General features: G+C 40.3%; 1 long non-coding RNA gene and 1 other non-coding gene across 3 annotated transcripts; both read left to right on the top strand.

Annotated features, from left to right (window-relative positions):
* The first annotated feature begins 53,138 nt into the window (after positions 1-53,138).
* On the top strand, positions 53,139-256,313 carry LOC130543032 (uncharacterized). 2 transcript variants are annotated; one of them, XR_008958040.1, is made up of 10 exons: positions 53,157-53,427; positions 53,747-53,793; positions 67,992-68,111; positions 204,799-204,906; positions 249,909-250,063; positions 250,967-251,114; positions 251,563-251,663; positions 252,611-252,721; positions 254,234-254,487; positions 256,074-256,313. It is a non-coding gene; the product is annotated as an uncharacterized LOC130543032 (long non-coding RNA). The 2 variants fall into 2 exon arrangements; XR_008958041.1 differs by lacking the exons at positions 251,563-251,663; positions 256,074-256,313 and having other exon boundaries at positions 53,139-53,427; positions 250,021-250,063; positions 254,234-254,622.
* A 12,570-nt stretch (positions 256,314-268,883) lies between these two features.
* Positions 268,884-269,052, top strand: LOC113251551 (U1 spliceosomal RNA). Its single transcript, XR_003314530.2, has one exon. It is a non-coding gene; the product is annotated as a U1 spliceosomal RNA (small nuclear RNA).
* The last annotated feature ends 19,306 nt before the right edge of the window (positions 269,053-288,358 follow it).

The following is a 288,358-nucleotide window of genomic DNA, read 5'->3' as shown; positions in this document are numbered from 1 at the left end:
GCGATGGCTTTAGCTGAGGCTGGACGAGGGTGCGCTTCAGAAATGCTCTATTCACTCTGTTCTCTGCGAGTCTCTGCGGCGTCTTGATGGATCCTGTGGAAGGTAAAATGAGCTGAGTAACTGCTCGGTCTGTCTCCCTGCTGCCATGGCGGCCAGCTGGGTAGAGAGGGGTCTTGATTAAAAGTGAGTGGTAAAGAGCAGGAGTGCTTCCCTTGACGGTGTTTTGATAGGCGGGTATAGAAGCATCCTTCAAAAGTATTCAGAGTAAGAGGGCTCATGGAGAACGCGGGAAACATTATAAGACAAGGTGTCTTACTTTTGCTTCTGTATGTCATTAGCAATCCTTTGACTTTATTTTTGGTTTTGAAGCAGAGTCTTCTAGTGTGGGAATGGTTCTCATTTTCTGGCATTACTATATTCACTCCCCGAAGAAAGGAAATACACCCTAATCCCAGTGTGTGCTCTTGGTCCTTTTAGAGGAATCTGTTTACAGAAGATAAATACGTAACAGAGTCTGTAATATGCTTTCTCAGTTGTATTTCCAATGAGACCTGCTTTGCCTCAAATTTCAGTTTATTATTTTCTAGGGAATATACTGTCTTCTTTGCAAAAATTTTAATACAACTAGATATAACTTTAAGAAGAATATACAGTTCTGAGATCTGAATAAAACAGTGTATAATCTAAAAATTTTTGAGTTACATGGGTTTTTAAAATTGGTAGCGTGACAGTTAAATTTTGGGGTGGCATATTCATTGCTATGGCTGCCACTTGGAAAAAAAAAAAAGTGACATGACGGTCCTGGGAGGCTGCTCAGCTTGTGTGAAACCAAATCTGGAAATGTGCGACAGAACTGATTACTGTTTCCTAATGAGTCTTCCCCTTCATCAGTGCTTGGGTAAATATTTCTGTGGGGGGGGGGTGTTGCATCCCAGGCAAAATAAAAGCAAATTCTAACCTGTGACCTCTGGAAGGTGACAGTTCAACCCTGGAGTCTAAATCTCAAAACTGATGCCTTGGGTATCAGGGCGCCAGTCGTACCACAGACTCCAATCAGCACTGTACTTTGTAAGATTTCAGGAAGCAAGTCCTGGGAGGGCACAGGGTGAGGGGTTGGGTGATTCTTGCTATGGGGCCAGCCCAACCCTTTCAGGCAAATCTCTGTCTCTCTCTCTCTCTCTCATGAGCATGCAAATGCACGTGTGTGCGGACGCGCGCACACACACACACACAGAGGCCATGGTGATATCTAGAATCAGTCTAGATATCTAGGTATCAGCCCTGCTTCTTAGGTGAACCATATAGCTCATCCATATTTCATTTCACTTACAGGCCCATCTTTGTCTTTCTGTGCTTGGATAAATGTGAATGCTATGATGCAACCAGCAGAAAGGAGTTTAGGTCAGGCAACATTCAGTAAAGCGGCTGCTGGTCTGGTATCTGCTCTGGACACCAGAATTGTGATGGAATTTGTCATGAGAGACCATCCAATCCAGAAAATCGACGTCGCTCTCTTCCTGAAGTAGTTCCGTAACTTGGCACTTCCAAAACCAAGTTTTTGGGCTCACCCCATGGAAAAAGAATAATACACATTTTAGTTCACAGCTAACATGTGCCTACATATGTCTATAGCCGACCGTACAGCAGACTACATGCAATATAGTATTCAATCAGAGATCGAAGCAAGCGCGTTGGTTCTTCCCCAGAGGGAAGCGTCAGGGAGCACGTCAGCACCTTGGAGGCTGAGTCATCGCTGAGATTCTAGAAGACAGGATGCGTCTACCTCCCCAAAAGAGGTGAACAAGCTGGAGCTTGTGCTCAGCCCTTTCATTTTGAAGGTCTTCAAGACACTGTGTGGAGGAAGAATAGGCAAGGCAAGGTGTCATGGGGTCCCAAGGTGCCCCATGCCCGAGTCTCTGCACCTTCCCTTCTGGATCCAGCAGTGGTTGGAACCAAGGACCCAGTCCTGCAGCTCAGATCTGGGGGGCACATGCCCGGGACTGGGGCTTGTGATTACTCCACCAGGTACATGCCCCTTGCGAGAGGCCATTCCCATGTGCAGGGTTTGGGGGACGGGGGTAGTGGGGCTTGAGTTTCCTACTCTGGGAATGGACCTGAGTTGGGGTGGGCTGAGGGGAGCAAAAGGTAAGAGTGGCTGTGAGAGAGTGCAGACTGATGTAAATGTCCTGTTTTTTTCCTTCTAGAGACTAATGAAAGTCCTCTCTGGTATGTATGGTCAGAGAATTGTATCTGATTTGGGCTGGACTTTACCTGAGATGTCTGAGGTCCCTAGGTTCTCTTCCACAAGCCACACACTTCTTTTCTCGAGTCCGTCTACATGGGGTGTGGTCTTTCAGAGTCGGGACACACAACTCTGCCTCTGTAGTGGCCCTCGCTGTGGGTTTTCCTTAAGGATCTGGTATATCACAGACATTGCTGCAGATGCATTTTGTTTACTTGTTTGTTTGTTTTTTCTCTCCGAAACACATTACAAAGAATGCTGGCTCCGGGCTTTACTCTTTTCCTATTCCCTGGAACAGTTTCTTGTTTGATATTGCAGCTTTACTTTCCAAACCTAAATTTCCTCTGCTCTGTAACTCCATCGTCCGACAGGTTGCAAAGGCAATGAGGTTGTAGACTTCTTTTGGCCAGGAAGAGTCCCTTCTGATTGGCATTGGAGCTGAAAATAGAGTCCCCCACTGGGCACAACTGTAGAAGCCACTTCGTGTCACCCATTCAGCAGTTTGGTGGGAGTTGAACTGCTGTGTTTAACCATGTGTTCTCATTGTAGTACAGGAGACACTTAAAACGCCTCGAACAACAGCAAGTTCTGAGCTAGTAGGAGGCAGTATCGTTGCACTTGGTCACACGGGGGCTGTGGCGCTCTCATTTTCCAGTGACTTCCAATGCTGATCTAAGTGGAATTGAGTGAGAGAGTATGGCCCAGAAGCAAGATATCTTTGCTTGTTTGTTTATTTTTTGCATAACTTAGAACGCCTCAGGCACATGACCAACTTTCTAGTTTTTTCCCTTGCCTTGCGATTTCCTCACCTCCCCCCAAGACTATTCCAGCTACTCTGATCTAACTCCTTCCAGCTTCCTGTCTTCTGTCTCTGCTCACAAGGTTCCCTCTATGTGGAACTCACACCCCCCAATGTGGCTGGGGAATCCCTGGTCATCTGGCAAGACCTTGCTCAAGGGCTTAAAGGTCTTTCCTGACATTTCCCCTTACAAGTTGGCCTTGTGCGGTAGCATGTACGGACTACTAATACCTAATACCAGAAATGCTCCATCTCAGTGGTTTATAGTTCATTTCCATATACCGCAGAATAGTGCATTGGTGAAGAACACAGCCCAGTCAGACTGCCTGGTTTGAGATCCCAAATCTGCCACTTACCTCTCTGTAGTGTTGGACAAGGTCTTTAACAACCCCTGTGCCTCAGTTTCCCCATCTTTAAAATGGGGATGTTAATAATAGCACATTTACCTCATAGAATTGTGGGAATGATTAAACGGATTAAAGGATTAAATAAGTAAAGCACCTGGCATGGTTCCTGGCAAGGGGTGCGTGCTGAGTTGTTTGCAGTTATGATTACTAATCTGGAAGTCCTTGGTGGGCAATGACACCATTGCATTTGGTTTGGGCCCACAATAGTAGAAGCTGAAAATGTTAGTGGAATAAATGAATGGCTTGAACACCCTTCTGTCCCTGAGTTTAGTGTTATTTCAATTGTACGTATGTGCCCTGAGTCTGAAAACAGAAGGGCAGGAACGGTTCTGAGTAAACAGGAGCATGAAGAGATAGATGAGATAAGAGTCATATTCACCACGTGTGAGCCAAACTAACCGTCAGGACTCAGTCACAGTCTTGGCAGGCCGTCCCAGGTGGGACCTCGGGCTGAAGGGTCAAGCTAACCACTTCCCTTTGCCATTTCCCCTTTACCAAGTGGGGCTTTTCCATGTCTATTCAGTAGTGCTGCCAGGTCAGCTTGTCAGCTCTGGCTGCTTCATTTATTCCTTTAAAAGTGTCATGCCTGTTGGCTTGGCCCAAACCTGCACAGGTGTGGGCTGGGCTCATGTGGGCCTTGTCCTTGTATCACAGCATTGCCCTGATTGAGTTCTGAACATTTTCCTGTATAGTCAGGAAAATCCCCATCCAGCTGGGGGGGGGGGGGAGGAATCGAGGCGATTAATTCTGGATGGTCCTGGTTTATTATTATTATTACTCTTTTTCCCTCTGAGCTAGAAAGAAGGTTACTACTGTCTTCTCAAGCAAAAAGAATGTAGGATCGCAAGGATCTATTAATTACAGCCCTATCTGCTACTTCTCATTCTTTACTCCCAATTTTATTCCATGATTTCATTTACCCAAGTTCATTTTTGATTTCACCCTTATCCTTTTGACTTTGTAAGCTCAGACTTTAAAAGTTCTGGTACCTACTCTCTCTCTGTAGTTGCTGTCCTACTTTAGTTCTCATTATTTCTTGATGAGAGTCCCCTCTAGGTCTCCAGCCAGCTTCCTGTCCATCCCCACTGGTGCCAGAACAGTATTTCTGTACCAAATCTTGGATTATATGACACAATAAGATGGTCTTAAAAATGCGTACTTTCTGAACTATGCCTTACCATTTTAAAAAAAGTTATTGTGTTCTTGTATTATATCTCCTATTATCTGAAGTGATTAAAATGTTCTTAATATAACTATGTACTGGGATGTAGGTGAAGTGTTGACAAATCAAGATATTGATGAGGGTCCTGAGCTGGGACAGCCTGAGAAAGGTCCAGGGGTCGTGGAACACATGAAAATGGAATGTAACATGGGGATATGACTGGCACATCAAGGAGGAAAAAAGACATTCTGAAAGTAATAAATTAGTTACAGATGCATCTGTCTGGCACCGTGGTCAATGTCCATACTTGACCCGAAGGAGGCACTGACCTATTAGAAATGTATTGTCTTTAACAGAAGGAAGCAGTGCTTTGGTGGGACAAGAGAGGGCATTTTGATGATTTTCAGGGAGGAAGCCCCCACTGCAGAGGTAAATGTGAGAGCCAGTAGCTTACAGGTGGTGTTTAAAGCCATGGGTGAGTTCACTGAGGATGAGACAGGTGTGGGAGAATGGAGGGCCGTGACTGAGCCTGAGCTCTCAATGAGGCTGGGAGCCCCAGGGACTGAGAAGCAGGGCCAGTGGAGGAGGACCAGAGGGTGAGAGTCCTGACGTGAAGAGAACACAGAATTGCAAGGAGGAGAAGGACGGTCACAGTCAAGCACAGCAGAAGGCTTAGGAAAAACTAGAACTGACAAATGAACATTGGATTTGGCGATGCGGAGGGCAGTCTGGCCAGAGCTTCGAGAGGCAGGCCTGAGGCGGTGGGGTAAACAAAGGATGGGAGAAGGGGATTAGAGAGGGATCTTAATGACTCTTGCGAGGAGTTCTGCTTAGCAGAGTAGGGAAGTTGGGAGGTAGCTGGAAGGAGAAGTGGAGTCAAGAGAATTGTCTTTGCGGGGAGGGGAAGAAGGATTGGGAAATAGGAACATTGGTAGAAACATCCCTAAGCCTGGAGACATTTCTGTGCGTTGATGGGAGATTTAATGTAGTTTAATGGCTACAGTTGAGGAAAAGTAATGGTGAATCTGGTCTTCCCCAGGTAGGGGTGAGGCAGGCCCCTGCGAGTGCTATGTGTAGAGAGCAGAATGGACTCTGTGTCCTGGCGGCCCCAGCTCCACCTTGGCCTTTCAAGCCCTGGGGCTCAACTTTAACAATGATGCCAAGGACGCATGGGTAGGGGGTTTAATTGTTTTCCCTGGAGCTGGGCATAGCAGATTATGGAAAGAAGGTAACAAGACATACTAGATGCTTCAGTAAATTACTAGGGACTGTAATAATAGTTCCCAACGAACTAGTGCCTACTGAGGCAGTATCCTGGGTTTTTAATATACATTAGTTGTCCTTACCACAACTAAGGCAGGCACTTTTTGTTTTATAGATGAGAAACCTGACGTGCAGACGGTAGTGATGTCCCTGGTCGCTCAGCAGGGCTGCTGTTCAAACCCAGCCTGTTTGACTCCAAGGTTTACACTATGCAATGCTGCTTCTCTATTGATTCTGGTGACCAGGAATTTACTTAACCTTTCTTAGACTCTATTTTTATATCCAGCTTTTAACTCTTGAGGTAGGAAGCGGAGGAAGATTCCATAATTGTATAAACTGTATAAATTGAATATAGTACTAATGGCTCATTTTATCTTCAACTTATTTCTCTCAGACATTAAGAACTCCCCTTTACACCTGATATTCTGAAATGAGAAGGGGAAAGACATTTATCCCATGTACGTTATTTATTCGTGGTATATTCCTAGCTTATCACTTTTATCTTTTCCCCTTCCTCCCTGAAAAATCCTGACTTTCCATCTACCCTCAGGTGGCAAGCCTCCTGCTCCCTCTGTCCTCTTGTCTGACCGTCTCCGGGCTCCCTTAACACCACGATGCCATCATTCTTCAGCAGGACTTCACACAGAGTTCCTATCGTGAATGCATTTTGGCTTGGGATAAGGCAGGCAGAAATTTCTCTTTAGTTTCCATTCTGATTTCAGAGAACTACTACTACGAAGACAAGGCCAAAGGCCTCAGCAGCCCATTGGACTGATGTCTTTAAACTCCAGTCTATAGCGACTTGCAGATTCCTTTTGAGGGTTATGAGCTTGGAGCCCATTCTTTATGATTCATCCCAGCGTTTCCCCCGCTGGTTTTACAGAACACTGTTCGGGGAAGGTGTGACAGAATGCCGTGTGAAGATGGACTCAATGTCAACGTGTCTGAGAGCTGCTGTGTAGGTCCTCCTCCCTGAGGATTGATAATGTGTGTTAATAACTAAGAAGCCACATAGAATGGCACAGTTTGGGTTTTCCTAGAAGCAAAGGCTACAGTAAGGATTCAAAGACAAGTCATTGATTTGGGAGATCTGGGGAACAGCAGGGAAGAAGCGAAAAGGCACTAGAAGAATGATAAGGAAGCCAGAAAAGTGTATATAAATAGGCCAGCCATTGCTGTGTGTGACCAGAGCTTACACCTGAGGGGAAACTCTGGGAGACAGCATAAAGCGCAAGCCTCAGCATTGTCCCATCTGAGGGATGAGGGATCTGAGGCATTAATACATCGTCTTCTGTCAGTCATCCCAATTTCTTGCATGTCCAGTCTGTCACTGGCAAAGCAGCCTCTCAGGTTTTGGAGAAATCCCTCAGGCAAAGAGATGCAATGGCCGTTGGTAGTCTGCTGGAGGAATATAGGAGGAATATAGAGCATGGACATGGCCTGCTACGCAGAAAAGACCCTGTTTAATTTAGTTTAACCTAGTATTTTCGGAGTCCTAATTGGGCATAGAACACTTGCTCGTTGGCACACTTAGGCATGTGCTGTGGGGACTCCATTTTGGGAAATGTAGGGGTAATAGGGTCACAAATGTAAAGGATACAAGAAGCCTAAAGGAAATAAAACTGGCTCTTCTGGAACCCCTGGGTCCTCTCACCAGTTCACTTAGGATGTTCTGGGTCTCCTGCATGTGTGACAAAGATTGTGAGAAGCCAGAAACATTGCCTGAGGGTCAAGCATGGCCAACATGGCCCTGTTGCTCCCAGACCAGATGGGTGGGGCCTCAGGTAGGGCAGCTGTGGAGCTGGGCTGTCCCTGGGGTGTAGCTAAGAGTCTCATACGACAAGCGAGCATTTGAAATGTGGCTGGTACAACCGAGGACCTGATTTTTAGAATTTAATTTAATTTTAATTATTTAAAATTTGAATCAAAATGCACACATGTGGCTAGTGGCTACCTCATTGGACAGTGCAATCCCAGAGGCATGCCGCCTCTCCAGGATACACATGAGAGGTATCCCCACACTGATGCCCTCTGGCTCCCTCTACCATCTAAGGATGTTACACTATTTTTTGCCAACTCTGAGTTCCATCTCGAGGGGTTTCCTATACTTTCTAGTTCTGGTCTTCTCTCAGCTTCTCCAGCACCCTGCAGTGGTTGACCTTCCCAGCACCCAGCTCTTACAGCATGGCAGGCACCAACTTCCTCAGCCCCTTCTCCAGAATTTCATAGCCGAGTGCTGCCATCAAGACACCTTTCAGGGAATGGCTTTCCCACACCCCTCGTATGGCTTTGGGGTCCAAAGTGAAGCACCTCTTTGTGAACGGATTTCTCTGGTACCCCCAGGGGGCATACTTCGAGCAAGTTCTGCCGTAGCACCTGAACAACTTCTCCATTATCTAGTGAGACCTCTCCAGGAGGTCTGGATCTCAGCCCTGGGGCAGAAGACCTCTTCCTTAGGTGTTCTGTCTCAGCCTTAAAAGGTGAAAGATCTGTGCTATGGCTTCCCTGGGAGGTGGGGACATCAGCTTTTACTTACTTAGAGAAAACTTCTCATGCTGGGAGTGGGAAGAACTTGTTTAGCTTATCAGCCTTGGTCTCTCAGTTGCCCAGAACCCCAGCTGCTAAAGGAGGACTATAATCATGAATAATGATGGTGATGATAATAATAACAATATCACAAATGATATTAATAATAGTAGTTGTAAGAACATTCATCGCTACTGTCATCCACTGAGTACTTACTACTTCCCCGATACTGTACCTACTACTTTATACGTAAGCTCACTGAATCTTCACAAAACCATGCGAAGTATTTTAGAGATGTAAAAACTGAGGCATAAAGAAGTCATTAAGGTCGAACTCTGAATGGAATGGTAGAATTGGAATGCTAGCTAGTGTGTTGGACACCAAAGCCTACGCTTGTAATCATATGCAATTGCAGTGGAGGCTATGGGTTTTCTATCTACTCTCTCCTTCCTCCTTTCCTAATGGGGGCAGGACCGGTTTCAGTTTAGGTACCAGCCTTTTTCCATTTAGTCCTGTGAGTTTAGGGGAATCAACTCCATCCCCAGCTCTGGGTGGGTTCTACTTAGTCCAAGCCAAGAAGCATGTAGTGGTTTCTCTGTCACTATAATGGATCTGGGTGGGGACATGAGATGTAAGTGGGCCCAGACATGGCCTTGTACTCCAAGACTGGAGCAGAGATGGTCTCTTTCTCTCTCTCTCCAGCAGGAAATAAACAAGGCAGCCTATGGTTACCACTGCTGCAGGCAGCCATCTTGTAACTATGAGGAAAGCTAACCTGGGGACATAGAAGACATTAGAGTCAAATGAATGAATGGTTAATAGGCACCCAGAACCAGAACTCTAATCATTCTGTGCCTGCAGCCCTATTGACTATCTACTGACTTTCTCTTATGTTATCTAATAAACTTTCTTATTTAAGCAGTAGAATCAGGGTTTCTGCTACTTGTAGTTCAGCATATCTTAACTGATTGAACTATGTCTTCCCTCGGTACCTTGCAAAATGAAGTGCCCAATATCTGTAAAGGTTATTTGCTATTTCTTTTTAAAAGATTTTTCATTTAAACTCAAGTTGGTTAACATATACTATATTATTAGTTTCAGGGGTAGAATTTAGTGATTCATCATTTGCATATAACACCCAGTGCTCATTACTTCAACTGCCCTCCTTAATGCCCATCACCCAATTACCCCTTCCCCCCATCCACCACCCCTCTAGGAACCCTCAGTTTGTTCCCTATAGTTAAGAGTCTCTTATGGTTTGCCTCCCTCTCTATTTTCACCTTATTTGATTTTTCCTTCCCTTCCCCTATGTTCATTGTTTTGTTTCTTAAATTCCACATATCAGTGAAATTGTATGGTATTTGTCTTTCTCTGATTGACTTATTTCACTTAGAATAATACTCTCTAGTTCCATCCATGTAGTTGCAAATAGCAAGATTTCATCTTTTTGATGGCTGAGTAATATTCCAGTGTATATCTCATCTTCTTTATCCATTCACCTGTCAACGGACATCTGTGCTCTTTCCTTATTTTGGCTATTGTGGGCATTGCTGGCTATGAATCTTGGGTACATGTGAGGGGCATTTACTATCTTAATTATATAAAACATTTCCTTGTTTTCTTTTTTTGACAGAGAGAGACAGAGAGCACAAGCAGGGGGAGAAGCGGAGGGATAGGGAGAAACATGCTCTCCGCTGGGCAGGGAGCCTGATGCGGGACTCGATCCCAGGACACTGGGATCATGACCTGAGCCGAGGGCAGATGCTTAGCTGACTGAGCCACCCAGGCACCCCATTTTCTTGTTTTCTTTAACCTTTAAATATTTCTTAGCATCTTACTCTGCATTAAATATATACTTACATTCTTTAGTGATCCTTAGAGCTGTGTTCTTGTTTTCCTCTTTTCACAAATACTTACTAACTTCTCTCACACCAACCCAGTAAAGGACCCTAGTGATATCTCTTAGCCTGCATTTTTGTCTCCCTCTGATTTTATCAATACTCTAATATGAAAGATCACAAAAGTCATCTTTTCAAAGAAAAGTAATGGCAGGAATTGCAGGAGCCAAACACACCACCCATAGAAAAACCTCTTTCTTACAAAATGCAGTAATGCCATGTTTCCAAGCACCAGGGAGAGTTGAATGGAGCTGAATGGAGGAAGGTCAATGGGACCAATACTACTCACAAAGAGGGGTTTGCGTTAGGCCAGGGAGGTGGGAGGGAAGGTGAGACCCAGAGAGGTCAGTAGCCAGGCCCAGTTACTTCACTGCTCTTAAGAGTAGAGATTAAGTAAAGATTATTAGTGCTCTACTCTTACGTTATGAAGCCCTGCTGAGACGGAGAGCTTGAACTGCAGAGAAGTGAGTTAGAAATAACTGCAGTCCTGTCTATGTATGCACCGAAGTGCTGTGTGCTGTGAAAGCCTGAGGTTTAGAGCAGTGGCCTGGGAGGGTGAGTGGCTGACTTTTTAGGGACCTAAGAAATGAAATTGACATAAGAGTTATTAGGGATGCTAGCTTGGCACCAGATTCTATAAGCTCTTCACAGTCTGAGCAAATTGCTGGGGGAGGCAGAATTATTCTACTTGGCATCAAACAGAGAAAGGGAGTAGCAGTTTTAGAGATGCGAGACGATATTCAGATCTCAGACCTGTATTGTCACAATTCTTATATGATTGGCCTTATACGTGATCAGATCACCACTGCTCTGGAGTTCAATTTTAGAGCATCTAATTTCTTATCAATATAAGAAGGAGAGGCCTGAGTGGGCATGATTGTGTTAATGGTATCTCTTCCCCAGAATGCAGGCACACTGTCAGTTGTCTTTTATCTCTGCATTAGCCTTTTCATTTTCTTCCTTATAGAAAACCAGAACTGCACTGCTCCCTGTTTATTTTGTCAGAGAGGATAGCAGAGGCTGGCCAAGTAATTATGGCAGGTCATTGCTTTAAGAAAGGTTAAAATAAAAAATAAGAAGAGATAGAAATGGAAGAAGGAAACGGGGTTTTATGTCTCAAACTTGCTAGTTAATTTCTTCTTGTATGACGGTTGCATTAAATCCTTATTTCCTCTAAAAGCAATGTTATAAATTAGAACTCTTCCTGGAAACCCAGTTAATACTATGTAAATATTCAAAATATTGATCACAAAAGTAAAGGAAAAATGTGCAACAGGGATAATATTTTGCAAATAATAACTGGAAGCATTTAAATATTTCTTTTAAACAAAAATGCCCCTATAGACTTCTGTCTCTGTAGCACAACCAAGGGGTTTTGGAAATGGATGTCGACAGGAGAGAAATTCCCAGATTGATCTCGCAGATCAAGAACTAAGCCTGAAAGATGCAGATCCAGGGCCACTCTTCTGCCTCTGAAGGCTAAGCCCTGCTTTCTAATGCTAAAGGAAAGATATGAAGGAGAAAAAGTAAAAGAGAGACCCGACCCTTGTTGATTGCAGAGAGCAACAAGGAAGATGGGTGGAAGGACCAGTTCTCTGTGATCTGTGCAACAAGGAACAGACCTAGAATATTTCTGTTGTTATCAAGTGTTGGTGCAAATGCTTTCTTTTTTTTTCATGTTTGTTTTTATTATATTATGTTAGTCACCGTACAGTACATCCCTGGTTTCTGATGTAAAGTTCGATGATTCATTAGTTGTGTATAACACCCAGTGCACCATGCAATATGTGCCCTCCTTACTACCCATCACCAGCCTATCCTATTCCCCCACCCCCCTCTCCTCTGAAGCCCTCAGTTTGTTTCTCAAGAGTCCGTAGTCTCTCACGCTTCATTCCCCCTTCTGATTAACCCCCCCTTTCTTTATCCCTTTCTTCCCCTACCAATCTTCCTAGTTCTTATGTTCCATAGATGAGAGAAATCAGATGATAATTGTCTTTCACTGCTTGGCTTATTTCACTTAGCATTATCTCCTCCAGTGCCATCCATGTTGCAGCAAATGTTGAGAACTTGTTCTTTCTGATAGCTGAGTAATATTCCATCGTATATATGGACCACAACTTCTTAATCCAGTCATCTGTTGAAGGGCATCTCAGCTCCTTCCACGATTTAGCTATTGTGGACAATGCTGCTATGAACATTGGGGTGCATATGGCTCTTCTCTTCACTACATCTATATCTTTGGGGTAAGTACCCAGAAGTGCAATGGTTGGGTCATAGGGTAGCTCAATTTGTAACTTTTTAAGGAACCTCCACACTGTTTTCCAGAGTGGCTGTACCAACTTGCATTCCCACCAACAATGTAGGAGGGATCCCCTTTCTCCACATCCTCTCCAGCAATTGTTGCTTCTTGCCTTGTCAATTTTTGCCATTCTAACTGGCGTAAGGTGGTATCTTAGTGTGGTGTTTTTTTTTTTTTTAATGATTTTTTATTATATTATGTTAGTCACCATACAGTACATCCCCGGTTTCCAATGTAAGGCTTGATGATTCATTAGTTGTGTATAACACCCAGTGCACCATGCAATACGTGCCCTCCTTACTACCCATCACCGGTCTATCCCATTCCCCCACCCCCCTCCCCTCTGAAGTCCCAGTTTGTTTCTCATAGTCCATAGTCTCTCATGTTTCATTCCCCCTTCTGATTACCCCCCCTTTCTTTATCCCTTTCTTCCCCTACCGATCATCCTAGTTCTTATGTTCCATAGATGAGAGAAATCATATGATAGTTGTCTTTCTCTGCTTGACTTATTTCACTTAGCATTATCTCCTCCAGTGCTGTCCATGTTGTAGCAAATGTTGAGAACTCGTTCTTTCTGATAGCTGAGTAATATTCCATTGTATATATGGACCACAACTTCTTAATCCAGTCATCTGTTGAAGGGCATCTCGGCTCCTTCCACAATTTAGCTATTGTGGACATTGCTGCTATGAACATTGGGGTGCATATGGCCCTCTCTTCACTACGTCTGTATCTTTGGGGTAAATACCCAGTAGTGCAATGGCTGGATCATAGGGTAGCTCAATTTTTAACTTTTTAAGGGACCTCCACACTGTTTTCCAGAGTGGCTGTACCAACTTGCATTCCCACCAACAATGTAGGAGGGATCCCCTTTCTCCACATCCTCTCCAACAATTGTTGTTTCTTGCCTTGTCTATTTTTGCCATTCTAACTGGCGTAAGGTGGTACCTCAGTGTGGTTTTGATTTGAATTTCCTTGATGGCTAATGATTTTGAACATTTTTTCATGTGTCTGTTAGCCATTTGTATGTCTTCATTGGAAAAGTGTCTGTTCATATCTTCTGCCCATTTTTTGATTTATTTGTTTCTCGTGTATTGAGTTTGAGAAGTTCTTTGTAGATCTTGGATACCAGTCCTTTATCTGTAGTGTCATTTGCAAATATATTCTCCCATTCCGTGGGCTGCCTCTTAGTTTTTATGACTGTTTCCTTGGATGTGCAGAAACTTTTAATCTTGATGAAGTCCCATAAATTCATTTTATCTTTTGTTTCTCTTGCCTTTGGGGATGTGTCATGAAAAAGGTTGCTTTGGCCGATGTCGTAGAGGTTGTTGCCTATGTTCTCCTCTAGAATTTTGATGGATTCCTGTCTCACATCGAGGTCTTTCATCCATTTGGAGTTTATTTTTGTGTATGGTGTGAGATAGTGGTCAAGTTTCATTCTCTTTTTTTTTTATTTTTTATTTTTTATTTTTTTTTTATTTTATTTTTTTATTTTTTAATGATTTTTTATTATGTTAGTCACCATACAGTACATCCCCGGTTTCCGATGTAAGGCTCGATGATTCATTAGTTGTGTATAACACCCAGTGCACCATGCAATACGTGCCCTCCTTACTACCCATCACCGGCCTACCCATTCCCCCAACCCCTCCCCTCTGAAGTCCTCAGTTTGTTTCTCATAGTCCATAGTCTCTCATGTTTCATTCCCCCTTCTGATTACCCCCCCTTTCTTTATCCCTTTCTTCCCCTACCGATCATCCTAGTTCTTATGTTCCATAGATGAGAGAAATCATATGATAGTTGTCTTTCTCTGCTTGACTTATTTCACTTAGCATTATCTCCTCCAGTGCTGTCCATGTTGTAGCAAATGTTGAGAACTCGTTCTTTCTGATAGCTGAGTAATATTCCATCGTATATATGGACCACAACTTCTTAATCCAGTCATCTGTTGAAGGGCATCTCGGCTCCTTCCACAATTTAGCTATTGTGGACATTGCTGCTATGAACATTGGGGTGCATATGGCCCTTCTCTTCACTACGTCTGTATCTTTGGGGTAAATACCCAGTAGTGCAATGGCTGGATCATAGGGTAGCTCAATTTTTAACTTTTTAAGGGACCTCCACACTGTTTTCCAGAGTGGCTGTACCAACTTGCATTCCCACCAACAATGTAGGAGGGATCCCCTTTCTCCACATCCTCTCCAACAATTGTTGTTTCTTGCCTTGTCTATTTTTGCCATTCTAACTGGCGTAAGGTGGTACCTCAGTGTGGTTTTGATTTGAATTTCCTTGATGGCTAATGATTTTGAACATTTTTTCATGTGTCTGTTAGCCATTTGTATGTCTTCATTGGAAAAGTGTCTGTTCATATCTTCTGCCCATTTTTTGATTATTTGTTTCTCGTGTATTGAGTTTGAGAAGTTCTTTGTAGATCTTGGATACCAGTCCTTTATCTGTAGTGTCATTTGCAAATATATTCTCCCATTCCGTGGGCTGCCTCTTAGTTTTTATGACTGTTTCCTTGGATGTGCAGAAACTTTTAATCTTGATGAAGTCCCATAAATTCATTTTATCTTTTGTTTCTCTTGCCTTTGGGGATGTGTCATGAAAAAGTTTGCTTTGGCTGATGTCGTAGAGGTTGTTGCCTATGTTCTCCTCTAGAATTTTGATGGATTCCTGTCTCACATCGAGGTCTTTCATCCATTTGGAGTTTATTTTTGTGTATGGTGTGAGATAGTGGTCAAGTTTCATTCTCTTGCATGTAGCTGTCCAATTTTCCCAGCACCATTTATTGAAGAGACTGTCTTTTTCCCACTGGATGTTTTTTCCTGCTTTATCAAATATTAGTTGCCCAAAGAGCCGAGGGTCCATTTCTGGGCTCTCTATTCTGTTCCATTGGTCTATGTGTCTGTTTTGTGCCAGTACCATGCTGTCTTTGTGATCACAGCTTTGTAGTACAGCTCGAAATCTGGCATTGTGCTGCCCCAGGCTTTGTTTTTCCTTTTCAACAGTTCCTTGGAGATTTGGGGCCTTTTCTGTTTCCATACAAATTTAAGGACTGTTTGTTCCAGTTCTTTGAAAAATGTCCTCGGTATTTTGATCGGGATAGCATTGAAAGTGTAGATTGCTCTGGGTAGCATGGACATTTTAACTATGTTAATTCTTCTGATCCATGAGCATGGAATATCTTTCCATCTTTTTATGTCTTCCTCAATGTCTTTTAAGAGTGATTTATAGTTTCTAGAATATAGGTCCTTTACGTCTCTGGTTAAGTTAATTCCAAGGTAACGTATGGTTTTTGGTGCTATTGTAAATGGGATGGATTCCCTAATTTCTCTTTCTTCGGTCTCGTTATTCGTGTATAGAAATGCAACTGATTTCTGAGCATTTATTTTGTATCCTGCCACGTTACTGAATTGCTCTATAACTTCTAATAGTTTGGGAGTGGCTTCTTTTGGGTTTTCCATATAGAGTATCATGTCATCTGCAAAGAGAGACATTTTGACTTCTTCTTTGCCAATTTGAATACCTTTGATCCCTTTTTGTCATCTGATTGCTGTTGCAAGGACTTCTAGTACTATGTTGAATAATAGTGGCAAGAGTGGGCATCCTTGTCGAGTTCCTGATCTTAAGGGAAAGGCTTCCAGCTTTTCTCCATTGAGAATAATATTTGCAGTAGGCTTTTCATAGATGGCTTTTATGAGATTGAGAAATGTACCTTCTATTCCTACACTCTGAAGGGTTTTAATCAGGAAAGGATGCTGTATTTTGTCAAATGCTTTTTCGGCATCGATTGAGAGGATCATATGGTTCCTGAGTCTTTTCTTGTTGATATGATGTATCACGCTGATTGATTTGCGAATATTGAACCACGCTTGCATCCCAGGTATGAATCCCACTTGATCGTGATGGATAATCCTTTTAATGTACTGTTGGATTCTATTAGCAAGTATCTTGTTGAGGATTTTGGCGTCCATATTCATTAGGGAGATCGGTCTGTAATTCTCCTTTTTGAGGCGGTCTTTGCCTGGTTTGGGGATCAAGGTAATATTGGCCTCATAGAATGAGTTTGGTAGCTTTCCTTCTGTTTCTATTTTTTGAAATAGCTTTAGGAGAATAGGTATTATTTCTTCTTTGAATGTTTGGTAGAATTCCCCAGGAAAACCGTCCAGGCCTGGAGTTTTGTTATTTGGAAGGTTGTTTATCACTGACTCAATTTCTTCATAATTAATTGGCCTGTTTAAGGAATCAATTTCTTCCGGTTTCAATCTTGGTAGTTTATAGGTTTCCAGGAAGGATTCCATCTCTTCCAGATTGCTTAGTTTATTGGCATATAGCTGTTGATAAAAATTTCTAATAATCCTTCCAATTTCAATGGTGCTCGTCGTGACCTCTCCTTTTTCATTCATAATTTTAATAATCTGGGTCCTTTCTCTTTTCTTTTGGATAAGTCTTGCCAGTGGTCTGTCAATTTTATTGATTCTCTCAAAGAACCAGCTTCTAGTCCTGTTGATCTGCTCTACTGTACTTCTGGTTTCTGCTTGATTGATTTCAGCTCTAATTTTGGTCAACTGCTTCCTCGTGCGTGGATTAGGCCTGTCCCTCTGTTGCTGTTCCAGCTTCTTGAGGTGAGAATATAAAAACTGCATTTTAGATTTTTCTGTTCTTTTGAGTGAGGCTTGGATGGCTATGTATTTCCCCCTTAGGACTGCCTTTGCAGTATCCCATAGGTTTTGGACTGTTGTATTTTCATTCTCATTGGTCTCCATAAATTGTTTAATTTGATTTTTGATTTCCTGGTTTATCGAGTCATTCCTGAGCAGGATGGTTCTTAGTCTCCAAGTGTTTGAGTTTCTTCCAAATTTTTCCTTGTGGTTGAGTTCCAATTTCAGAGCGTTGTGGTCTGAGAATATGCAGGGGATAATTTCAATCTTTTGGTATCGGTTGAGACCTGTTTTGTGTCCCAGAACATGGTCTATTCTTGAGAATGTTCCATGGGCATTAGAATAGAATGAGTATTCTTTGGTTCTGGGGTGTAGTGTTCTATATATATCTATGAGGTCCAACTCATCGAGTATGGCATTCAAAGCCTTTGATTCTTTGCTTAGTTTTTGCCAGGGTGTTCTGTCTATTTCTGATAGTGGAGTGTTGAGGTCCCCTACTATTAATGTATTTTTATTTATATGTCTCTTTATTCCGGTTAAGAGTCGGCTTGTGTATCTTGCTGCTCCCCTGTTGGGGGCATATATATTTATAATTGTCATATCCACTTGTTGAATACTTCCTTTAAGAATAATATAGTGCCCTTCTGCATCTCTAACTATAGTCTGTAGTTTAAAATCCAATTTATCTGATATGAGAATTGCTACCCCAGCTTTCTTTTGAGGTTCATTTGCGTGAAAGATGGTACTCCATCCCCTTACTCTCAGTCTGAATGCATCTTTGGGTTTGAAATGAGTCTCTTGTAGACAGCAAATGGATGGGTCATTTCTTTTTATCCAATCTGCAACCCTGTGGCGTTTTATGGGATGGTTGAAACCATTTACATTAAGACTGATTACTGAGAGATATGATTTTAATGTTGCCATGTTGCCAGTAAAGTCTTTGTTTGTATTGGCTGTGCCTTTCTGTTCTGTATCACTCTTGGGGCCTTTTTACTTTTATAGAACCCCCTGTAATACCTCCTGTAGGGCTGGTTTCGTGGTTACAAAATTGGTTAGTGACTGGCGATTCTGAAATGTCTTTATTTCTCCATCAATTCTGAATGACAGCCTTGCTGGATAAAGGATCCTTGGCTGCATGTTTTTCTCTGAAAGAGCTTTAAATATGCTCCCCCAACCCTTTCTCTCATTCCAGGTCTGTGTAGACAGGTCTGACGTAATTCTGATGCTTTTGCCTTGGTACGTGAGAAATTTCTTTGCCCTGGCCGCTTTCAATACTGTATCCTTGCATCTAATATTTGCGAATTGCACTATGACGTGACGTGGCGTAGGTTTGTCATGGTTGAGCTTGGGAGGGGTCCTCTCTGCCTCTTGGACACGAATGTTTGTTTCCCTTGCTAGATTAGGGAAGTTTTCAGCTACAATTTGTTCAAATATCTCTTCTAGACCTCTGTTTTTCTCTACCCCCTCGGGGATGCCGATGATTCTAACATTGGATCGTTTCATTGAGTCAGTAATCTCCCGTAACCTACATTCGTGGGCGTGGATTTTTTTAAGACCATCTTCTATTTTCATTTTTTCCTCTATTAACCCATCCTCCAATTCACTAACCCGTTCCTCTGCTTCTGCGACCCTTGCCGTCAGACCCTCTAGTTTTGCCTGCATTTGGCTCATAGAATTTTTAATTTCTGTCAGATTCGCTCTCATTTCTGTCCTTAGGGATTCTATATTCTCAGTAACCTTTTTGTTAATAGTTTTTTCAATTCTACTCATCATTTTGACCATCGTTACTCTGAATTCCATTTATGATAATTTGGTTACATCCATATCCATTATTTCTGTGGCAGAGGCCACAGAATCACTGTCTTTTCTTTGCTGCGGGGGGCTTCTCCTTCTTGTCATTCTGATGAAGAGAGGTTGCAGGGTTTCCAGAGCCCAAATTATTGACTGGGTCCCAGGCCGTGCCCCTTGTTTTATAGGGATCTTAGGGATGTGGGCTTCTTCTTTAAAGATTTTATTTATTTATTTATGTGGCAGCCAACCAGCGAGAGAGGGAACAGAAGCCGGGGAGTGGGAGAGGAAGAAACAGGCTCCCAGCGGAGGAGCCCGATGATGGACTCCTTTCCGGAACACCGGGATCACGCCCTAAGCTGAAGGCTGGCGCTCAATGACTGCGCCACCCAGGCGCCCAGGTTGTGGGCTTCTTGATTTTTCAGCCTGCCTTCTGTGTTCTGGGGGAGGGGCCTGCCGCGCCGATACTCAGGCAGCCCTGTTTGGGTAGAGTCTCCGTGTCCCCTGCGAGGGGGGATGGGGATGGGCACTCCCTGAGCCGGTATTTCCAGGCTTTTGTTCTCTGGCGGCTTTCCCTGGCGGTTTGCTGTGCCTCTTCTGAGAGTCAGAGCAGCAGCGGCCAAATTTCAGCCTCTGTCACAGAACAGAGGGATTGCGGCCCGTTCTCTACTAATGTTCTGGCCACTTTAACTCTGTTTCTGTTGGTGCTGCTCAACCCTGCAGCGTCCCGGGATGTGCACCCCACACCCGGCGTCCCAGCCCTCACTTCCAGGGCCGGTGCGTCTCTGTCCTTTGTGTCTCTAACGCCGCCAGCCGCCCCGCGCGCGCTCCCGGATCTCCCGGTCTCAGTCTGGATCCAGTGAGCGCACCGGGATTCCGGGGTTCCGCGAGATGCCTGGTGGCGCGCGCACCCGGCTCACGGTCTCAGTCTGCTGTTTTGCGGGTGCCGTCCACGAGCCCCGCCCGCTCCCCCGTGCAAGTGGCTACCGCTTCCCGGCACCCGAATGCAGCGGCTCCCTCCCCCTTCCGTTTATCTTCCGATATCTGTGCACGGCTTCGTGGCTCCCCGCTTCGTACCTCAATACTCAGCGCTGGAGATGTTCATTTGTAGAGATCCAGATGCGTCTTCCTGCGTCTCAGGCTGGTTCTGTGGTTGTTTAGGCTGGTCTGGTACCTATCCAGCTCGACTCGGAGGACCGGCTGAAAACGGTGTCTCCTACTCCTCCGCCATCTTAACTCCTTCTCTCCTAGTGTGGTTTTGATTTGAATTTCCCTGATGGCTAACAATTTTGAACATTTTTCATGTGTCTGTTAGCCATTTGTATGTCATAATTGGAAAAGTGTCTGTTCATATCTTCTGCCCATTTTATGATTTGTTTATTTGTTTCTCGTGTATTGAGTTTGAGAAGTTCTTTGTAGATCTTGGATACCAGTCTTTTATCTGTAGCATCATTTGCAAATATCTTCTCCCATTCCGTCGGCTGCCTCTTAGCTTTTTTGATGGTTTCCTTGGCTGTGCAGAAGATTTTTATCTTGATGAAGCCCCACAGGTTCATTTTATCTTTTGTTTCTCTTGCCTTTGGAGATGTGTCATGAAAAAGGTTGCTTTGTCCAATGTCGTAGAGGTTGCTGCCTATGTTCTCCTCTAGGATTTTGATGGATTCCTATCTCACATCGAGGTCTTTCTTCCATTTGGAGTTTATCTTTGCGTATGGTGTGAGAGAGTGGTCAAGTTTCATTCTTTTGCATGTACCTGTCCAATTTTCCCAGCACCATTTATTGAAGAGACTGTCTTTTTTCCACCAGATGTTTTCTCCTGCTTTAGCAAAGATTAGTTGCCCAAAGAGCCGAGGGTCCATTTCTGGGTTCTCTATTCTGTTCCATTGGTCTATGTGTCTGTTTTGTGCCATTACCATGCTGTCTTTGTGATCACACCTTTGTAGTACAGCTCGAAATCTGGCATTGTGATGCCCCCAGCTTTGTTTTCCCTTTTCAACAGTTCCTTGGCGATAAGGGGCTTTTTCTGTTTCCATACAAATTTAAGGACTGTTTGTTCCAGTTCTTTGAAAAATGTCCTTGGTATTTTGATCGGGATAGGATTGAAAGTGTAGATTGCTCTGGGTAGCATGGACATTTTAACTATGTTAATTCTTCCGATCCATGAGCATGGAATATTTTTCCATCTTTTTGTGTCTTCTTAAATGTCTTTCAAGAGTGATTTATAGTTTCTAGAATATAGGTCCTTTACATCTCTGGTTAAGTTAATTCCCAGGTAACGTATGGTTTTTGGTGCTATTGTAAATGGGATGGATTCCCTAATTTCTCTTTCTTCAGTCTCATTATTCGTGTATAGAAATGCAACTGATTTCTGAGCATTGATTTTGTATCCCGCCACATTACTTAATTGCTCTGTAACTTCTGATAGTTTAGGAGTGGATTCTTTTAGGTTTTCCATATACAGTATCATGTCATCTGCGAAGAGAGACAGTTTGACTTCTTCTTTGCCGATTTGGATACCTTTATCCCTTTTTGTTGTCTGATTGCTGTTGCAAGGACTTCTAGTCCTATGTTGAATAATAGTGGCGAGAGTGGGCATCCTTATCGTGTTCCTGATCTTAAGGGAAAGGCTTCCAGCTTTTCCCCATTGAGAATGATATTTGCTGTAGGCTTTTCATAGATGGTTTTTATGAGATTGAGGATGTACCCTCTATCCCTACACTCTGAAGGGTTTTAATCAGGAAAGGATGCTGTATTTTGTCAAATGCTTTTGCTGCATCTATTGAGAGAATCATATGATTTTTGGCTTTTTTCTTGCTGATAAAGTCTATGACACTGATAGATTTGTGAATGTTGAACCACCCTTGCATCCCAAGGATGAATTCCACTTGGTCATGATGGATCATCCTTTTAATGTACTGTTGGATTCTATTAGCCAGGATCTTGTTGAGGATTTTGGCATCCATATTCATTAGGGAAATCGGTCTGTAATTCTCCTTTTTGATGGGGTCTTTGCCTGGTTTGGGGATCAAGGTAATATTGGCCTCATAGAACGAGGCTGATAGCTTTCCTTCTGTTTCTATTTTTTGAAATAGCTTTAGGAGAATAGGTATTATTTCTTCTTTGAATGCTTGGTAGAATTCCCCAGGAAAACCGTCTGGGCCTGGAGTTTTGTTTTTTGGAAGGTTGTTAACATATCACTGACTCAATCTCTCATAATTAACTGGCCTGTTTACAAAAGCAATTTCTTCCTGTTTCAGTCTTGGTAGTTTATAGGTTTCCAGGAAGGCATCCATTTCTCCCAGATTGCTTAGTTTATTGGCATAAAGCTGTTGTTAAAAGTTTCTAATAATCCTTCCAATTTCATTAGTGTTGGTTGTGACCTCTCCTTTTTCATTCTTAATTTTATTAATTTGGTTCCTTTCTCTATTCTTTTGGATAAGTCTTGCCAGTGGTCTGTCAATTTTATTGATTCTCTCAAAGAACCAGCTTCTAGTTCTGTTGATCTGCTCTACTGTGCTCCTGGTTTCTAAATCATTGATTTCTGCGCTCATCTTTGTCAACTGCTTCCTCGTGCATGGATTAGGCCTGTCCCTCTGTTGCTGTTCCAGCTTCTTGAGGTGAGAATATAAAAACTGCATTTTAGATTTTTCTATTCTTTCGAGTGAGGCTTGGATGGCTATGTATTTCCCCCTTAGGACTACCTTTGCAGTGCCCCATAGGTTTTGGACCGTTGTGTTTTCATTCTCATTGGTCTCCATAAATTGTTTAAATTGATTTTTGATTTCCTGGTTTTTTGAATCATTCCTGAGCAGGATGGTTCTTAGTCTCCAAGTGTTTGAGTTTCTTCCAAATTTTTCCTTGTGGTTGAGTTCCAATTTCAGAGCGTTGTGGTCTGAGAATATGCAGGGAATAATTTCAGTCTTTTGGTATCGGTTGAGACCTGTTTTGTGACCCAGAACATGGTCTATTCTTGAAAATGTTCCATGGGCATTAGAATAGAATGAGTATTCTTTGGTTCTGGGATGTAGTGTTCTATATATATCTATGAGGTCCAACTCGTTGAGTATGGCATTCAAAGCCCTTGTTTCTTTGTCGGTTTTCTGCATGGGTGCTCTGTCTATTGCTGATAGTGGAGTGTTGAGGTCCCCTACCATTAACGTATTTTTATTTATATGTCTCTTTATTGTGATTAAGAGTTGGCTTGTGTATCTTGCTGCTCCCCTGTTGGGGGCATTTATATTTATAATTGTCATATCCACTTCTTGGATACATCCTTTAAGAATAATATACTGCCCTTCTGTGTCTCTAACTATAGTCTTTAGTTTAAAATCCAATCTGTCTGATATAAGAATTGCTCCCCAGCTTTCTTTTGAGGTCCTTTGGCATGAAAGACAGTATTCCATCCCTTACCTTTCAGTCTGAATGTATCTTTAGGTTCAAAATGAGTCTCTTGTAGACAGCAAATGGATGGGTCATGTCTTTTTATCCAATCTTCAACCCTGTGGTGTGTTATGGGAGCATTAGGCCATTTACATTGAGTCTGATTATTGAGAGAGATGATTTTAATGATGCCATGTTGCCAGTAAAGTCTTTGTTTCTATAGATTGTGACTTTCTGTTCTGTATCACTCTTGGGGCCTTTTTACCTTTATAGAACCCCCCTTAATATCTCCTGTAGGGCTGGTTTCGTGGTTGCGAAATTGGTCAATGGCGATTCTGGAAGGTCTTTATTTCTCTATCAATTCTGAATGACAGCCTTGCTGGATAAAGAATCCTTGGCTGCATGTTTTTCTCTGAAAGAGCTTTAAAAATGCCCCTCCAACCCTTTCTCTCATTCCAGGTCTGTGTAGACAGGTCTGACGTAATTCTGATACCTTTGTCTTGGTATGTGAGAAATTTCTTTGCCCTGGCTGCTTTCAATACTGTATCCTTGGATCTAATATTTGTGAATTGCACTATGATGTGACGTGGCATAGGTTTGTCGTAGTTGAGCTTGGGAGGTTCCTCTCTGCCTCTTGGACATGAATGTTCGTTTCCTTTGCTAGATTAGGGAAGTTTTCAGCTACAATTTGTTCAAATATCTCTTCTAGACCTCTGTTTTTCTCCACCCCCTCGGGGATGCCAATGATTCTGACATTGGAACGTTTCATTGAGTCAGTAATCTCCTGTAACCTACATTCTTGAGCGTGGATTTTTTTTGAGCCCAGATTCTATTTTAGCTTTCTCTTCTACTAACCCATCCTCCAATTCGCTGATACGTTCTTCTGCCTCAGTCACCCTGGCAGTCAGAGCCTCTAGTTTTGACTGCATTTGGCTCATAGAATTTTTAATTTCTGCCAGATTCGCTCTCATTTCCGCCCTTAGAGATTCTATATTCTCATGAACATTTTTGTTAATACTTTTTTCAAGCCTACACATCATCTTGACCATTGTTACTCTGAACTCCATTTCTGATAATTTGGTTACATCCATATCCATTAGTTCTGTGGCAGAGGACTCATTGTCTTTTCTTTGCTGGGGGTTATTTCTCCTTCTCGTCATTCTGATGAGGAGAGTTTGCGGGGTTGTCCAGAGCCCAAATTATTGCCTGGGACCCAGACCATGCGCCCTTGTTTTATAGGGATCTTAGGGATGTGGGCTTCTTGATTTTTCAACCTGCCTTCTCGGGGAGGGGCCTGCCGCGCTGATACTCAGGCAGCCCTGTTTGGTTAGAGTCTCCGTGTCCCCTGCGAGGGGGGATGGGGATGGGCACCCTGTGAGCCGGTCTTTCCAGGCTTTTGTTCTCTGGCGGCTTTCCCTGGCGGTTTGCTGTGCCTCTTCTGAGAGTCAGAGCAGCAGCGGCCGAATCTCAGCCTCTGTCTCAGAACAGAGGGATCGTGGACCGTTCTCCACTGATGATCTGGCCACTTTAACTCTGTTTCTGTTGGTGCTGCTCAACCCTGCAGCGTCCCGGGATGTGCGCCCCACACCCGGCGTCCCAGCCCTCACTTCCAGGGCCGGTGCGTTTCTGTCCTTTGTGTTTCTAACGCCGCCAGCCGCCAGCCGCCCCGCGCCCGCTCCGGATCTCCCGGTCTCAGTCTGGATCCAGTGAGCGCACCGGGATTCCGGGGTTCCGCGAGATGCCTGGTGGCGCGCGCACCCGGCTCACGGTCTCAGTCTGCTGTTTTGCGGGTGCCGTCCGCGAGCCCGCCCGCTCCCCCGTGCAAGTGGCTGCCGCTTCCCGGCGCCAGAACGCGGCGGCTCCCTCCCCCTTCCGTTTATCTTCCGATATCTGTGCACGGTTGCATGGCTCCCCGCTTCGTACCTCAATACTCAGCGCTGGAGATGTTCATTTGTAGAGATCCAGATGCGTCTTCCTGCGTCTCAGGCTGGTTCCGTGGTTGTTCAGTCTGGTCTGGTACCTATCCAGCTCGACTCGGGGGACCGGCTGAAAAAGGGGTCCCCTACTCCTCCGCCATCTTAACTCCCTCTCTCAATATCAAATGCTTTCTTATAAGCATTGGGTGAAGGCAGTGAGATCTGAATGCTTGAAGTGGGGAAGGTTAGTGAAAGCTGTGGTGTTTACAAGTTATTTTGAAAAGAATTAGGATTATTATTTCCACATTTCACCTTCAATATTTTTTCTGATTATCAGAAACACATACCCATTGTAAAAAGAAGTTTTTATCTCATCATCCAGAGCAATCACTGTTGTTGTGTTTCCTCTGTAATTTCTTTAAAGGAAATCTCGAGAAGCCTCAGGAGCTTCTGAGAATGTCTGAATTTAAGAAGAACTTTAAGAAGACGAAATAGGAGATAAGAGAGTAATTAATGCAGGAGATACTCAGAGATGAATCTCAGAATCTCAGAAATGCCGTTTGGAATAAATCTGAAGGAGTGGTTTGTTAAATTTTATCATTTTAATTTATATTATAATGAGAAGTGGAGTGTAAATGTCTTCTGGGTCCTCAACCTCTTCTACTGTTTTAAGACTGCTAGAAGAAATGACTCATTATAGAGAGAATTAATGAATGGGAACTAATGTACCAGAGCCAGGGACAAGTAAAAATGACTGTAAATATATGAACACCTTTGGTCCTGACCGTAGTTGGAATCATGTTAAGAAACAGTAGATTACTTTTACTTAAGGTGTCTAATGGTCCTTGCCTAAAATGAATTTAATTGTTTCTGTTTCATTACATTTTTCGTATTTCAGTGACCCAGACATTCCTTAGAGAGCTGCAGGTTTGGAGAAGTGAAATTGCAGCTCAACAAGCATTGACTTTAATATGCTTTTAAGTTTTGTTTTGCATGAAATTGTTAATCATAGAATAGGGGAATATGGTGGAGACCAGTGGTTCTCAACCTTTACCAAGGAAAAGACCTCTTCATGGTGTAGAACGATGTGCTAGACCACTCATTTAATAATGGCTTCCTTTACCCAGTCTATATAAAGATGGAGTCGTGTATTCTGTGACATAATTACTTGACTTTGGTCCATAGGCTGGGCTTCAGTTACTTAAGTATTAGAGAAGAGCAAGCAACTTGCAAAGAAGGACTCAGTGTAGAAAATCTCCTCCTACTCCTGGAAACTTCTTTGAGTCTGGATATCTCAGGAATTTTATGAGCCTTCTTGTTTTGTCAGTGTGTCTTACTTTGGTCACTCAAGTCAGGCCTGAGCAGAAAACTATCTCTGCTGTATGGTTCTGTGATTCCTTCCTTTGTTTTATGGTAAACACCTACTTTGACCCAATAGAACTAGGCCAAATGAGTGACATGGAAAGGAGCCTCAGGGTGCCTGGGTGGCTTGGTTGGTTAAGCATCCGACTCTTGATTTTGGCTCAGGTCATGATCCAAGGGTCTTGAGACAGAGCCCCGCATCAGGCTCCACCCTAGGCTCCATTAAGATTCTCTCTCTCCTTCTCCCTCTGCTCCTCTCCCCACCCCTCCCCTTGTGTGCTCTCTTTCTAAAAAAAGAGAGAGATTGATTCTTGACTGGCTATCTGCTGGTCCTATTTTTGTTACATGCAGGCCAAGTGCATCAGAAATAGCTTCATAATCTAGTCAGTGCCTCATCCAGGTTGGTGTTTGAATGCAATAATTTAACTTCAATGGGATACTGCAGATTTCCCTACAAAGCTGAGAGAAGAAATAGAAGTACGTTTTGAGTAGATATTACATTGTTGACATTTCCTTTCCTTTCTTTCGGGGTGCAGATCCTGCAGCTTTCTGCCCTGTTTTAGCTAGGGATGCAATTGTTCCAGTTATTATTTGCTCAGAAAGGAGAGAGGTGTTCTGTCGAGTCACTCCATTCAGTGCTGGCTGCAGAACATTCTCGCACAGTTGGAAAAATAGTCTGTTGCTTTTATTGAAGGGATGATCTTTCCTTTGGCAGGAACAAAACCTGTATGCTATCTAGCAGAGAAACACTTATGTAGTCAGAATGACAGTCACTTTTAGCTCTAAAATATACACCAATTGAAAGCTAGTTTTGTGATGCAAATGTCGTGCCAATGACTAAGCTACTTTGAAGAGCAGAAGTCACAGAGTGGCTTGGCAGAGGCCTGAAGCTCCCCCCGGATATTCTGAACAGATGCTGAAATCCTTATCTTTTTTTTTTTTTTTAATAATAATTTACTATGTTATGTTAGTCACCATACAGTACATCCCTAGTTTTTGATGTAAAGTTCCATGATTCATTACTTGTGTATAACACCTCGTGCACCATGCAGTACATGCCCTCCTTACTACCCATCACCAGCCTATCCCAATCCCCCACCCCCCTCCCCTCTGAAGCCTTCAGTTTGTTTCCCAGAGTCCATAGTCTCTCGTGATTCATTCTCCCTTCTGTTTAACTCCCCCCCATTCTTCGCTTCCTTCTCCTACCAATCTCCCTGCTTTTTCTTATGTTCCATAAATGAGTGAAACCATATGATAATTGTCTTTCTCTGCTTGACTTATTTCACTTAGCATAATCTCCTCCAGACCCGTCCATGTTGCTGCAACTGTTGGGTAATTGTTCTTTCTGATGGCTGCTACAGCCACTTTGGAAAACAGTGTGGAGGTCCCTTAAAAAGTTAAAAATTGAGCTACCCTATGATCGAGCGATTGCACTACTGCGTATTTACCCCAAAGATACAGACATAGTGAAGAGAAGGGCCATATGCACCCCAATATTCATAGCAGCATTGTCCACAATAGCTAAACTGTGGAAGGAACCGAGATACCCTTCAACAGACGAATGAATTAACAATATATACAATAGAATATATACAATTACTCAGCCATCTGAAATCCTTTTCTTTACTAGAGTTTTGAAAGTTACCTTTCTTACACTGAACACACTCTCTTTGTCAAGAGAGTTTAGAAATATAGTACTTTAACATTTAACCCCCTCTGAAAATAAGCCACCAGGAGAGAAGTCAGTATAATATTTCTGATTCTGGGTTTGATTGCTGGTTTTATCACTTATTAGCTCTGTGGACTTGAGCAAATTACTTCACTAAGCCTCAGTTTCCATGTCTGTAAAGTGGAGAAGATAATAGACTCTATCTCGTTGAGTTTAGTGGAAACTAAGTGAGATACAGCCTCGTGCTTGGCATAGCATAGTGGCCCCAGTAACGCCAGCTATTACTGTTCTATTATGAATAAAATACCTACCAGTAGTTGGTACTTTACACCCACTCTTAGGCTCCAACTTCTTACTCTTTTTTCATGTTTTTTTTGTGCCACACCCTGCTAATGCCCCTTACCCAAAGACCACTAAGAACATGCCCGTAGTTGAACACGTTGGGTTTGTTACTCGTAGCAGAGAAGGAGAACACCATGGAATATCATGGGTGTCTCAGTAAAAGGGTGTCAGAAGGAAACTTAGGAGGGTTTGGGCTTCCATTGATGACTTGGGGGGAAGGTCTAAGGAAGCAGGAATTGCCTCTAGATTGGGTGCTGTTGGAAAGCGGGGCACTTCTATGACTGGGTATCTCAGTGAATCTCATCTACAGGAAGGGAAAGCTGGAATGAGGAGAAACTGTACATGGCAAAGAAGGAGCAGTCACCCCTTTTGCCTACGAGAAGGGAGGGGTTTGGTACGTTGTGGGTGGCACAGTGACCTGCTTTTGTCTGAGCTTTGCCAAAATCATGAAGTGGCCTGGCTTTGTCCCATTTTATCATGGTCTCAGAGCAGCCTTGTCTGAGGCTGATATTCTGTGAGACTCTTTCTCTCCTGGGAGAATCACATGCTCTAGCTGTGGGCACCAGGCCAGCTTCTCCATGTCAGGGGCTACTCCTCTTTCTTTCTTAGCCATTATGACAAGAATTCTGAAGAAATATTCCAATGATTTAAATGAATACCACCTCTTCCTCCCATGCAGAGTTGCATGAGGTCCTAGCCAACTTTTCAGGAAAAAGTCATCACTCATTTATTCAATCAACAAAGTTTTTTGTTTGGAATCTATGACTGGGCATTGTTCTTTGTGCCGGGGCTCTGATAACGAGCAAAGGAAGACAGCCTTATATTCTAATCAGAGGATGTGGGCAAACAAGGAAACAAATGAAGAAATCAAATGTTATCAGCTCCTGATAAGTGCTCTGAAGAAAGTAGCCAGGGTTTTGACAGAGAATAATGGGGGGTCTGTGATTCACAACGAGGACAAATGTTATAGAAAGCCTGGTGGGGTTTTTATGGACTGGCCGAGACTGCAGTTCAGATTTCCTACAGCACAGCCTGTGTTTAATTTCCTTAGATCATTTCCTGGAGTTGTTTAAATTTGCATCTCTTGTAGCATACATGCACACGCACATTTTTCTACAAGTGGTATCAGGATTGTCAATAGATATCAAAGACAGAATTTGGTTCTCATGCTAAGAGTATTTGGAATACTTAGGAGTCTTAAATCTGGCAGGGAAAAGTGTAGGTAATGGCGAGCCTTCTGAAAATTTGCATTTGTAGATTGTGGGGTTTGTAATACACTGATTTATTCCACAATGATGGCATGAGAAATTAGCCAATTCTGGAAGCTATATTGAAGAGGAAATATACTTTTTCAGATACTTTATTTTATTTGCATGGCAATACATTTGCAAATCCACTAGTTTTTCCTGCCTTCTTGCAAATTAACTTGGACCTAATTTTTCAATTTTTGCTTTTACATTTTTCTTTGAATATTAATCAAATTGTGCCTTCTGATTGCGGCAACATCAAAAGAAAATATAAAGACCATTCTTCAAAATACAAGTACTTTTAAAGTTATAGATTTAAATTAAAAATTAGTAATACTTCTTAAACTTTTAATTGCATTAGTTCTGTATTTTACTTAAATTTCAAATAAAATGACCAGATTTAGAAATTGAAATAGTATGAAAAATTCAGTAATGTGATCATCTCCTTCACATTTGCCTCTAGCATGGAAAAATCATCATCTTTTAACAAGCCTTCATTTGTCTCACCACCTCAAACATATACTCAATTACAGTTGACCCTTGAACAACACAGGTTTTGGACTATGCGGGTCCACTTATGTGGAGATTTTTTTTGGATAGACTGCAGTACTGTAAATGTATTTTCCTTATGATTTTCTTCATAACATTTTCTCTTTATTCTAACAATACAGTATATGACACATATAACAAAATATGTTAATCAACTGCTCATGTTTTACCGCTAAGTCTTCTTGTCAACAGTAGGCTATTTGCAGTTAAGTTTTGGGGGAGTCAGAAATTATACATTGATTTTCAACTCCATGGGGGTCAGTACCCCTAATCCCCATGTTGTTCAAGGGTCAGCTGCATTTGAATTTTCTGTTGAATATTTCTTGCTATTGATAACTTGTTGGCCCATCTTTGTCAATAATTTAGCTGTTAACACTTAAAGAATTTGTTCAGTACCTTTGGGGAGGCAGAAGAGATAAAGGCTGAAAAGTTCAATTCTTCCTCAGCGATGAGGGTTTGCTGTAAAAGCTGATGTTATGTCTAGTTACTTACCTGGGGATGTATAGCTCATTGGCATATGAAGAGGTTGCTTTTTACCTTTCATCTCTAAGGAACAACTTATGTACCTTTGTAAGGTATTTATTAAGAAAGCATGCACTGGCCTTTGATAGGCTTGAAAGTGGTTGAGTTTGGATTGTGACAAATACAGAAAGGAGAGTGGCAGCCTTCCACAGTCAGTAGAGATAGGAACAAGATGGTACCATGGAAACAACAAAGTTTGCAAGTTGGAAGATACTGTATTTGAAACTTAATTGACAATTTCCTCTTGGCCAAATCTTCCTAAAGAGAAACAAAAGCCAAAATGAACTGTTGGGACATTATCAGGATAAAAAGCTTTTATACAGCAAAGGAAACAGTCAACAAAACTAAAAGACAACGTAGGGAATGGAAGGATACAAACATAGTGATCTGAAGGGGCAGCTGTACCCGTGTTTATATCAGCAATGTCCACAATAGCCAAACTATGGCAAGAGAAGAGATGTCCATAGACAGATGAATGGATAAAGGAGATGTGGTATAGATATACAATGGAATATTACTCAATGATCAAAAATAATGAAAACTTTCCATTTGCAATGACATGGATGGAACTAGAGGGTATTATGCTAAGTGAAATAAGTCAGAGAAAGACAAATACTATATGATTTCAATTACATGTGGAATTTAAGGAACAAAACTGATGATTATAGGGAAAGGGAAGGAAAAATCAAATAAGATAAAAACAGGGAGGCAAACCATAAGAGACTCTTAAATATAGAGAACAAACTGAGGGTTTCTGGAGGGGAGTTGGGTGGGGGGATGGAATAATTGATGATGGGCATTAAGGAGGGCACTTGATATAATGAGCACTGGGTGTTATATGCAAATGATGAATCACTAAATTCTACCCGTGAAACTAATAATACAGTATATGTTAACTAAATGGAATTCAAAAAATTTTTAAAGGAAATAGCAGTGCTGTTTTTTATTGTACACACACACCACACACACACACACACACCACATCTTCTTTATCTATTCATTAGTTGATGGACATTTTGGCTCTTTTCATAATTTGGCTATTGTTGATAGTGCTGCTATAAACACTGGGGTGCATGTGCCCCTTCGAATCAGCGCTTTTGTATCCTTTGGATAAATATCTCATAGTGCAATTGCTGGGTCTTAAGGTAGTTCTGTTTTTAACTTTTGAGGAACCTCCATACTGTTTTCCAGAGTGGCTGCACCAGTTTGCATTCCCACCAACAGTGTAAGAGGGATCCCCTTTCTCTGCATCCTCGCCAACATTTGTTGTTTCCATTTTAGCCATTCTGACAGGTTTGAGGTGGTATCTCATTGTGGTTTTGATTTCTATTTACCTGATGCCACATGATGTTGAGCATTTTTTGGTGTGTCTATTAGCTATCTGGATGTCTTCTTTGGAAAAGTGTCTATTCATGTCTTCTGCCCATTTCTTGACTGGATTTTTTTGTTTTTTGGGTATTGAATTTGATAAATTCTTTATAGATTTTGGATACTAACTTTTTATCTGATATGTCATTTGCAAATATCTTTTCCCATTCCTTAGATTGCTTTTTCATTTTGTTGGTTGTTTCCTTCACTGTGTAGAAGCTTTTTATCTTGGTGAGGTCCTGATAGTTCATTTTTGCTTTTGGTTCCCTTGCCTCCAGAGACATGTCTAGTAAGAAGTTGTTATGGCCGAGGTCAAAGAGGTTGCTGCCTGATTTCTCCGCTAGGATTTTGGTAGTTTCCTGTCTTACATTTAGGTCTTTCATCCATTTTGAATTTATTTTTGTGTATGGTGTAAAAAAGTGGTCCAGTTTCATTCTTCCACATGTTTGTGTCCAGTTTTCCCAATACCATTTATTGGAGAGACTGTCGTTTTTCCATTGGCTATTTTTTCCTGCTTTGTTGAAGATTAGTTGACTATAGAGTTATGGGTCCATTTCTGGGTTCTCTACTCTGTTTCATTGATCTATGTGTCTGTTTTTGTGCCAGTACCATACTGTTTTGGTGATTACAGATTTGTAATACAGCTTGAAGTCCAGAACTGTGATGCCTCTGTTTTGAACAAATCCCTGGCTATGGATTTTTTTCTTGCTCTTTCTTTTGGGGAGAACTCCTCTGTCTTGTCATTATGTCTGAGTTTCTGTTTTGCATATTATGAAAGCTTGTTATGTTCCCTGCTCCTGAAAGTAGTACTATATTAAGAAGGGGTCATACCTTGTCCAGGGCCTGGTGCTTCAGGAAGTGTTTCTGGTATATGATGTTTGCACTCTCCTGTTGTGTTTTGGCTATTCTTTCCCACAGGCCAGTCCTCTGCAGCATTCCTCCTTGCTTGCACTGGGGACTGTTTGGAACTTTAACTAGCTGTGATTTGTTTGCTAAGATAAGCCTCGCATCTGCCATGTTCTCTCCTTCCAATTGTGCAGATTGTTTTTGTAATCCTCAGATTGGTTTCCTGGTTGTTCAAAATGATTTGAGGTTGATGAAGCTATGTTCAAGGGATGAGGCAAGCTCAGGGTCCCCACACTACTCCACCATCTTAACTCCTTTCTTTCTTTTTATTTTTCTTCTTTAAACACAGTGTCATATTTTGGTTCATGACTATAATCTTAGCTTTTCTTCAGTCATTTCTATGCCTTCTATTGACTTGATATTCTTGTTTTTACACAGATACTGTTGTCTGTGAGTTTTTTGCTTTTGCTTTAGATGTTACCTGATAGGAACAAGTAAATTTCACTGCCCATTACAGTTACTCCTTTACATTACCAGCTTTTACACTAAAGTGACTAGACCATCAATTTATTAAGAGAGGAGAACTTACATTTTCTAAACCCTCCACAACCTCTGGCTCAAAATTGACTCTATGGGAGGCACTCAGTACTGTAAGTTCTTATTTTGAGAGATGCCTCTCTTTTGTTCCTGGACTTGGTGTCCCTGTAATGGGAAGCTGCCATATTATGACCCATAAGCACCCATATTATATAAGACTAGTATTTTTTCTGGTATTGTGAGTTAGAAAGATGAAGTGAGAATGACCGAGAGGTGATGATGGGGTTTGGAAAAGACTGCCAGATATAAAACAAAGATGAAGTGTTTCCATTTCAGTATATTTGTAGGAACGATTCCATGACCGTATTCCTAGATTCCTATGCTTTTCTAGTGAATAGGCTGTTTCTTGAGCTAAGAGTATTTGGAAAAGTCAGGTTTCATTCTTTGGTTTATTATCCTTAAACAGTGGTACTTTGTACATGGGTTTTTTTTGTTTGCTCAAGGTTTTCTTTCCTATCCTTCCATGACCTTATTTCCTTTGTTTCCCCGTGTTGATTGGCAAGGTCCCTGGTAAGCATGGGTCAGGTGTAGGGAGGACTACTGATTGGTCCTTGGGTTGTCCACTGTTCTGTGACCCCAGCGTCAGCTGTGCTCTCATCCTCTGACTCCAGAAGCCACAACCACCCTTTCTGTGTTCTACCTGTGACTGCCTGCATGATCTAGAACCTCTTCGTCATCTGTTGTAGAATCCACTTACCCAAGGGGCGCCTGGGTGGCGCAGTCGTTAAGCGTCTGCCTTCGGCTCAGGGCGTGATCCCAGCGTTCTGGGATCCAGCCCCACATCAGGCTCCTCCGCTGGAAGCCTGCTTCTTCCTCTCCCACTCCCCCTGCTTGTGTTCCCTCTCGCTGGCTGTCTGTCTCTGTCAAATAAATAAATAGAATCTTGAAAAAAAAAAAAAAAAAGAATCCACTTACCCAAACACCTGGCAGACAGAAAATTTCACTGAGGATTTTATAATGAACACATAGGAGTAGATTTACCTCAAACATTCACATCATGCAATTTTAACATCTTCACTAGACAAGTCTATTTTATCCTCAGCTTGGTGGCAACTGAAGTTTTCTGCCTCCTTTCCCCCAAATAAAGCTCTTTTCTCCATTTTCTGCATTTTCTTTGGGAGCACTTAAAAATGTTCACCACTTTATCCTGGAGAGCAGTGAAAGCTATCATTATGAGGAGTTCTTTTGTCAGCCATTACCAAGATAATAACTGTCTATCAGCTTCCCTTTAAAGCTGTTTTCTTGGCAGATTGCACTATTGCTCTCCAGCTGTCCACCTCCCTCACTTGAGAGTAAATATGAGAAGTCAAATGAGAAAAGTGGATAAGGAAATATGGTTTATGTTTCCATAAATGATAACTACAGTTCTAGGCCATCGGTATGTTTTAAATACTAATTTTACAAAAAACAACAACAACAAAAACATTCAAAAAACAAATTTCCTCTGAGTTCCGGGATTCAGATCTTGCTTTCTGTGCCTTTGGGCTTACTTATTTGTTGGCTGCTTTTGCCATTTTTACAGATGTTGTTAATATACTAAGTGTTTGATTATCCTTGGTTGAAGCAAGAAAAAAATTTTTTTGATATTTATTTCAGCTTCTTTGAGCAGAGTTGCAAAATAAATGCATTTGAACTTGATCATCCTTGCATTCCCAGCCTGTCCTTACTGAAGAAACATGTTTCAGTGATGAATACAGATGTTTGAAGTCACAAGTGCTTGCATTGAAGGTTTATTATTTAGAATGGTGACCTGTTCAGAAAAACCCATATCAAAACTTTTAAGAGAAACAATTCAGAACCTATATTCTCTCCCACAGGCAGTCTATCTTATCTTACTTTTTATTACATTATGTGTCCTTGGAAGCAATTTGTGATCAGAATATCATGGTCAGTTTCACTTCAGACATCTCTTTTTGTCAGAAATGACTTCTAGTGGTGGTGGCATCTTGCATTTACATATACATCTCTTTTCTTAGAATTTATCTTCAACAATTAGAATTTGAACTAGAATTTATCTTCAAGAGACTCTACTACGGGGATGTTAGTGATGATAGTAACTGCTTTTGTGTATGACTTGTTTTTTTGTATGTTTAAGAAAAAAACTCTAACCTTTCAGGTGGTATACGGAGCCTGGTATAGTTCTGGAATGAATGCTTTTCAAAGTTCCCAAACGTCAATTCTGATACCATCCTGCTAGTTTGGGCCAATCTCCTTTTGTGTTCTCCACCTTCCCAGCTACTGTCAGTCATCCTGGGCGGAAAGGACAGGTCTTAATAATCATGTCAATTGCTTGCATTCGTTTCGTTCCTGTTTTGTTGAGGTAGTGTGCAAGGTATTTGCGAACATTTTCTTTAATCAACAGTCATAAATAAGTCATAGGGATGAATACCCGTCACAGGAAAGAAACAGGTTCTAGAGGAGCCTCCATTACGCTGCTAAAAAGAAGCAACAGGATTTCAAACCATGTTTCTCTGGCTCTGTGGAAAAGCTCTCTATTACATCATGTCTTTTCCAGGCTCATGACACAATTCTGTCTGATTTGGTACTATTCTCTAACCCGTGGGCCCACCCAGTGATTTGATCTGACTGCCGGATGAGAATCTCAGGGCTGACTACATTCTTTGGACTCTTTGGACTGTCCAACCTGACCTTGCCCTGCGGCCAACTTTGCCACCAGGACTGTTATCCCAGCCCTGTCCCGATTTGCTTACATCTCCAGTTTGCTGGCCGTTCATCCCAGCACATCTTGTTTTTGAGTTCTTATCCTTAGGACAGAACCACCGGGAGAGCTGAATTTTAGAAAGGAGCCCAAATTCAAAATTTGGAAGGTTCAGTATTTTTGAATAAAATAGCTTAAAATCAAAGAATATAATCCCAATTTTCTGACCACTTGAGTTATTGAAGGATTGTTAAAACCTTTAAGAAAAAAAAAAAAGAAAAAAGCAGCTCAGGCCACAGCCTAGAAATTGACTTCTCTGCTCAGAGTTGAGAGAGAATTTCTCAAAGTTGGGGAAATAGGAGCAACAGCTGTCCCTTTTGTTACCCCTATTGCTGCAGTCCCAGGATTTTAGGTTCCTTGGTCAGTTCAATGTCATCAGAACCTGGTGAAGCAGAACCTGTCACCAACCCAACAGCCCTGAGGATTTACCCTGGGGCCCACCCACATCTGCATTCTCCAAATGTAAGCAGGAATCAGAGGTCATGTGAACTGGCCAGGTTGGAATCCTGATCCCCAAATACCTAAAAATTCTCCCCTCTCCCCAGTGTGTCAAGGTGGGAGCCTTTGAAAAATTTCGCCAAAAAGCTTAAGAAATCATCTCATTCACTGGATTTGAATTGATTTCCTTGAGGTGACTAATACATACCCTCAGCAGCTCCAGCAACAGATGCCAGGATGATAAATGACAACTAGCAAAACGCTAATCACACAGGAGCCTGGAGGTATAAAGCGATAGAAGCAAAATTTCTGTGGGCCACCCCAGGTAGTGTGGCAGAGAGAAATGAGTTTGGGATTTGAAGCCAGGGGTCCTTGGCAAATTCAGGGGGAACCTCTTTCTAAGTGTAATTTTTATTATTTTTTAAAAAGATTTATTTATCTATCTATCTATTTATTTAAAAAGATTTATTTACCTGGGCCACCCCAGGTAGTGTGGCAGAGAGAAATGAGTTTGGGATTTGAAGCCAGGGGTCCTTGGCAAATTCAGGGGGAACCTCTTTCTAAGTGTAATTTTTATTATTTTTTAAAAAGATTTATTTATCTATCTATCTATTTATTTAAAAAGATTTATTTACCTGGGCCACCCCAGGTAGTGTGGCAGAGAGAAATGAGTTTGGGATTTGAAGCCAGGGGTCCTTGGCAAATTCAGGGGGAACCTCTTTTTAAGTGTAATTTTTATCATTTTTTTAAAAGATTTATTTATTTATACCTAAGGATAAAGTAGTAAGGTGGGGCAGAAGTAGAGAGAGAGAGAATCTCGAATAGACTCCCCACTGAGTGTGGAGCTTCACATGGGCTTATTCCCACCACCCTGAGATCATGGCCTGAGCCCAAATCAAGAGTCAGACCCGCAACCGACTGAGCCACCTAGGTGTCCCCAAGTGTAATTTTTAGACCAGTTATGCAATATCTCTAAAAAAACAGGAACAGTGAAAATACTCATTTCACCGTCAGGGTTTTTGCTAGTATTTCATGGGAATTTTGAGTATTAACACACTTTGTAAAACGTAAAGTACTCCACAGATGTTTGTGGTTTACATTATTTCCACTATTATTACCTTGTTAAAGGAAGGGAACTAATTTGTTTTAAAGGTGCTAGTTCTAAAAAGTGAGGGAGGGAACTCTTATTGACCCTTGTGATCCCAAGATGCTAAAGATGAGTGATTCTGGGTGAGAGGAGCTTGGAGAGTCAGGGTGTTCAGAAGCCTGAATACCTGAATTACGGGAATTTTACCCTTGGCTTCTTGCATGTGCTTTTACAGGGAACTTCAGGTCTTAGTTGAGTTAAGATCAATAAACCTTTACTGAAATTCTTGCTCCAAGTACTATGTTAGGTGCTGGGATTCTGAGACAAATGAGACATCATTTCTGCCCTTGAGAAGGTATAGGCCGGGGAAGAAACCAACATAACCAGACTATTTTGATACATCGTGGCAGTTTTGGAATGAAGGCACAGTCACCGTGATCCACCAGCGCTCTCTGGATCTCCCAATCCAACGGAGATTTTTCAATACTTACAGGAGTGTTTCTTTCTTTCTTTTAAAGATTTTATTTTAATTAATTTATTTGACAGAGAGAGAGAGAGAGAGAACACACACACAAGCAGGGGGAGCAGCAGAGGGAACTGCAGAGGGAGAGGGAGAAGTAGGCTCCCCACTGAGCGGGGAGCTTGATGCCCGGCTCGGTCCCAGGACCCTGAGATCATGACTTGAGCCAAAGGCAGACGCTCAATTGCCTGAGCCACCCAGGCACGCAATATTTACAGGAATGGTTTGCTGATTTTCCAACCTTGACACTCCTTTCTTCTTGAAGGTTGACGACCTCCGTCCATTTTTCACTTCCTCCATGACTTACTCTATCTTGCTCTTAAACATTGATGATTCCAAAGACTTTATCTTTGGACCTTTGCTTTTCTCATTGTACGTTATGCATTATCTCCCTGGTCTCTCTCATCTGCTCTCTTGGTTTTAACTAACACTTTATGCTATGATTTCTTATCTGTATATCTCCATGTATCACCTCTCCATTGGGCTACAGACTCCCACATTTAACTTTCCTATTTCATTCTCCTCCCTCCCTCCCTCCCTCTTTCCTCCCTCCCTCCCTCTCTGTCTTTCATTTTGTAGGCTCACCCTGTCCCATATTAAGTCTAATTGCTAGAGTTGACACCTGAGTTACCTTCTAGATTTCTAGCTGTATTGGTAGTTTCCCACACTGGTAGTCCTACTTTCTCATGACAGAATTTGTTTTCAGACCTTTGGCAGTTAGGATGCAAAAACGTGACTTAGGTGCTGCAGTCAGATGTATCTGTGTAGCACTTAGGGAAGGAAGCAATGTAAGGAAGTAGCTGTGGGAGGACTGGTCTGGCAAATGATGCTCAAGGCATCTGGCTCTTCTGGGGCATTCGAGGCAGAGTTTTTCGCATCCAGGCTATGTGAGTTCAGGACCAAGCAGTCAGTGGCTGTGGTGGAGTCTCTCCTGTGGTTGAGCGTTGCTTCTCAGCGGCTTCAAGATGTGTATCATTACTATTGACTTCTCTGGTTTCTCTATAAATTCTGCAAGATGACAAGTACCCTTTAATAAATTATTTTTGCTAAAACATTATTCGCAATTGCCAATACTGACTGCTATGGGCCTCAAATTAAGAGTTTTAATGTTATCTCTCAAAGAAGTTATACATACATTTGTATTTGTGTGTGTATGTGCTATAAGCATTAACTTTTAGAAATGGACTTCATTTTTTTAGAGCAGTTTTTGGTTCATAGCAAAATTGAGCCTAAAGTAGAGAGTTCCCCTCTACCTCTTACCCCCAACATGCACAGCCTCCCCCACTGTCAGTATCTCGACCAGAGTTACAATCGCTGAACCTATGTTGACATGTCATTATCACCCCAAGTCTATAGTTTACATTAGGGTTCATTCTTGGTATTGCATATTCTGAGTTTTGATAAACATATAGTGAAATATATGTGTCATTTTCGTATCATACAGAATAGTTTGCCCTAAAAATTCTCTATGTTCCATGGGGTACCTGGGTGCCTCAGTTGGTTAAGCATCTGACTCTTGCTTTCAGCTCAGGTCTTGATCTCAGGGTCATGAGTTCAATTCCTGTGTTGGGCTCCATGCTGGGTGTGGAGCCTATTAAAAAAAAAAAATCCTCTGTGCTCCAACTCTTAATCCCTCTACACTAACTCTTGGGAACCACTGATCATTTTGCTATGTTCATAGTTTTGCCTTTTCCAGAACGTCATATAGTGGGAATCTTACAGTATGTAGCCTTTTCAGACGTAGCTTCTTTCACTTAGCAATACACACTGAAGGATCCTTCATGTCTTTTTATGGCTTTATATCTTGTTTCTTTTATCACTGAATAATCCATTATCTGTATGTATCGCAGTTTACTTACCTGTTCACCTAAGGAAGGATGTTTTGGTTACTTCCAACATTGGCAATTATGACTAAAGCTGCTGTAAACATTTATGTGCAGGTTTCTGTGTGACTAGAAGTTTTCAACTCATTGGGGTAAAATCAAGGAACATAATTGATGGTAAAATTATGTTTAGTTTTGCGAGAAACTGCCGAACTGTCTTTCAGAGTGGCCGTACCAATTTGCATTCCCACTAGCAGTGCATGAGAGTTCCTGTTGCTCAACATCCTCACCAGCATTTGGTTTTATCATAAGTGTTGGGATTTTGGCCATTCTTACAGGTGCATGGTGGTATCTTATTGTTTTAATTTGCAATTCCCAAATGATAGATGACATTGAACATCTTTTCATAGGCTTATTTTCCTAAAAGTATTATTTTTTTAAAATTTAAATTCAATTACTTAACATCGAGTGTATTATTAATTTCAGAGGTAGAGGTCAGTGATTCATCAGTCTTATATAACACCCAGTGCTCATTACATCACATGTCCTCCTTAATGCCCATCACCCAGTTACCCCATTTCCCCAGCCCCTCCCCTCCAGCAACCCTCAGTTTGTTTCCTGTAGTTAAGACTCTTATGGTTTGTCTCCCTCTCTGATTTTGTCTTGTTTTATTTTTTCTTCACTTCCCCTATGATCCTCTGTTTTGTTTCTTAAATTCCACGTATCAGTGAGATCATATGATAATTGTCTTTCTCTGATTGACTTATTTCACTTAGCATAATACCCTCTAGTTCCATCCATGTTGTTGCAAATGGCAAGATTTCTCTTTTTTTGATGGCTAAGTAGTATTCCATTGTATATATATATATATATACCACATCTTCTTTATCTAGTCATCTGTTGATGGGCATCTGGGCTCTTTCCATAGTTTGGCTATTGTGGACATTGCTGCTATAAACATGATGCAGGTGCCTCTTGGAATCACTACATTTGTATCTTTGGGGTAGATATTCAGTAGTGCAATTACTGGGTCGTAGGGTAGCTCTATTTTTAACTTCTTGTGGAAGCTCCATACTACTTTTCAGAGCAGCTGCACCAGCCTGCATTCCCACCAACAACAGTGTAAGAGTGTTCCTCTTTCTCCGCAACCTTGCCAACATCTGTTGTTTCCTGAGTTGTTCATTTTAGCCATTCTGACTGGTGTGAGGTGGTATCTCATTGTGGTTTTGATTTGTATTCCCCTGATGCTGAGTATTTTTTCATATGTCTGTTGGACATTTGTATGTCTTCTTTGGAGAAATGTCTGTTCATGTCTTCTGCCCATTTCTTGATTGGATTATTTGCTCTTTGGGTGTTGAGTTTGATTAGTCCTTTATAGATCTTGGATACTAACCCTTTATTTGATAAGACATTTGCAAGTATCTTCTCCCATTCTGTTGGTTGTCTTTTGGCCTTGTCGACTGTTTCCTTTGCTGTGCAGAAGCTTTTATCTTCATGAAGTTCCAGTAGTTCATTTTTGCCTCTGTTTCCTTTGCATTTGGAGATGTGTTTAGCAAGAAGTTGCTGCAGTTGAAGTCAAAGAGGTTGCTGCCTGTGTTCTCCTTTAGGATTTTGATGGATTCCTGTCTTATCTTTAGGTCTTTCATCCATTTTGAGTTTATCTTTGTGTATGATGTAAGAAAATGGTCCAGTTTCATTCTTCTGTGTGCTTGTGTCCAGTTTACCCAACACCATTTGTTGAAGACTGTCTTTTTTACATTGGATATTCTTTCCTGCTTTGTCGAAGATTAGTTGACCATAGAGTTGAGGGTCCATTTCTGGGCTCTCCATTCTGTTCCATTGATCTATGTATCTGTTTTTGTGCTAGTACCATACTGTCTTGATGATTACAGCTTTGTAATAGAGCTTGAAGTCTGGCATTGTGATGCCACCAGCTTTGGTTTTCTTTTTCAACATTCTTTTGGGTGTTCAGGGTCTTTTCTGTTTCCGTACAAATTTTAGGATTATTTGTTCCAGCTCTGTGAAAGATGTCGATGGTATTTTGATGGTTTTTGCATTGAATGTATATAAAGCTTCCATTTCTTTTTTTTTTTATGTGGATTCATTTTTATTTTCCTTATTTGTAGGTTTTTACATAGGCCTTTTTTGAGAAAGTAATACATTATCATAATAAATCCCATGCAGTAGAGAATGGTATACAGTGAGATGTACCTGTGGCAGCCACAGTGCAACCACCACCCAATGGTCTCTTGTCTGTCTTTCCAAAGTGTTTCATGCATAGAAGACAAGAAACTATACACACACACACACACACACACCTATAATATTATATATATATATATATATATATATATTACACAGACTGAAGCATCTTTACCTTGACTTTTTTCACTTAATGTTTTTTAGAGACAATTACTTAAAAAAAAAAAGATTTTATATATTGAGAGCAAGATAGAGCACAAGTGGTGGGGAGGGGCAGAGGGAGAGGGAGAGGGAGAAGCAGAGCAGGGAGCCTGATGCAGGCCTTGATCCCAGGACCCCGAGATCATGACCTGAGCCGAGGGCAGACACTTCACCAACTGAGCCACCCAGGCACACCCCTAGAGATAATTATTTTTCATTATAAACCTATACATCTCCTGTCAGTTTGAATTTACCCACATCCTACAATTACATCTTTGAAGCACACACAAATAATTAAAAGAATGAGAGAGTGAGTACGAATATACACATTATATAGATTTCAGAATTAACAGTTTACAATATCCGTTTTATCACGTATCTATCCAACGATCAATTCATCTTATTTTATGTAATGCATTTCCAAAATCAGTGGTGGACATCAGTTCACTTCAGTGGGAAACAACACAGAATAGCTACCATCAGCCAGAGTTACATGTTTGTTCACAGTTCTTAAGGTAAAATTTACACAAAATGAAATGTAGAAATCTTAAATGTAACATTCAGTGAGTGTCAAGAAAGGACTACACCCTGTAACCCCAAACTGTCTCAAACTATAGAACATTACCATCACTCCAGAAATTTCCCTAATGCCTCATTCCCTGTCACACCCTACCTACACCCTCACCAGAGGCAATGTTCTGATTTTTTTTCCCCCCATTAGATTAGTTTTGTCTGTTCTGGAACTTCATATCAGTGGAATCAGACAGTATGTACTCTCTTGTGTAGTAAGGCTTTTATTTGACATAATACTTTTGCGATTCGTTCATATTGTTGTGTGTGTCAGTAATTTGTTCCTTTTTATTACTGAACTGTATTCCATTGTATAAATACGCAATATACATTTTACACTTATGTCAATGATCCATCCCAAATTAATCTTTGTTTACGATGTGAGGTAGAGGTTGTGCTTTATTACCTTTCCATATGGACAACCAATCGTTCTGCTGCCATTTGTTGAAAAGATGTTCCTTTCAACATTGGATTGCTTTAGTGACTTTTTCAAACCCTGAAATAGCTGTTGTAAGTGTGGGTCTTTTTTCTGGAATCTGTTGCATTATTTCTTTATGCCAGTACTGTACTGTCTTAGTAATGTAACTTGAGAGTAATCCTTGAAATAAGGTAGTGTGCTTCTCCAAATGTGTTCTTTTTCTTACTGCTTTTAGTGTTCTAGATCGTTTTAATGCCATATACATTTAGGGAAGTGGGTTGTCAGTTTCTCCAAAAATCATGGTGGGATTATGTTTGAGATTGCATTGAATCTATAGATCAATTTGGGGATTGATAACTGACATCCTAGAAATGTTAAGTCCTCCAATTCATGAACATAGCAAATGTCTGCATTTATTTAGGTGTTAATTACCGCCAGTAAAGTGCTGAATAGCACTTACGGTTAAAGCGGTCATCCTTCCCCTGTTCTGAGGGGAAAAGCATTCACTATTTCACCATTAAATGTGATGAATCTAGGTTTTTTTGGTAAATGCCTTTTATCTATATAAAGAAGTTTCCTTCTATACCTAGTTTGCTGACGGTTCTTATGATGAGTGGGTGTTGAATTCTGCCATATGTGGTTTTTCCTTTATTCAATAAACATGGCAAATTATGTTGTTTAATTTTTTGAATTATACCAATCCTATATTCCTGTGATAAGTGTTGCATGGTTATGATATATCTTTCTATATTTTTGAGTTTTATTTGCTTAAATTCTCTTGTTTTGTGCCTGTACTCATGAGGGATACTGGTCTCTTAGTGTTTTTTTTTTATTTTTAAGTTTTATTTATTTATTTTTAAGGCATTTCTACATGCAGCATGGGGCTCGAACTCACAACCCTGAGATCAAGCATTGTAGGCCCCTCCGACTGAGCCAGCAGGTGCCCCTGTTTTTTGCCTTTTTTTTTGGTAATGAGTTCCACACATATTAAGATTATGTTTATGTTTTGTCTCATAAAATAAGTTGTGAATTGATCCCTCTTCCTGTATTATCTGAAAAAGTTTTTCATGTTATTTTCTTCTTAAATATTTGATACAATTCACCAGTAAAGGCCTATGAGCCAGAAGTTTTCCTTTTGGACAGTTAAAAAATAACAAAATCAATTTCTTAAAGCTTTATTGTGTAATTTAGTTTTTCTGTTTTATTTTTTGTCAGTTTTGGGAAGTTGTATATTTCAGTAAATTTGCACATTTCATCTCTGTTGTCTGCTTTGTCCTAAAATCCATAATATTCTTTATTATACTTAAATTTTATTTACTTCAATATCTGTAAGATTTGTAGTGATAACTACTCTTTTTTTTTATATGATTTTTTATTATATTATGTTAGTCACCATACAGTACATCCCCGGTTTCCAATGTAAGGCTTGATGATTCATTAGTTGTGTATAACACCCAGTGCACCATGCAATACGTGCCCTCCTTACTACCCATCACCGGTCTATCCCATTCCCCCACACCCTCCCCTCTGAGGCCCTCAGTTTGTTTCTCATAGTCCATAGTCTCTCATGTTTCATTCCCCCTTCTGATTACCCCCCCTTTCTTTATCCCTTTCTTCCCCTACCGATCATCCTAGTTCTTATGTTCCATAGATGAGAGAAATCATATGATAGTTGTCTTTCTCTGCTTGACTTATTTCACTTAGCATTATCTCCTCCAGTGCCGTCCATGTTGTAGCAAATGTTGAGAACTTGTTCTTTCTGATAGCTGAGTAATATTCCATCGTATATATGGACCACAACTTCTTAATCCAGTCATCTGTTGAAGGGCATCTCGGCTCCTTCCACGATTTAGCTATTGTGGACATTGCTGCTATGAACATTGGGGTGCACATGGCCCTTCTCTTCACTACGTCTGTATCTTTGGGGTAAATACCCAGTAGTGCAATGGCTGGATCATAGGGTAGCTCAATTTTTAACTTTTTAAGGGACCTCCACACTGTTTTCCAGAGTGGCTGTACCAACTTGCATTCCCACCAACAATGTAGGAGGGATCCCCTTTCTCCACATCCTCTCCAACAATTGTTGTTTCTTGCCTTGTCTATTTTTGCCATTCTAACTGGCGTAAGGTGGTATCTCAGTGTGGTTTTGATTTGAATTTCCTTGATGGCTAATGATTTTGAACATTTTTTCATGTGTCTGTTAGCCATTTGTATGTCTTCATTGGAAAAGTGTCTGTTCATATCTTCTGCCCATTTTTTTATTTGTTTGTTTGTTTCTCGTGTATTGAGTTTGAGAAGTTCTTTGTAGATCTTGGATACCAGTCCTTTATCTGTAGTGTCATTTGCAAATATATTCTCCCATTCCGTGGGCTGCCTCTTAGTTTTTCTGACTGTTTCCTTGGCTGTGCAGACTTTTAATCTTGATGAAGTCCCATAAATTCATTTTATCTTTTGTTTCTCTTGCCTTTGGGGATGTGTCATGAAAAAGGTTGCTTTGGCCGATGTCGTAGAGGTTGCTGCCTATGTTCTCCTCTAGGATTTTGATGGATTCCTGTCTCACATTGAGGTCTTTCATCCATTTGGAGTTTATCTTTGTGTATGGTGTGAGAGAGTGGTCAAGTTTCATTCTTTTGCATGTAGCTGTCCAATTTTCCCAACACCATTTATTGAAGAGACTGTCTTTTTCCCCTGGATGTTTTTTCCTGCTTTATCAAATATTAGTTGCCCAAAGAGCCGAGGGTCCATTTCTGGGCTCTCTATTCTGTTCCATTGGTCTATGTGTCTGTTTTGTGCCAGTACCATGCTGTCTTTGTGATCACAGCTTTGTAGTACAGCTCGAAATCTGGCATTGTGCTGCCCCAGGCTTTGTTTTTCCTTTTCAACAGTTCCTTGGAGATTTGGGGCCTTTTCTGTTTCCATACAAATTTAAGGACTGTTTGTTCCAGTTCTTTGAACTGTCCTCGGTATTTTGATCGGGATAGCATTGAAAGTGTAGATTGCTCTGGGTAGCATGGACATTTTAACTATGTTAATTCTTCTGATCCATGAGCATGGAATATTTTTCCATCTTTTTGTGTCTCCTTAAATGTCTTTTAAGAGTGATTTATAGTTTCTAGAATATAGGTCCTTTACGTCTCTGGTTAAGTTAATTCCAAGGTAACGTATGGTTTTTGGTGCTATTGTAAATGGGATGGATTCCCTAATTTCTCTTTCTTCAGTCTCATTATTCATGTATAGAAATGCAACTGATTTCTGAGCATTGATTTTGTATCCCGCCACATTACTGAATTGCTCTGTAACTTCTAATAGTTTAGGAGTGGATTCTTTTAGGTTTTCCATATACAGTATCATGTCATCTGCAAAGGGAGACAGTTTGACTTCTTCTTTGCCGATTTAGATACCTTTGATCCCTTTTTGTCGTCTGATTGCTGTTGCAAGGACTTCTAGTCCTATGTTGAATAATAGTGGCGAGAGTGGGCATCCTTGTCGAGTTCCTGATCTTAAAGGAAAGGCTTCCAGCTTTTCCCCATTGAGAATAATATTTGCAGTAGGCTTTTCATAGATGGCTTTTATGAGATTGAGAAATGTACCTTCTATTCCTACACTCTGAAGGGTTTTAATCAGGAAAGGATGCTGTATTTTGTCAAATGCTTTTTCGGCATCGATTGAGAGGATCATATGGTTCCTGAGTCTTTTCTTGTTGATATGATGTATCATGCTGATTGATTTGCGAATATTGAACCACGCTTGCATCCCAGGTATGAATCCCACTTGATCGTGATGGATAATCCTTTTCATGTACTGTTGGATTCTATTAGCAAGTATCTTGTTGAGGATTTTGGCATCCATATTCATTAGGGAGATCGGTCTGTAATTCTCCTTTTTGAGGGGGTCTTTGCCTGGTTTGGGGATCAAGGTAATATTGGCCTCATAGAATGAGTTTGGTAGCTTTCCTTCTGTTTCTATTTTTTGAAATAGCTTTAGGAGAATAGGTATTATTTCTTCTTTGAATGTTTGGTAGAATTCCCCAGGGAAACCGTCTGGGCCTGGAGTTTTGTTATTTGGAAGGTTGTTTATCACTGACTCAATTTCTTTATAATTAATTGGCCTGTTTAAGAAATCAATTTCTTCCGGTTTCAATCTTGGTAGTTTATAGGTTTCTAGGTAGGCCTCCATCTCTTCCAGATTGCTTAGTTTATTGGCATATAGCTGTTGATAAAAATTTCTAATAGATAAAAATTTCTAATAATCCTTCCAATTTCAATGGTGTTCATCGTGACCTCTCCTTTTTCATTCATAATTTTAATAATCTGGGTCCTTTCTCTTTTCTTTTGGATAAGTCTTGCCAGTGGTCTGTCAATTTTATTGATTCTCTCAAAGAACCAGCTTCTAGTCCTGTTGATCTGCTCTACTGTACTTCTGGTTTCTGCTTGATTGATTTCAGCTCTAATTTTGGTCAACTGCTTCCTCGTGTGTGGATTAGGCCTGTCCCTCTGTTGCTGTTCTAGCTTCTTGAGGTGAGAATATAAAAACTGCATTTTAGATTTTTCTATTCTTTTGAGTGAGGCTTGGATGGCTATGTATTTCCCCCTTAGGACTGCCTTTGCAGTATCCCATAGGTTTTGGACTGTTGTATTTTCATTCTCATAAGTCTTCATAAATTGTTTAATTTGATTTTTGATTTCCTGGTTTATCGAGTCATTCCTGAGCAGGATGGTTCTTAGTCTCCAAGTGTTTGAGTTTCTTCCAAATTTTTCCTTGTGGTTGAGTTCCAATTTCAGAGCGTTGTGGTCTGAGAATATGCAGGGGATAATTTCAATCTTTTGGTATCGGTTGAGACCTGTTTTGTGTCCCAGAACATGGTCTATTCTTGAGAATGTTCCATGGGCATTAGAATAGAATGAGTATTCTTTGGTTCTGGGGTGTAGTGTTCTATATATATCTATGAGGTCCAACTCGTCAAGTATGGCATTCAAAGCCTTTGATTCTTTGCTTAGTTTTTGCCAGGGTGTTCTGTCTATTTCTGATAGTGGAGTGTTGAGGTCCCCTACTGTTAATGTATTTTTATTTATATGTCTCTTTATTCTGGTTAAGAGTTGGCTTGTGTATCTTGCTGCTCCCCTGTTGGGGGCATATATATTTATAATTGTCATATCCACTTGTTGAATACTTCCTTTAAGAATAATATAGTGCCCTTCTGCATCTCTAACTATAGTCTGTAGTTTAAAATCCAATTTATCTGATATGAGAATTGCTACCCCAGCTTTCTTTTGAGGTCCATGTGCATGAAAGATGGTACTCCATCCCCTTACACTCAGTCTGAATGCATCTTTGGGTTCGAAATGAGTCTCTTGTAGACAGCAAATGGATGGTCATTTCTTTTTATCTAATCTGCAACCCTGTGGCATTATGGGATGGTTCAAACCATTTACATTAAGACTGAGTACTGAGAGATATGATTTTAATGATGCCATGTTGCCAGTAAAGTCTTTGTTTGTATTGGCTGTGACTTTCTGTTCTGTATCACTCTTGGGGCCTTTTTACTTTTATAGAACCCCCCGTAATATCTCCTGTAGGGCTGGTTTCGTGGTTACGAAATTGGTTAGTGACTGTCGATTCTGAAATGTCTTTATTTCTCCATCAATTCTGAATGACAGCCTTGCTGGATAAAGGATCCTTGGCTGCATGTTTTTCTCTGAAAGAGCTTTAAAAATGCTCCCCCAACCCTTTCTCTCATTCCAGGTCTGTGTAGACAGGTCTGACATAATTCTGATGCCTTTGTCTTGGTACGTGAGAAATTTCTTTGCCCTGGCCGCTTTCAATACTGTATCCTTGGATCTAATATTTGCGAAATGCACTATGACGTGACGTGGTGTAGGTTTGTCGTGGTTGAGCTTGGGAGGGGTCCTCTCTGCCTCTTGGATACGAATGTTTGTTTCCCTCGCTAGATTAGGTAAGTTTTCAGCTACAATTTGTTCAAATATCTCTTCTAGACCTCTGTTTTTCTCTACCCCCTCGGGGATGCCGATGATTCTAACATTGGATCGTTTCATTGAGTCAATAATCTCCCGTGGGCTCGGATTTTTTTAAGAGCAGCTTCTATTTTGGTTTTTTCCTCTATTAACCCATCCTCTAATTCACTAACCCGTTCTTCTGCTTCTGTGACCCTCGCCATCAGAGCCTCTAGTTTTGCCTGCATTTGGCTCATAGAATTTTTAATTTCTGTCAGATTCGCTCTCATTTCTGTCCTTAGGGATTCTATATTCTCAGTAACCTTTTCGTTAATAGTTTTTTCAATTCTACTCATCATTTTTACCATTATTACTCTGAATTCCATTTCTGATACTATGGTTACATCCATATCCATTATTTCTGTGGCAGAGGCCACAGACTCTTGTCTTTTTTTTGCTGGGGCGGGGGGGTTTCTCCTTCTTGTCATTCTGATGAGGAGAGGTTGCGGGGTTGTCCAGAGCCCAAATTATTGACTGGGTCCCAGGCCGTGCCCCTTGTTTTTTAGGGATCTTAGGAATGTGGGTTTCTTCTTTAAAGATTTTATTTATTTATTTATGTGGCAGCCAACCAGCGAGAGGGGGAACAGAAGCAGGGGAGTGGGAGAGGAAGAAGCAGGCTCCCAGCGGAGGAGCCCGATGAGGGACTCCTTTCTGGAACGCCGGGATCACGCCCTAAGCCGGAGACAGGCGCTCAATGACTGCGCCACCCAGGCGCCCGGGTTGTGGGCTTCTTGATTTCTCAGCCTGCCTTCTGGGGGAGGGGCCTGCCGCGCCGATACTCAGGCAGCCCTGTTTGGGTAGAGTCTCCGCGTCCCCTGCGAGGGAGGATGGGGATGGGCACTCCCTGAGCCGGTATTTCCAGGCTTTTGTTCTCTGGTGGCTTTCCCTGGGGTTTGTTGTGCCTCTTCTGAGAGTCAGAGCAGCAGCGGCCGAATCTCAGCCTCTGTCACAGAACAGAGGGATTGCGGCCTGTTCTCCACTGATGTTCTGGCCACTTTAACTCCGTTTCTGTTGGTGCTGCTCAACCCTGCAGCGTCCCGGGATGTGCGCCCCACACCCGGCGTCCCAGCCCTCACTTCCAGGGCCGGCGCGTCTCTGTCCTTTGTGTTTCTAACGCCGCCAGCCGCCAGCCGCCCCGTGCGCGCTCCCGGATCTCCCGGTCTCAGTCTGGATCCAGTGAGCGCACCGGGATTCCGGGGTTCCGCGAGATGCCTGGTGGCGCGCGCACCCGGCTCACGGTCTCAGTCTGCTGTTTTGCGGGTGCCGTCCGCGAGCCCCGCCCGCTCCCCCGTGCAAGTGGCTACCACTTCCCGGCGCCCGAACGCGGCGGCTCCCTCCCCCTTCCGTTTATCTTCCGATATCTGTGCACAGTTTCATGGCTCCCCGCTTCGTACCTCAATACTCAGCGCTGGAGATGTTCATTTGTAGAGATCCAGATGCGTCTTCCTGCGTCTCAGGCTGATTCCGTGGTTGTTTAGGCTGGTCTGGTACCTATCCAGCTCGACTCGGGGGACCGGCTGAAAAACGGGTCCCCTACTCCTCCGCCATCTTAACTCCTCCTCTGATAACTACTCTTTCATTACTTATCTTGCTCTAAAGCTTCCATTTCTTATTGCATCTCATTCGTAGCCTTTTTTATTTCAACTTGATTAGATTTTAGTTCTTTCATTTCTCCAGAAAGGGGTTCTCTAGTGTCTTCTATGCTTTTTTCAAGCCCAGCTAGTATCCTTATAATTGTTATTCTGAAATCTAGTTCCAACATCCTACTTATGTCCATACTGATTAGGTCCCTGGCAGTCAGTACTGCCTCTTGTTTTCTATTTTGAGGTGAGTTTTTCCGTCTTGTCGTTCTGTCCAGAGAAGAATAAATGAACGAGAGAACAAAATACTAAAATGGCAACAGTGACCCCAGAGAAATACACAGTAAACAAATCAGAAGAGACCCAAAGCTGAAAAAAAAGAAATTAAAAAAAAAAAAAAAAGAGAGAGAGAACATAGGTGAGCAGAACAGAGCAATACACTGGATCTTGTGTGTACTTTGGTCTGTTTGTTAGAAAACTAGATCCCAAAATTATAAAGAAAGAAAAACATATACATGTACAAAAGTAAAATTAAATACAATGAAAGGATAGAATGTAACTCTAAAAATGAAAGTAAAAGAAAAAAAAAGAAAGAATATAAACAGGTGAACAGAACAGAGCCATATACTAGATTCTGGGTGTATTTTGGTCGGTTTGTTAGAAGAAACTACATCCCAAAATTATAAAGAAAGAAAAACATATATACAAAAATTAAATACGTTGGAAAGAGAGAATGTAACCATAAAGATGAAAGTTAAAAAAGACTTTAACAAACAAAACGAAAGAGAATATGATCAAACAGGTGAAGACAACAGAGCCATACACTAGATTCTGGGTGTATTTTGGTCTATTTGTTAGAAAAAACTGCATCCCAAAATTGAAAGAAAAACTTACATGTATACAAAAATAAATACCATGAAAGGATAAAATGTAACTGTAAAAGTGAAAATTAAAAAAGATTAAACAAAAGAGGTGCTAAAAGAAGAGATTGGTTTAAAAAGGAAAGAGAAAGAAAATTAAAATGGAAAGACTAAAGAATCATAGGGAAAAAAAACACCTGAATTCTAGATACTGTTTTCCCCTAGTGCTGGAGTTAGGCAATTCTCTGTGCTCATAAACTTGATCTTAGCTGGATGTTCTTGCTGATCTTCTGGGGGAGGGGCCTGTTTCTTTGATTCTCAAATGTCTTTGCCCCAGGGAAATTGCACCGCCCTTGCCAGGAGCGGGGCTGAGTAATCTGCTCCTGATGGCTCTATGGGGCTTTGGTTCCCTGAAGGCTTTCCACGGACTCTGGAGGAGGAGAATGAAAATATAGACTGGAAATAGCCCACTAATACTACTATGGTTTGCTTCTTGCATTTGTAACTGAAAGATGTGCCATATTTCCATTTGAGGTTTGTAAAAAGAAAGACGTATCTTATTGTTTAATAAAAACAAATGCAGCTTTTATTGTTTACGGAAATAAAAACATATTTTTCCCACCACATTCATGGGAAAAAAAAGAAAAGAAAGGAAAAGAAAATGGTGGCCTCCCAATCTCCAGCCCCAGAGCTGAAAGCCTGGGGCCCCACTCCTCAGTGTGCCCTCAGGGAAAAGCAGTCAATTCTCCCCTGTCTCTCTGGTCTCTGCACTCTGTGCTCACCCAGCCTGTGACCCAGTGTTTCTGTGTCAGGCATGTGACTCTGTTTCAAGTCTCCAAACCCCGCAGCCTGTGGTGTGTGCACCTGTGCCGCTCCTCCCAGGGGAGAAAGGGGGAAATCGCGCTGTGGTTCTGCTGCTTGCTGGGCCCCTGTGAGGAGAGAGGTTGCCTGACCATGCCCGGTTGGCGGTGTATACAACCCTGAGCCTAGAGCCCACTCCTGGGTTCGCAGCCGGCAGCTGGCTTCCCGCTCCCATGTCTGGGAGCTCTGCCGCACTCAGGCACCCCCAGTCTTCCTGTGACTCCAGGGATCCAGAGGCCACACTGTCCCACCTAGGATTCCACCCCGCTTCGCCACCCGAGCACCTTTCAGGTAGGGCTGTCCCTCGCCGGAGCAGACTTAAAAGAATCAATTTTAAACAATAAATTTGACATCCTATTTTGGATTGTCTTTATACTGTATTATGCTGAGAGCCTAAAACAGTAGAAATGGCTCAGGGCTTTCTCAAGTTCTGAGAGCCTCTCTCGTGAGTTGCAGAAAGAGGAGTCAGGGTGAGGGAGAGAGGAATGGGGATGTTGTGAAGAAGTACATTGTCAGAGGTAGAGGACAGCAGACTTAAAGAGCAATGAAATGGAACTTCTAGAGAACAGGGATACTTTTTCCTTTGGTAAAGTTAGTTATTCACTTCTAGTTGAAGGGTGACCATTGTCTCCTGAGTGTCTGCTGCCTGGCTGTCTGGTGAGTAGGAGAAAACTGGAAAATAGGCTTTTGTGTGTAGCAGTTCCCCTACGACCTCAGGCCCTAGTGGTCTGAAGTGAGCGACCGTCTTTATCATACAGGAAATGCTGCTGTGTGCTTTCATCTCCACCAGGACGGAGTTGCAAAATATATCGACCTAACTATTAGCAGAACTTACTACCTTTTCTTTTCTTTCTTCTTTTCTTTTTTCTTTTTTTAAAGATTTTATTTATTTATTAGAGAGAGAGAGACAGCCAGTGAGAGAGGGAACACAGTCAGGGGGAGTGGGAGAGGAAGAAGCAGGCTCCCAGCAGAGGAGCCCGATGCGGGGCTCGATCCCAGCATCCTGGGATCAGGCCCTGAGCTGAAGCCAGACGCTTAACGACTGAGGCACCCAGGCGCCCCCTACGTTTTCTTTCTGAGTGATGAGCAATGACTGAACAATGACCCATCTTAGGGATGCTATTAAGATAAAATGTGATAATGGTGCGAAGATGCTTTAAAAAATAAAGTGTGTTACAAATGAAAAGTCCTACAGGATTGATTTTCCGCTTTGGCTTCTCATTGATTCCCATTTACCTAATTTACGGGATCTTTAGGGTACAGTGTTCTAAGTTTAATGGGAAGATTTATTTTGTTTCCCAAACGAATCTTGCTATGAACACCTCACCACTTTGTTTTGTAGCAAGATGTACCTTGTGGCTCTTCAATAACATTTTTTTTTAAAGATTTTATTGATTTATTTGACAGAGACAGCCAGCGAGAGAGGGAACACAAGCAGGGGGGAGTGGGAGAGGAAGAAGCAGGCTCCCAGCACTCCCAGTGGAGCAGGGAGCCTGATGCGGGGCTTGAAACTAGGACCCTGAGATCACGCCCTGAGCTGAAGGCAGGCACTTAACAACTGAGCCACCCAGGCGCCCCTTCAATAACATTCTTAATAATGAAGAAATGAAAGTATTATTTAACCATAATTTATTACTTTCCCCAAAAGTTTTCAGTTAGCAGTATTTCTGGGAATTCCCTCTAACATTAAAGATCTTCCTGGATATTCACCTCTAAAACATGAGGTTGAGGTTCTGATATGATTCTATTTTCATAAGTAGAGAGAAAATAACAGCAATTTTCTTATCTTCAAAAGCCTTCAAATGCTATCTTAAATATCTTATTTACATGTTATTTTTTTTTAATATTAGAAAGTTTTCTTCTTCGTAATTTTCGTAAAGAAGGTCAGAAAAATGATTATCCTTTAGGATAAAATGCCTTAAAAAATGACTAGAATAAGGAATGCTGGGTTATAGCATTTTTAAAAAAAGATTAAACATTTATTATGGCTAATGTTTATGAGAAGAGTCAATGATTATAAAGTTGTTTTCATTGAATCATTGAAGGCCAGTAATTGATCACACTTTAAGATTGTGGGAAGAAGATTTTTGTCCAAATTTTTATGTGCAAATGCATTAATTCTTCTAAGGTTTAACACTAGTCAGACTTTGGATTAATGTTTAAATAAGAAAAGTTGACATTGACCAGTCGGATTATTAACCACTGCGCACCATAGGGTGCAACTCTAACTCCTATAAATTCTGGAAATATTCATCCATGTTTATATATTTCCAAGATTACAGAAGCCAACATACAATACCCCCAGATTCCTACTCTGGAAAAACATTGTGCCTTCAAGAAGTTGTGTTTTCAGCCTCAGGGTGAAACTCTTCCGTCCTGGCGCTAGGTAATTTTGAGCTAGTTTACCTGATACTGGTGACTGAGCGAGGGCTTCAGAGTTGTTCAGTTTTTCTTCATTTCAGTAGGAAGCTACTTGCCTTTAGGAGGCAGCACTGAGGAACTCAAGCTGAACACATCGTAAAGGCTTTTTTTCTTTTTTTTAAGTAGGCTCCCCGCCCAGTGTGGCGTCTAACATGGGGCTTGATTAAACTCACGACCCTGAGATCAAGACCTGAGCTGAGATTAAGAGTTGGATGCTTAATCCACTAAGACACCCAGGTGCCACTAAAAAGGCTATTTTTTAATTCTTTTTTTTTTTTTTTAAGATTTTATTTATTTATTTGAGGGAGAGAGACAGAGAGTGCGAGGGAGTAAGCACACCAGTGCGGGGAAAGGCAGAGGGAGAGGGAGAAGCAGACTCCCCACTGAGCAGGGAGCCCAATGCGGCTGATCCCAGGACCCTGGGATCATGACCTGAGCTGAAGGCAGACGCTTAACTGACTGAGCCACCGAGACACCCCTAAAAGGTCTTTTTATTTTATTTTATTTTATTTTATTTTATTTTATTTTATTATTTTTATTATCATATTCAGTTAGCCAGCATACAGTACATCATTAGTTTTTGACGTAGTGTTCAACGATTCATTAGTTGCTGCTCATCACAACACGTGTACCCTCCTCAATACCCATCACCCAGCTACCTGCCCCCCCATCCCCAGTTTGGTTCCCCAAGTCCAGAGTCTCTCAGGGTTTGCTCCCTCTCTGATTTCTTCCCATTCGGTTTTCCCTCCCTTCGCCTATGGTCTTCCATGCTATTCCCTATGTTCCACAGATGAGTGAAACCATATGATAGTTGTCATTCTCTGCTTGACTTATTTCACTTAGCATAATACCCTCTAGTTCCATCCATGTCCATGCAAATGGTAGGTATTCATCCTTTCTGATGGCTAATATTCCATTTATATATGAACCACATCTTCTTTATCCATTCATCTGTTGAAGGGCATCTTGTTTCCTTCCCCAGTTTGGCTATTGTGGACATTGCTTCTATGAACATTGGGGTGCATGTGCCCCTTCTTTTCACTACATCTGTATCTTTGGGGTAAATACCTAGTAGTGCAATTGCTGGGTCATAGGGTAGCTCTATTTTTAACGTCTTGAGGAACCTTCATACTGTTTTCCAGAGTGACTGCACAAGCTTGCATTCCCACCAACAGTGTAAGAGGGTTCCCCTTTCTCCACATCCTCGCAAAACTTGTTGTTTCTTGTCTTGTTAATTTTTGCCATTCTAACTAGTGTAAGGTGGTATCTAGTTGCGGTTTTGATTTGTATTTCCCTGATGGCTAGTGATATTGAACATTTTTTCATGTGTCTGTTAGCCATTTGTATGTTTTCTTTGGAGAAATGTCTGTTCATGTCTTCTGCCCATTTATTGACTGGATTATTTGTTTTTTGGGTGTTGAGTTTGAGAAGTTCCTTATGGATCTTTGATACCAGCCCTTTATCTGTAATGTTATTTGCAAATATCTTCTCCCATTCTGTGGGTTCCCTTTTAGTTTTGTTGACTGTTTCCTTTGCTGTGCAAAAGCTTTTTTATCTCGATGACTTCCCAAAAGTTCATTTTTTCTTTTGTTTCCCTTGCCTTTAGAGACATGTCTTGAAGGAGATCGCTGTGGCCAATGTTAAAGAGTTTACTGCTTACGTTCTCCTCTAGGATTAAAAAGCCTTTTTAAAAAAGGATTTTTTTATGGTTCTCAAAAATCTCAACACCTTAGTAATTGCTAAATCAACACATATTAAGATTCAATACCTAACATTGCAAAGTAATCACTTGACATTTAGTGGCGGAAAGGGTCATCCAAGAGGTTCTGTCAGTAGTAAAATAATAAATGACCTTTTTGGGTAGGAAATTAGAGGCAAATATGGAATTTGCATGGCTTTTTGGTGGGCAACTAAGTCCTATGGAAAATAGAAGCAGAGAACAGAAGAGTAAATGAATTGGGGAAATGTGGGCATGCTCCATCTATATTAAATGGACTCAGCAAGCAGTGAAGCATTGGTACAAGTTAAATTAAAAAACCTTTAAGAATCTGTGTAACTTGTGGGGACCTGGGTGGCTCAGCTGGTTAAGCATCTACCTTCAGCTCAGGTCATGATCCTGCGGTCATGGGATCGAGCCCCACAATGGTCTCCCTGCTCAGTGGGGAGCCTGCTTCTCCGTCTCCCTCTGCCCTTCCTCCTGCTTGTGTGCTGTCTCTCTCTCTCTCTCAAATAAATAAATAAAATCTTTAAAAAAATCGCTGTGTAACTTGACATATTTAGAACAGAGCTCATCTTCTTCACCAGCTCCTATCCTCCAACCAGCTTCTTCTCCTCTTGATTATCTTTCTCGGTTAGTGGTTTATATGCTGTAAATCAGTTAGTGGTTTATACTCATCTAAACCTGAGGTCTGGAAGTCATCTGAGATTCCTCCTTCTTTGTTAACTTCACGTTTGGCACAAAGTCCTACCAATGCTACTTCCTACATTCGTTCCCTTCTCTGAATCCATCAGCTTCATGAAATTACTACAAATGTTCCTGCCTTATCACTTGCCACTCCTGTGTCTCACCTAGAAAACATCTGCTTGTTTTTCAAAGCTTGCCCTAAAGATTACCTTTTTCCATTAAGACTGACTCTGACTCCCAACTGTTCCAGTAAAACTGAGGTTCTTAGCTTTGCTTGCACTGGAATCACCTGTGTGGTGTTTCAATACCACATCTACTTCCAGATATTCTGATCTGATGGGTCTGGGGTGAAGCCTGCAGTCGGATTTTAAAATACTCCACAGGTGGTTGATTCTAAGGGGCAGTCCAGGTTGAAAACGACAACAATAGAATAACCTCCCTCCTTGTGTTGCCTTCTTTACTGTATCTTATAACAGTAGTTCTGAAGCCTGATTAAAGCTCAGTCACTGGGCTTTTTTTTAAAAAAAGTCTCTCTTTAAAAACACAGATTTTTGGGGTTCTGGTAGACTCTAAGGCCATCCCCAATGACCCCAACTTCTGGTGTTGAAGCTCTTGTAAAAACCCCTATCCTTGGGTATGGATGGGATCTGTGACTAATATTCTGACAAATAGAATATGGCAAAGGTGATGGGTATCACTCTGTGATGACTGATTACATCAGGTTAAATAAGTTCCTTGCTAGCAGATTTGCTCTTTTCCCCTTGGTGGCGTTGAAAAAGCAGTCTGCCATGTTCTGAGAAGGCTCTGGAGAGGGCCAAGTGGCAGAACTGTGAGCAGCATTTAGGAGCTAAGAGTGGCCTCCAGTCAATAACCAACAAGAAGCCAGGGACCTCAGTGTTACAGCCACAAAGAAATGAATTCTGGTGACAACTTGAAAGAGTTCGGAAATAGATCTACTGTCAGTCATGAGTCCGGAGGAGAAGTGAGCTCTGAGTAACCTTGGTAGCAGCCTTGCAGAGGACCCAGCTAAGCTGTGCCTGGACTTCTGCTCAGAAATAGAGAGATAATAAATATGGGTTGTTTTAAGCTGCTAAATGTGTGGTAATTTGTTATACAGCGTTGGAAATGAATACAGGGCCTCGTATACTTTTTCTTTATAACCCACCCTACTTAAGGCCTCATTCTAAGATGAAAAGATAGAAACTACTTTGCTGGTTAGATATCTGGATGACTCTGCAATGGCCCAATAGTAATTATCCTTAAACCCTTTAAGTTTAAGCTCTAGGATTCCAAAACCTACCCTTCTACTCCCAAAGCCTTTGTGTGAGTGAAATATGTCATTGCTGGTGCAGTGAGCAAACCCTCGGTGTTTTCAGGGGTATCTGATCTTATAGGCGATACTTGGTAGGAAATGCTGGGATGATCTGTCCGAGGGGTGGTTCTGAGGATTTAGGGGTTCCTGCAAAGAGAGGCTTAACTTGACTGGTGATACCAGTTAGGTAAAGAATTACCATTCTCCTCTTTCCCGTTCCCTTTCCATTTCCCTGCCTTGCGTTGCCTTGCCTTTCCTGTTTTATTTATGTATTTGAGAGAGAGGGAGAGAGCACAAGTGGGGGGAGGGGCAGAGGGAGAGAGAGAGAAGCAGACTCCCACTGAGCACAGAGCCCAACATGGAGCTCAATCCCAGGACCCCGGGATCATGACCGGAGCTGAAGGCAGATGCCCAACCGTCTGAACCACCTAGGTACCCCTCATCTTTCTTTTCTGATGTGAAATCTTCCTGTTGACATTTAAAACCGAGGGCAAGGAAGTAGAGTTGAGGGGTCTCTCTGGAGGAGTTCTTCTCTAGGATGCACTGGTTGGAACATATTCCAGGGGCCCTCAGTGTAGCTTCCTGTTGTCAGCTGTATTCAAAGGTTAGATGACAAATCAGGGAAGAAGGGGAGGAGATTCTATATGGGGTAAGAGATTACATGATATTGAATTTCAAGGTCCTTCCTGACTCTAAGATTATTTGATTCTAGAATCTGCAGTACTCCTGAAATACTGTTGTGAGAATGAAGTCCGCAATCTAGGTAAATGCAATGGTCATTAGTGCTGGTCTATTGATAATGTCCACTCAGTTCTCTTATTCCAATAACATCTCTAAGTTGGTGGGGTACTTTCTCAGACTTTCCAAATCAGTTGCCTGTTGGAGTTCCATTAATGTTGTCCTTTCATCATTATTTTAGATTCCTTCTCCTGCAGATTATAAAAAAATGAGGTACTGTTTTATAATAAAAGAAATGTATTTCTGGTAATTTACATTTGGCTCTCATGAGTCACACTTTAGCATTTAAGTTACCGTTTGTAATAGTAAACTTTCTAGTGATTATCCTACCTTGAATTTCACATAAAAAAAAAAAACCAACACAGAAAATAATAAGGAATCCATTTTACTTTTGAAACACAGTAAAGAGTCAGTGCCCTTTTAATAGATTTTCTTTAGTCGTATTAGCTTAGAGACATTGAACATACTTTGGAATGCCTAATGAAGAGTCACAGAGGAGTCATCATTTCTTGAAATTAGTAACCTTTTAACACTATCAGATCAAGGATTGTATGTATACTGCCTATCCGCCCTGAATCAAGAGAAGAATAAAACACAGTTTCAGTACTCAAGGAACTTGAGGCCAGTTGAGGAAGAAAGATGTGTACATGTGAGACAATAGAAGTCAAGAGGACAATTATGCAGAGCACAGATGACTAGTTCAAGGAAGGTTAGAGATCAAAGCAGGCTTGAGGGTTCAAGGAGGGTTCTGGAGAAAGAGCCACTTGGCTAGGTGGACAGGGTTGTAAGAAGTAGGTGGGAAAAGGAGAGGGAGGCAGGTGTTGTCTATCAGGGTGGGAACAGGGGGGAAGAAGAAAAGCTCAGTGGCTCTGTATTAGTTTCCTAGAGCTGCCTGACAATATGCCACCAATTGGATGGCTTAACACAACAGAAATTTATCCCTTCACCATTCTGGAGCCCAGAAATTTGAAATCAAGATGGCAGCAGGGCCACGCTGCCTCTGAAGGCTGTAGGGGAGAATTGTTCCATGCGTCTCCTCTAGCTGCTGCTGTTTCCTGCAATCTTTGGTGTTCCTTGGCTTGTAGATGCCTCTTCCCCATCTCTGTCTCCCTCCTGACTTGGCATTCCTCCCGCATCTCTCCACATTACCTTCCCTTTGTGCATGTCGGTCTCTGTGTTTCTTCTTTTCTTATAAGGATAATAGTCCCCTTAGCTTAACAGATTAAGGGCTCACTCTACTCCAATAGGACCTCATCTTCACTTATATTTTAATTATATTTGCAAAGACTATTTTTTACATCATGTCACACTTACAGATTCTGGCAGTTAGGATTTCAGGGTCTTTTGGGGGGACACAATTCAACCCATAGCAGCATCTATAGGGGTTAACTGGGAAATAGCACACCAGCCCTGAATGCCAAACTGAGGCCTTCAGATGTAGGCACTGGGAGCCCCTGAAGAAGTCTGAAGACCTGGGCATGGTATAGAAGAGGGAGGCATGCTGAGAGCATAGAGAGAGATTCATAATTTAAATGAATTTGAAGAGAGGGAGCAAGATGTGAAATAGTGTGTACATTTTAAAAGTGATACAGCCTTATATATGTAGAGACTATATCTGGAAGAATCAGAAATCACAGTAGTTTCCTCTTAAAAGGGGGAACTCGGGGCCCTTGGGACAGGAGTGGGACTGGAGACTTAATTTTCCCTATAAAATCTCTTTAATTGCTTGCTTGACTTATTTTTTAGCTGTGTATGTGTATTACCTATACCATAACGAACATTGCAAAAAAGTAAAACTGAAAAACAGACGTGAGGCATTTTACCATGTAAAGCAGCCATAAGGTAACTTAAACAATTTTGTAATATTGTCATTAAAGAATAAATGTATTTGTTCTCCACATTTAGATTTCTTCATGTTGAGTTTTCTAGATCAGGCAACTGCTATGTATCAAAGGACCAGCCCTTGGTGTCCGCAGATAGGAATACCATCAGTGGGTCTGGGTGTTCGTGTACGATTCTCTCCCTACTCCCGGCTGCCCGTTCTGGTGTCCTCGTTGCTTTAATCTGTGTTTTCCCCTTGCTTTAAAGTTTAAAGTCACACTCTCTTCCTCCACGAGTGAAGGATAAGAGTAATTGTGCTGCCAGTACTACCGAGAAGTAGGATGACCTTGTCCTCCATGCCAAAGGACCAGGACCTAGAGAACAACTTGACACATCTATTTCCAGACCTCCGGTGACTCCCCTGGAGAAAAAGAGGAGGCAGGGCTGTGCTGGTGGCTTCTTTCTGGCAGTGGTGAGTGGGAGAGGTAGATGGGGCATGTGGGTGAGGCCATGCACAAGTCTGGCTCAGAGGAGAAGCATCCAGTGAGAAATTTCTTTCTTTCTTTTTTTAAAGATTTTTAAAATTTATTTGACAGAGAGAGACACAGGGGGAGAGGGAACACAAGCAGGGGGAGTGGGAGAAGCAGGCTTCCCGCTGAGCAGGGAGCCCGATGCGGGACTTGATCCAAGGACCCTGGGATCATGACCTGAGCTGAAGACAGACATGTAACAACTGAGCCACCCAGGTGTCCCCAGTGAGAAATTTCTCCGGAGGGCATGAGATGAGAGCTGCCTTTCTTACTACAGCTCAAATTACTCCCTCTGCCTCCAGGCTGCTACATTCAAAGAGATAAGCATTAATATTACAGAGACTGCTTTCCTCAGATGAGGCATCCTTGTCAATTTATCAGGGTTTTCCAGAACATTGCTACTGAAACTCCAAACAACATAATGCTGCAAAAATCTGAATCTTGGCCTTCTTCATCTCCGGGCAGTTCACACAAAGGCAGACCTTGAAATTGGGTTCGAAGTTAAAATTAGGCAGAACATTTGCTTTGTTTTGAACTCCTTCCGTTAAAGAGGTCAGAGTACACGGAGTAGAGAAGCCCTGCCCTCGCAGTGGGGGCCCCTCTGGGCGTCCGGAGCTTGGGCGCGGCGCCACGAGCCAGTGCAGGAGGCCTCGAGCCTGGGAGTTAATCGGTTACATTCAACACACTTGGGGAGCCCCAGTCCCAAGCCAGGTAGTGGGGAAGATAAATAAGGCATGGTTTTCAGTCTCTGGTGGGAAAAACATTAAAAAAAAAAAAAAAAAAAAATCCAGGTCTATAATCCCTTATGCGTATTTCTGAAACCCCAAAAGCTCATGAAATTGAATTTTTTCCATAACCCATCTGGCAGAAAACTTGAACTGATGTGAGTCTATTTATATATATATCCTTTATTTATCCCCCTTAGTGTGACTCTTCAAATGTTTTGCTTAAGAAAAATTAATGGGATGTTGCTGCAGACCCCACTGGGGAGGTTATATAACATTGTTGACTATGCACCCGATTTCTTTCCTAAAATCCAAAAAATTCAGAATATGAAGGCACCAAGGGGTTGGTATTAGGGCCTATGGACCTGTAATTGTTATAGAGCGGAAGAGCCTTCTTTCTCTGGCACCTGCTATCTTCTAGGAGAGGACTCAGGCTACATTGTCTCTGTTTATGGCAAAAAACTTTTGTAAGTAGCAGCGCCCACCCGGCTTTCTCTAGAACCGGGGTTTTGTCCTTTCCAGTTAGGATCCTATAGTTTCCTTAGGCTTTTTGAATAATTTTCTTTCTTCACTGTAAGTGTTGCCTTGCTAAGGACTTACTCCCCTTTTCCTGTTATCCCCAAATTTCTCCTTGTAGGTATTGGTTAATCCGGGTACAGTCTGACTGTTTCTTTCAGAGCTCTAATTAATCTGTGTCCTACGTAAGCTATAGACTCCACTTGAAGCAGCGGTAGAGGGAAACCCAGGAGTCAGCCCCCAAGACAGGGAGATTCTGCTCTTCAGATAAAAACAGCCTCTGCGATCTTAATATAAGTGTTTCTAAATAGTGTTGATCCCTCATCCTCTCGTCCTCCCCCCTTTCTTCCTGTAGACAGACATTGGCTTGTTTCAAGTTTAACTTTGGCAAGTGCCAAGTTCTCTTTCTTTGGGAATGCGAGCTGGGATCAAAGTGTCCAGGCATCCAGTTCTCTCGCTTGAGCGGGACACAATGACTTGCGTGGTCCTCGTTCCTGCGAACTTTGTGGCCAGGGGAGGGGGTGTCCCCCTTGTGCTTCTCTGACATCTGAGACATAAATCACTGGCTGGAGGGTGTGGCAGCCTCTTCAAGGGGCTTGAGGGGGCTTTTTAAAATCTGCAGCATTGGATTCAGATACTTCTGTGTGGGGGACACTTGCCTGGACTAGAGGAGGACACAGGACCCGCGGAGTAGTTCCTGGATGGACGCACCTGATGGGAATGAAAGAGAAAGGCAGGAAGGCTTTAGTTTTCTAAGGAACATCCAGGAATGAAAAACATGGTATTCAAAGCAGCGAATACATTTTAATACTTTTTGTTAGCATTGTCTGTTTCCCACCCACTGCACGTAGGAAAGCTGGTAGAAAAGCAAAGAAAAGAAAAAAGCTAGTGTGATATTTTTAGAGATAGCATGTGAGAGAGTTCCTTTTACTATTTGAAATCTTCTTCTCTTTCTTCCCATTTAAAAAATTTATCCCCAAATGCAATTCTTCACAGAGAATTGAGAAAATATGGCCTAGTTACAGAAGAAAAGAAAAATTATCTTGCTGCCTAGAAATGACCATTTTTATTATTTTGGTGTATGCCCTTATTGACTTTTTTCTTTTTTTTTTTTTTTAATGATTTTTTATTATATTATGTTAGTCACCATACAGTACATCCCCGGTTTCCGATGTAAGGCTTGATGATTCATTAGTTGTGTATAACACCCAGTGCACCATGCAATACGTGCCCTCCTTACTACCCATCACCAGCCTATCCCATTCCCCCACCCCCCTCACCTCTGTAGCCCTCAGTTTGTTTCTCATTATTGACTTTTTTCTAAGCCTAGTTAAAACTTCAGTGGATTGATATACTTGCATGCATATAGTGTATATCTGTGCATGAAGCATGTGGGTCTATGAACAATTTCATAATGGCTTTTAAATTAAAAAATATGTCAAGTTCATCTCTCCGTGTTTCAATAAATTTACTCCAATTCATATTGTTCTGATTCTAGTGCTAAAGAAGAAGGACCTGTGCTTTCTTCTAGGGGTTTTATGGTTTCAGGTCTCACATTTAGGTCTTTAATCCATTTTGAGTTTATTTTTGTGTATGGTGTAAGAAAGTAATCTCATTTTATTCTTTTACATATAGCTGCACAGTTTTCCCACCACAATTTATTGAAAAGACTGTCTTTCGCCCCATTGTATATTGCATCCTTTAAGGAGAATTTTGAAGTGTTAACGTGGCTAGTGAAGGTGTCCAAGGACATTATGGGTGGGTGGGTCTATGTGATTAGGTCATCAGTGTTTGTTAATTGACACTTACTGAAGTTAGACTCTACCCTCTCACAGAGACAGGAGAGAGGGTTGTTATCTTCCTTGATATCTTCCTTGATGACTGCATTTCAAAGGAATGACTTCCTGATCCTTGAGAAGGACATTCCTGAGTTGTAAACTGGTTAAGAGGTTAGGAGATTTACATCTCCAGGGGGCAGAGAGAGAATTCACAGTGGAAAGTTTCCAAAGTAAATGCTCTACAAAAAAGGAGGTCAGGGTACCACAGTCAGGAAGAAACCATGTAAAGTTTAGTCCAGCTTAGGGGAACATTAAGACCATCTTGGTCAGTGGAAAGCAGTGGCAAGCTGGCTGAGACCCTGGCAGACTTTGGGAGAAAGGGATCTCCTCGAGACCTGGTCAATAGGGACTTAGAACATCTCTCCTGTGCCAAGAAGTGTTAATAAGTAAGTAGCTTAGTGCATTTTAAACTGCATTTGCATTAATTAATAAAGAAGACAGTTCAGCCCCTAATGGACTTTCAAAATCCAGGCCTTTTTACTGACAGCAGTCTTGCAGCAATTTATTCTGTTGCGAAAATTAATTTTTGAGCTTGAAACAAGATGCTAAGTGACTTTCGGCACAGGGGATGGTATGTTAGATGGAGAGGGACTAACAGAAAACAAAATGCTCTTTCAGTGCTCACGTGTAGGACTAATCAGACTCAAGAAAACCAGTTCTCTGGTCACTGTTCCTGGTGGTTACTCTTCCCTCAGGAAGCTCCTGAAATACAGAGTGTGTGTATGTTTACAACTTTCACTTCACAGGAATGTATCGTTTAGCATTATGTCCTCGAGTTTCATCAATTTTGTCGAACAAGACAGAATTTCCTTCTTTTTGAAGGCTGAGTGATATTTCCTTGTATGGCCCTACCGTACTTTCTCTGTCCACTCATCCGTCAGTGGACGTGTAGATTGCTTCCACCTTATGGCTATTGGGAAGGATGCTGCAGTGGACACGGAGTACAGATAGCCTTCGAGATCCTGTTTTCAGTTCTTTCGGTTAAATACTCGAAGTGGGATTGAGGGAGAGGAAAACAACCCTGGAGGCTGAGGAGTAGATTTTGAAATCATTTTAATTTTCACTTCCTACAAGTAGTTTCCGATCAAAATGCTGGCGCTCAGTAGAAAAGGATTCATAGGGAATTTATGTAGAAACATGGAAGGTAGGTGTAAGGGTTTGAGAGTGAGAGAAACAAGAGTTTTAAATCTTGGGGGATTTCCTTCCCGCCCTCCCCAGGCTCATGCAGTGGGAGGTGGCTTAGTTGTGGGGAAAAAGCTAAGAAAATTCTGGTGCTCGATTTCTACAGGCTCTGGGCTAGTCGTCGCGCAGGGCCAGGCCCCTGAATTTGTTTGTGAAATGTGTGCATGGAGCCGTCTGGCTTTCGCCAGATGCCCAGAGAAGCCTGTGGCTCAGAAGGAGCTGAGCACCACTGGCTGTCTTGCTCTGTCTGGTACTCACGGCGTGGCCTTGGGTAAATCGCTTGACCTTGAGGACACAGTTTCCTCATCTCAGCATGTCTCTGAGGGGATAATGATGAACATTTCACAGGTGTGGTATAAAGGCTAATAAGGAGATGAGAATATAAAGTGTTCTGGCATTTAAAGGCTTGTTTATTTTCTTTCTTTTTCCCTTCCCTCCCAAGCTTGTCAGAGTAGAGCCATTCTCTGGAGAATTAGGGAACAGTGGGTTCTGCTTTGAGCTCATCCTAAGAAATGTTAAGGTTAAGGCTAGGGGCGCCTGGGTAGCGCAGTCGTTAAAGCGTCTGCCTTCGGCTCAGGGCGTGATCCCGGCGTACCGGGATCGAGTCCCACATCAGGCTCCTCCGTTGTGAGCCTGCTTCTTCCTCTCCCACTCCCCCTGCTGTGTTCCCTCTCTCGCTGGCTGTCTCTGTCAAATAAATAAATAAAATCTTTAAAAAAAAAAAAAAAAAAAAAAGAAAAAAAAAAGAAATGTTAAGGCTAAAGTAATTTCAAAGTTACAGGAAGAAGAACCCCCAATAATTTAAAATTTAATACCCTTTGTGGCTGTGATCACTTACCAGAAGCAGCAACAAAAGCCCCAGAGAAGTGCATTCAGCTGGGACTCATTCTGGGAAGCATTTCCTAAGCTTAGGCCCACGCAGGGAAGCCACCGAGCACAAGGTCACACAGGCCCCGCTGTCAAAGACGCTCAAAGTGGGGCATACCTCACACTTGCTAATGAGGAACATGGGGGCTGCAGGAGTCCACTGAGCCTCTTGGGGGAGGCAGAGATGAACTCCTGCTTAGACTCCAGACAAATCTTTTCTGCTTATTTTGTGAGCATGAGCTCAGTTTTGTTGCATCTGAGGGGAGCTAACTAAAGATGTTAAATGAACGAGCAGTATGGACCTTCGTAACAGTTGGACGGGCTGTGGGAGCAGTTCCAACTCGGAAAGAAAGGACTCTAACAAATCCATAGTAGGACCCTCAGGTTTCCCATTTTAGCAAAATCACTGTTGAGATAAAATTGCAAGTATGAAATTATAAAGAGATGATCTGGCAGTTGGTTTGACTGTTTTCCTTCCCTCTCATTTATTTTGCATTTCAGATAACCAACTAGCACATGATGATAAAAAGAGGATGCTGTGTCCTTTGCCTCCTGTCTACCGTGGCAGATGTGTGAGATGAAGTGCTAACATGAGGCCACCGGAGAAACTTCCGGCGAAATGTAAGTGCAAACTCAGCTGGTAGAAAGGCACAGCGAGCTTTTTGTGTTATACATTTTTCCTTGCTCAAAATTTAACTGCAGTATTTACTCTGTAAATTAGAAACTTATTATAAATTCTAAATATTATACATATTCTATATATTTCCCACGTGTAGTATATATTATACATATATTGTTTATATATTTATATTTTATATAAATTATAAATATGTATTTCCCATAGATAATATGTATTATATATTACATGTGGTCTTAAATTTTATCATATATTTAATATTACATATATTTGTTACATATAAAATAAAATTAAAAATCGCTTCCTTCTCCCACCAAGCCATGTATCTGCTTTGAAGCCTTTGGAAATCACCCCCACAAAGATCTGGAAGGCAGCTAATTTGCACATGGTCACAGAATCAGTCAGGGTAATTCTCCAAACACGCTCACAACTTGACATGGATTTTTTTTCTCTCTCAATTGCCAGCAGGTGTTTCTTAAGGAAAGAATGCTTTCACCTGACCAATTTCCTCGCATAGATTTGAGTCACATTGTGTTATCTTAAATTGCCCTGGTGAGTTAAATAATGTGTTGTCACGGAGCAGAGTTTTCAGTTTCTTTAGGGGCTGGATATTGTCCAGGTGCTTATTGAATAGAGAGATTTGGGCTGTTTTTACCTCATTATTAGAATGAGAATGAATCCCTCTTAGATTCTCATCTTAAAAGGTGCAGTCTCTCAACTAATGAGTTTATTTTTTTCTGAGATAGTAGACATAAGCTAAAGTGTTAGGAACTTCTTAGAACCGAAATACTATTTAGCTTTTCCTCCACAAAGAGTCTGCAATTCTAAATAAATCATTTGTTAATCTTATAAGGGTAGTATTTGATTCTATATGGAAACATCCTCAGGCAACTCATTTGTGTTTGATGTTCTCTCAGGAGTTTCATAGATTTTGATCACAGGCTCTTGTGTTTATGAACCCTCTTTACAAAATACAGCCTAGAGCGAGCAATTAAGATTTTAATTTTATGCAGCTTGATTGCTCTCCTTCAGTTAAAAGAAGTGAATAAATGCCTACATCGAAAAGAAACATTATTAACCTTTTCTTTGTTTATCAGGCTTGTATAGCTTGCATCAAAATACTCATGTAATGTTACAGATTGCCCTAACTTTTTGTTATGTGCTGTGAATTTTCTAACTTTCTGATAGTGGTTTGCATACAGCAGGCGCTCAGTATTTCTTATGAACTATTATAGTACGCACCTATATTGTCTTTCTTTCTTTCTTTCTCTCTTTTTTTTAAGATTTTATCTATTTATTTGACAGAGAGAGAGACAGCCAGCGAGAGAGGGAACACAAGCAGGGGGAGTGGGAGAGGAAGAAGCAGGCTCCCAGCGGAGGAGCCTGATGTGGGGCTCGATCCCACAACGCTGGGATCAGGCCCTGAGCCGAAGGCAGACGCTTACCGACTGCGCCACCCAGGCGCCCCTGCCTTTCTCACCTTATTGCAGCATCACACTGATCTTTCATTAAATTTTTTTAAGTAACAGCTTTACTAAGAAATAATTCACATACCATAAAATTCACCTACTTAAAGTGTACAAGTCAGTGGTTTTTAGTAGATTCACGGTCATGTAACCATCAGTAATATCTAATTTTAGGCCTTTTTCATCACCCCCCCCCCCCCCAAGCCCCGTACTCATTAGCAGTCACTCCTCATTTCCCTCCAAACTCTCTAAGCCAAAGGCAACCACTCATCTATTCTGTTTCTTTAGATTTGCCTATTCTGGACATTTCTTATAAATGAGATCGTACAATACGGCTGTGATTGGCTTCTTTCACGTAGCATAATGTTTTCAAGGTTTATCCACATTGTAGCATCGATCAGTACTTCATTTCTTTTTATTGCCAAATAATAGTCCACTTTATGCATATATCACATTCTGTGGATCCATTTATCGGTTGAAGGACATTTAATTTGCTTTCAGTTTTTGCCTGTTGTGAATAACGTTGCCATGAACATTTGTATACAAGTTTTCATGTGGACGTATTTTCATTTCTCTTGGGTACATATCTAGCAATGGAATTGTCGGGTCATATGGTAACCTTATGTTTAACTTTTTGAGGGAATGCCAGATGGTTTTCTAAAGTGACTGCACCATTTACAATACCAGTGGCATTGCGTGAGAGTTCCAAGTTCTCTGCATGCTCACCAACACTGTTACTATCTGCCTTTTTGATCACAGCTGCCCGAGGAGAGGTAGAATGGTATCTCACTGGGATTTTGATTTGCATTTCCCTGATGGCTAATGTATATTGGACATTGGTTCATGTGCTTATTGGTCATTTGTATATCTCCTTTGGAGAAATGTCCTTTCAAATACTTTGCCCCAAAATTAATTGGGTTGCTTGTCTCTTTTCATTATGGAGACATAAGAGTTCTTTATATAACCTAGATCTAAGTCTCTTATCAGATATATGATTTGCAAGTAGTTTCTCCCCTTCAGTGGGTTATGTTTCTGCTTTCTTGATAGTGTCCTTTGAAGCACGTAAATTCTGAATTTTGACTAAGTCCAGTGGCTTTATTTTTTTTCTTCTGCTGTTGCCTGTGCTTTTGGTATTTCATTCTAACACACCATAGAGATTATGCTACGGGAAATCATCTTAGAAGGAATACTTCTTGGTTGTGTAATAATAAGTTCCCACTTGCACGAGGGTTCAAAATAGAGCTTTCTTTAGCACTGAGCCTAAGTAAAAATGTGATCTAGATGATGCTTGTTCTGTACCTCACGGTACGGCAGGTGTGCTTTCTGCAGCTGCCCTATAGTAGATGTCTCTGGTGTCCCACAGCACGTCCCTCAGCCATGGCTGATTTCAGCCATGGCTACCAGGGACAGTGCCATGTGAGGTCAGGTGTCCCTAGAGTAAACAATACTCACTTAGGGGGAGACCAGCATGTCCTTCCACTTTCAGCTCTAGGGTCCTGTCCTATCAGTGCAGAATCCCGCAAGTACAGTCAAAAGAACAGGGGAGTTATTGCCCTATAGGAGTCCTTTTCCAGTTGGGGATGGGAGACTATGGATAATTCTTCAATTTCCCTTTCTTTAGGCAGAAACAATCCTGGGAAGTGGAAGACCCCAGCAGAATGGGGCCCTGTGCTTGTATTTTTTCCCTCATCATTCTCCTGCTCCCTTCTTTCTGCACCCTGGGATAGTCTCCTGAATGGGTTTCCTGCTATCATGTCCTTCCCTCAGGCTTTGCTTTTGAGAGAACCCAAACTAAAACTAAATCCCGCTGCTGGTATCTCGTGCTGTCCTCCATCTCCTGAGCTGTCTCTGCAGAATCCTCATCCGAAACTCATTCAAGCCTTTCCCAAGTTTCTCTGTTTCAATAAATCTTCTGTGTACTGCATTTCACTTCTTTTGATCCAGTTAGGTGGTCGTATAGCCAACCTGATAGAACGATGTTAGTCAAGGACTTATGTGCTTCTCATAGTCTCACCTCTGTGCCTTCTGGAACACTTGTATTTGAAAGAGGAACTTTGGTGACTTTCCTAAGCAGGGACTCCTGCAAATAGATGGAGGGAGTTGTTCTAGCAACAGCAACTCAACTTTTCTCTCGTTCCCAAATCACATCCTGAAGGTGACTATCTTCTGTCACATTTGAGACAATCTCGTGTTGACTATGTCCCCAACTAAGATTGTTTTATGTCTTTGCTGCAGACAATGGTTAAATTATGTGTTATATCTAAGTGTGACTTAAGATACTGCTTTGATGAGTTAAGCTGGCTTGAAAGAAGCATAAATGTGGGGATGTTTTGATGGCCAGAGGACAGGTGCTATCGCGAGGCTGCAGGAAGAGACTGGAGTAGGTACAACAAGGAAAAGAGTAAGGTTAGAAACAAGGAACAGTAAGGGATAAAATGCACAAAGGATTGGACAAATAGTCACTTAAAACACATTTTTGGGTAGGTAAAGTCTTTCATAAAGGTTTGTTGAATGAATAAATGCATGAATAAACAATTTTTCCTTTTATACCAGTAAAGAATATATATACATATATCGTGTTTACCCTAGTCCTTGTAACATGAGATGATGATTTTAAAAATATATTTAGATACCCCTCCCTTCAAGAACCAGAGCTTAATTCCCCTCCCCTTGAGTTAGAGCTGGATTAGCAACTTGCTTCTAAGGAACATATTGAAGTTGAAGCGGTGGTGTGTAACTTTGGGGAACAAGTCATGCAAAGGCACTGTGTCTTCTGTCTTGGTCAATCCCTCTCAAATTGTTCAGCTGGGATAAGCCCATAGCCATGTTGCACTATGGAAAGGTTCACACAGTGAGGAACTGAATCTTCCAGACAGTAGCCATGTAAGTGAGCTTGGAAGTAGATCCGCCAGCTTCAGGTGAGCTCTCAGAGAACTGCAGCCCGCGTCTCTCCCCGCCAAGAGATAGACTGCAACTTCATAATAGCCACCGAGCCAGGGGAATCTAACTAAACCACTTTTGGATTCCTGACCCTTCGAAACTGTGTGAGTTAATAAATATTTGTTGTTTTAAACGATTGAACTGCTAAGTTTTAGGATAATTTGTAGACAGCAATAGATTAATATCTATGGCCAAGCCTCAATAAATGGTAGTGGTGGTAGTAGTTGTGATGGTGAAGATGATGATGGATTATGATGGATGATAATGATGAATAAGAAGAGGAAGAGGAGGGGGGGAGGAAGAAGGGAGGAGGGAGGAGGGTGGGAGGAGGAGGAAGAAGGGAGGAGGGAGGAGGGGGGAAAGGAGGAAGAAAGAAGATGAAAGAAGAAGATGATGAAAAAAAACAAAACAGGAAGGTAATGATATTGACCCCAAAAATCTTCTGTTTGGGAGGAGAGAAAAAAGTCTTTGTTATAAACCTCTTTTACATTTTTTGCTTCTTCTTTGGCCAGCTTTTGTCTGAGCTGTGAGACAAAGAGTGCTGTGATGGTGCTGCAGGGGTGAGGCTCTTGCTGGTGAGTGGAGAAGTTCTAGTTGTTCGTGGCTGTGTTGGATTCTCCCACAGTATCTTGGCCGTGTGACACTTTATAAGAGGATACACATGAGTGATATTCCACTTTATACCACGCTCTGCCTCGGTGTCAATAGACACGTTTTTCACTCTCTTTGTGAAAGTACAAGCCACTGAGCTGTGAGTCAGTCTCACCAAAATTACCCATCAAGGACAAAATTCAGGTATAATCTAGAAATATGTGCTTGCTTATGCACAAAAGGCTGTTATGACTTCTGTCATCTTCATGCTTTAAAATAGAGATGAGACAAATTTGGGTTCCGCTGGTCACTAATCTTGGGTAGATGGCGGTGGAGGATTGTGTTATGGTAATGGCAATGATAATGACAATGATAATGATGATAATGGCCTGTATGTATAGAGCAGACATTTTACATAACCATGTGTATCATCTGTTATGCTCATCACAACCCTGGTTACTAAGAAGAAGATTGCATTTCAAAGATGCTAATGAACCCATGGCTACTGGTAGTGTTGAGGCTGAGTTGCAAACATGCTTCTGGTGATCTCCAAAGAATGATTTCTCTTGACTGTATCACATTGTCTCCCTTCCTTACTACACAACCGTAGCCCGAGGTTTAAGAGGGTAAACACTTGTATCCAGCTTATGGAACTGTTTGAACTTGATGGGTACAGATAGAGAGTTTGAGTTTTCTCAATCCTTTTTTCAGGTATGCTCTGTCCAGTCGCTTTCCCCCATCCATAAATGAGGTTGTTGGCAGCACGGTAGCTTTTCGATCACTCTTAGTGTTTGGTCAATGCAGTCTGTGGTAGGAAGTTCCTAAAACAGCTTCTGTGTTCGAGAGGCCCACAGAGCAAGGCGTGGAGATGGTCTTTGACCAACAGCCAGGGAGAAGCTGAGCCCTTCAGTGTAAGAGCATATGAGCAACTGAATGAGTGAGTGAGCTTGGAGTCTTTCTTCAGTTGAGCCTTAAGATGATTGCAGCCCCAGCCACTGACTGTAGCCTGAAACAGAGGGTCCAGCTAAGCTGTCCACAGATTCCTGTCTCACAGAAACTGTGCGATCATAAACGTCTGTTGTTTTCAGCCACTAAATTTGTTTTGCAGCAGTAGATAACAGTTTGATCCAGTTTAAGATTTTGATGTGACATCCAATTTAATGTTCGTTTCCTCTCCTCCTTTCTTCCCCCTTCTGGATGAGGTTCAAGAGACTTGCAGGACCTGCTCTTTCATTTCTTCTCTCACCTCTGCCATTTTGGGGTCCTGTCACCCATGGTGGATTGGGGCTGGGTGTGGGAACATGGAAAGACACAAATATCTCGTACTTGACTGGTGTCTTTCTTCTTTATGCTGTTACTGTTTCTCTGGTTTTGACTAAATGTCTGTCAGACAAGCGTTCCCATACTGGCTCCCTCTGGGTTATACGTATGGGTGAGTTCTCTGTAGAACGCTTTGGAGCTTCCTAGTTTCTTGGTCCTTTCTGATTCCCCCGGAGCAGTTTCCACACCAGATATTTGGGTTCAAGTTCTTATTGTTGGACTTCCCTCGCTATCAGTGGGATCTTGAATGGGTACCTATAAGGTGGTATAAGTCCAGCTACCTTCAGGGATGCACATTTTCCACCGTCCCTCTGCTACCAGCTCTCTCTGCCCTGCTGTTCCCACCAAATAGAATTGCCAGATTTGGTAAATAAAAACATGGGAAACCCTGTTACATTTGAATTTTAGATAAACAATGAATGCTTTTTTAGTATAGGGAAGCTCCATGCATCTGTGTTTTGTCTGTCAACCCTATCCCCATACTCTTGAATTTTTCTCTAATAGCACACAGAGGAGAGATCTGACGGACCATTGAACTGAAATGCTAGTATCTCTCTGGTAGTTAGTAGAATGACTCTCAGGGTTGTCTCTTTGCTTGACTTGAGATGGGAACCACAGCGAAAGGAGGGACAAACTCATCATGAATACTAAATGCCCTTGATTTGTCTATTCAGTGGTTTCTTTGATTCTCAGGGGTGCATTTGTAGACTAACAGAGGAGTGGGCAGTGAATTTTGGGGGGTGTTCTTTGGGAGTGTCTGGCCCCAATTATGCATTGTGATGCTTTCTTGGACTCAGTGTGGGGAGGGCATGTCCTGAATCCGGGAAAATAGGAAACAAATTCGACTCCATATCATGTGAGCAAGTTGGAGAGCGGCTGCATTAGGGCAATCCTAGATTTTCTCATCTAAGGTGTGATTTAACTTGCTTTTGTTATCCTAAGTCATCACCTATAATTCAATAGCGTGTGGGCTTAAAATTGTCAGAGTTTCCACGTGGTGAAAATGAATAAAATTACCTTATTTAGCCTCCCTCCCTTTTCTGTGTTTAAATGTTTTGAAGCACTGTTTCCTTGATGCCTTTTTGAGAACTGGAGTCTTCATTAAGGCATCTCTTCTTGAGTTGGTGAGACATTGGTAAGCTCTGATGTACCTACAGTTCTCTATTTTGTGGTCCCCCATTTTTTCCTTCCTGAATACCCTAAATTTACTGCTGGTCTTCTTTGCCAATAGTGTCGCCAGGCACTAACCCAGACCCCCCCAGAAGGGATCCAGGGATCCTGAGCTCACAGCTCAGGCCCTTCCAGGGAATCATCCTGGACTACAGAGACTGCCTCACTGCAAAGTTATACCCCCTGCTTGGCTGAGAAGGGGAGGCAGCTCACAGCCATGCCTGGTCCCTAAGGGAGGCTGAGGGGGAGGCAGAGAGGGATGCATGAGACAAAGGCCTTGCCATTTTTTGGCATGTTTGGGACAATTTCATCTCCATTTCACAGGCCCTCCCTTGGGTTTGTCTGTGTCCTTTGTTGCAATTATATTGTTTCACTTCTGTACTTTTTCCTGCTTTCCCCCCCTCTTTTCTTCTATTTTATACTGAAATTTCCTTATCAGTTTGGAAAAGACAACAGGATTAAATTCCAATTTTGTTTAAAATGTTTTTTTCCTAGATACTTCTCAAAACTAGCTTGAAAACACATGTTTATTACAAAATGCTTAAATTCTGTAATTTCTGTTAACATTGTTTTCTACTGTATTTTTACTCAGAAGTTGCTTGGAAACTTCATTTTTACCCCAGCAGGCATTCTGTACATTCCTGTTAAGTCTTTCTTTTATTAGATTTTTCCAAAAAATTAGCTTGGAAACACAGCTTTTCATCACAACAGGCTTAAATATCCTCATTTTCAGCAGAATGTAGGCTCATTTGGATGAAAATAATTTTCCCAAGCTAAGTTTCAGGAAAAAAAATATGGTATAGATCACCTTTTCAACAGAAAAGTGTTCAACTGAAGAACTCGGTGATAATCACATTTGCAAGACAGTTAAAGATGAATCCTTTCCTACTAGGTCTGAAAGATTCTTTCCCCAAGGAATGTTTTTGATAATAATTTAGAAATAGATTCAGCTCAGTATGTTTTGTAGGTATTTACATCTAACAGGATTCATGGCATCATACTTGTCAAAAGTCTGGCCTGTCCTTTAATGACATTCTTAACAATCCAGCTGTTCTGTCCCCAGTCTTGTCTTGTCCCCCCTCCTCCACCTCCCCTCCTCCAACACCTTTAAAAACATTCTCTGTCCTACATGGGTAATCTGGTGATGCCATTCTCCGGTTTAAATTTTTAATGGGCTTTCCATCATCAAGAAAGTGGTTTTTAAACTATGTTCTGCGGGGTGCTTGGGTTCTGTGGGGGGTTCAGAGGCTGCTGTTGACACGGGGCAAGCCCAGAGGGGGGTCTGGGTCACAGGGGCTTCAGGCCCCCAAATTCCTCATTAGCCAGAACAGTTCTGATGGGTTCTGGGCTACATAGCGCCAGGATTTCCTGTGCATTTCCCTCCTATAAATGATTCTAGGCAGTTTTTTTTTTTTTTTAAAGATTTTATTTATTTACTTGACAGAGACAGAGACAGCCAGCGAGAGAGGGAACACAAGCAGGGGGAGTGGGAGAGGAAGAAGCAGGCTCACAGAGGAGGAGCCTGATGTGGGGCTCGATCCCAGAACGCCAGGATCACGCCCTGAGCCGAAGGCAGATGCCTAACCGCTGTGCCACCCAGGCGCCCCTCTAGGCAGTTTTTAAAAACCCCATTTTCAGTGGTATGAGTTGCAAATATTTTTTCCCCTCACTTTGTGTCTCTATAGATACTGGAGGGCAGTTATGGCCATAGACCCTTTATTTTTCCATTTTAACCAGAACAACAACTGAAATTAACACATGCCAAATTAAGAGGAAGTTTAACATCTTCTTTTTAGGATACCCCCTGATATTTTATGGACTCTTAGAACTAACGTGATCTGGAAGTTGAGTTTAGTCAGGGCAACAGGAGATGGGACAAATACTGCCATTACTCCTTGCAGCCACATGATGTCACTGTGGACAACTGGCCATTTTGACAGATTTCGTAGGTCTGCTTCTGGCTCACAGCTACGCAAGCCACAGAGAATCCTCAAAGAAAAGTCTGTGTGGTGGGTAATTCACTGACTCTGTATTGTGCTTAGGTAAGGGGATCCCACGCCTGAATTCCCAGGGACATAGATCTGGGTACTTACTTCTTTTGGGCCCATGTAAAGTCATCTTCTAAGGCACCAGAAGCCCCAAGAACACTGTTAATGAACTGACTCTGGGATCTGCTCCTTGTGAAACAGTCCCCTATGTCTTGCTGTTAATTCATATTAGTAGGAGTTGGACAGCTTTTCACCTGTCTAGCTCTTAAACTACAAAGGGTCTTATTATGTTAACTTTATTGGAGGATAGCACTTTATACCCCTTCCCCTCTTACTGACTCCCGGATGGCTTCCAGGGACAGCAATACGTTCACTATAAGCCTTGCATTCCATGGTTTTCTCCCCTTCCTGGAGAATCAAGATGACTTTCTGGAAACCCTTGCTAGAGAAGACGATGACTCCTCACCCTCCTCCACCCTTTTAAGTTTTAGTCTTTAGCAGAACATTCTCCAAATGATCATAGTCACTTCCTTTGAGAAGTTAATATCTGGTAAAAGAGAAAAAGACAAGCTTAAATTTTTTAAATTTTTATAAGTAAAACAAAAGAGGAAAGGAATATGTAAGATGCTGGAAGAATTGTTGGGGGTCAAGATTGTGAAGGATTTGGGCGCCTGGGTGGCTCAGTCAGTTAAGCATCTGCCTTCAGCTCAGGTCATGAACCAGGGGTCCTGGGATAGAGTCCAGCATCAGGCTCCCTGCTCAGTGGGGAGCCTGCTTCTCCCTCTCCCTCTGCCTGCCGCCCCCCCCCCCCGCTTGTGCTCTCTCCCTCTCTCTCTCTGTCAAATAAATAAATAAAATCCTTAAAAAAATATTGTGAAGGATCTTATATATCCTAGTATGTAAATTTTATTCAACTAATAGAAAGTCAGAAGAGATCTTTAAACATCAGAGAGACAGGATCAATTTTGTTTTTAGACAACTACTTTCAGAGGTTGTATGGAAGATGATGAACTCTGTAGGGAGAGACCAGTGGTAGGGAGACTTCTTAGGCAATGGGTTATCGTGACAGTTTAGGCAAGAAATGTTGAGGGCTTGGACCAGTGCAGTCCTAGTGAGGCTGAAGAGGAATGATGAGTTCTGAAGATTTTCTGAGGTGAAATTGATAGAAATTGGTGAGACTGTGAGAGTCAAAAAGAGGAGAAGGCAAGGCTGGCCCTAAGAGTTTGGACGTTGATACCATATTGAATGTAGTGAGTTTTGGATAGAGAAAAGTTTTGTAAGGAAAGAGGGTAAGTACTGTTTGGGGACATTGGATTGGAAAGATATTTCATTGGGTATAGAATTCTAGGGTTGGTAGTTTTTTCTTCCAACATATTGTATGTGTCATTCTAGCTTTCACTGCAACTATTATATTAAGAAGTCAGCCAAAATTCTTATTGCTGTTGATTTGAATATAATGGGTCTATTCATTTCTGTTTTTCAGATTTTTCTCTTCATCTTCATTTTTTAGCATTTTAACTGACGTGCCTAGTGTGGTTTTCTTTGTGTTTTCTTGCTTGGCTGGATAGTTATCCTGTTTTGCTGAGCTTTTCGAATGTGTGGTGTTGTGTCTTTTTTATAAGTTTTGGAAAATTATTGGCCATTATGTCTACAATTATTTGTTCTGAACGTTCCATTCTCTCTCTCATCTCTGTAGGCCATTCCAACTAATGTATTAGAAAACTTGGTATTGTCCTAGATGCCTTTCACATTGTGTTCTGTTTTTTTGTTTTCAATTCTTTTTTCTTTATTCTCCAGTTTGGATAATTTAATTGACCAGTCTTCAAGTTCATGAATCTATTTTTCTGTTGTTCAATCTGATATTAATTAAGCCTTTCTAATGCATTCTTAATTTAAGACACTCTATTTTCCAGTCTTAGGCTATCCATTGGTTAGTTTTTAGAAATTCTACTTCTCTGTAGAAGTTGTCCATCTTTTCATTTGCTTTGTCCATCTTTTCCTCTCATTTAACCTATTTATAAGAGTAAATTTCAAGTGCTTGTCATTTAATTCCAATAACTTGTTTATCTGTAGGTCTCTTCCCATTGATTGTTTTTTAATTTTTCTGATCATAAGTCATCTGTTACTTTTCTTCATATGTCTCATAATTTTTTATGGTATGCTGAACACTGTCTTTAATAAACTTTTTATCTTAGAATAGTTTTAGATTTACAGAAAAATTATGAAACAGTCCAGAGTTCCCATATATCCCAAATCCAGTTTCTCCTCTTATAATTATCTTACATTAATATGGCACATTTGTCACAATTAATGAACCAACATTGATACATTATTGTTAAATAGAATTCACACTTTATTCAAACATCTTTAGTTTTTACCTAATGCCCTTTATCTATTTTATTTTTTAAATTTTTTATTATGTTAGTCACCATACAGTACATGCTAAGTTTTTGATGTAGTGTTCCATGATTCATTGTTTGCGTATAACACCCAGTGCTCCATGCAGTACATGCCCTCCTTAATACCCATCACTGGCCTAGCCCAATCCCCCACTGCCCTCCCCTCTGAAGCCCTCAGTTTGTTTCCCAGAGAACAAAAGCCTGGAAATACTGGTTCGCACTGTGCCCATCCCCACCCCCCCTCGCAGGGGATGGGGCAACTCTACCCAAACAGGGTTGCCTGAGTATCAGCGCAGCTGGCCCCTCCCCCAGAAGGCAGGCTGAAAAAACAAGAAGCCCACATCCCTAAGGTCCCTATAAAACAAGTGCATATTGCTTGGGTCCTGGTCAATAATTTGGGCTCAGTACATCCCCGCAACCTCTCCTCCTCAGAATGACAAGGAGGAGGAACCCCCAACAAAGGAAAGAAACCGAGCCTGTGGCCTCTGCCACAGAACTAATGGATATGGATATAACCAAATTGTCAGAAATGGTGTTCAGAGTAACAATGGTCATCACTTAGGGTGGAAATGAGAGCGAATCTGGCAGAAATTAAAAATGCTATGAATCAAATGCAGTCTAAACTGGATGCTCTGACAGCCACGGTAAATGAGACAGAAGAACGAATTAGTGAGTTGGAAGATGGGATGGTAGAAAAGAAGGAAAAAATGGGAACCTGGCTTAAAAAAATCCAATCTCAAGAATGTAGATTACTGACTCAATGAAACGTTCCAATGTCAGAATCATCGGCATCCCCGAGGGGGTAGAGAAAGAGAGAAGTCTAGAAGAGATATTTGAACAAATGGTAGCTGAGAACTTCCCTAATCTGGTGAAGGAAACAAACACTCATGTCCAAGAGGCAGAGAGGACCCCTCCCAAGATCAAAGAGAACAGACCAACACCACATCACATAATAGTGCAAGTCGCAAATCTTAGATCCAAGGATAAAATCTTGAAAGTGGCCAGTGGGAAGAGAATCGTCACGTACAGAGGGAGGAACATCAGAATAACGTCAGACCTGTGTTGTCTCCTCAGTTGTCTGATATTTTCTATGTGATTAGGCCAGGTTATGGATTTTGGGGAAGAAAACCACAGGGATGAAGTGCCACTCTCTCTTACATCATATCAGGTGTACATACTATTAATATAACTTATCACTGTTGATGTTAGTGTTTATCCAGCTTCTCCATTGTAAACTTACCTTTATCCCCTCTTTCCCTGTATACTGTTCGGAGGGAAATCTGTATGTGTAGCCCATACTTAAGGAGTGGGGAATTAAGCTTCACATTTGGACTTCCTCTGCATGGGTGATTTATTTATTATTCATTCATTCATTCATTCATTCATTCAATTATTTACTTAGATCACTATGGCATCATAGATACTTATTTTATGTTTTGGGTTACAATCCAATACTAAATTATTTATTTTGGTGCTCAAATTGTTCAGCGTGGCTATTGGGATCTCTTTCAGTTAACTTCTTTAACATCCTCTCCCAAACTTGTGGGGCTTTTTGAGCAATTCCATCCTTTCTGGCTCCAGAAATGCTCCAGACTCATCTTCTATATTTCTTGCCTGTCCTAGAATCAGCCATTTCTTCAAAAAAAATCATTATTCCTTCCTTTGAAGAATAGTGTTAGAAACCAAAATCTGGGTTCTAGGTGTGCTTGTTGCTGCTGGCAGTCTGTTGTTGCTTCCAGGCCCTGATATATGCACATGTCTATAAATATGTCGTATGTAACCATCTGTGTTTATATTGAGCTGAACATGAGTTCACAACAAGGCTTTCAACTCCATCACCAAATCGATTATTATAGCCTTTACCCCTTATGTGTAACCTCCCCCTCCAGCAGTAAGAAACCTGGCTCCCACTATCTGCCATCCATTTACTTGTTTAATCCATATGCATGTACAGTTTCAAACTGTTAATCCCTCCTCCCACGGGAGACAACTTAATTAGGGTACAGTACTTATGTATAGTTCCTTTCATTTTTAGTCTTATAGATTCCATTTCTTTCCAGAGTCACTTAAGAGGTCAGCACTTTTTCCCTCCACCCCCTTCAATAATGTTGTTTCATACATTTGTAATACAGTTACTTTTTTCTTCACATTTTTCATTCAATCCTGGGATATTCCTACCTTCTAAATAATTTTTAAAAATATCTGTGCGCATGAAGGTTCATTCCTTTGTGCTTTTGGCACAAGTTCCATGGGTTTTGATAAGTGCATAGTTTCACATATCCACCATTACAATGTCATAATAGAATAGTTTCACTGACCTAAAAAAAAAAAATCCCCCGTGCTTCACCTATTTAATCATGCCCCAAACCCCATGGTAACCACTGCTCTGCTTACTATTTCTATACTTTTTTTTTTTTTTCCGGAATGTTATACAAATAGAATTGTACATTAGGTAGCTTTTTCAGATTTGCTTCTTTCACAATGCATTTAAGACTCATCTATTCACTGAATAACTTGATAGCTCATTCTTTTTTATTGTTGAATAATATTCCAATGTTCAAAATATATCAGAGTTTGTTAATCCATTAACCTATTGAAGGATACCCTGGTTGCTTCTAGTTTTCGGCAATTATGAATCAATGACTTTTCTAACATCCATCAAAGAATGAAGGTTGGAGGGAAAATTCTTACCCCCAAATCAGGAGAAATAAGTGTAAAGAGAGAGTCACACATGGAGCAGTAGTCAATGGAGTGATAACATAGTAGGAACATTTGAATGGTGATTTTGATATATTGCTGGAGGTTACATTTGGACATGAGACATGACAGTGAAAATCTCTTTGGGGTCTCTCTAACTTCTCTGTGATTTACCCCAAGAAATCTCACTGGTTCTCAAGATAACAATCCTACAAACATCTCACTGCCTTGTCAGGGGAAGAGAAAGAGTATTAATTGTGAAATATACCCGAACCTTGTCCATAATAAAGACCTTCTCCTCAGGAGAAAAGATTTTTGTGAGCTTTTTGTCATCTGGGTAAAGGGCTTTCCTCCCACTCCAGACCTCTCTAGCCTTCCTGTCTCACCTAAGATGGGGACACGGGTAGGGAACATCCTCAACAGAGATAAGAGGTTCAGGGGAATAGAATTGAAACATTGTAGCCAGACAAAGGAGGGAAATAAAGAGCTCTAGCACTGGGGAGAAAAAAACTTGTGAAGGTCACAGACAAGAGACACAAGCCCACTGAAAGACTGAGACTTAACCAGAGGATTATAAAACACATATCCTCCTTTGTCCCTTATGACCACACAAACAGGGATCCCATATAACTGGATTAGCACTGAAAGAGATGCAAGGTATAGATTCTCTCTGAGGAGCAGTACTTAGGAATCTTCCCCAAAGTCAATAGGTAAGACAAACAAGGACACTAGAGGAATTTGAACACTCTGACAGTTACAACTACAGCAAACATTAAACATAGCCAACCTCTGGCCAGATTAACATAAGTTCCCACACGTTATTTACCTCAGTTTTTAGTACCCAATCCAATATGCCTGGCTTTCAGGAAAAAAAATTCAAGTCATGTCAAAGTCATGTCAAAAAGTAAGAAAAAAATTCACAGTTTGAAAAGACAAAGCAATTATCAGAACCAGAATCAGATATGACACAGATGTTGAAATTATCAGTCAGGGAATTGAGGATAATTATGGCTAATATGTTAAGGGTTCTAATGGAAAAAGTAGAGAAAATGAAAGAACAGATGGGTAGTGTAAGCAGAGAGACAGAAACCCTAAGGAATCAAAAGGAAATTGCCGAAATTAAAAACAGTAATGGAAGGGATGAATGCCTTTGATGAGGCATCAGTAGGCTTGACCCAGCCAAGGAAAGAGTCAGTAGGCTTGAAGATATGTGAATACAAACATCTCAAACTGACCTTAAAACAGAAAAAAAAAAAAATTTAAAAATCCAAGAATTGTGAGAAATTTCAAAAAGTGTAACATTCATGAAATTGGAATACCAGAAGGAAAAGAAAGAGAGACCAGGCAAAAGAAATACTTGAAGTAATAATGATGAGAATTTTCCAAAATTAGGACATACCTCAAACCACAAATTCAGAGAGTTCAAAAACACCAAGAAAGATAAAAACCAAAAAATCTATACCTGGGAATATCACAATTTAATTGTAGAAAGGCCAAAGCAAAGAGAATATCTTGAAAGAAGTCAGAGGAAAAAATACTTTATCGATAAAGGAGCAGGAATAAGAATTACAGTGGACTTCTCATCAGAAATCATGCAACCGGGGCGCCTGGGTGGCGCAGTCGTTAGGCGTCTGCCTTCGGCTCAGGGCGTGATCCCGGCATTGTGGGATCGAGCCCCACATCAGGCTCCTCCGCTAGGAGCCTGCTTCTTCCTCTCCCACTCCCCCTGCTGTGTTCCCTCTCTCGCTGGCTGTCTCTCTCTCTGTCAAATAAATAAATAAAATCTTAAAAAAAAAAAAAAAATCATGCAACCAAGAAGAGAGAGAACAAACTATTTAAAGCATTAAAAGAAAAAAAAATACCAACCTAAAATTCGATATTCAGGAGAAATGAAGATTTTCTTCAACCAAAACTGAAAGATTTCCTTGTAGCAGATCTACCTTGGAAGAAATGTTAAAAGAAGCTCATCGGGCAGAAGGAAAATGATACATTTGCAAAGTATATCTGATGAAAGGCTCGTATCCAAAATATACAAAGAACTCTTCAAATGCAGCAATAAAGAAACAAACATCCCAACTTTAAAAATAGGTAAAAGATGTTAACAGACATCTCACCAAATAAGATATACAGACAGCAAATAAGCATATGAAAAGGTGCTTAACATTATACGTTATGAGGGAAATGCAAATTAAAACAATAATGAAATACCACCACAAACCTATTAGAGTGGCCGAAATCCAAAAAACTGTAAATACCAATTGCGAAGCAGGATACAGAACAACAGATATTCTCGTTCATTGTTGGGAGGGATGCAAAATGGGAACAGCACTTTGGAAGACAGTTTGGCAGTTTCTTACAAAGCCGAATACAGTCTTAGTATAACAATCCAGCAGTTGCACTTCCTAGGTATTGACCAACTGATGTAAAAACTTTGTCTACACAAAATCCTGTGCACAAATATTTATCAAGTTTATCCAGCTTTTTCTTATTGTAAGGATGGGAGTGACAATTTCTAAGCTGTTTACATGTTGGAGCTGAAACAGGAATCCTGGATATTATCTTTCAAAGAACTGCGGTGACTGGAGGACATACTACTGGGAAATAATAGTATTTTCCTTTTAAGTGTTCGTAAAAGCTTAAGTCCACAGGACTGCCTCTGTGGAATGATTCTGGAAATTTTTTTTTTTGCCTTCTCTTAAAAAAAAATCCTACAATAGCAAATCTGTTTTATCCACTAATGCTTTAATTTTCACCATAAAGGTAGCATTTAAAAATTTTATCTTTTTTTAAGTGAAAACAATAATAATTTAACCTGTTGTCTAAGGTCATATAAATGACACTCTCATTCTTTTTAAAAATATTCTTTTGTTTGCTTACATTGCAGTTAACATACAGCATAATATTAGTTTCAGGGGTACAATATAGTGATTCAGCACTTCCATCCAGCACCCGGTGCTCATCAGGACAAGTGCACCCTTAATCCCCATCACCCGTTTAACACCCTGCCAGTAATCATCAGTTAGTTCTCTATAGTTAAGAGTCTGCTTCTTAGTTTGCCTCCCTCCCCCCCCCCCCCCCCAGCCTTTCTGATTCTTTACTGGGAACTTGTTTTGATAGGGAAAGAACTCAAGGCTATAGTCTGAAATCCGAGACAGGAGGGAATGGGCGTACAAGGAAGAAGTGATGGCAGGTACAGATAATGTAGATAGGACCTGGGGCGTTGGAATAGCACAGACACATTTTACCTACTAAATAGTTTGCCTGGGTCAGCCCCTGTCAACTTCCAGGTTCACTTGTGAGGAAATCAGAAGGATGTACCTTGCTGCCCCAGCACTCTTGTGAGACTGCAAATTTTGGTTTCTCTCTTTCTACCTCTCTTCTCTGGGTTGCCACGTGATGTCTAAGCTATATGCATTACTTCCTACACCCTAAGAGCCGTACTTACAGACACTCCTGATGTGCCCCTTTTTTTCAGTCTCGGAGCCTCTTTCCTGGAAGTCAAGGTCAAGTTGTACAGGAGAACTCTAAATGGCATGATGGGATTTTTGGGTTAAGAAGGACTAAGGAACAGTTGTTAACACGTCCTTTATTTATCACGAGTGATCTCTACTGAGAAGAGTGTGCTGTGCTTGATTGGCTGTTGAAGGCGGCGCCAAGTCCGGCTGTGAGAAAGCCGTTTCTCTTTCCTGCAGAGGGCTGCGGCAGTGCCTCGAGCATGCGCCGTCCGTGATAAGCCCTTAGGGAGTGAATCCAGCGCTGCGGGTTTCTTCCCTCTGACTTGTCCTCGTGACCCCTTATTTCCCTTTGGGTGTGTCTGTAGCAATGTTCTCAATGCCCACACGGACTTCTAGAATGCTTTCAGTGTTTCCCTTCCCTGAAAAGTTCTGGCACTGGAAGTTTTCATAGCCTAACCCACACTGACCTTCTCGAACAGCCAGGTGGAGCTTATGAGGAAAGTAGGGAGTGGCATTGTCGGGGTCACCACTCCCTTCTCACCCCCTTCCCGATCCCAGGGCCTCTAGAGAGCCCCTACCTTCAGCAAGGGCCCCAACAGGGAATGCGCCAGCGAGGCGGCCTTGCTGCCTGCAGGGAAGATCTTGGCCTACTGGAGGGAGAATTAGCCTTTTGTCCTCTATTTTTCTCTTAAGAATGGTAGAAACTATAGTCGGAGAAATGGCCAGGTTTGTATCCACTTCGTGCTATTAAAACGTTTTTTATACATGGCGTACCCTGGAGATAAGGCTATCAGCTTAGTTTTGCAAGAGGGACTTTATCTGGGGGGAGGGCATCTTCTGGGACTCTATAGAGGTTTCTCAGTATGCTAGGGGCTAAGCGGAGGAGCGGAGCCTGTGAAATACAGCTTTTATAAAAGAGAGGGGCGAAACACACTTGGAGGAATTCTCTGGCCCAAACTGCAGGGCCTTGGGAAAATTGAAGCCGTTCTTTAACTATGGAAGCACTATATTAGTGATTTTCAGTGTGTGCTCAGCACTTGCACTGAAATCATCAGGGAGAAGCTATTTAAAATGCAGATTTCTGGCTGAATCTTTGCCTCCTGAGTCAGAATCTCTGCAGTGGGGCCTGGGACATCTATGTTTTAAACTAATTTCCTTGGTGATCTTTCTAAGGATCATTAAATACTGAGTGCCCTAGGGCTGTCCTTTAACATTCTTCGTAGCTTTTTAAAAATTACAGTATGTTTGACATACAGTGCTATATTAATTTCAGGTATACAGAATACTGATCTGACATTTCTGTACGTTACTCAGTGCTCACCAGGGTAAGTGTGGTCACCATCTGTCACCACGCAACGTTATTACGACATTACTGACTATATTCCTGATGCTGTACTTTTTATTTTTGTGACTTATTTATTTTATAACTGGAAGTTTGTATCTTTTAATCTGTTTTGTTCATCTCCCCTTCCTACCTTCCCTCTGGCAGCCCCCAGTTTGTTCTCTGTTTTTAAGAGTCTGGTTTGGTTTTGTTTTGATTGTTTGTTTGTTTGTTTGTTTATTTATTTATTTATTTATTTATTTTTATTTCACATGTAAGTGAGATCATATGGTATTTGTCTTTCTCTGTCGGACTTACATTCTAAACTTAAAGCACTCCACAGTTGTTATATTCATAAGGCCAACGTTATTTTTTGGCTTAAATAGAATGGTGGGCAGAATTTTAAGATGACTTCCAATGACCCAAGCCCTTGTAAAATCTTCTCCCTTTGACTATGGGTGAGTCCTTTAACTTCTAACCAGTGGACTATGGCAAAAATGATGGGATATCACTTCCTTGATTATGTCATGTTAGACAGCAAAGGTGAAGGGATTTTACAGATGTAATTAGGCCCCCTGCAGTAGTTGAGCTTAGGTTAACCAAATAGGGAGATTAATTTGGTGGGTCTGACCCAATCAGTTGAGGGCTTTATAAATGGGTCTAGTGCTCAGAGAGAGAAGAAGCAGCACATTCTCCTGTTGGCCTTAGAGGGACACACTGGTCTGTTGGGGGAGAGACTGACATGGCAAGGAATGGTGGGCAGCTGCTGGGAGCTGAGGACCTGTCTTACAACCACAAGGACCTGACTGCTGTCAAACCGATGAGGCTGGAAAAGGAGGTTGACCCTCCGATGAAATTGCAGCCCCGGCTGACACCTTGACTCCCGGCCTGTGAGAGCCCGAGCTGAGGACCCGGCTAAGCCATGCTCAGACTGTGACTCACTGAAGCTGCCGCACGATAGATGTGTGTTGTTTGCTGCTGCTGAGTTCATTATGCTGCAATAGAAAACGCAGTACGAACGTTAGAGGATAAAATATCTTATTTCGCAAGCCTTGCCAATTAGATTTCTTAATTGCCTGGTGTCTGCAGCAGCCTTCTTCAAAGCAGGGTGCAGGAGCCTGATGGGGAATAGGAGACTTTTCCAAAAGGTACATGGTCACAGAAAGTGCACAGAGCATCAATTTTCAAACCCCCGGCATCCATACATAGTCTTTTCTGTAGCCGCGCATACTCTCTCCTCAAATTTATTGGCCTGGAAAAGTGCCTGCAAATCAGGAAGTTGTGTGAATTCCTCTTTTCCGTCTTTCTTTTCACATTTGCCTGTCCTCCACTTTCCCAGAGGAAGTCATACTTTGGCACATGTGAAATCCTAGCACGGGGAATTGCTTGGCGGTGTGAAAATATCCAGTGAAATGACACATATCACTATTGAGGATGCCTCCGTTAATAAAAACGCCATGCACCTGCTATGAGATTTTGTGTCTTTCTCTTTTACACATTTCTATTGAGTATACATTGTGACATTAGAAACAGGCGATTTTGGCTTCTGTGGCCATGTTCTGGACTCACATATATTAAAATAGGAAACAAACTGAGGGCTTCAGAGGGGAGGGGGGTGGGGGGAATGGGATAGGCCAGTGATGGGTATTAAGGAGGGCACGTATTGCATGGTGCACTGGGTGTTATACGCAGGTAATGAATCATGGAACTTTATATCAAAGACTAGGGATGTACTGTATGTTGACTAACATAATATATAAAAAATATTATTATAAAAATAAAATTATTAAAAAAAAGGAGTAGCAAGGGTGATGAAAATTTTTGTCTATCCCTTACTTGACATCTGTGAATGCAACACTTCCCAGGAGGAGGCTCATGAGAGAAAAGTAGAGAAAACATACTCTATGCTCTCAGCACTCAGGATCCAGGCCAAGGAGCCACTCCTACCTGGTATCTGACTGTGTTCATGTCAGAGGGAAGAGAGACACATAGAAAAAGGAACAATGTAAATTTTCCAACTATCAGAGAAAACCTCTTTATGTATTTTTAAAATATATGATGGTAGGTCTTATAATAATATGCTTTATCCATTTTGGGCAATTTAAAAGAGGGATGGAAGGGTTTTATGTAAGACATACAAAATTTACAGTTTACAACAATCAGAATGACAACTTTTGCACATGTTGGACATAAGATGGGAAATTTTAGTTGTCAACAAACAATTTAGCGGAGATCCATAGTTTCTCAAAATTATTATGGAGAGTTACAGTTCAAAATGTGAAGACAATTGATTATTTCATTCAATTATAGGCTAAGGAATCCTGGGTTAATAATTCCCAAATTTCTGTGGCTTAGAGCAATGAAGGAAGTTTATTTCTTATTTGTGTTACTCTACTCCATGACTCTACTCCATGCTCTTTTCTGTCCAGGATCCAGGTCAAGGAGCTGCCCCTACTTGGGACATGGCTGTGCTCACAGCAAAGGGAAAAGAGAGATCATGAAAACATGGGGTCATTCCTAAGGCTTTAACTTGGAAATGGCACCATGATTTTCATCTCATTTTATGGATAAAAGCAAACCATATGGCCAGGTCTGATATTAGGGGAACAGGAAACAAAATTCTCCCATTGGCGGGATCAGCAAATATTTGGGAACAATATCTACTGAATTATAGATACTCACTTATTATAGGTGAAACGTGGATGGGCCCAGTGGAAACGGAAGTGGGCAAAAAAAGAAAAGTAAAGATGAGCCTTGGTATAAAAATAGAGGCACCAGGACACCAGTTAGGGTGCTACTAAGTTAATAGGGCTTCACTTATTCAGTGTGACTTTTTTTTTTTTTTTTACTTCTTTCAAATGATTTCCGTTACAGTCATTTAAATCCTTCATGAACAAAGTTTTTAGGCCGCTGACATACATGTGAATCAAGTCCAATCAATAGTGGATTTTTTACCAAACACGTGTGAAATTGATGTTTTCAGTTGGCAGGTTTGTTTCATTTGTATCTTTCCAGAAGTACAACTTCACCATTTGCCATTGCGTGAAATGATTTGTTCATCTGTTTGGAAACAGCATGTAAGAAGATTGTCAGGGAAAAAGATGAGACAACAAATTCTGTTTTGAAACCCGAAAAGTTTCTCAGCATAGCAAACTTCATAGAAACCTCCTGGAACTCTTGATGAGAACTTTAGGATCAGTCAGTCACCCAAGTTTTAATGCCAATCTGTAACATAAATGCTTCCAATATTCAAAGCTGTTCTGTCACTTGATATATTTTAATGTGGAATCTCACCTCCTACAACTGTATTGGGAGATTTTGCCACATGAAAATTTCATATGAAGTTCCCAAAATTATTATGTGTTTAACATATTTAAACATTTTTTTCCTTTAATTTCCAATCTGGAGTAGCAGAAAGATTGATAGATTATGGTTTAAAGAAAGCTTAGAAAAAAAAATCATGAACCACTCTGTTTTTATTCTCTTTTACTCTCAATAAACTTAATCTATAGTCACTATAACATAATGTCCTGCTTTGTATCTTGAATATAAATGACCTTTCCCCGTGGGAATCCTGTGTGCAAAGTACTTAGCATTGTGCCAGCTACACAGTAGGCCCTCGATAAACGTTAGCTAACAAAAACAGTAAAAGCAATTCCAACGTTAAATGAACTGAGGAAGATGTTAGGCAACCGAGTGCCACAGGGAAGAACTTAAACCTTATTTTGAATAGTTTATTTTTGTTCTAGTGTGCAGAGCAATGGACATGGTGATTTAAGAGAGCTGATTTGGCCAGTGCGTCCAATCAGAAAGGTGATGTGGGCAGCAGGATTCGGAGGCTCAGTTGTGTCGGATGTTCTTCTCTCAAAGTCCCTTGGAACTTTTCCTAGTGGCTGGGGTGTGATTTTGAAGTATTGTGTTTCATCCTGGAAATTTTGCACGTGGAACTAGAATCAGGAACATTTTACTTGTTCTGCTTTATAGAGGTAGCCAAACAATTGTGTCTGTTACCCATCCTCTACTTTCTTCTTTCTTTCTTTTTTATTACTATGTTCAGTTGGCCAACATATAGTGCATCATTAGTTTTGATGTAGTGTTCAACGGTTCGTTAGTTGCGTATAACACCCCAATGTTCATAGCATCCTCTACTTCTTGAAATTCTCCCCTTGAGCTTTTGAGAAATACAGTGATGATTCCAAGATCACCCAGCCAAAAGTGATGGAATTGGACCAAGAAGCCAGGCCTGACTATACATCTAGACTTCTCTTTACTCAACTATGATTGTTGTGTTAATGAAAGGTAGTCAAAATTTCACTTTTTGAAGGCTTGTCCCCATAATAAAAACAATTGCTATGATATTGAGCCATCTACTGCTAGGACATTCTTAGAAGATTCTTGGAAACAGTGATTTGTCCTATTTTGCCCATTAGTAAGTATAACCTAATTATATATAAATTTCCATCTAAATTAAACCTCAAAGAATTTTAATTGCTTGTATTTGCAGGATTAGTAGGTTGGGTTCAGGACTATGACACTATTCTTTTTTTTTTTTAAGATTTTATTTATTTATTTGACAGAGAGAGAGACCGCTAGTGAGAGAGGGAACACAACAGGGGGAGAGGAAGAAGCAGGCTCTCAGCAGAGGAGCCTGATGTGGGGCTTGATCCCAGGACCCTGGGATCATGCCCTGAGCCGAAGGCAGATGCTTAACGACTGAGCCACCCAGGCGCCTCAGGACTATGACACTATTCTTAAAACAAATTGGGCTCTTTCTCTTTCTCTAAAAGGTGGTCAGTTTAGTCATTGCGAGGCTAGTATTTCCTTCTTGAAACAATATGAATGTAAAGTAAATTTATAAGTATTTGTCTTAAAATGTCGGCATAACACCATTAAAAGGGGATGGTATAAATTTGAGAAGTAGGAAGAGAATACCTAATTTCTTTTGAAATTTTTTGGATAGCTATCATCCAAATTTTCCCAATTTAAACCTAGTATGTATTGAATTGTCTTCCAGTGTCCTCAGTAGGGGGGAGGTAGAAAGAAATAATGTTGAATTGGATTGTAGCTACATGACCCAGCTCTTGTCATTAAATCAGTGAAGAATCAGCCAAACTGGTTTGGTGTCTTGAAGGCAAAAACAACTCCTTAATTAACTAAATGTCTCACTTTTTAAATTGGGTGGATTTCTTGTTGGATGGATACAGTATCAGACAAAACGAAAAACCAGAGATTTTCTGCAATAAATGCATAGGAAGCATTTACAACATTTATCAAGGCAGCTCTTGCTGGGCCTACTTGGAAGCAGCTGAACATTGTGGAGAAGGCACAATCAGCTTTGGGTCCTCTCAGCTCTACTTAGAGCTTCCTCCCTCTCTCTCTCTACTCCTGGTGACCCAGCTCCAGGTACCAGGCCCATCTGGTGTAGACACACCTATGCAGTGTTGCATTCCTACGGGGGTATCTGTCCTGTAATCCTCCCTGAGATATTAACTAATAATGACTGCCAGCTCTCAGCCTCCAGGGGCTATTTGAGTTCTAATGAGAGATTACAAGGAATAGCATCTCTAATGATTTTATTTCAAGTAGATGGTGGGTGAAACTTTGGGGGTTAGGGAATTCTCAAATCTTCTCCCAAGATACCTGTGTTGCTATGGAGGCTGTTCTATGCAATGAACATAGTTGATCAAAAACAGAGCCAAGGTCAGGGGCGCCTGGGTAGCGCAGTCGTTAAGCGTCTGCCTTCGGCTCAGGGAGTGATCCCGGCATTCTGGGATCAAGCCCCACATCAGGCTCCCTGCTCTGCTGGGAGCCTGCTTCTTCCTCTCCTACTCCCCCTGCTTGTGTTCCCTCTCTCGCTGGCTGTCCCTATCTCTGTCGAATAAATAAATAAAATCTTAAAAAAAAAACAAAAAACCAGAGCCAAGGTCAGACAGTGAGGATTTCAGTCCAGCTCTTCATCCGGACTCCCGCTATTATTCCTCTCTGATTTGCAAGCACTGAGGATGAGTTTTGAGAATTTGCCACCTATAAATGACAAGCTAGGGAAAGGAAGGCGAGGATATACAACCACAGATATTAACTGAGAACAAATATATCCTAAACACTGAACTAGGTACACAGGTAAGCAAAAAAAGTAAGGTCTCTGCCCTCATGTTACATGATAGGATAGTGGTGGGAGCTAGAAAGTGATCAAACATGTACATCCATACGATCATCGCAATAAATACTGTGAGGGAAAAGAAAAGGATGCTTTTGCCCAGGGGAAGATTATCTCACTGGTGAAGCTCACAGACTCTGGAGCCCAGTATCTGGATGCAAATCCCAGCTCAGCTGTGTGATTCTGGGCACATTGCTTAAACTTCTGGTGCTTCACTTTCTTCACCTGGAAAATGGGGATACTAATAATATCTACTTTATGGAGTAGTTTGAGGATTAAATGAATTGGTATATGGAAGCTGATTAGAACAGACTGGCACAAAGCAGACCTTTAGCTGTTGTTACTATTTCTGGGGGTCAGAGAGAGAGCTTCTCTGAGGAAATGCCAGTTGAGGATGATTTAGAGGAAGTTCCATGAAGAGGGTTAGGAAGTGGGCTCCAGGCAGAGGGAAAAGCTTCTGAGATAAGAAGGAAGACAGTATGTTTGAGACCAGGAGAAAGAGCCCATCTGGAGTATGTCAAGTGGCCAGAGGTTGAGATGAGGCTCCAGAGGACAGAGATCAGATTATGCTGAGATTTGCAGAGCATATGAAGGATTCTGGGATTTGTTTTTTCTAAGTGTAATGGGAAACCATAGATGTGTTTTAAACTGAAAAATGACGAGACAATATAATACGCGCTTTAAGAAAGAATATTCTGCCAGCCCTGTAGAGAATGGACAGGAAAGCTGGGGTGAGGAAGGCACTTGGGGTCTGTGTTGGTCTAGTCAGGGTTTTCTAGAAAGACGGAAGCAATAGGATATGAATACCTATCTATCTGGGCGCATGCACACAGACTTATTTTTAGGAATGGATCTCGCGATCATGTGGGCTGGTGAGTCTGAAACTTGCAGCGCAGGCCAGCAGGTCGGAAATTCCAGCAAGAGTTGATGTTGCAGTGAGTCTAAATTCATTCCTCTCTGGGGACCTCAGCCTCAGTCTGGAGGCCTTCAATTGATTGGAGAGACCCCTCTGCACTATGGAGGGTAATCTGCTTTAGGCAAAGTCTAGTGATTTAAACGTTAATTACATATAAAAAGTATCTTCACAGCAACACTTAGCCCAGTGTCTGATCAAACTTCTGGGCACTATAGCCTACTAAGTTGACACATAAAATTAACCATCATAGGAGCTATTTCCATGGTCCAGTGAGAAATCATGGTAAACTAGGGGGGGCAGCTGTGGGGATCAAGAGGGGTGGTTGGAGTCAAGATTAGTATAAAAAGAATGAGCACAAATTGGTGTTGATTGATTATGGCCTGGGACAAAAATCAGGAGGAATCAAGAACATCCCCTTGATTTCTGCATTAGCAAAAATTGAACCACAGTCCTACTTCAACCATCTAGTCAAATACGGGGTAGGGGAGAGAAAGTACCAGGGATGAGAGGAGAGAGAAGGAAAAGAAGAAGAGTGAGGAAAACCCAGTGGTGGACATATTTCCTGTGCAGAGGCCCTGCCTGGGGGTGGAGGTGGGGGTGAGGGGCACATGGGCACTGGCATCGGGAAGCATGTATTTCACTTGGGAGCTACCACAGCTAGCGGGGGATCACGGCATGCATGAGAGGTTACCATTTACAATGGTGCCCTTGCTTCCTAGTAAGTATGCTCCAATGGAAGTTATATACTTCTAGGAAGGACTGGCTCATCCCACTGAGAACCAAAGTAGGAATATGGAGAGAGGATAATACCTTCTTTCTACAAAGGTTGGGAGAAGTTGTTCCCAAAAGGAGACAGTATTAGCTATGTTGAATGAAGCTGAGAGATCATCCTGGGAAAGTGCCCATCTAATTCAGTTGTATGGTATCTCTGGTATCCTTAGAGTGGTCCCATTTTGCAGATGAACAAATTGAGATTAGAAGATTAAATAGTCTTGTTGCAAGCTGGCAGCTCAGCTTATCTTCCTTAAAAGACCATGCTCTTAATTTCTCCCTCTGAGAATGTGCACAGTGTGGGGTCTTGCTGCCTTTGCCCTGATTTTATGCCCTTTTCTTGATGTGGCTGATAGAGAGTGGTGCTCTGGTTCTCGATGTTAGCCCAGATCTAAACTGGATCTTCTAAAAACACTTCAAAGTTCTAATACTTGAGACTCTTTCGCCAAACTCATACAATTTTCTTGAAGGCTTACTGCAGGTAAATTGTTGGTTTATTGTACCAATTCTTCAAATCCTTCTTGGTTAAGTGATCCATGCAATTAAAGCAAAAGTATTAAAACATTTATACTTACTCAGTCTTAACAACAAAATTTCACCCCAAACCAAGACCCACTTAACCATATGGAAGGCTAATTTAGTTTCAGCCCAGCAATTCTGAAATAAGCACTTGTATAATAAAATTTAAATTATAGTAGCTCTTTTCTAGAAGTTACTGTGTATATATTTATAACTTTATAATATATGCTGTTATAGTTGATTTAATATTCTGTTATTTCCAACTGACATTAAATTCATTCTGTTTATTTGGCTTCTGGATTCGCAAGTGTCAGTGACACTTTGTTCATGTTTCATGCTCTTTCCTTTATACACCGAGCGAAGGGGGTGGCCTTGAGTCTGATGTGTAGCTGTGGTGATGATGTTCTTTTGACCCCAGAATATATTTAGGAATATGCACATGTAAATCATAGTCATATCTGAGGCAGAAAACACTAAAAAGAACAAAGTAGTTGGTGGTTGAAATGCAAAAGGCAGACGAATGTGGGGGAGAGATCAGGAGGTTCTCTATTAGTACTTCTGTAGGATCACAACCAAATGCTTTGGATCGTCCTTGGTTGAACCTTGAAACCAGTCTGTGTTATATGTTACCCTCTGTGCCCCATCTTTTTGTGCTTTTCTCTGCTCAGAGTGGAGGGTTTTTTTTGGGATTCAGGTAACAGTTTCCTTCTAAACTAGATTTCTGAACTTGTTTTTTTCCTTTGACTTACACCTGCTGGGTTGGGACAGCCTTAGCTTGATGAAAATCTTCGCTGTTGGTCGAGGATTCAGTTAGTGGTTTTGCCATGTGCAGCCGAGTGACACAGGGTTACTTTTCATTTGTCTGTCATACCTGCGGTGGCCGAGCACAAAGGTTTCGCTTTTGATTGCTGGACAGAAGATTCCTAACTTTCACACGCATTCCTCAGCAGAGTGTATACGGCTAAAGGGTTGTGAGCCCCAGGACAGCCTGTTCTCCAGTCTAATATTCCCAAGTGACTTTACCTATTTCCACGTTTCAAACAACAGCATCCTCATACGTCTCTCCTGGTTCTTTTGGGAAATAACATAATGAGCACATCAGCCAGGAGATAGAAACCATGCAGCTTGCATTGTTTTAACAGAGGGAATTTAATATAGGCAATGGTTAACGAGGTAAATGAAAGGGCAACCATGCCAAGTTAACAGGGGAGTGTCATGGAACAAGGAGAAGAGGGTGGAATTATTGAAACTTAGAACTAGGGAAGAAATGGCCCATGGGGTGAACACTCGGAACTCTGAAAAGGAGCCGCTGCCTAGTTGAGTCTGGTGTCTCTGAGCGTGGAGAAGGGGCCCTGACTTCAAAGGCAAGGACACTGGCAGGTGGGTGATGGCAGCTCTGGGCATGTGAGTGGCTGGATCCGCAAGTACTGGGTCCACTTGCTGACATGGGTGGGAGCTGCTGCTGGGGCAGAGAAGCCAAGCAGGGGTGACACAGGAAGCCAGCAGAAAATGCAAAAGAAGCCAACAGGAAGGAGCCAATTCCTTCTTCCTCCTCTAGCTCAGCCAGCTCCCTGTCACCTTGGTACCGGCAGGACCTGACAAGGAGGAGCAGGCAAGGGAGAAGATGGCAGCATCCCACCCCAGTGCGCAAGGGTGGGTTTGCAGTTAAGAGGCAACAGCCTGATGTCTGGCATGTTGAGCTATTGTTGTACAAATCCTTTCATTTGTAAAGGACTTCTCTTCGAGTTCTGCGTTTTGAAAGCAATAAGCATGCCACACATGAAGAATGACTGTGACCAAGGTATTTTATCACTTTCAAGGCATGCCTATAAAATGCTCAGTAAATGTGCATTTTTTAAAAAGTGAGATCATTTTTGCTGAACACAAGAAGTTCCATTTGCGGGCTATTTATGTCAGGACAATATTAGTTTGCTTGGCGGTTTTAAAATATGTCCATGAATTCTTCAACACTCCTTTCAAGAGGTGCTGCCTAATTCCCCTCGTGTCTTCACTCACCCTCCCCTTGCATGTGGGTGGACTTAGTTATTGGTTTCTAACACATGGAATGTTCCAGAAATGATGATGCTCTTGGATGTTCTCAGGGGGTAGCTTGTCACAGTGATGTGAGGACACTCACAATGACTGAGTAGAGGCTCTTGTGTGAGGAATCTGAGTCTTTGAGTAACGGTGAGTGAGCCAACTGGGAAGCAGGTCCTATACCTCCATGGAAACCTTTAGAAAAAGCTTTAGCTGCCATTTTGACTGCAACTCACAAGAGACTCTGAGGCGGAAACACCTGTTTGAGCTGCTTTTAAATACATGAAGCTGATTGCTTAAAAGCACTAGGTTTGGAGGCAATTTGTGATGCTGCAGTAGATCGCTAATACACTTTGGCTTTTGGAAAACAACGGGAACGATCAATGTTTTAAAAAGACTCACAGTCTTGGGGCGCCTGGGTGGCTCAGTTAGTTAAGCGTCTGCCTTCGGCTCAGGTTATGATCCCAGGGTCCTGGGATCGAGCCCCGCATCAGGTTCCCGGCTCAGTGGGCAGCCTGCTTCTCCCTCTCCCTCTGCCCCTCTTTCTCGCTCTCGCTCTTGCTCTCACACGGTCTCACTTGATTTCAAAGAAATAAATAAAATCTTTAAAAAAAAAAAGATTCGCAGTCCTCATTGGGATGGTCACTATGATTCTTATTCAGGGGGTCCACTTTATATGACTGTGTCTTTTCCAGGGAGTCCCCTGTAAATCCAGCACTGCCACATACATTTAGAAGCAAGCCTGTGGATTCCACTGCAAACTTACAGAATATCTGGCACCTAGCAGTTAGCGTAAGAGAGAAAGAAGTTTTTTCCAAGGGAAGCCATGTGCTGTTGCTATCACATGGTCATCACCGTCATCACCATCATTGTTATTAAACATTCAGCTGCAGGTAATATTATAAGTGTCCATTTAAATGTGAGAAATCAACCACAGGCCCCAAAAGGCAATGGCACAGACCCTTAATTATTTGAAAAATAATTATTTTCCTCCTGTCTTAAGTCCTTAATATTTGTAAGTGTGGACAGTGCTCACATCTGGATGATGTAGCCAGCACTCCATGGGAACAACTATCATGTATCAAGGCAAGAACACTTACTTTGTCAGCATTCCAGTGAAAATGCTGCTGTCAACTCAGCCATTAGCTTCATTTTGCAAATTGATTCTCTTTATAGTTACCCATATTGGGTGACAGAGTTTCGAAAGGGGAGAAGTAGAAGAAAGAAGTATGCCTGCTGAGATAATTGCACTCGTCCGTCTCCGCAGGAAATAAAATATCTCCTTTATCCGTTCCTTCCTCTAAGCATGCTATTTCAAAGTGCAGTTAGAACTCAAATGTTAAAAAGCCCAGATGACATTTCCAGAGCAATACATTTCTCAACTTTTGAGCTAGTACAGACAAGGTGACCGATGGCTGGTGGGCTGGTCGTAGGCGCCAGAGAAGTGTATAGTCATGCTTGAAAGTGATTCCTCTCAGGATTCCGTGTTGGGGTTTTGAAACTGTGATTTGGGGGCGCCTGGGTGGCACAGCGGTTAAGCGTCTGCCTTCGGCTCAGGGCGTGATCCCGGCGTTATGGGATCGAGCCCCACATCAGGCTCTTCCGCTATGAGCCTGCTTCTTCCTCTCCCACTCCCCCTGCTTGTGTTCCCTCTCTCGCTGGCTGTCTCTATCTCTGTCGAATAAATAAATAAAATCTTAAAAAAAAAAAAAAAGAAACCGTGATTTGTTTGCTGCAGAACAAGCCGACGTGGTTCCTTCACGCAATGCTTGTGCTCCATGCAGCAAGAGGTGAAGCAAGGATGTGTTTTCTTCTTTCTCACCCTCAAGTTCGAGTGGCATTTGGTTTGCTATTGGAGTGGGGATACTAGCTCCCCTTATAGATGTGGGTGTCAGGAGATAGGAACTCGTGCTCTCCCCAGCTCTTCCTTACGAAGAAATCTTGATGTTACTCTTTGTGAGGCAACTCCTCCTTTTGATTATAGGGGTTTTGTGAGAAGGCAACATGGACAGTTATTTTCAGTTTAATACAATATAAGGATAGGAAGGAGGCAAGAGGGGACAGTGCTCATGGGAGAGGAAAAGAGGCAAGGACAGAAAGGCAGAAATGAGAGGTTTGGAATTGCAAATCTGCGGTTAAGAAGAACAGCTATGGAGGTACCAATTTCTGTGTGAGAGTTTTCAAGGTCTGTGCAGTGAACAGAGATGTGTGGAGCCGTCGCCCACCATTCTGCACACCATCATTCCCGAGTCTTCCCCTGAATGTGATCCTAAACAACCCATCCCAGCTCCTGGCCTTCCTCCCTGCCTTCCATTTTGGAAATACCAGTGAGAAGAAGTCTGATTATATGCCCTGATTATATGCATGAAACTAAGGGAAGTTTTCTTTAAGAAAAAAAAAAAATAAAGAAATAAAACAGCCCTTAATTGTTGGGCAGGAATCCCCCTGTTTAGGGCAGGGCCAAACTCCCTCTGTTCTCATGATAGCTCAGCAGCTTCTGTTCCAAGAGGCCTCACAACCCTGGCCTCATGGGAATGGGTTGGAGATGCGAGATGATGATTAGAAAACTGGGGAGTGTTGAATAGTTTCTCTACTGTAAATTTTATTAATATGATGCTTAAAAATGCTTTTCTCCAAAAAGACTGGACTTTTGAGGGACAATTTCTGTGGAGTTTGGACAAGCAGGAGAGATGTCTGAGACAGGGTGCTGGGGACTACTAGGGAAGCATTTTTATTCAAATTATGATGGCAGTAATACCATGTGGGTTAGTTAGAGGGTAGAGATAGAGGGTAAGTTAGAAGGATTTCATATGCCTGAATGTATTTGTCTAATTCAAAAATCATTTTGGAAATAAGACTTTATATTTCAGAGTTTGTCTTATATGCAGGCCAGTAAGATTTAGTCTTTAATGATGGCTCTTCTATGAGTTCTGGAAATATTCTTCAAGTATGGATTTGTACTAATTTGCAAGGGATTGCTAGAGAATTCTTCCAGTTGATGTCGCTTCCCTGACGCATTTCCAACGTTAACGTCACTATTTCTCTTTTTCACTAACTGGATGTGTCTGGTATTGTAGGCGTATTAGAATTGCTGAGACACTAGCCTTCCTTCTAACTACTCCGGTGGGTGGTAACCTACAGAAGCCCTTGTGTCTACTCTATTTTTACTGGGATTGAAGCATTATAATTCACTTCTGAAATTCCCTCATATACATTTTAGTGAATAATTTTGGAAATATTTTCACCACTTTTTATGAAAATGGAACATATGTTATCGTAACCACTGTAGAACTCAGAATAAGTCCTGGTAAACAGATGTATGTGTCCCTGAATATTATCATCTTGGGTTCCTAGTACCTTGTGGAAAATATCTATTCTGACAGAGACTTCTGATATTCTCCCAAATCCAGTGCTCCTCTCTTTCCAGACACATGGGAGAATTGTACCATCCTGCTGCCTTGCAGTTGGGTAAGTCGTTCCTGCTGTTAAATTGAGCGCAGAAGAAACATGTGTCACTTCCGGGTACAGCATTTCCTTGCTGGTATGTGACCCTCTAGCTCTGCCCATTCCTTCCAGCGCTGAGCGCTGAAGCATCGTGGAGGCATGGTGGCATCTCTAGGTGCAGTGACCACAGGGAATAAAACCGATCTGCCGATCCGTACTGGGCATATAGTCGGAGTGACAAACTTTTGTATTTCTAAGTTACTGAGATTTCTGGGATTCTTTGTTAGTGCAGCATAACCTGAGCTATTCTAACCACCATATGCTTCTGCACTAACACAGATGATGGCCTGTGGACAAATCTGGCATGCTGCCTATCTTCAAAAAATCTTTTATTTTCTGTACTTCTTTTATTGTGGTAGAGTAGATCTAAATTTTAGCATTGTAACCACGTTTACAATTCAGTGGCAGTAAGTCCAGTCCCATTTTTGCGCAGCCATCACTATCATCCATCTTCAGAGCTCTTTCATCTTCCCAACTAGAAAACTGGTAGCTGTTCAATAGTAACTTCCAACCCTCCCTCCGGGCAGCCGCTCGTAATCACCATTCTACTTTCCATCTCTATGAATTTGCTTTTTCTAGGTACCTTATCTAAGTGGATCATGCAATATTTATCCTTTTGTACCTGGCTTATTTCACTTAGCATAACATCCTTAAAGTTCATCCATGTTGTAGGATGGATCCTACATCTCCTTGTTGGAATCTCCTGCCTTTTTTTTTTTTAAGACTAAATAATATTCCATTGTGTATATATAATACATTTGTTTACTTGGGTTGTTCCCACATTTTGGCTATTGTGAATAATCCTGCTGTGAACATTGGTGTACAAACACCTGCTCGGGTCCTTCGTTTAGTTTTGGGGTACAGACCCAGAAGGAGAATTGTTCACATGGTAATTCTATGCTTAACTTTTTCTTTTTCTTTTTTTATTATGTTATGTTAGTCACCATACAGTACATCATTAGTTTTTGATGTAGTGTTCCATGATTCACTGTTTGCCTGTAACACCCAGTGCTCCATGCTATGCTTAACTGTTTCTGAGGAAGCACCATACTGTCTTCCACAGTGGCTGTATCATTTTACATTCCCATGATCAATGCTTGGAGGTTTGTTACGTCTTTGCCAATATTTGTCATTTTCCATTTTATTTTAAATTAATTTTTAAAATAATAGCCATCTAATGTGTGTAAAGTGGTATCTCATGGCTTTGATTTGCATTTTCCTAATGATTACTTTTGTTGAGCATTTTTTCTGCGGCTATTTGTATATTTCTTTTGGAGAAATGTCTATTCAAGTCCTTTGCCCACTTTTGGATCAGGTTGTTTATGGTTCTGTTCAGTTGTTGCTGCCTGTTTTTGTAAACAGAGTTTTTGGGAACATAGCCATTCATATACATATTTTTATAGGAGCCCTTGTGCTATAACAGCAGACTTGAATAGTTGTGCTAGGAGTTGAGTAGCCCACAAAGCTTAAAATATTTACCGTGTGACCTTTTACAGAAAAATATTGCCAAGTGTAGAACATTGGAACTTCTATTTGCACTTTCCCCAGGAAACCTGGCAAGTACACTCCTTGTCACTCTTCCTTTTTCATCCTCCCCACCCTTGACCTCAAGACGTGAAACTTACTCCATTGGTCAAAGCTGTGAAGAAAGGTAAAATTTGGGAGTTGGGAAGGAGAACAGATATTATAGGAAGGACAAGATTTCAAGGTCATGTGATGAAAACATGAAAGAGGGATTCCACAATGTTTATTTTTTTATATTAATATTTATTCATTATCTTTAATGCACTAGGGTTCTGCTAATACTTTTCATGCATAATAACATTCAGTTGTCAGAACATATCTCTGAGATACATGTTCTTATTTTAAAAATGAGGGCATTGAGGGATTTTTGCCTGAAGTTACATTGTAAGTGACTGAGTCAGGATTTGAACTCAGCCCAACCGAGCTCTAGAGTCTCAGCTTAGCCACTCTGTCACTTTGCTGAGTAGAAACAAGTTACATGTGGAAAAAGGGAGTCGACCAAGTAGGTTGGAGAAGAGGCTGTGTTCTGGAAAGGTAGGGAAGGTAAACGTTATAGATTTAAACTAAATTTCAGGTGGCCTCAAGTGCCAGACTATGGATTTTGGACTTTATCGTGAGAACTTTGGGGAGCTTAGATGATAGAAATCAATCTGGAGTTGTGAAGAGTTGAAGACATGAGGTGAGGTAAGGCAGAGGGAGAGCTCGGCAAGGCTGTTGTAGTATAATCTAGCATGATGAATAAGGCTTCCACTACGATGCTATAAATTTTAAAGTGGATAATAAAAAGTCGTGAATCTGTTTTCTTAGAGTAATGACCTCTATAGGTATTTTTAGGTTAAGTTTAGAGGAGAATACAGATCGCCTCTGTCCTTTCTCTCTGTGTCCTTGGCTGGATTTTTCATCTACCATGGAGAATGCTGAGAGAGATGCCATAATAAAACTGGGAAATATCATCCCCTGAAGGACCTTTGCCTATGAGTGTAGTCATTTGTGCCTTTCTTAAGGCTCGTGGGGACTTTCTTAATGCATGCAAGGACTGAGAACATTAATTCGATCTCCTAGTTACTAATAAATTACAATTTTACTTTATTCTATATGACAGATAAGACTTTGTTTTCAGTAATTCTATTAGTTTTGCCAGATAAACAGAAGAGGTCTTAATTTACTCTGAAGGGGTCTATAGCAGGAACGAGTCAAACTGTTGCTACCACAAGTGCATATCTGAGAATCAGAGGCCTATCTATGTTCAGAGATTCTGGTATTATGAAGGATTCAGGAACAAGGTAAACATTTAAGGTAAGTTTAATGAGAAACCTATAACAGTTGTACCTAGCTTTGGCTTTGTCAGGAGTTGGTGTAAAATACAACATGCACAATACAGTCAGTTCTCACGATTCATAATAGTTATGTTCTGGAACATCTCTGTGAACACAGAGCTAGCAAATAATGAACCACTGCTGCTGGGGAAATGCCGGATAAGTTCTCGTGAGCCTCTGGTCACAATATTTTCATTAACAGATCAATGCATAACCTTGTGGTATGTGTGTGTCTGTTTAAAGACATCTTATTTAAAACAGATGGTTGATTCTTGAACATTGAACTACGGCCAACAGCATCGTAACTCATGCCTGCACGAAGCTTCTCTAACACGCATTTTCTGTATAAGGCACGTCACAGCCGTCTGTGCTCAGGACACTGGACAGCACTTCAGCACCTTGATGACTGGGAGCCATTTTCACCCAAAAAGGTGACAGTATGGCACTAACTAGACAGTGGACAGGACACCTATTTCCAGTATGGGAACTGGAAGAAGAAGGTGGAGTGCCAGCTTGTTTGACCTTGCCTGGGAACATGTGTATCAAGTTATTTGAAGTTTGTGCCACTCTGCACATTTTCCTAAATGATCACAAAATTTCCACAAACATTGATTTTAGGGTTACAAATACATTTTAGCAAGTAGGTCAATTTATGAACATGGAATCCATGAATAATGAAGATTGATTATATGTGATTCATGAAAGACATTATTTTTATAACCAAAGTTCAGTTTGGTTAATTATGTGCTAACCCATGCTTAGTTAAGCCCTGTCTGGGGAAATCCTTGATCCCACACAGTTCTGCTCTGATTTGTAGGGAGAAAGCATAGGGAGGCAGCAACAGCTGGACCAGGTGCTTGCCTTGCAAATCCAAACCCTGCATGAGAGTGAAGACTCTTTCACCAGTCCAGGTGTGAAAACACCAGTCGAGCGATGACTAACCCACATTAGTGAGAACTCACAACACAATCTCCTTTTGCCTCTCGCACATCACTTACAACAGTAAGGGCATGGGAAGCGCAGAGGGTTTTCATCTTGGGACAGGACTTCCACCCTAGGAGAGTCAAAAACACAAGGAATTGCCAAAGCTAGCCTTGCATGTCTCCAAAGCCAGGAGCATCAATCAAACAGCAAAGGAGGATGCTGTTTGCAGCCAGGGAATTAAACCCAGGCACAGAGAGGCCGGGAAGTCTAACCTGGGTCCTGCTTATAAGCCTCAGTGAATTAAATTCATAGGTGAAAGCCGGAGAGGTAGAAAGAATGATTCAGCTGGTTCATGGTAAAGTTCGATTCAACTTTGAAAGCTATCGAAGCTGCCCCCACTTGAATAGTGAGAACATTGGGGTCATTTCAAACTTTGGAAGCAGTTGCCGAACAAGGAACTGAGTCCCCAAAGCCCTCAGGTCCAGGATGTCCTGGTGCTAACTCATTGCCCTGTCCAACACTGTGGAGAGAATTCAAGGTCTCACCTCAGACCTCCTGCACTCCCCTGGCACCCAGGGGCCTTATGGCAGTGGTGACCCCACCCCCGCCATGCTTCCCAACTCAGACCTGTCCTCCAGCGCAGGCCCCGTGCTTCCAAAGCATGGGTGAGGCAGCCTCCTCACTGCTGTGTCCCTGCAGGGAAGGCCCAGACTTCTTTGGCTTTAACCTGGTCCTCTTCCATGCTGCCCTAAATCTTGATTAAAGTGCAGTAGCGGGTACTATCATTAGAAGTTCTGGGGAATTAGAAGTGACAGCAGAAAACAAGGCAGGAGGTACCTCCACAGAAGCTGCAGGTATTTTGAGGTTCAGCGTCCTTATCACCTGGAGCGGGTTGAGCAAGACAGGGGCATTTGGTGTTGGAGCAAAAGGATCCTCTTGGGTATTAGAGTGTTTATTCCTGGCGCAATAATTGGTACGCATCATGGCAGTTCTGCCATTCAGTACGTGTCGAATTATGTTCAGACACGGTACCAAATAGAACGTAGAAGTAAAGGATTTTAGTAAGAATGGTGAAAATACAGTAAGCTTTAGTACTTTTAGAGGAAATTTATCTGCAAAATTCAGTTCTGTGCAACACTTTATTTCTGGGTGATGCTAGGTAAACAAGACTTCATCAATTTCAGATGAGTTGCTTGGCTCACAGCCTTCCCAGTTCATGCATATTTCTATTCTAGGCAGAAAGAATGATAGTAAAGTTTCTCAAATGAGAGAACCATCATGAAGGAGCATGGTAGAGTCTCTTGGTTAGGGCCCCAATAGCCAGGTCCCACCCTGTTCTTCCAGGATGGCCCTGCGGAGGCCACCATCTCAGAAAATACCAAATTCCTGGTCTCCCTTGCAGCTAGGGGTGGGCATGTGACTGACATATGGCTAATCAGATGCAAGGGAAAGTCAGCTGGGAAGCTTCTGGAAAAAGGTTTCCTCCTAGATTAAAAAAAAAAAAAAAAAAAGAAAATCGAGCAATACAGAGACCTATCAGGAATGTTCTCTGACAGCCCATGTGCCTCTGGCCCCCTTCCCCTCCTGCCTTTGCACTGAGTTGTGATTAAGTCTGCTATAGCCCTCTTGCTGTCACAAAGGGACCTACCACTCATGCACCAAAGATGGCAGGTGATCCTGCCTGATCCTTGATGACACATTGAGTCCTCCAGCCAACCTTGGCACCACCTTTATTCAGATTTCTTGTTATGTGAAAGAATTAAAACTCCTAAAGAGTTATTCTGGGTATTCTGATATGTGTATCTATAAAGTTCCCAACTGACCAGGGGAGGAAGGGACTTCCTGTTAAGGTTTGTGTTCTGGGTTTGATACTTGGAACACATTTGAAAAGTAAAGCAACGAGGGGCAAAGTTGCAGAGAAAATCATGTGTGTAGACTGGTTAGAGCACATTATTAATGAGGCCAGAGCTGGGGCTGATTTTTTTTTTTTAAGATTTTATTTATTTATTTGAGAGAGAGAGAGAGCACGAGCAGGGGGGAAGAGGGAGAAGCAGGCTCCCCGCTGAGCCGAGAGCCCAATGTGGGGCTTGCAGATGATTAACGAACTGAGCCACCCAGGTGCCCCTGGGGTTGATGTTTTTTGGGCAGTTTGGTTGGTGTTTCCATTTCGTGGTCACCAGCTGAACCCCTAATGCTCTCAACAGCAACAACAATAGCAACAGCTCCACCGCAATGGTGATAGCTAGCATTTTACTGAGTGCTTACACTGAGTGCTTACACTGAGTGCTTACACTGAGAGCTGATACTGTTCTGGGACCTTTACACTTAGGAACTTCATTCTGCCAGTAACCTATCAGGTCTCTGAGGTGGCCCCCGATGGTCCCCAGCCTCTGGTGTTCACACCTTCGTGTCCTCACCCCTCACCCTGTACCAGGGTTGCTTTGTGTGACCAACAGCATCAGGCAGAAGGGCTGGTGTGTCACTTCGGAGATTAGATGATGAAAGCTTCCTTCTTGGGGAAGAACCGAGGACTCCACCCAGACTGCTTCTTGGTATTTTTGTGGACGTGTATTATTTGACCCCTTGGGTGGGGCGGTCCCCAGCGTGGAGGAAGTGGTATAAATCCGTCATCACCTCTACGAGAAGAATAAGCTCCCCTGCCCATGGTGGGTCGGCAGAATCACCCTTCGACATTAAGGACACTGTGTACACGGGACTCAGCCCACTTCGAGTCACTCTCATTAAATCGGTGACTTCGAAGGCTAGTGCAGATCCAGAGCCTGAGCTCGGGAGCTCTCTCACTCTCACATTTGGTGCCCTTCAAGGATTTGGACTTGTGTAGAAGACAAAGAAAATGTGTTAAAAATAGGGGTTCCACCTCTGGGAGGGATTTATTTTATCACAGATTGGTTCCTGCTCCAAGCAGTGGGTTAACTTGGAGTTCCTATTCTTTTCAAATTTGTATTAATTAATTCCCCCTCCCAATGACTTCTCAGTGTGTTAGAATGAAAGCTCCTGGCAGGTCGAGGTCCTGGAGGAGATGTCAGACATTTAGAGAAATCATAGAATATTCATTTCAGAGACAATGCACATGGAGGCTCCCGCTTACAGAATAGAAATGTGGCACAAAATTGAAAATTTCCTTTGTAATAATAAAAATCGTATCATGTTACAGTCTATCTAGCTCTTTTAATTTTTCGGGATATTTCCACATACATTGTTTCTTTCCACTCTTAGAATGTACTTATTCTGTTACAGCTGAGGAAAAGTGACTCAGGTCCATCGATTTGTTAGGGTCATACAATGATGACAGCTTGTTGATTTGGTGCTTACTGTGTCCGTTTGCTATTCTAAGCACTTTACAGATATCAACGCATTAAGTCCTAACACCAACCCTGTGAGGTAGTTTTTGAGAATAAGGAAGTAAGGCCCAGAAAGGTTAATTAACTCGTCTAAGATCACACAGCTAGAACGAAACTGAGCCAGGATTCGGACTGCTGTTGTCTGAGCCATGAGAGCTGCCTGCTCCAAGTCTCCGCGTGCCACCGGGCCATGCTGCTAATCGCTGGGCTTTGCTGTGTTAACTAGCACTATAGGCTGGAATCCGAAACCAGCTTCACATCTGCAACTGTAATATTGATTTTCTTCTATAACAAATAGTACCAAATCTATAATTTCATACCAGACGCCCACCTTTTGTTCTAGAAAACTGTTAACTTGTAAATATGGCCTATCACTTCCGCTTGTAAACATGGCCTCTCTTTGCTGCTAGGTTGCCTGCCATGTTTGATGGAAAGACTTGAAATGATAGCATTGGGAACCATCCCATAAACCTTGAGAAATCTATCAGTCTGACCGTTCCTTCTGATTCCTGAGTGTCCCACAAGGACCACAGGGAAACTCTGAAGGTGTCAAGTCACGTCTGCATGTGGGTACCTGCCCTTCCCACCTCTACCTTAGACCTAAATGGAAATCAGGCAGATGTTTTCCTGGGTTGCTCTCCCCAGGTCCCAACCTGAATGTAGCTCTCAAGGTCTTAGTCCTCTGAGAGTGAGACCTGAGATCTGAGGCCGGCCCCTTATTGCCGTCAGTATTTGTTAGCATTGTGCGTGAGCCAACTACTCAGTGTGACTTAGAGAACGTAGCATGGTGCACAGGACACAGTGTGGGCTGAGATCAGCTGGTCAGGTCATCTCTCCTTTACAGTTTTCTCTCCTAAAGGCTCTCCTCCTCCCCCTCCTTGACCTTATGCATATACAGTAGAGGCAACACCTAAAATGGCTTGTACCTATTTCTCCCACCAGCCATCAAAAGTTGACTGCGTTACCCTGTGTGCCTCCTGACATCAAAGACACCAGCAGTTTTGATATCCCGGAGGGAGGCTGGCGTGGGGCCAGTGGCTGGAAAACGCTTACATTCGTACAGAAAGAATCAGGCTACCTTCTGCCTTACACACATAGTACCCGAGCGCTTACTTTTGAGAACTTTCCCATATGTTGTTACACTGACAACAGTCATGTCAACTAGTTTTATTATTATCCTAAAAGATCTTATGAGGTTTCAGGATTTGTCCAAAGGGGAACATCAAGATTCAAATCCAGATCTTTTCACCTTAACTCCAATGCTCTTTTCATAATGCCACACTGTTCTGCCCATTTCCATGCTCTTTCAAGAACTTTTTTTGGGAAAGACTTTATTTATTTTTGCAAGAGAGAGAGAGTGTGAGCACACGAGGGGGTGGGGGGGGGCAGGGGGAGAAGCAGGCTCCCCGCTGAGCAGGGAGCCTGACGTGGGGCTCCATCCCAGGACCCCGGGATCATGACCTGAGCAGAAGGCAGACACTTAACCGACGGAGCCAGCCAGGTGCAGGTGTGCCTCTTTCAAGAACTTTTTAGAACACGATAAAGAAGGTCTTATAGAATACCCAACCACTCACTTTGAGTCAAATAATAATAATAATAATAATAATAATAATAATAATACTATCAGCTGATAGTTATTGAGTGCTTACCATGTGCCAGGCACTGTGCTGAGAACTTGATGTGCATCAAATCTCATTTAAGTCTTAAAACAAAAACCCTGTAAAGCTTTGCTCCTCAAAATGTGGTCCGCAGACCAGCGGCATGGGCATTACTAGGAACCTGCGAGAAAATGCTGCCTTCAGGCCCTGCTCCCGATCCCCTGAATCAGAGCCTGCATTTTACTAAGGCCCTAGGCGATTTGTGTGATCACGGATGTCTGAGATGTTCTGCTCTGAGGAGAGAATGCCCTTGCCCATTTTATGGGGGAGAAAAATAAGGCTTGGAGAGATTTCAGGAACTCAGATGTCCATTTAGCCAGTGCATTCAAACCAGGCTGCCTTCCTCCAAAGTCTTGCATATTACAAATGACTACTTTCCACATTTGAGCCTTAGCCCACATGCCTATCACATGGGGATAAAGGTGCCTAAGGGTTTTGGTGTCATTGCATGAAATGCGAGATAATCACGCAAGGCAGAGCGGGCTGAGCTTCTCGCCCATAGCCAGAAGACAGCTTGGGTTATTTTCTGTAAAATGCTGTAAATGGTGCCCGCTCGGCAGCATTCTGAGACTCGCCACCATAATGCCTGCAAAGAACTTAGCCGGGTTCACCAAATGGCGATTCTAGTTCATGTGTATGATGACGAAAACTCGACGGTTCAGGACTAACAAGTGTTTATTCACAAATTTACAGGCAAAGTGAGATTTCTGCTTGTTTGGAAGCAAAAAGCTCCCTTTTTGTGGCAACCCCCCCCCCCATTCCTGTGGCAAGAAACCTAAAAGTGAGATAAACAGAAACATTTTATCTACCCAAAGGCTTTGGACTTTTGCTTCGCAGGGAGAAAGCTGGACCAGGAGCAAATGTCAGTTTCTGTATTTTCTAGCAATATCTCCCTGCTACGGGTGTGATTCTAAAAGTATTTCAGCCCATGAATGAACACCAGTTTTTGTATTACTGGATCACAGGGCCCTTTTCCTTTCTCACCAGAGGAGACATCATGGGTCTTTCCGAAGTAGCTCACGCCAGGAAGTCACAAGTGGGCTTGGTGTCCAGGGATCTGGCCATTTGGAACTTTGCTGGTGTCACAGGTGTGGCTGACCTCCGGCTGATGGGCTGCTGGTCTGTCATCCCACTGTTTGCGCCCTCCCGCCTCTGCTCCTGGGCTGCAGCTGGAGCAACTCTTTTGGGGAGTGACCGGTGCCATTCTTTTTACTGACCTCCTTGCGCTGTGTGGCTTCTAAGTCTAGGCTTCTGTTCCCGTGGTCCCCATTTCCACGAGCAGGTACGGGGTGGTGGCTCATGCTCCCCAGGGTCTGGGGACAGACCGCCTGCATTCAGATCCTGGATCTGCAAGTTACTTCACTTTTTTTGTGCCTCATTTCCTTTGCCGAATAATAAAAGTACCTACCTGCTTCCTTGTGGGAAGGGAATTCCCTTCCCTCGGGGGTTTGGGAATTTAGACAAATTTAGAACAGTGCTTCATATATAGTAAGTATTCAGTAACGGCTCTTGTTATCTTTTTTGTTTTTCCCAGGAGATCTGTGACCAGGACAGTTTTGTTTCCCACTTGCCCAGTGAACACATTGGGGTCACCCAAGTGCAGGTTTATAATCCCTTGTACCAAAAAGCATTGAAACCAAAGAGATTTTTCAAAAAAATAATTCATTTGGTAGTAAAACTTGACCAGGACGGACATGATAGTATCTATGATCTTTATTTCTCTCACCTGGTGTAAATATTCACTGAAATAGTGGTGTGTTTGATTCTGGGTGTGGCTATGGACCCTTCTGGGGAGTTGGTGAAACTTGGAGACTCAGATTGCTGGCCTGAACAACACGGTTAGTGATACCCTTTTATTGGGTTGCTGGGGCATTAGATAAAGGAATGCATATATATTGAGAAGACCGGCCGTCCTGTTCTCTCAGATGGAGACTAACTAGAGCCAAGACTTCTGGGATGAATATAGTACGGCCCCCAGAATGAGCCATTTAATGAGTCTCTTGAGAAAACGATTGAAATGCAGGCCCAGTTCTTGATGCTGTAGGCTCTGGGACAAGCAGGAAAAGAGCCAAACTCTACCCTGCCCACCAATGCCTTACTGGGCCCAAGGGGGGCCAGAGGGGCTCTATTGCTAATTATGAGGCAGCAAGGGCAGATGTCCACTCTGAGCCAGGTTTAGATGCCACTGCCCATCACCCCAGCCCTGATCCCACCTGCACTGATTGCATGTGCCTGTTCGCACAAACCAACCAGCAGAACCAGGTTCTGCTGCTACCTCTGCTTCCTGTCTTCTCCTCCCTCCAGCCACTGGGCACACAGGTTGTCCTTCCATTTCATCAACTCTGCGTTCAGTCCTGGCTCTGTGACTTGACATTTGTGGACGCCTCTGCCTGGAACATTTCTCTCCCAGATCTTCCCGCAGCTGGCTCATCATCTAAGCCCTAGGTCTATTGTCACCTCCTCAGAGAGAGGACCTGGCCACCCGACCTAGCTAAATGACAGCTTGCTTCTCATTATTCTCTATCCTACAGTCCTGGTTTTCTCCCCTTTTTCTACTGAGCACTTACCCATTATCTGATGTTATCTGATCTATCGGTTTATCTCTTCATTGTCTTTCTTCCTGCATAGGAATGCAAGTTCCTTAGGTGTGGGGGCTTTGCCAGTCTTGTTCATTATTGTGTTCCCAGATTCTAGAACTGGACCTGGCACATACAGTTTTTGACAAATAAATGAATCAATGAGTGGGAAATCGTAAGGGAAACCCAGCCCGGAAGATCCTGTGTCTACTTTATACAATGGCATCTAGAGAGCCAGATTCTATCCCCTTCTCCGGACTGTTTTGAGGAGCATGGAAATCCTGCAGGCATCATGGAAAGCAAATCTTAGGCGACTCCACCCTGAATGACTGAGGCTCAAGGAAGAACACGAGGCAGGAGACAATATCCTGTAGAGTAGTTTCTCATCGTGGGGGTTGGGGATAGAGTACGGGATGGGCCTGGGATTTGGGGTGGTGGGTTTGTGGGGATTCAACTGTACTTGTAAAATGTTATTCCCTTTTAAGAAAAAGAATCTCAAGCAAATATAGCAAAGTGTTAAGATTTGACAAACTGGGTAGAGGATGTGTGGATATTTGGTAAAGGATTCTTTATAGTTTTATCATTGTTTGAAAGATTTAATAATAAAACTTATGAAACAGATATTTCTATTAGGTAAGATCCAGGAAGTTAGATTCCCCTCTGTGGATAGGGGTGGTTTTACCCGAGATGGATGGAATTCAGAGATGGAAACTTACAAAAAAGAAGTGACTGGGAGAGAGGGAATCAGGACCCTCTGGGTAGGGCAACCAGGTTAGGATCCTCTTGTGAAGGGCTGATTTCCTTGGGGACTTTTCCTCTAGACTCTGGGTTTAGTTAGTGAGAGTTAACCTCTCCTTCTCCCCATGTTGTAATTCCCTTTAAAAATTTGTCCTAACCTTTTAATGAAGAAATTCATGTACATATAGTCTGTTACGACATTCTGGGGAGATGAAAGATGGGGTAGTAAAGAGAAAAGGGAAACTTGTTCCCTGTCTCCCTTACATCTTGAAAAGGAAGCTTCATTCTACTGAGTAGATGCAGTTGGCATTTCCATGTGTGGCCATTGGGACTGTGAACAATTGACCAACGGGAGCTGGGAGGGATGGGGTACGAATCCTTGATGCTGAAGACCGCTCCTGAGTGGCCGCTCAGAGCTACGTAAAGCTGGGTGCTTGTCTGCATATGTTGGTGAGACCTAGAATGTGACCAGTAAAGGGAAGTGGGCACCTGAGTTGTATATGGATAACAGAATGTCAAACAGAATGTGAAATTCTTGGAATTTGGGTGAAGCCCAAATCTAGACTAGGATGTTAGTACCCTTACATTCTAAAGACAAGTGAAAGACACATCGAAGCCAGTCTTACTAAGAGATGACAGATATGATCCAGCAGGTAACATCCTGCTTCACCTATTTTTGCTTATAAAAAAAGCCATTTGAAAGGATTTTAGTGAAAGAAATCTATACAAATTAGAACTCTTTGGCTTTTTTCCCAGTGTGTTCCCAACACCTCCCCTTCTCAAGAGGACCACTATAGAGACTGGCAGTGCCTACGGAAGGGGGTGCTGGTCTCTTAGTTCTGGCAGAGGCCTGGGGGAGAGTGTTACCATTGGGACAAGGCATGGAGAAAGAGGTCTGGGAAATCTCATGTGTCCTTGGGAGTCAAGAGTAAGACTGATGCCCACCGCCTGCCTGCCTAGGGAGTTCTGAAGTGGTAAGGCTGTCTGGAGCAGCCTGCAGAGGCAGAGAATTGGTGGGGGGGAGGGGTGCACTGCATCTAGGCCTGTCTATAATGATGTTTGAGTTCCCAGGGCCATTACCAGCAGAAGTTAACAGGGCACCAGCCATACTCAAGGGATCCTCCCCCAAAGGCCACCTGCAGTGGGAAGGAGACAGCAGCAACTAGAGGCCAAGGCTGGACTGCTGAGGACAGGAGATGCGGGAGATTGAGAGAGGCTGTCCAGATTGCGTAGGGCACAGGCCAGAGAATTGGGCAGTGCTGCGTCCAACACAGCTGGCGGGGAGGCTCTGAAGGACGGGCACCTATACTATTGAGGGCTATGGTGACCTCAGGGGGGATCTTCTGTAGTTTGCTCCCCTTCCCCCCTGCCTCTCTGAGTCTGTAAGTGGGCAAAGATGGAAAGTGAAAGGTGGAAAGGCGTAAGAGACCAGATCATGTACCCCGGTTACCTGTGGTAGGTGTTTGACCTCTGGGCCAGAAGTGGATTAGGGAGAAGGAAGAAGTTAGAGTAAGATAGGATATTGCTGTTTTGATATGATTCTACTGAAGTTTTTAATACCTGAGAGTGAGTCTTAAAGTGAATTAAAGTGACAAGACTGCCTGGGATGTTGTCTGGGAGGGGACAGGAAGCTTTGATGGGACATGCCAGTAATGGGAGAAAAATAGAGCTCTTTCCTGGTTGTGTCTTATTGTAATCAGCTCATATAACAAACCGCAAAGAACTTGGCACAGTGTCTTGTAAATGGCAAATTCTTGGTAAATGCCAAAAGGCAGTTATTATGACCATCATCTTTATCCTCCCCGGCATGGCAAGTGAGTCAGGTCCAAATCAGCACTCTGCAGACTCAGGACACGGGGCAGCAGAGCAAAGCAGTGTCTGGAAACCAGTGTAAAAATCCAAGAAAGTATCAGTGATCAAATCACACTTTAAAGTTCACCCTCAGATCCACTTGCCAGAAAATGCCGAAGAAAGAAACAGGAAAGATGAAATATTTTAAATTTGTGTTGAATAAATGTGCTGTCCTTCCCAGGGAAGGGGGGAGGCTGTCGACCCACCTTGAGTGACATATTCTAGATGCTGTCCCTGGGAAGGTCTCTTGATGGAAGCCTTCAGGGTATGGTTGGGATGGGCGTACATTTTGGGTGTGGTTTTCATACAATCTGTGGGCTTTGGGATTACAGGGCATGGATCCATTCTTGTTCCTCTGGCTTTCCTGTGGAACTAGCCCAGCTGTCTTTTTGCATATCGAGTCCTGTCACTTCACCACGGCGTCGCCCTAGAAGTGGAGAAGAGCCTTATGTATAAGCACTCCCTTTGTGGAGAATCTGGAAGGCACGACTGTGCTAGTAAACACAGATGAACAGAGGGAAAGCATGGATGGCAGAAATTTATGCTAATCCAAAAGTGTCAATTGCTTCAATCCTTACCAACCATCTTATTTGAGACCCTAAATTCTTCACAGACTGGTTTGAGTTTTAATTTTGTTTCTTGCTAATCTAATATTTGGGGATGATGAGAAGCACTGAAATGGAAAGAAAATAGGTCAAGTAATGGGGCGGGAGAGCCTAATCCATAAACTGGATTGAATACTTTGGTGTTAGCTATAAATACTGTTTCATAATTATGAGTCATTGTTTGAGTGATTTACACGGACACTCTGTGACGTATGAGAGGAGAGATGTACCCTGTACCTTCGCTTCCTCTTTGGATTTGGCTCTGTTAATAATAAGGCTTATAAAGTCAAGAAAATTACCACTGACACAGAATCACAGAAGGTACAAGGGCATTGGATAGGTATAAATTTTAGGCAATCGAGACTGCATTTGAAAGAATCCTTTTGTTAGATCAGAGCATTTCCTGGAAAAAAGCACCATTGAGATTTGCCATGATTGATTCCGGGAATCTTGGGGCCACTTTCTCTACTATTGTTAGGAAAAACACCCATCCAAGGAATCAATACGGTCAAGCAGAACATGTACAGAACAGGTTAACATATCCATCTCTTCTTGGGAAATAGTTTACTTTTAAATCACAGGAATAATTTGCTCTTTTGAGTGCTGACCCCACCTTTATTCTAGGTGACCTGAGACAATAATTTGGCACAAAAAAATTTCTTCAAATACATGATGGAAGTTGACTCACTAATGTGAAGACAGACATGTAAGGATGTAGAACCCTCTGGATTCAGCAGTCCGCCTGTGTTAGCTCTCTGCCCTCACTGAGACCTCCAAACTTTCCCCTTCCTGTCCCGTTCCCTCGTTTGTTATACACTACCCTGCTCGTTTCATTCATTCATTAGGTAGCTCCTTGTTCTTTCACTTTGTTGTATAGCTCTCTGTGTATCTCAGGCACTCGGGACATACTTCTACTCAGTGCCGCTAGGCAGCATGCTGTGAGAGCGCCAGATGAATGGGAATAGAACAAGCATCAGGGCAGAAGTGGCAGGTACCCTGTCCTTTACAACCAAGTCTGAACAAAAGTGAAAAAAAAAACCTCAATCAAATCCAGGCTGATGTCACTACCCAAATAACTGGCTTGAATCACAAAAGGGCAAAGACACCCCCATCTTGACTGACATACAGGTCTGCCCTCCATGTGAGAAAAACCAGTAGCTGGTTACAACTCCTAAGGGGACTGGCAAGAACTAGGTAAATATGTGAGGTTGTCTAGCTCACTGGTTAGAATTCAGGACTTGTGTTCTAGTTCCCTGCTCCAGAATGGTGGTAGGTGGTTGGGGGGAAGGTAGAGTTAGCAGACAGACTGGGCAGCCGGTTCTGGTCGAGGTGGGAAGATCCTATGGAATGCGAACAAAATATAAAATCTGTGGCTGTATTTAGGACCCCTCTACTCTTAGATATTCAGATTTGAGATAGGAGATAACTAGGAGGTCCCTAATTTGATGCTAGCTCGGACCCTCTTGCCCCGTGGCCAAGCCTTCAGATGACTGACTTACTGTATTTTCAGTTGCTTCTTGAGGGCAAGGTGTGTGCCTCAGCTATTCTCTCACATGTCTCTGGACCTCTCAGTATACACTGAACATGGTCAACATATCACAGGTGACATCTGAATAAATACTGGAACGAATATTTTAGACAGCGAGGTTTAATCTATAAGCCTTATTTATTTTTCATTTTTTCCCCAAGCTCTTACATTAAATTCTTTATTTTCTATTTTTATTTAAAAAATTTTTTATAAAAATTTTTTATTATGTTATGTTAGTCACCATACAGTACATCCCTGGTTTTTGATGTAAAGTTCGATGATTCATTAGTTGCGTGTAACACCCAGTGCACCATGCAATATGTGCCCTCCTTACTACCCATCACCAGTCTATCCCATTCCCCCACCCCCCTCCCCTCTGAGGCCCTCAGTTTGTTTCCCAGAGTCCATAGTCTCTCATGCTTCATTCCCCCTTCTGATTACCCCCCTTTCTTTATCCCTTTCTTCCCCTACCGATCTTCCTACTTCTTATGTTCCATAAATGAGAGAAACCATTTGATAATTGTCTTTCTCTGCTTGACTTATTTCGCTTAGCATTATCTCCTCCAGTCCCGTCCATGTTGCTGCAAATGTTGTGAAATCGTTCTTTTTGATAGCTGAGTAATATTCCATTGTATATATGGACCACATCTTCTTAATCCAGTTATCTGTTGAAGGTCATCTTGGCTCCTTCCACAATTTGGCTATTGTGGACAATGCTGCTATGAACATTGGGGTGCATATGGCCCTTCTCTTCACTACATCTGTATCTTTGGGGTAAATACCCAGTAGTGCAATTGCTGGATCATAGGGTAGCTCAATTTTTAACTTTTTAAGGGACCTCCACGCTGTTTTCAAAAGTGGCTGTACCAACTTGCATCCCCACCAACAATGTAAGAGGGATCCCCTTTCTCCACATCCTCTCCAACATTTCTTGTTTCCTGCCTTGTCCATTTTTGCCATTCTAACTGGTGTAAGGTGGTATCTCAATGTGGTTTTGATTTGAATTTCCCTGATGGCTAATGATTTTGAACATTTTTTCATGTGTCTGTTAGCATGTCTTGTTTCATGTCTTCATTGGAAAAGTGTCTGTTCATATCTTCTGCCCATTTATTGATTTGATTATTTGTTTCATGTGTATTGAGTTTGAGATGTTCTTTGTAGATCTTGGATACTAATCTTTTATCTGTAGTGTCATTTGCAAATATCTTCTCCCAGTCCGTGGGCTGCCTCTTAGTTTTTTTGACAGTTTCCTTGGCTGTGCAGAAGCTTTTTATCTTGATGAAGTTCCACAAGTTCATTTGATCTTTTGTTTCTCTTGCCTTTGGAGATGTGTCATGAAAAAAGTTGCTGTGGCCGATGTCGTAGAGGTTGGTGCCTATGCTCTCCTCTAGGATTTTGATGGATTCCTGTCTCACATCGAGGTCTTTCATCCATTTGGAGTTTATCTTTGTGTATGGTGTGAGAGAGTGGTCAAGTTTCATTCTTTTGCATGTAGCTGTCCAATTTTCCCAGCACCATTTATTGAAGAGACTGTCTTTTTTCCACTGGATGTTTTTTCCTGCTTTGTCATTTATTTATCTATTTGAGAGAGAGATACAGGGACAGCGAGAGAGAGCAGGAACTGGGAGGAGAGGGAAAAGCAGGCTCCCCACCGAGCAGGGAGCCTGATGTGGGGCTCAATACCAGGACCCTGGGATCATGACCTGAGCTGAAAGCAGATGCTTAACTGACTGAGCCACCTAGGTGCCCCTAATTCCTTATTTTAGACACCAACCAGTTTTAGGTATTGATTTAGATTTTCAAGTCCTTGTGCTGTTTTAAATGTCCTTGTGTCCTTCCTTATTCTCCTCCCTGACCCAAGTGAGAATTATGTTCTACACATGACCCGGGCATGCAACTCCCATTGATTGCACAAAATGGGATTTTTACAGTCTCTCCCCCTCCCCAGTTTTGTTGAGATATAATGACATTAAATACTGTGTACGTTTAAGGTATACAATGTAATGACTAGATATTGCAAAAATGATTACCACGATAAGGTTAGTCAACATGTTCTTATTTATTTCTCATTTCAATGGACTTTGTGGTCAGAAGATCTGCATTTGGACTCCAACTGTATTAGTCAATAGCTGTTGAGACTTTGGGCAAGTTATTTACCTTCTATGAGCCTCTTCTGCTCATCTCTCTATATATTGTGGATAACACAGCTGTGTCTTAGCATTATTGTGAAGATGTGATAAAGTCAAAAGTATAATATACCTAAGAGTGCTAATGAATAGGTGTTATATCTTTGATAAATCCCCTTTCTCCGTGGACCACGGCTGGGCTCTACTTCAGTGGCTAGTTTACCTCTCCATGCATCTCCCCAAGCTACTGTCATAACCAGAAGGTTTATTATCTTTAGTTGCTATTAAAAAAATAAAGAAATTAACTTGCCCATGGTCACATGACTAGAGTTCAGTATAGCCAGGATTTAAACTCAGTTCTTTGTGTGTGTGTGTGTGTGTGTGTGTGTGTGTGTGTGTGTGTGTGTGTGTTTTAAGATTTTATTTATTTATTTTGTCCGAGAGAGAGAGAGAACAAGCAGGGGTAGCGACAGGCAGAGGGAAAAGTGGGCTTCCTGCTGAGCAAGGAGCCCTACGCAGGACTCTGTTCCAGGACCCTGGGATCATGACCTGAGCTGAAGGCAGACACTTATCCAACTGAGCCACACAGGCGTCCCAGTTCTTTTTGACTCATGTGCCCACATATAATTTTTACTCTATACGTTAGCAGGGTGCTAGCATCAAGTGTATTTCATTCTATTCTAGCATTTCGAAACTGAATCAAGTTTTTATTTTTATTTTTTTCAAAAAAAGATTTATTATTTTGGAGAGGGAGGGAGAAAAAGAGAGAACAGGGTAGTGAGGTAGAGGGAGAGGAAGAGAGAGAATCTCAGGCAGACTCCTTGCTCAGCATGGAGCCTGATGTAGGACTTGAGCTCATGATCCTGAGATCGTGACCTGAGCTGAAATCAAGAGTTGGATGCTTAACCGACTGAGCCACCCAGGTGCTCCTGAACCAAGTTTTTAAAGTTCTACATTTTTACAGAATCACACACAATGAGCTCAAAGCACATATTAACAAATGCTCAACTTCTGTGGTTGTACTTTACTGATCCAATATCCCATTCTTTATCCAGCACCAAAAATAGGTTCCCCTGAGGGTATGTCCCCACCATTATTCATATACTCATGTGTAGATGGCTGAAAAATGATATCCATGTCAAGTTCCTGGAACATGTGAAAAGGGCCTTTGCAGATGTGATGAAGGTGAGGATCTTGAGATTAAGAGATCATCCTGGATTATGCAGATGGACCCTAAATCCAATGACAAGAGAAAGAGGGATATTTGAAACAAAAGAGGAGAAGACACAGAGAAGAGAAGGAAGCAATGGGCCATAGAGGCAGGTATTAGAGTGATATGGCCATAAGCCAAAGGATGCCTGGAGCCATCAAAAGTGGGAAGAGGCAGAGAAGGATGCTCCACACAAATTTCCAAGACACCTTGATATCAGACCTCTGGCCTCCCTAACTGTGAAAGAATACATTTCTGTTGTTTGAAGTCACCATGTTTGGGGGTGATTTGTTACTACAACCTCAGGAAATGAATACACCATGCATTTATATGCATAAGCTAAATGAAATAAGAAATTACATTTCTTGAGTGTTTTCCCTCTCCTGTGATTTCCAACCTCAGAAGTTGTTCCAGACTTTGAAGCAATGTTGTTTGCTTGGTTTCCTATCTTAACTATGAATGCTATGGCTGCCTCAGTTGGTAGTGTAGCTGTAGGGCCTCTACCAATCAATCTTGAATAGACCAAGGTCAGATGACATGGAGTGAAGTGTGGAGAGTTTGGGTCTTAGAGACCCAGGGTCAATGTTTTGTCTTTAATCATTTGCTTAGAGGAAGAAGAAAGGTGAGGTCAGAATTTCCATTAAATATGGAAAGTACTAATTAGGAAAATGGGCAAAGAATTGTCTTATTGCCTGGCAAATTGATTTTAGCTCACTAGCAACTGGTGCCCCTAGATCTGAAAATCATGACAATGGGTAGTTTAACACATTCTTTGAAGAGATGTGACAATTGCCATAGTGAAGAATGTGCAGCATTTTAAAATTAAAGTAAATTCCTGTAGGGTACTATTGAGGTAAAAATTAGAGTGATCTCTTGACATCTAGAAGTGAATAAAGTGACCAAAGGTTATTTGCAAGTGATTCGTAGTGAATAATTGCAGTCTTAAGATGGAAAATGAAATAGATTAAATCTTAAAGACTTGAGATAAAGACTCCAGTTCTGGAGCTAATGTGGTACAAGGTCTGTATCTTACTAGATAGGAGAGAAAGGAGAATAAATAGCTTTCTGATAAAAGAAACTTGTCTGTAGTGATGATTTCTCCATGGACCTATTTTCTTTGTTAGAAAATCAAAGAGGAAAATTATATTGCAAGGTCACGGAATTAATCTTTCTCTGAACAACAACAACAGAAATGCAATTAAAAGGACATAGATTTATACCTGGAAATAAAGCTGTAGAAAGTGACTGTGGTTTCTATTTGAGTGTCAGCTAACTGGGGACCGATACATGAATAAAACTTATTCCTGATGAAAAGAACTGTGGAGGTCGGGTTTGGTTTCAGGTCAGAGTCCATTGGTCACTCAGAGGTGGCTACACTCTGTTCCACAGGAAGGGCAAATCAATCAGGGTGAGAAAGAATTAGAAGCTGAGATGTTCCTGTTCATCCTGATTTTGTCACAATTTTACGAATTCTCAATTCTAACTAGAATAGCCATCACACATTTTCATTTTTCATGGCTATTACTTGGTCAGAGATGTCACACAGCTGTTTCTATGTCTCTGATCCTCCACTCTCTCTTCTATTTCTAGACATTCCTATCATCAGTTATGGTGCTTTGGGTGATAGGTGACATGTGTAAGGGATGGCACTTAGGGGGGAACTTTCTTCAAACTGTCAATATCCAGATATAATCTTCTGGGGAAATAATAATAAAGAAAGTGAAATTTTTGGAAATAAGCTACTTAAGTATAACCATAAAGCATGCTTCTATTTGTCACAAAATGTAAGAAAAAGTACTAAGATAGAAAACTAAAATTAAAAAAAAGGAGTGAGTACATCTCTTGGAGTTCCTTACCACTGTCTCATTTAGGTTATCTGGGACTCCCTGGTCACAATGTTTTTTATGCTAGGTGCAGGTTATCTACTATTGTGTAACAAACTATCCCAAGATTAGCAGCTTAAAATAATAAACATTTATTATATCAGAGTTTCTGTGAGTCAGAAACTAGGAAGTAGCTTAGCAGGATGGCTCTATCTTGGGGTTTATCATGAGGTTACAGTGAAGCTGTTGGCTGGGGCTATAATCATTTCAAGGCTTGACTGTGGGAAGATCTGCTTCCAAGTTCATTCACATAGTTGCTGGCTCTTGGCAGATTGGGCACTCAGCAGTAGCTGCAGCCAGGTTGGCCTTGAAGAGTGGAAGTCTGTGTTGTTGAACCCATGCATAACCTCCATCCTTGCCACCACGGCCATTTTGCTCATGAGTCTGTTGGGCAATGGCAGGGGTGGCTGGGGAAAGAGGCTGACTATTCTCTATGGATTGGCCATGCAAACCATGTGAATGTTAAAATTCTCCTCTGAGATCCATTCAAAAATGTTTGTCTACATACCTCTTTCCTAGACCTCCTAGTCACCAATTTTTTTATTCTTGTTCCTTCCAAATCCCTGACCATCCTGCCAAACCATTAGCCACAGCTCCCAAATTGGTATAGACATGTATCTTTGGGCATCTCTCCCATCATTCCCTGATATTTAATTATGTGTCTCCTCTCATGGAAATTTTCACACTGTCAAGTAACAGCCATGGCATATTGGGCAAGATTACTTTTTAGTGGCATAAAACAGAAATAATGTCTTAGTCAAAAGGGCTTTATTGTTTTTATATAACAATTAGTCTGAAGATTAGAACAATTAGTCTGCAGTCTAAGGTGGGTCCTCAAGGGAAACTTTAAAAACCAAGGCACCTTCTAGCCTCCCACTACTACCTGTAGGCCATGATTTTTCTGCTCTTGACGATAGCAAAGTTCTATTGACCTTTTGCCCAAATACATCTTTGTGCCTCCATTCCAGCAGAAAGAGGGAAAGAAAGGAGTAGAAGAGTTATGCCAACAAATCCTTTTTATCAGGAAAACAAGAGCTTCCTTACTCTGCTCTTATGTCATTGGCCAGAACTAAGTTCCATAGTGTTCTGAAATGGAATAGAGTCTGGGGAGTTGAATATTTCTCACTGGTCATATTGCCTCCCAAAACAAAATTGGGTTTCTCTATGTGAGGAGATAAGGATGAATGGATATTGGTAGTTTCTACTATTTATGATCTTTTTCTTTTCTGCAGTTAGTATATGTTGAATTTGGTGGATAGAAATGAGAGTAGGTTAAGGATCTGGGGGAAAGGATAGGAAAAGGAGGAGGGGACTATCAGGAGGAGGAATTGGATGCTAGAGGAATGGTTTCCCTTAATTTTTAGTAAATTTAATTAATTTCCACTTCATATAAGGTCCCATTGTTTTCCTAAGAGAGGAGACCTAGGAGGTAAGGATTCCTTAAATTTCATGCCACTTCTCCTGCCTTCCTTCCCTCTCTGAAAGGAGAATCTCTTGTTCACCCATTATTGCTTGATGAGTCTTTTGAGGGTTTGCTTTGGTCCATGATACCTGTTTGGTGGTCCTGTGTCTTCTCTCAACAACCAAAGTGGCCTTTTTGGGTTTGGACTTTCATTTCCCTCTTCCTCTGGAGTTACTGGCTGCACATTTGCTGTCTAAAGCAAAAGAATGACTCTAAGGTGATGGTTTTTGGCTGAGTGTTGGGAAGGGCAGAGATTATTAGACCAGTGAGGTAGATAATTTTAAGTAGATGGCACTTGGGAAGATACCAGATCACAACATCTATCTAATATATCAAGTTTTCTACTTGGCCTCAGCAAGGGTGCTTGGCTCTAGACATCGTCCTTTAACTCATTTTAAAGGTCTCACTACTCAGGCCTCATGTGAATGCTCTCTAGATTCCTGGGAACTAGCCTTTGAATGGGGTGGCCTTCTGTGCAAACGCTTCCTGTTCTACGTTCATGACCACATTTAATTAACAAGCCACCAGTAGCACTGAATATTAGTCAAATGGTAGATTTTCCTACCAAAATCTTATTCTTTTTTTATAATAATTTTTTATTATGTTAGTCACCATACAGTACATCCCCAGTTTTTGATGCAATGTTCCATGATTCATCACTTGCATATAACACTCAGTGCACCATACAATACATGCCCTCCTTAATACCCATCACCGGCCTATCCCAGTCCCCCACCCCCCTCCCCTCTGAAGCCCTAGTTTGTTTCCCAGAGTCCATAGTCTCTCATGGTAAGTGTGGGTAAACAGAAGGGAGAATGAACAAATAGCTTTTAAACACATGAAAAGATGCTTACCCTCATTCAGAATGAGAAAACTAAATTAAAACTACAACGAGGAACTTTCTTTCCCTACCCATCAGATCAGCTAAAAAGTTTCTAATGTTGTATTGGTAAGAATAGGAGGAAAAGGGGCACCTGGGTGTCTTAGTTAAGTGTCTGCCTTCGATCCCAGGGTCCTCGTCAGACTCCCAGTGGGGAGTCTGCTTCTCCCTCTCCCTCTGCCCCTTCCCCCTGCTCATGCTCTCTTTCTCACTCAAATAAATAAAATCTTAAAAAAAAAGAATAAGAGGAAAAAGAGGCATTCTACATTCCTTGCTGGTAATAATACAAATTTGTACAACCCCTAAAGAGGACAAACAGATATGTATAAAAATTACAAATGAATATACTCTTTTGAAATAACAATTCTACTTTTAAGATTTTTAACTCACACACACACCTGCACACATGTAAAATGACATCATTAAGTGAAGCACTGTTTGGAATAGCAAGTGACTAGAAACAACCTGTAGCAGACTGGTTAAATTCTAGTATATCCATAGAAAGGAATACTATAAAAAAGACGGAGAAGTACTCTACACATTGATATGGAAAGATCTCTATGATATATTAAGTGAAAAAGCAAAATATATATTGTACATATACAGTTAACTTAAAAGCAGGGGGAAGGGTATAATATAGAGGTAGTTATTGTATATGTATAAATACCAAGAAGCATTTTATTTTATTTTTATTTATTTTTCAGTAAAGATAAATTGGCATATTTGCAAGACACATAACAAGGGTCTACTTTCCTTTGTAAAGTTTATACAAGATCTAATTCTTATGCCATCTTCTGACACTACAGTGGAATAGAACATAGATTATTTGTGAGGGGATGGGATCATTAATACATGTTATGTGTGAGTCTAATACACATTATAAATCATACATATATACATTGGTAAACTGAGAGCATGAAGCTACAGAATGTACTGTGCAATATAAAATTCTGGGTCTAAACTAATGATTACAGTGACATGAACCTGGTGTAACAGCTCATAAACATCATGGAAAAAGATTTTAATTCTTCATTTACCCTGAGATAAGTATTGCCAGGCTCAGTGGAAACCTATTCGAACTATCAGAGTTTCTCCTTCTCGGATTAGTAGGTTTTAATAATTTAAGTCATGCCTTTGATTTCTAGGTTGTTTCCATAGCAACCTAGTTGGAAGCCTTTTTGGCAACTAAGTGGGTGAGAACATGTCCCATAACCAGCCCAACTTATGGAAAAGTGCCAACGGTTTTGTTTTTTTTTTTTCATTTTTAACAAGTCACAAAGCATCCCATTAGAGCTGAATTACCCCCTGCATCTTTGTCCTGAGGAAGATTTAGACCATTTTGTAGTTTGGGACTCTACTGATCTCCACCTGACATGACACCACCCGTTCCTCTCCAGGCTATGTTCTCTATTCTGGTGTGGCCAGTGTCCCAGGTCATTGATTCTGTGGGAAAGCCAAACTTCTCAGAAGCAGAAGGGCTTGTGACTACCAACCTGGTCATTGTCTGTGACCCTGTTGTTCCCTCTGTGATCCATGCCCTTCATGACTTTATGATTTTCTGTCTCCTCCAACCCAGGGATACACTTTGTCAGCTGATCTGTCACGACACTTGAATAAAGTTCTCTTCTTGTTCATGACCCACTTCTGCATAGTAAGGACATGAAGTTGAAGAGGAGGAAGGGAATTCAGAGCACTCAATTCTTCATTACCTGCCAACGCATTCTCTGGCAGCTCATTACACAAAGCTGCCAAATCCCTAGGTAAGATGTCAGGCTACCTTCAAAACTACATTTACTAAAAACTTCATTTGTAACAGATACCCAAGGGAACATAAGAAAGTGGCAAAGAACAATTAGCTGACAATATCTTTTTCTGGATCTACTTCATTATTTATCCTTTTCTTGCAACTGTCAGAACATATTTGTGTTTGCATTCATTTAAAAACACTCGCAGGAGCTAGTAGAAATCCGGTTTTCAGTTTTTCTCCCATGGTGGTCTAATGGAGAGATTGTCCTTTTTCATATCCTAAAGAAATATAGCTTGCAGGAGTCCGGAGAGTAGGAGCTTCAGGTTAGCTGACAAGGGAAGGTATAAGAAATCCCTTCATAAAAATATCGTAGTACTTTAACATCTTATTTCTCTTTTCTATCCTCTCATAGTACTCTTTTCTTTCTTCACATTAAAAATTATTTTTCTTTATATTTGTAATGCCACTGCAAGAAAGTTAGTAAAATGTATTCCAATAATAGGTGATATGACTTAAGAAATTTTAAGAAATGGAAATAGAGCTGAAATTGAGTAGAACAAACACAATCTATTGATTAAATTGCTTGGAAAAAAGCTTTTGATTTTAAAGAAACCAAGGGACATTATACAATGTATTTCTAGTGGTGAGAAAGTTAATTCTCATTGGGTAAAGAAAATTAATATATGATACAATGTCAGGAATAATGATCTTAATTAATGATGAAAAAATATCTTCCTGTTACTGTTGTTTTAATCATCCCTTGGGATAGAGGGGAAGGGGGGAAGGTTTTATGTCTCATTTTCTGGGCAACTTACTGTAACAAATATGTTGCTTTTCAGTGAGACCATTTGTGAATTACCTGTAGGTGCTTTGAAAAGCCAGACTTACAATTCAGTCATAAGCAGCCCATTTGTTTTATGAAATCAGTCACCTTTAGGCTCTGTGATTAGAAGATGCTCCTTGAGAACTGTTGGGATCTCCCAGCTGCTTCATAACGGACAGTGAAAAATGTCCTTGCACTTTAGGGGATCAGAGTGACAACAACATACTGCATGGGAGGTAGGGAACTTATGTGCTGTAAGTTGTCTGCAGCAATTGGAGGAAATAATGTTCTAATGGCCAATTATCAGCATGACTAAATACGGCTTAAAACTCAAAACTGTAAAATGGGATATTAATCCCAAAGGAGAATTTTCTTCTATTCCCCCCCCCCCCATATTTAAAAATAAACTTTCACTGATATGAGTAAGAGTTTCCTAAGGAAAATGAAGGCAAAAGAAATTAGCTTCAGGTTATCAGAATGTATGTTGGGCCTAGAAGTAAACATCTTTACAAAACTCACTAAATGGTTGAGGAAAGCCAGGGTGAATGGAAAACTTTGGATTCTTAACACCAGAATTTTGTTTTGTTTTATAATATTTTTTATTATATTATGTTAGTCACCATACAGTACATCCCTGGTTTTTGATGTAAAGAACACCAGAATGTTAAGTATGAGACTCTAGACTCTGGGAAACAAACTGAAGTTTACAGAAGGGAGGGGGGTGAGGGGATGAGGTAGCTGGGTGATGGGTATTAAGGAGGGCACATGGTGCAATGAGCACTGGGTATTATATGCAACCAATGAATCGTCGAAAACTACATCAGAAACTAATGATGTAGTATATGCTGGCTAACTGAACATAAAAAAAAGTACTATATTCCTAACTCTAGAATGATTTCACATGTCATCTCATATTTAAAGAAATTTATAAAGTACATTTGATCACAGAATTGAAATACAAGTTCTGTGACTCCATTCAACAGACCGAGAAGTCGGTACAATGAGGGGTGATACATGAAGAATAAGGACCAGGGCAGCAAACCCTAGGAGCTTGTTAGAAGTGCCGAATCTGGAATCTCAGCCAATTCATGTGCACGTCAGAGTCTGAGAAGCACTGCTCTAGGCTGTCCATTCTAAGAGTTAAGCCCAGCTATTCTGCCACTCTGGGTCTCTATTTTTCCATCTGTAGATTGGATGGAGTGGCATGAGTCACTAAGTTCTTATTCCTGACCTTGAAAAGACCCTGAAGTGGAGGTGACTCCTGGAAGGGAGAGGGTCATGTCTGTGCAAGACACCTGGCCAGGGCTGCACTGAGCACCATGTAAACTTTGTACCATGTAAAGTGTCATATCCATGCAAAACTGCTCTGTTATTGGATGAAATGCCATGTCAGGACTGGTGACATTTTTTCTCTGGAGTGTCATGCTGTGATGGCAGGGGTCATTTTAGTCAGTTCTGGGAGCCAGGGAAATGAAGTCTAGAGAGAGAGAGAGAGAGCAAGTGAGCAAGCCTGGGGCAGAGCATCTGCAGTGATCCAAGAGGGTCAGGACCCAGTGAAGAGTAAAGATGAAGGGTCATATTAATGACCATACATTCATCTTGCCTTTCCCTCTGTAGAGTTCTCACTGGACGTATCTCAGTGCATTCTACCTACTCCTTACTGGTCTCCATATGTTAACTACCATTAAATATTTACATGGTCTTAGTGTACCTCAAATCTTTTTTCATTTAATGCTAGCCTGAGGGCTCCAGAGTCTTCTCTCTCTCACTTTACCTCCAATCTCCCTCTCTAAAAATGTCACAGTGTTGTTCTCAGGTGCCGCGTGTTGCTGACTAACAGCTGTTCAGTTAAGCTGTTCCTTTTCAGTCCCATCTACTGCCACAGACGTGCAGAGAAAACAGAAATGATGGAAAAGCTGGCATTCCAAATGGTGTAAAAAAGCAAAGGATCTGGATAAGTCAATGATAGTGTAATTAACCCTTGTATGGTTTGGAGGTGACTATGTCACTTGTCATCTTTCCTGGGACCCATCTGAGGAACACTGGTCATCAGGGGCTGTTGTTGCCATCCAGAGTGGACATGTTTCCCAGGCTGCTCATCTTTCCTTAATCTAAACAGGATTGGCTTTAGTCTCTCTAAATTTAGTTGTTGGAGTTGCTCTGTAGGAATGCTATTTAAGGAGTCTCTGACATTTTCGTCATGAAGATGTTCTGGTGTAGGAAAATCAACCCTAGGTCTGGAGTTGAAAGGCTGGGTTTGAGTTCTGACTCATTAGCTAAGTGCCCTTAGGAGATCCATGTAGTCTTTCTGAGCATCTGCTGTCCTCCAGAATCTTCCCTTCCTTCCTCATGGGCCCCTGGTTGCCCAGTGAGAGACCACATTTCTCCTCCTCCTTCATAGCTAAGCATGGTCTCATGGCTAAGTTCTCTCCAATAGAGTGTAAGGAGAGGCGATGTGTGAGGAAACTGCCTACCATAGCTTCTTTCTCCTCCTTCCCCTTCTTTTGGGGAGATGGGTCCTGAATCTAGGGATGACTGTTTTTATGGTGCAGATGAAGACAACACCCCTAGGGGATGGCAGACCCACAAGATAGGGGACCTGGATCCAAAGATGTCTTTACAAAATACAGCTGCCCTGCCAGCGTGCACCTCCAAGCTCCATACTGTAAAGTATGAGAGGAACAAACGTCTATTTCACCCACTGCATTTTTTGTCTCTTTATTATAGCTGCTTATTCTTAACCTTAATACAACATCTATATTATATATACACATTTTCCTTTTAAGTGTGCAGGAGTGATATATGAAAAAAATTTGCATCTAAAATCTGAAAGGGTTTTTTAAAAATTAACATATAATGTATTATTTGTTTCAGGGGTACAGGTCTGTGATTCATCAGTCTTACACAATTCACAGCGCTCACCATAGCAATACCCTCCCCAATGTCCATCACCCAGCCACCCTATCCCTCCCGCCCCCTTCCACTACAGCAACCCTCAGTTTGTTTCCTAAGAAACAAGTCTCTTATTGTTTGTCTTCCTCTCTGGTTTTGTCTTGTTTCATTTTTTCCTCTCTTCCCCTAAAAGGGTTTTTTGATAAAAAGTTGTGATAAGAATATATCATGTTATAGCTTAACTATCTTCATTTTTTTCTTTCTTAGTGCTTCAGAAAATAATGGTGCATAGCATATTCCAATTAATGATGTGCTAGATTCAAGCCACTTTCAAAGCTGGAAAATTGGTAGCATTGGAACTGCCCAATCTCTGATGTCTTAAATGTCAATACTGACACCCAACCCTACTTTCCTGTCCTTCCTGTTTTCTTACTTCCATACTCATACAAACTATGTTCTGTATGCCAAAAAAGCCTTTAATTCCCTCAGTTCCTCTTTTCTATTTTCCTTTCCAGTTCATTGATCCCTTCCTGTGTCTATCCTACCATCTAGTCTAGACCCCATGAAAAGAAGCCAGCACCTTCTGCCTTCCCTCCCCTTCTCTTCATCCACGCCTCTGTCACAGGTGTTTGGCTAATTGTCAATTTGGGGTTCATAAGCTTTAATTTCATTAAAAATTAATTATGTTTTAAATACACAAAAGTATAGGCATCTGTATACCCATCACCCAAATTTAACAGATATCCTATTTGCTTCAGAGTTATCTTTTAATAGGTTACAGTGAAAGCCCCCCTCCCCCAAGCTGTACCCCTCTGTGCTAGCTGATGAAGTTTTGTCCTCCAGCTCCAAACCCCTAACTCATACTCTGTTGTCATGCTAGGGCTGGGACTTTTGTTGACCTCCCTCTCCTTTGCCAATGGATCCCTCTTACCTTCTCCCAGCAGCGGGTGGAGGAGGGAGATGGGAGGGCCGGAGGAGGGAGATGGGATGTGCTTTTCCTGCCAGTGTGCTCTTGTAGTGCTACTGCAAACTGACAGCTACAATTGGTCCTAGCAGCGGTTGGCTTCAGTGTGCCGCTTCCCCCCTCCCTCCTGGGACTTTCATGGCACCTCGGAGACGCCAGGACCGGCTACTCAGCACCCTTTCCCTTAAGTCTGAGTCCCTGAGGTATCAGCACCAGCTGAGCTATGAATCTCCTCAGCGATCTGGGTTCCAGACCTGCAGGACCTCACTTGTAAATCTCCGAGTTCTAACAGCCCATCGCTTCCTTCACTCCCTCACCCCAGGAACAGCAGGGGGAGTTTCCTGCCATCGCCATTCCTGTACTGCTTGAGCACGGGTATTACCTAAGACCGATGAGTCACTGACCTCTACCTCTGAAACTAATAATACGTCATATGTTAATTAATTGAATTTAAACTAAAAAATAAAGTAATCTAAAAAATATAAAGTAAGATGAAAAAAATAAAATTTACTGTCTTTTACACACACACACACACACACACACGAAACAAAGCTAAATGTCTGGCCTAATAAGAAAATGATTGCCAATGTATATCTGGCTTTGGAAGAATCAGGCTATCTCTATCAGTCTGTGATACCGTACATTTGAAGGTCATGGTCACCAGAATGCAGCTGGAAATCAGTGAGTGGTTTGCTTTTCTTTTATCGCAAATACATGTATTGTCTTCCTTTGAGGTAATGACTGTGGGTGTTGTTTATTTACATATATAAAAATAAACAAATATATATTAGCCAGTCCATTTCTAATCCAAACTAGAAGGCTTTGACTGTAGTAGGGTTTTCAGGTTTTTTTTTTTTTAAGTGTGATAATATATTATTATTTTTCTTCTAAATATTATATCTGCTTGTTGCAAAAAATTTCCAATAGTCTGAAACATACAAAATAAAGATTTAAATTCTCTCATCAAAAGGCAAAAAAACAAAAAACAAAAAAACCACCCCTATTTCTATATTACCTCAGGGTTCACTTCTTGTTTTCTGAATCCATTTCCCAATACCTGTTTAATTTCCTATATTAAATTCTCTTTGTTCTAACAACTGTTAGGCTTTTGTCTTTCTGGTGGGGACTTGATGGATACATTTCCCCTTTCTCTCCAGAAGAAATGACTATTTATAAGTTGGTATCTATCACTCACACATTTTGGTTACATAACATTGATACAAAAAATTCATTTATGTATAATTTTGGACATTGTTTTTTTCCTGATTTTATTTTTGAGACAGATTCAAGATGAAACAGAAAGATCTAATTGATTCATTCACATTTTATTGTATGAATAAATTATAGTTTATCTATTGCCCTACTGGGTAATAGGTAGTTTATGTCTACTTTGCTTTTATTTTATTTTATTTTATTATTTTTTAAAGATTTTATTTATTTATTCGACAGAGATAGAGACAGCCAGCGAGAGAGGGAACACAAGCAGGGGGAGTGGGAGAGGAAGAAGCAGGCTCATAGCGGAAGAGCCTGATGTGGGGCTCGATCCCATAACGCCAGGATCACGCCCTGAGCCGAAGGCAGGCGCTTAACCGCTGTGCCACCCAGGCGCCCCTACTTTGCTTTTAATATAGACATTGAGGCAAAAAAGATTTTTTTGTCTCTTTGGGCTCATGTGCAAGAATCTCTGTAGGGCATAATCTTAGAAGTGGAATGGCTGGAGAGTAGGGGATGCACCTGTTTAAATTTATTAGGTTAAATTTGATCTTCACATATACTGGTACTGTACTTTTCCCCATAACCTTGCCAGCTGTTATTATTAACATTCCCCCCTGCCATCTGATGGTGTAATATGATTTTGGTTTAACTAATTTGCATTTTCCTGATTATTAATCAGGATGGTCATTAAAAAATTATATATTGGCTGTTCGAGTTTCCTCTTTTACATTTTTTCCCTATTGGGTTTTTTGTCTTATGGTAAGGGGTAGGAGGCACATGCCTATATATATATATAATGCGCATATATATATATATATATATATATTAGTATATATATGTATACTATATATATACTAATATATATATAATAGTATATATTAGTATACATATATATACTAATCCATTGTCATTATATGTGTCTCAAATATCTTTTCCTATACTTTGGCTTCTCTTTTAACTCTATGCTGTTTTCTGTCACAGAGAAGCTTTAAATATTCTGGAAGCCTAAATGATCAACTTTTTTCCTTTATGAGTTTTTACTTTTTTATATCTTGTATAAGAAACCTCCTCCCACAATGTTATGAAAATATTCTATATTTTCTTTAAGTTTAGTTTTGCTTTTTTTAAAAAAAATTGTTCTTTAATATACTTGCATTGACTTTTTTGTGTGGCATAAAATTAGAATGTAATTTTTTCACTTTTCACATGGAGGACCTTTTGTCTGAGCACATTTTATTGTATTTATTGGTCTATGTGATTCTCCTTGTTCCCACACCACACTCAACTTTTATAGCTTTGCAGTTCGTCTTAATATCTGGCAAGGTATCAAGGGTGAGTGACTCATTGTTATTTATTTTCTTCAAATTGTCTTGGCTATTTTTGGCCTTTTATTCTTTCAAAGTGAATTTCAGGATCAAATTTCATGAAAAACCCTGTTAGGATTTGGAGTAGAATTGCTCTGAATTTATAAGTTAGTTTGGGGAGAATTTTTATCTTTATCCTATTGAAGGGGCCCTCTTACTTGCTAAGGTCTTGCTCATTGATACGTAATTTTTACACCAGTAACACTGACATCACCTGGATTCTGTTAGAAATGCAGAGTTTTAGATTCCATCCCATACTTGCTAAATCAGAATCTTCATTTTAGCAGGAGCCCCAGAGTTGCATGCACATTATTAAAGTTTGAGAAGTGTAGTTTTAAAGTCATCCCTTTCCTCTTTCTAAATAGAGCTAGGGACTTAGGGTTTTGACTTTATTTATTTATTTATTTTTTAATAATTTAAAAAAAAAGATTTTATTTATTTATTTAACAGAGATAGAGACAGCCAGCGAGAGAGGGAACACAAGCAGGGGGAGTGGGAGAGGAAGAAGCAGGCTCATAGCGGAGGAGCCTGATGTGGGGCTTGATCCCATAACGCTGGGATCACACCCTGAGCTGAAAGCAGATGCTTAATGGCTGCGCCACCCAGGTGCCCCTTGTCTTTATTTTTTAAACACTTCTCTCCACTAGATTCTCTTAAAAAAGAGACATACTAAAATATCTATCATCTTAATATATTCCCTCCAACCCTAGGTGCATATCACCCATTACCATTTTGCTCCCTTCATAGTCAACCTCCTTGAAGGGGAGGTCTGTGTGCATTGCAGCCACTTCCTCACCTTCTAGCCATTCCCCAGGCTTCTGTTCGCCATAATTTTATCAAAACTGCTTGAACTCATAAAAACAAATGATATTTTGCCATTAGTGACAACATGGATGGACCTAGAAGATATGCTAAATGAAGTAAGTCAGAGAGAGAACAGCAAATACCATATGATTTCACTTGTATGTGGAATCTAAACACTAAACCAAACCAACAAAAAGGAAAAACAGAATCATAAATACACAGAACAAACTGATGGTTGCCAGAAGAAGGAGACAGAATAGACTTTAAAACAAAGACTATAACAAGAGACAGAGAGGGACACTATGTAATGATAAAGGGAACAATCCAACAAGATGATATAACAATTGTAAATATATGCATCAAACACAAGAGCACCTAAATACATAAGCAACTATTAACAGACGTAAAGGAAGAAACTGACAGTAATACAATAATAGTAGAGGACTTTACTACAGCACTTACATCAATGGTCAGATCATTCGGACAGAAAATCAACAAGGAAACAGTGGTTTGAATGTCACATTAGACTAGGTGAACCTAACATATATTCAGAACAGTCCATCCAAAACCAGTGGAATACATTCTTTTCAAGAACACATGGAACATTCTCTAGGATAGATCACATATTAGGCCACAAAACAAGTCTTAATAAATTCAAATAGAATGAAATCCTATCATGCATCTTTTCCTACCACAGTAGTAAAAAACTAGAAATCAACCACAAGAAAAAAATCTGGAAAGAACACAAATATGTGGCGGTTAAATAACATGCTACTAAATGATGAATGGGTCAGCCAAGAAATCAAAGAGGACGTCAAAAAATACATGGAGACAGAGGAAAATGAAAACACAACAGTCCAAAACCTTTGGGATGTAGCAAAAGCTATCCTAAGAGGGAAGTTTATAGCAATACAGGCCTACTTCAAGAAATAAGAAAATCTCAAACACAAAAGCTCCCTAAAGGAGCTAGAAAGAGAACAAAGGCCAAAGCCAGTAGAAGGAAGGAACTAATAAATATTAAAGCAGAAATAAATGAAAACTAAAGACTAAAAAAACCCAATAAAACAGATCAATGACCAGGAGCTGATTCTTTGAAAATATCAATAAAATTGATAAATCTTTAGCCAGATTTATAAAAAACAGAACTAAAATAAATTATATATATATGTATATACATATATGTGTGTGTGTGTATAAAATCTGGTATGTATATATATGTGTGTATATATATAATTGTGTGTATATATATATGTATACATATATATATACACACACACACACACATACATACATCATTAAATGGCCGTAAAAATAATGAGATTTTTGCCATTTGCAACAACATGGATGGACCTAGAGGGTATAATGCTAAGTGAAATAAGTCAGAGAAAGACAAATACCATAATGATTTCTCTCATATGTGGAGTTTACAAAACAAAACAAATGAACAAAGGAAAAAGAAACAAAGATGCTCTTAAATACAGAGAAGAAACTCGTTATCACCAGAGGGGGGGTGGGTGGGAGGATGGGTGAAATAGATAAACGGAATGAAGAGTACACTTATTGTGATGAGCACTGAGTAATGTACAGAATTGTTGAATCAGTATATTGTACACCTGAAACTAATTTATGTTTATACTTCAATTAGCAAATAAAAATTTTTTGAAAAGGTTAAAAAAAAAAAGCTAATGTATGGTGTTAGAAGTCAGACTAAGATTTACCCTTGGGGGGATAAGTGCAAGGGGACAAGGGGAGGTTTTGGGGGTACTGGTGATTTCTTATTTCTTAATCTGGTTATGTGAATGTATTCACACTATAAACTTACGTACTTTTCGGTATACATGTTATATACTTTAACAAAAAGCTCAAAAATACTTTTTAAAAAGTGGGGGAGGGAAAGCCAGCCTACTTGAGCTCAGGTTACTAAAGACCTCTTAATTTCCAAACCCACTGGGCATCTCTGAGTGCCCACTTTACTTGACCTTCTTGAAGAATCTTTGCACCTTGTTAATTCTTTCTTTCCTTTTCTATTTTCACAGCAGGTGCCACCGCTTGGGCTCCTATCACCTCCTGCCTGTCCCATGCAATTCTCTCCTAACCCACTTTTCCCTTTCCAGAATATACACTTTTTCCTCTCTAGAGCTGCTTGGGTTCTTCTAAATGCAAGTCAGATCCTATTACTGCTTTCCTTAAAACCATTCCCTAAAGCTCTTATGTCACAGGTAAAACTCAAAACTCCTTGGGCCATCAAAAGAGGACTAGTGGATTAGGTTTATGCCTGACCCTCTCACCTCATTTTCTTGCCATTCCCTTTCCTGAAACTTGTATTCTAGCCAGACTAGACTTGCAGTTCCCTGGTAGCCCATATCATTTCCTGTGTCCATGCCTTTGCATTTGTGTTTCCTTCTGCCAAGAATGCCCTTGCCCCTTTGCCTATTTATCAAGCACATACTCATTCTTCCAGACCCAATTCAAATGTCTTCCTCTGTGAAGAATTCACTACCCACTTAGAGGGGATCTCTCTCGGCCACCATGGGCTGAATTTCTATGATTGCACTTATCCCTTAGTATAGCAGCTACTGTTGACCTCTTCTTCCCTTCCAGCCTGTGAACTAGTAGTAGAAGGACTTACTCTTGTCTTTAAATCCTTAGTAGGCATGTCATTAATGCTTATTGCATGAACAAATGGATGACTGAATCAGGTTAGTAGAGGAGACTTTGGTTCATGATGCCAATGATGTCTCTGCTTACAGTGGTTTCTGGTCCTGGAATTTGACCACACTCTTCTGGGGACCATAGAAAATTCTCCCTTCCCTGGGAAGCCCCTCATGAGATGCTCCAGCTGGAAGGGACCTCTCCTCTTCTTACACTGAATGAAGTACCACTTCCTTCTGGCCCCTCTCTTAGCCACTTACCTCTTCCACAGTATCTGTGCCTCTCTTGCTTAACCCAAGTCATTTGTAAATTTTCTGAAGCAAGGGGCTGTGTTTTATTCTTCTGTGTCCTTCCCCCAAACGAGCAGCAAATGTCTTGTACACGGAAAGCACTTGATTCAGGTCTATTGAAGTGAATCAGCATGGTTTTAACTCACACCAATGGGCAGATTTTCATCTAGAACATAAAGGAGGCTTAGAATCCTGAATTGGAGAGAACGTTATGTGGGTGGAGCACACACTGAGTGATTATTAGCATCAGGCAGGTGGGTCATTACAAAAAATCAAAATAATTGCTAAAGAGAGAGCCTCAGGTCTGAAAAGGCCACGTCTGCAAGGAGGCCGCCTTACAAAAATGCTCTCAACCCCCACGGGGGGCTTGGTAAAGCCGTTACACTGCACCCTGGGGCAGAGGCAAAAACTACCTTTCACTAAACATATCTAAACTTCAGATTAGATTTTGGGGCTAAGCTCCGGGAAGCTTCTGAAGGCATTTTTAAGAAGATGCCAAAAGACAGAATGTGATTCAGTTTTCTTGAGCTATGGGAGACCCTGGGAAAAAAAACGCGTTCCTTTTACTTCGACTCCCTTAGCTGAAACAACCTGGTGGAGGAGAGTTCGTTTCTTACTCCAGAGGGCTCAGAATTCTAATCTCTGGTTAAATTAAGCATAACTGGAGAGGAGAAAGAGCCGACTTGGTAAAAAATGATGAGCTTAAATGGAACAAGCTGAACTTGTGGTGTGGCGTATGCCTTCCGCAATTAGATGAGCTCACATCTCATCCTGATTCGTACCCACGCTGCTGGCCTCAAGAAGGAGCCCGGTGACTACCAAATATGCCAACAGCGAGCATGTCCTTTGATTTCCTCCTGAGGCATCAAAGATTTCAGTATTTTATTGTAACAGGTTTTCATTATGTGCTGTTCCCAAAACTGCCTTGAAAACAGGCTGGCAACACCCAGTTCCCTTTCTTGTCTGTGAGGGGAGCGAGGATGTTTGCGGCCCAGGTGGCTGACACTGGAGCTCTGGCCACACTGGGGCAGGTAGGCTGAGGATGGAGGTCCCCAGAATTCCTCTGATATCAGACAAGTCCCAGTGGGGTGACCTTTGGGCTTCTAGGGCTTGGGAATGCTTATCAGAGTAGGCAGTATAAGCACATGGTCCCTCTGTGGCCCAGAGAGGGTCATATCTACTTAAAAAAAAATTCCTCAGTATATTCAGCCCCATTGAAGCACAGCTGGAGAGTTTTCCTGTGAAGGCTAGAACAGAGCTGCATTTTAGTGGCTTTCATTTTTTTTCTCTTCAGAGTAGAAAAAAGGTGAAAGGATTAAAGGAGCTTGGAAGAAAACTCTAATATTATTCATGTGGCCAATGAACTTACGCATACCTCTTCAATTCCAACATCAAAGAGGCCTGGGTCTTCCTCCATGAAAGTCGCAGTTCACTTGAGAGAGCAGTGAGTGAAGTTGTGCTGGATGTTTTCTGTTTGCCCTTCCAGTTCTCTCTTCCCTTTTCCAACATGCTTTGAGCCCCATGACTCAGTCAGAGGGTCCCCTACCCTCTGGCTCCAGGTTGGGTTTGATCAAAGGAAAACCCTAGCAAGAGATTGGAGGGAGGGAGGACCATCAGGTTAGGGTACTTATTCCTTGGCTCTTCCTGCTGGTTATCACAGGTTATATGAGTTCTTTTACTCAAGACCATCGCTTTAGTTAAGTGGTCCTCCCCTATAATATCACTGCTTTCTCAAAGTTTTGGTAACTGCCTCTTTGCTCTGCTGCTCCAGTCCCAGGAGGAGGCGACAGCTCCCTGGTGTTACTAGCTTCAGGGTGTTTCACTGTCCCTTAGTGTCTCTTGACTCTGGCCACATTTTGTAAACAGTTCCTTTATCAAGGGTCTCCCTGGGTACCCTGAGTGTGCCACTTGTTTTCTGCCAGATCGAGGAGGCACCTTAGAAATGCAGCACAGGGGCACTTAATACAGCATGTGGGAATCCTGGAAAGTATCCTGGAGGAGGTGAGGCATGAAACAAGTATGAGTTAGCCAGATGGAGGGAATTTTAGGCATCTGGCCCACAAGGAGCTTGAGTTGGAGGAATTTTGTAGTGATTGAAACATATCGCTCCTGAGGGCAAGGACATTACTTATCTTGTTGTTATAGACTCAGCTCTCTGTGGGGCCCAGGGTACATCCTTTGTGATTAGTCATGATTGTTGAATGAGTGGAAGAGTGGATGAAGGCAAGGCAGGGAATTGCAAGAGAAGAGTGTTCTGCAGGTCCTGATCACAAGGACACTTACGAAGTCTTGGTAAGGAGGTGGGGTGAAGGGGGAGAGGCATATCTAAAAATATGTAGGAGGAAAAAAAAAGTCAAAAGAACTCAGTGCATCATTGAATAAGTAGAATAAAAGAAGATTCAAGGATGACAGCCAATACTACCTAGACTATCTTTTTTAATGAGCTATTTTCTCCTGTATTCATTTGAGGGCCTTTTGTGACTTTTAATCATATTGACACCTTGGGAATTCCTGCTAACTTGAGACTTCTACCCTGAGGCCTATGTGCCTAGATATTCATTCAATCAAATGTCCTGGGGCCACCTAAGTTAAAGAGAACACAGTCTCTAGACTTGCTCTGTAGTCTCTCCTTAAGCCCAGGCTCTGGGAATTAGCACTAAGCTCATGCGAAGGAGGCCACATCTGCCCCACGAACAGGCAGCTCTCTTTGAGGGCTAGCACATTTCATTTGAAAGATCTTTTTAAAGATTCTTCTTTAAAATGTAAATAAGCAGTTTTTCAGATTTTTTTCAGCATGAGCTTTTAGTCTTCCTTTTACCAGTATTTATCGAAAGCCTACTTTGTGCCTGGTATGGATAGATTTGGGGATTATAGAGACATGATCCTTGCTTTAAAGGGCTCATAGGCAATTTCAACTGTAAATACTAGACAGTATTCCCTCCTACAAAGGATGTTCCTAAAAATATCTGTAGAGAAGTGTCTGAAGTTTGGGATGCAAATCTTAACTCCATCAAGGAAGAGCTGTGTGTATGGGGATTCTCCTGATTGCAGAATAGTGAATTCACCACAACTTCTAGTGGGGTAAGCGGTGCGGTGGGTCAGCCAGGCGTAGATGGAAAGTGCATATGAAGAGGGCACATCAGCTCAGCTTTCTGAGATCAGGGATGACTGCTAAAATGAGGTTGTATGGTGCATAGTCTCAAAGGGATGATTAGAGTTTGCTGTCCCATGAGTGTCTGGATGGACAGCTGATGTTTCTGTCCCAGTGAATGGTGTATGCAGAGAGAACCTTTAGGATTTACTCTCCTAGCAACTTTGAAGTATATGATACAGTATTAATTATAGTAACCATGCTGTACATTAGATCTCAAGAACTTACTCATAACTGGAAGTTTGTACCCTTTGACCAACATCTCCATTTCTCCTATCCTCAAGTCCCCGGCAGCCAGCATCCTACTATTTGTATGAGTTTGACTTTTTTAGATTCTACGATACAGCATTTATCTCTCTCTGTCTGACTTATTTCACTTAGCTGAATGCCCTCACAGTCCATCCATGTTGTCACAAATGACAAGATTTCCTTCTTTCTCCTGGCTAAATAATAGTCTATTGTAAATATAAACCACATCTTCTGTATCCATTCATCAGTCGGCACTTAGGTGTTTCCATGTGTTGACTATTGGGAATAATGCCGCAATGAACACAGGGGTGCAGATTTTTCTTCAAGATAGTGATTTCATTTTTTTGAGATAGACCCAGAAGTAGAATTGCAGAAAAAAGTAATTACGTCAGGTGATGGGATGGATTAAGTTTATTGTGGTAATCATTTTGCAATATACATGTATTAAATAATAATGTATACCTTAAGCTTATACAATGTAATATGTCAGTTATATCTCAATAAAGCTGGAAAGAAAAGAGTGAATTTTGTGTGAAGAGGTGAGGGTGTGGAGGAAGGTAAATGGCAACACAGGAGCTAAGCAGGAGTTAGATTACGCACAATTGCCCACTATTCTCTTTCCTATTAGCTAGTATTCTATTATAAAATAATATTTATGGTAAACAGTTCCAAACAATGCAGAAAAATCTATAGTGAAAAGCAAAGCTCTTCACATCCTAGTCCTTCTGCCCAGAAGAATCAAAACCATTAATTTATTCCATGTTTTCTTACAGACATTTTCTTTCTTTTTCTTTCTTTCTTTCTTTCTTTCTTTCTTTCTTTCTTTCTTTCTTTCTTTCTTTCTTTCTTTCTTTCTTTCTCTCTCTCTCTCTCTCTCTCTCTCTCTCTCTTTCTTTCTTTTTTTCTTTTTAAAGATTTTATTTATTTACTTGACAGACAGCCAGTGAGAGAGGGAACACAAGCAGGGGGAGTGGGAGAGGAAGAAGCAGGCTCCCAGTGGAGCAGGGAGCCCGATGCAGGGCTCAATCCCAGGAGTCTGGGATCACGCCCTGAACCGAAGGCAGAAGCTTAACGACTGAGCCACCCAGGCGCCCCTCAGACATTTTCTATATGCACAGCTACCTGTATATTCAGTCTTTATTTTACAAGTTACACTCTGCTTAAAAAAAAAGCAGTTTGGAGAAGTATGCAATTTATTTTTGATATAATTCCATTACATTTCTATCTGACCTCTTCTAATTATTACATCTTCCATTAGGAATCATCGCAACTTATTAACCAGGCTAAATGATGGACCATTTTGTAGCTTCCCATTGTTTGATATTACAATTAATCCTGCAAGCAACTTCCTTACATCTTTGTGCAAATGTGTGTATCTGTGAAATAAATTCTCAAAAGTGGAATTGATAGATGTCTATGGCCATGTTATTCAAAAACTGCACCATTGTTAGCTACACTTGTGGTCAGAATAGCACAGTAAAGAGTTGTTGAATCACTATGTTGTACACCTGAAACTAATGTAACATTGTTGACTATAGTCAAAACAACAAAAAAGAATAAACTTTCTGATAGAATAGGTTCCCATACGGTTTTAAACAAAGATTTTCGTATTTGTGAATACAAAAAAAAGTTGCAACATTTTACAATCACACTAATAACTGTATGCTGGAGGGGGGTCATCAAGAGGACGTGACCACTGGCTGACCTCTGAGCTGCGCTCCTCACCTGTTCCCAATCCTTGGAACGCACCTTCCGCCCGCGGCCCTTCCCCCAGCCGGAGCCATTTTCAGGGACGCCGCCTTGGGAGAGCCACGGGGCTTGAGACTGCCCAGGCTAAATACGTGACTGAACCGCAGGCAGGTCTCTACATAAACTTTCAAGATTTTGGCAGACGGGTGTGGACATCTACTCATCTCGTGGCTGCCCAAGACAAGCTCGGAAGTAAGTTCCCTTGCTTATAGAGAGGGCACCTACAGTCTGGAGTGGCCTGCCCCTCTCTTCAGGCTCTCCTTGCCCTCGGGGCCAGGAACCAGCTTCTATCCCCCCCCCCCCCCCCCCCCCCCCCCCCCGCCCCGGGAACTCCCAAGGTTGTGAAGCAACAACGTCCCAGAGTGCTGGATACTAGATTTTATTCAACTTTACAAGTCTAGATATTAATACACTTAATATTTCACAATATTGGATATAATTAGACTTTAACTGTTGTCTATCTGATAGGTGGATTCCTGCTTATTTTCACTTCTCCTCTCTCTCTTCCAACTCTATAATTTACTTAGGCATTGGTAACTCTTATTTATAAATTGCAAATCCCAGTTAGAATGAAAAGAAAGAAAATCTCATAGGTACTAATTAGTAACTTTCCCTTATTTGACCATTTATTTTTATCCTCTATGTGTACTTCCTCCAGGACATTTCTACAGCTTCTGAAATGTGTTTTCTTTTTCTGCCTTAAATAAGTGACTGTTTTAAATTAATGTATGTACTAATTTTTTTCCTTAGCCCATCCTTGCTGCTCTGAGTACTTAATTCTCTTTATTATTTCCTAGTTTTTCCAAGGGTAATGTGGCACCTCAATTTCTGCTTATGTTGTAGTCAGGGAGGTAGAAAATAGGTAAAAAATCCATATAATTTCAGATAGAGATATGTTGTGCAGAAATAAAACAAGGGTAGGTTAGAGAGTGTGTGAACTGGAGAAGGGAATGGAAGCTGGTGCTCAGAAATGAAGGGGAAGCAAAAATCTCGTGGAAAAAGTGACATTCAGGCAGACCCCAAATGCTAAGTGTGAAGAAGGGAGGGGGTGAACCAGACAGAGGGAAGAATATGCAAAGGCCCTGGGGTGGGAGGAGCTCAGCATGTTTGACTAGCAAGAAGACAGCTTGGCAGGAGAGTGATGAGCAAGGGAGAGGAAGGAAAGGCCATCATAAGGAGTTTGGAAGGGAGACAACTGGAAGGTGTTAAGAAATGACATGATCTGATTTACGTTTTTAAAAGGCCATTCTGGAGGTGCATGCTACATTGCCTTTTCCCTCACTCTCCAGCCCTCTTAGCCTCAAGATCTTCTCCCTTTGTAAAAAATAGCTCTCTTTTTAACCACTTGGCACTGTGAAGTTCCCAAACAGAACAAAGCATAGATTAAACTGCAAAGGTGGCTTTGTATGTGGCTTTATCGCTCCTCTGAGTCCTTCAATTCATTTCATCAGAAATAGTTTAATTATATCAAGTCACTGGGTGGTAGCTGAAGGATTTGGGGATAGATCAGTCAAAAGATTAGATGTCATTTAAAAACAACCATTGTTGTTTCAGAACATGTCCAAGTACCGAACTGAGTCGCTTTTAGGTACATCCTTCAACTCTTTAGAGATGACTGGAATGTTCCATTCCCATGAAAGTTTAAGAGGAGAGCAATTTAACATAAATCCTTTCCTTCTTCCTCTGTCTCTATTTTTTATTTAATTTCTCCTTGTTTAAAAACATTGCCTATAAAAGTCAACTTGAGTGCGAATTACAATTAGAGATACGGTCTCTGAGGTTGCTAAATTACAGATGTATTAGCATTCTTCACAGATGTATTAGCATTTCCCCAGTTCTCTGTTGGCTGGTGTGGATCCAGCTCCAGGAGGGCTTTTGGCTACTTCTGCATCTATCCTCTGCACGTGGGCTGATGTCTATCAAGCTAATTGCTGGCTAATTCTATAATAGATGCATCCCGGGTGTTTTTCACCGCTCTTGAAGTTTGTACTCTGTTTTCTTCTGCACTTGGACTCCTACTTACATCTTTACTGACTTGCATAATGCATAAATGTCTAATCGCTCAGAAAGCTATGCCTCTCTCCTTGCTATAAGCCCTGGATTAAAAAAATCCTTGCTGACAACAGTTTAGTTTAGGAATTTTGACTAACAGCAAAAATCAGGTCTAGAAGACTTGGTTATTTGGAACTCAAATCTGGGAATGTGTAACATGATAGCCAAATCACAGGCTACAAACAGAAAGGGAGTTTGTAGGGGGTGCGGGGGTGGAGGGGGTGAGAGTGAAAGGAATGTGGCAAAGGAGAGAAATAGGCAGTGCCCACTCAACTCTGCTGTCTGCTGTTTGATGCGCTTCTTGTTGGTACAATAGCAATAAGTGGACCTACAGCTTTTAGGCAATGCCAGCTCTCTATCCATGGTGCTTTTACTCTAGAAGCCTAAAAGTTTGGAATCTGGTGTTTTCTAGAATCTCAGATGATAGATTCTTTGGTATCACGGATGGAATTTTTTTTTTTTTTTGGTCAGTCTTTGAGACACAGCATTTACCAATGATCTGTTACATTTTGTTCAAGTAGTACCTTCCTAAGGACACCTACTCTGAACCGCTGTATTTATTTATTTAATTTTATTTTTTAATATTTTTTTATTATGTTAGTCACCATACAGTACATCCCTGGTTTTTGATGTAAAGTTCGATGATTCATTAGTTGCGTATAACACCCAGTGCACCATGCAATACGTGCCTTCCTTACTACCCATCACCAGCCTATCCCATTCCCCCACCCCCCCTCCCCTCCGAAGCCCTCAGTTTGTTTCTTAGAGTCCATAGTCTCTCATGCTTCACTCCCCCCTCTGATTACCCCCCCTTTCTTTTTCCTTTTCTTCTCCTACAGATCTTCCTAGTTCTTATGTTCCATAGATGAGAGAAACCATATGATAATTGTCTTTCTCTGCTTGACTTATTTCACTTAGCATTATCTCCTCCAGTGCTGTCCATGTTGCAGGAAATGTTGAGAAATCGTTCTTTTTGACAGCTGAATAATATTCCATTGTATATATGGACCACAACTTCTTAATCCAGTCATCTGTTGAAGGGCATCTCGGCTCCTTCCACGATTTAGCTATTGTGGACATTGCTGCTATGAACATTGGGGTGCATATGGCCCTTCTCTTCACTACGTCTGTATCTTTGGGGTAAATACCCAGTAGTGCAATGGCTGGATCATAGGGTAGCTCAATTTTTAACTTTTTAAGGGACCTCCACACTGTTTTCAAAAGTGGCTGTATCAACTTGCATTCCCACCAAAAATGTAGGAGAGACCCCCTTTCTCCACATCCTCTCCAACAATTGTTGTTTCTTGCCTTGTCAATTTTTGCCATTCTAACTGGCGTAAGGTGGTATCTTGGTGTGGTTTTGATTTGAATTTCCGTGATGGCTAATGATTTTGAACATTTTTTCATCTGTCTGTTAGCCATTTGTATGTCATCATTGGAAAAGTGTCAGTTCACATCTTCTGCCCATTTTATGATTTGTTTATTTGTTTCTTGCGTATTGAGTTTGAGAAGTTCTTTGTAGATCTTGGATACCAGTCTTTTATCTGTAGCATCATTTGCAAATATCTTCTCCCATTCCGTGGGCTGCCTCTTAGTTTTTTTGACGGTTTCCTTGGCTGTGCAGAAGCTTTTTATCTTGATGAAGTTCCTCAAGTTCATTTTATCTTTTGTTTCTCTTGCCTTCGGAGATGTGTCATGAAAAAGTTTGCTTTGTCCGATGTCGGAGAGGTTGGTGCCTATGCTCTCCTCTAGGATTTTGATGGATTCCTGTCTCACATCGAGGTCTTTAATCCATTTAGAGTTTTATCTTTGTGTATGGTGTGAGAGAGTGGTCAAGTTTCATTCTTTTGCATGTAGCTGTCCAATTTTCCCAGCACCATTTACTGAAGAGACTGTCTTTTTTCCACTGGATGTTTTTTCCTGCTTTGTCAAAAATTAGTTGCCCAAAGAGCCGAGGGTCCATTTCTGGGTTCTCTATTCTGTTCCATTGGTCTATGTGTCTGTTTTTGTGCCAGTACCATGCTGTCTTTGTGATCGCAGCTTTGTAGTACAGCTCGAAATCTGGCATTGTGATACCCCCAGCTTTGTTTTTCCTTTTCAACTGTTCACTGGCGATTCGGGGCTTTTTCTGGTTCCACACAAATTTAAGGGCTGTTTGTTCCAGTTCTTTGAAAAATGTCATTGGTATTATGATCGGGATAGCATTGAAAGTGTAGATTGCTCAGGGTAGCATGGACATTTTAACTATGTTAATTCTTCCGATCCATGAGCATGGAATATTTTTCCATCTTTTTGTTTCTTCTTCAGTGTCTTTCAAGAGTGATTTATAGTTTCTAGAATATAAATCCTTTACGTCTCTGGTTAATTCCAAGGTAACGTATGATTTTTGGTGCTATTGTAAATGGGATGGATTCCCTAATTTCTCTTTCTTCAGTCTCATTATTTGTGTATAGAAATGCAACTGATTTCTGAGCATTGCTTTATGTATCCCGCCACATTACTGAATTGCTCTGTAACTTCTAATAGTTTAGGAGTGGATTCTTTTGGGTTTTCCATATAGAGTATCATGTCATCTGCGAAGAGAGACAGTTTGACTTCTTCTTTGCCGATTTGGATACCTTTTATCCCTTTTTGTTGTCTGTTTGCTGTTGCAAGGACTTCTAGTACTATGTTGAATAATAATGGCGAGAGTGGGCATACTTGTCGTGTTCCTGATCTTAAGGGAAAGGCTTCCAGCTTTTCCCCGTTGAGAATGATATTTGCTGTGGGCTTTTCATAGATAGTTTTTATGAGATTGAGGAATGTATCCTCTATCCCTACACTCTGAAGGGTTTTAATCAGGAAAGGATGCTGTATTTTGTCAAATGCTTTTTCTGCATCTATTGAGAGAATCATATGATTTTTCGGTTTTTTCTTGCTGATAAAGTCTATGACACTGATAGATTTGCAAATGTTGAACTACCCTTGCATCCCAGGGATGAATCCCACTTGGTTGTGGTAGATAATCCTTTTAATGTACTGTTAGATTCTGTTAGCCAGGATCTTGTTGAGGATTTTGGCATCCATATTCATTAGGGAAATCGGTCTGTAATTCTCCTTTTTGATGGGGTCTTTGCCTGGTTTGGGGATCATAGAATGAGGCTGGTAGCTTTCCTTGTGTTTCTATTTTTTGAAATAGCTTTAGGAGAATAGGTATTATTTCTTCTTTGAATGTTTGGTAGAATTCCCTGGGAAAACTATACGGTCCTGGAGTTTTGTTTTTTGGATGGTTTTTTTAATCACTGTTTCAATCTCTTCATAATTAATTGGCCTGTTTAAAAAATCAATTTCTTCCTGTTTCAGTCTTGGTGGTTTATAGGTTTCCAGGAAGTCCTCCATCTCTTCCAGATAGCTTAATTTATTGGCATAAAGCTGTTGAAAAAAGTTTCTAATAATCCTTCCAATTTCATTGGTGTTGGTTGTGACCTCTCCCTTTTCATTCATAATTTTATTAATTTGGGTCCTTTCTCTATTCTTTTGGATAAGTCTTGCCAGTGGTTTGTCAATTTTATTTACACTTTCAAAGAACCAGCTTCTAGTTCTGTTGATCTGCTCTTCTGTGCCCCTGGTTTCTAATTCATTGATTTCTGCTCTAATCTTGATCAGCTGCTTTCTTGTGTGTGGATTAGGCCTATTGCTCTGTTGCTGTTCCAGCTTCTTCTGGTTAGAATATAAAAACTGCATTTTAGATTTTTCTATTCTTTCGAGTGAGGCTTGGATGGCTATGTATTTTCCCCTAGGACTGCCTTTGCAGTGTCCCATAGGTTTTAGACCATTGTGTTTTCATTCTCATTGGTCTCCATAAATTGTTTTTTTTTTTTTTTTTTGATTTCCTGGTTTATCGAATCATTCTTGAGCAGGATGGTTCTTAGTCTCCAAGTGTTTGAGTTTCTTCCAAATTTTTCCTTGTGGTTGAGTTCCAAGTTCAAAGCGTTGTGGTCTGAGAATATGCAGGGAATAATTTCAGTCTTTTGGTATCGGTTGAGACCTGTTTTGTGACCCAGAACATGGTCTATTCTTGAGAATGTTCCATGGGCATTAGAATAGAATGAGTATTCTTTGGTTCTGGGGTGTAGTGTTCTATATATATTTATGAGGTCCAACTCGTCAAGTATGGCATTCAAAGCCCTTGTTTCTTTGTCGATTTTCTGCTTGGGTTCTCTATTTCTGATAGTGGAGTGTTAAGATCTCCTCCTATTAACATATTTTTTGTCTATATGTCTCTTTATTCTGTTTAAGAGTTGGCTTGTGTATCTTGCCGCTCCCCTGTTGGGGGCATATATATTTATAATTGTCATCTCCACTTGTTGGATACATCCTTTAATAATAATATAGTGCCCTTCTGTATCTCTAACTATAGTCTTTAGTTTAAAATCCAATCTGTCTGATATGAGAATTGCTACCCCAGCTTTCTTTTGAGGTCCATTGGCGTGCAAGAGGGTATTCCATCCCTTTACTTTCAGTCTGGATATATTTAGGTTCAAAATGAGTCTCTTGTAGACAGCAAATGGATGGGTCATATCTTTTTATTCAATCTGCAACCCTGTGGCACTTTATGGGAGCATTTAGGCCATTTACATTGAGACTGATTATTGAGAGATATGATTTTAATGATGCCATGTTGCCTGTAGAGTCTTTGTTTGTATAGATTGTGACTTTCTGTTCTGTATCACTCTTGGGGCCTTTTTACTTTTATAGAACCCCCTGAACGACTGTATTTAAAGCTGCAATACTCCCGACTCTCTATACCTTGCTCTTCTTTCCTTTTTCCTGGCATTTGTCACCCTCTAATGTAGTATGCTTCTTATTTATTCTGTTCACAATCTTTATCTTTCTTCCCTTGCTAGAATGTGAGCCTTAAGACAATAGGGATATTTGTTTTATTGATTCACATATCCCAAGCACATAGTAGATGCTTAATAAATACTCATTGAGTGAATGAATGATGTCTCATAGTGAGAATGGATCATAAATATTAGCTCAAGATTCTTATTTGGGCATCTGATTAATTCAGCTGTTCAACCAGTCATCACGTGTGAACATTTGCATGATGTAAATGTACTGTATTTACATTTATCATAACTTTTAGTATAATTTCCTTACCAGCCATGTACATTTTACTCTTACTTTCAGACTAGCAAGAGCCACAAAACTAGCTATTACCTTCTAGATAGACAAATTGATCTAATATTGTCTGATCCCTATAATTAAGAATATGATATCTTAAGATCTTTTTATTGTATGCCACTTTCTATTTTATTTTTATGTGAACATCCCCTCTCTCCTTGGGTTTATCATAGTGTTATATAGGGAGAGTCTGCGTTGTGCGAATGGAAGTCTCAGTCCTTGGATTCCCCAGGAGAAGATTTACATGGGGATCCACGCTTGAATAAAAATAGCCAGAAGGAAAGTAGGAAGCACAAAACAGTTTATTAAAGTGAAAGTACACTCTCTAGGTGGGAGAGCAGGCTTAATAATAGGTTCCCAGAGGTGGAAGAGGTCCTAGCTTATTTGAGGTTTGGTTGGTTGTTGTGTCTCTCTGGGCTGGTAGGAGCTGTGACATATGGTGGGGTGGTCTCTAATGGAGGCTGCTTCCAATAATTTGGGGGGGACTCCTCGTACAGGTTGTTGGAAGGGGGGGGTTGACCCTACAGGGTTTGTACCAGAACCTCATGGCAGCCTTTCTCCATGGGGTGGGGCTGTACCCACAATGCAAATGCATCATTCTGAGTCTAGGGGTCACCCTGGGGCAGAGGTGGGAGAGGAGAGCACCATCTGTGGCTCTTGATCTGTCAGCCCTAATGTCTTGAAGCCACAAGGTCAGGATGTTGTGCCCCCAGCTTCCAATGTGTAGATTATTTATCATTGTCCTTGCTTCCAGCTCATGCCGCTATCTTTCCCCTTCAAGGATTTGGGACTCTGTCTCTAGGATGTTCCTTCCACTGCCCATATCTAACTTCCACCTAACAATAGTACTAGGCACTCGGTAGATACCAATTAAGGACTTGATGACTGACTATAAAGTGCGATAGGAATTTCAACGTTATTTTTAAAAATATGTTTATTTATTTTTGAAAGAGAGCTAGAACGAGCATGAAGGGAGGGGCAGAGGGAGAGAATCTCAAGCAAGCTCCTTGCTGAGCATGGAGCCGAGATGGGGCTTGATCTCATAACCCTGAGATCATTACCTGAGCCAAAATCAAGAATCCCATGCTTAATCAACTGAGCCACCCAGGTGCCCAAGGAATTTCAATCTTAATTATAACGATTTAAAAATGTAAGTGGTTAACAGTTCTGTTATTGATGGTGATAGCGCCTTAGGATTTATTCTCATGCGATGTAAGTTGCACGCTAGCCTGCTGCAAATGTTACCTCCTGGCCATGTTCCCTGCTTCCAGCTCTTTCCCCCTTGACCTTATCCTTTACCACTCCATCAGACTTTCCTCCCTAAAGCCAAGCTCTGATCACCCACGCTAATTTCAGAAACTTTCAATAGTCCCCAGTGTCTTTGTAATTAAACACAAATTCTTTAGCATCTTATTGAAAAGCCCTCTTTAATGGCCTCAAGTCACCTTCACAGTTTCATGTCTTCCTATTTTCATATTCCCAGAAATTAATGAGAGTCCTTGCTCCCCCTTCTGCTCTGGCATTGCCATGCCTGAACTTGTCTCATGCTGATTCCTCCGACCAGGAATGCCCCACGCACGGCCTGGATTCAGTCAAAATCTTTTCATCTTTTCCGTCTAGCTGAAAGGCCACCTTCTTTATGAAACTTTTTTTAATTCCCCCAATTGTTTGTGCTTCTCCTTTCTCTGAAGTACTGTAACTTTTTTTTTTCATAAGTACTGTAACTTAAAAATAAAATGGTAATCTGTTTAAAGTATAGAGTGGGATGATTTGGTATACATACCATTTGGTATACATACATTTTGAAAGGATTCCTGCATACAAGAGATACCACACAGTATTTGTCTTTCTCTGTCTGGCTTATTTTACTTTGCATAATACCTTCTAGATTCATCTGTCTGTCAAACATGGCAGGCTTTCCTTCTGTTTAAAGATCAAATACTATTCTATTGTGTATATAAGCTGCAGTTTCTTTATTCATCATCTGTCAACAGGCACTTAGGTTGTTTCCATACTTTTGCTCTTATGAATAGTGTGATGAATATGAACATGGGAGTGCAGGTATCTCTATGGGCTCCTGATTTCAATTTCTTTAGATATATACCCAGAAGTAGGGTCGCTGGATCATATGGTAGCACTATTTTTAATTTCTTGAGGAACTTTCATAATGTTCATAATGGTTGTACCAGTTTACATTCCCACTTTTTGGCACATCCTCACCAGCACCGGTTATCTCTTGTCTTTTTCTTTTTTAAAGATTTTATCTATTGGACAGCGTGAGAGAGAGAGAGAGAGAGAGAGAGAGAGAGAGAGAGAGAATGAACAAGCAGAGGGAGTGGCAGGGAAAGGGAGAAGCAGGCTCTCCGCTGAGCAGAGAGCCCAACATGGGGTTTGCTCCCAGGATTCTAGGATAATGACCTGAGCCAAAGGCAGATGTTTAACCAACTGAGCCCTCCCAGGTGCCCCTTGTCTTTTTGATAATAGCCATTCTAATAGGTATGAAATGATATCTCATTGTGATTTTGATTTGCATTTTCCTGATGATTAATGATTTTGAGTAGTTTTCCATTTATCCATTAACCACGTTTATTCCGTTTTGGGAAAATGTGTATTCAGGTCCTTTGCTCATTTTAAAATGCTTTCTTCGTTTCTTCCTTTCTTTCTTCGCTATTGAGTTGTATCAGTTTCTTGTATATTTTGGATATTAGATATGTATTTTGCAAATATTGTCTCCTATTCATTAGGTTGACTTTTCATTTTGTTGATGGTTTCCTTTGCTAGGCAGAAGATTTATAGTTTGATGTAGTCCCATTTGTTATTTTTGTTTTTGTTGCCTTTGCTTTTGGTGTCATTTCCAAAAAATCATTGCTGAGACCAATGTCAAGGAGCTCATCTCCTATTTTTTTTTTCTAGGAGTTTTATGGTTTCAGGTCTTATTTCCAGGTCTTTAATCCACTTTGAATTGATTTTTGTGTATGGTATAAGACACTGGTGCAGTTTCATTCTTTTGCACGTGGATGGATAGTTTTTCCAGCATCATTTGTTGAAGAGATTTTCCTTTCCTCATTGTATTTTCTTGGCCACTTTGTAAAAAATTAATTGACCATGTATGCATGACTTTATTTATGGATTCTCTGTTCTCTTCCATTGATCTATGGGTGTTTTTATGTCAATCTATATTGTTTTGATTACTAGAATTTTGTAATATAGTTTGAAATCAGAAAGTGTGATGCCTCCAGCTTCCTTCCTTTCTCAAGATTTTTTTTGGCCATTTGGGGTCTTTGTGGTTCCAAATTTAGGATTTTTTTCCTATTCTGTGAAAAATTCCATTGGAATTTTGATAGGGATTACATTGAATCTGTAGATTGTTTTGTGTAGTATGGACAGTTTTACAACATTAATTCCTCCAATTCATGAAAACAGAATATCTTTTCATGTCTTCAATTTCTTTTATCAATATTTTATAGTTTTCAGTGTATAGAACTTTCCCTTCCTTGGTTAAATTTGTTCCTAAGTATTTTATTCTTTTTGATATGTAAATGGGATTGTTTTCTTAATTTCTCTTTCTGATAGTTTATTGTTAATATTTAGTGACATACCTGAATTAGCATCCTGCAGCTTTAGAGAATTCATTTATTAATTCTAATGGTTTTTTTGGTGGAACCTGTAGATTTTCCATGTATAAGATAATGTCCTCTGCAAACAGAAAATTTCTTTTCTGATTTGGGTGCCCCCTCCCCCCCCCCCCCCCCCCCCCGCCTAATTGCTATGACTAGCACTTCCAATACTATGTTGAGTAGAAGCGGCAAGAGTTCACTCACATTCTTGTTTTTGTTCCTGTTCTTAGAGAAAAAGGTTCTAGCTTTTCATTATTGCCTATGATGTTAACAGTGGGCTTGTCATATATGGATTTTATTATTTTGAAATATGTTCCTTCTATATCCAATTCGTTGAGAGTTTTTATAAAAGGAGGTTGATGTTTTTCAAATGCTTTTTCTGCATGTATTGAGATGATCATGATTTTAATCCTTTGTTAATGTGGTGCACCACATTGAATGATTTGCATATGTTGAACTATCCTTGCATCTTAGGAATAAATCCCATTTGATCATGGTGTATGATCTTTTTAATGTACTGTTGCTTATATTTTGTTTGGGAGTTTTGCATAAGGGTTATTGGTCTGTAATGTTTTTTTTTTTTCTTCTAGTGTCCTTCTCTGGTTTTGGAATCAGGGTAATGCTGGCCTCATAAAATAGGAAGTTTTCTCTCCTCTTCAATTTTTTGGAAGAGTTTGAAAAGGATTGGTATTAATTCTTCTTTAAATGTTTGGTAGAGTTCATCAGCAAAGCCTCTGGTCCTGGTGAGGACAAAAAGCCTTTTGTTTGTTGGGAAGTTTTTGATTATTGATTCAATCTCCTTAATTATAATTGGTCTGTTCAGTTTTTCTATTTCTTTATGATTCAGTTTTGGTAGGGAGTATGTTTCTAGGAATTATGGATTTCCTCTAGGTTATCTAAATTGTTGGCATGTAATTGCTTGTAGTAATTTCTTATGATCCCTAGTATTTCTGTGTTATCCATTGTAATGTTACTTCTTTCATTCCCAATGATGGTCTTCTCTCTCTTTTTTTCAGTTTATAGAGAAAAGTTTGTCAGTTTTGCTTATTTACAAAAATATTAGTTCTTAGTTTCATATTTTCTATCTTTTTCTAGTCTATCTCATTTATTTTTGTTCTAATCTTTGTTGATTCCTTGCTTTTGCAGACGTTATTCTTTTTTCTAGTTCCTTGAAATGTAAAATCATGTTGTTCATTTGAGATCTTTCTTTTTTCATGATGTAGGTGTTTATTGCCATAAATGTCCCTGTTAGAACTGTTTTCAGTGCATCCCATAAGTTTTGGTTTGTTGTGTTTCCATTTTCACTTATCTCAAGGTTTTTGGGTTTCCATTTTGATTTCTTCTCTGTCCCATTGGGTTTTCAGGGACACATAAAATCTCCACATATTTTTGTAAATGTAAACTTACTTGAAATTATAGAATAAAGCACAATAGTAGCCCACACTGAGTGCCTCAGATTTTTTGCATTTGTATAGAGCAAACTTAACTTGCAATTTTTTTACAGTTCGTTCTGAGAGTCTGGCCTGACAGCTAATTGTTTGTTCTCAGCCATATTTTACCTTTTACCATGTTTGGGGGAGATAGAGCTACCAAGCTTTCTCATTCTTTACAAACTTCCTGTTCTTTGTTCCTACTTTTTGACATTTTTGTGATCTAGGCAGCTGGAGTATAAGTTTCCTTGACCCCTTGCAGACTGCAATCTCATCTCAATCAGAATTGTCAAGTGGATTCCTAAAAGGCACTGTTTAGCCTGATTGGAGAATAGAGCCCTGCCCGCTGGCAGACAACTCTTTGCTGGGTATTTCCCAGATCTAGGACATTTCCTGCTTGAGTACATGCTTGAATCACGGAATATGCTCAATCTAACCTCAGCATCTTTTACTTCTATGAAGTTGGAACCAATTATCAGAAACATTCTCTATTAAGTTTAGGAATTTTCAATTACTGAAGTTTCCTTTTAGAACAGAAATGTACTTTTTATTGTGAGGGACTACATGATTTTTTTTTTTAATCTCTGAATAAATGCGTGGTTATTTTTGTTCAAAGTTTGACTCTTGGAAAGCAGTCTTGTGCTAATATTTAAAAGTGGCAGGCTATGGGACAGAAAATCTAAGAGGTAATTTAAAATGCACTTTTGAGTATGTTACCTTCAAATTTTCCCAGAGAGTAATATGTTTTATTAAGCCAGATACACAAAATTTTATGTATTACTTAATATATGAACAATGATTTTTATCAGTAATATTTATAATGTGGAGCTAACTCATCAAAGATGAATCTCAACAGGTGCTACCAGAAATTAGCGTTGATCTTGACAATTCAGCAGTAGGGAGAGGTAAGGCATAAATAGCTTGAATACTAGGTAGCTCTAATCAGTGCCATAATTAGGATGTTGTAAAACTATCAGAGTATGAGAGATTAATGGTTTTAGAATACGGAAGACTTCCTTCTCCTATTTTCTTCCAGGAACTTCCTTAAGCTAACACTTCTGGCCTCTCTCCCCATCAAGTAAGGAGAAGTGATGTTGCTCAGATCTACTCTTTTCAGTCTATCAATATCAGTGATAGAGGTCCCTGCCCTCGTAAACAAAGACTGTCCATGTTTACCTGAGTGGGAAGCTTAACTCTGGCATTGAACAGGCCTCTTTTGCTCTTATGCCTTGTTCTTCCACAATGGTAATAAATCAGTGATAATGTTGGCAGAGATCATAATGTGTGGCATAAAAACAAATAAGTACACTGTATTTGACATAGTTTAATTGTAGAGAAATGCTAAGTCCCTTCTCATTTTATTGATCAGTTACTTGAAAAGTTCTGTACTGTATTAGTCAGATTTTTGCTGATGTGATGTTGCATAATGAATAACTCCAAAGTTAATGGCTTATAATAATAAATATTGTTTCACTGCTTATAAGTCTACTGGTTGGCTGGCCATGGCTCTGCTGGGCTTTGCTAGGCTTGGCATGTCTTTCATTCTGGAATCTTCTCTGGCATGAGTTGTTCTCATGGTGGAGGAGAGGAGTGCAAAAGGGGCAAACCGAAGCTTGTAATACCTCCTACAGTCTCTGCTCAGAGCTGGAATAGTGTCATCTCTGCTTGCATTTGATTGGTTAAGGCAAGTCACATGACTAAATACAAAGCAGATGAGGCAAGGAAGTATACTCACAGTGAACCATGACAAATGTGGGGAGAAAAGAAAGGGTTGTGATATAATTTCCCACATATACCTCTGGCTTTCACTTAGTTTCTTGTATATAGAATCTTTAGCTACTTCATGCTATTTGCATCATCTAACTTATTACTTCCTTCTGTCTTTGATAAAACTGAAGACACTCACAATTCTTTGATTAGTCTCCTGCCTTTAAGTACCATTAAAAACACTTCTGGTTGAATATTACCACCCAAACTACCCATGTGAATTTATTTTAATATCTTATTCATAAAACTTCAGAGGTTCCTGTGATGTTGGACAAATTCTTTACTACCAGAAAATATTTCATTTATTAATAACATTCTTAGATGAACCAGGGTCATAATAACTGTTCTGTTTGTGGTGAGCAGACTGTAGAGTGCCTCCTTGAGCCCTGCCTACTAGTTCTCTGACTCTCATGGTCCCCTCTTCTTCAGTGTAGGTAGAACTTGTGACTTGCTTGTAACAAACAGAATATGACAACTGTGATGGGATATATGTGATTATATGTAAGTGATTAGGTTACATAATATCGTAAATCCTATCCTCCGAGGAGATTCTCTCCTGCTGGCTTTGAGGAAAGATATAGCTATGTTGGAAAGGCCCGCATGGCAGAGAGCTGAGTGTAGCTTCCAGCCCACAGCAAGAAACTAAGGTCCTTAGTCCAGCAGCTCACTAGAAACCACAAGCTGGTAAACAACCATGTGGGCTTGGAAGTAGATCCTTCCCCAGCTCGGACTCAGATGAGACTGCAGCCCCAGCTGACATTTGGATTGGAACCTTCCGAAATCATGAATCAGAGGACCCAGCTAAGCCTTTCCCATATCTTGGTCCATAAAAACTGAAATAATGTGTATGTTTTATGTATTGTTAAACATCATTAGAAAACTTTTTAATCCATTATCCATTCACAGTATCAAGGATAAAGTGTTTTCAGTAGTTTCTATTACCTGCTAATTTTGTTTGTTTCATTTTGGTTTCTTTTTTTTTTTTTTTTTCTTAAAGATTTTATTTATTTATTTGACAGAGATAGAGACAGCCAGCGAGAGAGGGAACACAAGCAGGGGGAGTGGGAGAGGAAGAAGCAGGCTCATAGCAGAGGAGCCTGATGTGGGGCTTGATCCCAGAATGCCGGGATCACGCCCTGAGCCGAAGGCAGACGCTTAACCGCTGTGCCACCCAGGCGCCCCTCATTTTGGTTTCTTATTTTATTATACTTGGCTTTGTTTATGTATTAACACCAAGAATTTTGGGTGGTAAGCTCTGTGTAAGTAGATTTTCTTAAATCCCTTTATCTCATATGTACTTATGTGTTTACAGAAAATTAAAAATGCATACTTGCTTGTTAATTAATATTTATTAAACCTCTACAATGTGGCATAATCCTATGTGATGGAGATACAAAACAAGAGACAAAAATGGTCCCGGGCTTCATGATGCTTACATTTTATTGGAAGAATCAGAGAAAAACAATTAAATACAGTTTCTAAATTACACATTTGAATAATGGTGTGGAGAAAATAAGTTACTGTAATCTAGGAGTAACTAGATCTATTCTATTCTAGAAAAGTCTTTTGAGGAGTTAGCATTTAAACTGAGATTTAAAAGATGAGAAGGTGTGGGGCACCTGGGTGGCTCAGTTGGTTAAGCATCTGACACTCTCGGTCTTGGCTCAGGTCATGATCTCAGGGTCCTGAGATCAGGTCCTTCGATGGGCTCCACACTCAGTCCAGGTTCTGCTTGTCCCTCTCCCTCTGCTCCTCCCCCTGTGCATGCGCGCGCTCTCTCTCTCTCATAAATAAATAAAATCTTAAAGATGGCGCAACTACATTCTCACCAGTTTAGAACTGGATGAGTTCTGTTGGTGCAAAATTGTGTTTGTGTGTGTGTGTGTGTGTGTGTGTGTGTGTGTGTGTAGAGATAATATGGGTGGGATAGGAATTGGGTTCAGAAATGAATGCAAACAAAAATACTCTGGATTTCAGGAGATTGAAAGAAATATAAGAAGTAACAAGTAATAAAAAGTGTATATATTTGGAATATAATCTTGTGATAACTTGGATAGGAATTGTATTCTTAGGATAAGAAAAAAGATACTTAAAAATCATAAAAAGATACTGAATACTAGCTAGTATGTATTGACCAGGTACATGCTTATTTATGAGAGCAGAGTCAAGACATTTCTGAAACTGTTTTGTATAGCCATCTCCCTCTGTATCTCTATTTCTTTTTTCTCTGCAATTGTTCTGCGGGTTTTTATTAAGCCATAGATATTTCACCCTACTGTGAATCTAAATCTTTTGCTTCTGTCACTTCTGCACACACACTGAATTTTAGAACAGGCCGCTATTCTGGGAATGCCAAGAAGGAAATAAAATTTTCTCTTACTTTGGGTTGAAAAATTTTTCCCCCCAATTAGTTTCTGGAGTGTTTGTTTCTCAGGCATTTTCTCTTGATGGCAAAAGTCTGTCTCCCAAAAGCATGTTTGGAACTGAAAGTGCATCTGTCTTGAGAGGCTGGCGCCATCTCAAGTATAAATGTGTGCTTTGTGAACATTAGTGACTGTTGAGAGAGACAAATAATGGAGATTGCGTCTATGAATTCTGTGTGTTTGTGTGTATATGGGAGAGGGAGAGGGAAAGCAGGGGGAGCGGAGAAAGAGATTAGGAGGGAGTCAGGAAGAGGCAGAAGAGAAGTAAGGAGAGAAAAAGGACGTTGTTTGAGACAGTTGATAAACAAAAGTCAGTTTTTGAGACAGCTGATAAACAGAAATCAGTTTGACCTGAAGCAGGTGCCAGGGTTACAAAGACAATCACACTAGGACTATGTTTACTGACTGGACAGGAAACGATGGAAAAAGGGGAGCAGCCACTTAGGGAAATCTTTTCAGATGGACAGGAAGGTACCAGAGGGAAAAAAAAAAACCTACGAATAAGACAAGAATCCAGCCAGTCCTCCTTTTCCGGGCTATGTTCTAGAAGCCTCTAAAAGAGGCTGATTCAAGGTCGTTGTGACAAGACAATGGTTTTAATGAGTCAGGAACCAACTTTTTCAGGACTAAGATCTGGATAAGAAGATAGATACCTGGAGTGTTGTGTGTTTTTTTTTTTTAATTAAGTTTTTTAACTTAATTCCGATAAAGTTAATATATGTTATATTAGTTTTGGTTGTACGATATAGTCACTCAACAATTCTATGCATCATTACTCAGTTCTCATGATAATAAGTATACCCTTAATCCCCTTCACCTATTCCCCACCACCTCCTGGTATGCTTTATTTTGAATAAGTACCCTCAGTTAAAGGTATGCTTTATTTTGAACAAGTACTCCCAGTTAAAGGTATTTTTTTTCAACATTTTTTATTTGAAGCATACTTCAGAATACACGGTTCTAAAAGATATAAAATGTTCTATCCAAGAAAAATGGAATATATATTCAAATACACACGGAAGGATCCCCTGGTTAAATCACATAAAAAGAGAAATAGCAAATATTACAAATTTAAGAAGATTGAAATCATACCAAGCATATTTTCCAACCATAATGGTGCAAAACTAAAGATCAACAATAAAAGCTGGAGAATCCACAATATAAATATTAAATATTTAATATGTAAATATTAAACAATTCACTACTGCACAAGCAATGGACCAAATAAATCAAAATATGTCTCAAAACCAAAGAAAAAGAAAACAAAATATTCCAAAACCTATGGAATGTAACAGAAGCAGATGTTAGAGTGAAATTTATGCTATAAATGCTTGTAGTAAGGTGTTGATTTGAACTTTTTAAAACATTACAACACAGGAACTAGAAAAAGAAGAAACTTAGCTGAAATTTAGTAGAGGAAGGAAATAACAAAAATCAGAAGAGAGATCAGAATAAACAATAACATTGAACGAAATGACTAGTTTAAAAAAAACTGGCTACCCTAAGAAAGAAGACTGAAAAACCAAAGTGAGACATGGAAGGGAAAACAACACAGCAGATAATAACAACACACGAATACTTACTGTGATAACAGGTTACTATAAACAGTTACATACTAACAAATCCAATAACTTAGGGGGAAAAAAAGATAATTGCTAAAAACACATAAATTACCATGAGTCTTGAATCCAAAAAGTAGGATATCTTCTTAGATCAATAACAAGAATGAAAACTGAATTAGGAATCAAAAATCTCCCAGCACAAGAAAGCCCAAGACTACATGGTTTCACCGGTGAATTCTACCAAATTCTCCCCCCCAATTCCCCAAAGGACAAACTTTATCAAAATCTTACAAATAATGGAATAGAGGGAGCACATCAAAATCATTCCATGAAGCTAGTATTACCCTGATAGCAAAGCAGGATTAAAACAATACAAGAACCAAAAAGTCTAGTTTGTTTAGTATACGTATTGCTACTCTGACTTTCTCTTGACATGCTATTTTAAAGTGCGGCAGGAAAGAAGGATTACTTGGGAATTGATCCCCAAAGTATTTGTTTTCCTAGTACCAGAGAAGTTGAACACTTGAACTGATGTTACCAGCAAGATGTGGCAAGAGTGGAATTTGAAATAGGGTACACTAGAAGCCTGATTAATATATTAAAGGGTGTTAATGCAGTCAAAAAGTGACTTTTTTTTTTTTTTATAAATTCCTAGTGATTCCAGAGGAAGTGAAAGGACAAGGCAATAGTCCTAATATCCTACTTGGTTTTGGCAAAAGAAAAAAGTTTATCACTGCTGGAACTCCTGGGAGGCATCTATTCATCACGCTACCCTTATCACCCCCACTCCTTACGTCAGACTCATTATTTTCAGCCCTTTTTCTTGAACATTTGACATGGTATTTCTTAAACTTTTTTTTTCTTAACTTGCTTTTTAAGACACTCCACCTCTAATCTTTTAAACATTTCTCCTTCAGCTCGCTATGCTATCGGAGCTTTAAAAACCAAACATAAATTAGATATTGTTATTCAATTCAACCATAATTTATTGAGCACCCAGGTACTAGGTGTTGTGCTAAATGTGGGGAATGAAGAGATAAGGACCCTACTTCTTCAGATGTTATCATACCAGCAGGTTAGTGGGGATAGAGTTGCATTAAATGAGTAGACACTACACAGTACTACATGCCCTCTGATGGAGGTAGAGTACAATGGACAGTTCTGGGGATGTATGGAGTGCTTAACTGGTGGTTACATTTGACTTGGTTTTGAAAGATGGCTAGGAGCTCACTGAAAGACAGGAGATGAGGGAAGGGCAGAGGAGGGCTTTTCAGGGTGAAGAGAATTAAGTAAACAGCATGGTGCGTCTCAGGAATGGATGGAAGGGTATGGCTAAAACATGCAGGATAGGTTTAGGAGAGGGGTGAGGGCTATGGATTAAAAGAGCGGAGCCAGTTCCTGGAGGTTTGGCATGCTGGGTAAGGTTTGGTACGTTGGGCAATGTTATCCTATAGCTGACAAGGAACCATTAAAGGATGGAGGAAGGAAGTGTTATGACCAAGATTTTGCTTTAAAGATGAAATTAAACTGAGGGCCTCAGAGGGGAGGGGGTGGGGGAATAGGACAGACCGGTGATGGGTAGTAAGGAGGGCACGTATTGCATGGTGCACTGGGTGTTATACGCAACTAATGAATCATCGAACTTTACATTGGAAACTGGGGATGTACTGTATGGTGACTAACATAATATAATAAAAAATCATTAAAAAAATAAAGATAAAATTATATGAGCTATGCCAAGGATGGATTTAAGGACAGGTTAGATAGGTGAAAGAGACAAATTAGTAAGCCGTTGCAGGTGTTGATGTGAGATGCGAAGTGGGTCTGACCCAGGTGGTTGTGGGGATGGACTACTGGCTCAGATCTATTTAAGAGGTAGAAAAATAGCATTTAGTAACTGGTTGGATACTCGGAGTAAAGAAGAAAGACTCTGATTCAGGAGAAGAAAAGATGTGTGGGTGAGGGAAAAGAGTTCAGTTTTGGATATGTGTTTGAGGGCCCACAGGACACCAGATGGAGTCAATAGAAGTCAGTCTCATCACAATAGAGGGTGAAGCTCTTGAAGAAAATGAGAGCCCCTGGACATGATAAAAAGTGAAAATATTCTTGGGAACACCAACAGCTGAAAAACAGGTAAAGGAAGACGATAAGTCAGCAGAGGGTAGGAGAGGGGCCAGAAAGGAGGAGAACCTCTTAGCGCAAAATGCCTCTAAGTCTGTGGGTTGAAATGGGTAGAATTCATTACCGCTGCAGATGAATCACCATTCATATCAGGAGTACTCACAAATTCACAGTATTGTTGGTGCTTAGAATAATGTCACTGTATAAATGCTTGTCTTAAAACTGAGTGTGTGAAAAGCCTCTTCAGTAGATCTGGGGACTTAATGAAACTTATAATAATAAAGGGAGCCAGTTTGATCCAGAATGTAAAGGAGTGAATTAAAAAAACTTCAGTATGAAGGAGACTTGCTTTGAGCAGTTCATTTGGAAAATACATTATTTCTCTTACATTTATCCTATTACCTTAAATCCCTTTTTCTCTAAGTTTAGCTCAAGAAGAGACTGGTATTAAAATTAGATTTTATGGGAGATACATTTCAGAAAATAGTAGCTGAAACATTTAAAAAGATATAATTGTGTCCAGTGCTTTTCTTCCTCTTTCATTTAAAAAAATTATCTTGGCTATCTTTCCATATCAGTACACAAAGAACTTCCTCCTCCTCCTCCATTTTTTTTTTTAAGTTACTGTGCAGTATTCCGCTGAATGGATGTATGATAATGGCTAACTCCATTTTGCTGGAAATTTAGGTAATTTCTGATCTTTTCCACTGCAAGCAGTGCTGCAGTGAATAACCATGTAGATGTGTCATTTTTACAATCTGCTGATATGTCTGCATGATAAATGCCTAAAAGTGGAATTGCTACATCAAATATGTGCATTTGTAATTTTAATAGATATTGCCAGATTGCCTCGATATGAGTTCCAATTTGCATTCTCACCAGCAACATACAAGAGTTCATCTTTTTTCCACTGCTTTGCCAACAAAGTTGTGTCCAAACTTTCAAAACGCTGCCAATCGCATAAATTAAAAATAACAGTGTATTTTAATTTGTAATTTTCTTATGAATGTGATTGAAGGTATTTTCTATATTTAAGAGCCATTTGTATTTCCTTTTCTGTGAACTATTCATTTATTTTGCCTTTTATATTAGTTTTTGTTGGTTATAGGAATTCCTTATGTATTAATTAAGTTAATACATAAATTTCCTGAAGTTATTTGTTTTTTGACTTTGTTTATGGTGTTTTTGCTTTGTAGAAAATTTAACATAAACGTAGTCAAATGTGTCAGTTTAAAAATTGCTTCTAAGTTTTATAAGGTATAATAGTTATAAAGGTCTCTGTTATTCTGAAATTGTAAAAAAAAAATGTTTTCCCTTTAAAACTTCATGGTTTTCTTTAATTTTTATTTTAATTTTAAATTTTTGTTTGTTTTTTAATTTTTAAAGGTATTTGGAAATTTTCTGATCTAAAGTTGCCCTGGGTAGAGAATTAGCTTAGACCAGAAAATAGATAACTGAGAGTGAGAAATTCTCACTCATCTAAAGATGTCCTTTTATCCTAAAAGAGTAGAGTGATTGCAAAAACTTTTCAGGTGGAAGGTGGCTCCCATGATTTCAACACTCCAAAATACTAGAAGCAATTTCATTTCTATATTTTGTTATTTATTTCAGGAGTATATTAAATACAACTTAGGTAAAGAAGGGTCTTTCCTTGGATTACCTTGGAGACAGACACAAAGAATTCTGACTAGGGGTACGTATGGAATAGAACAGAAAATTAAAAAGCCTTAAAATATTGTGAGGTATGGGCCAGAATTTTGAAGACAAATGATGTAGTAGCATTTAATTTATTTTTATTTTATTTTTTCTATTGACCAGATTTATTTATTTATTTATTTATTTATTTATTTATTTATTTAAAAAGATTTATTTGAGAGTGAGTGCACGTGGATGTGGTGAGGAGGGGCAGAGGGAGAGGAAGGGAGAGAATCCCAAGCAGACTGCCCGCTGAGCATGGAACCCAATACTCGCCAATCTCATGACTCTGAGATCATGACCTGAGCTGAAATCAAGAGTCAGATGCTTAACTGACTGAGCCCCCAGATGCCCTATTACTAACCAGATTTCAGAGTGAAACTGGAAAAAGATCATTAGGAAACAAAGTATTGCATTTTAGTCCCAAGAGTGTAATAAATAATTACTTTACAACAGCCCTTGCATTCATGTTTTGTCATCAGTTGGGTTCAAGTCAGACTGGGTTTTGCTGCCAAATGAGTTTCTAAAAAAATTGTTTCCAGAACTTTCTGAATTCTGTCTTCAGAATTTCAGTTAAGAGATTGTGGACTTGCATTCTGCAAATCATCTAAGTTTCTCTGCAATGATTTTCCCTGTATTTATCAGTGTCAGAAGAGGACAGTTCTCTGTGGCAAGCACGGAGGGGATTTTGCTCTTTGGAAAATGACTTACAAGAGTAGAAAAGAAGACTTATGTTTGAAATATGTCTTTACCTATAGTCTCACTTGAAGAAATACCATGAACAAAACTCTTCTCATTCAATGTATTTGTATATGGAATATGCTCAGATAAAACCAAAAGTCATTTTTCTCCGTATATTTCAGAGTTTCCTGATCACTTCTATTGTGGCTTGTAGTTAATATTCTACTGGCTAAATATTCTGCATATGTGTTTACACTGTGCATAGTTTTAGGTATTAGGGAAACAAATAAGAGATGCTCTTATAGTCCATTTAGTGAGACAAACAAGAAAACCAGTGTGGTTGAGTGTTAGGTACAAATGGGAACAGGGTGCTTTGGGGGCACAGAGGAAGCAGAGCTAAACCAAATAGAGGGAGGTAAGAGAGGTTGAACTGAGTTCTGAACACCTGAAGAAACCTGAAGTTGCTTTTTTAACCTAAAAGAGTAGAGTGATTAAGAAAACTTTTTTGAGTGGAAGGTGGTTTCCATGATTTCAACACCCCCAAATACTAAAAGTGATTTTGTTTCAATTATTTTTTATTTCAGCAATGTATTAAATGTAACTTAGGTGGGTAAAGAAAGAAGTTAAGTGAACTGGAAAAATAAATGGAGGAAAAATAAACTTGCAAGGTGCGTGTGTGGGGAAGTTCAAAGGGCTTAGTTCGGCTGGTGTGAAAAGTGCAGCACCAAGGGGGCTGGGGAAAGTACAGCTAGAGAGGTAGGAAAGATCATAAAGGGCCTTGTGTCCTGAGCAAAGGCATATGACCAGCTAGGGGGTAAGGGATAATACTGAATAATTTTAAGCAGAAATCTGACATGACTGTGTTTGCTTTTGATAACTACATTGTGATATTTCTGTGGAGGGCAAATTTAGGTGGGCCAGAGGGAAGCTGGGAGTCCTAGGCCAAAAAATTATGAAGGCCTAACCTAACAGGATGGGTAGGGGGAGGGAAGACTCGAGAGGTATTAAGACGGTAGAAGCTATAGGCACCAATGATTGACTGAATGTGGAAGACGTAGAAGTAAAGATAAGTCCCAGTTGTCTTGGTTGAGGAGTTTGGTGGATGGCAGTGCCTTTACTTGGCGGGGCGGGCATGTGTGGTGTGGAGCTGGTTTGGAGAAAGGTGATCAGTTCTGCTTTGTATATGTTGAATTTGCCAGTGGGATAAACTAATGTGAAGTTACCCAGGACATGGTTAGCAGAGTTTTGGTATGGGAGAGAAGTCAGCGCCAGAGAACAGATTTGGGCATTATATCTCAATATTCCTGGCTTTTATGCCAGAGATTTGGTTGTGACTGTTTAGGATAAGCCTATAGAGAGTAAAGAAGAGGAAACCTGGGTCTGTGCCTTAAAGAGACAAATGTATCTGCTGTACAAATTTGGCAGCTATTATTTCTTAAAACAATTTCCTGATGGGCATGCCTTTAAGCAATGCGTTAACGTTTCCAACTGACTGGATCAACTGCTCAGATTGGTTAACATGAAGCAGAAAATGGCTAGAATGGAAAAGTGCAGATGGGGCTTAACTCTGCTGCTCTTGATTTGAGATTAAAGAGTTGAAGCTCACTTTCAAAGTAATCTCAGTGATCCACCCTTCCACACTGGAGAGGTGACCTGGGTAGCAAATTATGGTCTCCAGTAGACATCATAAAACACTCTTAATTTCTTGTCTTCCATATTTTGCCAGTGGGAGAAGACTGAAATGTTGTGGGTTTAATGTACATAAGAACTTGGAATTATATTGAGAGTGGTCATGTCAAACTTTAGAATTTAAGTCTGTTATTGTTTGGTATGAACTGTCATATTGTTCTCCAGCTTTGGGCAAGCTGTCACATCCAAATCTTTCTATCCCAGAATGTAAGTGAAAGATAGAAAAGAAGCTTCCAGAATCTCTCTCCATTCCCATTTTATGCTACTCTCCCACTCATTTAGTATGTCACAGAGCCATAAATCTTGCTTCATTTTCTTCAGATCATGGAGCTATTTTATCTACTACAGGACTTCTGCACACTGCCCTCCCCCATTCTTACTCATGACTGGCACTTCCGCATTCTTCAAATTTCAGACTATATGCTACCTTCTTCCCTGTTCACCCAATGCAAGTTCATTTCCCTTTCCCCCTTCTCAGCAGTCTGTACATTTCCCTACTTGTTTTGTATATTTTCCTTACTAAATTTTAATCACAAGGTAATGACCCATGTTTGTGTTGTTCAATATCCTTTCCCAACCATAATAATAATGCAAAGATATTTCAAATGCATTCTCATTTGAACCATTAACTATACCAAGGAGTGGTATTAACATATCTCATTGATAAATGAGAAATTTGAGGCCCAGAAAGCTCAAGTAAGTTACCCAGGGTAACACAGCTAGGAAGTGCAGAGCTGCACTCCATCCCAGGATTCTGATAGACAGGCCATTGCTGCTTTTGTTGCCATGAGTGCAACATCACAATGTCACCTTTCAAAGGAGCATTGTTGCTCTCAAATAAGCCATCTACTCATGAAGGCTTCACCTGTCTGTCTTTCCCTTTAAGACAGTTTATTTTATAGCCCCCCTTCCCCTGAAATCTTAAGCAGATTTATTAGAACTCCACAGAGGGATGATTTTGTTTTCCCTATAAAAGGGAAATAGCCACTGCTTTCAGAACTGATTAGAAGTGAAGTCTTTCCCTGGGGACACAATCAGCCCTGGAGAGTAGGTTCTGATGATGTCTGAGTTTCTTTCTCCTGCTCTGCCCTGGAGGGGGGTGAATGGCTTTCAGCCTTTACTTTTTAATGACTATGTAAGGGAAGAAGAATGAGCTGATGCCAGAGAAGAGGCTGGCCATATTGGAAATGGTAACAGGCGTACAAGGTTATAAGCCATGTGTCATTGGCAGGGGGCTGACTTTGGAGTCCTTTCCCCATACATGGTAATTATTTCAAGAAGCTAACTAATTGCCAATTTCTCCCTTTAAATTATATCTCTTCCCATCATTAAACAACTCTGTAACACAGATACATAAGTAAAAGTGCCAACTCTATATTTACTTACACAATCTCTTCCCTCAATATTTACTTCCAAACTAGGCAAGATAGGGCCACCCTGACAAATCAGAATTTCAGAGAGTACTGACAGCCCTCTAATTAGAATAAGATGAAATATAAATTACTCTGGGTAAGACTCATCCTCCTCCTTACTCCCCAGAACTATCTTAGATTTGTTTTAAATTAAAAAACACTTCTGATGTCTATACTTTGTTTTCATGCTGCAATCCCCCCTATTTCCACCCCCATTCTGATAAATTCCTCCTTGGTTACTGTGATGGTATAAAGGGGAACACTTTTGATACTGTTATCACAGTTTGCTCTCTGAACAAAGAGAATAACACAAAGAAGTGGAAAATCCCTTCAAGGGCACCATGGTAGTTGTACTGTATCAAGAAAGGCCACAGAACAACTCAAAGCTCACTGTTGTGCAAACATATCCTTGTATTTTGCAAGGTCATGTCGAAGCAGAGATTTAATTTCTAGCCTCAACAAAACTTTCTGTACCTGCAACCCAGAAGATCCAGCAAATCACCGTTCAGTTAATGAAATTTCAGAAGAAATTCTAATCTGTATTTTTGTATATTTTGCAGATCTATAATTGCAGATATTACTTTAATATACTGAAAAACAGACATTAAAAATGTGCATGAGCTTCAATATACTATAAAAAACAAAACCATGCAGAGCAAAAAGACTAGAAATGTGGGAAGTTATTGATACTGGTTGTTACTGGATGGTGGGCCAATGGGAGGTTTGTTTTACTCTCATCTATTATGTAATTAGCATGTGTTACTTTCAAAATGGAAAATTTAAAAAATGGGGTTAGAGAAAAAACACACTAGTATGGTAGTGTATACAGCACTTATAATAAAAAATTGATGGAAAAAGCACACTGGACAAGATTCATGTAGCAAAACCAGGAACTCTGTACTATAAACTGAAAGGAAAATTCTTCTAAATAATTTGGTTCACCTACACATCAAGCTTACCAGCATGGTGTTCTTAAAGCTATTTATGAAAATGATAAAGATAGATGGACATCTATGTACAGCATATACTTGTTATTTATGGTTAGTTTTACCATTTCATGAGTATCTTTTTAAAAAAATTTATTTCATATTCATGTTTAATACTGCAGTAAACATAGGGGTGCATATATCCTTTTGAATTAGTGTTTTTGTATTCTTCGGGTAAACACCAGTAGTGTGATTACTGAATCATAGGGTAGTTCTGTTACATTTTTGAGGAACCTCCATACTGTCTTCTACAGTGGTTATACCAGTTTGCATTCCCAGTAGCAGTGCATGAGGGTTCCTTTTTCTCCACATCCTCATCAACACTTTTGTTTCTTGTGTTGATGATTTTAGCCATTCTCACTAGTACGAGGTAATATCTTGTTGTGGTTTTGATTTGCGTTTCCCTGATGAGTGATGTTGAGCATCTTTCCATGTGTCTATTGGCCATCTATCTTCTTTGGAGAAATGTCTGTTCACATCTTCTCATTTTTTAATTGGATTATTTGGGGTTTTTTTTGGTGTTGAGTTGTATATGTTCCTTATATATTTTGGACACTAAACCTTTATTGGATATGTCATTTGCAAATATTTTCTCCCATTCTGTAGGTTGTCTTTTAGTTTTGTTGTTTGTTTCTTTGGCTGTGTAAAAGCATTTAATTTTGATGTAGTCACCATAGTTTATTTTTGCTTTTATTTCCCTTGCCTCAGGAGACATACCTAGAAAAATGTTGCTATGACTGATGTCAGAGAAATTACCGCCTATGTTCTCTGCTAGGATTTTTAGAGTTTCAGTTTTCACTTCTAGGTCCTTAATGCAATTTGAGTTTATTTTTGTGTATGGTGAAAGCTGGGGGCCTGGTTTCATTCTTTTGCATGGAGCTGTCCAGTTTTCCCCACACCATTTGTTGAAGAGACTGTCTTTTTCCCATTGCATATTCTTTCGTCCTTTGTAGAAGATTAATTGATCATTTAATTGTGGGTTTATTTCTGGGCTTTCTATTCTGTTCCATGGATTTATATGTCTGTTTTTGTACCAGTACCATATTGTTTTATCACTAAAGCTTTGTATTATATATATTGAAATCTGGCATCATGATGCCTCCAGTTTTACTTATCTTTTTCAAAATTATTTTGGCTATTTGAGGTCTTTTGTGGTTCCATACAAATTTTAGGATTATTTGTTCTAGCTCTGTGAAAAATGCTGATGGTATTTTGATAGAGATTGCATTAAATCTGTAGATTGCTTTGGGTAGTATAGACATTTTTTTTTTTAAAGATTTTATTTATTTACTTGACAGAGCTAGCCAGCGAGAGAGGGAACACAAGCAGGGGGAGTGGGAGAGGAAGAAGCAGGCTCATAGCGGAGGAGCCTGATGTGGGGCTCGATCCCAGAACGCCGGGATCACGCCCTGAGCCGAAGGCAGGCGCTTAACCGCTGTGCCACCCAGGCGCCCTGGGTAGTATAGACATTTTAATGATATTTGTTCTCCCAATTCATGAGCATGGACTAACTCTATTTGTTTGCGTCATCTTCAATTTATTTCATCATCATTTTATAGTTTTCAGAATGCAGATCTTACACCTCCTCAGTTAAGTTCATTCCTAGGTATTTTATCATTTTTGGTTCAAGTGTAAATGGGATGGTTTTCTTAATTTCTCTTTCTGCTGCTTTATTGTGAGTGTATAGGAATGAATGGACTTCTGAACATTGATCTGGATTCTGTGACTTTATTGAATTTATATATCAGTTCTAGTAGATTTTTGGTGGACTTCTTAGGGACTTATATATAGCACCCTGTCATCTGCAAGTAGTGAAAGTTTTATTCATTAGTTACCAATTTGGATGCCTTTTGTTTCTTTATGTAATCTGATAGCCGTGGCTGGGATTTCAGGTACTATGTTGAATAAAAGTGTTGAGAGTGAACATCCTTCGGTTGTGCCCGACCTTAGGGGAGAAGCTCTTAGTTTTTCCTCATCCAGGATGATGTTAGCTGTGGGGTTTTTCATACAAAACCTTTATTATGATGAGGTATGTTCCTTCTAAACCTACTTTGTTGAGGACTTTTTTTTTTTTTATCATGAATGGATATTGTACTTTGTTAAATGCAATGATCATATGGTTTTTATCTTTTCTCTTATTGATGTGAAGTATAACATTGGTTGATTTGCAAATATTGAATCATGTTTGCATCTCAGGAATAAATCCCACTTGATCATAGTGAATGATTTTTTAAATGTATTGTTGCACTGTTTGCTAATATTGTATTAAAAATTTTTGGATCTATGTTTGTCAGAGATCTTGCCCTGTAGTTCTTTGTGTGTGTGTGTGTGTGTGTGTGTGTGTGGCGTCTTTATCTGGTTTTGGTATCAGGGTAATGCTGGCCTCAGAATAAATTCGGGTTTTCTACCTCTTCTATTCTTTTGGAAAAGTTGAGAAGAATAGGTATTAACTCTTGTTTAAATGTTTAGTCAAACTCACCTGTGAAGTCATCTGGTCCTGGACTTTTGTTTTTGGGAGGTTTTTATTATTATTAATTAAATTTCATTGCTGTTGGTCTGTTCACATTTTCTATTTCTTCCTGCTTCAGTTTTGGTTGGTTATATGTTTTTAGGAATTTATTCATTTCTTCTAGGTGTCTTCTTTGTCTCTTGTTGCAGTCTTTGTTTTAAAGTCTATTTTGTCTGATATAGTATTGCTACCTGGCTTTCTTTTCACATCCTTTTACATGATAAATATTTCTCATCCCCTCACTCTCAATCTGCATGTGTCTTCAGGTCTGAAATAAATCTCTTATAGGCAGCATATACATGTATCTTTTTTTTTTTATTATTACATTGCCCTATGTCTTTTGATTAGAGCACTTAGTCCATTGACATTCAAAGTAATTATTGATAGGTATGCGTTTGTTGCCAGCTTGTTACTTGTGTTATGGTTGTTTTTGTAGTTCTTCTCTGATCCTTTCTTCTCTTGCTCTCTTGTCTCACGATTTGCTGGGTTTCTTTAGGGATATACATGAATTTTTTTCTCTTTATTTTTTACATATCTATTACTGGTTTTTGATGTGTGGCTACCATTAGGTTTGTACATAACATCATCTGCATATAGCAGTCTATATTAAGTTGATGGTCGTTGAAGTTTGAACCCATCCCTTACTCCTCTCCCCACCACATCTTAAGTATATGGTGTCCTTTTGTTTTGTAATGCCCTTGATGGATTTTTATACATATACTTATTTTTTCTGCTTTTGTGCTTCCTACTTTTCTTACTCTTGCTTATGGTCTTTATGTAGGGCTGGTCTAGTTGTCATGAATTCCTTTAACTTTGTCTGGTAAGCTCTGTCTCCTTCTATTCTGAATGATAGCCTTGCTGGATAAAGTATCCTTGCCTGCAGATTTTTCCTTTCAGCCCTTTAAATATATCCTGCCACTCTCTTGTGGCCTGCATAGTATCTGCTGAAAAATCCGCCGAGAGCCTTCTGGGGTTTCTCTTGTATACAACTGCCTTCTTTTGCTGCTTTAAAAATTCTTTCATCACTACTTTTGCTATTTTAATTATTTGTCTTGGTGTGGACCTCCTTGGGTTGATTTTTGTTGGGGAAATCTTGTGCCTCCTGCATCTGTATATGTTTCCTTCCCCAGATTAGGGAAGTTCTCAGCTTTTATTTCTCCAAATAAATTTTCTAGCCCCTTTTCCCTCTCTTCTCTTTCTGGGATCCCTGTAATGCAAATGGTATTATGCTTGATGGAGTCACTGAGTTCCGTAAGTCTATTCTCATTTTTCATAGTTGTTCCCCCCCCTTCACCTGCTCAACCTGATTACTTTCCATTATTCTGTCCTCCAGGTTGCTAAGTCACTCCTCTGCTTCCTCTATCCTGCTATTTATTCTGTCTAGAGTATTTTTAATTTCATTTATTGTGTTCATCTCTGATTAGTTCTTTTTTAAATCTCTGTGTTAAGTGTCTCACTATTGTCCTCCATTCTTCTCAAGTCCAGTGAGTACCTTTATGATCATTATTTAAAGTTCTCTATCAGGCATATTCCTTATACCTATTTTGCTTAGGTCTCTTGCTGTGATTTTGTTCTTTCATTTGGCACATATTCCTTGGTCTCCTCTTTCTAACTCTGTGTCTGTTTTTGTATGTTTGGAAAGTCAGATGCATTTCTTGCCCTTGAAAGTAATTGCCTCACGAAGTAGAGTTCCTTTAGTGCCCTATAGTGCAAAGCCATCTAGTGCAAAGCCAGGTTCACCAGAACCTGGAGCTTCAGGGTGTCCCCTTGTGTGTTGCCTGTGCCCTGGTGCTGTGTCTTGGCCACTGTTTTCCTTTAGCTTAGTCATCTGTAATGGCTCTCTCTGCCTGTTTTGGGCTGTGTTTGGTCCCTGTGGTGTTAGTGGACCAGCCTGCATCTGTCTTGGGCTTAAGCTGAGTCCAACTAGGCATCTGCCCGAGATGCAGTAGCACCAAGCTGCAGTGCACTTTCCCTGTGTTGTCCCCTGTGAAGTTTTCATGGTGGGTGGGGCCTGCAATCAGATCAACTGTCTGCCGCCAGCCCACTGCCTGGGGTCTCAGTCTGACTGGTGTGGTGTTTACCTTACCCTCACCCAGGGTGGAGTCACTTTGGAGTGGTGCTGGCCCCTGTTGGGGCTGCTTGCATATTGCCAGGCTTGGGGCCTCAATTTAAATGGACTCTGACCAAGAGTGTATTATTGGAGGGGATGCTACTGCTCCTAGGACCATGGGAGTTAGGGTGGGGTGTGAACTTTCAACAGGGTGTGCTCTGGTTTAACGAGATCCGCCTCTGTGCCACCTTGAGCAGGACTAGCCAGTGTGGGTCCAGTGGGTGCATAATTTTAACAAGGTGTACAAAGGTCTTCTACAGGGTCCGTTACCACCACTGCTGGGACTGAGGCCTCGCAAAAAGCATGCAAGGAATTGGCAAGGTTCACACCACAGTCTTCTGGGAGAGGGGTCCCATAGTACCAGAACTGAGGCAAGCATGACTGGAAAGGGCGGACAATTGAAGCCCAGTGGGATGGGGCTTGGTATAAGCATGATAAGTAGTGAGTGTGGGTGTTATGCTGGTTCCCACAGGTGGCCACATGTGGCTATATGTTTATGCTGGGGGGCGGGGAAGGGAAATGGAGGCTGCCAGCTCTTTTGTTTCTGGATAAGTCCCTCAGCCAGCCCTGCCCCTCTGGGTCATGCTCTGAGATTAATAATAAGTAACTCTTCTTCCCATATACCTCAGATGTTTTTCAAATTGCTGCTTCTACACTGTATCTCTATAGGCTCTTTGTCATGCTGTCTCTTTAAGGGCAGGCACTTTGCTTCCTATTGCACCTGGGATCTCCTAGAACAGTCTGCCGATTCTTAAAATTCCAGTCTTTAAGTCCAGCTGGTTGTATGAACTCATGAAATTTGGGCCTAGTTTTGAAAGCCAGATGTTACGGGGATTCATCTCCCCTGTGCCAGCTTCCCAGTATGGTAGCCTGTTTCTCTTCCTTCTATGTGCTTCTAGCTCTCTCCTTCCCACTGATGGCTCAAGGTTCTGTTTGACTCCCTACAGCATCTCTGCCCTTCCTACTCTCTTCAGCGTGGCCTCTTCTCTACCTTTAGTTGTGGCATTTGTTCTGCCAGTCTTTGGGTCATTTTCTGGATTATTTACAGTGATGTGTTAACTAGTTGCATCCATGGGATGAGGTATGCTTAGGGTCCTCCTACTCCACCATCCTCCTAGTGTCTTCCCCCCAAGGAATCACCTTTGCTTGAGACAGCAGGGAGAGAATAATGAGTTTCTTTGTTATTTCCTAGAGAAGCTTGAGGTCAAATAGATCCAAACTTCCCCAAGTTGATGACTATTCCTTAGCAGTTAAAAAGAAGAAAAAGGAAGGAAAAACAAAAGCTCATCTCTCAAGCATTTTAGTTATACTTTGTCCCTGATGATCCTGAAGCTTTCCCTGTTGGTTTTCTTTGTTATACAGTTGGGAAGTGAGTTACTTTGGCAACTTACCACGCCTCTCTGTGCTTTTGTTCCCTTCTCTGAAAATAGGAGTAAAAATGTCTTCTATCATAGGATTGTCATGAGGATAACATGAGTTAACTTAAATGGTTTCTTTTTTTTTTTTTAAGATTTTATTTATTTCACAGAGAGCAAGAGAGTAAGTGAGCACAAGCAGGGGGGAGGAGGAGAGGGAGAGGCGGACTCCTCACTGAGCAAGGAGCCCAATGTGGGGCTTGATCACAGGACCCTGGGATCATGACCTGAGCCGAAGGCAGACGCTTAACTGACTGAGCCACCCAGGCGTCCCTAACTTGTATGATTTCTTAAAACACTGTCTGACATAAAGTCAGATGCTCCATAAATGATAAAAGTGCTCTTAGCATTTTATATGATTTCTTAAAACACTGTCTGACATAAAGTCAGATGCTCCATAAATGGTAGAAGTGCTCTTAGCATTTCCGTCCAGCAGTCAGAGCAGCACCAGCAGCATCACCACAACAGCAACAACAATAGCCTTAAAAATAGCCTAGTGGGGATGCCGAAGATGGTGGCAAATCAACTTGGACTAGAATTTCTCATTTACTCTTCTTCTATTCCTCCTTCAGGAGCCAGGGTTATTTCAAGAGTTGACACAGGCTCAGTGGATCTCAGGCACAGTGCATCTGTCCTGATTCGGGCATTTATTTAAAAAAATGTTTTATTTTCAAATTCAGAAAAACTTAAAAGAAATTTTTAAAATCACTAAGGTATTCTGGTTTGCAGAGGCCACTGTGATGTGTATGGCAAGAGTGATATTCTAAGTTTGCCATATGTGGGTAAGTGAAAAGGAATAAAATGACTCATCTCGTTTGTTTTCCATAATCTCTCATGAGCTTTGCTAGTTCAGACCTTTAAGTGGAAAGAAGAAAATCTTGATTCTGTTGTTTAATAGCAGAGACCTTTTTTCTCTATAAGCATTATCTCTATAAACACATACAGATGGACAACCCCTCAGCCCTTTCATTTTACTTCTTGGCTTAACTGTAATACTGTTTTAGTGATTTTTCAGTTTTCTATTTTAACTGGAATAGCGTCAGATGTTGAGTTTGTTGTCTGCTTCACATTTCCTTGCCCTTTCCACCTACTTACTCATCAGTGTTCCTCCCCATATCTGACTGGAGCCTAGCAGAAAACAGATGTCAAACTGAAGTTAGGATAATTTGAGGATGGTTTAATAAACAGACTATTTACAAAGGCATTGGTGGGGCTAGGGAACCCCAGGGAATAGTGGGTCACCTGGTTCTAGGAACAGAGGGGACGCTGTGAGGAAAGGGAGTTGCTCCTCCAGTCCTAATGGAACCAGGATGAGGAGAGAGGGAGCTGTGATGAGAGGAGTTGTGACCATAGCACAGTGAGGGAAGCAGCCAGCCAGAAGTGTCCCTATGGGGAGGGACTGGAGCACCAAAGATTCCCACTTCTCTCTCCTCCTTCTCACCAGTCCCGTCAGGACTTCCCACAGGCTGATGCCAAGGGCAACTAGAAGGCGTGGGAGTGTGTTGGTGCAGTCACTACATGTCAGCCTTAGCTGGGTGGAGTATGTTTGTAGGGAATATAGATGACATCCACATGCTACCTACCCTTTCTTCTTCTCTTCCACATCTGAGACAGGGAGGCAATGCCAGCAGCCCATTGTCCATTAACCATCTTTTCTCTGCCCTGGCATCAACTCCTCTCTTTCAATCAACTAGGTCCCATCACTGGATGCTTTTGTTCAAATTTCTTCTATTTAACAACAACTACACAATAAAGAAACCTTCCTTCCTTCCTATGTGTCTTTTTAGCTTTCTTGAAGAAATGACAGTTAAGACTTGGAGGGTTGAGCTGGTGCTAGCCAGGTAAAGAGTACATTTAAGGCAAGGAGAACAATAGCCTTAGCAAAGTTCCTAATTAGGAATAAGCAAAGGTCAGTGTGCTTGAAGCCTAATGAGCAAGTCACAAAAGAGACTAAAGAACTAGCCAGGACTCAGATCATGCAGGACCCTTTAGGTTTCAGAAAGGATTTTGGATTTTATTTTGAGGACAAGGGAAAGCTGATTCGGTCACTACTGCTGTATGACAAATTATCCCAAAATTATGTTCAAATGTTGTGTGGGACTACTGTTAGCTGAAGTCTCAACTGGGTTGGAAGGTTAAGATGTTTCATTCATGGTTGGCAGTTGATGCTGGGAGATCATCTGAGCTCTGGATGGAGTGCATATGTATGACTTTTCTGGAATGGTGGTCTCAGAGGAGTTGAATTTTTTACATTTGGCATCCCCCAAAGTAAGGGTCTCAAGGAAACTATGGAAGCTTCATGACCCTTTTGGACCTAGCTTCAGAATTCACACAGTGTCACTTCTACAGCATTCCATTAATCACGAGTGAGTCATCAGGCTATCCTAGACTAAAGGGCAAGGGGAGTTATACTCTACCTCTTGATGTGGAGAGTCATAATCACATGTGGTCTTGTGAGCATGTGTGATGGGAGTTATTCTGGCCATTTCTGAAAATACAATCTGTCAGCCCACTGAAATATTTTGAACACAACAGTAATACAGGCCAGTATATGTTCTACAAAGAACACTATGATTGCTTCTAAAACTAAACTTTAGGGAGTGAACAAGGCTGTACATGGTAGTCTATGAAGGTAGTACAGGGAAGAGATGACAATGGCTTGGTGTAGAGTGCTGACAGTAGAGATGGTAAGCAATGAGCACATCTGAGTTAAGTTGTAGAGTCTGTATTGCTAAAGCGTGATGAAGGACTGGGTGTAGCATGTGATGGAGAAGTGATGACAAGTGTGACTCCCAGGTGTTTGGGTTTGAAGCTGCTGGGAAAATTCCAGTGCCATTTACTGAGGTTAGGGAGTCAGAAGGAAGAACAATTATAAAGGGGGAAAATCAAGGCTTCACTCTAGATGGAGTGTAAGTTGCATTTGGGGCAACCAAGTAGACAAGTCAAGAGGCTAACTACACACTCATGTCTAGAGCTCAGAAGAGAATTCCAGACTGGAAATATAAATTTGGCAGTTATCATCATATTGATGATATGTAATAAAGCTATGAGAAAGGAGGAGATATAATTAGAGAAAGCCTGCAGAGAGATGGAGTGTTAGCAGAGAGCACTGAGGACCTGTATTCAGCTATTGAGCAGAGGAGAAACTTCCAAAAGAAACAGAAATGGCCAGAGATTGAGTGTAATTTCAGTGGATATGTATTTTTTCCAAACCCACATCAAGAAATACAAAATCTCAATGTAAAAAAATTGGAAATGTTAAATATGCATCTCCCAATTATCTATTAACAAGGATTTTTCCCTCTTGATCAAGCATTTTTCATACTTCACAGCCTAACAGGTGGTTTATGATTTTCTGCGAGTGAGGTATTTGTTTAAAATAATTAGACATTAAAAGTGAATGCTGATCTCTGTTCCCAAATAACTTGTTTTGCATGTTGTGTTCTTTTTGTTTAAAGTTACCTAGGTGTAAAAACTACCTGGGTGTAAAAATAAAGTAATAATCTAGAATTAACTTTAAAAAGTGTCCCATAGTTTGTTTTATTAGAGGTAGTTTGTATAGCATCCTGCTTGTCAGAGAAATAACTATTTTGAGGTAAATGTGATGAAAACCCAAAAGGAGTCTTCAAATTAGGTAGCAGACATAAATGGGATTTCTCTCAAAGCAACAACATCATGAGGTGTGTTGAGTGGCATCAAGAATATGGCTGTTGTATCATTTAGTGCAATATAAAGCTAAAACATAGAATATTCCACTTTTCATGTGTGTAAAATCACAGGAGTAGAGATTGGCTAGGATGAAGTTGACAGAGGTAAAAATGAAATAAACAGAAAAGTGGGAAAGAGAATATTCCAGTTTTAATATTGATCCATCTATAGAAGTGATCACTGGAGCATCATTTTTTTTTAAAGATTTTATTTATTTGTTCGACAGAGATAGAGACAGCCAGCGATAGAGACACAAGCAGGGGGAGTGGGAGAGGAAGAAGCAGGCTCCCAGCGGAGGAGCCTGATGTGGGGCTCGATCCCATAACGCCGGGATCACGCCCTGAGCCGAAGGCAGACGCTTAACCGCTGTGCCACCCAGGCGCCCCTACTGGAGCATCATTTAATGAGTCTGCCACCTTCTCGAACTTGTAACACTGATCAGCTGCAACAAGTGATTATAGGGGTCTCCGCTGGAATTATTTGCTCCCTCTTTAGAAAGGGGATCTTTGCTTAGATAGTAGTATTTTCATAGCATGAATTTTGATGCAGTAACTGTGAAAATAATGGTTAAGCAAGAGAGTGGCATGATCTGATTTGTTTCTTAGGTTGGATGGGGGGAAGTTGGTGAGACTAGAGGCAAGGTGAACAGTTAGAACACCTGTAACAACGTAGATGTGACAGGATGGGCACCTGAACTGACTTGATAGAGGAGATGGAAGGGAGAGTCTAGATTTGATGGCAATTTTTGAAGTGGGTTAAACAAATATTGGTGACTGATTCAACTGAGTCAGGTGAGATAAAAGTTGTGATAAGGCGGATACAAATCTCTGAGAAGGAACAGAGTGTGGATATGATACAAATGACCCAACTACAGCCCATGTGTTATCTTGTCAACAGCTTTATGAAGTGGCTCAAGCAGGCATCATTCTCCTCTGAGGAAGGCAACTCAGCCACTTTCAAAACCTAAGGTACTCCAGATCTGTACAGTAACTTCTTGCTTGCCACTAGCACTCAGGAGATGAGGAGCAGGAGTAAGGGAAGGGATTTATCCATCTCTCCAGCACCATTCCAGCAATGATAATTTCCCCCTGTACTTTTAGTTATGGTCCTCTTCGAGGAACACAGTCCCAACTAGTCAGCTGGTTACGACAAAACAACTTAGTGTAAATGAGGCAATCTTACGATGCATTGATTTGCACATTACTCATCCCACCTCCCCTTCTAGTGTGTCTTTTAGGCACTGGGGAGGCTGGAAAGTTAAGAGCTACAATTTCCACATTCTTTTGCAGTCAGGTTGCATATGTGGCTCAGGTTTTATACATACTTGAGATTTGGAAGAAGAAAGTAAGTGATGTGGGCACTATGGTAGAAGCATTTAGTTATTCTGAGGCAGCTCTGATGAAAAATCTGGGAAGAGAGGTGGATTGTGGCAGGACTGAAGTTTTCCCTGGAATGTTCTCCCAGTGGGTAGAGTATTTGTCCTGTCTGCAGTTGCTCTTGGCTATGTAGAATCTATGCTTGATTCTTGGCCCTCCTGGAGATGTTGTATGCCACTCAGTATTCTCTAATAAATGCCTTTCTGATCTAACTAGCAAGAGCAGATTCTGTTGACTGCACCTAAAAATAATGATAATACTCAAACTGTGTGTGTGTATCTATCTGCTATAATAGACATACATATGTTCATGTTGACCAGTTTCTTTTGGCACAAATCAGAGCTTTGGTAGTAATTTCAACCTGAAACTGTAATTTTAAGACTGAAAATTATGGAAAATTTAAAGTTATTAAAAAATTTATTTAGCCCGTACACTCAGGATTTTTAAAGCACTGTGCTAGACCTGGATGAATTTGATATAGTCAATTCTGGCCTCCAAAGAATTGCAAAATCTAGTATTACTCTCTTGCTTAAAATTCCCACTGGAAACTAACCTAGGAGGGCAGATTCCATACGTTTTTCGTTCACCGTTGTATCTAGGGCTGAGCACCTGTGCTCAGCACATACATGTGAGCACACACATACACATACATGTGTACATGTTCACACATATATACACAGACATGCATTTATTACATGAATAAATAAAACTATATGCCAAAGATACTAAATAATTAAAATGGGGAGAGGTTCTTCTGGGATATTTAATGCCAGACTAAAACTCTTCTTGGCCACCAAACCCTAGTTTTAAGTGTGACTTTAAATTTCCCTAACATAATTTTCTTATAGTAAACTCCTTGCTTCTAGGGTAATTTGTTCAGGACAGAATTAACAGTAAGGTTTTCTTCTTCCTGAATGTGTAGTTCTCCTAAAAATCTACTTCCTTATTGTGGTCATGCAGACTCCCACTTGGTCAAAATATGCATTTCCAGGAAACTTTTTCTTCTAGGTACTCATCCCCCAACTATTTCTTTTCAGGACAAACATTAGTTTATTTACTGCCCAGTCTGTTCAATTATGCTACCCAATCCAGATAACTAGCTCCACAGGTTTTTTTTTCCCCCCACAATTTCATATATGATATTTCCCCCCAAATTTGGTATTAGTAGTGCCAGATAGACAGTGGAAGGCATACTATGCCACAGAGTGCCATTTTAAAATTGAGAAAACAGTGAAATAATGAAACTATGAGATTTTCCTAACTTAGAACTGAAAAAAGAATCCGTTTTTGCTTGTTGTCATTTCCCTATAATCAATGTACTAGTTCAAGGTCACCTGAAATTTGTACTCTAAACACACTCCTAGGACTTTGAAGGTAGGTACAACTCAGGCATAAAGTGAGAGTGGTGGCTTAAAAGAAAGTATTGAGAGTCCTCTCCAGTCTACGTTCTCAGACCACAAAGCTCAAGTAGAAGTTAAATAACATGACATGTGAGAGACATCAGGCAGGTAAGCCTATTTAGGGAGAGAAGGTACTCAAAGCCTAATGTGTTTTTACAGTTACATTCTTCGCTTGAAGCTGAAATAACTATCCATAAGAACAGAGAGCATTGTAGCCACTTCTAAAAATGAACAGTGGCCCACCTGCTGCTCAAACTAACATCAATTTTCTCCCCACAATTCAGAAGAAATCATAATGCATCAGTTTTTAACTTTATTTTTCAGGTTTCCAGGACTATTGATTTTTGTAAACCTCAAATTCAGTCTTAGATTTCTGTAGACTTGCCTGGGGTTGACATCATTAACCTAAGCTGGCTTCATTGAAACACTTCAGATTTAGCATGTCAGAATATCAGCTTGTGGCACCTCAGAAAACTGACCTGTGCCACCTTAGGCCAAATCAGCTTAACAAACATTTATTGAACATCTTCTCAGACCAAGGCTCTGAGATAAGAGCTCTGGAGGTAATAGTTGGAAAACTGTCCTTCCTGTCACAGTTCTTAGACTAACTGGGAAATAGTAAAATAAAAACAAAACAAATCAAGCAAAACTCATCTACTCACAGACTGAATGATGGGCTATGATACCAGCATTTAGAAGAATGCTCTGCAAAAAATGAAGCAAAGAAGAGGCAATAACTGAATGCCCAGGTCTCAAACAGCCCAGTATTTCAAAGGGCATTAACCTCATACATGCAGATCGTCATCAGTCGCTCGTCTTAGAGGTTTTAGAGTGAAAAGTAAGTGAACAATAAGAAACTAGAAAAAGAAGTCTAAATGAAACCCAAAGTAAGTGGAAAGGAAAGGAAACATAAAAACCATAAACAAACGACACTTCAGATAAAGGGCCAGTATCCAAGATCTATAAAGAACTTATCAAACTCAACACCCAAAAAACAAATAGTCAAAAAATGGGCAGAAGACATGAACAGACACTTCAAAGAAGCCCTACGAATGGATAACAGACACATGAGAAAATGTTCAACATCATTAGCCATCAGGGAAATTCAAATCAAAACCACACTAAGATACCACCTTATGCCAGTTAGAGTGGCAAAAATTGACAAGGCAGGAAACAACAATTGCTGGAGAGGATGTGGAGAAAGGGGATCCCTCCTACATTGTTGGTGGGAATGCAAGTTGGTACAGCCACTCTGGAAAACAGTGTGGAAGTCCCTTAAAAAGTTAAAAATAGAGCTACCCTATGACCCCGCAATTGCACTACTGAGTATTTACCCCAAAGATACAGAAGTAGTGAAGAGAAGGGCCATATGCACCCCAATGTTCATAGCAGCAATGTCCACAGTAGCCGAACTGTGGAAGGGGCTGAGATGCCCTTCAACAGATGAATGGATAAGGAACATGTGGCCCATAGATACAATCAAATATTAGCCATCAGAAAGGATGAATACCCACCATTTGCATCGATATGGATGGAACTGGAGGGGATTATGCTAAGTGAAATAAATCAAGCAGAGAAAGATGATTATCATATGGTTTTACTTATTTGTGGAACATAAGGAATGGCATGGAGGACATTAGGAGAAGGAAGGGGAAAATGAAGGGGGGGAAATCAGAGGGGGAGATGAACCATGAGAGACTATAGATTCCAGGAAACAAACAGGGTTTCAGAGGGCAGGGGGGTGGGGGGATGGGTTAGCCGAGTGATGGGTATTAAGGAGGGCACGTATTGCAATGAGCACTGGATGTTATATGTGAACAATGAATCATGGAATACATAAAAAATTAATGAAGTGCTGGTGACTAACATAATAAAAATAAATAACAGTATTATGGCTTCAAAAAAAAAAACCCACAAAAAACTACCCAACTTTTGGTCAGTGAAACGAAAAGGTCATTCTGTGAGAAGGTTGATAAAATTTATAAGCCACTAGGCAGGCTGATCAGAAAATGATAAAGAGTAAGAGAAGTGACATCATGATTCTACAGATATTAAAAGTATTGTGACCAACTTCACACCAGTAAATCTGATGATTTGATACAATGGGAAAATTCCTTGAAAGACACAACAGTCATAACTCACATAGTTAACTGAATGCCTATGTCACTTTAAGAAATTGAATTTCTAGTTAAAACCTTCACACACACACATGCACAAGTGCATGACAACTCCAGGAAATATAGGTGTCTTCCTTGATGAATTCCACCAAACATTTAAGAAAGAAATAACAGCGATTCTACACAAATTCTTCCAGAAAAGCGAAGAGAAGGGAATACTCTCAGACAATTCTAGAGATCAGCATTATCCTGATACCAAAGGCCAACAAAGATTACAAGAAAAGGAAACTGTGGACTTATATTGCTAAGGACCACAGAGGTAAAAATTTTAAGCAGATTTTTAGAAAATTAAGTCAACAGTATATAAAACAGGAGAACATATCATAATGACATGGGGTAGTCTTGTTAAGATATCAGTTTTCTTTAAACTGATCTATAGATTCAGTGCAATTCCGAATCAAACTTTAGCATGATTTTTCCTAGAAATTGACAAGCTGATTCTAAAATTTATATGGATGTGTCAAGATTCTAGAAGAACCAGAAGAACCTTGAAAAAGAAGAATAAAGTTAAGAGCTAACATTATCTCATTTCAATACTAATTATAAAGGTACAGTCATAACATTGGACTAAAAATAGGCAAATAGATCAGAGGAACTGTATAGAAAGTCCAGAAATAGACCTACACATACCTGAGCAATTGACTTTTGGCCAAAATGCAAAGGCAACTCAGTGGAGAAAAGAAAGTGTAAATAAATTAGTTGAAACAAGTGGATATCCATGTGCCAAGAAAAAAAAAAAGTACTTGCATTCATACTTTCCATCACTTACAAAATTTAAATGAATTATAGACCTAAATGTAGTCCTAAAGGAAAAAAAACAAAACCTTTTTTTTTTTTTTAAGTAGCCTCCCTGCCCAATGTGGGGCTTGAACTCATGACCCTGAGATCAAGTCGCATGCTCGACTGAGCACCCCTCAAACTAAACTCCTAAAAGAAAACACAGGAGAAAATTTTTGTGATATTCAGTTAGACAAAGATTTCTTTGATATGACCCGACAAGAATAACCAATAAATAAAAAAGTGATAAATTAGACTTCATCAAAATAAAAAAACTTCAAAGATTCTGTTAAAAGAATGAAAACAACAGACTAGGGAAAAATGTGAAACTCACATTTAGTAAAGGACTGGAATCTGGACTTTATAAATACCTCTCAAAACTTGATCAGAAAACAAATACCTTAATAAGAGAATGGACAGAAGATATGAGCAGACTCAACCTAATTCTATAATTTGATGCCTTATATATTCAAAATCTATATCATTAGATGAATATGTGTTCAAGATTGTTATAACTTACCTATTATTTTTAATTGGTATTACCATACCCCTTTGTCCTCCATGCCATTTTTGCCTTCCATTATTTTTTTTTTTCAGATACTAAAATTCCCACTTTAAGTTTAAAAAAAAATAATTTACATGGTAGGGATCTATATTACCATCCCCTTCATATTCAGGGGTTCACCTGAATAAACACTGAGAGGACCCTACAGTCCCCATAAAGGAAGGTAACTTTCTCAGTGACAGTGATGCAAGACAGTAACCACAGTGGACCTGGAAGTGAGTCCCTTGAAATTTCTGACATTGGAAGAACTTAAAAAGGAGTGGGAGATGGCACAGTTAGCTGGCATCCAGAAAATGACAAAGACGTAATATATACAAAATGGACAGGGTCCACAACTGGGCTTCCAAGAACAATTTATGAAAACCATTTATACAGTCTTAAAATAGGATGTGGACCATAATAACCAAAAGTACTTCCTGTTTTAAGATTTGTAAGCAGAAGTTTTATAAATGAAGTAGATGGTTTTTTAAAAAAATATTTGTCAGAGAGAGAGCAAGAGAGCGCACAAGCAGGGGGAGCAGCAGGCTCTCTGCTGAGCAGGGAGCCCGATGTGGGGCTCGATCCCACAACCCTGGGATCAGGACCTGAGCTGAAGGCAGACGCTTTGGCTGAGCCACCCAGGCATCCCTGAAATAGATGGTTTTAATGCAGCAGTGAACCCAGGTGCTATCAGCAACTGAAGGGTTTTTAGCTCAAATTTTATTTAGGGAAAAAAACAGTAGTTGATTGGGATGCTCAGCCACGACAGCTCTAAAGACCTTGGTAGTTAACGTTTGGAGAAAGGACACATAGTGGCACTTGTCAACACATGCATTTCATCTCAATGAATTTTCTTTTCCCACAATTACTTTTGCTTTTGAAAATTGAGAAACTATGGACTCTAGGAAACAAACTGAGGGCTTCGGGGTGGGGGATTGGGATAGACTGGTGATGAGTAGTAAGGAGGGCACGTATTGCATGGTGCACTGGGTGTTATACGCAACTAATGAATCATGGAACTTTACATCAAAAACCAGGGATGTACTGTATGGTGACTAACATAACATAATAAAAAATAGTATTAAAAAAAACAAAACAAAACAAAAAAAATTGAAAAGATGTGCTTTAAACAAACAGAGCTCGCGTTCTCCATTTGAGTGCTAGTTTGGAATCTGACAAAGACAGAACAAAACTAACCTTGAATTCAGTGCCTGCCTTGATATTGGGGCTTCTGCCTCTTCTGTTTCTCCTGAAGAACTAGGAAAGAACTCAGCAAACCCAGCAGATCCCTCGAATTGGCTGTTTCACTTCTTGGGAAATCGCTACCTTTTCTGATTTTCTTTTCAGAACTACTAAGAGCTGAAATGTGGATACAAACCAAAGTAAATCAACTCATTTTTTTTCTGACGGTTTTTTTGTTTGTTTTAATTCAGTATTTGAGTAAAATCACTTTTGAAGCAGTAGCTATCAACTTTGAAAAGCAATAGATAGTTTCATTAATCTTTTTTTGGGGGGAAACCCTTAGTTGTAAGGCTATAACATCTTCTTTAAGTAGAATTTAACACAACACTACTTCATAATTACTTTTTTATTGTCAGATTTGATTTTAATATAATAAAAAGCATGTGTTAATTAAAAAGAAACTCTACCTCCATTACTAATAAAGCCTATAAAAGAGTAAATTGAATGACCAGTAGGAAGATTGAGCATCTGGCTTGGGTAATAGATTCTGTCAACTAAGGTTTCATAGGGAGGTAGCTAGTGGCATCAGAGCCTAGAAGGGTAATTATGTTTCTGCTGGTGAAATGAGGGTATTATAAGCAGAGAGAAAAGAATGCTCAGAGTCAGAAGGGAGACCCGCAAAACTTTCTACTGTTTAAGTAGTTTAAAATACTGACTTTTACCTGGGTCGAGGTAGGGTCAAGATAACACATGATGGTGATTCCAAGTCTCAGGTCTGCATCTTTGGATCCACGAATATATACATATAGAAGACTTTGGGGATGTGTATCTCATAACCCTACTATCTTAACTCTAGTTTCCTAGAAAGGAGAGACTGAGGCAAATCTTACAAGCTAATGTGTTATTAAAAAGTGCAATTTTAGGATTACAACAGAGTGGAAGTGAGGTGGAGGAGCAAAAGCAGTTGCGAGGTGGTGTGTTACTGTCCTACAAGAAAGTCAGCTGATTGTTTTATCATGTGTAGTGTCTAGACAGTCCATAAAGAACCACCTTGTCTGGGAACAATTCTTGGGGTAGAGGAGTGGGAGTAAGAACGAGTAAGGAATTCATCCATTAGCTCCTCCATCTCCTGTTTCTTTGGGGTCAAAGCCTAGATTATTTCTGATTCATTACTCATTTTCTTTTATAGACATAGAAATAGATATCCTTGCACACTCTTTGTATGAGACTTCACAGTCCTCCAGCTGGGTTAGGGGGAGTATATACCCCCCTCCCCAATGATGTTGTGCCTGGCCACTCTTAGGTAGATGGGCTCACTGTGCGTTACTAGTTGACTGTTGAGAAACATGACAATGGGATACCTTGGCGAGATTATCCAGAAGATGACAAAGCCTGGATCACAAGATTCCAAGCCGTAAATAGGTTCTGAACACATAGGAATCTTACCCAGCTTAGTTGTACTCACACATCTGAAGATCAGTGTGGTCAGGATCTGGGGAGGAAGTCCACCAGCCAGGGCTCAGATGTGCTTGTCTGAGAGAGTAGCTGAAGCAAATATACCTCACAGATGGAGGGGAAAATGCTGACAGTGGAAAGTGAACTAGGGAAGATAGGAGCTAGCCAGCATGCTGAAGGATAACACTGCCAAGATGGACCAGTGGGAATAAGCTGGACAGCCCAGGCAGCTGGAGTAGAAGGATATTTTCCCTCACAAGTAAGCCTGTCTCTCCATGTTAGTCCACATGGTTCTGAGTAAAGCCTCTTCATAACTGTATATAAAAGCCTGAGCCAAGATTGAGCAGCTAGGTAGCATATCTTAGTGGCTAACAGCACAGGCTTGGGAATCGCACAGATCTGGGTTCAAATTCTGATTCCTTTACTGTGTAACTGTGGGCATTTTCTAAATTTCTATAAGCCTTTCTCGGAGATAAGGAGAAACAATTTGATGGATGTTTTGTAGTAATGAGCACTGTTGGATGGGAGATCCTCCACCCCCAAGTCCATGGTAGCACTGTAAGTCCTAACATGTTGTTGGATGGCTGGGGCTGTATGACATTCTGGCCAGTGAATTGTGAATGGAAGCTACGGGTGTCATCTTGGGGCTGATACATGTTCCTCTAAAGACCGCTTTCTCTCTAGCATGTGGTGATCACATGTTCACAATGGTGACTGCTCTGTCAATTTGCTCCCTGGATAAGTACTAGGAGCAGAATCCCACTGCTGATCTGCGGAATACCTGTAGCATGAGCAAGTCCTAAACCTTCATTGTTATAAGCCACTGAGATCTTTGATGGTGTTGATTAGACAGTGTAACCTGTCCTTTCCTGATATAGCGTGAAAGCACTTTAAGGTTTCTGGCACAGAGCAAATACTCAAGAATATAGTTATTAAAATGGGATCTTCAATTAGGCGTATTCTCCAAAGATCTTTTGTTTTAATGTCTTATCATTAGTGAAAAGAAAATAGGAAGGAAGAAGCAAAAAGGATCTGAATATCTATGGAATTTTGAAGTTTCTTTTTTGTAATCATTAATGTTATCAAAATGAATAAGCATACAGGCAGATCATTATTGCGCATGTAATTATCATAGAAAAGTCTGAAAGTGTTGAGACAAGTGATTGATTGCATGAAAAGTTTATGTAGAAGTAGAAGTATAAATGCATGTGAATTTCCTCTTCTAATTTAATACCTGTGATCATTTCCACCTGGTTGTTTACTTGGACAAGAACTCCAGATAATATGTTGATTATTCATTCAAGGGCTATTATAAAAATAACAGGGCAGAAGAATAGAAAGCATCCCATTAACTTACTTAAGGTGACACTGACCCTGCTACTTTAGTGGTCTCCAAAGGCCAGTTCTGATGTGCTATATCAGAATCACCTGGGGAGTCAAATGGAAGAATTTTAATGTGCAAATAACTTAAAATCCACACAAAAGTTGCAAGATTAATACACAGAGTTCTTGAATTCCTTTTATCAGGATTTACTAATTTTTAACATTTTCCACATTTGCTTCCTTTTTCTTGAGACGAGAATATTCTTTTAAATTACCACGGTGGAGTTATCAAGCTCTCAGAATTCAGCATTGATGTGCTATCTTTATTTAGTCTATAATCCAATTTTGTTTATAGCCCAATTTTGTCAGTTGTCTTAATGCCCTTTATAGCATAATTGTTTTTTCAATACATGATCCAATCCAGGATTATGTATTGCAGTCATTTTCCATGCCTTGTTAATCTCCTTTCATCTGGGATGTTTCAGCTTTTTTTTTTTTTTTGTCTTTTGTTGAATTGATACTTTTGACAAATGCAAGTAACTTATTTTACAGAATGATCTTTACTTGTGTTTGCTTCATGTTTCCTCATAATTCCATTCAGGTTATGTATCCCTTTCTGGAATGCTATAAAAGTGATGTGTACTTTTCTCAGGGCATCACATCTGGAGGTGCTCAAAACCCATCCACCTCTCCTTAATAAGGTTAATTTTGATCACCCAGAAAAGGTTTTGTCCAGTTTCTCTGATGGTTACCATTTTGCCTCTTGCAAGTAATAAGGAATTTATGGTTAAGTACTTTAAGATAATGCATATCTCCTACTCTTCACCAAGTATTACACCTTAGGTTTAGCAATAATTATTGATTCTGGCCCCAGAAAAACAATCTCTACATTTATCAGTTGGTCTTTGGTAAGGAGTAACCCAATTTCTATTCTATGTATGTATCTACGCACGCATCTATGTGTTTCTATGTGTCTATGTTCGGTCTCTATCTACATGATCAGTATGGACTCATGGGCCCCTATTTTATTCAGTGGGTTATAATCTATAAATATTCCTACCTGTTTAGATGCTAAGCTTATCCTAGCTTTGGCCAGTAGAAACCCCTTTAAGTTGACCAAACTGGCTCCGATGTCTTTTTGACATGTTCCCCATTTTGTGTGTGTGTGTGTGTGTGTGTGTGTGTGTGTTTGCGTGTTTGCTGGCAACACTTCCTTACTTTCTAGCAAGGCAAGATGTTTGAGGCCCATGTTGCACCTGCTCTTTCCCAGACCTGGATTTATCGTTCTCCACACTAAGCTAATTGAATTAAATGTCAGAGACTGTGGCCCAGGTAGTTATTTTCAAAGAAAAACTCCCAAATAGTTCTGATGCTCAGGTTGCTGCATGAATACTCTATTATGCGATAAAAGGGGTTATAGAACGCCTCATAATTATGTTAATGATCAGATCCCCTAGCCTATTCTGGGTTCTTGATTCCCGCAGGACTCTGTTTTACACGTTCAGACCATCAGCATGACACCAAATTACTTTCAGGAAATGTCACCTTACTCCCTGGTCTAAACTCGGACAAAGTGGTTCTCTCTTCTGTGTGCCCCTTCTTGCCTGGTTCTAGTCTAGCTTTACCTCAGTGTCTTTTGTTCCCACCTTTGGGTGCTTAGTGCTTGCTTGTTCTGTTCTTTCCTCTGACCCATCATTTGGCAGCATAAAGAAGGCATAACGTATTTCAGGAAAGGAGCAAGTTGTTGGATATCAAGGCCTATTCATTCATTAGTCAACAAATATTTGTGGGTTATTCTGAAACTTGAACTTGCTGGGGGTTATTTTTAAAATATGCATGAAATGAAGCCTCCTCTTCATTTAAATGACCTGGGTGGCCACAAGCAACAGGATTCAAAACTCACTATGATTTCTTTCCCTCCCTTGCTTTTGGTTTGAGTGCTTAGGTGTTCGTTATTGAAGAAATCTTTTAAAATGACTGGCAATTGATTATAATGTCTTGGCTAAAAGGTTAACTGATCGTAAAATTTGAATATGCGCTAAAGAGCACCCGTCCCCTGGCATTCGCTTACACGTGTGCTTTTCTATTTGCTTCCTCTGCAAATACTCCATGAGTAAATTTTGTATGTAATCACTGACTAGCAATAAGGGGCAGGTGTAGGACCGAAGGATGCACAAGACCCAAATGTGGAAGCTGGTGGAGGTGAGGCAGGCATGAAATGCTTAAGACAAACAATGTCAAGTTAAATCCCTGTGTCCGGGGAGAAAGTGGCCCAAGAATATAATCAGATGAAAACGAATCCTCATGGGAGTCACCGCTAAAAAGAATTTTCGATATGAGAAAGTACAAGGCAGAAAGAGCCTTCCTTGGAAGCTAGAGAGACATCCTAGATTCATGATGTGGAGCATAAGGAACACCAGGAGTGGGGTGCTGCCCAGATATAAGGCTGGGGGGGGGGATCAAATAGGGGAACTGCTTGCTTTGCATATCTAAAGGGCCTGAAAGATGTTTCCTGGAGTTTTTTAAAAAAATTTTTATTATGTTCAGTTAACCAACATACAGTACATCATTAGTTTTTGATGTAGTGTTCAACGATTCATTAGTTGCAAATTTAAAGCAGAGTCATTCTGGTTTCAGGGGGTCCACACTGAGGGCCGCGAGGGGAGAAAACCCCACAGCAAGATGCGTTCCTCGCTCTGGACTCTGCCAGAACAATGGGGTGCTGGAACAACTTGCCTGTATAAAGCCTGAGCAGTCCTCATACCTGGAGAAAAAAGCTTTGTTTACACAGAAACTTGCACAGCCACAGTTGACAGAGGCCACATGAGGGAAATTGCCTGTTGGCCAAGGAGCGTGCCCATGTTTGATCTCGTTTCTTCTTTAAGCCTTTTTTTCAGTAGACAGTAGTAGAGCTTCCTGAGACACTACAAGGAAACGAAAGTCCCTTTCACACCCGCACTGAAGAGATTGAAGGCTAGGTCCTTTAACCCGCCGCAGGTCTTCCACTTTCAATCATTTCCCCGTCACGGAGATACGGGGCACACTTTCTCACAGTCCTAATGCCTGCAACTCCCCGTGATCCTCCCTGTACGGCCCTGGCTCGGATGCGGCAAGAGCAGAAAAACAATTGGCTAAGATGCCAGTGTAGCCAGGAAGTGTGTGAAGGGTAGAAGGGGCATTAGGGCAAACCTGGAGGCCTGTTCCAGGGCCTCTGTTGCTGTGATCTGGGTTAAACTACGAAGCTGGTCAGAAGAGAGGAGGATGCAATAAAAATAACAGGTGGCTAACCCGAGTCAGTTGCAGAGTGGGACAAGTTCTGCAAAGCTCCTGAAAAACTGAGGTCTTTCTACCTACAGGCGGTTGGAGAGCAGGTAAATGCTTTGCTGATGCGGTTAGAGACACAGCTCTAGAGAAACCCCAAGGGCAAATGCAGATGGTGAGGCTGTCATTTAGCAAAGGCAGAGTTTTGAGAAATGAAATGCGATTCCCATCACACAGTTATAGCTCTTCCTTCATTGTAAATTAAATGAGCTCATGGCTTCCGAAAATAAACCATAAATAATTTGTAGATCAGCTTTTGATGAATAATAGCGAACCTTAGGAGAGACGAAATACAAAAACGTGCACTTCTTAATAAAGGAGCATAGTGAAATTGCTTGCTGGTTGTTGGGTGACAGCCTGTAAATTGATGTGCTCTTAATCAGGGTACGTTCGGTGTGTCAGGCTCAGAGAGGAAGGTTTATTTTCTGTATTTTGCTGACTGGCACAGTTCCCCTTAAGAGAAACAACAGCAGCAACAAATCAGTTCCTGAAAGCCCCAGCGAACAGCACTGGTTGAGTAATTCACTTTTCTTGTCACTTGTGTGTCCAGGTGGCCTGAACCTGGGGCTGCGTCCCCATGACTGGGTCCCTGGGTCAAGTGGTGCCTCTCCTCCCACCTCTGCCCTCTGACCCCTGTCTCCCAGCAGGAGCCCTCTGAAGTTATAGGCTGAGTCTCCTGTCGATGACCTCACCTCAGGTAGAGGTACAGAGCTGTCTTCTAAAGAGATTTTTAGGATTTGTGGCCATTTGCTTTGAGTATCCTCTGAACAAAATGTCACGGGGGACTAATAAACAATGAGTCAGGTTTTATAAAAAGGCTTTATAATTATGTATTGTTTTCTATTCAGAGACCATCTATATTTAATAGGAGCATTTAAAAATATTTCCTATGGCTCTGTCCACTCGGATTCCGGCGCCCCTGCTCTTCAGGGGTGGCTCAGCCCTTGATGGCTGCTGCCGCCCTCCTAGAAACCAGGTCCAGGCTTTCTCCCCAGGGGAGAGACCGTGGATGGCATCAAAGGCTCAAGTAATGAGTTCAGGAGAGGTTCATGTCTATCAGAAGCATTCACTCTGTGTGCTTTGAAGAATAGAAAAAAAAATAATAGAAAAGAGATCATCTTTAAGAAAGACAAGTATTTGTTGAAAGCGTCTGCATTGGGTGTGGTTCACTTTATGTGCCTAAGTGTGTGTACTGGAGAACAAGAGCATTCGTGGATCTTTCTGTTGGGGTCAGTCTCTAGCACTGTCCTCAAAGAAATATAATTCTAGCCACATATGCAATTTTAAATCTAGCCACACTAAAAAAGCTAAAAGAAACAGGTGAAATTAATTTTAAAAATTTAGCTTAATGCAATCAAAATATTATTTCAACATGTAATTAGTATAAAAATTATCAGTGAGATATTTTATATTCTTTTTCTTTATACCAAGTCTTTGAATTCTGGTGTATATTTTACACTTATTTTTTAATTTAACTTTTCTATTGCAACTATTTCTCTGTATTGCCAATTCCCTTACTCAACACAATTGCTAGTGGTTGAATGCTATTGAATCACAGAAAAGTACTGGAATTTTCTACTTCTATATATTTGGACATGGAAGGTTTTCATTTGGGGCTATTACAAATCGCACAGTATGGTATTTAAAAAGGTAGTGAATGAGAGAACTCTTTTCCTCATTTGCCAATCAAAAATTGCCTATGTACCCCTGGAGTTTGGAGGTGGGAGAGGGAGAGAGTGAGGGAGAGAGAGAGAGACATACAGACAGACTGGGAGATAAAGTAAGAGAGTTAGACCCTGATTTGGGAAGCTGTGTGCATTTTTCTCGTCTGGCATGCCTACGTGCCATGTCCTGTGCAGGGGAGGGGATGAAGGAACCCTATTCCTTTTTAAAGTTTGAAATCCAAGAGTAAAGGAGATAAATGGCACCCTTGGGGGTCTTTCTGCTCTGAGGGTGCTTGTTCCCATAGATGCATCCTTGAGTCATGACAACTCATCAGAACAAAGATGGCTGCATGCAGCACCTTAGGCAGATGGGTCTAAGTTTTCTCTGACTCTAGTGGGGTGTGGGAAACATATATTTCCTTGGTGATAAAGAGTGGTTTGAATGAGATGCTGAGAACAGGAAGGACCCAGAAGTAGCCATAGGGTCATGGCTGGGTAATGCGCCTGGTTATAGCAGTATGGACAGTACAATTCTTAAGAAGTGGCCTTCCAGTAGACACCAACATTAGGTGGTGACCGTGACTTTCATACAGGCTATCACAGAACAGATTAAGATAGAGGAGTGGATAACTCCCTCCTTACCAATGTTATACCCTGCAGGATAAGGTGTGGAAAAAATTCTAAAAGTAAGTTTTGAACCCCAAACGATTAAGAGATCACTGGATTTGGCAGACTTCACTTGGAATTGAGTTAATTAAGTATCATGCCATCAGTTGGAAGTGTAAATGGGTAAACATGGAAATTTAATCTGGTTCTAGAAAAATAAAGACATCTTTGTTTTGCAAAATAAAAGGGGAGGGAGTGAAATGCTCAATCTTTAAAATATGCATTACTTCTGTACTTTCTGCCATGGCTATATTTTTCAGAGGTGAAACAAAAATAAATGACTTCGATTGTTCAGGCACTGCAGAATTGCATATGAGTCCCAGAGGTGATTATTTTCTTCGAAAAACATAGACAGTAACCAAACACAACTTATTTTAGCTGTCTGTATCTGACATGTCATTTCAACTCTATCAAAAGTTTCTTTTTTTCTTGAAAAATAGTTTCATTTATCTCTTTTGGTAGCAAAACAAATTAAGAAGTCTTTCAAGAGGAACAGGATGTGGAAGCTCACTGAGGCAAAGTAAGCTGGGCATGAGGTTCAGAGAACTATTAATAGGAGAGTGATCTTCACTGAAAATTAGCATAATTGAGATGCCCTGAATGTGTCTTGTGTAAATGATAAGAAATTGGTAGTAAATATGAACATGGCTTAACTCAGTTTCCATTATTTGTTGATGATTTACTTAGATTATTCAAGTATTGGATGGCTGTGGGTGGGGGGACAGCTTAATAGCCACATCACCACAACTGAGCATATGTTCAAGTTCAGTGCAGTACAGAATGTTGCAACAAGTAAAATGTGCAACTTTTTCCCTGTAGTTTGCCCTCAGTCGAAGACAATGTGGACAAGTAATGTGTCACGGAATTTTCGAGGAAGGAGGAACATCTAGTCTAGCGACTTCCAACAGTTCAGACCCCAGAACACTTTTATGACAAACCTTTTTTTTTTTTTTTAAGATTTTATTTACATATTTGACAGAGATAGAGACAGCCAGCGAGAGGGAACACAAGCAGGGGGAGTGGGAGAGGAAGAGGCAGGCTCATAGCGGAGGAGCCTGATGTGGGGCTCAATCCTGTAACGCCGGGATCACGCCCTGAGCCGAAGGCAGACGCTTAACCACTGTGCCACCCAGGCGCCCCTATGACAAACCTTTTGTAACACCCTAAAAAAGATTCCATAGACAAGTAATTTATATATGTGTACAACTAAAAATATCCTAACTAGAAGAGAAATAAAATGAAAGTAATTGATGATGGTACATATTTCAATACTTCATTCACAGGTATGGTGAGAGAAGACATACGGAAGTAGCCAGGAACTTGTACTACTCACAGTGAATAAGTTAGATTTAAAAGAAGATCAGGAGCCATTCTGTACAATCCAAGTGCAGAAGCACAGGGAGATACTGGGATATAAATTAGTAGGACCCGTATATATTAAAACCATGCTAAAGGAGCCTGGGTGGCCCAGTTGGTTAAGCATCTGTCTTCGGCTCAGGTCATGATCTTGGGGTCCTGAGATTGAGCCCCGTATCAGGCTCCCTGCTCATCGGGGAGTCTGCTACTCCCTCTCCTTCTGCCCTTCCCCTCTGCTTGTGTGTTTTTTTTCTCTCTCTCTCAAATAAGTAAATAAAATCTTTAAAAAAAACTACGCAAAAATATTGTTTTTATATGTGAAACAGGTTCTAGGCTAATTAATTATAATAAAGCCTGTGACATACCTCAGTGTCAGAGGGACATTAGAAAGTCACACAGGATGCAGGACAACTCTTGATCATTGCCAACTGTGTTAAGCCTTGCAGGGCATCCAGTCCCTGTCCACACTTGTTAAATGCCAGTAGCACTGTCCAATCCTCTGACAACCAGAACTTCACCCATGCATGGCCCAAATGTCCCCTCTGGGGGCAATGCTGCCCCTGAGGAGAACCAATGATCTAGTCTAATCCTCTTGTTTTATAGACGAGTAAATTGAGGACCAAGTGGGTTAAACGACTGGTCCAAGATCTCTCAGCTGGATAGAGGCAAAACAAGGAATAGTTCCTCTTATTCCTGCCCAGAGCCTTATCAACTTGGGCTACATTCCTTCCTAGTGCTCCCAAAACATTTTGGGAAATGGAAGGTCAAATTAAAATTCTTCCAGTTTTTGGAAGAGGAGACCAGAGCATGCATTTTGAAGTTAAGTTTTCCGGTGATTTGGGATTCCTGGAGGAGGGTTGACGAAGTTAATGGAAATGATAGAGAAGCTACCCTGGCATCACTCCCTCATAAGCACCTCTTGGAGTTGTCACTTCCCGGGTCCATTTCTCACCATGTCTGCCTTGGGCAACGCTCTGCTTTTAGGCAGTTCTTCCCAGGGGAATAAGCAACCTGCCACTATACCAGTCATAGCCTCTGCAATATTAACAACATGAATAATAGTCTTCTACTGCCCTATGGTAGTTTTGTGTGGATTATATTTTTGTGGTAAGTACAGCTCTCAGTAAAATACTACAGCTGTATATCTACCTACTATGTGTCAGGCTCTGATCTAGGCCCTTTTGCAGCCTGATTTATTTTCTTCATAACATTTCAGGTAGGTATTATGAGTCCCAATTTACAAATGAGAAAATTGATGCTTAGAGAGTTAAGGAGGGAAGGACAGAAGAAAGAACATTCCAGGTAATTAGCAGAGTCTACAAAGATCCCGAAGTCATAGAGTAGGAGCTAGTTTAACTAAGGTCCAGAGAATTTGTAGAAGAGTTGGAGTTGTTCTTTTGTCTTCTACATTGTATCATTCCTTCTGAATCAGTTTTATAACCTCATTTCTTCCATTCCACTGACACCAGATTCTCTGGAAGAGGGTCCCCACACCATATGTGCAAGTTTGAATCTCTTGCAGTGTGTCTCCTCGCCACACTGTCTTGCTGACATCAGCCATAGGAAAACCTCCAGTGACCTTCGCATTTCCACATTCTTTGACTTTCATTTGGTTCCCAGCTTAGGGGGTTCTGGAGCTCTTGACACAAGTCTGCTTCTTAAGTCTTTCATCTCTCCAATGTCTGTTCTTTCTCCTGTTTTCTTCCAGCTTCTAAATTTACATGTTCTTCTTATCACCATGTGCAAAGAATCATTGCCTACAACCACAGATGCCCTTCTGTACTTCTATCATAATTTGTTTGAATAGAGTTAATTAGTTGATTCACATAAGACTTGGTTCCATAAAGAATTCAAGGCACCTTGTGTGATGTCTCTCCTGAGCCATGATTCTGATTTCCAAACATCCAGGGAATCCTCATTGAGTGATGATATTGACATCTAAAACAGGGTATGGTCAAAGTGGAATTTACTTTTCTTCTGTAAATAAGCTCTTCCACTTTTTGATTTTTCTTCTTTAGAATGCCATCATTATTCCCCCCAGCATCCTGTTAATAACTGCTTCATTTTTATCTCTTCATGTTTAGTAGGTCAGCTTTTTGGAATCTCAAATATTTGTCTTCCCTTTTCCATCTCACTGCTACTGGCCTGCCTTACTCTAACCAGTTATAAGATTTTTGTTTCTACCTCCTCCAAGCCATCTTGCTCTCTGCTTCCAGAATGATCATTATAATGTTCTTTAAACCCACGACTCCCACATCCTCCACTGCATATATATATATATATATATATATATATATATATATATATATAAAATATAAAATATAAAATATAAAATATATATTATATTAGTATTTTTTCTTTCCCTTGATTTCTCCTTTCTCCTCATTCCATCAGTTAACCATTCCTCTTGTTCATTGTCTCAGGGCAGAGATGAGGTAAAACTAAAAACAGAAATAAACAGGAAGTCTTCCATATATTTTCCCCCAAAAGCCTAACCCATAGAACATAGAGCTCAGGTTGTTAGTGGTTTCCTGGTCAAAAACTTGGAGGAGTCAAGATTGTCAACAGACTAAAGAGCAATTCCACTCTGGGCTAGAGGAAAGAGATGTATGGTGATGGTGGTAGTAGTAAGGACATGCTCCACTTTCCAAATAGTGTTACCAGTAGTTGCAAAGACTCAGAAGCTTGTGAACTTCTAAAGAGAGGGAACCTGAACTTCTCAGCATCCCTGCTGGGGATGTGGAGTGATAGGGGTGGCCATATGTTATAGTAGATAGGGCAATAATTAGTCTTTTGAAGGAACCTCAGGGGCTGGAAAGCTGAAAGGGAATATTTTCATAATAAACTGGACAGGAGACTCAAGGATCCAGTTGTCCAGTGCCTTCCCAATCCCTGGGCATGATGCAAACCCTGAACTCACCCTCTCAGGGAGAAAAGGGGAGGAATACTGAAGAAAAAAAAAAAAGAGATTCAAATCTCTGGCCAGTTCAGCAGAGTGGGGCTTAAACTAGAAGTTGAATGATTGAAATCAAGTTATATTGCTTACACATGGAAGTTTGTGGGCTAAGATGCATAGTTTCACATGTAATTAGGTATAAAGCCTTTAAATTGAGTATGGAGCCCTGTAGGATGGTGCTTGAGTCAATGTTTCTGGTTTTACATGTTTTTTCCATTTTTTTTATAACTTACATTTTATTTTGACACGTCTGTTTACAGTTCCTTGGTCATGTCTTCCTGCTTCTGCTGCTTCGTTGGTCCTTCTCTCTGCCTAGAAAGCACTCCTCCAACATCCCCTCACTCCACCCAGCTTTTCAACACCTTCTTAAATGCCATCTGCTTCACAAAAATTTTCTGTTGTTTCCCTTTGCTGAACTCATAGGCATTTTACACATCCTTCTCCTCTGGCCTTTGCTAGACAAAGAACTCCAGACTCCATATTTACACTCAGCTCTTGTGGGTGCAGCAAAGCCCATGGACTTCAGCATTGTTTATGCTCATCCTCACAAACTACAACTACTTAAACATCCTGTTCTCATGACCTGTCTCCCATTGATAATTAATAGGCAGAGGATAAGAAAGGATGAGTTTTATGGTGACCATTCTTTTTTTTTTTTTAAGATTTTATTTAGTTATTCGACAGAGATAGAGACAGCCAGCGAGAGAGGGAACACAGCAGGGGGAGTGGGACAGGAAGAAGCAAGCTCATAGCAGAAGAGCCTGATGTGGGGCTAAATCCCATAACGCCAGGATCACGCCCTGAGCCGAAGGCAGACGCTTAACTGCTGTGCCACCCAGGCGCCCCTATGGTGACCATTCTAGATGATCATTTGGTGCAGGGAACCTTTGATTAGCTTGGAGGACAGAGGAGGGAGTAGTTCATCAAATGAGCTTAAACAATGATCTGTAACCCAGTTCTGTGAACTTTGGCACAAGAACAATGGACTTGAAGTGTCATACTCTGATTCTAACATCAAACAGTCTCTGTAAAAATCTTTTTTTTTTTTTTTGTAAAAATCTTTAATAAACCTGTTTTACTTAGAATTTTCCTGATCTGTGATCTGAATGTTGGGGAATTGTTAAAGCAGCAACAAGTCTGGCTCCCCAAATCTACCAGGAAAGACTGTCCAATTGGGGATACTTCCAAGGGCGCTCACCATAATCTGCTTCATGTCCTGATAATTGCTTGAGCGTGTCTCATAACATTCAATTATAAACTGCCTGAGGTTAGAGTCTGTTTGCCTATCTTTATATACTTCTTATTAACTGGCTTATAGTTAGTGTTCAAGAAATATCTGTTGAATTGGATTTTTTCATATCATTTATTAATCCTACTTAATCTTTTAATGAATCATTAATATTTAATCTCAAAATGAGTTGAGATCCCATATGTTAAATGCCTAGAAGAGAACATAGTAATAGAGACTATCTAGGGTTTTCTGAAAGTCTCATTTTATGTATTCTTTTTCCCCCCCTTTCAGTAATAGTACTTCATTAAATGTGAAACCATATGCAAACCATTTTTCTTCATTTGTAAGATTTTCACATAAATTTTTAATTCAAATTATTTATGAACTAGGTGATGTATCCTAATCTTTATACTGGAAAATACGGTGTCTGTTCACATTGTAGATGTCCACTAATGTTTGTTGATTCTGAATCAACTGTATTTTCTTTAAGAAGTTGTGCTTTGCCTATAAAAGCAAATTGCCTAAAAAGCAAAAACAAGTTTCTCCTTCTCCAGATTTGAGTTTACATCAGAGATGATACAAACACATATATTAAAGATAGTTTTTTTTAGATTGAAAGTGCTTCTGATCAGTGCTTTCAATTGCAAAGATTTAGATTGAAAATGACTTCTGTCTTTCCCTTGCTTACCAGAGTAATGATATAATTTATTTTGTACACTTTGGGGTACTGTTTGGCTCCAAGAGCTAAAATCAACATAAGGGAGTAAATGCCAATTAGAGGTATTTGTGACCTAGCTGAACTGGCCTGGTGCCAAATAGCCCATAGACCTTTGAAGTTCTCAGTTTCTAAGTGTGCTCAGTTTAGGAAATTTTTGGTTTTACCAAGCAGTAATAAAGACCAAAATGTGACCTTTCAGGCTTAAAAAGGTATATGCAAACCAACCCTGTTTCCCTCAAGAATGAACCAAATGCCTCTTTGCCATTATATTTCATGTGGTGTTTGAGCCTTTGGGGCTGCTGGGGAATTTCTGAGACGCTCAATAGGAAGTACCAGTCAGATCCCCACTAGAATGTGCTTGTGCATGTGTGTAAGTATATGTGACAACAGGGATGGGTAGGGTTATGACACAAATGCTGCACAAGTAAATGACTTTACCATTACCTATAAATTTTATGAGGTCAGAGTTTGGGTCATTTTATTTGCCCTTCTTTTTCCTGTGCCCTGAAAATTATCAGTGATAGAGAAAAATTGTTGAGTGGATGAAAGAATCATCTATCTATAGATCAGATTCTATGTGGGTCAACAGATCCCTTAAAACTATGGATGGGTCAGAAGACTCATGAAAACTTCTGAATGTTTTGACATTTGGCAATTGTGATGGTTAATTTTATGTGTTAACTTGACTGGGCCACAGGGAACCCAGATACTTGGTTAAACAATACTCTGGTGTTTCTGCAAGGATGTTTTTAGCTGAGATTAACATTTTAATTGGTAAAGTAGATTGTCCTCTATGATGTGTGTAGACCTCATCTAATTAGTCAAAAGCCAGATGTGAACAAAAATTGACCTTCTCCTGAGAGGGAATTCTTTGCTTGCCAGGCTTTGGACTTCATTTGTACCATTAATTCTCCTGAATCTCAAGCCTGCTGGCACATACTCCATGGGCCCATGTCTTACAATAGATTTGTTTCTATATCTGTATATATAAATTCTATTGCTTTGGTTTCTCGAAAGACCTGGCTAATATAGCCACTGTGTAATTGTAGGCAAGTCATCTAGTTTCTCTCTCTTTCCTCTTCTCTAAATATCAAGATAATAATATTTGCTCTTCAGAGTATATATGATTGCACACATGAATCAGATGCCTGTGTTTAAAATATGATTCTAAATGATTAAAGATAGTAACTCATTTAACCTTAGTAAAAGGCCAATGAGATAACTTATACCCATTTTATGGACAAGGAAACTGAGGCACAAAGGAATTCAATAGCTTGCCCAAGTTTACATGGTTAACAATATTACATGTTCACTGCAACCCATGAACTCTTTCCAAAGCACACTAGAAGGCTACATTTCCCAGTCCACCCAGAAAAGTGGGTAGGTAGGAGCTACATGATTGATTTCTAGTTGATAATGTGTGGACAGAGATGATGTATGTTATTTCCAGGCCTGTCTATAAAGCACAGTCACAAACCATCACATTCCTTTTTTCCCTTTCCATGACCACACTGAGGTCATTTGTTGAAGGTGTCAAAGTAGTGAGATTAGAGAAACATGAGTCTCTGACTCATCCCTTAGGAAAGAACTGCCAGCAGAGCCACTCCATGAGAAATAAATTACATTGTACTTTGCATGATGAGCAATAATTTCTCACTGAATCAAACCTCTGAGATTTTAGGGTTTGTTAGCCCAACAGACTAACAGCGTGTTAGTGTTGGGGTTTAAACCAAGGTATTGGATGTAGAGATTATTTCCTTAACTGGTGTGATGCAGTGTTTTCAGCTCTAGGCACAGGGAAGGCACTTAAAAATATTAATTCTGATTATTATTATTTTTCTTTTTTTAATTTAAATTCAGTTAGCCAATGTATAGTACATCTTTAGTTTTTGATATAATGTTCAATGATTCATTAGTTGTATTATCTTGTCTTTTGAGAAGTCTTCATAATGTAAATAAAGTAAAAACATTTGGGTATTTTTTATTGAAGTATAATTAACATATAGTGTCATATTAGTGTCAGATGTACAATATGATTCAACAATTCTATACATTACTCAGTGTTCATCAAGGCAAGTAGACTGTAATCCCCTTAACCTATTTCACCCATCCCTACCCATCTCCCCTCTAGCAACCACTAGAGTTTGTTCTCTGTATTTCAGTCTGTTTTTTTTGTTTTCCTTTTTTCTTTGTTCATTTGTATCTTAAATCCCACATATGAGTAAAATCATTTGGTATTTATCTTTCTCTGTCTGACTTATTTCACTTAGCATTATACCCACTAGGTCCATCTATATTGTTGCAACTGACAAGATTTCATTCTTTTTTATGGCTGAGTAATATTCTATTGTGTGTGTCTATGTGCATATCACCACTCCTTTATTCAACTATGGATATACACTTGGGTTGCTTTCATATCTTGGCTATAATAATGATGTAATAAACATAGGGGGGGTGCATATATCTTTTTGAATTAGTGTTTTCATTTTCTTTGGGTAAATACCCAGTAGTGGAATTACTAGATCATATAGTAATTCTAATTTTAATTTTTTGAGGAACGTCCACACTGGTTTCCACAGTGACCAGACCAATTTGCATTCCCCCAACAGAGCACAAGTGTTCCATTTTTTCCATGTCCTCACCACCACTTGTTATTTCTTGTCTTTTGGTACTAGCCATTCTGGAAGGTGTAAGGTTAAATCTCATTGTGGTTTTGATTTGCATTTCCCTGATGATCAGCGATATTGAGCATCTTTGTTTTAATCAAAGCTAAATGGGTTTTGTTATAGTTAGATTTGTTAATATGTTAATGTGCGTTATGAATTTCCTAGATAGAGGAGTGTGATGTGTTCTTAAAATGACTTGTCCTATAGAACTCTTTCTGTGAACAACACTTAGGAAATGTATTTTGGAAGCAGCATATGTAGCAAGCACTTTGGAGCTATACTTTCTGGGTTCAGATCCCAATTCCTCCCCTAATAGTGATATGGCCTTGGACAGAACATTTCACCTTTCTGAACTTCAGTTTCTTCATAGGTAAAATGAAGATGATAGTAACTACTTTACAGGGTTGGTAAATTTTCTTGGTCTGATATTTTGAAAAGGTTAGAAAACTGGCATGTAGTAAATGCTGTCTGTGTGTGTGTTTAGTAAATTAATGAATACATTCTTCTCTTGCCTTGTCTACTAGTTTCCTATACTGTAAGCCCCTTGAAATCTAGGAATGCTTTTTTCAGTATTTGGAGCTTTACTACCTTAATACCTAGGAATGACTAGTAAGCATATACCTGGTGCTTAATAAATGTTGAAGAATTGAATGGAAAAGTGAATCTCTTCCCATGATAGGAGGTCAATAATTTGTAACTAAGTTTTTGTTATCTTTATGCAGATCCAAGTTAAAGAATACCCACCTTTTGGCATTGTTATCAACAGATATCTGGTTGAGAAGAATGCAACAAATAACTTTATCTCCAACTCTCGTGCTCAAGGTGCACAGGTAAGATAAGCAACAATCTCTTTTACTTCTTGAGTATGTTACATACCATGTCAGAACTTGGGAGAAGAGATTTTAATTAGTTAAGCAGCAGAGTTAGATTAAGGAATGATAGCTAATTTTTTAAAAGCATTTTCTCAAGGCTGTAATTAGTGTTAGTTATTTACCCCAAAACAATATTTTCCCTTGTATGCACCAGTGAGTGCTAATCACAGGTTCACCTTGGTGCATACTGGCCATATGTTTCCAGACACTTCAATCAGAATTTCTAATTGTTGGGAATGGAGATTTGAGCTAAAAAAAAATGTAATTGATAGACAGAAGGTAAAAAATAGATTAAAAAACCCACTAAGGAACACCACCAACAAAATGGGAGGCTGAATTAATAAGAATTTGTACTGCATGTAGAGAGGGGCCAAATACTCTACTTCCTAGGCAGAGACAAGGAGAGAAGTCAGGAGAACCAGAGGGGTTTTGAGGACCCAAGAGTGGCCTTTCCCACAAGTAAGGTATGTGGTAGTGATATTTGGAGGGGTCTCTCACTGGTGGTAAGTCCAGACAATGACATCTGAAAGTAAAACTAAAAGATAATCAATTCAAAACCATTTGCTTGGACTTCTCTCTTGTCAGGAAAGTAAGCTGAAAAGTTTGTTGTAACACAGTGTTTTTAAATGGGGGTTCCCAGACCCCAGAGACCTTAGGATATATATCTTGAATGCCTAAGAGTTCTATGAAAGAATTTTCAGATACTATGGGATTTTTTGTTTTGTTTTTTGGAGGGTAGGGGCTTGGGTTTTTTTTTTTTTTTTTTTTTTTTTTTTTTTTTTTTTTTTTTTTTTAGAGAGAGAGAATGCAAACAGGACAGGGAGGGGCAGAGGGAGAGTGAGAATCTTGAGCAGACTCCAGGCCCAGTGTGGAGCCAGACGTGTGGCTTGATCTCACGACCTTGAGATCATTACCTGAGTGGAAATCAAGAGTCAGATGCTTAACCAACTGAACCGCCCAGGCACCCCAGATATTATGTTTTCACTGTGATGACAAACTAACTACCCTTCCAGCTCAACTAACAGACATTTTGAATTATTCGTATGGCCATGATATTAAATAGAAAGAAGACAGAATATTTCCTTCATTTCAGTACCTGGGTTTGCTATCAGTCAGAAAAATGGGTTGATTAAAAATGAAAATGAGATGCTCACATTAAGTGAGAGCCAAATGATGCCACGGTGTGCTTACGTAAGAATTTGAGTAGATAAATGTGGAAGAATTGAGTTGTCATACAGCATATGGCAATGTAACTCAATAACATTAAAAAAAATTAACCAATTATATAAAAATTTCATGAGTATAGTTAACAAACACTACTTTAGTTTCGGGTGTACAACATAGTGATTTGACAAGTTTATATATTATGCTATGCTCACCACAACTGTAGCTGCCATTTGTCACCATACAGCGCTATTACACTGTCACTGACGATATTCCTTATTCTGTGCCTTCTATTCCTGTGACTTATTTATTCTATAACTGGAAGCCTGTGTCTCCTACTTCCCTTTACCCGTTTTGCCCACCCTCCCACCTCTTCCCCTCTGGCAATCATCACTATGTTTTCTGTATTTCTAGGTTTGATTCTTCTTTTTATTAATTTTTTTGTTTTTTAGATTCCACATATGAGTGAAATTATATGGTATTTGTCTCTCTCTGACTTATTTCACGTAACATTATACATGTTTTCACCCCTTTTTATGTAATATTCCTGTGTGTGTGTGTGTGTGTGTGTGTATGTGTATGTATGCATGCATGCATGCCACATCTTAATCTGATCTACTATGGATGGACACTTAGGTTGCTCTTGTGCTACTGCAAATTATGCTGCAGTAAACATAGGGTGCATGTATCTTTTCAAATTAGTGTTTTCATTTTCATAGGTAAATACACAGTAGTGGAATTATTGGATTGTGTGTTATTTCTATATTTAATTTTTTGAGGAACCTCCATACTCTTATCCATGGTGGCTGTATCCATTTACATTCCTACCAACAGTGCATGAGGCTTAATTTGTCTCTATATTTTCACCAACACTTGTATTTTTTTGACTTTTTCGTTTTAGCCATTCTGACAGGTGTAAGTTGATATTTTATTGTGGTTTGATTTGCATTTCCTCGATGATCAATGATGTTGAGCATCTTTTCATGTGTCTGCTGGCCATCTGTATGTCTTCTTTGGGAAAATGTCAATTTAGGTCCTTTGCCCATTTTAATTGGATTATTATTTTGGGGGGGTTGAGTTGGTTAAGTTCTTGATATATTTTGGATACTAATCCCTTATTGGTTATATCATTTGCAAATATCTTCTCCCGTTCAATAGGTTGTCTTTCATTTTGTTGGAAATTTCCTTTCTAGTGAAAAAGTTTTTGTTTTGGTATAGTCCCAACAGTTTATTTTTGCTTTTATTTCCATTGCTAAAGGAGACACATCTAGAAAAATGTCTCTATAGCTGATGTCAAAGAGATTACGGCATATGTTTTCTTCTAGAATTTTATGGTTTCACGTCTCTCATTTAGGTCTTTAATCCATTTCGAGTTTTTGTGCATGTTATAAAAAAGTGGTTCAGTTTCATTATTTTGTATGTAGCTGTCCAGTTTTTGCAGTATCATTTATTGAAGAGACTGTCTTTCCCCCATTGTATATTCTTACTTCCTTTGTCATAGATTAATTGACCATATAAATATGGCTTAATTTCTGGGGTCTCTATTCTATTCTGTTGATCTATGTGTCAATTTTTGTGCCAGTATCGTGTGGTTTTGATTACTACAGCTTTGTAGTATGTCTTGAAATCTAGAATTGTGATACTTCCAGGTTTGTTCTTCTTTCTCAAGATAGCTGTGGCTATTCAGGGTCTTTTGGTTTCATACAAATTTTCTAGTGTTGTGAAAAATGCTGTTATTGCTTTGATCAGAATTTCATTGAATCTGGGGACACCTGGGTGGCTCAGACAGTTAAGCAGCTGCCTATGGCTCAGGTCATGATCCTAAGGTCTTGGGATCAAGTCCCCCATCGGGCTCCTTGTTCAGCTGGGAGCCTGCTTCTCCCTCTCCCTGCTGCTCCCCCTGCTTGTGCTCACTCACTCTCTCTCTCTGATTAAAAAAAAAAAAAAGAAACTGAAGAAGGCTCTGGGTAGTATGGACATTTGAACAATCCAAGTTAACAGTTTAACAACTTAATCCAATTCTTTCAATCCAAGACCACTTATTTATGTCATCTTCAATTTCTTCATCAATGTTTTATGGTTTTAAGAGTATGGGTATTTTACCTCTTGGTTAAGTTTGTTCCTGGGTATTCTTTTTAGTGTAGTTGTAAACAGGATTGTTTTCTTAACTTCCCTTTCTGCTACTTCATTATTAGTGTATAGAAATTCTACCAATTTCTGTATATTAATTTTGTATTCTGCAAATTTACTGAATTCATTAATTGCTTTCAGTAGTTTTTTGGTGGAGTCTTTAGGATTTTCTGTGTATAGTATCATGTCGTCTGCAAATAGTGTTTTACTTCTTCCTTACCAATTTGGATGCCTTGTATTTCTTTGTCTTGTCTGACTGCTGTGGCTGTGACTTCCAGTACTATGTTGAATAAGAGTGGTGAGAGTGGGCATCTTTGTTTTGTTCCTGACCTTAGAGGAAAAGCTCTGTTTCCCACCATTAAGTATGAAGTTAGCTGTGGGTTTTTCATATATGACTTTTATTATGTTGAGGTATGTTCCCTCTAATCTCACATTGTTGACAGTCTACATGAACAGATGTTGAATTTCATCAAATGCTTTTTCTGTACCTATTGATATGATAACCTGATTTTTATCCTTTGTTTTGTTGATGTATTGTATCACATTAACTCTTCTCTAGATATTTGGAGACTTCATCTGTGAAACAAACCATCTGGTCCCAGACTTTTATTTTTTGGTAGTTTTTTGATTATTGATTCAATTTTGTTACTAATATCGGTCTGATCAAATTTCATATTTTTTCTTGATTGAATTTTGGAAGATTGTATGTTTCTAGGAATTTATTTTCTAGGTTGTTCAATTTGTTGGCATATAATTTTTTTGCATATAATTTTCCATAGTATTGTTGTAATTGGTGTTTCTGTGGTGTCAGCTGTTACTTCTCCTCTTTCATTTTTGATTTAATTACTTAGGTTTTTTTTTTTTTTTCTTGAGGTGTCTGCCTAAGAGTTCAACAATTTTGTTTATCTTTTCAAAGAAATAGCCCTTGGTTTGATTGATTCATTTCTGGGGTTTTTTTGTTTTTGTTTTTTGTTTTTTCAGTCTCTGTGTCATTTATATCTATTATGTCTTTATTATTTCCTTCCTTCTACTCACTTTGGGCTTTGTTCCTTTCTTGCTGCTTTAGTTGTAAAGTTGGTTGTTTGAGCTTTTGCTTATTTCTTGAGGTAGGCCTCTATTGCTATATATTTTTCTCTTGGAACTGCTTTTGCTGCTTTTGGACCATTGAGTTTTCATTTTCACTCATCATCATGTATTTTTTAAAAATTCTTGTTTGATGGATTAATTGACCAATTGGTTGCTTAGTGTTGTGTTGTTTAGTCTCCATATAGTTGTGTTTTTTCTAGTTTTTTCCTTGTGATTGATTTCTAGTTTGATCTCTACTGTTGTGATCAGAATAGATGCATGTTGTGCTTTAATCTTTAAAACTTCGGGGGCGCCTGGGTGGCTCAGTTGGTTGAGTGTCTGACTCTTGGTTTTGGCTTAGGTCATGATCTCAGGGTCATGAGAGTGAGCCCAGCATCAGGCTCTGCGCTCAGCAAGGAGTCTTCTTGAGATTCTTTACCTCTCCCTCTCTTCTTCCCCTTACTTACACACTCTGTTTAAAATAAATGAACCTTTTTAAAAAATAAGTAAATCTTTTCAAAACTTTTCTGAGGCTTGTTCTGTGGCCTAACGTATGATCTGTCCTGGAGAATGTTCCATGTGCTTTCAAGAAGCGTATTTTGTTGATTTTTTGAATGAAATGTTGTATATATATTATGTTCTTGTAGTCCAATGTGCATTCAAAAACATCATTTCCTTGTGGATTTTCCATCCATTGATGTAAGTAGGTTCATAAAGTCCTCTACTATTAGTGGATTACTATCAGTTTCTCTCTTTATGTCTGTTAGTATTAGCTTTTTGTATTTAGGTGCTCCAGTGTTGGGTGCGTAGATATTTGTAATTGTTATATCCTCTTGTTAGATTGATTCCTTTGTCATTATGTCATGCCCTTGTCTCTTGTTATAGTCTGTTTTAAAGTCAATTTTGTGTGATATAAGTATTGTTGCCCCAGTTTTTTCTTCTACTTCCATTTGCGTGATAAATGTTTTCTTATCCCATTACTTTTAGTCTATGTGTCTTTAGGTCTGAAGTGAGTCTTCCGTAGGAAGCATATAGACTGACAATTTTTTTTTTTTATCCATTCAGTCTCCCTACGTTTTGGAGTATTTAGGCCACTTACATTTAAAGTAATTATTATTTTGGGGGGTAAATGTGCACATAATAGGGTAATTATTGATACGTACTAATTGCCATTTTGTTATTTGTTTTGTGGATGCTTTTGTAGCTCTTCTCCATTCCGTTCTTCTCTTGCTCTCTTTGTGACTGATGAGTTTCTACAGTGTTATATTGGCTTTCTTTCTCTGTATTTTTTGGTGTATCTGTCATAGGTTTTAGGTCTGTGGTTACCAAGAAGTTTTTCTTTTATTAGAAAAGAAATGGTCATTTAAGTTCCAACACATTTTAATATAATTTATCATAATATTCTCTTATATTCTTTTTTTTACTTCCTCTTCCATGTTTTATGTATATGCTGTTATATTTTACATCTTTTTATTCATAGTTTTCTGACATCTAATTATGACCATTCTTTTCTACTTAAAGAAGACCCTTTAACATTTCTTACATGGCTGGTTTAGTGATCATAAACTCCTTTATCTTTTGTTTGTGTAGGAAACTCAATTTCTCTTTCAAATTTGAATGATAATCTTGCTGTTTTGAGTATTCTTGGTTTTAGGTTTTCCTTTCAGCACTTGGAATATATCATGCTAATCCCTTCTGGCTTGCAAAGTTTCTGTTGAAAAATAAGCTGATAGCCTTATAGAGTTTCCCTTGTAGGTAACTTCTCAATTTCTGCTTCTAAAATTCTCTCTTTATCTTTAACCTTTGATATTTTATTGTGTTGTCTTGTGGACCTCGTGGGGTTCATCTTGTTTGGGTTCTCTATGCTTCTTGAACCTGGATGTCTGTTTCCTTCCCTAGGTTAGGGAAGTGTTCAGCTATTATTTTTTTGAATAAATTTTCTGCCCCTTTCTCTCTTCTTTTTCTGGGACCCATATAGTGCAAATATTTATTTGCTTGATGTTGTCCAAGGGACTCTTAACCTAGCCTCAATTTTTAAAAATTCTTTACTTTCTTCTTCTTTTTTTCTTTTTTTAACGTTCAGCTTGGTTGCTTTCCATCACTCTCCTTAAGATCACTGATATGTTCTTCTGCATCTGCTAATCTTCTGTTGATTCCCTCTAGTGTATTTTTTATTTCAGTTACTGTATTATGCAACTCTGGTTCTTCTTAATATTTTCTGTCACTTCATTGAAGGTCTCACTGTGTTCATCCATTCTTCATTCCAGCCTGGTGAGCATCTTTCCAATCATTATATTCTTTGTCAGGCATATTGCGTATCTGTTTTTCAGCTCCTTTTCTATAGTTTTTTTCTTATTCTTTCTTTTGGAGTATATTCCTCTGTCTTTCCAGTGTGCTTGACTTTCTGTGTTTCTGTGGTTAGGTGGAACAGCTACTTCTTGTAAACTTGAAGAAATGGTGTTGTGTATGGTTTTCCCCTATATAGACTGTTTGTGTTGGTGACTTTTGCTGGATGGCTGGAGCTGTGGTTGGTAGGGACTGAGGTCCCTGGGTGCTCCACACAGTGACTGCCTTGGCAGATGGCTAAAGCTAAAGTGGGTGCAAGATGGGGTGTCCCGAGGCTCTACCTGTAGAAAGAACGTAGGAAGGATAGCTGAAACAGTGTTATTCGGGGTGCCCTGACGTTCTTTGTGCAAAGGGTATCCTGGCAGGGTGGTTAGAACTGAGGTGATGTGTGGGCCAGCTTATGTGTAGGACTCTCCATACTGAGGGCAACCTAGTAGGACAGATGAAGCTGAATTTGTTGCAAGCCAGGGTATTCTAGGGTGCTTAGTGCAGGGGGTGTCCTGGCTGGATGACCGGAGGCAAGGCTATGGGCAGGAGTATTCTGGGGCACTCTGTGCAGCCACCCCCTGGTGGCTGGAACTGATGCAAGCACAGGCTTGGGGTTCCCAGGGTGCTTCATGCAGTGGGGACTTAGGCAAGGTGGCTGGATCAGCCAGAACGTCTGGAATGTTCTGCAATGGGGGTGCCCTAGTAAGCCATCTGGAGCTGAAACAGTGTGGGCCTGGAGTGTTCACAGGTGTTTTGCACCTGTGTCACGTTGGCATGAAGGCTGGAGCTTGGTGAGCACTGATCGGGAGTGTTCTGGTGTGCATTGCTTCGTGGCTGCCTTGGTGGGATTGACAGGGCTGGTGTGGTCTAGGGGTCTGGGGCTCACTGAGGAGGCAGGATGGTTAGAATGTTCAGACTGTACACTGTTTGTGCTTTCAAGGTGGGGAATGGAGTGTAGACTGTGTCCATCATCCCTTCCCACCCAGAGAGTGTTTCAGAAGCCACCGCCCCCCCCCCCCCCCCCCCACTGTTTGGAAGAGGTCTGGGACTGGCTTTTTTAAATATGCTAGTTGTTCTTTTAAACCATGGCTTTTCTTTGGTGCCCCAGGGTGACCAGGGCAGATGTGGGCTATGGGACCTGGGGCTCACTGAGGTGGCAGGTTGGCTACTGTGTGTGGGCTCTGCTCCTGTTCAATTTATTAAGGTGGGGGGATAGTGTAAATTGTGTCTGCCAGCCCCTCCCACTCGGAGAGCATTCCAACAGCTCCCCTCTCCATTTGGCAGAATTCTAAGGCTGTCCCTTTTATATGCTAGCTGTTCTTTTAAATAATTTAAACAGCTTTTTTTCTGTGCCCCAGCATGACCAGGGCTGGTGTGGGCTAATGAACCTGGGGCTCACTGAGGTGGCAAGCTGACTATGGCATCCTGACCCTGCTCTGGTCTGTGCTTTCAAGGTGGAGGGGGAGCATAAACCATCTTGTGCTCCAGTCCCTCTGACCCAGAGAGAATTCACTCAGTTCCATTACCACTTGGTAGAGTTCTAAGCCTGGCTCTTTTATATGCTAGTTGCTCTTTTAAACCATGGCTTTTTTTCTATGCCCAAGGACAGGGGAATCTGTTCCTAGTCCCTCAGTACTGTTCCTAGCCACTGCAGGCTGCAGGTTCCCTTTGTTACCTTGTCTCTGTCTCTCTTCTCCTTTACTATTATATCTTTTGTTGTACAGAAGCTGTTCACAGTCAGCCCATAGCTCTTCAAGAGGAATTGCTCTGTACATAGGGGTGTGTTCTATACATTTGGTGTGTTCCATGAAGGAGGTGAGTTTGGAGTCTTCATTCATCACCATCATGGACCAGAAGTCTCCTAACAAATTCTTTCCGTCCATACTGATTACAATAGAGATTCTAGAGGAGTTGGTTTTCCAGTTGACCAGAAACTGACCACTATTAACTCTGCAGAACAATTCCAGTTAATTATAGAAGCTATCTTAAGATGGAGAAGGTCTTCCATTTATTCTGGATCAGCCTTTAGTAAGTTCACATTGAGCACTTATTAGGTATCAGATCTTGTGCTAGGAATACAAAGGTAAATAAGACACGGTTCCTGCATTCTAATAGATCTTCAACTATAGGGAAATAGGCATATACAATTAAGTGAATAAGATAATACTACACTTGGGGTTTGAACAATATTGCAGTGAGAACACAGCCAGTTATCCTTTTGTGGAAATGTGGTATGTTGCAAAAATGGATATAAATTTATTTCCTCCCTGTGTCCATGTCCTTGTAATTTATGCAGAAGTACAGGTTATTTTTCTACCCCTTCAATTTGGGTTGGCTCTGTGATTTGCTTTGGCCAACAGAATGTATCAGCAGGGACAGTGTATCAGTTCTGAGCTTAGCCTACAGGAGCTATTTGCACTTCCACTCTCGTTTTTGGATTCTTGATGTCACCATGAGAACAAGCCTGGGATAGGTTTTTGGAACACGAGAGACCATACGGAACAGAGGCAAGCTCTTCCATCTTAGGATCCCCTAGACTAGCCTGCCCATAGCTAAGCACAGACACACAAGGTAACACCTGAGGTGGACATCAAAGGGAGTGGTTTCTCTAGAAAGAAAAGAATGGGGGAGGACAGGGTGTTTCAGACAGAGGAGGAAGCATAAACAAAGGCATGGGGGTCTTGAGTTCATGGTGTTCTGGGGATAACCAACACTGTAGTTGGAGTCATGAAGGGTTTAAACCAAGAAATACAGAAGGCTGAGGACAAGATGGTGAAGGTATGGGACGAGAAGCCTTATAAGAGGTAGTAATAATAAAACATTGTCAAAAATGTCAGAAGTAAATGAAAGAGGCTTGTGAAAGGGTAACTTTGCAGGGGTATGATCAACAGTGATCAATGAGGTCAGGTAAGGTGAGAATAGGAAAACATTTATTTGATTTGGCAGTGGTGAGAAGACATTGGTGAACTCTGAAGAGTGTGTGTGTGTGTGTGTGTGTGTGTGTAACTGCCAAGCCCTCTCCTGTCAGCAGGAAAATTGTCTTACAGAAAACAAAAAAATAGTTAAAACAGCTCTAGCTTATTATCACATCAGCAAGCTCAGATAAGCATCTTCAGTATGTGTGAATCCTTGGGTTTACATGCAGGGTAATCTCACACTCTATCCTAGGTAAATGCGCTTGTGATTTCTTCTTTCCTGCTGATAATGCAGGTGTACATTTTTTTCCTTCTTCATAATGAGGATGTATTGGCTATGAGCTTTGGAAGATGGAGTTTGTTTCTTATTTCTTGATATTCCTATTTAGTATCTCTCAACAACTTCAAGTGCTGAGATCATTACAGTCTCTGGGCTATACCACTGGAGCTTTTGGAACACATCTATGGGAATAACTTTCAGTATGGAGGAATTGGAATAACCACCAGTTTTCTGCAGAATTAGGGTAATAGAAAAAATATTAAAACTGGGGAAACATCTTTGAGAATAGGACAAAATAGATATGGAAATCTGTCTTCCATATGGTGTTATTTCTAAAACAAAACAAAACAAAAAAATTGATCCTGTTGTTTCCCCCAAGCACTAATTCCTGGTAGCTACAAAATGAAGTCCAGCATCTCTTCCTTTCTCTCTTGATGCATTCAATTCAATCCCCAACATTTACCATTTCAGTTGTTGTTTCTGCACCCCCCCCCCGCCCCGCGTTAGGAGAAGAAAACCCTCCTGTTCCTACCATTAGCATCTCTGTGGCAAGCCACACCTCAGCACCTCATTTTACTGGCTTCTGGAATTTTGACCAAGGGCAGATCACAAACTATTTGGCACCCAGGACTGCCCAAAGACTCGTCTGAGCCTGGATGTTTTTGGACATACATTACACCAACTCCCCCTCACTCTTCCTGTCATTAAAATCATACTAATAACACTGGTCCGAGTGTATGTGTGCACACGTGTCAGATCCTTATTTGTTACTCAGAATGACCCCACCTCCTTGGGGAGTAGTAGTGAAAAAATCTGAACACCTTCCCCAAACCCTAAAGTATCATTATCTCATTTTAGCTCCTGATCATCAAACTTATCTTTAGCCCTACTTGCTTACTGGCTCCTGGGGTGGCATACCTTGTTCCATGGAGGAAAGGAGTTCAACCTACTCTGTCCATGTATGTTCTCCCAGTCAAGAAATAAATTAAAAAAAAATATCTCTGGGATATCCTCTTTCACTCCTATTTTCCCTTTACAACTTCCAATTTTTATTGTATTATTTTTTTTTACTCTTCTCTGTCCATATCTTCTTCAGACGTGCCCTCAGATTTGATACCTCCCCTTTTGGAATGGGCCTTGCTATTTCGACATCTATTTTTTGAACACATACTCCATTTCTCATCTGCTGGGAGATATGGCTGAATAAGTCATGATCCATTCTCAGGAACCTCCCAAAGCACTTGGTTTTTAAATTTACTAGAGCAGGGACTACCAGACTAGAACTTCTCAGTGTTAGGTAATGTGCCATCTTGACAACCCCAAAGTCTGGCACTGTGCTTGCCAGCTAGTAGAAGCTTCAGATCTTTATTTATTAACCAATTCTTAAACTCTATGTGCCTGTGAGATGTTTTAATAATATATCAGCCTCATGGTGTAGTTTGAGAGAATTACATTAATTACATTTATATATATATATGGTGCTGGATGAGTTTCCAGGGAAGATGGCAGGGTTGGAAGATCCTTGTTCCGTGGATATAACTGGATGTCACTCACAGTGTAACTAACCCAGAGACTGGCCGAAAAGACTCTTCATAACTAAATGTAGAGAAGAGGGCCACACTGAAGAAGGTAGGAACAGCAGAGACATAGTTGGGAGCTAAACAGACCAGCAAGACTTTGGGAGGGAGAGATGCCACAGGCATGGAGATGGGGAGAGAAACAGACCCTCACACCAAGCACCCAGGCATGTGGAACCCACACATGAAGATGAATCTCTGGCTTTGAAAACCAGAGGGGCCTAATTTCATGAGTACTTAAAACCAGTGGGGCTTAACATCTGGAACTTTAAAGATAGTGGTGTGGCTCTGAGAGAGCTGGAGGGCGATAGGAAATGGAGTCCAAGCCCTTAAGGAGAAAGCACAACAAATAGCCCCTTGGAGATACAACACAGAAGCAGCAGTTTGAAAAATTCCAGTGGTATACAGGAAGCAGATTTATTTACTAATCTGGAAAAGCAGGGTTCTTTAGGAGACTTCTCCAGAACAAAGGAGCTCTACCCCACCCTTAGCCTAGACACACAGACACCTACAGGACTGAGCACAGTGCTAACCTTCTCCACCTAGACTAATAGTGTGTCCTACCTCCTGCATTCTCCTGCGAACTTGATCTATCCAGCCAAGCCTTTGCTCCAGGTCTTGTCCCATAGCAGACTCCTCCCTACACTCTTCTGCACGTCTGCCCCTCTAGCACTGTGGCAACCGTTTTCTAAAGTAGATCCAGGTTCCCTCCCAAAAGAGACCCGCATAAACCTTGCTACCACGGTGTGCACCACCGCTGTGTTCTCCTGTAGAACTACCACCTCCAATATACTCTTATTAGGGCCTATCCAAAGCAGAGCCATAAACCTGGCAGTGTTCAAACAGCTCTGGCAGGGATAGCATCACTCCAAAGTGACTCCCGCTCTGGGCATAGGGGAAGATAACCACACACAGTAGTCCATCTGCAGCCCCAGCAGTGGACTGGGGCAGATATCTGGTCTGACTGCAGGACCCACCCACCAAGAAAGCTTCTCAGGAAACAACACAGGGAAAGCATCCTTTAGGTCAGTGCTACTGCATGTCTGGCAAGTCCCTGGTCTGACTCAACTCAAGTCCCAGGTGGCCTCACTCTGGCCCACTAACGCCATCGGGACCAAACCCTGCCCACAACAGGCAGAGAGAGCCATTGCAAATGACTGGACTGAAGTCAAAAGTGGCTCAGCCAGAATTGTAGGGCACATAAAACATACATGGCAGACCCTCCTTAAGCAGTAGGTTCTGGTGAAGAGCAGACATTGCAATACAGGGCATTATAGGATCTCTCTCTTCTTCATAAGGCCACTACTTTTAAGAGCAGGAGCTATAGCTGACTTTCCTAATACATAAAGACAGACACAAACAAAATGAGGAGACAAAAAATATATTCCAAATGAAAGGACAAAATAACAGCAAGAGAGCTACATGAAATGGATATAAGTTAATAAGCCTGATAGAGAATTTAAAGTAATGATCACAATCACTGGATTTGAACAGAGGACCACAAGAGACCCTAAATGAAAAGCTAGAAAATATAAATAGGAACCAAGCAGAGATTAAAAACTCAATAACTGAAATTAAAAATACATTAGATGGAATAAATAGTAGAGCAGAGGAAGCAGAAGAATGGATCAGCAACCTGGAGAACAGAGTAATAGAAAACAATCAAGCTGAACAGGAGAGAGGAAAAAAAGTAAATGAAAATACTTAGGAAATGCAGTGACATCATCAAGTATAACAATATTCATATTATAGGGATTCCAGAAGAACAGAGAAAACAGGGAGCAGAAAATTTATTTGAACAAATAAAAGCTGAAAATTTCTTGACTCTGGAGAAGGAAATAGAAATGAATAATCCAGAGTCAGGAGGCAGAGAGCCCACAACAAAATCAACCCAAGGAGGCTCATACCAAGACACACAGTAATTAAAATGTAAAAAGTAGTGATAGAGAATTTTAAAAACAGCAAGTAAAAGGAAAACAGTTATGCAGAAGAGAAACCCCGTAAGGCTATCAGCTGATTTTTCAGCAAAAACTTAGTAGGCCAGAAGAGAGTGGCATGATATATTCAAAGCACTGAAAGGGAAAAATCTGCAGCTAAGAATACTCTATCCAACAAGGCTATCATTCAGACTGGAAGGAGAAAGAGTTTCCCAGACAACTAAGTTAAAGGAATTCATAACCACTAAACCTGCTCTACATGAAATGTTAAAGGGGACTTTTTGAGTACAAAGGAAAGATCGTAAGTAGGAATACTCGAAAAGTAGGAAGCAGAAAGCAGTAAAATTAAGTATATTTATAAAAATCAGGTTCACAAAATAAAAGGATGTAAAGTATGACACCACATAGCTAAAATGTGTGTAGGGGGAGAGGAGTAAAAAATGGGTTCAAGCTTAAGTGACCATCAACTTAATATAGACTGCTATATGCATAAGATGTCACAATATAAACCTAATAATAGCCACAAATCAAAAGCCAGTACTAGATATTGAAAAAAAGAGTAAAGAATCTGAATATATTACCAAATAAAGCCAGCAAACCATGAAAGATGAGGACAACAGATAAAAGGAACAGATAACTACAAAACTAACCATAAAACAAGTAACAAACTGACAGGAAGTACATGTCTATCAATAATTACTTTGATTATAAATGGACTAAACACTCCAGTAAAAAAACATAGGGTGACAGATGGATAAAAAAGCGAGACACATCTATATGCTGCCTATAAGAGACTCATTCCAGACTTAGATACATACAGATTGAAAGTGAAGGGATCAAAAAGCATTTATAATGGAAATGGAGGTGAAAAGGAAGCGAAGGTAGGAATACCTCTATCAGACAAAATAGACTTTAAAATAGACCATAACAAGAGACAAAGAAGGACACTACATAATCATAAAGGGAACAATCCAACAAGCAGATATAACAATTGTAAATATTTATGCACCCAACATGGGAGTATCCAAATAACAAACATAGGGAAGTAATTGATAGTAATACAATAATAGTAGTGGACACTAACAACCACTTACATCAATGGACAGGAAACAGTGGCTTTGAATGACATACTGTACCAGATGGATCTCACAGGTGTGTTCAGAATATTCCATCCCCAAATAGCACAATATACATTCTTTTCAAGTGTATATGGAACAGTCTCCAGAATAGATAACATAGTAGGCTATAAAAAAATGTCAACAGACTAAAAAAGATGGAAGTCATACCATGCGTCATTTCCAACCACAAGGCTATGAAATCAGAAATTGACCGCAAGAAAAAATTTGGAGAGAACACAAATACATGGAGGTTAACTAACATGCTACTAAATAATGAATGGGTCAACCAAGAAACCAAAAAGCAAATAAAAAAATACATGAAGACAAATGAAAATGAAAACAATTGTCCCAAATCCTTGGGATGCAGCAAAAGCTGTTCTAAGATGGAAGTTTATAGCAATATAGGCCTACCTCCAGAAATAAGAAAAATCTCAAACAACCTAACCTTATACCTAAAGGAGCTAGAAAAAGAACAAACAAAACCTAGAACCAGTAGAAGGAAGGAAATAATGAAGATTAGAGCAGAAATAAATAGAGACTAAAAAACAAGAGAACAGATCAATGAAACCAGGAGCTGATTGTTTGGAAAGATCAACAAAATCGATAAACTAGCCAGACTCATATAAAAAGAGATCTCAAACAAAGTCAGAATGAAAGAGGAGAAATAACAATTGAAACCACAGAAATACAAAGGATTATAAGAGATTATTATAAAAGCTATATGCAAACAAATTGGACAACTTAGAAGAAATGGATAAATTCCTAGAAACATTTAGCCTCCCCAAACTGAATCAGGAAGAAATAGAAAATTTGTATAGACTGATGACCAGCAATGAAATTGAATCAGTCATCAAAAAATGCCCCCAAAGCAAAAGGGCACAACCAGACAATTTCACAGATGAATTCTACCAAACATTTAAAGAAGATTTAATATTTATTCTCCTTAAACTGTTCTGAAAATAGAAGAGGAAGGAAAGTTTCCAAATTCACTCTATAAGTCTAGCATTACCCTGATAATAAAACCAGATCAAGTCAGTACAAAACAAAACGGAGAGAGAGAGAGAGAGAGAGAGGGAAACTCAGGCCACTATCTTTGATGAACAAGATGCAAAAATTCTCAAGAAAATATTAGTAAATCAAATCCAACAAGACATCAAAAAATGATTCACCATAATTAAGTGGAATTTATTCCTGGGATACAAGGGTGGTTCAATATTCGTAAAACAGTCAATCTGATACATCACATCAATAAGAGAGGATAAAAACCATATGAAGATTTCAACAGATGCAGAGAAAGTATTTGACAAAATATAACATCCATTCACGATAAGAACTCTCAAAGTAGGTTTAGAGGGAACATACCTCAACATATTATAGACCATACCTACCCCCACAGCAAACACCATAATGGTGAAAAACTGAGAGCTTTTCCCCTAAGATCGGAACAAGAAAGAGTGTCTACTCTCACTACTTTTATTCAACATTGTACTGGCAGTCCTAGCTCCAGCAATCTGACAAGAAAAAAAAAAGGCATCCAAATTAGTGAGGAAGAAGTAAAACTTCCACTATTTGCAGATGACATGACACTATATAGAAAACCCTAAAGACTCCACCCAAACAAATCTGCTAGAACAGATAAATGAATTCAATAAGGTCCCAGAATACAAAATCAGGATACAGAAATCCATTGCACTGGTATAAACTAATAACGAAGTAGAAGAAAGAGAAATTAAGAAAACAACCCCATTTACAACTACATCAAAAATAATAAAATATCCAAGAATAAACTTAAGAAGCAAAAGACATGTACTCGAAAATATAAAACACGGAAGAAATTGAAGATGACACAAACAAGTGGAAAGATCTGGATTGCAAGAACAAATATTGTTAAAATGTGCATACTACCCAAAGCACTTTACAGATTTAATGCAATGTAATCCCTTTTAAAATACCAACAGCATTTTTCATAGAACTAGAGCAAATAATCCTAAAATTTATATGGAATCACAAAAGACCCTTAATAGCCAAAACAATCTTTAAAAAGAAAAACAAAACTGGAGGTATTACAATCCCAGATTTCAAGATATATCACAGGGCTATAGTAATCAAAACAGTATGGTACTGGCATAGAATAGATCAATGTAACAGAATAGGCCTGAAATAAACCCATAATTATATGATCAATTAATATTTGACAAAGTAGGTAAGGATATGCATTGGGAAAAAATAGTCTGTTTCAACAAATGGTGTCGGAAAAACTGCACAGCTACATGCAAAAGAATGACGCTGGACCACTTTCTTATACCATACTCAAAAATAAACTAAAAATGGATTAAGAACCTACCTGAAACCATAAACATGCTAAAAGAGAGGGGGTAATTTCTCTGACAGCAGTCATAGCAACATTTTTCTAGATATGTCTCCTGAGGCAAGGGAAACAAAAGCAAAAATAAACTATTGGGACTTCATCAAAGTAAAAAGATTCTTCAAACCAAAGAAAACAATCAACAAAAGTAAAAGGCAAACTACAGAATGAGAGAAGATATTTGCAAATTACATATCTGATACAGGGTTAGTATCCAAAATATATAAAGACCTTATACAAGTCAACACCAAAAAAAGCCACAAATAATCCAATTAAAAATGAGCAGAAGACATGAACAGACATTTCTCCAAAGAAGGCATCCAGATGGGCAACAGACACATGAAAAGATGCTAAAAAAATCACTCATCATCAGGAAAATGCAAATCAAAACCACAATGAGATAATACTTCACACATGTCAGGATGGCTAAAATAAAAAACACAAGAAACAAGTGTGTGGGGATATAGAGAAAAAAGGAACCTTTGTGCACTGTTGGTGGGAATACAGTCACTGTGGAAAGCAGTATGGAGATTCCTCAAAAAGAGAATTACCATATGATTCAGAAATCCCACTACTGGTTTATTTATCCAATGAATGTGAAAACATTAATTTTAAAGGATATATTTACCCCTATGTTTATTGCAGCATTATTTACAATAGCCAAATTATGAAAGCAACTCCAGTATCCATTGATAGATGAAAGGATCAAGAGATTTGGTATATATATATATATATATATATACACGATGAAATATTAGTCATAAAAATGTTGCCATTTGCAACATGGATGGATCTAGAGTGTAAAATGCTAAGTGAAATAAGTTAATTTGAGAAAGACAAATACCATATGATTTCACTCATATGTGGAATTCAAGAAACAAAACAAATGAACAAAGGGGAAAAAAACAGTCAAACCAAAAAAAGAGACTCTTAACTATAGAGAACAAACAGATGGCTACCTGAGAGACTGTGGATTTGGGGAATGGGGGAAATAGGTCAAGGGGATTAAGAATACACTTATCTTGGGGCGCCTGGGTGGCACATCGGTTAAAGCGTCTGCCTTCGGCTCAGGGCGTGATCCTGGCGTTATGGGATCGGGCCCCACATCAGGCTCCTCCGCTATGAGCCTGTTTCTTCCTCTCCCACTCCCCCTGCTTGTGTTCCCTCTCTCGCTGGCTGTCTCTATCTCTGTCAAATAAATAAAATCTTAAAAAAAAAAAAAAAAGAATACACTTATCTTTTTTTTTTTTTTTAAAGATAATTCATTTTAGAGAGAAAGTGTGCATAAGTGGGAGGAGAGGCAATGGGAGAGGGAGAGAGAATCCTCAAGCAGACTCCCTGCTGTGTGGAGCCCAGTGCGAGGCCGGATTCCAGGACCTGCGCCCAAAGAGTTGGCCACTTAACCAAGTGAGCCATTCAGGCACCCCAAGAGTACACTTATCTTGATGAGCACTGAGTAATACATGGAATTGTTGAATCACTATATCGTACACCTGAAACTAATATAACACTGCATGTTAACTATACTGGAATTAATTCACATCAATAAAATAGAGATTATGATACTGTAATTACAAAATGAAACAATAAGCGTAAATACAGTATCTAGTAAAATGCTTGTCCTATAGTATGCCCTCAATAAATAAATCATTATGAGAATTCAGTGACTGGGGAAAAAAAAGGAACCCAGGTCTTCATTAGTAGGGCTGATCTCACTATGAGAAACTCTTAAGTAATCCACTGACATCAATTACTCTCATTGATTGATTGTGCATTCCCTTGTGGATCTGTTTTAAGGAAAATAATAGCTTTTTTCTCTAATACTAGATCACAATTAACACTTTTGATTTATCAGATTTCTAAAATACCTCCACCTAGAAGAGTCAAACTTGAGGAAAAGAAGAAGTTATCTAGTATCTATTTTTTTTTAAATTTATTTTTTGGGGTCAGTACACAGTTAACCCAATAATCAACATACCCATGTTGGTGCAATGAGAACTGAATTTCATCGTCATTTCAGAATCTCAACCTTCTGCAACACATTACATCTTCAAAGAAAAATGTTTTTTAACACAGTTATACTGCAAGTATTTTCTCACTAAAGCAAAAAGTAAAGTAATACATTGAGGATGGGTGTTACCCTTTTAGATTTGTATATGTATTTCTAGAGGAATAACTGCTAGAAAAAAAATTCCACTTAATGATTTTTCTCTACTTTGCTATTAATATTGCTAATCATGGTGAATAAAATCTAGAGAACTCTCACGTAACCAGAAAATATAGGAATGGTAGCATTAAAAATACAGCAGTCAGGTTTTTGTTATCTTTATTTCCTCAAACTAAACAATTATAATGTTAAAACTGTGATATCTTGGAAGCTTTTCTTGTTCAGAACCCTAGGCAGATTTCAGTAGGGTTGCCCTTTGAACACACAGAAAATGTGTAAATAGCCACATCACAGAAGGAATTACTATAGCCCAGAATCTTTGTTGCAAAGAGAAGTTAGAAAACTTGGAGAACATTCCTAGCTTCACTGCTCTTGGTAATGCCATAAGTTAAAAATGCGAAATATGGAACATTTTGGCTGAAGTATGACTCTTGATGCTTTTAAATATTCAGTCTGTATAAATCACAATCACTGACTAATATTTGTTTAAGTGCCTCTTATGTGCTCCTATTAATGTTCCCACTGACTGCTTCTGAAAAGGAATTCTATATTCTTTTAAAAGTTGGACCTTTAATAAATCATTGAAGTATGAAATAAAATGCCATAATTCTATGGATCCCAGACTTGCATTTAATTTACAGTTTATAGACTTTTCTATGATTTTTCATTATGCAGGTTTTTAGAAGTTTAAATAAATAATAAAGTTATTAGTATTGCATATAATTACACTCATAAGTCTTTTGAAGAATCTATAGTAGAGCTGCATCATATGTAATTCAACAATACCTGCTCGGCCAAGGGAATAAAAGATTCAAGTACAAATAACAATTTAGGAGGACAAAAGATCTTTTCCCTTGGTTGACTTAAGTTCTTTAAAGTGACAGGGATTTTAAAATACTGCTGCTCCTTTCGGCTGCAAGGACCCCTAGGTTGTGAAAAAGATTGTTGAAATTCTTTTTTAAACTCCTTCCCCCACTATCAGGAGTCTTCTAACCTCTTCACTGGAGAACCAAACGATTTTCAAGGGATAATTTTGAGCATATACAATCTTCTCTTTGTTCTAATGGCTAATACCTGGGTAACATGTGCATCCACTGTATGGGGGACCATAAGAATAAAAAGAACTCATGTGAAGATCAGAGTGTTCTATTCTCCTTTAACATTTCCTTAGAAAATAACCAAGTCTCTGAATTACAGACATCCTAGCAAACTGTAACAAAAGATTTATACTCTGAAGCCAAGCAAGCACTTTGTGTAGCAGATTAATTCCTCCGTCCTGCTACTACTTTTAAGCAGATAATAGTTTTTGCTTTAATTACATAAGCTATTACAATTTTAATGTTCACCAAAATAATGTTAATTTGTCAAAAGTTAAGATAGACAAATTGCAGATAATTTGAAGAATATATGCTTAAAGTATTAACATTCTTATTTTTAATTTCTGATTGTTCTGGAATATCCAAAACCATTAGTGATAATCAGTTAAAGATTCATATAAAAATACCATACATCCCATGAACAATGAAAATATAGTTCCATTTCCTATTTGATTCAGATTTGATTTACTGACTACCTATTATGTGGCTAGCACTTTTACAACATTTGGAAAATACTCGGAATATAAATGAAATATCATGTTGTATTGGGAATTTGTCAGCATGCGTTCTTTCTATTTCTTTAGCAAAATTGGGCTTACAAGTAATGCAGAGACTGAAGACCAGCGAGTGAGTGGGCAGTAGGCATTCTACCATCATCTCTGTCATTGCTATATCAAAAAACTCCTGGATACGTGTTGGGAGCTCTCTTTACAAAGTATGTGGATTGATAGATCCGCAAAAGGAAACACTCTAGTCATAAAGATAAGCTGCTGGCTGAGAGATGGAGGTAAGTGTGGCAGATGGGGAAGGATGAAATTAATGTGGCAACTTGGGGCTTTTGGAGGAGGTCCAGAAATTATGAGGGAGGGTATTAATTGTCTATATAGGAGCAGGAAAACCAAAAGAAGCCACTATTGGGTCTCTGTACTATAAAAAAGGGCTACAAAAAAGAAAAGAGAAAATCAGAAAAAGAAGTCCCTCAGTGTACGGTATAAGAGGGCTGTTTCAAATTCACTGGGGACTGTGGTTAGAAATATGCTTTACTAGGGCTCTGGTTACAATTAAGAATGAACTAAGTCTTGCTAAAATCTTAAAACTCCTGATAGACAAACTAAATAGACAATCCACTTAAGGAGAAATGTAAATCATGAACAACATATAAAAAATGTTTCCCTCTGTAGAAGCCATTAATGCTTTTAATTAAAATTTTGATTTCTGCTTCCAAGTACAAGGTAGGATTGTGTGTTGGGCATGGGCATATAATGTGCTTTGGGCAATGAAATATAAGTGAAATGGTGTACATCACTTGAAGAAGGAAGCAGAATAGTAGGGAATAAAGCAAAGAGGTAGTGAGTGGTCACGTAACGTAGGACTATGGGCCACTTTAAGGCCTTAGCTTCTATTTCCTCTGAAGGAAATGGGAAGCCATTGGAAAGTTTGGGCTAAGGAGTGGTATGATGTAATACATGTGTAACAGCATCACGCGTGCTGAGAAGAAATTATAGGGAGCAAGGAAAGAAGTAGGGAGGTCAGTAGGGAGGCTGCTGTACTAATTCGGGTAAAAGATGATGGTTGGCTGGACAGAGTGGGAAGAAAGGCTGGACTCATTGATACTAGAAAATGGACATACGCCCCACTTAAATGTTAATGTTTGGGGGCTTGGAACCATCATCATAAGTATTTTTTATTTTTATTGACTCCTAAGTTCTGCACATTATGCTAGAAACGGGGGGGACACAAGGAAATTATCAGAAGGAGAAAGAAGCTCAGTAGATGTACTTACGAATTTCTATTTTGTGATGACAAAATTTCAAAGTCTTTTTTCAGAATAAGATTGATTCAGTACTATGAATACAAACAAAAATCACTGACTCAGAAAAGAAAAAATAATTACCATGTGAAATAAAAATATAATTTGTGAGCAATACATTAGGGTTTGAGTTACTTAGGCGATTCTTTGCTTTGAGTTTCTGCTTATTGTTTCTAAATAATTTTTTGAGTATAGTTGAAACACAATCTTGCATTAGTTTCAGATGTACAATACTGTAATTTGACAAGTTAATGCTGTGCTCACCACAGGTATACCTGTGTCTGTCACCTTAACAGTATTACAATATCATTGACTACATGCTTTATGCTGTGCCTTTTATTCCTGTGACTTACACATTCCATAACTGGAAGTCTGTATCTCCCTCTCCCCTTCACCCATTTTTCCCACCTCCTCATCCCCCTCCTCTCTGGCAAACATCAGTTGGTTCTCTGTATCTGTAGGTCTGATTCTGCTTTTGTTTATTCCTTGTTTTTTTTTTTTTTTTGATTCCACATGAATGAAATCCTATGGTATTTGTCTTTCTCAGCCTGGCTTATTTCACTTTGCATAGTACCCTCTAGGTTCATGCATGTTGCAAATGGCAAGATTTCACCCTTTTTTATGGCTGTTATATTCCATTGTGTGTGTGTGTATGTGTATGTGTACCACATCTTTCTTATCTGTCTACTGATGGACACCCAGGTTACTGCCATATCTTAGCTATTGTAAATAATGCTTTATATCTTCGTTATTGTTAATAATGCTTCCATAAACATAGGAGTGCATATATATTTTCAAATTAGTGTTTTTGTTTTCTTTGGGCCCAGCAGTGGAACTATGGCATCATATGGTATTTCTAGAACTTATTGAAGAACCTCCATAAGGTGTTTCCACCAAGGGTGTACCACTTTGAATTCCCACCAACAGTGAATGAGGGTTCCCTGTTCTCCACATTCTTAACAAAACTTTTTTTTTTTAATTTTAGCCATTCTAACAGGTGTGAGATGATACCTCATTATGGTTTTGACTTGAATTTCACTGATTATTAGTGATTTTAAGCATCTTTTTTGTGTCTGTTGGCCATCTGTATGTCTTCTTTGGAAAAATGTCCTTGGAAAAAATGTATGAGTTCTTTTGCAGAATGGTCCTCTGTCTTTTTTTTAATCAAATTGGATTTTTGGTGTTGAATTGTGTGAAGTTCTTTATATATTTTGGATATTAATCCTTTATCAAATATATCATATCCAAGTATTAGTTTCATTGGTGAAGGCTGCCTTTTTATTTTGTTTGATTTTTTTTTTTTTGCTGTGCAAAAGTTTTTATTTTGATGTAGTCCCAGTTTATTTTTGCTCTTGTTTCCCTGACTTTAGGAGACATATCTAGAAAAATGTTGTTCCAGCTGATATAAAAATTGACGCCTGCGCTATCTTCTAGGATATTTATGGTTTCTAGCCTCACATATAGGTGTTTAACCCATTTTGAGTTTTTTTTATACATGGCATTAGAAAATAGTACAGTTTCATTCTTTTACAATGCAGTTGTGCAGTGTTCCCAGTACCGTTTTTTTGAAGCTTTTTTTTAAAAGATTTTATTTATTTACTTAGATAAAATGAGAGAGAGAGAGAGAAGAGAAAGAGAGAATGAGAATGAGTAGGGGGGGAGTGCAGAGGGAGAAGATGACTCCCCACTGAGCAGGGAGACAGATGTGGGACTTGATCCCAAGACTCTTACGCTTAACAAACTGAGCCACACAGGTGCCCGAGACTATCTTTTCCCTGTTGTATCATCTTGCCTTGTTTGTCATAGATTAACTATATAAGCATGGGTTTATTTCTGGGCTCTCTTTTTTTAAATAATAATATTTATTATGTTAGTCACCATACAGTACATCCCTAGTTTTTGATGTAAAGTTCCATGATTCATTACTAGCGTATAACACCCAGTGCACCATGCAATACGTGCCCTCCTTAATACCCATCACCAGCCTATCCCATTCCCCCACCCCCTTCCCCTCTGAAGCCCTCAGTTTGTTTCCCAGAGTCCATAGTCTCTCATGGTTCATTCCCCCTTCTGTTTACCACCCCCTTTCTTCTTCCCTTTCTTCTCCTACCGATCTTCCTACTTATGTTCCATAACTGAGTGAAACCATATGATAATTGTCTTTCTCTGCCTGGCTTATTTCACTTAGCATTATCTCCTCCAATCCCATCCATGTTGCAGTAAATGTTGAGAAATCGTTCTTTTTGATGGCTGAGTAATATTCCATTGTATATATGGACCACAACTTCTTAATCCAGTCATCTGTTGAAGGGCATTTCGGCTCCTTCCATGATTTAGCTATTGTGCACAATGCTGCTATGAACATTGGGGTGCATATGGCCCTTCTCTTCACTACGTCTGTATCTTTGGGGTAAATACAAAAAAAATGCAATGGCTGGGTCATAGGGTAGCTCCATTTTTAACTTTTTAAGGGACTTCCACACTGTTTCCCAGAGTGGCTGTACCAACTTGCATTCCCACCAACAGTGTAGGAGGGATCCCCTTTCTCCACATCCTCTCCAACAATTGTTGTTTCTTGCCTTGTCCATTTTTGCCATTCTAACTGGTGTAAGGTGGTATCTTAGTGTGGTTTTGATTTGAATTTCCCTGATGGCTAATGATTTTGAACATTTTTTCATGTGTCTGTTAGCCATTTGTATGTCTTCATTGGAAAAGTGTCTGTTCATATCTTCTGCCCATTTTTTGATTTATTTGTTTCTTGTGTATTGAGTTTGAGAAGTCCTTTGTAGATCTTGGATACCAGTCTTTTATCTGTAGTGTCATTTGCAAATATCTTCTCCCATTCCGTGGGCTGCCTCTTAGTTTTTTTGGCTGTTTCCTTGGCTGTGCAGAAGCTTTTTATCTTGAAGTCCCACAAGTTCATTTTATCTTTTGTTTCTCTTGCCTTTGGAGATGTGTCATGAAGAAAGTTGCTGTGGCCAATGTCATAGAGGTTGCTGCCTATGTTCTCCTCTAGGATTTTGATGGATTCCTGTCTCACATTGAGGTCTTTCATCCATTTGGAGTTTCTGTTTTTTATCTATGTCTTTTTTTGTGCCAGTGCCATACTGTTTTGATTACTACAGCTTTGTAGTATATCTTGAAATCTGGACTTGTAAGGCCTCCAGGTTTGTCCTTTGTTCTTAGGACTGCTTTGTCTATTCAGTGTCTTTTGTAGTCCCATACAAGTTTTAGGATTATTTGTTCTAGTTATGCGAAAAATGTAGGTATTTTAATAGGCATTACAATAAATCTGTAGATGACTTTGGATAGTATGGACATTTTAACGATATTGATTCTTCCAATCCATGTGCATGGACTATCTTTCCATTTGTTCATCTTCAGTTTCTGTTATCAACATTTTATAGGTTTTAGAGCACAGGTCTTTTATCTCCTTGGTTAAGTTTATTCTTAGGTATTTTTATTCTTTTTGGTTGAATTGTAAATATACTTGTTTTCTTAATTTATCTTTCTGCCACTTCATTAATAGTGTATAGAAATACTACTGATTTCCATATATTAATTATGTATCCTGCAAATCTGAATTTATTTATTACTTCTAGTAGTTTGTTGATGGAGCCTTTAGGATTTCCTATATATAGTATCATGTTGTCTGCAAAATGCTGCAGATTAACTTCTTTACTAACAGAGATTGCTTTTCGTTGACTGTTCTATCTTAATTAATCATTGATGTAAATCTTAATTCTTTATTGTCTTAATGGGTCTATGACACGTGGCCAACACTGGAATGTGTTATTTCCACGCATGCAATTTGCGATAAAAAATTATGAACTCTAAAAAAAAAAATAAAACAGAGATTGCTTTTGTTTTTCTTGTCTGGTGCTCTGGCTAGGACTTACTGTACTATCTTGCGTAGTGGTGAGAGTGGACATATTTATCTTGTTCCTGATCTTAGAGGGAAAAAACTCAGTTTTTACCACTAAGATGTTAACCGTGGGTTTTTTTTTTACATACGGGCTTTATTATGTTAAGGCATATTTCCCTTATATCCATTTGTTGAGTGTTTAAATGTATGGATGTTGAATTTTGTTAACTGCTTTTTCTGTATCTATTGAGATGATTATATGGTTTTCATCCTTCGTTTTGTTGTTGTGTTATATCACTTTGGTATGCAAATATTGAACCATCCTTGTATCTCTAGAATAAATTCCACTTGATTGTGGTGAATATCCTTTTAATGTATTGTTGAATGCAGTTTGGTAATATTGTGGTGAGGATTTTTTCACCTATCTTATTAGGTATTTTGGCCTGTACTTTTCTTTTCTTTTTTTTTTATAATAATTTTTTTTATTATATTATGTTAGTCACCATACAGTACATCCTTGGTTTTCTATGTAAAGTTCGATGATTCATTAGTTGTTTATAACACCCAGTGCACCATGCAATATGTGCCTTCCTTGTTACCCATCACCAGTCTATCCCATTCCCCCCCCCTCCCCTCTGAAGCCCTCAGTTTGTACTTTTCTTTTTATGTGGTGTCTTTGTCTGTTTTTGTATCAGGGTAATACTGACCTTGTAGAATGTATCTGGAAGCTTTCCTTCCTCTTATATTTTTGTGGAATACTTTGAGGAGACTAGGTATTAACTCTTTAAATGTTTGGCAGAATTCACCTGTGAAGCCGTCTTGTCCTGGATTTTTGTTTGTTGGAATTTTTTATTTTTATTTTGTTTTTTTTAAAGATTTTATTTATTAATTTGACAGAAACGTCCAGCGAGAGAGGGAACACAAGCAGGGGGAGTGGGAGAGGAAGAAGCAGGCCTCCAGCGGAGGAGCCCGATGTGGGGCTCGATCCCAGAACGCCGGGATCACACCCTGAGCCGAAGGCAGATGCTTAACGACTGTGCCACCCAGGCGCCCCTGTTGGAATTCTTAAAAATTATGTTACTGATTCAATTATATTAGTGGTACTTGATCTGTTCAGATTTTCAATTTTTTTCCTGATTTAGTTTTGGAAGACTGTATGTTTCTAGGAATTTATCCGTTTCTTCTAGATTGTCCAATTTTTTCGGCATATAATTTTCCATAGTATTCTCTTATAATTATTGTATTTCTGTGGTGTCAGTTGTTACTTCTTTCTCATTTCTGATTTTATTTATTTAGGTACTTTTTCTTTTTTTCTTGATGAGTCTAGCTAAGGGTTTATCAACTTTATCATTTCAAAGAACCAACTCTTGGTTTAATTGTTATTTTTTATTTCTTTTTGTCCCTTGTCATTTATTTCTGCTCTAAGCTTTATTTCCTTCCTTCTACTTATCTTGGGGTCTTGAGATTTGTTTGCTCTTCTTTTTCTAGTTACTTTAGGTGTAAGATTAGATTGTTTGAGCTTTTCCTTGTGTCTTGAGGTAGGTCTGTATTACTGTATATTACCGTCTAAGAGCTGCTTTTGTTTCATCACAAAGAGTTTGGACCATTGTATTTTCATTTTATTCATCAGTGTATTTTTAAATTTCTTCATTAATATCTCCATTGACCTAATGGATGTTTAGTATTATGTTATTTAGTCATCAAGTGTTTTTGTCTTTCTTTTTTTCTTGTGTTTGATTTCAAATTTTATACCATTGTGCTCAGAATAAATGCAAGGTATAATTTAAATCTTCGAAACTTTATTTAGGCTTGTTTTGTGGCCTACCACATGATTTATCCTGGAGAGTGTTCCATGTGCACTTGAAAAGATGAGTAATCTGTTGTTTTCAGATAGAATGTTCTGTATACATCTGTTATGGCCATCTGGTCCAATGTGTCATTCAAAGACACTGTTTCCTTGTTGATTTTCTCCTGGGATAATCTTTCCACTGATGTAAGTAGGGTGTTAATGTCCACTACTATTATTATATTACCATCAATTTCTCTCTTTATGTCTGTTAAAAGTTGCTTTATGTATTTAGGTGCTCCAGTGTTGGGTGGATTTACAATTGTTTTATGCTCTTTTTGGATTGATTTCTTTATCATTGGGCAATGCCCTTCTTTACTCTCTTATAGTCTGTTTTGTCTGAGGTCTACCTCAGCTTTTGTTTCCATTTGCAGTTGCATTGTAAATGTCTTTTAAAAAATTTTTAAATTTAAAATTAGTTTCAGAGACAGAGTTTGGTGATTCATCAGTCGCATATAATACCCAGTGTTCATCAGACCAAGTGCCCTCCTTAATGCCCATCATCCAATTACCCCACCTCCCTCCCCTCCAGAAACTCTCAGTTTGTTTCCTAGAGTTAAGAGCCTACTATGGTTTGTCTCCCTCTCTGATTTCATCTTATTTTCTTTTTCCTTTCCTTCCCCTATGTTCATCTGTTTTGTTTCTTAAATTCCACGTATGAGTGAAATCATGTGATCTTTGCCATTCTCTGATTGACTTATTTCACTTAGCATAATACCCTCTAGTTCCATCCATGTCATTGCAAATAGCAAGATTTCATTCTTTTTGATGGCTGAGTAATATTCCACAGTGTTTATATACCACCTCTTCATTATCCATTCATCTTTTGATGGACATATGGGCTCTTTCCATATTTTGGCTATTGTGGACATTGCTGCTATAAACATTGGGGCGCATGTGCCCCTTTGAATCACTATGTATCCTCTGGATAAACACATAGTAGTGCAATTGCTGGATTATACAGTAGCTCTATTTTTAACTTTTTGAGGAACCTCCATACTGCCTTCCAGAGTGGCTGCACCAGTTTGATTTCTTACCAACAGTGTAAGAGGGTTCCCCTTTCTTTGCATCCTCGCCAACAGCTGTTGTTTCCTGAGGTATTAATTTTAGCCATTCTGACTGGTGTGAAGTGGTATCTCATTGTGGTTTTGAATTTGTATTTCCCTGATGCTGAGTGATGTGGAACATTTTTTCATGTGTCTTTTGGCAATTTATATGCCTTCTTTGGAATAACGTCTGTTCGTATCTTCTGCCATTTCTTAACTGGATTATATTTGTTTTATGGGTGTTTTTGGGAGTTGAGTATAAGTTCTTTATAGATTTTGGATACTAGACCTTTATATCTGATAAGACATTTGGAAATATCTTCTTCACTTCTGTAGGTTGTCTTTTAGTTTTTGTGACTCTTTCCTTTACTGTGTAAAAGCTTTTGATCTTGATGAAACGACAATAGCTCATTTCTTTAAAAAATATTTATTAGAGAGAGAGAAAGTGAGCACAAGCAGGGGGTGGGGGAGGGCAGAAGGTGAGGGAGAGGGAGTAGTAGGCTCCCTGTTGAGCAGAGAGCCCAACACGGGGCTTGATCCTAGGACCCTGGGTTCATGACCTGGGCCAAAGGCAGATGCTTAACTGACAGAGCCACCCAGGTGCCTGCCAATAGCTTATTTTTGCTTTTGTTTTCCTTGCCTTTGAAGATGTGTCTAGACAGAAGTTGCTTCAGCCAAGGTCAAATAAGTTGCTGCTTGTGTTCTCCTCTAGGATTTTGATGGATTCCTGTCTCACATTCAGGTCTTTCGCCATTTTGACTTTATTTTTGTGTATGATGTAAGAAAGTGGTCCAGTTTCATTTTTCTGCATGTTGCTGTCCAATTTTGCCAACACCATTTGTTGAAGACACTCTCTTTTTTTCCATTGCATATTCTTTCCTGCTTTGTTGAAGGTAAGTTAACCATAGAGTTGAGGGTCCATTTCTGGGTTCTCTCTTCTGTTCCATTAACTTATGTGTCTGTTTTGTGCCAGTACCATACTGTCTTAATGGTTACAGCTTTGTAATACAGCTTGAAGCTGGGAATCCTGATGCCACCAGCTCTGGTTTTCTTTTTCAACATCCCTTTGACTATTCAGGGTCTTTTCTGGTTCCATACAAATTTTAGGATTTTTTGTTCTAGCGCTGTGAAAAATGCTAATGGTATTTTGATAGGGATTGTAATGAATGTGTAGATTGCCTTGAGTAGCATAGACATTTTAACAATATTTGTTCTTCCAATCCATGAGTATGGAATGTTTTTCTTTCATAAGTGTCCTATAGTATTCAGAGTACAGATCCTTTACCTCTTTGGTCAGGTTTATTCCTGGTATCTTATGGCTTTTGGTGCAATTGTAAATGGGATAGATTCCTTGATTTCTTTTTCTTCTGTCTCATTGTTAGTGTACAGAAATGCAACTGATTTCTGTGCATTGATTTTATAACTTGCCACGCTGCTGAATTTCTGTATGAGTTCTAGCAATTTTTGGGTGGAGTATTTCGGGTTTTCAACCTATGGTATCATGTCATCTGTGTTGAGTGAAAGTTTGACTACTTCTTTGCCAATTTGGATGCCTTTTATTTCTTTTTGTTATCTGATTGCTGAGGCTAGGACTTCCAGTACCGTGTTGAAAAACAGTGGTGAGAGTGGATATCCTGGTCATGTTCCTGACCTTAGGGGAGAAGCTCTCAGTTTATCCTCATTGAGGATGATATTCCCTGTGGGTTTTTTGTATATGGCTTTAATGATGTTGAGGTATATTTCCCCCTAACCCTATATGCTGTAGAGTTTTTATCAAGGAAGGATGCTGTATTTTGTCAAATGATTTTTCTGCATTTATTGAGAGAATCATATGGTTCTTGTCCTTTCTTTCATTAATGTGGTGTGTCACAATCGTTGATTTGTGGATGTTGCTCTACCCTTGAATCCCAGGAATAAATCCTACTTAGTCGTGGTGAATAATCCTCTTAATGTACTGTTGGATCCTATTAGCTAGTATCTTGGTGAGAATTTTTGCATCCATGTTCATCAGGGATATTGTTCTGTGATTCTCCTTTTTGGTGGGGTCTTTGGTTTGGGATCAAGGTAACGCTGGTCTCATAGAATGAGTTCAGAAGTTTTCCTTCCATTTCTATTTTTTGAAACAGCTTAGAAGAATAAGTATTAATTCTTCTTTAAAAGTTTGGTTGAATTCTGCTGGGAGGCCATCTGGCCCTAGGCTCTTGTTTGTTGGGAGATTTTTGATTACTGCTTCAATTTCTTTGCTGGTTATGGGTCTGTTCAGGTTTTCTAGTTCTTCCTATTTCAGCTTTGTAGTTTATATGTTTCTAGGAATGTATCCATTTCTTCCATATTGCCTAATTTGTTCGCATATAGTTGCTCAGAATATTCTCTTATAGATGTTTTTATTTCTTTGGTGTTGGTTGTGATCTCCCCTCTTTCATTGTGACTTTATTTATTTTGGGTCCTTTCTCCTTTCTTTTGGATTAATGTGGCTAGGGAATTACTGATCTTATAAATTCTTTCAAGGAACGAGCTCCTAGTTTTGTTGATCTGTTCTACTGTTCTTTTCCTTTCTATTTCATTGATTTCTGCTCTAATCTTTATTATTTCTCTTCCCCTGATGGATTTAGGCTTTATTTGCTGTTCTTTCTCCAGCTCCTTTAGGTGTAAGATTAAGTGTGTGTTTGAGATTTTTGTTGTTTCTTAAGAAAGGCCTGTATTTCTATATACTTCCCTCTTCGGACTGTCTTTGCTGCATCCCAAAGGTTCTGACCTATCATGTTTTCATTTTCATTTGTTTCCATGTATTTTAAAAATTCTTTAATTTTCTGGTTGACCCATTCATTCTTTAGTAGGATGCTCATTAACCCCCAGGTATTTGTGGTCCTTCCAAATTTTCTCCTGTGGTTGACTTCAATTTTTAAAGCATTGTGGTCTGAAAATATGTATGCTATGATCTCAATCTTTTGGTACCAGTTGAGACCTGATTTGTGACCCAGTATGTGATCTATTCTGGAGAATGTTCCATGTGCACTCAAGAAGAATGTGTATTCTGTTGCTTTAGGATGAAATGCTCTGAATGTATCTGTTAAGTCCATCTGGTCCAGTGTGTCATTCCAAGCCCTTGTTTCCTTGTTGATCTTCGCTTGGATGATCTGTCCATTGCTGTGAGTGGGGTGTTTAAGTCCCCTACTCTTATTGTATTATTATCCATGTGTTTCTTTAATTTTGTTATTAATTGGCTTATGTAATTAGCTATTCCCAAGGTAGGGGCATAAGTATTTGCAGTTGTTAGATCTTGTTGGGTAGACCCTTTTGTTATGATATTGTGTCCTTCATCTCTTATTACAGTCTTTGGTTTAAAATCTAATACTCTTTATGCATGGAAAGACCCCTTTCTCTCCATTCCCACCAGTAATGACTATTATTGCTTATTTGAAATTGTCAGCTTCATTCATAGAAATTGATTTTCCTGGCTACTTATGAATTTGAGCTTGCTTCCCCAAAATAATCAATATTTTGACTTGCTGGTCATTACTTCCCAGCTTTTCCTTATAGTTTTAGTAGCCAAGTATTCAATCTAAATATTATAGTTTACTTATGACTATTATGAAGCTTTAAATAAATGAAATCATACAATAAAAAAATATAAGGAAGAAAAATACAATATAAGGAAGCTTACTTTTGATGTCCGTTAGCATGATAAATGGTTCTCCACCTCCTCACTGGATGTGTCTTTGGGTCTAAAATGAGTCTCTTGCAGACAGCATATCTGATACCCTGTGTTTTGACTGGAGCATTTAGTCCATGTACATTCAGAGTAATTATTGAAAGAGATGAATTTAGTACCTGATTATCTCTGTTCCTTTCTGGTCTTTGTTATGTTTGGGCTTTCTCTTCACTCAAATGATCCCCTTTAATATTTCTTGCAGGGCTGGTTTAGTGTTTATGACTCCCTTTAGTTTTTGTTTATCCTGGAAACTTTGTCTATCCTTCAATTCTGAATGGCAGCCTTGCTGGATGAAGTATTCTTGGCTGCATATTTTTCCTATTTAGCACATTGAATATATCATGCCAGTCCTTTCTGGCCTGCCAGATTTCTGTGGACAGGTCTGCTGTCAGCCTTATGTGTCTACCCTTGTAGTTTAAGGAACTTTTTCCCTAAGCTGCTTTCAGAATTTTCTCTTTCTCTTTGTATTTAAGTTTCAAGATGTTGACCTATTTTTGTTGTTTTTGAGGGAGGTCCTCCATGCCTCTTGGACTTGAATGCCTGTTTCCTTTCCCAGTTTAGGGAAGTTCTCAGCTGTTAATTTGTTCAAAAACACCTTCTTCCCCTTTCTCCCACTATTCATCTTCTGGGACTCCTATAATACAGATATTATTTTGCTTTGTGGAATCACTGAGTTCTCTAAGTCTACCATTGTGATCTAATTTTCTTTCTGCCTTCTTTTCCACTTCCTTACTTTCCAACATTTTATCTTCTTATCACTGATTTGCTCGCCTGCTTTGTTCATCCTCATTTTTTAAAAAAGATTTTATTTATTTGACAGAGAGACAGCCAGCGAGAGAGGGAACACAAGCAGGTGGAGTAGGAGAGGAAGAAGCAGGCTCCCAGTGGAGAAGCCTGATGTGGGGCTCGATCCCAGAATGCCAGGATCATGCCCTGAGCTGAAGGCAGACGCTTAACAACTGAGCCATCCAGGCGCCCCTGTTCATCCTCATTTTTATGGCCTCTACTTGGGGTTGCATCTTGGTAATAGCATTTTTAATTTTGGCTTGACTAGATTTTAGTTCTTATATCTCTACAGTAAGGGATTCTCTAGTATATTCTGTGCTTTTTTCCCCAAGTCCAGCTGGTATCTTTATAAATCATTGTTTTAACTTTTGAAGTTCAGACATCTTATTTATATCTGTATTGATTAAACCCCTGGGTTTAAGTACTAGTAGGTATGTTATTCTTTGTGATGTAGCTGTAAATGGGATTGTTTTCTTAATTTCTCTTTCTGCTACTTCATTATTAGTGTATAGAATCACTACCAAATTCTGGGTATTATTTTTGTATCCTGCAACATTACTGAATTTATTTATTACTTCTGGTAGTTTTTTGGTGGAGCCTTTAGGATTTTCTATGTATAGAATCATGTCATCTGCAAATAGTGAAAGTTTTACTTCTTCTTAACCAGTATGGATGCCTGTTTCTTTTTCTTGTCTGATTGCTGTGCCAGGACTTCCAATACTAAGTTGAATACAAGTTGTGAGAGTGGACATCCTGTCTTATTCCTGATCTTAAAGGAAAAGCTCTCAGTTTTTCACCATTAAGATGTTAGCTGTGTGTTTTTCATAAGTGGCATTTATTATGTTGAGGTCTATTCCCTCTAAACCTATTTTATTGAGAATTTTTATAATGAATGGATATTGTATTTTGTGAGATGCTTTTTCTGCATCTTTTGAGATTATCATATAGTTTTAACCCTTTTTCTTATTAACATGATGTATCACATTAATCATTTTGTAAATACTGATCCACCCTTGCATCCCTGGAAAAAAAATCTCACTTCATTGTGGTGAATGACTTTTAATTTTTTTTTGGATTTGATTTGCTAATATTTTGTTTTGTATTTTTGCATTTATGTTTATCAGGGATATTGGCCTGTAGTTTTCTATTTTGTGGTGTTTTGTCTGATTTTGGTATCAGTATAATGCTGGCCTCATAGAGTGTATTCAGAAGCTTTCCTTCCTGTCTTTTTGGAATAGTTTGAGGAGAATAATTCCTCTCTGTTTGTAGGGAGTTTTTTGATTACTGATTCAATTTCATCATTATCAATTGGTCTGTTCAAATTTTATATTTCTTCCTGATTTAGTTTTGGAAGATCATGTTTCTAGAAATTGTCCATTTCTAGGTTGTTCCAGTTGTTGGCATATAATTTCTCATAATATTCTCTTATACTCATTTGTATTTATGTGGTATCAGTTGTTGTTATTTCTCCTCTTTCATTTCTGATTTTGAGTCCTCTTTTTTTCTTGATGCATCAGCCCTAAAGGTTTATTAATTTTGTTTATCTTTTCATAGTACCAGCTCTTGGTTTCATCTGTTTTATTGTTTTTTAGTCTCTATCATTTACTTCTGTTCTAAATTTCATTATTTATTTCCTTGTACTGGCTTTAGACTTTTTCTAGCTCATTTAGTTGTAAGAATATGTTGTTCATTTAAGCTTTTTCTTTTTTTCTTTAGGTAGGCCTAAAATGCTATAATCTTCTCTCTTGGAACTGCTTTCACCACATCCCCAAATTTTAGGTCTTTATGTTTTCATTTGTCTCCATGTATTTTTTATTTCCTCTGATTTCTTGGTTGACCTGCTCATTCTTTAGTAGCATGTTGTTTATTTAGCTTCCGTATATTTGTGGGGTTTTTTTTTCCCAGATTTTTTCTTGTGTTCAGTTTCTAGTTTCATACCGTTGTGGTTGGAAATGTTGCATGGTATGATTTCAATTTTCTGAATTTATTAAGACCTGTTTTGTGGCCTAACATGATCTATCTTGGAGAATGTTCCATGTGCACCTGGAAAAGAATATCCATTCCACTGTTTTTAGATAGAGTGTTCTGAATATATGTTAGATCCAATTGGTCCAGTCTATCATTCAAAGCCAGTTTCTTTGTTGATTTTCTGTCTGGATAATCTATCTACTGATTGAGTGGGGTGTTAAAGTCCCCTACTATTATTGTATCACTGTCAATTTCTTCCTTTATGTCTGTTAATAGTTGATATATGTATTTAGGTGCTCCCATGGTGGATGAGGTATTTATAGTCTTTTTTTCCCTTTATCATTGTGTAGTGTTCCTGTCTCTTGTTACAGTTTAAAGTCTTTTTTTTTTTCTGATATAAATACTGCTCCCCAGATTTTTTTCTATTTCCATTGGTTTGGTGTGTGTGTGTGTGTATTTTTTAACTGTTTTCACTTTCAATGTATATGTGTTTTTAGGTCTGAAGTGAGTCTCCTGTAGGCAGCATACAGGTAGATCATTTTTTGTTTATTCAGTCACCCTATGTCTTTTGATCAGAGCATTTAGTTCATTGACATTCAAAGTAATTATTAATATGTATTTACTTATTACCATATTGTTTCTTGTTTTCCAGTTGTTTTTGTAGTTCTTCTCTGTTCCTTTCTACTTTGCTTGCTCTTTTCCTTTCTGGTTTGGTGGTTTTCTTTTGTGATATGCTTGGATTATTTTCTTTTCTTTTTTTTGTATACCTGATACAGGTTTTTGATTTGTGGATACCATTAGTTTCATATAGAACATCTTATGCAAAGAGCAGTCTACATTAAGTTGATGGCCATCCAGCCTGAACCCATTCTAAAAGTCCTTTATTTTCACCCCTCCTCCCATGATTTATGTATATGATGCCATACTTTACCTTCTTTTATTTTGTGAATCCCTTGACTGAGGTTTGTAGACAAAATCAATTTTATTGCTTTTGTGCTTTAACTTCCGTACAGGTTTCCTAAGTGATTAATCCACTACTTTTATCAAATGTTGGTATTCATTTCTGAAATTTTTTCCTTTCATAATTTTTTTTACTTCTTAGTATGTACTTTTCTTTCCAAAGACTTCCCTTTAACCCTTCTTATAAGGCTGCCTTAGTGGTCTTTAAATTTTGTCTAGGAAACTCTTTCTCTTTCTATTCTGAATAATAGTCTTGCTGGGTAGAGTATTCTTGGTTGTGGTTTTTCCCCTTCAGCACTTTGAATGTATCATACCACTCCTTTTGGCCTACAGAGTTTCTGCTAAATACATCTGCTGGTAGCCTTATGAGGTTTCCCTTGTATGTAATAATTTTCTTTTCTCTTGCTTCTCTTACAATTGTCTTTATCACTACTCCTTGCCATTTTCATTACTGTGTGTCTTGGTGTGCCCCCCCCCCCCCCCCGGGTTTTGTTGGGGCCTCTGTCTCCTGGATCTGGAATTCTATTTCCTTCCCCAGATTAGGGAAGTTTTCAGCTATTATTTCTTCACATATATTTTCTGCTCCCCTTTCTCTATCTCCTTCTTCTGGGATTCCTATAATACGAATGTTATTGTGTTTGATGGTGTTGCTGAGTTCCCTTAACATAGTCTTATTTTTAATTGTTCTTTGGTCTTTTTGCTGTTTAGCTTGGTTGCTTTCCCCACCCTGTCTCCCAGGTCACTGGTCTGTTCTGCTATTGATTCCTTCTAGTGTGTTTTTATTTCAGTTATTTAGTTCTTAATTTCTGACTGGTATCTTTTTTATATAGCTTATCTCTTTGTTGAAGGTCTCACTGAGATCCTATACTCTTAAGTCCAGTAAGTATCTTTTTGACCATTTCTTTGAATTCTCCATCAGGCATATTGCTTATTTTAGCTCTTTTGCTAAGGCTTTGTCCTATTCTCTCATTTGGAACATATTCTTTTTTCCTCTTTGTCTAACTCTGTTTGTTTCTATGTATTAGGAAAGTCAGCTGCATCTCTTGATCTCGAAAGTACTGGCTTTGTGAAGAAGAGGTCCTGTGCTGTCCTTATAGCACAAAGTTCTCTGTTCACCAGAACCAGGTTCTTCAGGGGTGTTTTCTGCATGGGCTGCATGTGCCCTACTTGTGTGCCTAAGCCTGGACTGCTTTCAGTACAGTCAGCTGAAATGGCCCACATTGCCTGTTGTGGTCATGCTGGGCAGCGTTTGATTCCTGTGCTGTTTGGGGCCTGTTTGAGGTTATCATGGGCTTGTAGTTGGGCCCTGTCAGCAGTCAGACCAGATGACTACCCTAAACCTCTCTGCTGGGGCTGCAGTCAAACCAAATTGTAGAGTGCTCTTCCTACCTTGTCCCCTGAGAGGCTTTCATTGCTGGGCACACTGATAGGCAGGGTACAGTCTCTGTGTTCTCAGCTATAAGGTTTGGCTGCTGGGACTGTGGGTGCACTGTTGTGTGTATGGTTATTTTCCCTATTCTCCAGGGCAGAAGCCAGGTGCTACTTTCTGCCAGAGTTGCTTGCATGGTATGTCAAGGCAGGAGCCACCTTGGCATGATGGCTTCCAAGTGGGGTGGGTTGGATGAGCTGGATTCACAGGGGATCACGGAGGTAGGGCATATGGTGCTAGCAAGATAGGTGGTTCCCACAAGTGTCCAGATATCTAGACTGTTTGGGGGTGGGTGGGAATGGAGACCTCCAGCTCTTTTGGTCTTAGAGAAATCTCCTAAAGATCCCTACACCCCCAATTCATATTCTAAGATTAGTAAATAAATCTCCTTTATATATATATCCAAGTGCTTATATATATATATCCAAGACTGCTACCATGCTGTGTCTTGGCTGAGTTATTTGTTATGCTGGGTGGAGACTCCATTTCCTATTATACCCCAGCTCTTCCAGAACTAAGCCCATTGATTCTTAAAATACCAGGAATTAAGCACCACTGATTGTAAATACTCACAGAGGTAAGTCTTACCAGTTTTCAAAGGCAGATGGGGATTCATGTGCCTGTGTGGGGTCTGTTCCTCTTGTTTCTCTATGCTTATGGTGTCCCTTCTTTCTGTGGAAAGTGCTGCTGGAAGTTTGGTTCCAAATTGTGTTTCTTTCCCTCCTACCCTTTTCTATGTGGCTCCTCTCTATGATTTACTGTGGAAAGTTTGTTCTGCCAGTCTTCAGGTTTTCTGGGTTAGTTGTACTAATAGAGCTGGTATCTTGGTGTGTCTGTGGGTCAAGGTGAGCTTAGGATCCTTCTCTGCATTTTCCCAGAAGTGCTGCAAGTATTTTTAAAATACTTAAATTCAGTGTTTGTGAGGATTTGTTGAAATAGCTACCTTAAATTTGTGTGTTTGGGGGGCCCCTGGGTGGCACAGCGGTTAAGCGTCTGCCTTCGGCTCAGGGCGTGATCCCAGCGTTATGGGATCGAGCCCCACATCAGGCTCCTCCGCTATGAGCCTGCTTCCTCCTCTCCCACTCCCCCTGCTTGTGTTCCCTCTCTCGCTGGCTGTCTCTATCTCTGTCGAATAAATAAATAAAATCTTTAAAAAAAATAAAAAAAAATAAATTTGTGTGTTTGGGGGGGTGGTTACTACCTAGCAATGCATATTAAAAAATGTTTAACAAACGGTTTGCAGAAATGCAGGTCCTACCAATTTATAAGCACTTAATCATTACTTTGAAAAATAGAATTTAATAATTGTGCAAGTTGTAGAATCTGGATCCCTGTGTTCATTGGTTAAATCTTGATTATATTGCCACTGTATGCTTTGCATTTATTTTCAATAATGTCCTTCCCACTGAGATTAAGCATACACTAATTCAAGGTTTCTGGAGAAAAAAAATTCTAGTATGTGAATTTAAGTGTATGAAGCATATACTTTTAAATTATAAACTCCCTTTTTTTTTCACAAATTAAAAAAATGTTCTGTTTCAGTTATTCTGTATAGCAAATTAGTCCTGAGTTTAGAGGTTTAAAACAATAACAATTTATTTGCTTTCAATTCTGTAATTGGATCAGAGGATGGCAGGGATTTCTCATCTTGCCCTACATGGGTCAGATGGGAAGACTCAAGTGAGGGCTGGCCCAATCACAAGTTGGCACACTGATGCTGATGACAAGTGAGGGCTCAACTGAGCGGGTGGCTGAGAGCCTGGATTTTCTTCTCATGGCCTCTCCACATGGCTAGATTAGGCTTCTCACAGCATGGCAACCTTAGGAGTACTCAAACTACTCACAAGAATATGAAAGCAAAAGGTGCCAGGCTTTCGTAAGGATTAGGTCTGGAACTGGCAGTGTCATTTCTGCTGTATTCCATTAATTAAAGTGGGTCACAGGGTCCTAATAGATGCAAAAGCAGTGAACCACAAGTTCGTATGAATACTGGGAAGACCAACAAACAAATAGTCTACAATAGGCTTATTTTATCAGTGGGGATTCATTCTAAGGGAATGATCTTTTTTTAAAAAATTTTTTATTATGTTAGTCACAATACAGTACATCATTAGTTTTTGATATAGTATTCCATGATTCATTACTTGCGTATAACACCCAGTGTCCCATGCAATACGTGCCCTCCTTAATATCCATCACCCGGCCTATCCCAATCCCCCAACCCCTCCCCTCTGAAACCCTCAGTTTGTTTCCCAGAGTCCATAGTCTTTCGTGGTTCATTCCCCCTTCTGTTTACCCCCCCTTCATTCTCCTACTGATCTCCCTGCTATTCCTTATGTTCCACAAATGAGTGAAACCATATGATAATTGTCTTTCTCTACTTGACTTATTTCACCTAGCATAATCTCCTTCAGTCCCATCCATGTTGCTGCAAATGTTGGGTAATCGTTCTTTCTGATGACTAATATTCCATTGTATATAGGGACCACATCTTCTTTATCCATTTGTCTGTTGAAGGGCATCTTGGCTCCTTCCAGAGTTTAGCTATTGTGGACAAAGCTGCTAATGAACATTGGGGTGCATATGGCCCTTCTCTTCACTACGTCTGTATCTTTGGGGTAAATACCCAGTAGTGCAATTGTTGGGTCATAGGGTAGCTTTATTTTTAACTTTTTAAGGAACCTCCACACTGTTTTCCAAAGTGAAAAATTTGCAAATACCAATTTGCATTCCCACCAATAATGTAACCTCCTCTCCAACATTTGTTGCCCTGTCAATTTTTGTCATTCTAACGGGCATAAGGTGGTATCTCATTGTGGTTTTGATTTGTGTTTCCCTGATGGCTAATGATTTTGAATACTTTTTCATGTGCCTGTTAGCCATTTGTATGTCTTCATATCTTCTGCCCATTTTTTGATTTGATTGTTTATTGAGCTTGAGAAGTTCTTTATATATCTTGGATACCAGCCTTTTATCTGTAGTTTTATTTGCAAATATCTTCTCCTGTTCTGTGATATCTTCTCCTGTTCTGTGGGTTGCCTCTGTGGTTTTTTTTAAAATAATTTATATTATATTAGTCACCATACAATACATCCTTAGTTTTTGATGTAGTGTTCCATGACTCATTGTTTGTGTATAACACCCAGTGCTCCATGCAATATGTGCCCTCCTTAATATCCATCACCCGGCCTATCCCAATCCCCCACCCCCGTCCCCTCTGAAGCCCTCAGTTTGCTTCCCAGAGTCCATAGTAGTCTCTCATGGTTCATTCCCCCTTCTGTTTACCCCCTCTTCATTCTTCCCTTCCTTCTCCTACCGATCTCCCTGCTACATATGATAATTGTCTTTCTCTGCTTAACTTACTTCACTTAGCATAATATCCTCCAGTCCCGTCCATGTTGCTGCAACTGTTGTGTAATCGTTCTTTCTGATGCCTGAGTAATATCTACGGGACACCTGGGTGGCTCAGTCGGTTAAGTGCCTCTTTGTTTTGATGACTGTTTCCTTTGCTGTGCAGAAACTTTTTATCTTGATGAAGTCCCAAAAGTTCATTTTTTCTTTTGTTTCCCTTGCCTTTGGAGACATGTCATGAAAGAAGTTGCTGTGGCTGATGTCGAAGAGGTTACAGCCTATGTTCTCCTCTAGGATTTTGATGGATTTGTGTCTCACATCGAGGTCTTTCATCCATTTGGAGATTATGGTGTGAGAGAGTGGTCAAGTTTCATTCTTTTGCATGTAGCTGTCCAGTTTTCCCAGCACCATTTATGGAAGAGACTGTCTTTTTTCCACCGGATGTTTTTTCCTGCTTTATCAAAGATTAGTTGCCCAAAGAGCCGAGGGCCCATTTCTGGGTTCTCTATTCTGTTCCATTGGTCTGTTTTTGTGCCAGTACCATGTCTTGCTGATCATAGCTTTGTAGTATAGCTTAAAATCAGGCAACGTGATGTCCCCAGCTTTTTTTTTTCTTTTTCAACATTTTCTTGGTGATTCGGGGTCTTTTCTGGTTCCACACAAATTTTAGGATTGTTTGTTCCAGTTCTTTGAAAAATGTCATTGGTATTTTGATTGGGATGGCATTGAAAGTGTAGATTGCTCTGGGTAGCAAAGACATTTTAACTATGTTTATTCTTCTGACCCATGAGCATGGAATGTTTTTCCATCTTTTTATGTCCTCTTCAATGTCTTTCAAGAGTGATCTGTAGTTTCTAGAGTATAGATCCTTTACCTTGCTGATTAAGTTAATTCTGAGATATCGTATGATTTTTGGTGCTATTGTAAATGGAATTATTCCCTAATTTCTCTTTCTTCAGTCTCATTGTTTGTGTATAGAAATGCAACTGATTTCTGAGCATTCATTTTGTATCCTGCCACATTACTGAATTGTTGTATGAGTTCTGGTAGTTTGGGGGTGCAGTCATTTGGGTTTTCCATATAAAGCCTCATGTCATCTGCAAAGAGAGAGAGTTTGGCTTCTTCTTTGCCATCTGATTGCTGTTGCTAGGACTTCTTGTACTATGTTGAACAATAACAGTGAGAGTGGGCATCCCTGTCGTGTTCCTGATCTTAAGGGAAAGGTTTCCAGCTTTTCCCCATTGAGAATGATATTTGCTGCAGGCTTTTCATAGATAGATAGTTTTTATGAGATTGAGGAATGTACCCTCTATCCCTACACTCTGAAGGGTTTTAATCAGGAAACGATGCTGTATTTTGTCAAATACTTTTTCTGCATCGATTGAGAGGATCATATGGTCCTTGTCTCTTCTCTTATTAATGTGATCTATCACCCTGACCGATTTGTGAATGTTGAACCACCCCTGCATCCCAGGGATGAATCCCACTGGGTCGTGATGGATAATTAAGGAATGATCTTAAATCTGGAAAAGGCTTTGTTCACAAAGATGTTCATAATACTTCTCAGCAAAAGTATTAGCAACAATGGAAACACCTTTTATTTTTAACAGACATTATCTATTAGTAAAAATATTTTTGAATTCAGGATATAATTGGGAGGGTCAGAAAGATGGCAGAGTAGAAAAATCCTGAGCTCACCTTGTCCCATGGACACCCTGAGATAACAGCTACATTTGTACAACTAACTCTGAAAATGACACAAAGATTGGCAGAACAGACCTACAGTTAATGGTAAAGTGTAGGAGGGGCAGAAAAGTGATTGGAAACCACATCCCTGGTGAAATTAGCCACAAACAAGAGGGAGGCCACACTAGGCACCACAGACCTGCATGGGGAAGATGAGTCTCCATTACATTTCGCTTTGAGAACTAGAGGTCTTAACTTTAGGAGTTTTTAAAATGAGCAAAGCTGTACTTTTGGTACATTAAAAATCAGTGGACTTAACTCTATGGGAGCTGGAGGGCAATAGGAAACAGAGTCTCCACCCACACAGTCCCCACTGTGGAGTCTGCATAATAACTCAGCCCAAGACCGAGCTCAGAAATAGCAGTTTGAAAAACACCAAATACCTTAGGTGTTTTGTAATCTCACAATGTGCACTGGATTGGCAGGGATCTTCAGGAGACTACTCTAAGAACAAAAGCAGTCGTAGGCACCACTTCTCCCTTTCCCCAGCCTAGATAGGACACTTAGGTGTAGAGTGTTAGCATTGGTTCCCATATCTGACTAGCAACTCAGGCCCCACCCCTGCAGATCCCCTCATCCAACCTACCCACTTGGCATGCACCCCTCCAAGGGTGGCCCTTGCCTTGACACACCATGCAAGAAAGGGACCAGTATCACTCCAAAGTGACTCCTTCCCTGGGGTAGGGGGGATAATCCCATACACCAGCATGTCCACAGTTCCAGCAGATGAACCTTTTAGCTGGCAGCATGAAAAGAATGCCCTGGCTGACGGACTAGGGGGGCAGTCATCTGGTCTATCAGGTGGCCACACAGAGAAACTCTGCTGTTCAACATGCCCACAGCTGTGGCAGAGAGACTAAGTGCAGACAAGTTAACCCAACTGCTGACCTCACCTCCCTGTGAGTCTGTGGTAGCCTTAGACTCCCCACAGCATAGGGCTCAAACCCTGCTACGTGTGCCCAGGGCAGGCAGAGTGGGTTACTGCAGCTGACAAGGCTGAAGGCAAGCACAGCTCAGCAACAACAGTAGGGTGTCCACAGCTCACACAGAAGACATCCTGGAGCACCTCATTCTGGCCACTTCTTTGAAGGTCAGGACATATAGCTGACCTCCCTATTACATAGAGACAAAATGAGACACAGGAATATGCACCATAGGAAAAAATTGAGTGAAAGAGCTAAATGAATCAGAGATACAGGATATGCCTGATAAAGTATTTAAAGTAATGTCCATAAAATGGACTTGAGAAAAGAGGGGAGGACCTCAGTGAGAACTATGAAGAACTCAATAACTGAAATAAAAATACACTAGAGGAGGCAGAACAGGGCAATGATCTGGAAGAAAGGGTAATGGAAAGTAACCAAGCTAAGAGAAAAAGACTGAAGAATAATAAGAATAAATTAAGGGATCTCAGTGACATCATCGAGCATAACAACATTCACATTATAGGGAGCCCAGAAGGAGAAGAAAGAGAAAGAAGGGGTAGAAAAATTCCTGGGAAAGGAAAAAAGACTTCCAGATCCAGAAAGCAGAGAGAGTCCCTAACTAACGCAAGGATGTCCACACCAAGACATGTGACAATTAAAATGGCAAAAAGTAGGGGCACCTGGGTGGCACAGCGGTTAAGCGTCTGCCTTCGGCTCAGGGCGTGATCCCGGCGTTATAAGATCAAGCTCCACATCAGGCTCCTCCGCTATGAGCCTGCTTCTTCCTCTCCCACTTCCCCTGCTTGTGTTCCCTCTCTCGCTGGCTGTCTCTATCTCTGTCAAATAAATAAAATCTTTAAAAAAAAAAATAAAATGGCAAAAAGTAATGATAAAGAGAGAAAGAAAAAGTTATACACAAGGGAAAGTCCATAAGGCGATTACTTGATTTCTTAGCGGCAACTTTGGATGCCCAAAGGGACAGGTGTGATGTATTCAAAGTGTTGAAAGGAAAAACCGTGCAACCAGGAATGCTCTACGCAGCACGGTTATCATTCAGAATAGGAGAGAGAGTTTCCCAGACAAACAAAAGCTAGAGGAGTTCACCACCAGTAAGGCAGCCTTATAAGAAGTGTTAAAGGGAATTGAGTGGAAAGAAAAGTCTAGGACTAAAAGATAATTGGGTGATGGCATTACAGAAGGCATGTGATGTGATAAGCACTGGGTGTTATACGCAACTGATAAATTATTGAACACTACATCTGAAACTAATGATGTACTATGTGTTGGCTAATTGAATGTAAATAAAAAAAAATTTCTTCTTTTGCTGTTCACCTCCTTGCATGCTTTCCATTACCCTCTCTTCCAGATAGCTGATATGTTCTTCTGCATCCTCTAGTCTACTATTGATTCCCTCTAGTGTATTTTTTATCTCAGTTGTTATATTCTTCAACCCTGGTTATTTTTAACATTTGCTACAGCTTTATTGAAGGCCTGAGTTCTTCCACTCTTTTCTCCAGCCTGGTAAGTATCTTTATGATCATTACTTTAAATCATTTTTATCAGGCAGATTTTTCATCTGTTTCATTTAGTTATTTTTCTGATTTTTTTCTTATTTCTTTTGAAGCATAGTCTCTGTCTTCCCATTTTGTTTGAATTTTTGTATTTGTTTCTATGGATCAGGCAAAAAAGCTACTTAAGCTTGAAGGAATGGTCTTGTGTATGGTGTCCCCTATGCAGACTGTGTGTGCTTTGAGACTTTAGTGGGCTGGCAGGAACTACGGCTGTATATGCTAGTTATTCTTTTAAACCATGGCTTTGAAAGAGAAAGGGAAAAAAACAGAACAAGAAAGAAAAATTAGAAAAAAAATAAAACAAGTAAAATAGAGAAAATTTAAAGAAAAACCAGAAACTGTGGCTTGTGGACCCTGGGCTCACTGAAGTGACAAACTCACTGTAAGCTGGACCCTGCTTTGGTTTGGGATTTTAAGGTGGAAGAGAGCTGGTTTGCTGAAGTTGCAAGGTCACTAAGATAACCAGGCTTGCCTGTAATAGTGCCCAGACTGCTCCAGTCTAGGCTTTTAAGGTGAAGTGGGGATGTAAACTGTGTCATTCTCTAGTCTCTCTCACCTGGAGAACTTTCCTACAGCTTCTCTGCCACTTGGCAGAGTTCTAGTGTTGTCTCTTTTATATACTAGGTGCTCTTTTAAATGTGGCTTTTTTTCTGTGCCCAAGGACAGAGCAATCTATTCCTAGTTCTTCCGTACTCTCTCTCCCCAATGCCGTTGCAGCATTGGGGATGGGGGTTCGCTTCCTTACTGTGTCCCCGTCTCTCTTGCCATCTTGTCTTTGGTAGTAATTGTTCTAATAGGTATAATTTGGTGTGTTCTGTGGAGGAGGTGAATTCAGAGTTTTCTTATTTGACAGAGAGAGACAGCCAGCAAGAGAGGGAACACAAGCAGGGGGAGAGGAAGAAGCAGGTTCCCAGAGGAGTAGCCTGACGTGGGGCTCAATCCCAGAACGCTGGGATCACGCCCTGAGCCGAAGGCAGACGCCCAACGACTGCGCCACCCAGGTGCCCCACTTATGTTGCCATCTTGAAAGAGAACCTCAAAATAGTTTCTGCAGTGGGTATGGATAATGTCTTGACTAAATATTTAAAAGACAAATACTTCCGAGGATTTAGAAAGACCCAAAAGGGAATATGAATAGTTTGGTAGGAACAAATTAATTACTACCTTCTGGTGTTTCCACATTCATTAATTCATCTTTGTAACACTGTGAGGATCACAGAGTTTTGAGTTGTAAGAGTGAAGTTCGGATCTGGGTTCCAACATTTACAACCACTGGCAAATTACTCAGTCTCTTTGTAGTAGAAGCATATTGGATTATTTGCCTAGCACCAAACCACAAGATTAAAATAGAAGCTCCTTATATATTTGATATTATCCAGTTTCCTTACCATAGTTCACTAGATCAATAGATGCTATCCTAGGCCCCTGAATTTGTTTTTCTTCTTTCAGATATTTGCGGTAGGTCAGCCTTTCTCTTGGTGGCTGGACTACAACATGTATGCTCAGGAGCTATAGGCAGCCGTGTTTCTTGCTATATGGAAATGTAAAAGGTACACATTTGTTGTGAACTAGGCCCGGAGAGAGTAACATAAATGATGGATAGACTAGAGACCTGCGTCTAGTTCATTCCCAATGCCCATCTACATTTCTGCCAAGAGATACATCTAGATGGTCTGGAAATGCATTTATTCCCCCATTTTGACAGCATAGCTGAAAGCTGGCTTAGCACAACAGTAGTGCATGCCCATATCAGCCACTGAACTCTGAGTCTCTCCCTTTCTAACAAGGCCATGTCTGTGACCTGAATCTTCCAAAGTTACACAGTCACATAGATCATTCCTGACCTTGGCCCTATGACTTTGATGGGAGCAGGCCTCCTCAGTATTGGAACTTTAGCCTTGGTGTATGCAGATCAGATATACCCTACTTAACTAATGGGATGTTAAGATCCAGAGTGATTACTCCCTCTCCACTACTTCTGACGTTTCCTTTGGTTATCTTTATGGTACTAGTGGTTTGTATTCACATCTCCTTTGCAGGACAATTTCTTTCTTTGAGATAAGGGAATCTATTATAAGTCCTTTTATGTTCAAGTTGGGTTTGTGTCACTAGTCAATCAAAGAGTCACAGCCACATTAACTAAAGCGTCTCTAAGCCACGGTGATCTCTTTTAAAAAGTGGGGCAAACGGTACCAACTGAGACAATAAATATGAAACTATTAGTACATAAAACATATTCTATAAATTTAAGCTGAATATTTCTTGAGGGATCAAGATTATAAAGATATGCAAATCTTTCTCTTATGCACTTTGATTTAGTGACGGGCCAGTTTCAGTATTCTATAAAGATTTGCAAAATTCACTGCACTCTTTATTTGACCTTTTGCTTTCTCTCTCACATTTATCCTACCTTCTTACTCTTTTCTATTAATTTTCATCTTTTTGAAAATATTTGTTCATTTTACTAATCCTCAAATCTCCTTATTTAACTTTACAGGCTTTGTACAGTTAGAATGCTTTTGGCTCCTAGCAACCCCTCTGGCCCCAACCTGGACTCTGACTAAAACAACACAAAACTTTATTATTCCACATAAGATGGAGTCTGCAGGTATGATGAGTCTATATTGGTTAAGTTAGAATCTAAACAAGATGCCAGGGGCCCATGTTCTTTCTGCCTGGCCTCTCTGCCCTCTTCAGCCTGTTGGGTTTTGTCCTGAAGCTGTCATCCCTTATGATCAGAGGTTGCTCCTTGCTGTTCTGGTTGCCATATCACAAAACAACATCTAGACAAAAAGACTCCTTTTCTTCATTTGTGTCTTTTCATAATCAACAAATGCTTTCCTAGAAGCCCCCAGAGACTTTTTCTCATGTCCCAGGAGCAAGCATTGCACAGCAGAGCAATTCAGAAACCAACTGTCAGCAAGGGGGCTAGGATTAGTGGTACTGGCTTCAGAAGCAAAATGCAGAATTTTACATTCATGGAAAGCTTTGCCTGTCCATACTGAGATTCCTCTGGGAATGCAGAGGACGAGGCAGAAAGAAAGAGATGTACAGAACTTTTAATCATCGCAAAGCTATGATGCCGCCCCGTACAAAACAGTACATTCTCTTGGCCCTTCAGTGTTCTTACGTGATGGTGTGAGTCTTTTGGGTCATGTGAAAATTCTGGCTCTCTCAATTAGTGCTTTATGACATGGGTAATTAACTCAGTTTCCTTATTCAGAAATAGGGATAATAATAGCACCACATTCACAGCATTGTTTTGAATATTAAGGGAGTTAATATAAGAAAACCATTTAGAATAGTGCCTGGCTATAGGAAGTAATCAATACATTGTATATACACATTTATATAAATTGAACTGAATGGAAGAGGAATCAGGATGTTGTCAAGGTAAGGTGTTGTTACATTTGTGCTGAATCCTCATAGCAAGGATGCAGCTGTGAGTCCACCATTCCCAGCAATGGGGGATTCCGAGTGCCTCAGTCTTGAGAGGACATGGTTCTGGGCAGCCCAACCGCATCACCTCTGGAAAGTAACACTGTCACTCTGTATGGATAAAACAGAGGCTTACGCAGCAAAGCTAATGCCATGGGATGAATTGCCTAAAGCTTCTACCTCTAAGGCGTCAAGCTGCAGTGAAAAATCAGCCTCAGGTCAATGAGGTATTCATGAGTAAGCCCAGAACACCTGAACTGAGACTGTGCTAGGGTGACCATGAGGTGCCATCGGCTTATGACACATGGCCCAGGACTGGAAAACTTGACAGAATGCCATGGTTTGGAGCAAAGGAAGCCTGAATATTCTTAGGAAGCTTTAAATCATAATTAAGAGTACGAAGGAAGAGATGTCAGAGTACAAAAGTCAAAATTTAGATAATTATATTGTGATTAATTAGGAAAGGCAGAGCTCCGAGAAGTAAATGGGTAAGATTCTGAGTGAACACTCTCGGCAAAGATAGGGACAAGAGTGAGAGAAAACCCAGTTTGCTACTGCTAAAATAGCTCCATTTTAATCCCTAATAGGGGTACATCTTTTTTTTTCTTCAAACCAGTTTCCTTATTGTTATTATTTTTTGAGATACAACCAACCAACATTTTGCATTCTTACTTGCATTCAGGTGCAGTCACAGGATGGAATTCTGGCCAATGGAACATTGATGGAAGTAATGTACGTCACTTCTACGAGAGGCCTATAGAAACTTCATTTCAAGATCAATCCCCCTTCCCTTTCTGGCTGGTTGAATGGAGACAAGCTTTTCCAGAGAGGCATGTGGTGAAGACAGCAGGTCCTCAAGAAGAAGTCTACTAGAGAGCACCCTCCATCCCCTGCCTGCCTTCCTCCCACACACACAACACCAAATTGAACTGTCAGGTGAGCAAGAAATAATTGTGTTGTTTCTGTCATTTCATTGTGTTAAGTCACAAAGATTTCAAGCCTTATCTAATATGGCAGCTAGCAAACATCTCAATAAATATACCCAAGCCTTTGTGGGGCTGGGGAAACAGATGACATACCAACTGTTTATTTAATCTATCTTTTCGAGGCATATCTTTTATTTTTAGGGAGTCCCAAAGAGTGAAACTCCTAAGGTTAAAAATAGAGGCTGATTGGCTGGATTGGGACACAAACATTTTGTTTGGCCCATGTAGTAATTAAATATTCTCTGGATTCATTGTCAACACACACATACATTTTCATGTCTGGCATCTCTGAAAAAAGTGAAAATTCCATAACACTGTAGATGACAACTATTGGCCTGGCCAAGAGAAGGCCTTCTGTCAATGGAGCATGAGGTCTCCATTTGCCACCATCCCCAACCCTCTTAACTGTGTCATGGCCAGCCTACATCCCCCACGTATGTTTTCTGCCAGGACTCTGGAGCCCTTTTCTTTGAAAGGAGTACTTACTGCTTTCTGAGAGGTTTTCTCCCAATGACACTTCAAATGCCCTTCTCAGCTCTACAGGGCAGGATGGGGTTTTCCTCCTTTTGTGCATCTGCAGTACTAATGGCCATAGAATCAGCACTTAATGTGGAATCTGAAAGTTGCCAAGCCTTTCCCCTGATTTTCCACTTGGGGGGCTTTATCATCTTTCCAAAATAACTATAATGGACCTTTCCTGCTGCATTTCTTTCAAACCCATTTGAAACCCTTGTTCAGATACTGCACATGCAAGGCAATGAGCATCAAGATGATGGAGCCACCAAGAACTGTGACCCTTCCTCTTGCCCTGGGATGTGGAACCATTAATTACTGCAGACTATGCCCCATTGCACTGATGCTGGGAACAACATAATGAAGTCCTGTGGAGACACTCAGAAAGAATACCCTATCATTAGCTCTTCATACAGACAGATAAGGCTGGGAAAGTGCAAACTGGAGCTTGGATAAAGCACTCCTTTAAGGATATCTAGGGAGATGAGGAGTGTTCCTTTAAAAGAAGGCTTGTCTTAAAGAGAGTCTCTTGCAATGATTAAATGTAGTATTATATGAGTAACATGCTTTAAAGCAACAACTCATGGAGACAGCCTGATATCCTTTACGGCCAAAGCAATCTGAGGAAGTGGTTTAAATTCTTCATTTATTATCATTTTTGTGTAATTTTTAGAGAATTGCAATAACACGGTCCCCTTTTCTCCTAGGTGACCTTACCCAAATCGAAGTTTCTAAATCTGAGTCTACATGAATGGATAAGTCAGGGCCAGAAAGAGGAATGGGCACTCTGTAATGGAAGTAATTTCAAATTCCCGCAAGCTCTGCTTGATTTTCCCTTCCCACCCAGCATGCTAATCTCCATCTGGCTACATCTGCCCTTAAAATAACCACTTTTCTTCTCAGGCCAGAGTTGTGCTCTCAGCATTTTGAGACTGAACCTCTCCTGTGTCACCCTCCTGACTCATGTGCTTTTCTATGAGTAATATCATAATTCACAGGGTTCCCCCCGCCCTTTTCTTTCAGAATAACTGGGTAATTCAAGTTTCATTTTCCCTCTCTGGGTATTTAAAGGCCAGTCCTTCAGACCAATTTCAGTCATCTATTACTGGTGAGTCAATTTCTTGAGTGGCCTATTTGCAGAGCTGGTTCTGTCAGCTTGAGCTCTTCCCCCAGCCAGGCCCCTACATTGCATGTAGAATTTGTTCAGGCAAAGTAATTCTTAGAGCATATAATGAATATTGTGGAGTCAGTCTCGCTAACTAACTTGTCAGGCTATTTCCAGTACCAGTCAGGCACTGATTGGGGCTTCTAGAGTCTATAATATTATGGACTTGGTAAATCTCAAGTATTAACCAAACTACTTCTGACATATTCCAACACATGACTTCCTGTCTCTCTAATTCTGTGCAGAAATAGAATACGGCAACAGGAAGAGGTTATATGGTTCTCGGATAGCTCAGGAATTGCATGATATATTTTCTCCTGCTGGATAGGATAGGTGACAGGACTAGGGAGAGGAAGCAACTCATGTCTTACGCCATTTTGGTAATAAGCAATGTGGGATTTGGATCCAAGCTAATGTATATATATATATTTATATTGGTGCACATTTGTTCCTATTTTCATGCACGTTTTATGGAATCTCAGTATTTCATAATCATGACATGAAACCTTCTGTGATTGACGAGTGAAATCCTGTCTATGGCAAGTGAATCTGATATTCCATCCACTGTTTAGTATAGGGTCACCTAAAAAATCCTATTTATTTGTCTGTGAAATGTAAAATTTGGACTTGTTCTGAGTCTGGAAAGAGATGGTATTTCCTCACTTTATGCATGTTTCTCAGTGTTTGTCTTTCCTGATCTGACTCGCTGATTATTAGTAAAATTGAAGTATTTGAAAATGATTGCTAGAAAGTTTTCAGTTTTTTAAAGGAATTGTCTAAGGAAGAAATAAAGGCTTTGGAGTGATATGATAACCAAAGAGAATAAAACCCACAATTTTCTGGTTTCTGTAAATAATATGAACATCAGTGGTCATGGAGGTAGCCATAGAGTTGAAACAGCAGGTACAAGAGATATTTTCCTTCTCTTCTTGGAACATTTACATATTTGGTAACTATTTTTTAAATCAATAATGGGGCCATGTAATATGATTTGAATATTCACTGAGGATCTGTCTTTGGTACAAAAATTTTATGTGTAATGGCACAGAAATTTAGTTCAGATCTCAGAAAAAATATATTCTTATTTTGAATGTTACTCAATACCTTAGTGAGAACACTAATCTTATTGACTGATACTAATATCAGTCAGTCAATATGCGAGAGCTTTGATGAGCACCTCTGTGTGTGTGTGTTGGTCTCCTAGACTCAGTCCCTTTATTTTCACTGTTTTTCTTAGGATGGTAAGAATTTCAGGCCTGGTAGGAGAGGAGGCTAATACCAGGGATAAAATAGAAAATCAAATGAGAGAAAGAAGGTTCTGAGAACTCATAAGCATGCTTCTGTTCAGCTGATGAGAGATAAAAATCAGCCATTAGGTAACACTTTTCAGTTATTAATCCGGAGTTTAGCAATACATGTTACTTCAGCTGAGGTTAATAATAATCATAACAGTAATGGTAAATATCACTTATTAAATGCTCACTACATGCCAACCATCCCTCTGGACTATCCTCTTTAGCCCTTACAACATCCATATGAGGCAAGTACCATTATCTTATTGTGTAAGGAAACAGCTGTAGAGAGATTATTCCATCTCACTGATTCTGAAGCAAACGTTATTTCACATTTTATTTTCTCAGCCATCATGCTGCATCTTCAAATTGATGGAATTTTACAACTGTTCTAGCCAGCTAGCAGTCATGACAGTTGTCATTGTCTGTTTGGTCACAAACATCAATGCCACGATGAAAACTTGCAGAATGTGTGCCAAGTGTATAGAAGAAAATCCCAGAGGCAGCAGTGGGATTTTAACCTCCATGAAGCACATAGCTGTGGAGATGGCGAGCGAGGAGGTACCTCGGACTGAGCAGCATTCCTAACGCTGGCGTTAACATAGCCTCGTGCTGCAGAAAGGTAAAGCCTGTGCCTCTGTGAATTTTCTGACAAAATGCTGCACTGTCCACACTCTCAGTAGACTCACGGTCACTGGGTGACACAGTGTGGAAAACATGGACATTCAGATTCTACATGTGAACAAGTTTTAGAAATACTTTAGCCAATTTCTTTTATACAACATATACACAGAAGTGATCCATGACAAAAATCTATGGCTAAATTTAAATGAGCTCTTTCATAGATAAAAAGCATTATGTCATAGTCTACAATCCCTAGTATCTTCATTCAATAATATGCAGTAAAAGAGATAAAGGTTTGTTTGGCTCTAGAGACCAAGTTCAGAATAGTGGGCCGTAAGGTATTCACTAATATTATGATGTTAAAAATTTCTTTGTTGAGGACAAGCATGGCAAGACCATTAACCTCTCTTTGGTGAAGACAGCCTGAGACCGAGAAGTATTGATGACTATTATAATGCCGTTAAATTTATATTGCACCTTACAGTTTGCACAGCTCTTTCACTGATTTAGCTTGTCGACTCCTTACAACGTGATACTTGTTGGTTTACGGTGGGTTCCCAGGGAAAGGACTCTTAGTGGAAATGTTTGTGCAAGAAGTTTGTTGGGGAGTGCCCTCAAAGAAGGGATGTAATCTTGGGTAAGACCACTTACTGCCTTGAACTGATTGCAATTCCTGAAGTCAGCTGTGAGCCACTCGGCAAAATGAGCATTGGTTCTAAAGGAAGAATCTGGGTGGCACACTACAGCATCCACTAAAGCCGAGTACTTGTGTATCTACTTGCTTTGTATAATAAGGTCATCCTGAGAACCACTCCTCTATGATTCTGATAGAAGGGGTGGGTACTCGGAAGAACCTAATTCCTGCAGCTGGTTTCAGGCTATACTGATACTCTCAACCTCCGCTCCCTATTCCCCTCGCCTTTTTTTTTTTTTTTTGGGTAGGACCTCATCTGGTCTAGATGGCTTACCTAGTAAGGTGACGGACTTTTATCACTGAGAGGTGTGAGCCTCTGGCCACCATGCCTGTCTCATGGCATGACTGCTGTACTTGTCTCTTTACTGTTAATGCTGGGCAAGGAGTGCTCAGACATCAGTCAATCAACAGCTCTACTCCTCAAGATGATCATAGTCTATTGCCCCTGTTTTGCTTTCTGGGCTCTTGGCTTGAGGACCATAAAGTGTGTGCAGATATCACTGTGAATGGCAGTGGGTGGGGGGGTCCACTGAAGTAGGGGGAACAGATTCCTCTGTCCTTGGGCACGCAAAACCAACCATGGTTCAAAAGAGTGACTAGCATCTAAAAAAGCCAGCACTAGAACTCTGTCAGAGGGATTGGAGGAGGACAGGGTTTGCATTCCTCTTCTACCTTAAAGCCCAGAGCGGGGTCCAGATGCCATAAACAGGGAGCTCTGGGTCCACAAGCCCATGCCAGTCCCAGTCATGCTGTGGCACAGGAAAAAAAAAAGCTATTCTTTTAAACTATGAGGTCATGGTTTAAAGAAGTTTAACATACAAAAGAGTCAACCCTAGAACTCTGCCAAAGAGTTACTGGAATCTCATGGTGGGAGGGGCTGACTGACAAGGTCTGTGCTCCCTACCCTGTTTCACCCTGAAAGCAGAGACCAGTGTACATAGTCTGGGTATCCTAACTGGCCTGTTGCCTCAGTGAACCCTAGACCCCTAGCCCACTTATCATGGTGGCCACAGGGTGGTGCACGGCAGGACACCCTTCACTGGTGCTCACCATAGCCTTAGTGCCAATGTGACTGACACAGGTGCAAAGCACAATGGAACACCCAGGTCTCAGCTGGCTTGCTAAGGCATCCCTGGTGCAGAGCACTCTGGAACCTCCCAGCTGACATGTTTTGGGTCCAGCTTCCCTGCCTGGGTGCACCGTGTGTGGCATGCCCAAGGAACCCCACGTCCATTCTTGCATCAGTTTTAGCCACCCTGGCAGGCTAACCCCTGCACTGAGCATCTTAGGTTACTATGGCTTGCACCCAATGTAGCTTTAGCTGTCCTACCAGGTCACACTCAGAGGGGAGAGCCCCAGAACCACCTGGCTAGCAACCATTTCAGCTGTCCTGCCAGGGCACATTTTGTGTGGAGAGCCCACAGTTCATATGAAACTCTGCCCATTATAGCTTTCTCTGTCCTTCCCAGATACCCCTTGCACAGAGTGTCCTAGGACCTCCTGGCTTATGCGCTTGTTGGCTCCGGGCACCCTTTGTGTGGAGAGTCCTGGAATACCCATTTATATCCACTTCAGCTATCATACCAGGGGACCTCCTGTCTGTAGAGCACTGGGTCCCCCCAGGTAGCACCCACTTTAGGTTCAGCTATACTGCTAGGGAGCCCTCTGCACAGAGAGCTCAGGGGCCTCCCAGCCCACTCACTGCCTCAGCTTCATCTACCCTGCCCAGGCACCTCCTCCACAGAGCAGCCTGGGACTCTCCAACTTGTGCCTATATCAGCTTCACCTGTTCTGCTAAGGTGCCCTCAGCACCTAGAACTCTAGGGCACCCTAGCCTGCACTGACTTCAGTTTTAGCTTTCCTGATGTGGTGCCCATTACCTGGAAAGCCCCAAGACCTGCAACCCACAACAGCCAGGAAAAACCATGTACAGTCTAGTCTATATAGGGGATGATGAAACACAAGAAACTTAGGAAATTAGTGTTTTGCCTAATCCACAAAAACACCACACAAAATGTGACAGATATATGCTCCAAAAGAAGAAAAAAACTTCAGAAAAATAAGCAATATGCTTGATGAAAATTTAGTGGGGTGGAAGAACTCAGTGAGACCTTCATAGAAAATACTAAAAAGAATCAATAAGAGTTGAAGAATACAATAAGTGAAATGAAAAACATAGTAGAGGGAACCAACAGATTAGAGGATGCAGAAGACTGTATCAGTGATCTGGAAGATAGGGGACTAGAAAGCACACAGCTGAGGATCAAAAGGAGAAAATAATTTTTAGAAATCTCTTGGACAACATTAAACACTGACACTGTAGAGGTCCCAGAAGAAGAGAGAAAGAGGTAATAAAATGTATTAAGAAATAATAATAGCTGAGAACTTCCCTGAGCTAGTGAAGGAAATCGATGTTCAACTCCAAAAATCAGAGTTCCAAATAAGATGAACCCAAGGAGGTGCACACGATGACACATGATGTTAAAAAGATTAAAAGCAGCAAGAGAGTAGTAAAAAGTTACTTATAACTTTTTCAGCAGAAACTCTGAAAGCAGAATAGGGTGGCATGACATACTCAAAATGCTGAAAGACTTTTTCAGCAGAAACTCTGAAAGCAGAATAGGGTGGCATGACATACTCAAAATGCTGAAAGGAAAAAACCCACAACTAAGAATCCCCAGCAAGGTTATCATTCAGATTTGATAGTTTCCCAGATAAACAAAAGTCAAAGGAGATAATGGTCACTAAACCAGCCTTACAAGAACTATTAAATGGACTTCTATAAGTGGAAAAGAAATAGATGTAAGGAAATGATAAAATATGACAGTATATAGATAAAACTTTTTTTTACTACTACCTCCCCCACATTTTTTCTTTTTTTTTTTAAAATATGTTTTAATATAGATTGTTATATATAAACCTTATGGTAATCACAAACTCACAATAGATATACACTACAGAAATTCATCTAACCCAAAGAGCAAAAGAATAATAAAGGAACAGAGAAGAATTACAAAAACCACCAGAAAAAAATAAAATGGAAATAAGTACACACGTATAAATACTTTAAATGTATAAAGTGGTCTAAATGCTCCAATCAAAAGACATAGGATGGTAGAATGGGTAAAAATATAAGGCCCATCTATATGCTGCCTATAGGAGACTCACTTCAGACCTAAAGACACATACAGGCTAAAAGTGAAAGGATGGAAAAGTATTTACCATGAAAGTGGAAGCAAAAAATAAAGTTGGGGTAGCAGTACTTAGACTTTAAAACAAAGATTATAATGAGACAAGGGCCTTTCACAATGATAAAAGAGATCACTCCAACAAGAGGATATAACAATTGTAAATATCTCTGCACCCAACACTGGCACCTAAATACATAAAGCAAGAGAAATTGACGGGAATACAATAAGAGTAGGGGACTTTAACACCCCACTTACATCAATGGACAGATCATCCAGATAGAAAATCAATAAGGAAACCATGTCTTTGAATGACACATTAGACCAGATGGACATAATAGATATATTCAGAACATTCCATCCAAACATGACAGAATACCCACTCTTTTCAAGTGCACATGGAACATTCACCAGCCCAGATCACATGTTAGGTCAAAAAACAAGTCTCTAGAAATTTATTTTTTTAAAAAGATTTGAGACAGAGCGAGAGCACAAACATGAGCAGGGGAGAGGGAAAAGCATACTCCTTGCCTGACGCAGGACTTGATCCCAGAACGAGGTCATGACCTGAGCTGGAGGTAGATGTTTAACTGACTGAGCCACCCAGGTACTCAAGCCTCTAAGATTGAAGTCATGCCATTCATCTTTTTTGACTACAATGGTACAAAATTTGGAAAAAACACAAACACATGGAGACCAAACATGATACAAAATGCCAATGGCCCAATGAAACAATCAAGAAGAAGATGAAAACACAACGGCCCTAAACTTTGAAAGCGGTTCTAAGAGGGAAATATACAGTGATACAGGCCTATTTCAAGAAAGAAGAAAATGCTCAAATAAACTAAGCTTACACCTAAAGGAACTAAAAGAAAATAAAAAATCAAAACCCAAGGCAAGTAGAAGGAAGGAAATAATAAAGATCAGAGCAGAAATAAATAGCTGGGAGACTAAAAAAGTAATAGAAAGATAAATGAAACCAAGACCTGGTTCTTTGAAAAGGTAGACAAAATGGATGAACTCTTAGCCAAACTCACAAAAAAAAAAAAAAAAAAAAGGACCCAAATAAATCAGAAATGAGAGAGAAGAAGTAACAACTGACACCACAAAAATAAAAAACATTGTAAGAGAATACCAGGAAAAAATTTATGCCAACAAATTAGCCAATCTAGAAGAAATAGATACATTCCTAGAAACATACCATCGTCCAAACTGAATGAGGAAGAAATAGAAACTTAGACTATTAGTATGAAATTAAATCAGTTATCAAAAAACTACCAAAAAATAAAAGCCTAGGACCAGATAGATTCACAATTCTAGCGTTAATTCTAGCGTTTAAAGAAGAGTTAATACTTATTCTCCTCAAAGTATTTAAAAAAATACAGTAAGGAAATCTCTCAAATATATTCTACTAGGCCAGCATTACTCTGATAGCAAAGACACTGCAAAACAAACAACAACAAAAAACAAAGGCACTGCAAAAACAACAAAAAGCCAAGAATCATATGATCCTCTCAATAGATGCAGAAAAAGCATTTGACAAAATACAGCATCCTTTCCTGATTAAAACCCTTCAGAGTGTAGGGATAGAGGGTACATTCCTCAATCTCATAAAAACCATCTATGAAAAGCCTACAGCAAATATCATTCTCAATCGGGAAAAGCTGGAAGCCTTTCCCTTAAGATCAGTAACAGGACAAGGATGCCCACTCTCGCCATTATTATTCACCATAGTACTAGAAGTCCTTGCAACAGCAATCAGACAACAAAAAGGGATAAAAGGTATCCAAATTGGCAAAGGAGAAGTCAAACTGTCTCTCTTTGCAGATGACATGATACTGTATATGGAAAACCCAAAAGAATCCACCCCCAAACTAACAGAAGTTATAGAGCAATTCAGTAATGTGGCAGGATACAAAATCAATGCTCAGAAATCAGTTGCATTTCTGTACATGAATAATGAGACTGAAGAAAGAGAAATTAGGGAATCCATCCCATTTACAATAGCACCAAAAACCATACGTTACCTTGGAATTAACTTAACCGAGACGTAAAGGAGCTATATTCTAGAAACTACAAATCACTCTTGAAAGACATTGACGAAGACACAAAAAGATGGAAAAATATTCCATGCTCACGGATCGGAAGAATTACCATAGTTAAAATGTCCACGCTACCCAGAGCAATCTACACTTTCAATGTTATCCCGATCATAATACCAATGACATTTTTCAAAGAACTGGAACAAACAACCCTTAAATTTGTGTGGAACCAGAAAAGGCCACGAATTGCCAAGGAAGTGTTGTAAAGGAAAAACAAAGCTGGGGGCATCACAATGCCGGATTTCAAGTTGTACTACAAAGCTGTGATCACAAAGACAGCATGGTACTGGCACAAAAACAGACACATAGACCAATGGAACAGAATAGAGAACCCAGAAATGGGCCCTCAGCTCTTTAGGCAACTAATCTTTGATAAAGCAGGAAAAAACATCCGGTGGAAAAAAGACAGTCTCTTCCATAAATGGTGCTGGGAAAATTGGACAGCTACATGCAAAAGAATGAAACTTGACCACTCTCTCACACTACACACAAAAATAAACTCCAAATGGATGAAAGATCTCGATGTGAGACAGGAATCCATCAAAATCCTAGAGGAGAACATAGGCAGCAACCTCTATGACATCGGCCACAGCAACCTTTTACATGACACATCTCCAAAGGCAAGAGAAACAAAAGATAAAATGAACTTATGGGACTTCATCAAGATTAAGAGGCAGCCCACGGAATGGGAGAATATATTTGCAAATGATGCTACAGATAAAAGACTGGTATCCAAGATCTACAAAGAACTTCTCAAACTCAATACACGAGAAACAAATAGACAAATCATAAAATGGGCAGAAGATATGAACACACACTTTTCCAATGAGGACATACAAATGGCTAGCAGACACATGAAAAAATGTTGAAAATCATTAGCCATCAGGGAAATTCAAATCAAAACCACACTAAGATACCACCTTACACCAGTTAGAATGGCAAAAATGGACAAGGCAAGAAACAATTGTTGGAGAGGATGTGGAGAAAGGGGATCCCTCCTACACTGTTGGTGGGAATGCAAGTTAGTATAGCCACTTTGGAAAACAGTGTGGAAGTCCCTCAAAAAGTTAAAAATTGAGCTACCCTATGATCCAGCCATTGCACTACTGGGTATTTACCCCAAAGATACAGGCGTAGTGAAGAGAAGGGCCATATGCACCCCAATGTTCATAGCAGCATTGTCCACAATAGCTAAATCGTGGAAGGAGCCGAGATGTCCTTCAACAGATGACTGGATTAAGAAGATGTGGTCCATATATACAATGGAATATTACTCAGCTATCAAAAAAAAGGAGTTCTCAACATTTGCTGCAACATGGATGGCCTGGAGGAGATAATGGTAAGTGAAATAAGCCAAGCAGAGAAAGACAATTATCATATGGTTTCTCTTATGTATGGAACATAAGAACTAGGAAGATCGGTAGAAGAAAAGGATAAAGAAAGGGGGGTAAACAGAAGGGGGAATGAACCATGAGAGACTATGGACTCTGAGAAACAAACTGAGGGCTTCAGAGGGGAGGGGGTGGGGGAATGGGATAGGCTGGTGATGGGTAGTAAGGGGGGCACGTATTGCATGGTGCACTGGGTGTTATACGCAACTAATGAATCATTGAACTTTACATCAAAAACCAGGGATGTACTGTATGGTGACTAACATAATAAAATATTATTATTATGAAAAAAAACCCCAAAAACAGCAAAACACCAAAAAATCCCCCAAAATACCAAAACAAAACTGCAACCCAATATCCCTGATAAGCATAGATGCAAAATCCTTAACAATACATTGATGGAATCATTCACAATGATCAATTTAGATTAATTTCAGAAATGCAATGATGGTTCAATATGTACAAAACAATGTGATACACCACATCAACTAAACAAAGGATAAAAATTATATGATCATCTCAATAGATGCAGAAAAGCATTTGATAAATTTCAGCATCCACATCCATTAACGATAAAAAAAAAAAACTCAACAAAGTAGGTTGGGAGGAGACATACCTCAACATGATCAAGGCCTTATATGAAAAACCCACAGCTTTCATTATACCCACTGGTGAAAACTGAGAGCTTTTCCTCTAAGATCAAGAACAAGACAAAAATGTCTACTCTCACTACTTTCATTGAACACAGAAAGTCCTAGCCACAGCAATCAGACAGAAAAAGAATTTAGAGACATTCATAATGGTAAAGAAATTAAACTGTCACTCTTTAGGATTTTCTATGTATAGTGTCATGTCATCTGTAAAGACTCCACCAAGAAAGTACTAGAAATAAATGAATTCATAAAGTTATAGTAATCAAAATTAATATATGGAAATCAGTAGCATTTCTATATATTAATGAAGCAGAAGAAAAATTAAGAAAACAACACCATTTACAGTTGCACCAAAAATAATAAAATACCTAGGAATAAACATAGCCAAAGAGGTGAAAGACCTCTGCTCTGAAAACTATAAAACACTGATGAAAGAAATTGAAGATGACATAAACCAATGGAAGGATATTCCATTCTCATGAGTTGCAAGGACAAATATTAATAAAATGTCCACAGTACCCAAAGCAATCTACAGATTTAATGCAATCCCAATCAAAATACCAACAGCATTTTTCACATTAGAAATAATAATCCTAAAATTTGTATGCAACCATAAAAGACCCCGAATAGCCAAAGCAGGCTTGAGAAAGAAAAACAAAGCTGGAGATATCATAATTCCAGAGCTCAAGATATACTACAAAGCTGCAGTAATCAGAACAGTATGATAATGGAACAAAAATAGACATGTAGATCAGTCAAACAGAATAGAGAGCCTAGAAATAAACTCACAATTATATGGCAAATTATTACAAAGGATGGAAGAATATACAATGTAGAGAAGACAGTCTTCTCAATAAATAGTTCTGGGAAAATTGAATAGCTACATATAAAAGAATAAAACTGGACCACTTTCTAACAACATACACAATAAAAACTCAAAATGGATTAAAGACCTAAATAGGAGTCCTGAAACCATAGAAATCTTAGAAGAGAACACAGGCAGTAATTACTCTGATTGGCTATAGCAACATTTTTTTAGATATGTATCCTAAGGCAAGGGTATGAAATGCAAAAATAAGCTTTTTGGACTAAAACAAAATACAAAATTTTTGCACAGCAAAGGAAGCCATCAACAAACCAAAAGGGCAACCTACTCAATGCAAGAAGATATTTGCAAATAATATATTTGATAAGGGGTTAATATACAAAATATATAGAGAATTTAATACCAAAACAAACAAAAAAACCCACACAAAAAACCAAAAAAACAATCCAATTAAAAAAGGGAGGACATGATAAAGGGCTGGTATCCAAGATCTATCAACACCCAAAAACCAAATAATCCAGTCAAAAAATGGGCAGAAGACATGAACAGACACTTCTCCAAAGAAGACATACGAATGAATGGCTAACAGACACATGAAAAAATGTTCAATATCACTAGCCATCAGGGAAATACAAATCAGAACCACAATGAGATACCGCCTCACACCAGTTAGAATGGCAAAAATTAATAAGGTGGGAAATGATAAATGTTGGAGAGGATGTGGAGAAAGGGGAACCCTCTTACACTGTTGGTGGGAATGCAGATTGGTACAGCCACTGTGGAAAACAGTATGGAGGTTCCTCAAGATGTTAAAAATAGAGCTACCCTATGACTCAACAATTGTACTACTAGGTATTTAAGCCAAAGATACAGATATAGTGAAAAGAAGGGGCACCTGCACCCCAATGTTCATAGCAGCAGTGTCCACAATAGCCAAACTGTGGAAGAAGCCGAGCTGCCCTTCAACAGATGAATGGATAAAGAAGATGTGGTCTATATATACAATGGAATATTACTCAGCCATCAGAAAGGATGAATACCCACCATTTGCATCTACACGTATGGAACTGGAGGGGATTATGCTAAGTGAAATAAGTCAAGCAGAGAAAGATAATTATCATACAGTTTCACTCATATGTGGAACATGAGGAATGGCATGAAGGACCATAAGGGAAGGGAGGGAAAACTGAAGGGGGAGAAATCAGAGAGGGAGATGAACCATGAGAGACTAAGGACTCCGGGAGACAAACAGAGGGTTTCAGAGGGGAGAAGGGTGGGGTGATGGGTATTAAGGAGGGCATGTACATTGTGATAAGCACTGGGTGTTATATGTAACTAATGAATCATTGAACACTACATCAAAAAGTACTGATGTACTATACAGTGGCTAACTGAACATAAAAAAAAGAGAAGACACGAATATACATTCTTCTAGGGAGGTCATATAGATGGCCAACAGACACACCAAAACATGCTCAACACCACTAATCATCAGAAAAATGCAAATCAAAATCACAGTGTGAGATCATTTTATACCCGTTAGAATGGTTAAAATCAAATAGACAAGAAGTAACAAGTGTTGGTGAGGATGTGGACAAAAGGAAACTCTGGTATACTATTGATGGGAATGTAAATGGTTACTACTGTGGAAAACAGTATGGAGGTTCCTCAAAAAATTTAAAATAGTACCACGTGATCTAATAATTCCACTAGCTGGTGTTTACCCAAAGAAAACAAAAAAGTAATTCAAAGAGATATGTACCCTTATGTTTATTGCAGTATTATTTACAATAGCCGAGATATGGAAGCAACCTCAGGGTCCACGGATAGAAAACTGGATAACAAAGATGTGGTATACATATACAATGGAATGTGGCCATTAAAAAAAAAAAAGAGGAATATGTACCTGGCCGGGGAGATACCATGATAACAAAGGTGGTTTTTCCAGGCGAGGCTTACTCACTGTACTCCAGATGTGCTGACCCCTGAGATTTCCCCAAATGTAGAAACTTAACTGCATACTTTGTGGTAGTGGGGGGGGGGGGTCTGTGTTTGCACTTTCCCTTAAAAAAAAAAAGGGGATGAGATTGTTCCATTAGTGACAACTGGATAGACCTAGACGGTATTATGCTACTTGAAATAAGTCAGACTGAGAAAGACAAATACCCCTATGATTCCAGTCATATTTGGATCTAGAACAAATGAAATAAACACAAAAAGTGGAATCAGACCTATAAATACAGAGAACAAACTAATGGTTGCCAGAGGGAGGTGGGTGGGAAGATGGGCAAAACGGGTGAAGGGGAGTAGGAGATATAAGCTTCCAGTTACGGAATGAATGATTCACGGGGATAAAAGGCCCAGCATGATGAATATAGTCACTGATAGATACTATAACAGCACTGTATGGTGACAGATAGTAGCTACACTTGTGGTGAACACAGCATAACGTATAAACTTGTTGAATCACTATGTTGTATGCCTGAAACTAACATAACATCGTGCCAACTATACTCACATAAAAAAAGGGAGAAAGTGAGGATATTTTGATAGATGTGAATATTGTAAAAATTTAAAAATATAAAGTACTTTGGTGTTATTTGCACAGGTCTGAATTATTTTATTTGTCTAACTCAAGGGTCCACCAACAGTAGCCCATGGACTAAAACCAGTCTGTTAACTGGTTTTGTAAATAAAGTTTTATTGGAAGAGAGTCATGCCATTTGTTACAAATGTCTATGGCTGCTACTCTGCCATAATAGAATTGAAATAGAGACGGTATGCCCTAAAATATTTACTATGTAGCCCTTTTCAGGAACACATAACACCTGGCACAGTATACAGCCCTTTGCCAACCCCTAGTCTAGCTAGCTGGATTGTGATTAATAATTCGTTTGGTCATGAAGTAATAATTTAGTATATTTAGGAAGCAAGTTATACCTAAGAGCTTTTATTTGAGGGTAACATACAAAAGTTTTTCAGGAAAAAAATATACGTTTTTTTCTCTCAAAGATTTTGTTACAGATATTTAGTTCTAGCCCTCTTTTAGGCTTTTCCTAACTTTCTGATTTCTATCTAATGGATTGTTTGGTTTACTTATTTATTCTGCAGCTTGATCTCATGTCACCTAAAACTTTGAGTCTTGTAGCTTAAAATCTTTTTTCCTGCTTTGTTACTATATTTTTTCTTTTTAAACATTATCAAGAGCTTATGTCCATATTCTGTGCCAATAGCACTCAAGTTGTAGGGTCCTGGGGGACTTGGTTCTCTCATTCTCTGGGAACATTCCACAATAGGATGGATACAGAAATTGTGTCTGGCTTCATTCTAGGATCTTTTTCTCTTATGTGTGCCAGTGAGGTCATCCAGGCATGTCTGGGACTTTCTGTAGCTGTTTGGTGAGGGGCTTCCAGAAACATATTCTGCACTAGAGCCATAACTCTCAGCTCTGTCTGCTGCTCCGACTTAAGCAAGGGCACACCAGAAAAGTCCCATTTATCAACTGAGAATTGAACAACACAATCCCCTCACGTTGTTCCTCATAATGAATCTACTGCAGCTAGTCCTCCTATAAGGGATGATTTTTCTGACCATGAGGGAGGATGGGAGATGGCTTGGGGAGGGGCTACTGTGTCACATGAGGGTCTGTTCGAAGAAGAAATATCTTGCCCTGCCCCTGAACTCATTTGTTTATAAAAGTGTGTGGGTAGTGGTTTGCCAATTCCCTTTGGGGTGCAGAGGTTTTACTTTGTGGTGGGGGAAATGTGTGTGGACGCTACAAGGAGAACAAGGAGAGAGGAAGTGAAATGCTCTGCAAGTCCTGCAGTAGAGCCCCCAGCAACTCTTGGCTGCCAACATTCCCCGTTTCTGTGTTCTGAGAAACTGGTACTTGTAGCCCGTATATAGCCACAGAGCTCCTGTAGCCGAGAGACCCTGCAACAGCATCAGCATAGTGTCTGACGTTGGGCTAGAGCGGAGCAGTGCCTGCTTAATTGCCAAATCCTCTATCTGAATGAAACCACTCCGGAAAGTAAGGCTTGCTTTAGGGCAACTTGTCAATGGCGCCAATTGAATTTTAACTTATATAGCCTCTTCTATCAAATGCTTGACAGCTAAGAACTTTAAGGAATTCAGGTTTTTTTTAAAATTCTACCCAGGATCAGAAATTGTAATAGTCTTGTACATAGTAGGCATAGTAGGCACTTGATAAGCATCTGCTTATTATGCATATCCTACACAGATCCTGAAGAATTTGTAGATTATGCAATTACTTTTCCTTTACACTTTGCTGAAGTTTGGCCCATGGCCAGAGCATCACAAAGGTTCTGGAAGCTGGAAGCAGAAGAGCACAAAATGTTTCTGCAGAAATGCGAGTGTGCTCAGGGACTGCTAAATCCCTTCCTTGGCTTGACTTGCAGGGAACAAGTCCAGGGGACAGAAGATAGATTAAGTCCTCTATCTTCATCTTTTGCCAGAACACTGACAGGCCCAAATCAATGGAGCAACTTGGATGGATGAGAAAGCAAGAAGATAATCCACTATAAAAGGAAATCTTTGTGGATACGTAAGCAGGTGCAGAAAAGAGCAAAGAGTCTCTGGTCTGCCTGGAGGAGAGAGGATGGTGTTCTGAGAAGCTTAGAGTACATGAGGGAGGTAGTCTCCCAGGGCTTACACAAGGTAACCGCACCTATTTGAGAGAACAAATACTTCCTAAACTCCTACTCGTTGTGTGCCAGGCTGTGGAGAGATCGTGTGAAAGAGACAATGTCTTTGGCCTCAAAAGGTTACAATCTAGAGAAGAAACTCTCAAACAGAGTCATTTATATTATGGCTCTTTGCTGGATTGAGTGAAAATGGATCCTATAACCTTTAGGACTTATATGCTGAATAGTGTACAGTTTTTAGGCATTCTTCTTAGGCCAGATCTACTGGGTAGCCTATTTTGCAATGCTGGGCAGAGAATAGTGGGATTACTGAGGGTGGTGGTGGTATTCCCTGCTCCCTGCAGATGAGCCTTGCGGCCTGGTGAGCAGCTGGTGGGCGTGGTTCAGCCACAGCCCGCACAGCGCCAATCTCCAGAGACTGCCATTCCCCCTCCGAGGTTGCTCTGTTTCTCACTAAGTATGCGTGTGTACTTGGGATGCCGATCATGAATTTAGAACACCTCTCCTGGGGTGGAAATTATGAATTACAGATGAGAGAAAGATCACTTATTCAGGAAATGTTCCAATTCTGAAACTAAAGACTGAAGAGGTGTCTAGATGTAAAGCACCCACACATCTTTGAGCACATATATTTGCTAGAATTAAAAATACCAACATATTAAAATTAGCTCTCAAAATTCAGGTAAAAATGCTTTTTGATGTCAAATATTAACTGAAACTTGACATCTGATTCCATTAGAAATAACATTTGATACCATTATTTTCAAAAGAAAAAGTATTTTTCTTCCAAGAGGAAGGGTGACATAAATAATATTTGCAATTGATACCTATTCTTGTCAGGATTAAGGGCAAATTTTGTGTTCTATTTGCTGCACAAACTGGGGAAGGACAGTAAAAATATGAATATGTTGCATGGTTTATGAAAATATAATGGCCCCTTAAAGTTTAGCCATCATAAAATAGATTTTTTAATTCAAGCTAATAATTTAAAGCCTGAGTCAAAAATCCTTGAAGATTACATAAGAAAGACACATAACACCTGGCACAGTATACGATGACAAAGGGCCCCAGAAGGTCAGCGTAGTTCGCTCTATAACACCCAGGGAGTATAGTCACTTCAGAAGAGTTAAGGGAGACCAAGTCCATAGGAACCCAAAGGGCAAGTAGTGTTCCTAGTGTTCCATGGCAAGTTTTAGGGAGTATTTCTCAAGTGACTTCATTTTGCTTTCCAGAAAATTTGGTCACTGAGGTAATTATTCTAATGAACAGCATTTATCTTATTACCTGAAATATTCACCAGTTACATGTGCTGTAAACATACCCTGGTTTTTTGGGGGTTTTGTTGTTGTTGTTGTTTTTCTGCTTAAGAAGACAGAAGGACTTGGGGAATTCAGCTTCTTAGAGGGGATAAAGCATTCCTAGACGGGGTTGGCTGGGAAGATGGCAGAGAAGAGGATCCTAAGCTCTCCTCCGTCCCGTCCTACAGAAACAACTAGGTAACACTCACATCAGTGTAAATAACCCACACAACACGAAGACTCCTGGAACAGACTCCACAACTAAATGGCAGAGAAGAGACCACACTGGAGAGGACAGGAAGGGCAGAGACGGGATCTGGGAGTGAAACCGACCACAGCCGTCTGTGATGGGGAGGGAGACAGTGGTGCAGAGAAGGGCAGAAAAGACTTTCATACCAGGGAGCCCGTGGATGGGCAGGATGAATCCCCGTAATACTTGCCTTTGAAAATGAGAGGGGCCAAATATTGTGAGTTCTTACAACCAGTGGGACTTAAAGTCTGGAATTGTAAAAAGGGGTTTGCCCAGCTCTAGAAGAGCCCCAAGGACATTAGGAAGTGGAGTCCCTGCCCTTAAAGGGACAGCACAGAACCAGCAGTTGGAAAAATACCAGGGACAGACAGGAGGGAGAGTGATTTTCTCATCTCGGAGCATGCCCCCAAGAAACAGAGATTACGGGGTGACCACTCCAGGAGAAAAGGGGCTGGCAGGTGCCACTGCCCTCCCCTGCCCCCCAGTGTAAACAATGGTCACCTGAGAGAAGCAGTGCGGCACTGACACTCTTTCCCTAACTTGCTTACACCAATACCCCAACGGAAAGAAGCACGGTCACCCGGGCTTTATTTTGCAGTACTTTTCAGTTTTGTATGACTAATAGCAAAGGACGTCTCAGGGTTAAAAGGAAGCAAGAACTAAAGGAAAATGTAAAAAAAAAGTATTTTTTTTGAGATTTTTAGTGTATATTCCACGTGTGTAAGTCTGAGGGGTTTAGATTAGGATTTGGGGATAAAAGGCGAAAAACAGTTTTGTTACTGCATAGACGTGAAACCAGAACGTGATGATCATTGCATCAATTGCTGAGAAACTGCAAAGACAGAAATTTTACCCCCTATATAGCCACGCAGATTTTAAAGCCAAGAACATTCCCTACATGTTCTCAAGATAAACAGTAACTAGCCCTCAAGTCAGAGGACTTGACAGCACATTTGTTACACATAGTTCATCCTAAATTTACCTGGTAATTGGGTTGACCATCCGTGTTAACTAATTGGCTTTATATAAAAGATAAATAAACTTCTCATATCCTTATGACAGGAGGTAGTTTTATAACTTGGAGCAAGACACCCCGAGTTAGGCTCCTACCCTCCCACAGAATCTGGGAGATTCAAAAGGATGGCTCCCAGGTCCTTGAGAAAGACACTCCTGGGTTATAAACTGCCAAGATTGTTAAAACAAAATAAAACAAAAAAGAAAAGAAAAATATTTACATGTCTTAAAAGGGCAGAGAGAATTTACAATTATGCTTTTATTAAAAAAAATGCTCTGACAAAAGGGAAAGGGGATGTCTCTTCCCTTATTTATTATTTTTTAAAGATTTTATTTATTTATTCGACAGAGAGAGAGACAGCTAGCGAGAGAGGGAACACAAGCAGGGGGAGTGGGAGAGGAAGAAGCAGGCTCACAGCGGAGGAGCCTGATGTGGGGCTCGATCCCATAACGCCAGGATCACGCCCTGAGCCGAAGGCAGAGGCTTAACGACTGAGCCACCCAGGCGCCACCTCTTCCCTTATTTTTAACAGGAAGAATTACACCTTTTATTTTCAATGTTTCTATGCCTAACAAGTTGAACTCAGACTTTTGAGTCTTATAATCAGCAACACACAGGAATGAGAAGCATAGGAATTTCTTTAACACTAACTCCTGCAGTTAAGCTAGAAAACAAAACAACCAACCCACCAACCTTTTTTCTTTTTCTTTCTCTTCATACTCTATTCTGGGATTATGCCATTTTTCATCTACTGCTGAGTTTCTATTATATTACCAATTAATTGTTTTAGTTAAGAGAGAGGAAAAAAAATCATCCTTTAATTTTAAATACATGTAGCAACCTTGCAACAATTTGTCACTCTTTCCTAAAACATGCAGTCTTTTTAATTGCTACTCTGTGTAAGCAATCTGCTTTCCTTGGGAATCAGAGAGGGTCTTTTCACAATATCCTGGTCTCTGGAGAGGAGGGGGAGGTGAACTGGGCCACTGGGCTTTGATCTTTCCCAGAATGGCAGTCCTATACCACTGAAATGCACTTAACGGTTTCCACTAAGGAATGGGTAAAAACATCCTGTTTGCCTGGTTTGTTTTCTCTGAGAATTTAGAATCGAAAATTCTTCAGAAAAATCACTACTTACTCCTTGACTGATTGATCTAGCGGTGACCTTAGATAACGTCTCCCCTTCTGGAGCTAAGCCAGTCTCCAAAGATTCTGGGTGATTAGAGAGACTGAAGGGATTTTGGGATGGGAGAGGTAAGTTTTGGAGTCAAATATTCATTCAGATATTCCCTAAAGAAACACAGACTTAAATCCCTTTTATTTGGCTCTGGGACTGAGCATATGTGAGGATTTCCAGATTAGTGATGAAGTAAACCTGGACACTTAGAACTCATCCTGTTAAGACATATTTCTGTGGGGAGGTTCCATTTATAAAGCTGGCTTCTTATGGTGCATTTGATCCTGTTGTAATTTCTTAGGCTTGCAGACCAGACTGCTCAACTTGTGTGAAAGCAAAGTTCTAGAAGTAAAAGCACCTGGAATTGGTACAATCTTTCCACCGCCCACCCCCCTCCAAAAAAAATAAAATTATAACTTTGGGCACCTTAATTTAGCGCAATGGACTTTAAAGACCTTTTTCTCTAAAAGCTCAAGGATACCTTTAAAAATGATGTTTCCCATTTTCCAGCTTCTACTCTGAGCCTATGTAAAATATAAATGTCATATCAATAGAAGTTAAATAGCAGTTTATATTTTAGGCTACATGCCAAGTGCTAACCTTAAAATTCTGTCTAGCATGTTGAAAAAAGGAGGAGTCCAAAATTTTTATGGTTATTTGACTTTACCTTGGTATAAAGTATAGGACTTTAGTATAACAAATGTATTTAATCCTGTGATGGAAGCATACAATTAGTAGATAAATGGGCTAATTTTATTATCTAGATTTTAATAAAGCACTTGCTACTTTGCCTCATGAAGCCAACTTGGAAAATTAAGTCACATTAGCTCAAATGTGAATATTGTCACAAGGGCACAATTTTGGATGAAATCCCATAAAGAAAGAATAATGATGGTCATCGATGCATTAAAATTGAGGAAGATGCCCAGAGCAGTGCCTCAGGAAATGGGCATGAGACTAGTTTAAGATAATGAGACAAAAGTTAGAGTAGAGGAATAAGGAGACAGTCTTTCAAGGGGTTTGATAAATTGTAACTCCTTATAAAGGAAATCTTTTTCATTTTTATTTTAGCCATACTCTGACATCTTGAAATAAGGCATAATCAGAAGTCTTCCAGAAAAGTCCTGGTCATCTTAGTACCCTTAAGTCCTTCTTATGGAAGTAGTTTCATATAGAAGTTAAAAATAAGTTGCATTAACTTTCGAGGTTTGCTCCCTCCAGAATGTGGAAACCAGTTTCTGTTAACTATTTTGCATCACCATGTGTTAAATTGCACAGCAGGATGAAAATAACTCCTCCAAGATGTTAGACTGAGTTGCTGCACTGCATTTTGAAGCATTGGCAAAGCACCTAAATTCATGTTCAGAAGCTCTTTCCTGAGAAAATTGTTAAGGACTGGGATCAACTACTTTGGAAAGTTTCTCTATGTATGTATGTATGTATGTATGTATTCACAATTGTTTTGGTGTTGGTATGGAGAATCCTAGGGGAACTAGATGACATTGAAGGATTATAAATAGGGAGCTATTTCCATGTTTGTGAAATGACCTATAGAATGTACTGAATTTGTTTTCTTGCCTTGTCATCAGTCATTTTTGGCTGCACAAAAATTACTCACTGGAAGACAGCAGCTCCAGAGCTCAGTTTTGTCCTCTTTCCCTCCAGTTAAAGCAGAGCCCAAACGATGTTGCACGCTCACCTAATGGTTGTCCTACTCATAGCCGGCTATTTACTTATTTACTTGTTTATTTGTTTTCTTTCTCATAGCTATTTATATTCTGAGGGTTTTTTTTTTTTTGTTGTTCCTGTCATGTTATTTTTAAAAGCACCTCACCTCACAACTGTTAGAATAGCAAAGATTAACAGCTCAGGAAACAAAAGATGTTGGTGAGGGTGGGGAGAAATGGGAGCTCTCTTAGACTCCTGGTGGGAATGCAAACTGGTTCAGACACTCTGGAAAACACTACGGACGTTCCTTAAAAAGTTAAAAATAGAGCTACCCTACAACCCAGCAAATGCACTACTAGGTATTTCCCCAGAGGATACAAACACAGTGATTTGAAGGGGCACATGCACCCCAATGTCCACAATAGCCAGACTATGGAAAGAGCTGAGATGCCCATTGACATATGAGTGGATAAAGAAGATGTGGTATGTATGTATACAATGGAATATTACTCAGCCATCAAAAAATGAAATCTTGCCATTTGCAATGATGTAGATGGAACTAGAGGGTATTATGTATGCTAAGCAAAATGAGTCAGAGAAAGACAAATACCATATGATTTCACTCAAATGTGGAATTTAAAAAACAAAACAGATGAACATAGGGGAAGGGAAGGGTAAATAAAATAAGACAAAATCAGAGAGGGAGACAAACCATAAGAGACTCTTAACCCTAGGAAACAAACTGAGGGTTACTGGAGGGGAGGTGGGTGGGGGATGGGGTAACAGGGTGATGGGCCTTAAGGAGAGCGCTCAATGTAATGAGCACTGGGTATTATATGCAACTGATGAATCACCAGATTCAACCCCTGAAACTAATAATACAGGATATATTAACTAAATCGAATGTAAATTTAAAAAGTAAGAAAATTGATTTTTAAATCCAGGAGCTTTCCTTCAGCATTACGCTGGGCTCTGGGGCACAGGTGAGGCTGCACCTGTGGGTGGTGGGATGAGATGCTGGGGAGGAGCCATCTACTGGTTCATCATTAGAAGAACCTGACTTTGAGCCTAAGATGGGGACCCTTATCACCCAGTGAGCCTGGTTTATGTTGGTTGGGGTTTGTACTCTGCCTGTATTGCTCGATTTACATGAATGGACCAAAGGATGATATTAAAGATATTAAGAGTATGGGTCTCATGCTGTGCTGAACAATGACCCCTCACGATGTTCATGTCCTAATCCCCGGAAACTGTGAACATGATAATTTACGAGGCAGAAGAGACTTTGCAGATGTGTGGTTAAAGTTCTTGAGATGGAGGGATCATTCTGGATAATCCAGTGGACCCTAAATATAATTACAAGCATCGTGTATGAAGGAGGCAGAGGGAGCTGTGACTAGCAGCGGAGGGGAAGGCGATGCGATCCTGTGAGTAGAGACCAGAGTCACGCTCTCTGATGATGGAGGAAGAGACCAAATGTCAGGAATGAGAGGCAGCCACTAGAAGCTGAAAAAGGCAAGGAGACAGATTCTTCCTTAGAACCTCTAAAGAAACCAGTCCTATTGACACCTCAACTTATGCCCAGACTTGTACCTCCAGAACTGTGAGAGAATGAATGATGTGTTATTTTAAGTGACTAAGTTTGTGGTTATTTATTATTGAACCAATAGAACACACTTGTAGGTATAATTAACAAGGCATGTCCCACCCGTGCCCCCAAGACACAAGTGTCAGGATCAGTACTGTTACCTGGAGCACTATGGATGTGGTTGGAAACAGAGTTTCAAGGACAAAATTCTGGACAAGAGAATAATGTGCATACAAATATAGCTTCTAAGATTCAATATTAAAACTTAAAGTGCATGTTCTCTATATCTGAGTCTTCCTGTGTTTCATTTTCTTTAGATTTTTGTACACCTGAAACTAATATAACATTGCATGTCAACTATACATCAAAATAACAAAAAAACACTGTTTGTTTCTCATAGTCCGGCTTCAGAGGGGAGGGGGGTGGGGGATTGGGATAGACCGGTGATGGGTAGTAAGGAGGGCACGTATTGCATGGTGCACTGGGTGTTATACGCAACTAATGAATCATCGAGCCTTACATCGGAAACCAGGGATGTACTGTATGGTGACTAACGTAATAAACACTTAAAATGCACAAAGGAAAAATCAGAATAAAAAGGAATTCATAGAGAAAGTAACTGGGTTTGACTAAAGCCTTTTCCACCTAGACGAACAGTATATTGGAAATAATGGCAATGAACATGGGCTCTTGGGACAAGACCCTTAAAAATTCAAAGTACAAAAGATTTACAAACTGTCTTTTAACCAGATTGGTAGCTTCCTCTAATACCTAGTTGCCTGACCTCAGGTTAGCTTTCCTGGGAACAGATAATTGTTGCGTGAAACCTACTACAGAGCTAAACCTCTTAGATCCTAGTTAAGCTCGGTGTCATAATAGGTGACACGTCCTTGGGGCTGACAGCAGGATTGTGTTTTTGCTTTGCTTTTCTGGCACAGTTCACATGATCAGAATTAAGGAGGAGAACAGAGGAAGAGAAAAGGTCATTTTTCCAGCCTCTGCTGGGCTCAGGACCACTTTTTGCCACATGTTCCTGAAGCTGAAACGGGTGGGCTGCCTTCCTGCTGTTAGTAGGCTGGAGTATGTCAGAACTTGAAACTGCCCACTTTTTTGGAACAAGAGATCACATGAGCATTAGAGGATCTGTGGGAAAAAAAAAGTTATTGGCAATAGCTTTCCCCCTGGTGAAACAGGCCCCCTGAATTTCTCAGGAGAGGCTTTCAATTCCTAGAGAAAAGTATATTCGGGTTCTTGATTATTGCACAATTTGACTCAGGGATTTTTCACTCTCTTTTGAAGAGTGTTTGCTTCCAGAGAAAACAACAAACCATTAATTAGAACTGCTTCAGAGCAGTGAAATAATAGGCCTGGACAACTGGTATCAAGTGCTTAGTCTCTGCTGATTACAGTCATTTTTAAGGGATGCATCTTGGAGAAACGTAATATTTTTGCTAAGGACCCCAACCGGAGGAAGAACAAAATACAGAAAATAACAGTTTCTTGCTTTAGCATAGAAAATAAATACATCTTCTCCACAGTTTTAACTTTAATATAATGATTCTCCCTAGAGGGACTCAGAGTTGAACTTCTACTCTCTCTCCTGGCTTACAGGCTCCTCTGCTCTAGACTCCGACTAAAATATTCCCTTCTTTGAGAGTTCACAGTTTGTAAATGAGAAACGTCGTGCGACCAAGGAGGAAGGACACACTCAAAGCTTTCCTTAAGAGTAATGATGAGAGTTGAAACTAAAATTTGTTCCAAGTAGTTCCATCACTGACACATCAAGGGGTCAGGAGACACAAGGTTAGACATTCTAGTCTTTTCTTAAAGACGGTCAGTTTAGAAAAGAACTCTCCAACAGATATTCATAGGCTTTCCTGTTTTTGTTTACTTACATCATGGAGCACGCACACAGCTCTAATCTGAGAGCTTTACTGGCTTTCGTGCAGCACGCATCTGTGAATGTCCTCCTGTGTGCTAGACCCTGTGCTGGCCAGAGGACACTCAACCGCCTGTCTTTACGGAGCTTACATTCTGCTGGGGGAAACATATTAACCAAACGGCAGTAATGATGAGCGACATAAATGAGAGGCCTTTGGTGCCACTGGGAATATGACAGGAGACTTACAGCTGAGGAAGCGCTCAGGGAAGACTTCTCTGAGGAAGTGATGATTGAACTGAGAGCTGGAGGGTTAGCAGGACTCAACCAGGCAAAGCAGCAAGGGTGGGGGCAGGGAGAGAATCCTGGGCCGGGGAATAGAATGTGCCAAGACTCTTGGTGAGAAGGAGCACGGGACATTCGAAGAACTGAAAGATATTTTGGTGCCATGTGGAGAGTGGACGGCAGAGAGGCAAGGGTAGATGTGAGAAACCAGTTAGGAGAGTACCATGAGGGCAGATCTCACACTAAGTGTTCTTACCACAATAAACAACAACAACAAACCAGACATTTATGATAGCTGATTCTCAAAGATGCAGTATTGTTTGAATAAAATCCAATTGCACAAATACTGGAACAACACCTCCATCTACCACTGATGTTATGTCATCAATGTACAAAATGAATTAAATTGACAAGATCCCTTTAGAGATGTGTTGTCCAATACAGCAGACACTAGTCCTAGCTCTAGCGCACTTGGACTGCGGCTCATCTGAATGGAGATGTTCTCTAAGTCTAAAATACACACTAGATTTTAAAGACAGTGTGAAAAAGGTACAATAATTCATTAGTGTTTTGAGTGCCTGGGTGGCTCAGTCGGTTGAGCGTCTGCCTGTGGCTCAGGTCATAATCCCAGGGTTCTGGGATCGAGCCCCAAGTTGGGCTCCCTGCTCAGCAGGGAGTCTGCTTCTCCTCCTCTCTCTGCCCTCCCCCCCCCGCCCCTGCTCATGCTCTCTTTCTCTCTCACTCACTCTCTCAAATAAATGAATAAAATCTTTAAAAAATTTCATTAGGGGCGTCTGGGTGGCTCAGTCAAGTGTCTGCCTTCGGCTCAGGTCATGATCCCAGTGTTCTGTGATCGAGCCCTGCATGGGGCTCCCTGCTCAGCCGGAAGCCTGCTTCTCCCTCTCCCACTCCCCCTGCTTGTGTTCCCTCTCTCGCTGCCTCTCTGTCAAATAAACAAATAAAATCTTAAAAAAAAATTCATTAGTGTTTTATTGTTCTGATGATATTTTAGATATATTGACTTTTAAAAAATATATTATTAAAGTTAATTTCATCTATTTCTTTTTATGCTTTTTAATGGCACCACTAGAAAATTTAAAGTAACACCAGCTTGAAATGTATTTCTTTGGGCAGTGAGTACTGCCTTTGAGTGTGAGCCAGGTTTTCCTGAGCTAGTGTAAAGGAAGATAATGGTACAGTCACTTTGGAAGACAGTTTGGAGATTTCTTACAAAACTAAGCACACTCTTACCATACAACCCAGCAATCATACTCTGGTATTTACCCAAGGAGTTGAAAACTTAGATCCACACAGAAACTTGCACACGGATATTTATGACACTGGGTTCATAACTGCCAAACCTTGGAGGCACCCAAGATGTCCTTTGGTAGGTGGACGGATGAATAAACTGTGGTGCATCCAGATAACAGATTATTATCCAGTGATAAAAAGAAACGATCAAGCCATGAAAAGACATGGAGGAATCTTAAATGCATATTACTAGGTGAAAGAAGCCAATCTGAAAAGGCTGCATACTGTATGGTTTCAAATACATGACATTCTGGAAAAAGCAAAACTGTAGAGACAATAAAAAGATCATTGGTTGCCAAAGACTAGGGGGGAGGGTGGGATGAGTAGGAGGAGAACAGGAGATTTCTGGGGCAGTGAAAATACTCTATAGATTCTAGAATGGTCAGCACTTGTCATTATGCATTTGTCCAAAACCACAGAACGTACAACACAAAGAGTGAAGATTAATGTAAACTGTGGGCTTTGGGTGATGACGGCGCTCCCATGTAGGTTCACCATAACAAATGATGGTGGGCGTTGTATCGATACTGATCTCATTAAAAGTATTTAAATAAAAATATATATGAACAAAAAAATTGGTAATTCAGTAATTTTAAGATTGGTACAGAAGAAATTTGTATGTTTGCTAATATTTATTGCATAAGTTTAAAAAAAGTGCATTGAAGATTTTCACATTTGCTACGTGTTTTGTAAAACGTTGACAATGGTTTGAAATAGGAGAGCATTTTTTATGACTTATTCCTTATTATTTGTTTTACTCATTCTAATAAGTTGAATAAAATCTGGTTTAGTTCTCCTACATTAAAAAAACAGGGCTGTGGGTAAGAGGAAAGGGGGTATATGAGAACTCTGTCCTTTCCACTCAATTTTGCAATGAACCTAAAACTGCTCTTAAAAAGCAGTAGGTGCACAGACAGACACACACAGATACAAAATAAACCCACCCCTTTCCTCATGATTCAAGTAATTTGTGATTCAATGAACTTAGTAACACACATACTGACACACATCCTAATTTGAGAATTCCTGGTGTTGGTTTGACAAACAAGGGATTTTCTAAAGATTTCCAGCTCCCTTGCCACTCTGAAAGAGTCAGGCATCTGGACTCTTCCAGAAGTTACAAAATAAACTACAGGAATTCTTGTCATCCAGCGCCGGCTAGGCTGGAAAGTCGAGATGCGGCAGCGCCGCTTCCCTTCAGCCCTGTCCCTGCTGCGGGGACTGTCCAAGCACGGCTAGCCTCACACAGCCCTGCGTCTCTCCCTCTCCTGATCAGGAAGATGAAGCATGCAAACATTTCTCAGGAATCCAGTGGGCATTTGATGAATGATGAGAATTTTTCAATAAATGTATGTATCCCTGGTGACTAATGCAAATAAAGAAAAGCACTGAACACACTGTGCTTTTTATAGTGAACCAAAATTACAGTAAATTAAGCTAAAAACTGTGGCCCAAGTGTAGCTATTTACAAAAATCTCGCAGTCATATATCAAACAGATCCAGGTCCAAGTTGAAAATTTATATACACTTTACGAAACCCACCAGCTCCTTGGAAAGAACCTAAATTTTCCACGTGTGTACTATACAAATCTCACAAGCATAAGCAATGCATTTATCTTCATTTAGCCTTCAACCACTTCGTTCCCAAGGAATTGCTTGGCTATTTAAATATAACTTACTTCTGGGGCAGTACAGTTTCTCAGGACAGTGTTTAACTTCCCAGAAGCCTGAGGTTTGAAAGGAAAATGTGCATAGTCCTGGGAGATTATGGATACACTGTATTTAGGCTCATAGAATTTTCACAAAATGCCCTAGGGATACAAATGGCCATACATTGAAGGGATATCCGTGCCGAAAGGGGCATGGGGAGCCGATACAGCTGTTCTCCTGCGTCCACGTGGGACTCCACCATCCACTGGCCTGGGTCCTGTTGGGTCGAACTTACAGGAAAGTTTTGAGGTGGGAACTAAGGGAGAAGTTTGACTGCAGGCAGGGTGCACTCAGGACACTGAAACCACCTAGGTATCTTAACAGAGAATTTAATATGGACAATTGTGAACCAAGTTTTAGAGAAGTTCAAAGACAGAAGGGAGACAACGAGGTCTCACAGAGGAAGTACACAAGGAAGCAGCTACCACTCCTGGGAATGAGGCAAGCGGGTGGGATTACGAGATTTGAAAAACTCGGAGGAGGAGTCCTATGGAACTGGCACCACACCTGGGAGGAGGGAGGCTGCAGGCTGGAGCTGGCTTCTCCCAGGGGTGTAGCCAGGCTGTTTCTGAGGATGTAGAAGAAACTACTGGTATGAAACCAACTGCTATATGAAGAACCAATTCTGGAGTGACAGTGATAGCAACAAGAAGCAACGTGGGAAGGACTAACTTCCTTCTCTCTTCTTCCTTTTAGTTTCTAGTGAAGAACCAGACCGAGAGCCACATGGCAAAAAATCACAGTGTGACTTATGGGTCTCAGCCCCAGGGTCCCAACGCAGAGTAAGGAGGTAGGTTTGTGCTGAGACCTAATAGTCCAATAACCAACCTAACAGCCACGTGAAAGCTGGTGAGGCTTTACAGTTGGGACATACATTCAAATAACTCTGAGGAAAGGACTGTCGGGGTACAGGACAGAAGGACAGAAACCAAGAAATCAGTTGAGTTGAAATGTAAGAGCTGGATTAGGGTGGTTCATCGTGGAAAATAGACAAGTGCAAGCATTCTGTCAGCACGTAAACATTACCGAAAGGCTCATCTGTAAGATCCTTTTGTGAAACCTTTCAGTCCCTTGAAAGGGGAGAGAACTGCAGCAAAGTAAATGAGCCTGGCTCTCTGTTCCTTCTTCCAAAGGTATCTGCACCTTAAGCCAAACAAACAAACAAACACCAAACAAAAAACCCAAAAAAACAAAACAAAAAAAACCAACCCAAAAAACAAAAAACAAAAGCAGCCTTGTCTCCTATTAACACAAAGACCCTGCTAACATCTTGAAATTACTGCTGCAGGGTCTGTGGCAGTTCTTAGGGGACCCAATCCTTTCTCTCGTCTCAGTGATTTTATTCTTCCAGGTATATCGGGAAGACCACTTTGGGGACATTATGAGGAGGATTCTTGCTCTGGTTTTCCTAAACACAGAACTCTAGACACAGCAGGTCTAGGCAGGAGTACACACTGGAACAATGTGTCCTGTTCTCTACGATCTGGAACTCCTCACATTCATACCAGAAAATGAATCACGTATTCAAATACCATCATCGTTCTGTTTTCCTCCCAGTCATAGGCCCATTACTGCTTTAACCCTAGCTCTCCTCCCGGGTTTCAGTGAAAGGGAAGTGAGCGAAGATTTCTATACCTATGATTGGACTTATATTTATAGCTACATTTAACTGTCAGACTGTCGGAAAAAAAAGGGAGATTTCTTTCTAATCAGTACCTATCCCATTTTCCCCAAACACATGCACACATATACATGCACACTGTATAATGGTCATCTGTAAAAAGAGGAGACCAATAAAATATGAATATTGTCAGAAAATATAAAAACGAAGACATAACAGCCTAACAATCAGATGCATACGGAGCGAGCTGTTTATAAATGGAAGAGGCAAAGAGATAAAGTGGAAGTCATAGCCTGCCTCATCCATTCACGTCAGAGGGGAATGAATCATAGCAGCAACTGGGATAGTGACTCAAACAGTAATTTATAAAGAAATTTGGCAAGGAGAGGATGAAAAGAGGAGCTGGCAACTCTGTAACCCTTGAGAGTATCTGTTCATGCAAAACTAGCGGACCTTCTGTAAGTGGCCAACTGACCTCTACCAGTGAACTGTCATCAGGTGTCTCTGCAAACTGACATGATGACCTTCCTCCTCATTCTAAAGACAGGTGAGAAAAAGTCAGTCAATGGTGGGTCCCTTTAAGCCACCACTTCCTAAAGAAGTTGCCATGATTTCCCGATTTGGGATTATAAACCCAGAGGTATAGCTGAATTAGAGGTGATGTCTCACTAGAAGACTGGTTACCCCTTAGTAATCCTGAAAGAAACAAAAACAGCCATCACATTTAACCACAGCTGGTAGTTTCTGGAAAGAATGTAGGAAACCAGAAAAGAAAAATCCTTGTAAATCACGAATTTCTCAAAACCCCCATCCAAGTGACCCTTCCAGGCATCTTCGCCAAAGAGGGGTCCGTGGAGGGGTGCTTCGGCCCCTCCGGGGTCTAGCACGGCTGTGGAGCAAATCAGGACCACAAAACAGAGGTGCACGCGCACTTGCCTCTTTCACAAAACCCGGACGGCCACATCCCGGGGAGATGGCAGGGAAAGGAGGCACACAGAGGCAATGTTTTCAGTTGCTCAGGCTTCTGCATCGACCACCCTAATCCAATGAGGCTTCCAAAGAGATAATGGCTTCTGGTTGTCAGTTTACTTCTACCGAAAATGTTTCACCTGGAAGACCTCTACAAGAAAGAATGCTCACTGGCTGGTCCCAAGAGATACCAACGAGCCTCTGGGAGGGAGAGAACTCTTTCAGAATCGGAGAGGTAGCTGATGGCCAGAAGGTGTTTCATTCCTATTCTCTGAGTACTGAGGCCAAAAAGAGCATTTGGGCCTTTGGTTCAACCAGCGACTCCCTAAGGATTCCTTGAAAACACTCTTCTTTTGGCTTTTGTGACATTAACAATTTCCTTCCTACACTACGGCTCCTTCCCAGTGTGCTGCCCTCCCCTTCCTCCTATGGAGTTCAAAGATGAGCTGCTCCAAAGTCCAGTCTTGGGCCTCCTTCTCATCCTGTCCTTCTACCACAGTGCAGGTGATCTCATCCCACGGCTTTAAATAAATCCCAGAGACCAACAATTCCAAGTTTGCCTGATCTCCCTCCCGATATCCACAGACGTGCTTTCAACACCTATTCAATGCATCCACTTGAACAGCTGACAGGCAAGTCAACTATGGCTAAAATAGAACTTCCTACTGCTCCTACTCCCTCCCCAATTTGTTTCGAGGGAGTCTTCCCAGTCTCGGTAACCCATTCTACTCTTGCTCAAGGTGAAAACCTAGAAGTCATCTGTCACTCATCCCTTTATCCATCCAGCAGTGAGTCTGCCGGCTCTAAATACAATATAGATCTCCAATCCACCATTTCTCCCCATCTGCACTGTTCTCCCTCTGATCCCAGCAGCACCTCCTCCCTGGATTATGGCCATGATCTTAAAATGATCTCACTACTTCCGTCCGTTCATGAAATCTATAGCCTACTTTCCACATAACTCTGCTTGAATGATTGTTTAAAACATAAGCCAAATGGCATCCCTCATGCTTTAAGCTCTCCAATGCCTTCCTACCATACTGAAGAGTAAAATTAATGCTCCTTCCACTGTTTGCTAAGCTCTGTGATATCTGCCCCTCGCCTCTCCTTCCAGCCTCACATTTCTTCCTCCTTTGGTTTTACTGCACGTCAGTTCCAGAGTCCCATATTTTCCCTCAAAACTCCAAGTTCATAACCATCCTTTGCCTTTGCAGTTCTTTTTGCCTAGAATACTTCTTCTCCTCAGATCTTTGCATGCCTAGCTTCTTGTTTGCATTTGTACCTTAGCCTAAAGGTTACTTCTTCAGAGAGGATTTCCCTGACAAAACCTCTAAAGTTTTAAAGTTTTAAAACTTTTTAAGGTTTTAAGCTAAGAGACCCTACAAACACAATGGGCAGAGAGAAGTTTCTTAACAGCTGGGTCCTGGGGACAAGACCTGGAGAGCCTCTGGAAAACCCAGAAAGTGTTTGCTGCACATAAGGCTGGAGATCAGAGGAAATTCCTTCTCTTAGGAAGTCTTCAGAAAGTTCCAGAAGTGCCACAACCTCTATCACTAGAGTTTCTGGAAAAAAACTGAGACCCAGGAAAGTGCACGCTCATATTACTAGGAGGTGAGATTCAATGATTTGCATTGCAAAGAGGTCCTACGCCAGGCTGGAATGAAAATAATAGATGCAAATACAGAGGACCAGGGTAAAAAGATCATAAAAGGTCTGGCCATGTTTACGGCCTAGTTACTAGAGGAAGCAAAATGTACTAAAAAGGAGATAAAGAAATTCAGGGCATTGAAGATGAGAAGCCCTTCAAAAATAGTGGATAATTAGTGTATACCTTCTTTTCAATCTCTCTTGGTGCTAAAGGTAAATAAATGACAGCTTGACCGGCTGAAAAGAATTGCTGGCAGCTGGAAAGGAAAGAAGGAAACTCAAAAGAAACAG

Source organism: Ursus arctos, unplaced genomic scaffold (assembly GCF_023065955.2).
Source record: "Ursus arctos isolate Adak ecotype North America unplaced genomic scaffold, UrsArc2.0 scaffold_10, whole genome shotgun sequence".
NCBI lineage: Eukaryota > Metazoa > Chordata > Mammalia > Carnivora > Ursidae > Ursus > Ursus arctos.
This window is presented reverse-complemented; position numbering and strand designations above follow the sequence as displayed.